At 42.1% G+C, this 209671-nt stretch overlaps 13 protein-coding genes and 1 pseudogene across 25 annotated transcripts; 6 read left to right on the forward strand and 8 right to left on the reverse strand.

The window, feature by feature from the left end:
• The first annotated feature begins 2176 nt into the window (after positions 1-2176).
• On the forward strand, positions 2177-3123 carry LOC147800330 (BTB/POZ domain-containing protein KCTD6-like). Its single transcript, XM_087143102.1, has 2 exons — positions 2177-2647; positions 3112-3123. Exons 1-2 carry the CDS (start codon positions 2177-2179, stop codon positions 3121-3123), a joined length of 483 nt encoding a protein of 160 aa, XP_086999228.1.
• A 992-nt stretch (positions 3124-4115) lies between these two features.
• Positions 4116-13064, reverse strand: LOC110981373 (insulinoma-associated protein 1b-like). Its single transcript, XM_087144812.1, has 2 exons — positions 10320-13064; positions 4116-4749 (listed from the first exon to the last, which is right to left on the reverse strand). The coding sequence occupies exons 1-2, from the start codon at positions 11195-11197 to the stop codon at positions 4482-4484; spliced, it is 1146 nt and encodes a 381-aa protein (XP_087000938.1). The 5' UTR covers positions 11198-13064; the 3' UTR covers positions 4116-4481.
• Positions 13065-14691: 1627 nt separating this feature from the next.
• LOC110981378 (molecular chaperone MKKS-like) lies at positions 14692-23121 on the reverse strand. Of its 6 annotated transcripts, none has more exons than XM_087137831.1 (7): positions 23022-23121; positions 22318-22548; positions 21368-21580; positions 19693-20701; positions 18369-18547; positions 17300-17410; positions 14692-16424 (listed from the first exon to the last, which is right to left on the reverse strand). In XM_087137831.1, the coding sequence occupies exons 4-7, from the start codon at positions 20699-20701 to the stop codon at positions 15903-15905; spliced, it is 1821 nt and encodes a 606-aa protein (XP_086993957.1). In that variant the 5' UTR covers positions 21368-21580; positions 22318-22548; positions 23022-23121; the 3' UTR covers positions 14692-15902. The 6 variants fall into 6 exon arrangements, with proteins under 6 accessions (XP_086993957.1, XP_022094596.2, XP_022094599.2 ...); XM_022238904.2 differs by having other exon boundaries at positions 22998-23058; XM_022238907.2 differs by having other exon boundaries at positions 21368-21465; positions 22889-23029.
• A 91-nt stretch (positions 23122-23212) lies between these two features.
• LOC110981380 (uncharacterized) lies at positions 23213-31422 on the forward strand. The gene is made up of 10 exons (XM_022238910.2): positions 23213-23420; positions 24864-24947; positions 25835-25967; positions 26278-26343; positions 27025-27262; positions 27777-28451; positions 28593-28677; positions 29080-29128; positions 29340-29440; positions 29807-31422. The coding sequence occupies exons 1-10, from the start codon at positions 23382-23384 to the stop codon at positions 29972-29974; spliced, it is 1638 nt and encodes a 545-aa protein (XP_022094602.2). The 5' UTR covers positions 23213-23381; the 3' UTR covers positions 29975-31422.
• Positions 31045-46679, reverse strand: vipas39 (VPS33B interacting protein, apical-basolateral polarity regulator, spe-39 homolog). Its single transcript, XM_087137853.1, has 16 exons — positions 46613-46679; positions 45162-45263; positions 44874-45000; positions 43457-43723; positions 42032-42103; positions 41462-41544; positions 40302-40463; positions 38879-39018; positions 38182-38209; positions 37500-37573; positions 36754-36844; positions 36204-36335; positions 34507-34638; positions 33856-33942; positions 33177-33371; positions 31045-32534 (listed from the first exon to the last, which is right to left on the reverse strand). The coding sequence occupies exons 1-16, from the start codon at positions 46625-46627 to the stop codon at positions 32514-32516; spliced, it is 1728 nt and encodes a 575-aa protein (XP_086993979.1). The 5' UTR covers positions 46628-46679; the 3' UTR covers positions 31045-32513.
• A 4379-nt stretch (positions 46680-51058) lies between these two features.
• On the reverse strand, positions 51059-52794 carry LOC147800331 (G protein-coupled receptor GRL101-like; annotated as a pseudogene).
• A 7528-nt stretch (positions 52795-60322) lies between these two features.
• Positions 60323-92421, reverse strand: LOC110981426 (uncharacterized). Of its 3 annotated transcripts, none has more exons than XM_022238996.2 (23): positions 92275-92421; positions 87084-87432; positions 86158-86278; positions 84862-85118; positions 83773-83890; positions 82395-82558; positions 81422-81690; positions 79181-79253; positions 78447-78592; positions 77527-77667; positions 76673-76847; positions 75988-76104; positions 75527-75619; positions 71673-71862; positions 71115-71222; positions 69895-70204; positions 67832-68609; positions 67376-67489; positions 66998-67081; positions 65915-66040; positions 65376-65444; positions 63746-64069; positions 60323-62746 (listed from the first exon to the last, which is right to left on the reverse strand). In XM_022238996.2, the coding sequence occupies exons 2-23, from the start codon at positions 87267-87269 to the stop codon at positions 62561-62563; spliced, it is 4149 nt and encodes a 1382-aa protein (XP_022094688.2). In that variant the 5' UTR covers positions 87270-87432; positions 92275-92421; the 3' UTR covers positions 60323-62560. The 3 variants fall into 3 exon arrangements, with proteins under 3 accessions (XP_022094688.2, XP_022094687.2, XP_022094689.2); XM_022238995.2 differs by having other exon boundaries at positions 87084-87437; XM_022238997.2 differs by lacking the exon at positions 65915-66040 and having other exon boundaries at positions 87084-87437.
• Positions 92422-95608: 3187 nt separating this feature from the next.
• On the forward strand, positions 95609-101631 carry LOC110981428 (uncharacterized). Its single transcript, XM_087141046.1, has 3 exons — positions 95609-96621; positions 97679-97851; positions 98956-101631. Exons 1-3 carry the CDS (start codon positions 95649-95651, stop codon positions 100579-100581), a joined length of 2772 nt encoding a protein of 923 aa, XP_086997172.1. The 5' UTR covers positions 95609-95648; the 3' UTR covers positions 100582-101631.
• Positions 101632-107414: 5783 nt separating this feature from the next.
• On the reverse strand, positions 107415-117822 carry klhdc3 (kelch domain containing 3). Of its 2 annotated transcripts, none has more exons than XM_022239028.2 (9): positions 117710-117822; positions 116845-117087; positions 116182-116355; positions 115821-115936; positions 115008-115082; positions 114653-114866; positions 112431-112626; positions 111379-111458; positions 107415-110548 (listed from the first exon to the last, which is right to left on the reverse strand). In XM_022239028.2, the coding sequence occupies exons 2-9, from the start codon at positions 116996-116998 to the stop codon at positions 110403-110405; spliced, it is 1155 nt and encodes a 384-aa protein (XP_022094720.2). In that variant the 5' UTR covers positions 116999-117087; positions 117710-117822; the 3' UTR covers positions 107415-110402. The 2 variants fall into 2 exon arrangements, with proteins under 2 accessions (XP_022094720.2, XP_022094721.2); XM_022239029.2 differs by lacking the exon at positions 117710-117822 and adding an exon at positions 117326-117652.
• Positions 117823-124180: 6358 nt separating this feature from the next.
• LOC110981396 (uncharacterized) lies at positions 124181-148631 on the forward strand. Of its 2 annotated transcripts, XR_015424671.1 has the most exons (9): positions 124181-124237; positions 131643-131732; positions 132651-132774; positions 135709-135785; positions 137401-137600; positions 141342-141448; positions 144367-144529; positions 145360-147779; positions 148519-148631. XR_015424671.1 is itself a non-coding variant. In XM_022238938.2 (8 exons), exons 2-8 carry the CDS (start codon positions 131667-131669, stop codon positions 146765-146767), a joined length of 2145 nt encoding a protein of 714 aa, XP_022094630.2. In that variant the 5' UTR covers positions 124181-124237; positions 131643-131666; the 3' UTR covers positions 146768-148389. The 2 variants fall into 2 exon arrangements, 1 of the variants encoding a protein (XP_022094630.2); XM_022238938.2 differs by lacking the exon at positions 148519-148631 and having other exon boundaries at positions 145360-148389.
• A 3203-nt stretch (positions 148632-151834) lies between these two features.
• trmt61a (tRNA methyltransferase 61A) lies at positions 151835-159998 on the forward strand. Of its 4 annotated transcripts, XM_087134245.1 has the most exons (7): positions 151843-151954; positions 154223-154390; positions 154524-154750; positions 155029-155170; positions 155761-155927; positions 157135-157234; positions 158676-159998. In XM_087134245.1, the coding sequence occupies exons 3-7, from the start codon at positions 154562-154564 to the stop codon at positions 159203-159205; spliced, it is 1128 nt and encodes a 375-aa protein (XP_086990371.1). In that variant the 5' UTR covers positions 151843-151954; positions 154223-154390; positions 154524-154561; the 3' UTR covers positions 159206-159998. The 4 variants fall into 4 exon arrangements, with proteins under 4 accessions (XP_022094682.2, XP_086990371.1, XP_022094681.2 ...); XM_022238990.2 differs by lacking the exon at positions 154223-154390 and having other exon boundaries at positions 151835-151954; positions 154528-154750; XM_022238989.2 differs by lacking the exon at positions 154223-154390.
• rsph4a (radial spoke head component 4A) lies at positions 159578-172374 on the reverse strand. Its single transcript, XM_022238987.2, has 13 exons — positions 171960-172374; positions 169059-169120; positions 168708-168835; positions 167527-167628; positions 166437-166613; positions 165582-165636; positions 165213-165326; positions 164404-164501; positions 163575-163716; positions 163096-163205; positions 162703-162844; positions 161879-161996; positions 159578-160988 (listed from the first exon to the last, which is right to left on the reverse strand). The coding sequence occupies exons 1-13, from the start codon at positions 172166-172168 to the stop codon at positions 160760-160762; spliced, it is 1686 nt and encodes a 561-aa protein (XP_022094679.1). The 5' UTR covers positions 172169-172374; the 3' UTR covers positions 159578-160759.
• Positions 172375-172467: 93 nt separating this feature from the next.
• sav1 (salvador family WW domain containing protein 1) lies at positions 172468-189036 on the forward strand. Its single transcript, XM_022239042.2, has 8 exons — positions 172468-172626; positions 176586-176739; positions 178270-178440; positions 179409-179513; positions 180042-180144; positions 181119-181223; positions 181826-182025; positions 182667-189036. Exons 2-8 carry the CDS (start codon positions 176643-176645, stop codon positions 182927-182929), a joined length of 1044 nt encoding a protein of 347 aa, XP_022094734.2. The 5' UTR covers positions 172468-172626; positions 176586-176642; the 3' UTR covers positions 182930-189036.
• A 1195-nt stretch (positions 189037-190231) lies between these two features.
• On the reverse strand, positions 190232-198965 carry LOC110981456 (coiled-coil domain-containing protein 42 like-2-like). Its single transcript, XM_022239044.2, has 9 exons — positions 198736-198965; positions 197908-197959; positions 196770-196946; positions 195708-195865; positions 194796-194878; positions 193449-193618; positions 192833-192943; positions 192503-192619; positions 190232-191574 (listed from the first exon to the last, which is right to left on the reverse strand). Exons 1-9 carry the CDS (start codon positions 198825-198827, stop codon positions 191419-191421), a joined length of 1116 nt encoding a protein of 371 aa, XP_022094736.2. The 5' UTR covers positions 198828-198965; the 3' UTR covers positions 190232-191418.
• Between the last annotated feature and the right edge of the window lie 10706 nt (positions 198966-209671).

The raw sequence follows: 209671 nt of genomic DNA on the forward strand, positions 1-209671 counted from the left end.
CTGATTTTGAGTCTGTTTTAGAAAAATTATCGCCGACAGATACAAACACGGTCAAAACACAAATTCATAAGCCTTGTGGATACTCATACATGGTCGTCAGATGCGATGGTAAATGCACTTCACGCGAGATTTATAGAGGTAAAGACGCGGCTACCAAATTTGTTCAATCGCTCTCTGAGGAAGCAACCGAGATAAACAAACTTTTAAAAACAAAGTGAAGATGATTTGGTCACCCGAGTTACAAAAAATCTACGAAAATTGTAATCGCTGTTGGATTTGCGAAAAGATGATAGACAAGAAAATGGAAGAATCTCAATGCCAGTGTGATATTCCAAATGCAGGCAAAATTGCTTGTAAAAATGAAGCTGGGTTCAGAGAATGGATAGACTGCCAAGCTAAGTCCCCAGGGGCGGATCGATCATTTTTTTACGGGGGGGTTCTTTGTTTTTATGGGGCTTGAAACCACAAGATGTTGAAAAAAAAGAAAAAAGTGGGTCCTCTCTGTCCACGCCTGATCCCATCTTCAAGTGAAGAGGAAAAGGCGTAAAAGTGTTGTTTACTTTAAGGATGATTCAGGAACTGAAGACCAACACTATGTTAAGATTTCACTAGCGGTCCTTGAGTGCTCTAACCTCCCTAAAAGGGTCCATGCAGTACAATTTGCAACCCTTGAAAATGCACCTTTGCTAAAATGCATTTTAACGCCTTGTGGATTTTCAGGATAATGCAAATTTCTATATCTATGAAATTTCAAGGAAAATCCTCAATATTGCATTCCTGTGGGCACAAATAACTTCTGGGATATTTGACATTTTATTCTTAATTATTTTCGTTTTCTTTATTGATGTATAAGTTCGTAGCACTAGGCCGGCGAGCAATCTTTTCTTTGATATGTTACCAATACGTAATTCTGGAACAGAAAAACCTGTACACCGAGGTGTCTTCCCGATTAACTCCTCACAGCAGCGCCCCTCTGTTGTCTGGAAAAGCATTTAAAATTTCAGTGTTTAAAAAAATATAATGACCACTTTTCAGTGCACTGCAGAGCCTGAGAGGGATGTGAAAATGTTGTCATACATGGTCTTTGAGAAACACTGTAGCCTGGACCCTTTGTGGGCAGATTGTAAATCGAAAACAATAAAGCTTTGCTGGGAATAGATCAGGTAAAAACAGAAGTTTTAACGCACAGGCCTACTCATGAAATCTTTAAAAATCAAATGTCGGTATTTATTTTGTTCCTTTACTTGTATTAGGTTGTATGCTATTTCAGTCGCCTGATTAAGTAAAATGCATAAAATCTCATTTTGACCTAGTTTAACAAGCACTGAGCTCACTGTTAGGTCATTTTCAAACACTGTTTGACACAGCTCTTTTCACGGATGGAGAATTGGATTTATCTGCTGGCATTGTACTTTCTGTATCCACTTTTCATTCCCCCTTACCCATGGACTATCAATATCCAATAAGAGGACTCGGCATACCCTTTCAGATAACTTCATATCTATTTCTGTATACGTATCTGTGCGTGTAGATGGTCCTATTCACTTAGTTCGCGTTTAACCTTTTGTATATTTCTTTCACACAAAAACATTTTTGACCCGGGAAATGTTAGGGGATTTACCACTGCCACGCAATATTGCCGTGAAGGTGTGACCCACAGGTTCCCGACAACGTTGACGACAGTTATTGGGTAGTCGGTTTCCAGACCACAAATTCTACATCAAGAAATTTTTTAGGTTCTGATTGTTGCCACTGTCAAGTGTTATTTCCAAAAATGTACGAAATGACCAAATCCTATTTTTAAAACTTGTGGTAGTGATCGTCATGAGTGTTCACGATAATCTGTGGATAATGGCACCCTCCCGTACATACCGTCATAGTTCTGTTTTCAGTGTTGATAAGGATTTGTCCTGACACTGAAAAAGCTAGTGGGGTTGTCTGGTAAGGGAAGTTGGGAACCAGGCCATATTATCGATGAGACGGACACCATTCGATCTATCTGGAGCAAGCGACATAGGCTGGTACCCCGTCTGTGCCGCTGAGGGCAGAACGCCAAAGGGAGAGATCGGTCGGGGAGCTTGTTTGTCATTTGCAGTCGTCAACTTGCCGCAGGAATTATCAAGTCCGTATCTTCAAGCAATTTTTATCTGCTAGGGCCCAGATATTCAGACCAGAAATGGATGAAGAAATGGAAGAAACGTCAAAGGAAGTGGAAGAAATTGTGAAGCTCAGTGTAGGCGGCTACCTTTACACCACTCTGCGCTCTACCGTCACTCGTTACCCTGAGTCCATGCTAGGGAAAATGTTCAGTGGGGGAACACTGCCTGTCATTGATGATGCTGACGGGAGATACGTCATCAATGGAGACGGCTCCGTCTTTCGTCACGTCTTGAACTATCTGCAACGGTCCAAGCTTGACCTCCCGGGAGATTTTCAAGATTGGGACCTGCTGGCTACAGAGGCGGATTACTATCAGATTGAAGATCTGAAAAAGGCAGTGGAGACAGCTAGGGCGGAGAGGGTGACTGAGCAGACCAAAGAATTTGTGGAAGTCACTGCACGCCGAGAATGTGATGGTCAAATCAGCGGTTACCGCGGGAGCACGAAAACACTGGACGAATTAAAGTCACTTGATAGCAGTATTCAGGTAATTATGCGAAGAGAGAATTATCATGAGTTTCGTCAACAAGCACGCCCTCAGCGGTTGGAGTTTTTCGGGCAATTGTCACAGCTCGGGTTTGAGTTGAACGCGTCGTGGAGTACCACATCGGAACAATGTTGGACCTTCAGTCGTAAAGTCAAGAATTAACTTCGGATACGGACAAATCGTATCAAGTAAGTGACATAATTAGAGCGGGACGTTGCGCTGACAGCCAAATCATCTGTACAATCTGTAGCCTGCCATATTGACTGTGCAACCGACTTTCCGTCAGCCAAACGATGCGAAGTCCAACGGAGCTGTCAGTCTGCCTTCCTCAAGCGTACGTGCAACCTTATCCCAAAGTTGCTTGCTCCTGCTTAAATTTAATTTCGTCATGTCAAGGGGGAAAGTGTAAGTTGATGGACTGCACAGCTAAATCCCCAGGGACGGATCTATGATTTTTTTTACAGGCCAACGAGTAACCCCTCGTTGGAAATGTTTCTGAAAAGTAAATTATGAAACATTTACCTATTAACTGAATATAGTGTCCTCCTGATTGGCTCCAAAGCTGTTTACAGCGAGATTAGCGCCAACATCAGACTTTGGCAGCAAATCACTGTTCAAATGTGTACAACATAGCACTATTGTGTTCTGTAAACAACTCTGATGGCTCCATGCAGCAGCGCCGTCTGCTGTCTGGAAAAGCATGGAAAATTATGTTTAAAAGGTCCATTTTTCAGTTCTCAGAGCCTCAGAGAGGTGTAAAATAATAGCTATACATTTTGTCTATGAAAACTCTGTAGTCTAGACCTTTGAGGGCACATTGTAAATTAAAAACAGTACGGGTTGCTGCACTTGCTGGGAATAAATCTGGTGAAAACAAATGTGTTAAACATTATATTCAGGATATTTTTAAAATTGCATTATATGTACGTTTATATAAACAACAGAATATAAAATTACGTTTACTGAGGTAGCTAATAATTGTTGCTGTTTTCACCATTTTAATTACATGTAAATCCCAAACTTTTGAATTAGAAATTGTTTGTCGTCTGGAGTAGTTGTAGCTGTGAAAAAAGAAATGTATCTTACACTTCCATGTAACAAAAAAATCATGTATATAAGCAAGGCCATAAATCTGTTAACTGGTAAGACTAGCACACCTTCTGTAATGTAAATACTTCTGTTCCTTGGGTCATTACGTTATAAGGTATATAGGTTTGTTCAGTTCTGACCACCTGTCTCCGATACAGCTTCTCTATCGTGGCCATCACATCACTGCGTATTTTGTTCTTAGTCTTGTATTAGGTTGCATGCTATTTCAGTCGCCTGATTAAAATAAGATGTGTAAAATGTCATTTCGTCCTATCCACTGTTACGTAGTTCAGTTCAAGGGTGGAAAATATGGATTTACCGCACAACAGTAGTATACAGTGTAAATCATGCGGAAATTAAAGTTCTAAAGAAAAATCAAACAAAATCTGATCTTTGCTCTAAGATACAAACCTGTGTTGAAGTGATGCAAGCCATGAAGTGGAAACACAAACACGCGGTTCTGTCGGGAAGTAGTAGACTCGTAAGTTTTGGAACACTTGTAGAATTAGCGTGCGCATACACATGTATTATGAATATACCCTCTACTTAATTCTTTTAAAGCAGTCTATTGTCTATCCAGAGTGGAATTTCTCTCTGTTACACCTTGAAATAATAAGTCACTCGAGCGGAATGAATAAACTGTTTTTGCATCACTCACGGTACATTTGGAAGTATAGATTTTAACCAAACAGAACAGTCTTTATTCAAGGGAATGCTTATCGAGAGACTTTTCGCCAAGAAAAGTTCAACAACTCTCGTCACTGTCTTGGCAGGCTTGTGACAAAACGTGCTTGGCCCTTTCCGTTAGACTATTGAACGTTTGTCCACAACTGAAGCACGGATGCGTCTCCGACTCACCGTGGCGCTGTAGATGTCTGCGGAGGTTGGCCGACCGCTGGTAGCCCTTCCCGCAGTGCTCGCACCGGTATGGTGGCGATCTATCCCCGGTGTTGTCACAGTTGGGGCTGGGAGTGCTCCTGGGACTGCTGCCCACGCTACCCAGGCTGCCTGCACTGACATAGAGGAGATGCAGGAAGCGGAAGGTCGTGAATGAAATTCGTTTTTATACCCATCTTCAGGTGACTTTTTGAAGATACTGTTTGAAGGACACAAACGGAAATCCCAATAGTGTTTTCTTGGGTTGATCTCAGTTAGAAATCATTCTCCCAAAACTGGTAAACATCATGATCGACGGTCCCTTGGGCGGCCGCGCGAGGTTTTCAGGAGCTCTTTTTACTTTCAGGCTCTGTATTCTTTTTTTTTTTTTCACTTTCCCCCTTTTAAAATCACTGAATACCCTTTATTTGCTTGTTTCGTAAATGGATCCTTAAAAAGTGAGTAGTGCGACATTTTAAGTGTGGAAATATTTCGAAACAAAATAGTTTCCCTGTAGGCTTGTTCAATGGAAAAGACACGGTGTGGTAGTGGGGTGAAGCGTATTTAGAAACCCTTTCCAAAATACCTCGATGAAATAGCACTTCCTTGGCAATAGGTGGTTTAATTTTCATCGTGACCCCGTCAGTGACTGAACGACACGGTTGGGCACTTCCCAGTCGTCCCCTTTATTCTTCTTTCGAAGCACTTTTGTTATGGAAAGTCAGAAACGTAATGCTACATTGCATTGAACGGTTCCTACCTTGTATGTAAGTGCAAAAATCGATATTACTTCCTTAAACGTACTTTTCATTAACCCTTTTACCCTAAGACTATTAATTAATATCCAGTGAGGGGACTTGGCATACCCTCGCATGGTTACTTCATAAATATTTTCTTATGCGTGGCTATATAGATATACATGTAGTTACGCACTTGGTTCTTTTTCACACAGAGACATTTTTTTGAGTCGTTTAATGTCAAGGGGAATTCACGCAGTTTTGCCGTTAAGGTGCGGGCCACGGCCCACAGACTCCCGCCAACGTTGACGACAGTCACTGGGTAGTCGATTCTCAGACCACAAATGCTATTTTGAAAAAATCTTGAAGTTCTGATTGCTGCCAATGTCAAGTGTTATATCTGATAAAAGTCTAAATCCAGTTTTGTTCACTTGGATAGTGACCGTGAAAACTGTTCATGAAAATCAATGGGTAACGGCAACCTCCTGTATTGCCAAGCGGTTTTTTTTTCGTTGTTTGGGGGTGACCTGTCATAATACTGAAAAAGTAAATTAGATTGTTCGGTAAAGGAAAGCTCAGTCCACGTAATCGATGAGACGTATACCATTCGGTTGGTCAGGTCTCTGAAATCAGAACGCTAACGGGAGAGATTGGTCCGGCAACGTGTCTCGCAACGCAACTCGCCACGTGAACTATCCAGTCTGCATATAGAACGGTATTTGTTTCCCGCAAACAGACCAGATTTCTGTAGTGACATGCGCAGACATGGAAGAGGGGAATGGAAGATACTATCAAGAGGTCCTCACAGGCTCTCCTAGAAATGGAAGAATTCGTTAAGCTTGATGTAGGTGGCCACCTTTACACCGCCCTACGCTCTACCGTCACTCGTTACCCTGAGTCTATGCAATGTTCAGTGGGAGAATACCGCCTGTTCGTGATACCGACGGGAAATACGTCATCGATGGAGACGGTTCAGTCTTTCGTCACGTCTTGAACTATCTACGACGGTCCAAGCTTGACCTCCCGAGAAATTTTCAAGATTGGGACCTGCTGGCTACAGAAGCGGATTACTATCAGATTGAAGATCTGAAAAAGGCAGTGGAAACAACTAAGGAGGAGAGGGTGACTGACTGGGGGACTGAGGGGATCAAGGAATTCGTGGAATTGACTGCCCACCAGGATAGTGCCGGCCTCATCAGCGGTTACCGTGGGAGCCTAAATACACGGCACGAATTGGAATCACTTGATAAAAGTATTCAGGTGATAATGTGTGAAGGGAACTATCATGCGTTTTATTTGCCAACATGTCCCAAGCGGTTGGAGTTTTTCGGGAAATTGTCAAAGCTTGGATTTAAGTTGAACACCTCGTGGAGTATTGAATCACAACTTTGTTGGACCTTCAGTCGCAAAATCAAGAATTAAATTCGGATATGGCGTAATCTTAGCCGGCAGGTGATGTATACGAGCAGGACCTTGTGTTGACAAACATATTACCTTCACGAGATGTATTCTGCTACACTGACAGTGCAGCTAACTGTCCGTCAGCGCAACAACGCGAAGGTAACCAGCTCCTTGCCCTCCTCAAGCGTGCAACCTCGTACCTGTCCTTCCTCCACGGTTATATCATATTTGTATCGACAATAATTGGTTGCTCATGCTTTGATTTCAATTATTCATAACGGGAAAAGTGTCAGAGGATAGACTGCCAAGCTAATAAGTCCCCAGGGGCGGATCGATTTTTTTTTACGGGGCTGGTCTTTGTTTTTATGGGGCTTGAAACCACAAGATGTTGGAAAAAAGAACAAAAAAGTGGGTCCTCTCTGTCCACGACTGATCCCCTCTTCAAGTGAAGAGGAAAAGGCGTAAAAGTGTTTTTTTTACTTTAAGGATGATTCAGGAACTGAAGACCAACACTATGTTGAGATTTCGCTAGCGGTCCTTGAGTGCTCTAACCTTCCTAAAAGGGTCCATGCAGTACAATTTGCAACCCTTTAAAATGCACCTTTGCGAAAAATGCATTTTAACACCTTGTGGATTTTCAGGATAATGCAAATTTCTATATTCATGAAATTTCAAGGAAAATCCTCAATATTGCATTCCTGTGGGCACAAATAACTGCTGGGATATTTGACGTTTTGTTCTTAATTATTTTCGTTTTCTTTATTGATGTATAAGTTCATAGCATTGGGCCGGCGAGCAATCTTTTCTTTGAAATGTTACCATTACGTAATTTTGGAACAGAAAAACCTGTACACCGAGGTGTCTTCCCGATTAAATCCTCACAGCAGCGCCCCTCTGTTGTCTAAAAGCATTTAAAATTTCAGTGTTTAAAAAATATAAAGACCACTTTTCAATGCACTGCAGAGCCTGAGAGGGATGTGAAAATGTTGTCATACATGGTCTTTGAGAAAACACTGTAGCCCGGACTCTTTGTGGGCAGACTGTAAATCGAAAACAATAAAGGTTTGCTGGGAATAGATCAGGTACTAAAAACAGAAGTTTTAACGTATAGGCCTACTCATGAAATCTTTAAAAATCAAATGTCAGTATTTACGTTATATATAAAAACGCAATATAAAATGGGTATAATACGCTGAGGTAGGTATTCCTTTTACATGATTCCACCATTTTAATTACATATAAATCGAAAAAACCAAACAAAAACCACAACAAAAACCCGTTCAGTAGAGGTACAGTTTGCCCTCAATAGAAGTTGTGGCTGTGAATAATATCTTACAATTTCATGCCCCCCAAAAGTAAAAATATGTTACTGATAAATCACTTTGATAAATCAATAAATAGCTTTGTTCATTAGTTCATTACGATTGACGTTTACCATTCGGTTGAGAATAGTATTAGTTCGTGGCACTAAGGCCGTGTCCGAAACAGGCTTCCAGAGCTACGGCTAAGTCTATTGTCTGCGCGTCTCCACGTACTTTCCATGGAGTGAAGACCTAGACCTAGCTCTAGACAACGGATTCGGATGCAGCCTACGTCAGAGAGAAACCTGTTAACTGAAATGTCTTCCCCGATTGACTCCACGCAGCAGCGCCCTCTGTTGTCTGGAAAAGCATGGACAAATTTCAAAATGTTCTAAGAGTCGACGTTTGAATGCACAGACGTTCAGAGGGATGTCAAATTTATTGTCCAACGTTGCGTCTAAGAAAACTTTGTGGCCAGGTCCCCTTGAAGGCAGATTGTAAATCGAACACAATAAACGATGCTGCGTTTGCTGTGAATAAATTACATAAAATCAAAAGTTATACTCGTGACATTTTAAAAATTAAACTTCATTAGTTACGTTATACATAAATTTAGCAATGAAAATGAGTATAATAAGCTAACTGAGGTAGGTATTACTTTTACGTATTTCCACCATTTTAATTACGTGTAAATCGAAAAAACAAATCTGAATTAGAGGTACAATTTGCCCTCAAGAGAAGTTGTAGCTACGAAAAGTATATATCTTACATTTTCATGCATCAAAATCATTAACCAAACAAAGTCATAATATGTTACTGATAAATCACTTCCTGTGTTCTGTTCATAATTGGTTCATTATGGTGGACACATTGGTTAGTTCATCCCCTTGGCACGTTTCACTGTGAAGAGGTTGGACCACCATTCTCGATACGGTTGCATTTTCGATCAATACTGGCCATGTATTTTGTTCCTTTATATAGATTTTGTTGTATGTTAATTTTCTATCTCCTGATTAAAATGGGTAAGCATAAAATGTCATTTTATCCAAGTTTTACAAGCAAAGAGTTTACTATTCAATCAACACCTATCGACAAAATACAGTTCACGGATGGGAACTCAACAGTGTGTCCAAATGTGAATCATACAGAAATTACAATAAATCATGAAGAAAATCAGGCAAAATCTTATCTTTTTTACTTCCAATAATATTGTAACCCTGTGTTGGAGACGCTGTCATGGCGTGGTCCACACAAATACACCGCTCGTCGGAATGTACTAAACTGATAGAGTTTTGAAACAGCTTCCGAATTTGCGTGTTTGTATGACTTATTAGTTTACTTACGTTTGGTGTCGGCTTATATGATGTGCAAAGTTAACATTTAATCCGCGTATACAGATACCTCTATACCTAGACGTGCCAAGTTAAAACTTATGCCCAGAATAGGGATATCTCTATTATTAATGGAGATATCTCAATTAGGAATAAAGATATCGCTATTAGGACTGGAGATATCTCTATACCCGGATTAAATGTTAACTTTGCACGCCAGGGGGGGAATTCAAAACGCAAAATGCACTTTTGGGCTCATTCAACATGATAATGGGGGCAAAAACAATACAGCCTATCTATTTGATAAATAAATATGCCGATTAGCTTCTTTCCTACTCACTTATGAATAAACTCAGTTGAAAACAAGTTGCCCCCGCCCCCCCTTGATACGCCACTGATCGTGATGTGGAATGAAAGTTAGTCTACCTTGAGTATAATTAAGTAACTCAAGCGGAAACTCAACTAATTAATCAAAGTTAAGCTTTGCTAACTGAAAATAATGCAGTAGAAGAATCAATACACACGGCACATCTGGAAGAAGTAGGGCAAATGTTAACATTTAACTGCACAGCGTACACTGTCAAGTATATAGGTGAGGGATTGGTTGTCAAGAGACTTTTTGCAAGGAAAAGTTTAGCAACTACCGTCACTGTTTTGGCAGGCTTGTGACAAAACGTGCTTGGCCCTTTCCGTTAGACTATTGAACGTTTGTCCACAACTGAAGCACGGATGCGTCTCCGACTCACCGTGGCGCTGTAGATGTCTGCGGAGGTTGGCCGACCGCTGGTAGCCCTTCCCGCAGTGCTCGCACCGGTATGGTGGCGATCCATCCCCGGTGTTGTCACGGGTGGGGCTGGGAGTGCTCCTGGGACTGCTGCCTACGCTGCCCAGGCCGCCTGCTCCAAATGTACCTGAATTCCGCGTATAGGAGATGCACTCCTGGGATTCCGTGGAAGCAGGAGATGAAGGAAGGGAGCAGATGGGATCGGTTGATGGATCCGGAAGGGGCCTGGGCTTGTGCCAGCGGCGGTGGGAGGCCAAGTTGGCATGGCAGTTGAAAACCTTGTCGCACTCCGGACATCGGTAGACGACGTTGGCGATCCGGGAGCATTTATGCTGGGCGAGCGACAGCGGATCGTGGTAGTCCTCTTGACACAACTTGCAAACGAATGTGCCTCTGGGCTGATGGTAATTCTGTGTCGATCCTCCCTTCTCACGGTCTCTATCCTTCTCGGGGAGGTCCGAGCTGGCCCGTATGAAAGTGCCGAGTACGGGAGATTGATTGTCGCTGTCGAAGTTGATTTTGCGGACGGCTTTTGGCTTCATGGCCGCTGCACTGTGTTTTGGAGAGTGGGTGCCTTTAGATGGCCCGTAGGATGAGTAAGGCCGCTTCCGAGCCGGGGAGCACTTGGTCGGAGTTGATTTCGTAACTGGTGTGATGGGTATCTTCAAAATTAGCCTGGTACGTTTCTCGTTGTGAGAAGAGTTGACTAGTTTAGATGAAGTACAGGCACTTGATGAGTGGAAACGCACAGAATTGAAGACCTCATTCGAGGGTGTCGAAATAGCGGCTTGGGCAGTGGGTGACCGCTCCTTGGTAACTGGCGTTGCCGGACAGCTCCCGTAGCCAGAGTCCGGGGAATCGCGCAGATCATTCTTGAAGCGATGGACGGTCTGCACGGCAAGTCCACTGTCCTTGTCGGCTGCTTGCGTAGCTCCTGCCCAAAGCTGGTCGGCATCGAAATCAAGCCATCTGGAGCGATGCGATACCGTCGCGAAGTCTTTGTGCCGCCTAACTAAAAACCCCTTCGGCATTTTTGCCAGTTGAATCGTGGATTTCAATTACAACACCAGTTAATTTTCCGAAAAAAGGCTATCAATCAGCAACTTGCAGACTTCGAATACAGAGGCGATTACCACGCTTCTGAATGGCTCCTGTTTCAGTGATGGCATCTCATCTCACACTGATTCGATTCGATGGCTCTGTTTGCTTATGTACGCACCCGATCAGTGCTAATGATTAATGCAGTGTGGGAACGGGGTTTCATTAACCGAGGAGTCAATGAGAACGAAAACACAGAATTGCTCAAAGGGCTGGATGGGGGTAAGGGAATCTGCGGCCCAGCCCCCCCTTATAGTCCCGTCTTTGTTCGCCTCGGCTTCTGTTTAAAGATCCTGGTCTCAATGCCCCGCCACGCGCCGTGCTTTGTTTTGAATTGTTCGCTCGGCGCGTGGCCCGGTTCACAGTTCCCTGCCTGGCCATCCACTACTGCTATTAATTAACTTCCCTTTTCAGACTGTTGGCATCCGAAAGCTGCTGTCATACGGTACAACTACATTACCACAGCCACTGCATAGGCCTAATTATCATCTCACAAGTAAAGCAAAAATCTGAAATAACGCAATTTGAGCGGGAAACTACTATCTCTTGATATCTACTCCGCGATATCCCTCCCACCAAATTGATACATACTCATGCTTTTCTCAATGCACTCTAGTCTTTTAGGCAGAAAAGATATTTAAACTAGTCTTCCACTTTTATGAGCGTATTGATCCATTTTAGCTGGATCTGCTGGTATGCAATTTTCAGTACGAACAAGGGGAAAGAGTTCACGACAGCAAGCCATTTCTGCCATGGCTTTCATGACACTCATTGTTTTGGTCAGCGGGAAGTGTCGCCTGTGGGCCCATCCTTCAATCTGATTGGCCGACATTGTAAAACCGCAAACATTTGACCACGCGACTGCCACGCGAGTGTTTCTTTTCTTTTCTTTTAATGTAATCCCCCAACAAAAGATGGCGAAACCGCCCGAACATTCCACGAGTAAACCCTACAAGTTGCCGGGTCGCGCTTTGTTCGGTGCAGCTGTTGCAGACAGCAACCTACCCGCATCAGTTTATCTGTATGAGGTTCCGGGTTGTGCTAAACACACACTCTTAGTAAGCTCCAGTGCCCTTTGTCTCCTTGTTGACATTACATTGGGTCTGTTAACAAAGACTCCAAAATAAGCAACCTTGGTAAAGATCAAAATTATCGCTATAACCGTTTCGGTGATAAATTCAGAAAGCGAAACTAAAAGTACCAGGGAATTCCGTTGGATCATGGAGGAAGGAACCCCACAGTGTTTGGACAATGCCTTAAACAACGAGGAGTTTGTGCGTACTTTGTGTGTGTAATGAGAAGAATCAAAACGTGTGGTTTCGATGACATGGCTTTTGAGCGGCACATACAATTGCACGATTTCATCCCATGCACATCTCGCAAGGAAATGTGTCAAATTGCAGACAGGCTTACAAGTTTCACTTCCTTAAACTGCCGAGGTGTGATTGAAACTGGGGTTTAATAAGATAAGAGCTACCTTGTTCTTGTTTCCACTTACTTATTTTGATGAAAATCGTGCCTTTTGGTCAGCACAACAGCACAATTTCATATGCTTTGCGGCATCTGAAAAGAAAATAAATGAAAATGTGGACAGACCTATACATGTTAGGCTTCCTTAAACTACCAAGGTTTGATGGAAAGGGGAAATAAAACATCGAGGAGTTTTTTTCTTTTTTGTTGGTCAACTTTATCAGTCATTTTTCTGTATCAAGAAACAGTCAATACAAGTAAGAGCAGAAATCTGCAAATCTTAACCATAAACACCTCAACTTTCTCAGAATGGAATACAACTAAACTGGAAGACTAGGCCTACTTGTGTTTCGACGTAAGCCCTAAATGAAAAATTAAGAAACAGTGTCCCGTTTTCGGATTACCTTTTGACACATATCCCAAATGCATTAAAGACAGTATACTTTAATTACTGACTGTTGCTATGTGTAATGTAAATGCCTTGACCCTATCCATCAATGCTTCTTCACAACTTACAAGACTTAAAAGATGGAGGCACTCAGTAACAAATTCACTCAAACGGATTGAAGTTAAAGTCACAGGAAAAGTCTGTGTATATTTAGTGTAATTCGACAACCAGAATGAGAAACCATTACTGCGGTGGTACTACGCTCATGGACAGGTGGTACGCGCGGATTATATACCTCTTCGACCAATAGGGTTTCATCTTTGCCAAATGGAAAGAATGTGCGACTACCTGGATAGAAAAACTGCCTCCTTGTCTTTCAGATTGACACCTGACAAAAACTGGATACATTGCCTATCTTTCTTTGTTCACAACTCAATTAATTCAAATGAAGGTTTACTGATGATTGGTGCGTTTCCAATACAAACTTACATTTACTTTGAAATTCAAAACGCAGTGCTGAGCAAAATGGACAGCTGATTTTAGTTCGCCGAGCTTGTGTGGGAATCTGTCTTTGTGTACTGTACGAGCGCTCTCAGTGTGTCCATTGTTTGAAAAACCACATCTTTTCCCATAGAGCCGTTGTCATTATTCTTGCAATCACGGACTTGGTTTTTCGCACCCAATTACTAATGGACAGCATAAAGCCAATTCTGTTCCAAACAAATGGTAATTAGTGCTTCGTGGCGAGACACAGTCATTATTTGGGGCTCATTAACGTACATGTACATCCCCAGAAGAGCCGGTCTTTGTTTTTCTCAGTTTTGCACGCGTCGATGTGGCGTCTAACAGACTGAATTTAAGGTTTGGTCGCATTCAGGGCGGTAGAGACAACCGAAGACTTCGGATAGCAAACTTCATTTTGTTAAATGTTGCAAAAGGGGTCCATTTTTTAAGTAGCAAAGAGTGTTTCTTATGTGGGTAAACAAATGATCCATCTGTATGAAAAAACAAAAAACTGGGTACATTTTTACTTACACAAATGACAGGCACACTACATGCACCTTGTTACTTATTACCATGCAAATAAAACCAACAAGGCCGACCTGTAGAATATTACAAATATACTGGGAATGGGCAAAATGCACTGGTCTCTTAAGTGCCGTGTGGATGTTCATTGCCCATTCGGGCACTTTTGTTTAGGGGGGGGGGTTGTGAAAAGTAGCGTCTTTTCCATAAAATCTTTGGACGGAAAGGGGAAACATGAGTTATAGGGGAAGTGAGTATTTGTGTTTGGCGTCGCTTTCAAAGGGCTCATGCAACAATTTTCAATTAAAATTACAGGAAATTAATGCTGCCATGTCCGCGGCATTTTCTGACTTCCAACTAGGACATCACCGTTCACATTCGAACTCTGAACCAAGTCTGAAGTTCTGGTAAGTGTAGGCCCCAACCAAAACCTAAATCCAAACACATAACAATGAACGCATGATAAATGGCTGTTTCGGCTACCGTGCATTAGAAATATGTACTATACTCATGAACGCAATGCATACTCGTACAAAAATGCTATTTAATGCTTGTCTCGGTCAAATGGTTTTAATGATGTTCAACTCTAAAGTGAGAAAATCAAATAAAAAGACACACGTGGTTGAAAATTTACTAACACAATGGTGAAACCAGATAGAGTAAAAGTTGATGGTACATCTTTACAGGTATTGGATTCATTTGATCACAGATTACCACCCTCAACAAGGGTTAATATAAAACAGACCAGATTAATGAGATAAAACATTGCTGGGACTAAAGTCAGGGCTAAGAGCAAAACCTGTGCACTTATTATGTCGGTGTACATGCTATCGACTTATCTCTCGGTCCCTTTTAATGCCGTGGCATGAGTTCAGCACCAAATTTAGTATGGGCCACTGTCTAAACTTCGGCAGTCTGTGATTTTTGGTTTCATTATGAAATGAAAATTATTTGAAGCCTACTCTACCCAAACCAACTCGAAACTCTCAAAATCTGGTCAAATAGTAAAAGGAAATTCCACAGTCAACGGACCTAAAAACTCAGAGGCCTGGACCACTAATAAAAATCTGTGGTTTGGAAATTGCTTGGAATACGAATAAGTAATAGACATTCAGCTGCTGAAACAGACTACAAAAGGTATACATGTTGGCATCCTAGTCTAGCTAAACGGGTTTCAAGACAGGGTTCCATCCCCCACATAAAAAGGCTGGTAGTTCAAGTGATGTTTGGTCCTACATGTAGTTGGCGAGTTTTCCCCTAGGTCCCAGTAAGACTACACCCCACAACCAGTAAAAAAACAAAACCTCCAAAGGAAAGTGATTTGTGGCCTTATTGTTGAGCCTATGCATCAAATGCTTTAATTTTACTCCCAACAGCTTGAAACAGGGTTTAGAATTTGGTAAACAAATAAACAAATTTTTCCCCTTTCATTTAGTATTTTTATTTTTCCTCCGAACATTTGACTTAGAAAATAACTGCATGTATAAGCGTATCATCCAAATCTTTGAATACTGCCTAATGCCCTACTGACTTGAGCTTACGGACGACTCTAACTTACTGAAGAATAACACGACTCAGTGGCTTTGTACCCCGGCACGGTTCACATGGTTCTTTGATGTCATGATTTGTTGTGACTCTACAAACCAAATTAATATTTGTACAGATGCTCATAATAATTTTGGTTTGATTGCCGAACTCTTGTGATTGCTTCTACTCTTCTCTGGTTTCAAAGGGTAAAACGATGAATTGAAGTGTCAGAGATTGCTGTCCTCTATTGTTTGAGAAATCCTGAGTACGACGTTGGCTGTTTCCACAGCGACATGTAATGCATTGAGCTTAACAGCGAAGGAGTCCAGGACAAAGTGCTTTCTTGCGCCAGAAATAGGAAGATCCGGGGACTGTTTATTACAGCTTTGCCCTTTCTCACGTCTCTCTTGCTTACAGGTCTGCTGGCTGCGAGTTTTGCTCTGTTTCAATCTGCCTGATTGCTGGCTCCCAGCTTCTGTTGGTCGCCTGCTGCCCAAGAGCTGCCAGTCACTATCTGCCTGGAACGACTTCATCCCACATGCACACTGTCCGAGCCAATCAGTGGGGCTCTGGTTAAGTGGGAGGGGCCATCTGTGATGATGGACATCATCAGTCACCTGGCTGTCCTGTCCATGTTCAAGAGCCCTGGCTACCAACTCCACACAATAGATGAAGTTGCCGGCAGCCTCTTGGAACTGCAGTGGTGAACAACCAACCTTGTCCAGGACATCTGACTCCAGGGTTTTTATCTGTAATCAAGGACACCAAAGAGGCACAAGTACTTACAACATCTCCCAAAACTATATTGGATAACATGAACCTGTCAAAAATGCATAACGTAATCTTCAGTTGAAATGAAAATGGAGCCGCATCTTTTTTTTTCACTTGATAGAATTTTTCACATGCAGGGGTTAGGAAAGAATATCCCTCAGATATGTCCTTCATTCCCGATAAATCGCACAGTCCGGCATCCTGAGGGATGTAGGCATACTTGTGGGTAAGAATGTTGAGGGCTCCAGTTGTTCCCATTAAACACAATACAATTGAGGCCTTGGACCTCAAAAAGCAGCTCAAGTGACTCCAGATTTGGGAAAAAGTTGACACTATAATCACTGTAAGAGAGCTGTGCTCCCTTTGTGTTATTCCCCTAAACACAAATATTTTCCGTTCTTTCAAAACGTTTCCCTGAAAACAAAGTAAATCTGTCCATGGGCATTTATCCCCTAGCTTTTCTTGAACTGGATACAACACCTCACAAATGTCGAAAAAGAGCTGATTGTATACACACTCTTGCAGGTACAGGTATTTTTTCAGCTCAACTAAAAATACAGAAAGGAGCTTTAAAAAGTGGTCTAGTGGTGGATCAAGGATCTTTGGAAATGAGGTTGCCACTTAATTGAAGGCCAAGTTTTTAGTAGGGTGGGGGATAAGAGTGGGCTCTGTGGAAAATAAAGTCACATACAGACTAAGAACTTCATTGCTCTTCCATCCAAATGCATGTGAAAACAGTCAAGCCCTTGATAACAGCTTCTTATCACTGGGCAGTTGGGGGGAGGGACGGTCAGCCACCTGTACCACTGCAATCAAATGTACATCTGCCTACAGGTGGATAAGTGGACATTACCTGTTGTTTGAGATGAGCGGCAAGACAGGCTTCAAAGCAGCCGGCTCCGGGCAGGGCCAAGGGACGGGACAGCGTCAAAGACAGAACATGGTGGGCTGCTCTGCAAGCAGTCTGGAGGAGAGATTGTCACGATGTTCAGTACAGAAGACTCTACTGCAATTTATGAATTCTTATGGAACTTTAGAGGTGAACAGGTGGTGGAAGTGATCACACGCAGGGTAAAAGTGGTAACAACTGTGACCTTTCCATGGAGCCTTCAAATTGGTTCTCTTGAATATTTATAATGGTCTCTCTCTTTTATAATTGTCTTCTGTAGTTGTCCACAGACAAACATTGAATCCTGTGAATATTAGAACACGCTATACATTGTGTAATTATTATTTCTATAAAAACTCGTCTATCGAATGCACACTCCACACACTTACATGGGCGTGTGTGATATAATGGTGAACAGTGATGGTGATTTTTCTTCAAAAAAAAAATTGATGATACTTTATTTATGTACATATGCACATGACCTACACATGTTTGTGCACCTGGTTCAGGGCATTAAAAGATGAATATTTATTTCGCTGTCGCCCTAATAAGTTGTCGATTTAAATTTAAGATGCATGTGTACTATATATGTAGTTGAAGTCAGAGTTGAAAAAGCTCATTTACATGTACTGCAATGGTCAGACTTCTCTTCGATAGCTGCCCACTACTGATTCATACAAAATCCCAACCCTGTGTATCTACCGGTATGGCATCTGATGTTCATGAAGTTTCTGGGCAGTTCCCAGTGCTGATACAATTGATAATAATGGTGACCGATATTCAAGGCAACCAAAATTATTTACTGACATTTAATTATGAAATGCTGAAGAACAAACAAAAGATCAGTTCACGAGAGTAGTTGGTACAGGTAACTTTTCCATGATATATTGTTCTGTTTGTGTACAATTTGCTAAAAATTTGTATTGTCATTGCGGCGATATTGTGGGAAAAATATTGACATCAAAAAGCATTGCGAGCACAGGTGTATTACCTGGCAAGGAATGTCATTCATAATGGCAGTGTCTTTACCAACCTTCAGCTCCTCTAGGGCTGATTCTGTCCGATTGCACAGGACAAAGCTGCAGACTGGACGGCTACGGTTCAGCAGACGGATGTAACTCTTGCCATGCATGACGCAGTGGCTCACCTCCTCCACACGCCCTAGGGCATCTTCTGGAATGGTGGGCTGTACAGCTCCCAGGAGTTGGGCTCCTGAGAGGATGAAAACGATAAGATTCAAGAGAAAAGAATCTGGGTTGAAGGTGGTGTTTTCTGGTGGTGATAGAAGGGTAGTACCACACTGATCTATCCATCCACTTACTGGATAGAATGTCGAGACTGTTATGACAGAAGGATGGATGCCCAATGTGCCACTTTTGGAGGTCCAAATACACTCATGTACTTAATATTGCATAGTGTGGAGGCGGCCATCTTTGGAGGCCCAAAAAAATGAACCATGGAGACTTCATTTGATAGGGCACGGAGATATGAGCACATACTATCTATTCTGTATATAGAAATCAGTGGGCAGTGCCGGCCAGACACAAGGAAGTGAAGGAGAGAGGGAAAGGTGGATATATTGAGAGACTCACTGGGACTGTCGACTGAGGCTTCCCACATCCTTCACAAATCAATCGCTTGGTTTCCTTGTTACCGATTTCTCCAACAGTTACATGTATCCAATATATAGGACTTGAGGTGCAATGGACATGCACGGAATATGCCATTTTAAGTTCGTGCATAGTGATGACTTTTCGAGAAATTTGCAAGGTTGGTAGCACTGGCACAAAAGCCTAAAAGAGTTTGGGTTATTTTGCCCATCAAATTATACCCCCACGTTCTGGTACAACCCTGAGTACCTAAAGTTTCTGCAGTCCGATATCCGTCACCTCCTAGTCATTTAATTGCAAGTCATGTAATCTCAAGTTGAGTCACAAGCAAATGAATTTTGTTTTGTCAGTGTTAACCCCTTATTTCTGGCTGGTCCTGTGACAGGACCTATGGCCAGACTGCTAAAAAGACTTGTTATAGACTGTGGCCCTGATTTCTGTTCATCTGCCTGACAGATAGTGGACATGGATGCTTTTCTTTATTTCATAGAAAGGCTCTGTTTTAGGCATATTATTTATTTCAGAAAGAAATCAATTTTAGGCATATGATATACTTTAGTTTGAAACATGCATAATGGAGTGTGGCACTGCTCATGTGAATCAGAGAAGGGCACATCATGAGAATTTTCAACAAAACGAGCACAAACCTGTACTGTCTGTCAAAGCTGATGGCACAATTATAAATGCAATCCCTATTTCCAAACCATTCTGATGAGAAAATAAAATTTATGAAAACACTATCCGTACCCGTGACCATCTGGACGGTATCAATGTGAACAAGAGACAGCCTGTCTATTGTCAGGACACCATGGCTTCTCAGGAAGTGTTTCAGGCATGGATGGATGACCTTCTGACAAGCCAACAGTCCAACCCTTTGCTGGACAAGGCAGCTACCAAGGGCTAGGAGGCAGTCCCTTGTGGCTGCGTCAACAGTCACACCTTGTCTTGCCTCCAGGTGGATGTCTGGGAATCCTTCTCCACCCCCGGCAAGGGAGGTGTTGAAGACAGCAACCCTGATGCTGCCATCTACTAACTCAGGAGGGGTAAACTGTCTCCTGGTGTACAGAGGAATCTGGGGTGATTCGACGAGGACTCCTTCCATGATGCAAGAATTCATAGGGGTCTTGCCTTCAATGAGGATGTACCTCACTGTTGGTATGCTGAGAGTCGGCCCTGAGGGCCACAGACCTTGGAGGAAAGCCTGAAGGCTCAGGTTACAGATTAGGTCAGTCTCTCGTGGAAACAGCCCGCAAGTGGGCTTTGTACAGATGACAGAGCGAACGAGGCTCAGCATCGTCGGCAAGTCGCCAACATCAACACTGACTCGGCAGGAGTCATCCGAGTTCAGGTAATCTGTGCATGCCTTCAGCATGAGCTCATTGACACCAATGCACAGGATGGGATGCAAGTGCAAACTGCTGCAGGTCTGGACTAGGTTCGTCATCAGCAGGGCACAGAACAGGCCACCGTCACTGCAGGAAGCTAGGTGGCCCTCCACGGCAGCTGACATGAGGCGCAGGATGGGCCTGGATGGGCACAGCTGCCTGACAAGCACTGACGAGGATGAAGTAACGGTTACTGGACCACCGCAAGAATTTTGGATTGTCTTAAGGTGGCCAGCGGGGCCGTAACATGATTGGATCAGAAACCGGAAGGTCTCCAGGGCTTCAGTGACATCAGTGTTTGACAGCCTCTGGACAATTTTGGATGTCTCTTGCCGCTGAGCGTGAGGGGCACCTGGTGACATGGCGGACATCTGAAAACAGAAAAGACAGAAATCAGAAATACATTTCATACATCCAGCAGCACCTGTTTCTATTCCAGTCTCTGTAATGACCACCACCTTTGACTTATGGACCAACTGTCCCAAGGCCAAACAGCCTTAGAGTCCCAACTCGGTGACTGTTCAGTTTATACAAAACAACTTAAAGCTCAGCATAACACACTGATTTCTTTCAGCGGAGATAAAAAACACAACCAAATTCAACTTCAACCATCTCAGTGGATAAGGTGATTGCACTGAGAAAAATAGGCCAAAATATATGTTTATGTCTTATAGACACCTCAGTTTCTACTTCACATTTATATTTTTGCCTACCAGTGGCTGATAAACCATGGGTGGCCATTAGTACTAAAGCAAAATAAACAGTTCGGAGTGTTAAATGTTCACCCAGCTATTAGAACATCAAATATTAAATCCTACTAAAAACCAAATGGAAATACTAAGTTTTCAAAGTAATGGGATCGGTGTCCATTTTGAGGCTAAACTTGATATCAGCCAAGGGTGAAATTTCTACAATCATTGCCAACCCACAACAGCACTAGGCAATGCAAGAGAAACCGGAGAAGGCATTCTTCTGGTACAAGGTTTGAAATTTCTTCTGTGACCTGGTTCATTTCACATACTGCAGCGTGCTTTCACCTTGGCTACCAGCGATTAGAAGCCTAGTCCTCCTTGTCAGCTGATGGTGGGGGTCCGGTGAGGCTCCGTCTGGTCTTGGAGGTGCTGTGGGCCATCTTCTGGACAGTGTAGATAGTCAAATGTACGGTCAGTAAGGCTATACCGACTGACAAAAGCTTATGCTTGGCCACCCAGACTGGAAGTTTCATGCTTGCAACGAGTATGTACAAAAACCTAAGGGGAAAAAAAGAAAAAAAGTGCGTGCATGATTACTGTAGGCCCATTTTTATCTTTAACAACTTTGCAAGTAACTGGTGAATCATGACAAAAGAATGCCTTTTTGTCACTGATTGTTAGAATAGTTTCTGACTAGCCTTGCGACTGCACAACTTGTAAATGGGCAATTTTCCCAAAATTAGAGGTCCATTTTTTTCGTGTCCCTGTCACATCTGACATATGATTTTGTGAGTTCAGACCACATTTTCTAATTTCCAAGAGTGATGAATTAATGCAATTACCAGCCAAACAAACAGTAATAGTTTGAAATCAATTCTGGTGATATTTCCATGTCAAATAACAAAGGTCAAGTGCAACAGGGTTGACAATGCAATACTAAACAGTCACGCACTATAGAGTATGCAAAACGGAAGACACCTGTTTAACTCACATGGGCTCCAACACAAATGTACTTCAAGAAAGACCATCAACATGTACTGTTCTGAAAAAAATGAAAGGTCTGCTTCTTCTCAATGTAAAAAATCTCACATGAGAAAAAGTTTTGCTTTCACTTGGCCTTGATTCTATACACGTTAAATCATATCTGTACATATGTCTTTCCTTTCTAATTTACGTATGTGGAAGATTGTTTCAAAACAGGAAAGGAAAGATTTCATGATAAAGGATATTAACCGATCCCACAGAGCGATTGGGTGAATGCCCAGTTTGACTGATCACGCCTAGCATATACACACCTTGGATTCAATGCTATTTGGTCTTGTCTGCAGCTGCCTGGCTAGCCTGTTTGGCTCGCTTGCTCTTGTAGTAAGCAGGAGTGATGTCCAAGGTCTTACGGGTGGGGTTGAAGGTTGGACTCCTGGCTATGTAGTACCAGCCGGTGTGAATTGCTGCAAGACCGACGATACCAACTAGGAGAACCCTGTAGCGACTGAAGAAGTTCATCATGAAGGATGACAGATGACGCTCTGCTGGAACAGACCAAAATACATGTATTAATACATATACAACCATGGAAAAGGCCAACAAGCACCGACAAGTTACTTCTGCTCTGAACTTCAATGATTAACATACAATAAAGAGTTCAGAGCATGTTGGAAATTTGATATTTATATCCGAATTTTTGATCATTGAAGGTCGAAAAGTTAAATACTGCATTACAGAGGGTTTGCACGGCTGAAACCTCGCAGGACAGTGCGGTTGATCCATAGCACAGTGTATCTCACCCTTCACTCTGATCATTGACTAGTCCAATGCCCCACGGGGTGAATGAAACATTGTTTCCAAACGCTTGCCCTGACAACTCACCACTGCAGTTTAAACAACAGTTTAATCAAGTACACAGGAATTCATGGCACAAAAGGAAGAAAACAAACAAACAAACAAATGAACACTTTTTCTGATTTGAAAACCATACTTCATCATATTCATGTGGACCTACAGTACTGAGTGTCTTCTTCTTCAATGATGTAACAGGCGGTCTGGTACCTTGCTCTCACACCAAATATATGATTGAGCATGAGTGCAGAAAGATTTTTGCCTGGCTATTGTTATCTTCACCGACCATGCGACAACACCGTATACAAGACCGCGCTAAACTAAGGCTGCATCCGAATCTCTTGTCTAGAGCTAGGTCTTTACTCCATTGGAAATGCGTGGAGACGCACAGACAATAGACCCAGCCGTAGCTCTGGAAGCCCGTTTGGACACGGCCTTAATTTAGTCTAAGTTTTCGATGAGTTGGGAAGACGGCATGGCAATGTGAATTTTGATGAATGTCAGATGAAAAATTACAATCGCAATGAACCGGCATGGTCGAGAAATGCACCATTATTTGAAGGTACGTTAAATTTCGATTGTCAAGAGTCGCTGTCAAAAGTGGGCAACGTGCATTCGCGTACACGTAAACATGGTAAACTGTTCTCGTGTGAAAACCCAGCCCAGCCTACGTACATGTACGTACATGTACGGGTTTGGAAGGACAAAAGTATAGACAAGGGACAAGTTGTCCATATTCGCACGATGTCACGTGGAATGAGCCTAATAGTTAAAGATTTGACCCTCACATATCCTGGAAAGTCTAGCAGGAGAGGTTTTGAGGATTTCACAATAGGTTCTGCCCAGCCACCACTGAGTGGGTCTTGATCCTCCATGATCAGTGTCAATCATTCCTAAAAGTTTGAGTAAAGTGTCAATATGTGTCAGCCCAATGGTTTGTTACAACTTTGTACTGGATATTTGCGAAGGTTCCTGACAACAGTGGCTAGGGAGTTAGCATTCATAGAGATGCCGTTGGCTTCCTAATCCTAGGGTTTTGATAGTCAGGTTAGCGTAGTGTTTCTTTCCTTGCCTTCCACCTCTGCGGTCTGGGTTCGAATCCGGCTCGGTCCACGTGTGGATTGCGTTTTCAGTCCCTATCTGAGTGCGTGGGTTTTCCCCGAAATTTTCATAGGGCTACAACAATTCCCCACACATAGATGCCACTGTTATAATTGCTTGGATTATTGTACATGTACAGTGGGAAAGATTCCTTGGGTGAGAATTCCACATAGGGAATTATCATCTATGTTTCCCTACCTTTACTTATTAAAGCAACGGCATTGCCTAAGAAGTCCAAATCAGCCTGGAGTAATTGAGGTATTCTCATAGCTATAGCTATACTGTAGGGTTGGTGCTGGATGTTCAGTGGGTTTGCTACAGAAGTGCTACAAATCCAGGGTAGAGCCATGTACAGTACGGCCCGAAATTAAGAAACATCCACGCAGGGGATCCACGCGTGGCAATGCAGGGCCTCGCGTGGGATTTTTTTTTTAAGTCGCCGAAACTTTACTGACACACGCCTGGGGTTCCCTCTCGACGCGTGGATCCCTTGCGTGGATGTCTCTTAATTTCGGGCCGTACTGCAGTAGGCCCCTGCTGGTCAGCGCGGGAGACCGGTTGCCGCAACATCAGCACCCTAGCGTTTTCTGAGTCTCATTGTTTTGGGTGTGTTTCGGGGTTAATGCCAGACAGGACAGACGGTGTGATAATAAATGGCCAACAGCCACAAAAACCCAAGTAGAAGACTTTGCAGTGTCATTTGTCAGCGTGACAAAGACCTACGTGCATAGAGGCAATTGATGTTACAATACTTACAATTTTTAAGACCCATCTCATTGGGTTTGTGCAGTGTGTCATCAAGTGGCATCCATATGTGGAACTCTTTCAGTTAACAGACAGGGATGCTTTTTTGTTATCAAACTCAACCACTTTATTCAACCTTCTTTTCTTTTTAAATGACCAGTTAGGGAAGATGTTGGTCTCCCTCGACCTGTGCATCCTAAATGAGGAGAGAAATGATGGCTGGTTTCAAGACAGACACCGACAGGTAAAACAGAGAAAAAATTTTAAAGCTCTTTAGGGAAGAATGGAAGAAAAAAAGGAAGTTGGCAGGAATGTTACGTCCCGACTATAGCATCTGTTCGAACCGTAGTTCGGGACAGCAGGCTAGACCAACTAGTCAACAAATTTCCACAGGAAATGCCGTCAACCTTCTACAGTTTTTTGTGTGGCCTGCATTCAACATCATGCATCAAAACCATATCAAACTGGTGTTTTGTCCATGACTAAAACAAAAACTAGATAGTACTTGTATCAATCAGTGTACAGAATGACAATATGTATGTTTGGAGTGACAAAGGCATAAGCTATGGCACACACTGGCACACGGTACCATAGTTGGCTGGCCCAAATGTGTACCATACATGTAGTTTGGACAATCTAGACTACCTGTGTATATTTTTGCCCATCTCGAGACCCAACCCCACTGTAGTTAGGACAGATGCTAGAGTACAGATTCCATACATACATGTATTTTTGTTTTACATTCATTGCAGATTTGTACATTTATTTGCAGACAGTTTCAATACATTAACAGTTTTTGTGATTTGCAGTAGTAATCTGCTTTTGTAATATTCTTTGAATAAGATAAATGATACAGAAACTCAACAGAGGGGGAAGTTTCAACCTCAGAGGATGTCAAAACACGCAGCGATTCCCAGTGTTGAAGCACAGTGGACACTTAAATGCTGCATATACATGCAGTGCCATGTGACGTCTGTACTCGTCTGCATGCTTCAGTGATTCCTAGTGAGTCTGCACACACACACCCAGGCTCATCCAAGTACATAGAGGTGCCCCCCATTGGATCTGCAACCAAATCTGTGCTGTCCTTAAAAAAGGGGAACCACTATTTTTCTGTTCTTTAACTTTTAGGAAACGGTTGCCTTATTGCAAGATGTAGTTGCTGACAGGATCGGTGATTTTTATGCCAAGAAGCGAGCAGCGAGGGTAAAGAGGGATGAGAAGGAAGGAAATCCCAAGGCAGAGCAGCCCAAGATGCTCCAGGGTAGGCGCTCATCCAGCAAAGGGTCAAGGAAGCCTGCCAACCCTACCCCATCTCAGCTTCCCCTTCCTCGCTCTCCCCCTCAAAATAAATGTTGAACAAACCTCACCCCTGACCTCTCCCCCCAAAAAGAACGCATGCTGTCACATGCCCACATTTGTTTTATATACTTACCTTCTTGGGACATTCCTTTGTTTTTATCAAGTTAAGAAAGCTAAAAAGGTATACCCATTTTTCTCTCGCTATAAACACTCCTTCAATTTGTTTAAGTTATTTTCCAGAATTTACTGTGTAGTTGTTTCTTCTTTTGCAGGTAACACGGTGAAGATTGGTTTCAAGTTCACCAAGAAGCCAGTCACCCAACGATGCCTTTTAATGAGTAAATCCAGCTTTCACCATTAATTCACAATCCAAGAAAAAGGACACAGAAGTTGTTGGGGATACCAGATATACGCCGCGAGCGGAACCAAGAGAGGGCGCAATTTTTCTAACAATTGACACCCTTTGCTGGCAACTGCACTTCACTGGTTCACAAACAACTATGAAATGAATGCATTACGGTCACATGGCTACCTTCATAATGAACTCCAGCAATGGGGTTCATGAATCCATCAATGGAACTTAGGATATGTCCTTGGCCACACCACCTTGTTACTCTCACGTGTCTCTCTTACCGGGGAGTGTAAATGGTACCTGTGAGGGCAGAGAGGGTTGTTGTGGGTGATAAATATGGTAGCAGGTGAAATGGTTGCACCCATGTTGTACACACCCTGGGCAGTTGAGATGGTGCATTGAAATGTTTCTAGGTCAAGTGAGCAAGGATAGTGTGGTGTTAAGGGCATGTTGAGCCCGTTGATACTGAAATGCCTAAAATGCATTGAAATGCATTGTATAGAGTTCCTTGACTTTGAAATGCTTTAATACATTGTACACAAAGCACACAAAGTCCACAGCTTGTTTAGAGCTCAGGAAGATTATATCAACTACATGGTTGACCAAATGCCTCAGTTGAATAGTGGATCCCTACATAACTTAAATGCCTGTACGCCATTTTATCTAGAGCCTAAGTTTGAGACCGTCATCCTCTTCCCGGAGAAGCTTCATGTCTATGTCTGTGAGTACCATCCCTCCACCGTGCTCCAAACCACTGCGCACCTGCTGCACACCGTGTACAGGGATGCTGATCCCACTGCAGTGGGGATGAGCGATTACTTCCCGTCGGCTGCTCATGCAGGCGCAAGGAGCATGGCCAAGGTGACAACGTCGGCACGTAAGAAGAGGAACAAATTGAAGAGAATGTGAGTTTGTTCCTCCATGGATTGTTTTTCTGCTCTAGAGGGGCAAATTTTCTAGGTGCTGCTTTGAGCTGAGAATCCCTGCTACATGTAATTACAGCTGAATGTTCTATGCTGGACATTTTTATCTTTCATAGGACGGTACTGAATTTTAGCTTACTTCCATGAGTACATTGTGTGACTAAAGACTCTTCTTTAATAGGGACCCATGTGGAATTTTGCTGCTAGTGATGTAAGGCCTAGCATCTTTTGAGGATAGTTCGTACTCCACGCAAACACATCACAAAGCAGTTGATTCCTATTGAGCCAAAGTTGAGATCTTTTTAAATAGAAAGATTTGCTGTAGCATCATTAATTTGCCTCCTAGCTCATTTTCCGTTAAAAAATACAATATCCAGACATGTTTTTCCTGAAGTTCTGCACTGTATTTTATTTCACTCGTCCACTGTATAGATTAAATAAAAAACACTCCTCTAGTAATAAAAATAAGTTAACTCTAACTTTTTTTCTCACAAAGTGTGAACCGACAGATAAATGCCATGCCTACAAAGAAGGAGCAACCCACCACAGAGAGAGGGCGTGATACCCTGTCTGAGGCAGCTTCAAGACGGGCATGCCACCAGGGCCCACTTAGATCCACAGGAGAACATGTGACCGAAATAGAAGATTTGGGAAGTGATGGAATCCAGCTTGTTGAAGAGAAGGCAGACTGTGATCCTAAAGCTTCCGAGGAACACACCACCAAGGACGATGAGATCTTGAGGTCGGGAAGACATTCCAACTTGACAACTGGTGCCAGCATCCAGGAGCAAGCCAAGAAGAGGAAAAGGAACAGGGACTGGGATCAGAAGGAGGTCACATGCAGTCGACAAGCACCATCACACACAGCCTCTTCTGCTTCAGACACAAAAACTTGGGAACCGACAAAAAGACAGAGAGCTGGCGATGCTGTGAGAGGAGCAAGTATTGTCAATTTAAAAGCTATGCAAAATAGAGGAGGTCAGAGTAACTTGAAAAATGGGAATCAGGAATTGGATGTGGTACCCAGTGACGAGGATGCCGTTGCTAGGAGCCACAAGGCAACAGATATTGAGAAGGTGGATCTTAGGGATGAAATGGTAGACCTGTGTGCAGATGAGGTATTTTCGGATGGCGATGTGGATTGCATCAGCAATATCATTTCAGATGCCGAGTAAGTCCTTTCTGTGTCATGTTACTTCATGTTGTTGAAGGGTCTTGTGGATATCAGTCAGTTCAAATTCTACTTAAAATAAATTGAACCCTCTGTTAATGACCATATCACATCCTGTTTTGATTTTTGTGCTTCCCTTAGAGGTGTGAGTAAACTCAGCTGCCTTCATTTGCAGCGACTCACGAGAAAGAACAGAAGATACCTCAAAGAAATCTTCATTGGAAAGGTGAAATAAAAAAGATTTTTCACTGTTACTGTGCTGCATTGTTAATTTAAGCAGTTCGGATTTTGACTCTGGCAACCCCCAACCGTACCAAACCACGCTTGTCTGCCACCAGAAGTTTATTTTCACACTTCGAGGATGGCAGAAGCAATGTTTGTAAATTGTCCAGCCCAAGGACATGAATGTCACTATCTGCTTGATAGATCCAATTGTGTCCCACACGCTAGTACCATATCATGTTATTTCTTACCAGACAACAGTGCTTTACATAAAATAGTTACATTTGATTACATGTACGTGTCACTGTTCATCATGTTCATTGTACAAAGTGTCATTACCGCAACAAGTAACCTTTTCCTGTGATAAAGTAGCCACTCTCATGTCGACTTCTGTTTTCTTTTCCAGCGGCCTTGCAAGAGGCATGCCAATTATAAACAAGGCGGTTCCACCCGAGGTAAGCACTTACAGTTTCTGTGTAATGTAATTTGACTATATCTAGAACATATATTGGTTAATAACCAACTACAACTTATAGAAAGGAAATTCATGACAGGATAGTGTCTTCAACTTTGGCGTCCGAGAAGGGTCTGCACTATACCACAAACAGATTGGTAAAAACATTGATCTCGTATTAATGCTGGTCCAGTTTCAATTCATTATACCAGCCAATTTGGCGTATGAGGCTTGGTATGGCCCATACACAGAGGATCAAGTGGACTGCGTCATGAATGAGCTCGTCAAAGTCTACTGTTCTAGCCACAACAAGGTAGGTCTGTGCACTGTGTCTTGCAGAACTAGCCACTGGCTTTAATATAATAGGGGATTGACAGTTTTCTTTCAATATTTCCGTTACTGAACTCTGTACCTTTGTTAAAGAGTACCGTAAATATGTGTTTAAAAGGTATTGATACGAGAACCAGCAAATGAAACAAATGTACATACTCCATTTGTACAGCACTTCCTGGTTCTAAACGACACCACACTTTGGTACTCAGTATACTATTGTAAAGCTTTTGTTCTGCCTAATCCTGAACTCTTCAGAAGTCCACCCTTGAGCTCATTTTGTGTTAACAGGTCACATACAGTATTTCTAGTTCTCATTTTTTTTCTTTTTAACCGATCCGTTTCTTAGTATTTTGACTATGTCAGCAAAGTGCTCTTACCCGAAGCCTTAACCAAGATCTGCATGGACGTGCTTCACATCCCACTGGAGGAAGCTCAGGCCATACTGGAGAAGACCCCTCTTTGCGGGGATGCCACCATGCTTGGAAGTAGATACCGAGGGGGCGTGGCACACTAGGAGTACTCTCCACAATTAATCTTTCAGGGTGCTCTCCCCCCCCCCATTGGTCAAATGTGGAGGACCACCAGTCGGTGACCACTGCTTGATATCTCTGGAAATTGAAGTACCCAGAATGTAATCCCGGTACCAGGCAAAAATCGTCCAGTGGTTGACAAATACTTGTCTGGAATTCACCTCTTGTCAGATGCGAAGACCACAGTGCCATGCATAGTATTTAGTTGGTGGGTAAGCCTTCTGTGTTTAATTAATGGAAAAAAGTATGAGAAATGCGGAGTCACCACCAAGTACTGGATCATCACTGAAAAGACAAATGGACAGGCACAGATGGCGAGCAATATGCCATGTGATGGAGAATTCATGGTAATTTCACATGAAAGGAAGCTTCAATGTCTATACATTAGATGTACAATGTATGGTTACTTAGCAAACACTCAACTTGCTGCACTTTTGGCCAATCTTAGCGTAACTGTGTGGTCATGTGGTACATTGATGTCAGTTGATCAGGCCCTATTACAACGAGGGTCAATGACGACCATCATATTTGGCTTGGTCCACCCATTAACCCTTACCCCATAGGATGTATGTAAAATCATGAAATCGGAGGATTTGGAACTGTTGCGGTTAATCAACTCTTGCTGTGGTGGTAACTGATGCATGATGACCGGTCTGTGACCGCAAAATCTCACCAGCCCTGTGGGGCGTGTTTTTCTTCTTTGTTGAATGCACCATTGGAATAGAGTTTTGTGCACTGTTAACAAGTATCAGTGGTCATGACTTCAGAAGCTGCAGATTTTTGCTGTAAAGTTTTGAATGATGTTTATGTTGGAAGAGTGGGGAAAGGAGAGAAAAGGCAATCTCTCTCCAACAAGGGATATGACTACTTAAATGTTACTGATGTTAAATCTTGCTCAAGAAAAAGTTTAATTTTCTCAGTCAGTTGGATGTGTTTTTCATCTTTGAACGTAAAAAATACAACTCATTTGGATATTTCAAAATATAAATACCAGATTTTTCAAAAGATTACTGTTGCCCTATGTAGAGTTTAACAAAACTGTGAAAAGTAAACATTTTATAAACATCAGCTTTATTCTTCCTTAAACTTCAAGCTTCCAAGTTTTCCAAAACTGTTCACATTTTATAGAAATTCAAATCATTGTTTGCATGTTTCCTTCCTACATCATGTATACTAAGTTAAGTTTTGGCTTGTTAAAACGAATATTGTTTCCTCATTTGTAACATTATTTTGGGGGTTCTCTACGTTTTCAAGTAAGATGCCCGTTTCAGTAGAATCCTAACATTTGTGTACAAGGATAAGCTATCTCATTTTAAAATGTATTCTGTAGACAAACTACCACATGAACAAACCAGAAACAAAAAGGTTTTCCTGCATTTAAAATTTATTAAAACTTATTTTGAATATTAAATAAATTTTCACCAATAAGAAATTACATAATGTATGTATCAAAATGAATTTTTAATCTTTAATACTCATGATTGATAGTTCTTGTCAGTAATTTTCCCATCTGTTCTCTCTGTTTATCTGAAGTACACAAACACAATTTTTCCAATTGTATGTGTGTCGAAGACATGTAACCATCACTTCATGTCCCACTTTTGACAGGTCATTGAACCTCAACGGACATGATTCAATTACCAATTCCCTTGAACACTGACCTGTGGCACAGATTCCACAACATCACATAAATGTGGCCCACTCTATCAAAAATAAGACTCCTCAGGGCAAGAATCTGCTAAAATTAATTCAAATACAGGAACTTCAGATATCCACAGAAGGTTAACCTAAACCGTGCTCAATCTAACCATAGAGCTACAAAACAGAACTTGATATGATTTACAATAGACCTCGGCGTTTTGGGTTGTGTAAAAATCAATGCAAACCTACAATATGGAGGGGAAAAAAGGACAGATCCACTGTTGAGACAACACACAGTACTAAGGCTTCATATGACTTTCTGTGCAGTACATTCACTGTTTGTGCGGAAGCTGAGATACTTCAGCTGGGAAACTTTTGCACAGAATTCAACACAGTGGTATAACGACACCAAGAACATGTACAAGGATTTCAGGAGGGCTCTGGGTAAGAGTTGGCATGTCAATGTATAGTCAGACTGCCGAATGCATTTGAACTTCATGCCTTAAATCTTGCTCTTACTAGAAATCTGACATTTGTGTAGCGAGATACCTTGGGTGTGATTTTAGTGGCTCTTTACAGCAAAATCCTGTCATTAAATGTTAAATCACTTTGTTATCACACCATTTTTCATCCAATCCTTTGAGGACAACTAGACTTGCACAGGGAATAATTAAGTGTTCAGTTCAACACCCAAAAAGCTCAAAAATCACCTTAAAAATACAAAGATAACTTTGTTGCACTTCTTGGCGTTGAATACCTACAATTCCAGATGACCCTTGACCTTTCAACAGACTACCCACATGTTAAAAACTCGTCCTATATCCATAGAGATAAATTGTTCATAAAGTAAACTGGAATGTTCTTCAGTGATGCCAGTACAGATCAATTCTTCCACTTGAATGTCTGAAATAGGAACAGAAGAAAGCACAAATATAAAATTTCAGATGTCTCCTTTCACCAACTTTATGCTGGATTTAAGGTCAGGTACAGTGCCAGTAAAAGCTGAGCAATTGTTGATTTGATGTGCTCTTTTAAAGTCCATGTTTTATGAATTTCTTTTGTGAGCTCTGTGGTTTTAGATTCACCTCACAAACTTCATACCCAACATATGCAGGTACGTGGTGCTTTGACCAATGAATGATAAATCTTTCTCACCAAGCACAGATCTCTCTGCTTGTTCGTGTACACGTGACACAATACGTGAGAATTCATTCCACAATTTTATGGTGTCTTTGCAAAAGTGTACTGAGCACACAATGTCGTCAGTGTTCAAGGGTCACCTCAATCCCTCGCAGGTTGTGGAGGGGGATCTTGTACAGACTGGAAACTCTGGTACTTAATGACGCTCCATCCTGCTCAAATGTGTCTTTTTGACATCACATACGGGTTGCCAATGCAGTAGCACTTGTTATGGTGGAAGTTCTGAGGGGGATTAGGAGATGCACACATTTTTTTAAGGTATTGAAAAAGTAAATTAACTGTTGCTTGTACACAGGCTGTGTACGAGACTTGGGGGGGGGTTGGCGCCAGTGGTCAATTGCTCACCGAGTTTCTCATGATGTCCTCGATGCGTCTAGCTTCCGGAGTACCCTGTGGCACTTTGCTCTGGTACTTGAGCAGTCGTTGGCGATCCTTCACCTGGATCAGGGCGTCTACCACCACTGCGTGCCGATCGAGCTTCGTCGCCAAACAGATGCGTGACTCCGGGTCCTCAATGAGCTTCAAGTATTTGTCCAGAGCCTGGTTATTGTCGCAAAAATGAAATATTTACTTGGCTTCAGTGAAAATATGCTTTTCAAACTCTGCTTCTCACACTTTTATTTGTCAATGACTATGTCAACCATGTGGTGGAAATGCATCCAAAATATCAATGAATGTCTCAAACTGTTCCCATGCGCCCTGACCTGAGGCACCCCCTCATCAGCACAGAAGAGACAGGTCGGTGGGAATGAATTTATCTTGACATCCGTCGCGCGTGCATCGACCATACATTCTGACAGAAATTGGTCGTGTGTGCCCAGCACATCACGCTAATGTCTGCTGAACATGTCCACAAGGATCGTGACCATCATTAAAGGAGAATGTCTTATGAAGTCAACATTTTATGACAGCCTTTCAAATCATCGAGGTCTGGGGCTTGACACTGATATTCTGTTTACGGACCTCTTATAACTTGTCGGATTGTCTGTACTGTGACATTTCTTTTGACTTTTAAATGACCTACATCATGTGGGGCATTTTGTTCCACAAGGATCTCCACAACTTGTTCAAACTTGACAGCCGACTTCATCATGGTTTTCCCTCTCCAATTCTATGAAAAAAATCATAAATGACTTCAATTCTAATGCACTGCAAATTTCAGTAAAATCAAGTCAATAAATAAGGTTTATTATGAAGTTATTTTCGAAATTACAGTTTTTAAAACTCAGTGTATTCATAGTGTGCCTATCATTGATTTAAATTTTACCTGACTTTGAGGGGACTTCCGTGTGTCGGAACAAATATGTCAACTTCTGCTTAACAGGTTTAAAGTCCCTTAATTAAGGAAGTGTGTGTTTACATGGGACAGATACAGAACATGTGGCATTCATATGCTGGTTCCAAGGAACTTATTTTCAGTAGAATGAGCACAAAACCCTGCTATCTCTGTGTGAACACGTTTGTTATGGTATTAAAGCACCTGTGATCTCTTTTGCCAGCGTCAAGGGGTTTGGAGACTTTGGAGAGGGGTCAGTTCCAAGCCACCATTCTCTTTTAAAAGGAAAATTCTGTTCATTTCCTCCTGGCTTTGCATTCTACAGCTGGAGAGCCCTGGTTTGTATGCCCACCTCAAGCCTTAAAAACAGAATGTGTAATACAAGGAGCAAAACCCCACCTTTGATGTCAACAAGGCGTCGAGGTCTAGCCACCGCCTCAACTTGATCCGAGACAACAACGCCGTAAACAAGTACTGCTTCTCCGTCAACTTGTGGAACTGACGCAGGGCCAGGGGACTGCTCATGCTGACCTTTAGACAGAGAGCAGGTTGAATATTCATGATAAGAGTGCACTCACCCAGGGACTGGAACTTGAGTGAATAGGGTTAGGTATTTGTGTCTTTCTTTCTATGAGAGTGCATCTTCATTATCTGAAGGGGCTCTGTTGGTGGAGACAGCTTTTGTGGTAAATCACAATGTACCTGTGGCTGGTTCACATTGGCGTATAGTACAGCAAACTCGGGCGAAGTCGGCACTCTCGGTACTTCAAGAAATTATGACGACTTACGCAAATGCTGACTTGTGCTGTAAGTCATCATTTTGCTGATTTACATGTACACATGTATTGCTTATGTACATTATGATTCCTTGCTCTGATACAACGGCTTTGATTTACCCTGGTTTATTTCTACCTCCTCCATGGTCGATCCCAGCAAATTCCTTCTCGATTATTATCTTCACGGGCTGCAAATTCAATAACTGATCATGTGCTCCTAAGGACCAAGCAAGGACGGCAAGCCACTTGCATATCACATCAGAACTCGACAGTGCAGTACATACATGTACGAGATACAGTTACGGTACAGAAAACATACACTCATCCAAACACGCATTGGTTAGGTTTGTTCAGTAAGGCGACCCCAAAATGAACAGAGCGCATGCATGTAGCACTAGAGGGGTTACTGGTATTGATGTACTCATGCTGGCCGATTATCAATCACGGCCTGTGCTGCTAATAAACAGACATCAGTCAAGCACTGTGGGACTTGTCGCTTGACACTTCTTGGCAACAGCGGCGAAGGAAACTGATACCGAAGCACAAATTTTTTTAAATGCCAACTTACACAAAGGAATTTTAGTGGTTTTGTGGAAAAGGGACCGAGAAGAACATGCTGACTTATACGAAATGACGACTTATAAATCCCGACTTAAAAATGAAATTTTCAATGGAAATGCATTACAGACGATGGGGACTTTTGTCAAAAGGCCGACTTGGATGATATGACGAGTTACACAATGCCGACTTAGTCAGAGTTTACTGTACTTAAGACTTAAAGGTTTTCATGGTGAAAGAAACTAGATCTATAGTAAAGATTGCGGTAACACCATGTATGAGAGTATTTCTCTGTCCTTGTGGTGAATCTGTTGTCTGATGGAAAGTGCCTGTGCTTACTCTATGGGAGATTGTTATCCTCATTTATTAGCACGAGGAAACTTGAAGCTGTTTACAGATTTAGCTGCCATTCACCATTGTTTAGAGTTAGAGAACATCCTTGAACTGGTTGGATAAATTGCCAAGTTGACAGAGTTCAAGTCTTTCCATTTTAAAAATCAGTCTACTTTGATTACTTATACAAGTAAAGTGAGTGTTCATGTAGGTTTTTCCAGATTACTTGGTAGTTGTCAGCCTGGGAACACTGTTGCTATGCTCACCAAGGAGCGTAGCCAGAAACAAGATGCAGTCAGAGATGACCACAAACTACAAGAGAGTGGGAATGCTTAGGGAACTATTAAAGACCAGGACAACCAAAGCGAATGCAGACACAAATTCTGGGTGATTTGTAGCCACCACCTCCTAGCAACCCCTCCAACTAACCTCTGGTTCTCCATAATGATAGTAACAGCAATAGAAGAGGGTGGTGATAACCGACTTGAATAAGATGCTGGATTTACGGGGACATTCTTTGAACGGTTGCCTGCCCTCCCTTTGGGCTTTCTCATCTACGGCCTGCCAAAGGAAATCAGAACTTTATTATCGCATGCACAAATTGAAACCAACTCCCAAAGTTGGCCTGTGACAAACTTGATGAAGGAATTAGTAGCCACATACACTTCATCTTAAAATACGGTTAAATTTAAATGCAATTTACAACAATTCTTATTTACTTATAAATTTAATAAAACCTTTTTGACACTCGCAATGCATCATGGGATTGGATAACTGCATGAACAAATAAGGCATACAACTTGGGACTTTGAAGTGAAAATGAGGAAATCGGCAGGTCCAAGGAAAAGTTGCAGGCCTGAAAAATGAACGATATGAATTAAAATTCATTACTGAGTGAATAACGTCTTTTAAGGCATATACGACGCACAAGTTGTTTTCAAGCCAGCCAGAACAGAAATCCTGAGAACAACTTCATTACCTCAATTTGGAGCTGTCTGTTAAGTAGATCAATATGTTCTTTGATGTACTCTGCCTCTGTGGCTAAGGTAGTCGACTTGTCAAAACATAAGCTGAGATAAAGAGTGAAGACCAAAGACAAAATCACCATTATGATTCAAACCCTGATTCTGTGGTTGTTACTTTGTGCCATCTATGAAAGAAATGCACAGAAAAGACACCTCTGTGAAAATCATCAGCACCTCCATTTCAAGTCTATTCAACTAATAAACGGTACCCCCGACCCCCCCCCACCTAGTTCTCCCTGCACTGCTCAAAAGTGCCCACAGATACATGTAAATAAAACTAAATGGTTTGAGGATAGCAATAGGGTCTTATCGTTGACAATTGTTGACTCTATCATCAGCCACACATGCAGATGCATGTTCAGTTCTAATTGGGATTGGTGTATTGTGAGTAAACTTAATGGACAATTGCAAAGATCAGTGTCATTAACCAAACTTTACATGTCTGAAAAACAGCAAATGCTTGCCCAGCAGCTGATGGGGGGGGAAGATCATGATGATGATAAATAAAGAGTGGCTTGGGTGTTCTTCTTACAGACGATGAACAGAGGATCACACAAAAAACCACCCAAGTCACTGTTAATTTAGCATTACCCACTGTAAGGTCATCAACTGCACTACAGTGTAATTTCTTTTTGTGAAACATCAGACGTCTTACATTTGCAAATACAGCAAACCAAACCAAAATTGAGTCTCTTTCTACCTATGCACTTCCTTCAGGTTCATCAGCTGTCCATGAGGTATTTGATTTTCAGTTGCTTCTTTGTATCGCCACAACTACAAAGAAAAAGTTCAAAGCTACACGTTTGGTTTTCTTTTAAAAAAACCCAACAGACTTGTCCCTGTGAATCATTTTTTTTAATTAGGAGGACAAGAATGGAACATAATGTGGAACTTTGTCAGTCATAATATAAAGGTCAAAGGCACTGGGAAGATTCAGTTTAAAAAACAGGATAGAAAACTGATTAATCCTTTTCAATATCTTTAAATTCGCACTAAATTTCATCTGGCTATAGCACCCCCAAACAAAGATACTGACAAATGGGAAGAGCCACCAACATAGGGCTGGATAGCTCAGTTGGTAGAGCACCGGTACCGGTATCCTGGAGGCCGCAGGTTCAAATCCCGCTCCAGTCAATTTCTTTGTTCGTCTTTATAATCTTTCACATTTTTGTTCCACTGGGAAATTAACCACTGGTGAGTTCCTACAACATGTACCTGATTTAGTTTGGAAATTTCTTTTGCAGGTCAAACTCAAACTAGCATGGAAAGCTCCACATTAAGAGAGCTTGTCATTCAATTTGTGGAAATATTTGGGACACATTAGCACTGATGCCTCTGTTAAACTTGAACTAAAAAGAGAAATTACTTCAGGTTTAACTTACAGCGGCATCTTCTATCCTTCCCAGCTCTCTGTTGAAGTAAATAAATAGAACACTGTTTTTACCCTGGTCAATTCGATGACATGTGAAACACAGTTACATACTAAAAATTCTCCACACTGTCCCAGTCCTTATCCTTTGAAAAGTCTCTTAAGGACGTTTCCTAAGTGTACAAAAATCAGCAAATACACTTCCTAAAAATGCCAAGGTGGGGGTTAAATCAGTGACTATATTAAGACATAACTTTAACAGCAAGGCGACCATTTCTATCTGTTCACCTGGTCAGTGTTGGGGGTGGGTGGAGACCAAATTCCTCCTCTCCCTCCTCAGTTCAGTGGTGCAATGACAAACTCACATACAATACAAGCAAAGATAATCTGTGCCTAATCAAGCTTTGGGCAAGTGCCAGTGACAACCCTCACGTCGACCGCTAGTCGATTTTCCCTGGTAAACCTTTGTATGCATGATACATATTCCGGGTGATGGGTTCAATTGACAGGTGGCTGACAAGTGATGGTCACGCAGAGTTGCTGCATGAAGTCTTAACTTCACTCGATGAAGCATATTGGACCCCCGCAAATTCTGGAATCAAGTTGGAATGGTTACAAGTAACCTGCTTCGTCACTGTGACCTCACCCCATCTCGCTAGCCACGTTGTCGCTGTGATTACAAGTAACCTGCTTCATCACTGTGACCTTACCCCATCTCGCTAGCCACGATGTCCCTCTTCTCTTTGTGCTTCTTGATAAAGGCAATGTACTGGCTGGCAGCCACCTGTCTTCTCCTTATCTCCTCACAGAAGACTGCTTTGGATAGGGTCCTTTTTAAGAACATGACGATCTAAAGACAAGTCAAGACATTTCACAATTACAGCACAATCTTCTGCAGAACACAGAGAAGACAGGGTTAAAACACTTTGGAAATCTGCTACTGCCAATCTCCTGTCCTCAACCACTTGTAGATGGTTTTATTTTGGCTGAACATTGCACCTTTTAAAAACTGATACAGCAATTAACTTTACATGTTTAGTCAAATGCCTCAAAGATTGACTGACATAGAGCCATTTGCACAATATTTCACACCCCAACGTCATACTTTGCAACACTCAGGCCACTGCAACGGAGTCGTATTAGCTACAAGTTGTGTAGAGTGAAAAAAGTTATAATTTAACACACTGTCTGCCTCTACAGGTCACTAGGACTTTAATGCATGTACAGAGCAAATGGGAGATTAGCGAGTATGCCCATTTGTCGCCAGTGACTCAGGTAAACGAATGCCAGTTTAACCCCTCAGCTCTGAAAAGACTTGACTTTTCTGGAAGGGAAAAATTAACAGTGGGACTACTTTATCTGTGGGTGTAAATTTCATTTAAGAGTAATTGAACTGCACAAACGATCTACGTGACCATTTGAACATCAACAATTACATTTGACTAGAGCATGGGAACATGTTATTTTAAACAAAGGCTGCTCATGGCCAAACTTGCGGTATTGCAGTTAGAGAATCTGAGAAGTGAATGACTTGAGGAAACCTTTACACATTATTCGTCTCAGGGCGAAGTTCTAAATTAACCACTTGCCGCCGGGGTTTCTGGTGCTGGACATGTATTCAGACAAAGGAAACTGGGCCTTGTGACAAAAGACCGTTCTCAAAACAAAAGACCAGGCTGCTGGGCATTACCAACATTTTTCACTCATCAATAGTGGAGATAAAGCCAGCCTTGTTTTGAAACAGTATATCACGGTTTGGGGGATTTACCACTGGGGACAAAAGCACTCCACTACTGCAGCAATGAGCCACACAGCACCGCTGTACGCTAATAATCTGGCCCCTATTGAAAAGAGGTCAGCAGCGCACTGTGCCAGGTTTGTGAACAAAAGAAAATTATGTAACATCGCAAAATCTGGGCTCTTTTTACAAGGCGGCAGGCCTGGCTGAAATACTCCAGGGTCAATAGATGTTTTGCCTGTCAGATTAGAGTAGAACCAGACAGTCCCATCATGTGGGGGTAAGTGTCCAGTAAATGAAATTTGAAAACAGAAAAAAAATGACAATTATCCCGTCCCAGCATCATCAACATTGATAACCGCCACCGGCGCGAAATGGTTAAACATCTCACTTACAGTCAAGATAGCATTGCCATCATGGTAGCCAATAGCGGCATCAAGGAGCGACAGCTTGTCCTGTAGAGACCTGTAAGGCTCAAGGGAGTAAGGCTCTCCAGTGATGATACGGGTAACTGTGTCAGCCACAGGGAGGGCTTCCCATCTCCCTCGTTCAACACTCTGCCGAGAAACATGATATATGTAGAAGAAAAGGTCAACAGATACAAATAGGATCAATATGCCAATAAGGCATTGTAACTGCACATGTCTAATGGTGTTGCCGAGATCCCTTACTAAAGACCATCAGAAGGCCTCATAACTACATCACAAGTCCTCATAAGACCATATCACAAGACCATCATAAGATCATCGCAAGTTTATCGTAAGACCTCACAAGACCTCAAAACCATTACATCACCTCACGAGACCATCAGGGTACCACCACAAGACAAGACCATCACAAGACCATCACAAGACCATCACAAGACCATCACAAGACCATCACAAGACCATCGCAAGACCTCCAGTCTGAATTCAAGTCACAAGCTAATTCAGATGAATTGCAACTGAAGAATCCCTTTGCCACTGTGCACCCTGTTGACTGGTCTTGTGATGGGATTACATACAGCACCACACATGCCTTAAGCTTGACAATGTCAGCTAGCTTGGTGACACACAATCACTATACACTTTCAGAGAATCAGTGTGACGACAAAATAGATGAAAGTCCTTGTTTTGCTTAAAGTACAAGATTTTAAAATATTGGGTCTGCTTGGAGATGTACAGTGTCATTAATTAATGCTCCAGGTTTTTGGGGGCAAGAACTCATTTCTCATTCTGTTCATAGCATGAAATACTACACGTGCAGATTTGGTTTACACTAACTCCCAATAATTTGTGGTAATCTGCTGGCTGCTCTTATTCCGAGGGGTAGATTGTTCACATAACCAGCCAGTTTTAGGTATTTTGCAATTAGCTTATGCTGTGTTTCTGTCACCGAGTGGTCCTAAGCCAACAGGGGATAACATGTTAGGCCGAGTCTGAAATACTCTGGCCAAGGCTTGCATCGATTGATGCGACTGGGGATATCGCTGGCTAATGGCTGTGACTACTCCCCCCGTGGGCAGGTGCAATTGCAGCCAGCCGCAGCTGGGACTTTGCGATAACACAGAACCTACCTTCAGTTTCCTTCTCAGCGCTTGCACCTCAGCCTGGAGCTTGGACACCTCGGCGAGTGTGGGCTTGGAGTCTCGTTTAATGGCTACATTAACCCCCCCCAAAAGAAAAACTCAATGGTGGAGCAATTCACAAGGAATTGAAATCAACCCAAAGTATATCTACCACATGTATAATATAATTATATACCCACAACTAGGTATGGTCAAGGTCGGATCCAGAACCAAATTATACAGGGGGCCAAAAGTTTTTTTTTGGGGGGGGATCCAGATGGCCTTTCTGTGACTTGATGCTACAGTTTTGGTGTTTAAAGTATAAACTTGACATAAGGAGAAAGTGAATGAACCAGAAAAACTGTCCCCATCATTGAAAAAAATGGCGGGCCTCTTTGGGCAAGGGGGTCTATAGTTTCTGTTGGCCTCCCTTCCCCCAAGATTTGCCCTTGGGTTTAGGTACAGCACATGCGCACTGAACGTCTTGATGTCATGGCATTTGTCTTTCTGCTTTTGTTTTGCATGAAACAGTGATTGTTTAATACTGTACGAAACAGGGATTTGAAGACTGCCTCTCACCATCTTCTATTGATGCTGAAGAGGAACCAGTGCTGTGAGTTGATCGCTCATCCAATGCCCGCTTCTCGGTGCCTGCAATGAGAGGAAATAGTGAAAGTAAAATCTAATCAAAACACTCAAGACAATGCTCTGTGACATGAGGTCAAAATGATTAAGTACATCAACTATACTAGTGACTGCCTCGAGCCAGACTGCTGTGTTTTGCTGACCGTCATCAACCCTTTTAACCCCTTCGTATTGGTCAGCAGTGCACTGTGCCAGGTTCGTGAACAAAAGAAAGTTATATAACACTGCACAATCTGGGCTCTTTTTCAAGGCTGCAGGCCTGGCTGGAATACTCGGGCTAGATTTTGATTTGTCTGTCAGGCAAGAGTGGCGACCAGAGAGTAATTCATGTGGCTGTAAGCATCCATTAATTTAACCCTAACCCCCTTGGCTCTTGCACTAGGAAGCATACTGAACCTCACAAAATCCAACAGGTTCATGTACTTGTCTATGTACTTGTACATGCAGGTTACTGCACCAAACCTGATAAACTCCAACAGAATGAGCCTGTTGGAGTTTGAGTGATATGGTATGGATGGGTCTATGCAGTATAGGATGACTTGCATTGAACAGTACCAAACCTGACAAAATCAAGCATAGTCCAACAATTGGTACAGCAAGTCAGACACTGCACACAATGACTCCTGTGTGTCCCAACTCACACAGAATCCAACACCATCTCCCTGGGCCTTTCATCCCAAGTCTCACAAAATTCAACAGCAGGTTCCTACGGTACGGTACCAAACCTGCCAAAACCTGCCAAAACCTGCTGTTGGAGTATGGCAGGTTTTGGGCAGTTAGGGTTAAATGATGAATTTTGAAGATTTTTGAAAACTGAAAATCTTCTTTTCACAAGAAGTGAAAAGTCATCCAAGGCAGAAACCTTGATGTCACAGCTACATTTCAACAGTCATATTCTCGAGAATTTGGGGCCTTCTGCTGTCATAAATTAGGTGTAATTCGGAGCCTTGTTATGGTAAGCCAACAAGTGCAATTTGTCAGCAACTGATATCTGTGACCAAATTCTTGGTTCATTATTAAAAGAGAACTCCCTCATGAACAGTGTGTTCCTGGAATCGCACCACAGTCATAGTGACAGTGCCCTAATTTGTCAGGGAAAGTATGTAACTTTTAAAATGTATAAACAAGTGCACTTTGCAATGAGAGTGCATAAGCTAGCAGTGTTATGGTCAGGACCTCTTAACATCAACACAAGACCTCACAAGTGCTGGCCGGCGATATGGAAAGCCGGCTGGTATTGGCTGATGTACCAGTAAGTGTACATGCAGCTACAACCTTGCCTATTTACAAGCTATCAAGGAAGTTAGCATGACTGAAAAACATTTTTCAAGACAGAGAGAGCACAGGCGGCCAACAGACCTTCATTCGAGAAGCTTGCAGAGTGTGGCCGGACATCACTCTGGCCAGGACTAGGAGCGGGCAGTGCAGCTCCATTCCTGGTGCCGCCCGACTGCCTCCGGGCCGATGTTATGCTGGAAGAAGTGCCCATAGGGTACGGAGATGAACCAGTGCTTGCCGGCCTGGGGGATGCATTCACCGTGCCCCTGGCTGAGGGCGGTAGGGTGGAGGGTCGAGGGGGTGCAGACTGGCCTGCTCCCTTGGTGCTGAACTTCACCGACGACAGCTCTGGAAGTAACAAACACAAAGGAACCCCAGTCTGTTTATATATTTGCCGCACAAGCCCACAAATGTAAACACTGGAATTAATTAGCATACATTTCCATGTCATTAGACGTTTCAAAACGCTGCACAATTTTTTTGCACTTTAATTAATTTAACAATTAATAAAAGGGATAACTTAAATAAATTCATTAACAATCAACTGTTTTTTTATGAAATGCTTCTCGATGAAATGAAACGTTAACAATCACAAATGCCCTGCCGAACCCATGCCTAAACCTAGAACCAGTTAAATTTTCAAATGACAAAATTTGTCTTAGTTTCAGTCACTGTGACCTTTACCCTTGACCTTTCATGCTTAAATACAATAAGCTGATGGGATTACAAACCAATGCACAAGCCATATTTGTATGGTTTGTCTGTGGTGTTTCCCAAATTACGTGCAGCAAGTTTTCTATTGTTTTTACCACTGTGACCTTGACCTTTAACCTTAGGATCAAAATGCAAAAAACTTCCTAGATTACTTAGACCGATCCACAAACTAACTTTTAAGTTCATATACCAAGCTTTTCTCATAGTATTACAGTCATTTGCAAAAGTTTAAGACCACCTGGAATTTGACTGGTATTTCTGTCACTGGGCCTGCATTACATTGTCTCACTGAATGATTACCTAACATGTTTTTACAGTGGTGCATAACATCAGTGTAGTGCTATATACCCATTTGAATGAAATTGTTTGCAAAGGCAGGTCTTGTATGACATTTTGTCTGTTAGGCAGAGTGGAAAAAAAAGCCAGTCTAAGTAATCAGAAATAAAGGAAGGAACACTGAATATTAGACTGTTAAAATTATGGAAATGTAGTCACATAAACTGTAGCTGGTTAACCGGTTTAAGTTTTTCGCCTTGTTAATGCATTTTGTATGGGTGGTCCTAAACTTTTGTAAATGACTGTACACTGACAGGGTATCTATTGTTTTAACTGTTGTGACCTTAACCTTTGACTTTTTGGTCCCAAACCAAACCTGAAGTTCATACACTTAAGTATTTCTCCAGTTATCACGCTAACATGAAGATCCTAGACATCCACCCAGGACTGTTTGTTACTTGTGACAGGACTTGTGATGGAATCAAATACACTAGTGACTTGCACTCACTTCCATCCCAGCCAATGATGGTGTCTTGATCCTCATCGTCCTCATCCAATCCCAGGCCAGCAGCTTTCATCGTCTCCTTGAAGGAGAGAGCTTGACTCTTATCCGCCCCAAACACACTCCTCTCATCCTGGGAAATAAACAGGAGATCCTCAAGCTTATTTCAGTGCAGTTGTTGCACACAAGGGAAGTCAAACAACCCTACAGACAAAATTGTTCATTGTTGCTTTTTCACACTGAAACAGCTAAGGCGATCAAAAATTCCTGCTTCCAAAAAATAATGTGTCTCACGTTATTTGGTGAGAAATCGTCAAAGAAGTTGGAGGTTTTGGTCCGAGCAGACCTAGATGATGTATTCCAGTAGTCATCAATTTTGTCATCCTCGGGATCGTCCTGAAATCAATCACATGCATTAAAAGGTATAGTTAAGGATACGAGTGTTATTATTACACGGATGTATAAAAATGTATGCAATCACGAAGCTGAATATACTCAGCATTTAGACGTGAGAAAAGTCGATTTCAAAGGAATGCAGTCCAAAGGATAGATTAGTTTGAAACACCCTACATGTATGTTGGGTGTCATTGGTCGATATGAGCGATTGCTCCATCTTTGCAGAATCGGTCGACAGTGATGTTGTATGATTCGTTGATAATTCCACCATCAGCCAATCGCCCTTTTCTAATTCATGGTTGTGACAGACTGTTTTGTGAAAGGGAAGTAAACTTGGAGAATTGACCAATCATGCAGAACATTGGGCAGATCAGCTGATCGAAACCAACATATGCATATGTATATGCATACCCTTGACCAAGTCTCAAACTTCCCTTCTCCAAAATCAATTCAAATCTGATGATTAAACAGAGGAAATGACATTACAGCAGGGTGCCACTGATTTGTCTCAGTATAAGCCATCTGAAAGCACCGAAACGTCCTAAAACAGACATTTAGCTGTGGAAACTTGCATAATTCACTTAAAAAACACTTAAAATTTTTCAGACCAGTCTCATGGGTTTGTGCACGGGTGTTTAGTGGTGTCCATACATGTATGGAAGTCTTTCTACAGCATTAACCCTAACCCTCCTCAATCCTTCACCTGTTGGAGGATTGAGGAGGGCTAGGGTTAATCAATTTTTTACAGGTTGGTCTTTTTAACAGGCTCTGTCATGCCTGTACTTTAAGTTAAACATTTCTTAATGAGGCCCTAGACCTAATCCAAATCTAAGGGAAGGGGCCTAATGTCAGGGCTACTCAGACACATCAGAAGGTTACAACAGAAGCGGCTCATGATCATTCATTCACTCCAACCTAAGAACATGAAGAATGTGTAGAAATTGTAAGTAACACTGCAGGGATGATATAAACCGGATGCCGGCGGAAAGATGTCAATAAAAACTTCATCAAATTTTTACTGTAGCCTGTAGGCCGTAACCTACCCCCAGAACTGTGGGGTCCGACGTCCACCCCGCTCCCACGAAAGGAGCGGGGCGGAGGTTGGACCCAACAGTTCTGGGAGTAGCCTGTAGCCTAAGTACAACGACGTTCATGTTCCTCGCAACGCACGCGCGCATCGACATTTACAAATCAAACTTTGACTCAAAGTTCATTGAGTATGAATTTTCTGGTCAATGTACTGGAATTTCTCCAAAAAAATGTTTTTCTAAATAATAATGTAGAAATAAACTGCAGATATGGTAACGAAACAAATCATGACCATCTGCAAATTGTGAGGAAGTACGTACCACATAGGCAGCCATCTTGTCACCTTTTTATGAGAGATGTGAGCCAAATCATTGTCCGAGGGCGCCCTATATTCTGCGCGAGATGCTTTGGGGAGATAGCGAGTACTGGTAGGTCTAGATGGGTCCAGTCCCCTAATTTAAGCCCCTTTGAAAACAGTGTATGATCAGCATCGTTCAGGGCCCAATAGCATGCACTCCAACATCCCTGAGATTTCTGAAACACAAATGAAATTCTTGTCTGGTCACTTATCTTTCAATTTCTTTTCAATTTGTTGTGGGTTAACCAATTACATTTTTAATTATTCCCACAAAACAACCCCCCCCCAAAAGTGATTTTTCCGAAGTCTGATTGCAGCCATTTTCAAGTGGCAACCCTCAACCTTCTGGGGCACTTAGGACCATTTTTCAACCGTAGTTTTCAGCCCTTCTGCCCCCATATGAAAGCTCAAAGACCCAGGGAGTTGATCCTCGCAACGATTTACACAATCTCACCATTTTGTGGGCCAAACAATCTCCTTTTTCAAAAGATACTGTGGGGGGGGGCACTTTTAATGCTAATGAGCTGGTCAGAAATTCTCACTTGAATTAGTGGTCTGCACCCAGATGACGGAGGGCCTGACTTGCCGAAGGCTTGGTGGGGAAGGCTGGGAGAAAACCAGCCATTGTGATTGTTTAAAAATCAAAAGCAACTTACATAATACAGTGACGTATCCGAGGGGAGGGGAACTTGCCACAGACAATTTTTTTTTCAATAAAATATTGATCATGATAAATTGTTTATCGAATGTTAGCACCGAAATCCTAAGAAAACAACGCACGAATTAATAGCGAGGTTATCGGGACCATGATTAAGACTTAATTTTTTTCTCCCCCAACATTTTGTTGAATGAGACCGAAGTCGCATTCGCTTTTGAATCCCCCCCCCCGGCCTCAAAAGTGACCCGCATAAAAAGGTACCTTTATAAGAGTCGGAAAATGATGGCATATCAGGAGTGTAGCCATGGTCCAGGTACTTGCCTACCGAAATAAATTCTCTCGCAATAAGAGGAAGAAGAAGAGAAAAAAAACAAAAAACAAAAAAACAACCAAAAAAATAAAAATAAAAAACAGGTGATGGGCCGAGTTTGGTAAATAATTAATTGATAAACGTCACATGATAATGTTTTTTATTATACAGGCCCACGCGTACACGACATTTGTGGTCTTTGATGAGGCTTAGGGAAGCTTAGAATCAAACGTTGCAGCGCACAGTTCTTTGTATCCTATTAATATAATAATTGTCTGAAAATATCGCCATTGCGATAGCCGAGTGGTTATTAGCTGTGTGATTTTAAATGTAGGAATAGTGGGTGGTGTTTTTTGTATGTCCAATGGTCGCCATCATTTGCAGTTGGTAGTTATTTCCTTCCCTCAAATACCAACAGTACCTTAGCCAACCGTGTAAGCTCTTCTGCTGGGTGGGACTGTTCGCGAAGTACAGGGTCGAGACGTATGGCCGACTCGGCGGCCAGGGCTTAGGGGCTTGTCTTGTTTCCTCCCTTGCATGGCCACTTGACCCTTTTGGGGGTTAAATGGATGGGCAGGGAGGCAGTGCGGTGGGCCGGGAACCCGAGACCCATAAGGGTGCAGTGTCCCAATTCAAGGAAAATTCTCCGCCAGGCCGAGGCGCAGAAAAAGTACCCCCAGAGATTGTTTCGAAAAGAGGGGTCTGTTTGGGCCAGGAAATGGTGGAATTGTGTCAGTATGGCCCAGAATCATCTCTGTAGATTCAGGGGCACCCATCTGGGGGCAAAGCAGACAAAAATGGGATTGAAAATTAGTCAGAAGAGCCCCAGGAAGGTGAGGGATGTCATTTGAAAAATGGCCGCTGGGAGGGCTTGGCAACATTCACTTTTTGGGGGGTGAGTTTGTTTTGGGCGGATAATTAAAAAATTCATTGGTTAACCTACTAAAAATTGAAAATCAAATGAAATCTGAAGGACCAAACAGCACATTGATTTTTGTTTGAGAGGCCTCAGGGACTTCAGTTGCCTGCCATGGGGCTCCAAACTTGGTTGATTTTACACTATTTTCAATGGAGCTTGAATTAGTTCAGTGCACCCATAAGAGTCCTATATGGAAGCCGGTCACAAAAACTGCGCCAGCGAATTTCAGGAGTCCGTGCGCCTGAATGCTTGGTCAACACCACATAACTTTTGAATTTTTTTCTCACTTGTTAGAAATATTTTAATATTTTGCTCCCAGCAGAAGCCTTAACGCAAATATTTTATATTATAACCCTTACAATACAGTAAGTTACAAGACGAACATGATTACTATTTACTCGTTTAGAAATTGTAATCTTATTTACTTGGTTATATCTATTAGTGTGAGCTGGTTGGTAGCGTTTCAATGATTTAAACATTTGACAGCAAGAAAATAAATCCAATTCCGCTCATTCTGAATTCATCATCAATTAGATCCCCTTTATCCTCCCAAACCTTCCGTTATGTCTTGAATATCTCACCATGGTCATTTATTGATTAGCTATCAACCACAATTTTGGCCATCCAGCCTCTGTCTTCCGACATCCTTGCCAAAATATTTTTTGTGGGACTGAGGGTCAGGTTGAAAGTAATTTTGTACCTGCATGGGGAATTTGAAATATATGAAATTGGTTAAACGTAATCTGAAAACAACATCGAGCAAACTGAAGCTTTACATCCCATAAAAGAATATTAGAATATTATTAACTTTTGTGGACTGAAAAAAAATCTCCGGATTTCTGCTTTTGGAATTCAGGTCGACCTTCTTCCCAGGGCGACCTACTATTTTGCCCCGATGCTTGAGTTGTCGTATCTGCTATAACAACCTGGAAAATAGTTCAGGGGATATGTACCTTTACGTGCGGAAATAGAACTACTAAAAACGTTTTAGCATGGAACGCACAACTGGAGAGGTTTGACACAGGACCAAAGACAAAATTCCCGTTTGACAAATTTTACATTACTAAGTTGGCTCGTTTGGCGTTCCGATTTCGCCTTTCTAGTGTCCCGATGTTGGTCTTAATACTCTCAGAACACTGTCTGTCATAAATAACGTATCAACACTACTATTACTAACAATTTGAACGATAAACGAGCAATTTGAACAATAAAAAGAGCAATTAATACAATAAGGAGAGCAATTTTATACAATAAAAAGAGCAAGTTACACAATGAAAAGATTAAAAGAGCAATAAAAAGAGCAGTTTGAGCAATAAAAATAACAATTTGAACAATAAAACAACTAAAAAATAACAATGAAATGTGCAAAACAGGAGCAGGGAAATACATATATGCGTGTATATTTAAGATATAGGCAACGATTTCATTTGTTTCGTGTCATTTAAAGTTCATCCTTCCCCGGGTCAACATGAATGGTATTTCTGCTGTCAAGCCCTATATGTGACAAATGCTTTGGACGGAAGTCTAATCCAGAGAGGAACATGGAAAATATTCACGTTGAGGAGGAATCAGACATGAATGAAGTTGATGATAACTTGGAACCAGTTGAGGAGGTTGATGACGAAACCTCGGATGGAGAGAGTTCAGACTTGGAAGACAACGCCACCTACCAAGATTGGCTGGCTGAAGCCAGAGAAATAAATAGGGAGATGAGGGATGAAAAATATGACAAATACGTCAACGAAGGCATGGATGAAGATCAAGCCAGGCAGAAGGCAAACAGAAAGACCCTCTGGGCAGTCAAACAAGACTTTTTCGACAACTACAAGGAGTTTCTGTTAAGTAACATATATTTTGAGGGATAACAAAACTCACAAGGACATTGTGGATGATCTCAATGGAGAACTTGGCAAAGGCATGACAGTCAACAAAGTCTTGAATAGAGTTTTGCCTAATAAACATGCTGAAAAATTTGCTGGGCTGTTTCAGATAACATGAATCAGATTTTTTCTCATCTTTATATAAGCGTTTTTGTTTATACTTCTTTGACAAAATATTATTTCTGTCTGCTTATATGCTTACTTCGATTGGTTTTCATTATTTTTAGAACTAAAACACAAATCAGAAGGTTAATATCATGAAATGAAAACCAGCTCAGAATGTCACAGAAACTTGCTTTTTCTGTCTGCATGTTTTTCCATTAATGCCGACTCTTCACTTTGGAACAAAAGAGCGTGCAATCGCTGGATCATTTTTTAACTAGATAAAAACTTTGTACTCCTTTAAGGGTCATTTTAAGATATCAAACCTATTTTGCGTTAACTTGAATGAATATTAGGATGCTATGCTTACAAATTGGCAAAGAAGATCATTTCAGTGTTACAGCCGTTACAGGGATATTTCTTACGCTCTCAAATTAGATTTAGCGATAATGGTGGAGCTGCTTAAAGGTTAAAACAGCGACTGTTGCAAGCTATCCATACTGCTTCATTCACAAATCACATTGATATGTGAGCCATCTCTATATTCTGTGCCTCTGAATTTCTGCCTTGTCTTTTTGGATTCGATTTCGTTGCCCCTTGCTGGGGTTGGCATTCTTCTTGGGCTTAGTCACGCAACAGACCGTGAGGAATGTATACAGATAGGGATTGAGTTAATTGGCAGAATAAAAACCACAGTCCACTCGTAAATATCAGTGTGAACTTGACAGTTCCTGTCTGAGACCGGATCCCCATGACGATTACTGACATCCAACAACAGAAATCGGTCACAACAATCAACGCCAGCTTGACCGCCATTCTGATTTCACTGTCTCTGTGTGCTTCTACTGGGACAGCCTTTGAGGTCCTCTTGACAGTGATGAAAATTGCGACGTAACAGCACAACACAATCATAAAAGAAACCAAGTTTATACCAAGAAAGGAAACGATTGACAAGACCCAGGGTAGTTTCCTACATGCAGTTTGTTCGTATTTGTGTTTAAAATTACTGAAGCCTTTGGAGATCGGAACAGCTGCGGTTCGGGATACCACTTTAGCCGCTTCAGTGGTAAGAGGAAGGCCGATACAGACATCCGAAAGTCCATACACATCCGAATCACAACCAACAGAAATTGCAGGGACCACACTCACAAGTAGCGACAGCCCCCACAAGACGACAAGGATGACTTTGTTGACTTTACTTTGAGACTGAGGGCTCGGAAAGGAAAGACTATGCCCAGAAAACAGTCAACACTGATAAGGGTCACAAAAAACACACAGAAGCTTCGCTGGATAGAACTACCAGAACTCCAGCGAGTTTGCACAGATTGTCAGACCGCCACTGTGGGGCATGGAAATAGTACTGGTCACCATATTTAAGATCTGCAGCTGCTATAATTAACACGTACACACCCATCAGGTAATCTGCTGCGGCTAGACTGCCAACCATCAGGGACAGCGTCTTTTTACCCCCTCTGCCACCTTTCTGCTTGAGCCTCCAAACGATGACGGAAACATTACCAATCATAGCGCTTATTCCTAATACCCACAATGTCATTCGTAATATGGTGTTTCCCACAAGCCTGTCGCACAGATTCAAATCTGGTTTAACATATGTTGTAAGGCAGTCGTCCTCAACAGAGAAGTTTGGCAACTCGGCCAAGGCACAACAATGACGGTAGTCAGTGACAGTCCAGCTGAAATATTATTTATGAATTAGATGGATGGACGAAGTATTAAAAGATTATAAAATTGTAAAAAAATATGTCAACCAAACTTTCCGCAACTTTGATTCGTTGCCATGCTCTTTAACAACATCTTTTCCTTTGTTTTTCCTTGTTCCTTGAGTTTATAAGTGAAATGGCAACGTTCTGGTGTCATTAACTAAGTCTTAGAGCTCTTGATAATTTACCATTTTTCCCGGTCCCTTATTTACACATTCGGTAACAATCTACTTTCAAATTTTTGAAATAAAGTAAAGATTCCTAAAGCACGTTTGCCCTGTAGTGACGTCCCAATAATGTGATTCTTTTTTAATTTTGGCAGACTTCTGCGATTGCAAAATCTTATAGCATCGAAAGTGTGACAAAGGTACATTTGCCCCCCAAATTTAAAAATACACCAAAGTCCCATTCTCTGTTACAAATAGTCGAAGTACATGTTGTTTCTTTTATAGACAGACTCCTTTTCCGTTGAGTTTATTCTATATACAGATCTTCTTCTACCCATACTCTTCGCACTTGGGTGTGTTCGATTGGCTTCCGAACTTGGCGCACATGCATCAATCAGAGATTGTCCGCGAATATTTTCATGGTATGTTAGTTTTCAAAGACCTTTATCCACAAAACTACAGCCCCGGTGGCGTTTAACCTACCATGTGCGTAGACAGGGAAGTATTATTTAAAGTTGGAGTGAGGTCATGATGAGGTTATCCGTGACAGGTGACTTTACATTAGATTTCTATGAATTTTGAAAGTTTGCAATTTTCTTCTTATTGACACCAGTTTCTTGCAGAGGATCGACTTAAAACCTTACGAACAGAAACCCGGGAGCTGCAATTATGTCTCTACAATTTTCAAACTCCTTTTCAAAGATTTTCGTGTAAATCTGATCCAATTCAGCCTTGGCCGAATATTACTCTAACTTACAGAATACTTTCGTTAACGTGATGTTATCGGGTTTCTAGTTAAGCTGCATTCCATGTGTCAAAACCTCACACATTTAAAAAGTTAATTTTGTAGATATAGAGAAGAGCGGACAAGCTGCTAGATTACGGTTAGTTTGTGGTAGTGGTTCCTTTTTTGCCTTTTTTTGTGATGCCAGCATGATGATATAACGTCAATCGCTTCTACGCGTCTTTTTCACATCGATAAAAAACAAATGAAGACTTCTGTTCAGGTTTTTTTGTGGCTCTCGGCCGTGTATTTTCACGCCGTCACTCCTGCCTGGCATCAACTAAAAAAACACCCGAAATTTAAACAACGTGACTCTGAAAACGCCAATGCGCCGGCGCCGCTGCAACGGGTCTCCAGGGATGACCAGTAGGGAACCACTGCACGGCTCTTCTGTGGATCCATGCTGGCGCCCCCACTGGTCATCCGGCACCGACGTTACAATAAAACCTTACCATTTGCCATATTAGCAACGTATTATTATAATTTTGTCTTTTGGGGCCACCCAAAAATCAAAACAGTTCTTTGGTCGTCTTGCATTACCACAATCGTTGATTTTTTTTTGCGTCAAAAGTTTATTTTTCAAGCTTACCACAGGGACAAGCATGGAAAGAGGACTTTAAACTGAACTCAAGCTTCCATGGTCGTTCTTTATCACAAGACTAAAGTAATGGCAATATTGAACCGAAACTGGATTTCTGTCACTGAATAGTCAAGTGCAAGTACGGCCCGACAGATATTTGTAATTTGCATTCATGCAACAAGTAGCCTATGTTGTGGTGACACTCTGCATAATACCGGAGGAGCTCGTCATAAAAAAAGCATAGTTTTGAGGACGGTCCTGCTGTCCACACTGCACAAAATGTGGGATTAATTTAACACCGTGAGTGTGATAACATGACCACACCAGATAGTTTTTAACACCCATATTGACACCAGTTAATATCACAGTTTTCTGCAGTATATTTCTGACGTTAAAGTGGACCATTGGGGCATGTCTCTCCTTACCGGAGATCACGTGTACCAGACCCGCTTCAATAATTGAAACCTTGACACATACACGACTTTGTACAAGCCGTATTCCATCAGCTTTCGGTGCCCCTGAAAATGTCTGCTGCCCCTGGTGTTCCTTTGAAGTTCCATTCCATGCTGTAACGCAACTGTTTACGCTTTCTTCTAAAGGAACTGAATGTTTTAGCTGTTACATTTCAACGTATTTGTGCAGGAGCGGTTCAAGAGCCAATTGGCGGGGGTGCTAGAAACCGTCGGACGTGACGTAACCTTTTCAATTTCCCTACCACTTTGGGAGAAAAGAAATCGTATGCATATTACTCATGCAAAAATAATCATGGACTATTTATTCAATCAAAAAATAATTAGGTCCAGAATTGCGAATCTAGTATTTTCCAGCCTTTCTGGGGATGCTTTAGAGGGTGGGGCCAACCTCTCTAGCGTCCCCTCCCGAGAACCGCACCTGCGTTTGTGATGTATCTTCACAAGAAAGTCTATCAAACTTACAGTATTTGGAGCTGGGAAAGGCCCGAAAAAGTGCCAAAAGGAATAGAACTGATTTTCACATTCATCATTGAACTGTTAATTAAAACAAACAGAAAGTTTGTAGTTATCTGCCCATACAAATTAGGATTACATTTTGTACAGTTTTAGCATACGGGATTCATGATTCGTGAAGCAGCGATCGCTTCCTACTCATTCAACCCTGCTTGCTTTATGAAAGTGTTTGTTATCTCCTTTACATTGGTCTGAGCACCTATCATCGGCTAACTTACAGAAACATAACTGTTGACGTCAAAACCGCAAGAGATTTCCAACAGATTTAGGGTAGAACGACGGCTTAATGACTATCAAAATGTCTCTAGCCTAAAAAATATCATTACCGGTGCTTAACATAACATTTCCCCTTGTACATCTCTATTAGAGACCTTTTTGCACCGTTAAAGGGGAATCACAACACCGGAAACGTAGAGCTTTGTTTCCTCTCGGCTTCCTCCGTCATAATTGCTAATATTGCTACAGTTTGCAAGCTAAAATGGAGCGTCGAATGACTGTCATCAATTGGAAAAGGAGATTCATTAAGTTGCAATGTTCCACTCCTAGGACGGAGAGCCTAACTCAGCTATTATCTTTTGGCGTCGGGAAAGGGTTTTTAAAGCCACATATAATTATAAACGCAGCAGAGAGAAGCAAGGTTCATAGAAGCCTGTTGATTAGATGGGAGTTGGAGCATCTTTTTCGTCGACATATTTGAGTAGTTTTTTCAACTGACAAGTCCAGAAAATAGTACCCTAACGGTATTGCAACCAAAAAATGGGAAACAATAATTTAATTGGTTTTAATGAAAATAAAGTTCGAAATGTTTTCTTTTTCCTAAATCTAACAACAAACTTACAGGTACTCAAGTCTGACAAGTCCACCGAAGGCATTTGGCGCAATGGAACCGATTCTAAAATCTCCCCCTGCAAATAGGAAGATTAACACTGTTGAAACACTGAAAACTAAGAATGCTATATAATTCGAGAGAAAATTGATCATATTCAAGTCCCTTACTTTCGAGAAGGTCATGCGCCAACTAATACAATCAGGGAAAGAGAGAAAAAAATCTGCATGTGACGTAAAAAGGTAATGCCTCTTGAAGCAATGTGGTCCTGAAAGCAAGCAGAAGTTCGAGAGAGCTCAAGTCCGGAGTTCCAGTCCAAAGGGGCTCAAATCGTAACGAACTAGAAGTCAAAAAGAGCTGATGTCCAGAGAGGCGTTCATGTCTCTTGATTAGCTGGAATTTTGATACCGCTGGAGTTGCCTCCAACGTGCTTAGAGAGGCGTGTAAAGCCCTATAAGATTTTACTATTTTTTTAACTGACTGTTTTCATCTATGGCGTGTACGAACCCCAGGGGAGAGGGGAACGACAGCTCCATGCAGCGTAACTCCATATGCAGGTAGATATATAAAATATCAATTCTTGATTTTGTAACGGGGAGAATGGCACACTATTGGGAACTCGCAGAACAACAAAAACTCTAACTAAACCAAGGATCTTTGAAGGAAGAGTTGCAGGAAACTGAATTAATAAGGACTCAGACACCAATATTTGACTTCAACAAAAGAATACAAAAGAATCTATAAATGAAAAAGTACAAAAAAATGCAAAAACCTCAAAGGACTTAATAAGAAAACTTTGAAAAGACTAACAAAGCACCAAAAGACTAAAACTTTAAAAGGACTTAAGCCAAAGAGACTAAAGATTTTAAAGGAATAAAAACCAAAACCAAAATCCAACACAGTGCGTATAAGTGGTCTTTCAAGTACACTCCTAACAAGAAGTCAAAGAGTTGCGCAGACAAAACACAAGCAGGGCGCACCACTCTAGTTAAGAGGGTGAAAGATGAACACGTGTATAGGGACATGTACACACTTCACTGCTGGTCTGCTGTACTGAACTGCCTTGACCAGGAGGCAACTTTATAGGGGACCTTTTAAAATTAAAATTAAAAGTCAGGGGGCACACTACCAAGAAGGAGGGGCGATATCCAACTGAGACTGAAATAAACATTTATGTATTCCTATTCATTTGGCCTTAGCCTCAGGGATAATTATTGCATTTAAGCAGCGCGTCAATTTTTTGTTTGGCTTATGTCAGTTGTTTTAGTGTAGTTTTTTTGCTGTCTTTCCTCAGTGCCTCTAGGAAGTTTTAAGGTTCACCCCCACTAAAATGCTGATATCGCACACCTTCACACGCTGCCCCAAAAAGAGCGAAAGGAGAAGAGGTCGAAGGTTGCTGCTTTTACTTTTAACGCCAAACTTACAGTAAAAAAGTGCATTTGCTTACCTTACGTTTACCTGACGCACTACCTCTGTGGTATTGACATGATTTAATCGACTAATGATAAGCCCTTTATGCAGAAATACAGAACAGAGCTGATTTTGGATCGGTTTCATTTATGAAAAAATTTGAGGAAAATAAGATTAAAAAGATTAAAAAGAAACGATGCCCCTTTTAAACGAAATGTATTAAAACCTAAACAAAAACTTCAGTAATTGTGCAAGAAATATTATTTACCCTGAAGGTTTCGTGCCTGTAGAAAAAAAAGTGATGAAATAAAAAGTCCAAAAGTTATGCGGTGTTGACCAAGCATTCAGGCGCACGGACTCCTGAAATTCGCTACAAATCGCAGTTACCGGCTTCCATATAGGACTCTTCTGGGTTCTCGGGGTTCCCGGCCCACCACACTTCCTCCCTGCCCATCCATTTAATCCAAAAGGATCGAGCGGCCATGCAAGGGAGGAAACGAGACAAGCCCCTAAGCCCTGGCCGCCGAGTCGGCCATACGTCTCGAACCTGTACTTAGGCGCTCACCTGGACTTCGCGGACAGTCCCAGCAGTAGAGCTTACCCGGTTGGCTAAGATACTGTTGGTATTTTAGGATGGAAATTGTTATGCTTTATAGTTCTTGATACTGCAAACACATTGAAAAGCTAAAAATGTAACGACGGGATTCGAACCCCATGCTCTCTATCACTAGTCAGCCAGCTTAACCACTCGGCCAATGCATGCAATGATTGCCTTTTGAAAACTCTATATAATAGCGTTACTCTGCACGGACATGACGCAACATTATTCCGCTTCGTGTGTGGTCACGGCTGACTGAGCTTTGCTTTACTTGCTCCAGTGGCGTTTCCAGCTGTATTTTAAGGAACAACGTTCATTTTGGGTGTGGAGTGAAGTTTGAGCAAATTAACTTTTGTTGTCAGAAAAACAGTATTTTCCCCTCCCTGATCCAGGACTTGGATCATAATTCATGCTGTTCCTGGATGTCAAAGGGTGTGTTGGGGGTAAACCTTCACGGGTCACTAGAGTTTAACCTCATCCTCACTGTCCGGCTTGTTTGACACAGTATACACAGTAATTCCAAGGTCAGGGTTGGCACAATGATTGTTGACCCGATGTTAGAATTTTAACAGATCCAAATAGCCGTACAATTTGCCTTGCGTTGGCCAGATTTAAAATGGTTTTGGATGTGAGAAACAGCAATTAGTTACGCCGCGTTACCTCGAACACCACAAACCTTACTTCCGGCATATGTTTTCAGGGAAAGAAAAATGTCAACCATTTTAGACTCGGACCCAGCATCAGGATGGGAAGACAGTAGGTGCGCAATCGAAATATTTGCACAATGGATATTTTGAAATTGAAGGATGGAGCTTGTGTGATCATATACAACAGCAACATATTACTGTGACAAATGAGTTAATATCAGTGCTGCTTTTCTTGAAACTAATATTCTGAAAAATTGGGGGAAAAAACCGGAAAGATAGTATTGAAACCATCAATCCCCATCCACTTCCACTGTCGAGCATTTAACCCATTATGCTACTGTGCTTCGCCCCTTTAAGAAAAGGTACAACTCTCCATCAACCCCCTCCCAAGAAGTGACGGAATACTTTGGAGCACTCCATCCCGCATCAACAAGAGTTGCTAGCCGAGGCCGTGTTGTGGAGACGGTTAAACATCGGATGCCCCGGGCTTACCCTGTTGTTCCACAAGCCCTAAGCGGTGTCCTTTTGCACCAAAGTGAAAACAGCCTGTGTCATGTATGAAAGGTCGCAGGATAGGTCAGATAGAGACTGAAACCTATTGATATGTATAAATTGCAAACCTTTATGTACAAAGAAGTTAAATTGGAAGTTAAAAGAGGGCTAATTATTGTATTGATTTTAAACTTTTTTCCTTTCAATAAAGGGAAGCCGATGAAAATTATGTCAAGTCGAAAAGCTCGTTTTCAGAACCGATTCCGAAGATAAAATATCTTGCTTCCAAAGTGAATCCCGTATCTTATTTATAGCAGAGAGAGTTACCTCAATCAGTGGGATCTTTTAGTTGTGCATGAATGACTGCTACATAACTGTGAAGTTTTTTGTCGTCAAATGTACCACTGCCAATCAGCGCTTCTAGCTGAATCTAATTAAACTCAAAACAAACCAACGCGTAATAGATTCAGTCGAATGATTTTCTTTTTGTTCACAGCTAATGTCTTGAAAATTATTTTCAAAATGTAATAAAAATGTTTACCTGATTAGTAGGGCTCGTACATCACCCAATACCTGTATTCAGTGGGACATTGGCACATTGCACGAAGTTCGACCATTAACCAACCATGGTTGACAAGGCCCCGTGTGTTTAGTATAAAAATTGTCATTTTCGAAAAGAATCACCCACGAGCTGTCATCTTGGTTGAATGTGTACAAAAATGTGTCCTCCAAATGTGTCGGCTCATGTACGATTGTAAATAGGAAAGATCATTCTTGGATACAAACTGTCCACTAAAACTGAAAGAAAAAGATGAAGGAGTGTTATAGTCGATGTGTGTCTTAAACACCTAAAATCGAAACTTGTATTTAGCGTGATTTTTCGACAGGGTATTCTTTATCACTGCTGTCTTTGCAAGGCAATTTATTTCCTGATCTGCATCTGCAACCATTCAGTCTACAGAGAGAGCACCCTAATGTTGGTTCGATTTTTTCTTTTCCAAAATGTTCTACACTACTCTTAGCAGTGTTTCACCATATACAATGGTACACTGTGATGTGAAACTTTGAGATCACATGAATATCATGCAAATTTAGATGTGTATAGATTTTTTAGTACTCGGTGCAGGAAAAGGCCCACCCCACTCATTAGCTTTTAAGCTGACGTTGAGAGAAACATTACACTAGCGCACGACGAACAGAAACTTTAAAAAAAATAAATAATCTTCAATATTCAATGGAATTCGCAACAGCTTCTGGACAGCGGCTGGACATCTATCGAGTCCTACAGGAGGTGTCATCTTTTAGCATGGAAGGATGCCAGACTTGTTGGGGCTCTAACAGTTCTCAAACGTTATACAAACGCTCCCAGTCTTTGACTGGTGTCAATAATTTGTGTCTTTTCTTATATTTCACCTTACTCTGTATCGATGGAAAAGTGATCGTGATTTGACATAACCGACTGAATCTCACTTTTGCATGAAAAAGTTGATTAATGCCTAACGAAATATTAAACAAAACAAAATAGAGCGAGCTGACTTAGCTCATGTAACAATGTTACTCGGTAAAAAAAACTGCACACACAACACGAAAAATGATCATATTCATGCATTTAATTACGGTTACTGGTAAAAATGACAAACTGACAGAGTTCACTTTACACTTTCGTGGGAAAGAAAAGACGAGTAGGGTACGCACTGAAAATGAAGGTCAAAGAAGCACTGAACGACCCCGACCATTTGGTGCATGTTTGTCATAGATTTTTTCTTCAAGATTAACTCATTTCACCTTAAAGTTTATAGAAAGCAAGATACACAGTGTATTAATATACATTTTCTAAGACAATATTTGGACTAAAAAAAAAAGAAAAGAAATTGATTATAACAAGTTGTTGTGGAAAATCAGATATAAATAACAAAATTAATGAATGAAACACTGACCAAACCTTGGATTTGTACAAATACAACAGTATATATATACATATGTACATGACACAATAGCTTCCTGTTAATGTAAAAAGACAAATCCATGAAGGATGATTTTATAGATGTATCATCCACTTAAAAAGTAGAGTCTTTTTACAAACAAAATATTTACATAGTTTGTATGGTTGTTAGAAATGCCTTTGAAAAAGACTTGGAAACTTTAATCAGTCTTTCCAAACAAAATGATCATACAGTACTTAAAAACAATCGAATAAAAAACGAATTTTAGTGTCATTTGCAAACATTATTTTTCATATAAGTATCTTTTTCATAAAATATGCATCGATCTGCGAATACTGATCTTGAATATGCACACAGTAGGGAGCGTATTGTCAAAAATAAGGCACCAAATTCCAAACATTTTGACAGATAATTGAGGTTCTCTTGAAAACCCTGTTCGATGACCTGCATGGCACTTTCAGAAAGAGAACAAATTTCTTTTCCTTGAAATTTACAGTTTGCCCAAAGTGCGAAGTGACAAATTGTATTTACATATACTACCGTATTTGACAGCAAAAATACAGTTATGAGTATATGGTCAAAACCATCCCGTTTAGTGGAAGACACTTTTTTGGTCAAAGACGCAGAAATCTATGACTAAACTGCATGATATGAGAAAAGCCAGTGAAACGAAAGCTCTGAGGAATACCTCTTTAGAAGAAAAAGAAGAAGGAAAAAAGAAAGAGCCAACTTGATGCAATTAAGGCATAAGCTCTGGCTTACCCAGAGTAGATTCTCCCTCAGTCTGCTGACTATTCTTTTTTTCAAATTTCAAATTTAATTTTCTTTTCGTTTTTCCACAAATCCTTTGGATTGGCAACTTAGATATTAAATGCAACCCTCTTTTAGGTTTCAATGATTTCGATATCGTTGACATTTACAGTGGGATTTGTCCAATTTTAACCGTTTTTGTGGGACTTGAGACCCTTGACAAGGCTTAAACCTAAATTTTAACATGGAAAATATTTATCAATGACCAAATTTACACGTATGCTTTCTAAGAGAAATGTAGAAGTGTAAGCTGACGTTGACATCACTGTAGGTTTTACGTAGTTGCAAACTACATACATCTCAAATGCTTTAAAGCAGTTTATAAAGGCAGCTTTCAAAAGTCCAATTTGCAATGCTCAACCACATGTTTTAAAGAGTGCATATGATAACTGTATTTGATTTACGGCAGAAATATACAACCATTGCTTAGAAGTGGAATGTCTCTTTGAGGTCTCAGAATCTCATATTTAGTACTGCATAGTAGTGGACGGAGTAATCAACTGAGCTTAGCTCTGTACAATGCAGAATTTTTACAGATTACACTTCCAATCGATTTCTAAGAAACACAGTCAAGGTGACATTGAATGCACATCTGGGACAGCTGCAAGGCACATGCTGAATGCTGTCAGTGTAAACAAGTCCATCGCAGAATACACAATAGAATTTATGCAGCCATACAGCCAAAGTGTCCGATTAACTTCCACAAAAAAGAACCAAAGTGATATTAAAAATTGATCTCAGAGTATAATTGGAGTGACTTAAAAAATGTTGCTTTTCATCTACTCATGATTCTGCATAAAAATCATAATCTCATTTTTCACTCAATTTTCTACAAGAGAAAATTCATTTCAGGTCATGAGCTATGTCACACAGAGACTAATGGCACCTCTCCGATGACAGTACTTTTGGCCAACAACTTTAAGGGAGTAACTCTTCAATACAGAACCTTATAACTCTTACATATTCCACCAACGGCGAAGGGGAAGAAGAGATGAAGCCCCTGTTACAGCAGCACTTTTCTCAGCACCACGTCGGTCTGGCCCTGGGGGCAGGGGGTGGGGAGAGGGTGAGCTCTCCTTAGAGGACTGCAGGCGAGACCTTACGGATGAGGCGGAGGTAGACCTGGTTCTTCTCTGTCAGGTTGTGGCAGGCCCGCTCGGCATTCTTCTGCCGTTCCTCAGTAACCTGCAGGGCGGTCTGCAGCTTGCAGTTCTCCAGGTACAGCTCCTTGACCATGATGTCGCTGCGGGTTGACCTCGTCAGCTGGAAGAGAGACGCCCAAAATATGTAAACAAGAAACTGCACACACACAGGCTGAGTTCACGTGGCTTGGTTTCGTATGCTTGAACACTGGGAACGTTCAACTGGTTGTTATCCCTGGTAGTTGGTGGCAAATAACATGGCGGCGTCCATGTATGTTCTTGGAGGGTTAATGTTTGGATAACTGGGTTGAATTCTTTTTTAATGAAAAAGGAATATTCATTTCTATTTTATGGAAAACTGGTGACATTGGTTTTTGGAAAACTTCTCATTGTGGCTGGCTTTGTAAGCCACCTTGCAATTTTTTGCGGCAGTTTGAAATCAAAATTTCACAACTTCCTGTAAAACCCCAACGGGGAGGTGGTGTGTAATTCTCTTCAGATAAAAGTGTTCTTGGGTCGTGTTTCCACCTTTCAAGCTCAACAACAAGAACCCAGTGTAAAGAATAGGTTGCCCGAACTCGACCACAATTTCAAGTACAGTGCACCAACAACAGGTTGCCACAGAGAGGCCATTTTCAATGGTTCAGATCGACAAACCCATGGCTGACTTCAAGCAATTTGAGTGGATGTCTGTAGTCAGTGTTTGATGGATCAAGGCATTCCTTGCCTCACCAAAAATCACCACTAAATAAAATCAAACAGTGATTAACAAACATCCAGAAAATTTATGTTCCCCCAAATACAGCACAGATAGTGAAAACAATTCGTCTATTTTTTGAAAATGCAACCAGAATGGGGATCTATGCGGCAACCTCTGGGTGAGACCCAGCCTTATGAACTGCTCACACTGGATGGCATTTACTGTGGTGCACAATGTGAAAACTCATTAGCATTTCAAATGTTCTAGCCAATCCGGTACACAAAGATGCCAAATGCTCTTGCTAAAGTTATGATTATCAAGAGATGCACTTGCTGAATTCCATTAAGAAACTGTCCTGAAAAACTACAATGTAATGCTCCGCGGTGTACAAAGGTGAACGAAGTTACTGCTCCCACTGACCTGGTCCTTGAGTTTCCTGACGTACTCATCCAGCATGGCCCGCATCTTCTTCTGCTTCCTCTCCAGCTCAGCCTTGGCCTCCTGGAGCCGTCTCACCTCCTCCTGGCTCTCCTCCCGTGCCCGGGCACTCCTGCGGCCCACCTCCTCCTCCTTGTCGCCCACTGTCCTCTCCAGCTCAGCCAGCCGGGCATCCTTGCGGATCAGATCCTCTCGCAGGGCTTGCAGCTCCTTGGCTGAGGCCTCGGTGTGCTTGTCCCGGAGTCGCTGGAGCTCCCGCAGGTGCTGGGTGTCCTGGATGGATAGCTGCATCTGGGCTTCCAGAAGCTGTTGGGATATGAACCAGAGTTGTAATTCAGTCTTCACAAGTATTACAAGTTAATCACAAGTCACCACATGTTTATTACAAATATTCCAAGTCAATCACAAGCCATCATGTGTCATCAAAAGTGAATAACAAGTCATCACAAGTCAATAGCAAGTCAAAGTCAAGGTATCACAAGTCAAGTCAAAATCACAGGAAATCACAAGTCATTCACAAGTCATCGAAGGCCAATCTTGAGCCAATCACAATTTAAGTCAATCAAAAGTCACTCATAAAATCAAAGCAAGATAACATGGTCTATCTTAAGCTATCACAAGTCACTCACAAGCCATTGGCAGTCAATCAAAAGTCAGTCTCAAGCCCATCACATGCCAAATGAATGGCAAGTCCCATCATGAGGTAATTGCAAGTCATCATGAGTCATGAAAAGTCTGTTAAACGTCAATCACAAGTTAATCACCATCCGTCCTGCCTTTGAAACCTTTCCACTGCCCCATGTACTGCCCCAGCAGGCAGAACTAGAAAACCAAATAGCTTCAAGATGTATTTTGCGTTGGGGGATGTTAATTTATATAACAGGTTTTGCCCTTACCCAACGTATATATTGATAAACACTGTATGCTTAGTTTGCAGTACCCGCTGCTACACCTGACTCAGACCGACCAGCTGACCACAGCAAGCTCGGTGGTCGAGTGGTTAAGACGTCTGCACTAGTAAGCAGGAGGTCATGGGTTCAAGTCCCACCCGAGTAAGCTTGTGAATTTTTTCGCAAGCTCTCGGACAAGCACTGAGCAACCCGTTATACAAAATAGCTTTGCAGGCAGGATTACTCTTGCAAAAAGTTTCCCCTTTCAAAAAACACAAGATATAGGTGCCAACTTTTGATATTGAGCCAAATGGCACAATTACTGATTTGACAGAGTGATTTGTACAATAGCACTTATTACAACCTAATACTTTTCGACACTCTAGAACATGCTCACAGAGTAATTTTGCTACCACAACAGGCTTTACCCAATGGCCAAGTTCAAGTCCCAAACACTATCTACCGCTTCTCAGACCTTACGTGTGTTCACAAATCAGATGTTGTTAAACATCAGCATGACTCGGGGCATGCAAGTCAGTTTAACCCATCAACAGAAACTGTGTACACAGACAGCCAGATCTAGTTTGCACATCCTCCAGTGCACAGCAGTCCATGAAGAACCATTCGTACTTGATTGAGCCTTTCAATAAATGACTAGGGAGTTGCGGTCCAATTACATGTACTTTCTGAACGCAACCGGAAGAAAACAGACTGATACTCACTCGTCGGTTGACATCAGACAGATCCTTGGCTAAATTTTCCTTCTCGTCGGTGACCAGCATCAACTGGGCCTGGGGGAAGGCAAAGACAGAATATTGGAAAGTGAAAGACATGTACCAATGTATCTGGTTTGTCTGGACAGATTCCAGTGTTTCTGATACAAGAAGCATATGTGACTCACTCTGTGAAAATGAGTCTTGAGTCGCCAGAACCACATTTTGAGTTTTTATTTGTATTAAAAAAAGCAAATTGAGTTTTTTATTTTGATGTATCATTCAGTTTGATATCTTGATGAAAGTAGATACTTCATGGTAAAAAATACTGCGGGCTCCTCTTAATTTACACTGTGCAAAATTATTCTAAAGGACTTTTTACTCCAAAGTGGCTCAGCTGACTTAAAGACTCATTTTAACAGAGTTGGTTATGTACATATCTTTCAGCAGAATGACAAAATGAGTGGTGAAAATGGTTAAGCTGTTAGTCATGGCCAAAAATGAGGGGGGGAGCATATACTCTGAGCTGATATGAAATGAACTCTGACCTCATGTATCTGAGCGCCGACCTGGTGACTGTCCTCAATCTCACTAAGCAGTTTGAGTTTGTCTTCTAAGTGGCCGACCGTTTGTTGGAGCTGAGAACGCTCAGCACTCAGCTTGTCATATGAGGGCTAGTAGTGGGTGCGCGGCAGGGTGACAGGAAAAGTGATTGTTAGTAGGTGGTATTGGAGCAAAGATGTCAAGAAGAAAGAAGGACAGACATGGAAAGACTTGAAATCTGACGATATTTAAAGATTTAGGCTTGCGAGGCAGATGATTTTCAAATGAAAATGGGTGCACCAATTGTCATATCGCACTTTGGAAAAAATTTCAACAGAATTCTAATATTAAGAGTGTGTACCAGTCAGCCAGTGAAATGCAGAGTATTATTGTACAAATGAAAAAACCTGGACAAATCTAATTTTCCAGTTCCAAGAACGCCATCAGTTCCTTGAAATTCATTAATCCATTCTTCAAATGCTGAATATGTCTGCATCGCATGTAATGACAGCAAATTAATGGTTTCACAGGTACATGGGCAAAAAACAAGGTTGAAATCAGAGTTGTGGATAAAAAATAATGGCTTGTCAGTGAAAATTCTCAAAGACAAGAATTCTGTAAACTGCACTGTAAACTGTAAACATTCTGACCCTATTCGGCTCCAGCAGAGCATGATCTCTTTTACAGACACACTTAAATTTGTTGGCAAATACTGAACTGATGAAGAAAACTGCAGTCACCTGTCCGCAGAGCCAACCCTTTCAAAGATACCATTTACTTGGCTGGAGAAAGAAAATCGACTCAGATCGAGTGAGATTTCAACTTGAAACTCAAACATCACAGCACCAGCACACTATGATCTAAACTCTTGACCTGTTCTTGCTACATGTAGCAGCAGTCAACTAATATGTCAACTTTTTTTGCAGTCATGGTGAAAAGCCATTGCATGCTGCCGCTACTGAAGGCTATTTCTAATGGACATCGCTGCGGACGGCTGTTTGCAGGACGTGGAGGTTAGTGTGAAATATGAGTGGACTGCGGTTCGTGTAATGACTTTGAGATGGATTCTTGAGAGAAATGACCGGTACCTTGTCAGCCTCTGCCTCTTTCTGTGTCGCCTGGAGAGTGTGCATAGTGACCACGCTAACCGCTTCTTGGGCGGCTACCTCAGCCTGCAATGGGTGGGTCAGAACCAAAACAAGATGAAATACCTTAATAACTGTACATCATCTATCTTACTACAAAGCACCTTAATTGCACTTCAAATTTATAACCATGGGTTCTTTATCAAATGCTGTATACGTCGTTATCTGCTGGTCCAGCTCTATAGTTCTTTGACAATTTGCTATCTGTCTTTCCTACTAAAATACCGAGAGCCACACAGCGGTATTAGCCTCTGACATTAATGGATGTGTAGTGGGCTGCGTGGATCAGTGAGATTCCTTTACTGTCCAGGGTTTGCCTACCTGCTGTAGCTTGGATTCAAGCTCCTCTTTCTGGTAAATCAGCTCTGTCTTCTCCTCATTGTAACCTCTTTTGAACTGTTCCATCTGTTCCATGAGCTCTTTTTCCATCTCCCTCTGGAAAAGTAATGGCAAAGAAATCTGATTCAAGACCACTAACAAACTTTTTTCCGACTTCAACAGCAATAGAACAGTTCAACATTTTGTCTTGTCGTACCACCCTCAAGGTTATTCTTCACAGGAATAATAACTGCATCAGAGACTACGGTAATGCTTTTATTGCAACAAAGTACTCATTTTGCAACAGTCATGTACCTGCAGAGAAATGACTTCTTTTCAAGCCCAACAAAATCAGGAAAAAGTGTATTTTGCATTTGAAACTCCTTTTAAACTGTGATCCAAGCATCCACCATTTTTGGCCAGATATTTGGTATCCCTTCATGACCATTTTATTCTCACCCTAATTTCTGTTCTGAGCTTGTCTTCAACCTCCTCGTGGACTGATCTCTCCAGCTCGTCCTTGCTGACTGTCAGGCTCATCTCCATCTCGCTTAGCTCTTGCCGAAAGCGTGACTCTAGCTTCTCCCGCTCCTGCTTGGCACGCTGCCGCTCCCGCCGCATCCGCTCCTCCATCTCGGCCTTCTCTCTCTCCCGACGGTCCTCCAGGTCTGTCACCAGCTTCTTGTGTCGCTCGGCCAGCTCCAGCGTCTCCTTCTTGTGCCTCTTGAGCAGCTCCGATCTCTCCTCCTTGGCCTTCTGCAGGAGGGAGGCCTTGTCACCTTTGCTGACCTTCAGCAGGTCGGCTTTCTCCATCTCCAGTTCCTCCAGCAGTGCCTCCTTCTCCCGCTCAAAGCCGTGCTCAATCTCAGCCCGGTGCTGGGCCAGGAGCTGGTCAAAGTCCCTCCGGAGTTGGCCCTTGAGGCCCACCTCCCCGTCCACGAACAGCATCTCCAGCTCGTGGACTTTCTCCTGGTACATCAGCTCCAGCTCGGTCCGCTCCCGCTCCCACTGGGCCTGCATCTCACCCTTCTCCTCCAGGAAGCGCAGCTCCAGCTCCGACTGCAGCTTCTTTAGCCGGACCTCAGCAGCGTTCCTCTCCCGGATGACCTCCTCGCTCAGTGAGGACTTCTCTTGAGAGAGTTCCTTCTCCACGCTAGCTTTCTCATCCAGCAGCTTCTGCTTGACCTCAGCAATCCGGTTGTCCATTTCCACATTGTACTCAGCCTCCAAGCGATCCCTTTTGACAGGACAGATATGAGACAGCATGCTTCAAAATGGCCAGGAAGTTGAATGAAATACCAACTTGGCCAACAAGCTTATATAGCTGTTTTTCTAACTTGGCCTAAAAGATCTTGTCAGAATGGGATATAAAAAGTATAATACCTCAAATGGTACCTTTAACAGACTTGTGAACAAACTATAATAAGTTCAAATTCCCAAATGGTAATGCTTGTTGAAACTGGTTTTGTCCATTTGCTTATCAGACTCTCAACTCCTAACTTCACACTAAAAACAGAACATTTCATTTCTCTCTGAGAGTTGTGGTAACGGGGAGACATAAAAATGTCTCCCTTACGTGCAGTGTCTCCCTTAACGTCTCCCTTAACGTCTCCCTAATGTCAAATTTAATTTCGTAAAAAGAAGCATCTTAAAGAGCACTTTTATAAAGCGTATCACGGCCCTTAACAAAGAAATTGATGAAAAAGTCAGCAACTAATGACTCATGGATTTCTGAAAACTTTGAAGTGATGCTGATGTGCGGAAACCCTTGGGAAAGGCTGTTCTAAAGGCACAGCGCATGTGCATGGACCCCCTGTTTGCCAAGTAAGGAAGTAAATTGGAACCAGTGGCCAAACTTTGCAGTTGAATAGCCAGGCCATGCTTAGGCAAAGCAAGGGCCTTCAGGCTTTCTACAATCCTTCCCTTTGAAAAACAGCCTTTCCCCTATCCGCCTTGATCAGAAGCACCCCGTAATCGGCTGAAAAAAGCCACATTGAATGGGAGTGTTCACTTTGTTGGTAGTGATGAGACTGTAACGCTTGCATTTCCTAGACTTTTGTGAGCCAGCAAAGTTCAGTTTCGACCAAAAGAGCCTCCGTAGCTGTTAAGAAATTGCACCCTCTCTTGGTCCAGCTTGAGTTTCATACCAGCCTCTGCTCTGTCCTGGGCTACATGTCTGACTGATTTGATTGACAGCTCCAGTCAGCCTTGATCATATCCAAGCTCTTCCTTCAAACTACGGGAGTAAACGACCTCTTTGTTTTGCATTTCGCTGCATGTTGATTGGAACTGAGCTGTAACCACAGGCTTATGTAGGATGAGTGAGAATTAAAATAATCTGGCCAGACATTCTAGCCACCTGACTTTACTGACTGGTAAAACCTCTACAGTTAGCTAATTCAGGTCTGACAGAATGGGGTTTAATGGCCTTAACGCCTGGGAATTCTGTGGCTTTTCAGCAGTGCAGCCACACCTCTAGTTCCAATATGCCTCCTATACAGATGACTGGAGTCATGGCTCACCTGAGCTCTGTGGTCTCCTTAGAGAAGAACTCCTCCAGCTCCTGTTTCTCCCGGGCAAACTGCTGGGCCATCTCCTGCTTCTCGCCGCTGAATCGTCGCTCCACCTCCTCGATCAGCTGCCGCTGCTCCCGCTGGAACTCTTCTTGCATTTCTTCCTTCTGACGCTCGAAGCCATCCTCCAGGTCAGTGATCTCCATCTTGTAGCGGAACTCCAAGTCCTTGCAGTCACGCTCAAAGGCTGTGCGGGACTCGGCCAGCTCCTTGCTGTGCTTCTCCTTTAGCAACTCGATCTCTGCCTCTAACTTGGCTCCTGGTTTGATTTGGGGAGGGAAAAATGGTTACTGAATTCATAACCTGAGAAATCTGCATAGTACTTCTGCATGTGCATAGCAAAATAATCAGTCGTATGGTAATTTTATCATCGTGTTCATTTTTAAACCTCGCTATTAGCATTGCCTCAATTTTTCCTGTACTTCACATCTGTATTTCACCACTTCATGTTTGTTTTTTAGTCTAAAGTCAAATTTCAGAATTTGATGCTATTTATTTAGCAAATTATTTATTGTATAAGTTTTGCACTAACATGGAAGTAACTGCATGTATGAAATAAGGAATTTGAACGCAAATTTAAGAATGAATTTGAATGCAAATTCAAGAAACCAAATATTTATCAAATACACTCAGAGAACAGGACTGAAAATGTCTTAGTCATTAACCCCTTCGCCTCGGGACGCGACAAGACACGCCGTAAAAATTGAGATCCTCAGCCTGCTTTTCAGCTATTATTCTCGGCCCACGCTCGAGCGAACACGGTGAAAGAAGGCAGACCCTGGCTCTTGTATATATGGTAATTGGTCTTTGTGTGTAGCCCAGGAATGAAAAGACCGAATTTGCATCATAATCACCAGCTTCACAGTAGTCCCCACTTTGAAAAGAGGAAACGAGAATGTGGAAGCGTGAGTAGAGCCGCATGCCACCGAACAATCAGCCTTTTCACCGTGTAATTCAAAGCGTGCAGAGCACGCAGGGCCACAAACCAAGAATTTGCGGTTTGGCAGGTGGCCTTCGTGGCCAAGTGAGGCTGGAATTCTTGGAGTCGGCTTTCGGAAAGAAATTCCCGTCATCAAGGCGTTAATAACGTCTACAGTTTTCAGTATAAAGTCTCCTAACATAATGCCTTTGTTACATTTCCACACAAGTAAATACTATGCATGACTGACTTTGAGAGTCTTCTTCCTCGTTGCTATTTCCATCGCCGCCGGACCTCGCTGTCAGAGGTAGCCGTCTCTTACTCTGAGGGTCCAACTCTTCCAGTTCAGACTCGTTCTCTGCCGAGGATGAAACACAGGAATACCAAAGCTTAATGAAATTGAAATATAGCCAAGAAGCTCACTGGATCAGTTGATGTTTATACCCAAAACGGATACCTGGCAAACATATGGGGGTATGATCAGGGATGATGAAAATTCCACGGAACATCTAGCAGAGAAGTTGCACTGGGGGGGGATTCAAGATGGCTGTGATTATAAGAATCCTGCACTTATTGCTTTGGACGAAGCGCAAAGCTGTGTTTGCACATTCAGATGAAAATAAACCAAAATTACAGTTTTATTTATCATATTTATACTTCACACCCCCACAGATAAATGAGCAGCACATGAACAATGTGCTACAATTCGCAGATGGTTTTTCAGTAATGTGTTTGTGTGAAAAGACTCCCATTATGTTATGGTCCAGCAAGGGTAGTGACCCACAGTGTAGGACGGTTTTTGACCTACCTGATGAGGAGTGGCCGCTGGACCTTTTGATAACGGCCGGCTTGGTGTAGTCCGATAGCACCGAGCCCACCCGACTAGGCTTGTTGGAGTGCTGAAGCTTACTGCCCCGCCGCCTGATCTTGCGTTCCGAGGTTTGATGCTTCAGCAGCTCGTTCTCTTGGGTCAGCTCGTCCAGCTGGTCTTGTAGCACCTTTGGACAGTATGGAGGAGCAATGGTTTTGAAATGATAAATTTCATACAACTGTCAACCTGAATACAAGAAAAAACTATACATACCAGGTAGAGAAACTTACTAGGTGATTACATTTAATTATGCAGTTGAAGAAAGTAATTGACTGGAGTGGAATTTGAACCTGAAACTTCCTACTGGTGCTCTACAAACTGAGCTATCCAGCCCTACATTAGTGGCTCTTCCCATTTGTCAATTATCTTTGCAACCTGGGAAGTGGTAAATAGGGATAAGTACGGAGTGCATCATGTATAATTGGGGCATGATCCCTGGCTGTATGGTGTTTCAAGTTATATGGCTTCTAACTACCGCCCCAAACAAAGATAACTACGTAGGGCCGGACTGCTCAGTTGGTAGAGCACCAGTACAAAATTCTAGAGTTTGCAGGTTCAAATCCCGCTCCAGTCAATTATTTTGTTCATCTTTATAACCCAAATACATGTTAATCTTCCAAAAATCAATACCATGAGTTTGGGGAACTGAAGCAAGACTCAGGCCACTGGAGTGTCAGAAGAATCTTGATTGAGGGTACAACTGATGCAGTGTATATCCAGATTTAGGAAAAAATTGATTTAGGAAGGATTTACAATTTATTTCCTATGGAATGAGAATAGCATTTTGAAGGATTGTCAGTACATCCTGACCATTAACTGCTGATTCTTCAATCCCAGCAGTACGGCTGAGTCAATTTGAATAATTTGCTATTTGACTAGCAGATTGTTGATGAACAAACCATATGCAAAATCAGTTGCAATAGCACACACAGTTGTACATTATGATCAATGTAATAGCTTCTCGCATCTAGGAGTCTCTCCAGCCATGATTTAGCAAGATTAAAGAGATGAACAAGATTTCTCACCCCGATGATAATTTCTATTCCTTTTAAATTGTTTAATGAATAATTTACTTTTTAAATCGTTGTAAGATGTCTGACGCTTTTCATTTGAATCTACTTGAAACATGCCTCCATAGTGCAATTTTTCTCATTTAAAACAAAAGAAAGTTTTTGCTTCCTTTTCATGAAACTTGCATATGAAAATTCAAATTCAAAAAATGATATCCGAATATTTGAAAAATGATCAAAAATTTGATTATTCGGATATTCGGCACAGCCCTACCCAGCAGTGAGACTCATTGATGCTGTCCTGGGTACAGTTTGAATTCATGTGCATATTTCTAAAGCATAACGAAAACAAGTTCTAAAATGGTGTACTTAAAATGCTACATGCACAGCAACTGCAAATAACAAATTAAGTGAATTTTGTATCACTAGTATAGCACATTAAAAAGCCTCAGGAAAATTCATCATTAGGGTCACAAAAACTATAAAGAATTCTCAGTTTTACATTTGTTTGTACACAAACACGGGAGCACCAGCAGGCCTCACTTTGTAGAGCAAGTCAGCACCCTAGTTAATTAACACCACTCTGTGATCCTAACTTAGACCCAACTAAACATCGGAATTTATGGCTTGAGGGTCTTAGGAAAAAGTTGAGTATTTGGAGGATGTATGTCCTTATTTCGACTGATTTACGCAGGAGTACTACTCAATGGCCTTCAGAATTAGAAGATGTTGGAGGATGATTGTACATGCTGATTAATTCTCAGTTTACTTTGAATGGAATTGCCGTGGGGGGGCAGCAAATGAGAAGTGAATGTTGGAGAACTCCTAGATCATTCTGTGTGAGTTTTGAGAATGTTAATACAAGTTTAGATGGAAATTTATCACACTTTGTTTTGCTCTGTAGACATGACACCAACAAAGGGTCTGTCATTGTGTTATAGGTCTATTGGCAATTGGTTAAAGCATTTTGTACAAAAAACCACTGTCATTGTGTTATAGGTCTATTGGCAATTGGTTAAAGCATTTTGTACAAAAAACCACTGTCATTGTGTTATAGGTCTATTGGCAATTGGTTAAAGCATTTTGCACAGAAAACCACTGTCATTGTGTTATAGGTCTATTGGTTAAAGCATTTTGTACAGAAAACCAATGTCATTGTGTTATAGGTCTATTGGTTAAAGCATTTTGCACAGAAAACCACTGTCATTGTGTTATAGGTCTATTGGCAATTGGTTAAAGCATTTTGCACAGAAAACCACTGTCATTGTGTTTAGGTCTATTGGTGAAAGCATTTTGTACAAAAACCACTGTCATTGTGTTTTAGGTCTATTGGTGAAAGCATTTTGTACAAAAACCACTGTCATTGTGTTACAGGTCTATTGGTTAAAGGATTTTGTACAAAAACCACTGTCATTGTGTTTAGGTCTATTGGTTAAAGCATTTTGTACAAAAACCACTGTCATTGTGTTTTAGGTCTATTGGTGAAAGCATTTTGTACAAAAACCACTGTCATTGTGTTACAGGTCTATTGGTTAAAGCATTTTGTACAAAAACCACTGTCATTGTGTTTAGGTCTATTGGTTAAAGCATTTTGTACAAAAACCACTGTCATTGTGTTTTAGGTCTATTGGTTAAAGGATTTTGCACAGAAAACCACTGTCATTGTGTTTTAGGTCTATTGGTTAAAGCATTTTTGTACAAAAACCACTGTCATTGTGTTTAGGTCTATTGGTTAAAGCATTTTGTACAAAAACCACTGTCATTGTGTTTTAGGTCTATTGGTTAAAGCATTTTGCACAGAAAACCACTGTCATTGTGTTTTAGGTCTATTGGTTAAAGCATTTTGCACAGAAAACCACTGTCATTGTGTTTTAGGTCTATTGGTTAAAGCATTTTGCACAGAAAACCACTGTCATTGTGTTATAGGTCTATTGGTTAAAGCATTTTGTACAAAAACCACTGTCATTGTGTTTAGGTCTATTGGTTAAAGCATTTTGTACAAAAACCACTGTCATTGTGTTTTAGGTCTATTGGTTAAAGCATTTTGCACAGAAAACCACTGTCATTGTGTTTTAGGTCTATTGGTTAAAGGATTTTGTACAAAAACCACTGTCATTGTGTTGTAGGTCTATTGGTGAAAGCATTTTGTACAAAAACCACTGTCATTGTGTTATAGGTCTATTGGTGAAAGCATTTTGTACAAAAACCACTGTCATTGTGTTTAGGTCTATTGGTGAAAGCATTTTGTACAAAAACCACTGTCATTGTGTTTTAGGTCTATTGGTGAAAGCATTTTGTACAAAAACCACTGTCATTGTGTTGTAGGTCTATTGGTGAAAGCATTTTGTACAAAAACCACTGTCATTGTGTTATAGGTCTATTGGTGAAAGCATTTTGTACAAAAACCACTGTCATTGTGTTTAGGTCTATTGGTGAAAGCATTTTGTACAAAAACCACTGTCATTGTGTTTTAGGTCTATTGGTGAAAGCATTTTGTACAAAAACCACTGTCATTGTGTTACAGGTCTATTGGTTAAAGGATTTTGTACAAAAACCACTGTCATTGTGTTTTAGGTCTATTGGTTAAAGCATTTTGCACAGAAAACCACTGTCATTGTGTTTTAGGTCTATTGGTTAAAGCATTTTGCACAGAAAACCACCGTCATTGTGTTTTAGGTCTATTGGTTAAAGCATTTTGCACAGAAAACCACTGTCATTGTGTTTTAGGTCTATTGGTTAAAGCATTTTGCACAGAAAACCACCGTCATTGTGTTTACTCACCCTGACATGTTCCTGGTACTCTTTTAGGTTCTGTTCAAAGTATTCCTCTTGTTGTTTGGAGACGGTTTCCCGATTCGACTCCAGTTCTGCCAACTGACATCACAGACATGAAACATTTGTCATGTTTAGTAATCTTAAGTGGGGCATAAGTTGATAAACAAGAACTCTTCTGCCGAAAGCATCAGTACTATAAAATGGAGTAGTAGCATAATGTTATCAGCTGTAAACAACTGGCAGGGTACATTCCAGTTTTTCCAGGACGATCCGCGATGAAATAAGAATTTAGGGTTGGATTGTGCGGTGCTACCATCTCTTGGATAAATCAGGGCTTAGTCTCACTTTTTTATCCACGCAGCACAGTTAACTGGATCACCTGTAGGGAACAGAGTATTACACAAAAGGGCGGGTGGAGGCAGGTATGTGAAGGACGGGCCATAAAAATTCCCTCTGAGCAAACCCACCCTTTCCTCCAGCTCCTGAAACCCGTCCAAGTCTCGCTGCTGTTTCTGGATGGTCTTCTCATTGTCTATCAGCTTCTCTGCTGCCTCAGTTAGCTCTTGCTCCAAACGGGTGATTTCCTGCAAATCAATGCAATGCCATGATATATACAGTCTTTTTCCTCAGGATACAGAGTGCTCAGAAAATGACCAAGACAATACAATGACACAGATAGAAGTGAAAATAAAAATGAACACTGCCGGGTCAGGACAATGGTAGTGAGATGGAGGCATGTGGCCATGTGCCATTGAAGGGCACTGCAGCAATACTGATCCGAGACATAAACTTTAAATGCCAAAGAGGTGGCAATGTGAAGCAATGGACAAAAATTCTGAAATATGAAAGCAATACACAAAATTACAGTGTGTCATTACAATGTTTTCAAAACCAAAAAACACTAATGCAAACTTTTTCCAAAGGAAATACAGGCGTGAGCTTTCCTTTCAGAGCAAAATATGGTTAGCGATACCTGTGGACTATTTCCAACCATGCCAGCTTTGATTTACATGTAGTCTTCAACATAAGGAAGCTCAAAGTACAAAGAATGGTTATGCTGCATAGTGTTGCATTTTGGCAGGTATATGAAATCTGCAAACACACCAGAGGGATGAGGATTAGAAACAAGAAAATCCAGCAAAGTTTACCAACCTTCTGCATTTCGGCGAATCTCTCTCGCATGCCAGCATCCCCTGACTTGATTTGGTTGATCTCGTCTTCAAGTCGCTGTCTCTGCTTGGCGGCCTGGGTGGCCATCTGCTGTCTCTCCTTCTCAATCTCGGCCTGCATCGCCACCAGCTTCTCCTGGTGCTTCCTCTCAGCAGCCCTGGTCAATTCACAAGAGGGAACTTTTGTGTTGGGAAAATGCTACTTTTTCGTTTATATTAACAATAAAAGCACAACAATAAAATATTAAAAACGGAAATTAACACCTCCATTACGCTCACATTAATTATGCTAACATTATACTTATGAATATGTTTGGCATAGTACTTTCAGCTCACTGGATTTGAACTGCACGGTTGACCCCCAGCAAGCTTGTTGGTCAAGTGGTAAGCAGGAGGTAATGGGTTCAGTTCTCATTGCTTTAAGCTTGTAAATATTTCTAAAAGCCCTCGGACAACACTGAGTATACAGTTATTAAACAAACATACGTCTGTGAAGAAAAAACTTCCAATATAAAAAAGAGAGAGTCCAGTTTTGGAATCAGCTCATCACAGGTTACAGACTGGATCTTATATATCCCAGTTGCAGAAGAAATCTAGATTTGTTTTGCCTTCTTGAGAGGAGACTAAATCACTGAATCATTTTTCTGAATTGCTTTTGTTGTTATTGAGTTACATACGGCTTATAATTGTGGTTGTGGAAGTAAACACTATGATTAAAAGGATTGGCAAGAAACAAATTGCACAGAAGTGATGTTAAAAAAAACATACAGAGGGGGGTCCCTGCTAATTTGACCCTTATTAAGAGCATTTCCTTCCTACAAAGACACTTGTCCTTACTGTAGTTTTGCCTCATTGGTCTTGATGATGTTAGCGTGTGTTTCATCAACCTCCTTGACTAGCATGGCATTACGCTGGTTGGCCTCATTGGTGTCTGCTCTCAACTTATTTCGTTCATCTGTCAGGGCATCAAGTTGGGACCTGATTGGCGATGGAGCAAATAAACATGGGTTGTCACTGAGAAAAATCTCTTCAGTCTGATGTTCGTTAAGTTTTCTCAAAAACTATGCGTGATTCACAATACAGTATGGCACCGAGACATTGCCACGGAGATATCATTTGTAGGGAACAGTTGAACAAATCGCATGAACTGTGTTGAGGAACTTGAATTATTCATGAATTTTGTTTGCCAGGGTTTAAAGATTTGTAAGTATTAAGAGTGCTAGTTTTCATAATTAGTCCTTTACATTGTACAGAATGTCTTGATCCATCAGTTTTCCTCAAGGTGTCTACTGTCAGCTTGAAATAAAACTCAATAAAACTGTCAGTTTTAAAAGTTGAAAAATGGTCTCTCTTAAAACTGCAATGCTGCCCTTACATATACATGTACATATAATGGGCCAAACCTGCTTTACCCATCAGGTGCGTAACCATGTATTTATTTTTGACGTGTGGGTCTAACATTATGCATCACTTTCTCAAACATGAAATGGAATAGATCACTTCACTGGAGAGCTTTTGTGTATTTTATACACTTCATGAGTGTGCCTGTGGAGTTTAAATATGAATTCCAAAATCATAAACCTGTGTTTGACTTTGTTATTGATCCATTCATCTAGACCTCTATTCCCTTCCAAGCGGATAGAACAACTTCTAAGACGTGAATGGAATTGGAGAGCACCAAAACATGTTCTCTGTCCAGGCTTCACAGGCAAAGGTAACATTTTTGCTTTTGTTCCATTTCTGAAACTCAATCTTACTTGAGGTGTGTGAGTTCCGCCTGGTACGATGTCAGTGCAGCTTGATATATTCCATTGGTGTCACCTGTTGTCATTAGCACGTGCTCCAGGGCAGTTGACAGGTCTGACAGACTCACCTTACCTGACGCGGTGTCAATATCTAAATTCTAAAATGGTACATAAAAGTACAGAAAAAGTTGTTTGAACATGCGCTTTTAATGTTTCTCAGTTCTCTATGTTTTTGAAGAAACAGAACGTCAATTAAATTTAACTTGACAGGCAACTTCTCAACTGTCTATGTTTGTGAAAAAAATCGTTTGTGAAAATAGAATTTCAACTAAAGCAAAATCATAAGATATTGTCGCATGCTGATACATTATGTGTTCCAATTCTAATTTGTATGCCTTTGATATACGTGTACACAGCAGAAAAAAAGCACCCAAGTCTGGTCGCACTACAATGAACTCTGTCAAAGCGGACTGCTGCAAACAACAAATGGAGACTCTACTCAAATTTCACCATGTAAGATTACATGGCAGTTTTGATTCAAACAGATCACACTTTGATTTTCAGATTTAATCAACTTTCAAGCAAGTAATTTTCCTCTACCATGTCTACCTTGATCCCTCAAATGAACTCAAAAAGCCATACTCTTGAGATAATGAAAAATGCACATTAAAAAAATCTAAATGACAATCTAAGCAAACTTCAGAAATGATCTCTGACCAGAGAGTTGTGAATGTTGGCATACTCACTTGCAGGACTTCCACCGGGTTCTGAACACCCTGAGTGGCAAACTGCTCAACAATATCATCTGGACCGGCATACCTAAAGCAACAGGAATAATAAAAATGCAAACCACTGAAAACCAAACATCAAATGGAACAAATTTCTAAACCCATGTACATGCACAACTACAGTTCTGAAACTATAGATCTGTTTTATGGTCGAACCCACACCTTCACTGTACATGTACACCATGGCTAAACACCTTACAATCCCTAGTTCCCTACCCGTCTGCTTGCTCTTTAGCTGCCGGCCTCAGTTCTGCTGCTGCGGCTGGATTTTTCTGCTGGAAAGGCAGAAAATCCTGGAAGTACTTCTTGAACATTTTTTGTGATACTTACTAAAGCCTTATCAATGATATGCATGCAATGGTACATGTGCGTTCCATTTGACGCACAGCGCAAACCAATGATTCTCACTTTATCTCACTTTATTGATAAACCATGCCAAGGGTTAAAATATCCAGTGCTAAATATGCATGCATACATGTATTCAATTATATCTATGCACTTGTACTTGCGCACCTGTCATTTGAGCCTCCAATACAATATCCAAGCACTGCACAACATATGTTTGTATTGTACTGGTCAATGGGAAACCACATGTGGTGCAAATGTTTGTTAATATGCAAATGAGACTGCAGATTGTCAACATTTTCACGCAGCTTGTCTGCACACAAGCAGTTAATTCAAACCCCTATTAAAAAGCATACATACATGTACATGTAGGTTGGTAGGTGAAGCTACATGTGCTTCAGTGTTGTATTTGCATGTAGATTTTAATTACAGATACCTACAGTAATGCGTACAAGTTGCAAATAATGAGGAACATTTCCATTATGCACGTACTACGTGTACATCAGTCATGCACATGTACATAAACGTACACCAGGAACACACTTCCTGTGTTTTAGCCAAGAAAATTGTGAAAATCCACAGTGCTTGTAATGAAAAAAGGGAAAAATGTGGGCCCCAACAGAGAAAATGATAACTTAGGATAACATTCCTTCATGTGATCAGCACACAGGATTACTGGAATGTTTAATGATTACCAAAAGAAAGAACAGTCTTTAATTTTTAACTTTGCCCAATGCACGGTGCATGTACATGTACTATATTTGTACGTGTATTATGAATGTACTTTGCTAGGTGCATACATGTACATATATCTGTATATAGGTATGCTCCTGACACAAGCACATGATGCATGCATGCACGTTTTACACCAATTAAAACCACACCTAAAAATTGGAATTTCAAATGGGAATCAAATGGTTCCAATTGGTCTGCTTTCTCTCTGTTTGTTTTCCTCAATCAACTGAAAATTCCAAATGGGACGCAACTGGTTCCAATTGGTTTGCTTTCAGCTTGTTTCCCCCATCAAATGGATTTTTCAAATGGGACTCAATTGGTTTGAATTGGTATTGAAATGATTTCAATTGGTTCTTCGGTTGGTTACAATTGGATTGTGAATTGGCATTCAAATGGTGTCAATTGGTTTGAAATGGTCCAACTGAGAAAAGGTCCAAACTTGCTATTCAAACCAATTGAATCCAATTGGATTCCGATTGATTCCAAGCAAAAGCCATTGGTTTGGGAATTCGTTATTGAATTGGTAAATGAATTTGATCCAATTGGTATGTGAATTAGATCTAATGGGTATTACAAGTGAATTGGGTCCAATGGGTAAGTGGATTGGTCTCAATAGGGGGACATTTTCAGTAGGGTGGCCAGACATGAAATCACAATAAATCTTCCCAAAGCACAGATGCACCTGCTATCCTATAGCTCCTTTGCAAGCAAATAGGCTATTACCAATCTACCAATGCATGAAGCTAATAATGCAAAGTGTAAGTAGGGTAGCCAACTGATAATAAATGTATTGGTTGGACCGTTCTGTCCGACAGTTACCCGATACAAATTTCGAAATGGTGCCTAATTTGGGGGGCACTCATAGCATTATCATCACAGTTCTGTGGTTGACACTATGAATCCAACATCTCTAGAGAAAGCCATCTAGCACAAATGTGCACAAGAGCAGGGACTAGGCTTCTGAGCACATTTTGCGTGCATCATTACTTGTGCGATCTCTGGACATATTAACAAGTTGGTATTTTCCACTAAAAAATATAACTGTTACCGGGGCAAGTTACAGAATAATACCATTCGCAAGAAGCTTTGACTGAGAAAGTGCTGGCCAGGATGACTCACCCTGTGTTGTTGGGATCCAGCATGGATAGCAGCTTGGTGCCGGGCACCAGCAGAAACGATGGAGTGGCTGTCCGGTAGATCGGATCGTCCATGGAGCTGCCCATCATGGACATGCGCAGCTTGGCTTTTTGGGCCGTGGACAGGGCGCTGGGCAGCGGGGTGGTTGGTGGTCGCGGACCCTCGTGGCGGAAGAGACCTTCCAAGAATTCCTGGAAGCCCACCTTGCCGTCCTGGTCGACGTCCAGCTTGTTGAAGAGATTGTTCAACTCCTATCACGACCGTAAGCATAAAAAGAAAAGGAGAGCCACATTAGTGGATTTGGCTTCCTACTATAATTCCACCTCTGAAATTTCACTCTAGACAGTTCAAGCCATGAGGAAGGATATCAGTGGTACGATGCACTAAAAAGCTTTGACAAAAAAGTAATCTGCAGTGCGCATATGCGCAAACCGCAATGGTCATCTGCTTACGGAGCATTCAGGCAGGGTTAGATTGGAGAAAAATAACATATCCACAAGGTAATCACCAGGGGATTTGAGGGCCCTACAGCAGTATAGGGTCTATGGTGTACATAAATCTGTTTTTGGTTACATCTATCAGCATCCCTTAAAATATCCTTTTGGGGGTTTTGTATCAACTTTTATCGGCAAAACATCTTAATTGACATATCAGCAATTTCCAAATTGTTAAATAATGAAAATAATGAAAACAGGCAATATCCTGATAAAAATTCCTGAAATCAGGAAAAAATTTGGACTAATCTCCACCCTTATTCAGGTTTTGATGCATTGGCTGTGATCAGGCACTTGTATGAAAAAGCGTTAAAAAAAACCATTCTGACTTTTGAGCTTGAAGCACGAACATGGATGTGCCCAACAGGCTTCACTTTGCACAGCAAGCTACTGCTATGATATAGCTCTACAGTACAGCATGGTTTCTTGCCAACTCTGAGTCAGGATCACTGCCTACTCACCTCTTCATCCATATCCTCCATGCCGATGTGTTGGCAGACAGTAGCCAGCTCCCTGATATCCAGGAATCCGTCCTGGCCCACGCCCACCTCGTCCCAGATGGCCTGCACCTGGTCGGCTTCGGTGGGCGCCGCCTCCATCAAACTCATCGATGCATTCATCTGACCTGAGGGTGCAGGTGAAGAAGATGCAATCGTATACGAGATATTCTGATAATAAACTGATCTGGTATTCCGACAGAACACACACAAAGCGAAGTGTGCCACGGTTCATTTGGAATGATCAATATGTGCGGGCCAGGTCTGCCCTTTCCAGCGTAGTCGTACTCCAACTCAAATACAGTTAACATGTTCAAAGTGGCCCGACTTCAAATAACCGTACATTCCATCCTATGACCTTGAATCATTGGAATACCAGCTTGCCTTATTAGCCTGCACAATTTGTGAACTGTACATGCAAATAACAAACTTAACCAATTTAAAACGTATACAAGCACATACATGTACAGGTCTAGTCGAAATATGTTGACGGAAAATGCCATATCCTGAGGCATTAACGCACAATTAGAAATGCTATTAACACAATGGCAATTTAAAAAGAAAAGCTAACAATCACAAACAAAATCCCGAAGAACTTGCCACTTCAGCATGACAATCACAAAATTTACTTTTAGCAATTGACTCATTCGGCACACAAAAACGTTTTAACTTTGTTTCATCATTGATTCAACAATGAAATGATTCTGTGTGATCATTTCAGGCATTGTGTGCCTAGTCAGTCTAGATTATTACCACATATATTAATGGGCAGAGTGCCCCTTCCCTGCTGGTACAGCTACTTTTGTCCAAATTCAACTTCAAATATCTCAAGTTGGCAACGACGAATGTTAAATCCCATTGGTACAAACATGTTTTAGAACCTCTAGTTTATGTCTGTAATCAATTGAAATTTTTCACAAGTGTTTTATTCCATATGCTGGAACATTTAAGAAAAGCACCCCGTAACATGGAAACACCCATACAATCCATTGCAGGCTGCTAGAACAAGCCTTGTGATTGGACAGATTGCACAAGATTTGTGACATAATAGGCCGTCCCAATATGGTAATATTCCAGACTGCCACTGGGGTCTCCTGTGAGATATTTTGAGCCAGAAGCATGATGGGACACTTTCTTTTCCATACAGAATACATTCTCTCTAGTTTCCCAATTTTTCTCTATTTACAAAGATGTACTTCTTGTTTGGGAGAATTTTCCCTTACACTAAAGTATTTTCTTCATACTGATATTCACAACACTGAACATACAGTTTTATGAATATTCAATGATGAAAGGACAAAATCAAATATTAAAAGTTTTTCCTCTCATTTTACATACGAACCTTCAGCTTCAAAAGTCTCGTGAACAATAGTGGGTATGTCTCGTTTGCTTGCCGACGATCCCGCTGTCTTTTCTTCATGATCAAACACGCTATCTTTATTTCCGTTGTCATCAAAGCTCTGCAAAATGAGTGGGATGGGGTTGGAGAAATGTGACAAAAGTGACTCGAGTCTAATTTTACAAACTCTTGACTTTGATGAACTCCAGACTGGAAGGAGTTTCAATAGATGGGCTTGTAATGTAAGACCTCGCCGGAAAAGGTTTCAGTTCCTGCATTGCTCCAGGGCAATTCTATGTAGGAATGCCTCCTTCCATTACCAAACTCATTATTTTCCCAAACTTAATTTCCAAAACTTACGGGGCAAAATAGCTAGTGCAAAAAACTTTTATTTCCACGTTACGAATCGTGTGTGCATGTACATGTGCAGTGTTAAACAGACTAAGGGAATGGAATACTTCCATTTTTGCAAGGAAATGCGCAGCAAATAAATAATTTAGTCTAAATGAGAGTTAAAGGGAAAAAATAAATGTATTTGAGAATGGACGCTGATACCATCCTCAGCCAAAGGCATGGGATATCATCTTTTGAGTCAAACAAGTCAAATACACACTTCCAATTATTTGGTTCAGCAAGCACCTCTCCAGCCATATTATGATATGTTCCTCTTGTACATGTAAGTAGTCATTAACAATCTCCTTATATGGAGATTGGCAAGTGTACAGTGTACATTGCATGGGCGGCAAAGACTGTGAAGACTGTGAAGTTCAACCAATACAAGTAAAGGGAAAAGGAGCAAATTTCATTGGCGTCTAAATTTCCTGTGCCATCAGAAGACTGTTTTCACCAGCCAGCTGGTGCTTTATCAACCATTAAGGAATGCCAAGTAATGGCTCTCGACCAATGGGAACAGCTCAATTGTCTCTTAGGTATGCATGAATGGCACTTAAAATGTCACAAAAAGCATGTAATATGGAACACATTTCCTTGGAATGACATGTCAGTACGCCTCTGAAAAGGTGTCATGTGCTACGGAGTTACAGGTTTACACAAGCTTCCAATTTGATTCAATCTCTGCACGCCCTACCCTACCTCACTAATGTCATCAGCAAACGACAGTGACTTGCTGGCTTTCCAGCTCCTGTCAGACCTCCTGGACCTTTCGCTGCCTCTCTCCTCCTTCCCTCCCCTGGATGTGTCGTTCCCCCCAAAGTGACTGCTGAAGTCCGTCTCGATGTCGGAGTAGTCGGCCGTGTAGCTGAGGTCGAAGTCCGGCCGTGACCGCCGGCCGTATTTCTTGTTGCCCTTGACATATTTGGGGGAGACTTCAAGTTCTTCAGCTATAGACACTGTAAAAAAATTCAACACAATGCGTACAGAAAAATAATTTTAAACGCAAAAGACAAAAGTTGCTGAGATCAAGTGTAGTAAGTCAACACGTCACAAGTAACAGGGAGAAGAATGTTAGGAACCGGTTTTGAATTATCGAACTGGGTACCGACTAACCTCTCCAAGAGTGGAAAAGGAAATTTTGTTGTTGAGAAATTTCACATAAACAGTGCACAAATTTTGGAGACTGTAAAATGGAAACTCACTGGCTCTCAAACTCACTGGCTCTCATTCCCCACTGACAACCCAGACAAAAGAACAGCGGTAATTTCATAACTTTCTGATTTCTAGTGGTTGATGAGGATGAATATGTGGGTCAGATGAGATTCATTTTTTTCTTTGAATAATGGAATGGGTCCCTAAACATTCTTCTTGTTATCACTATCATGCTGGTAACTTCCGTTCCAGAACAACCCTTTACAAATTTGAAAAAAATTAATTTAACCCTAAAGGCCTGGGCCCTTTTCACAGGATACACCCTCAGCCCTACAAAACCCTCAAACTGCCCCAATGAAAAAATGGGGTACAGCCTCAATTCTCCAAAATCTCCCAATATTTCTCAAATATGTTCTGTGGAAGGGTGTCCACTGCCTCAATCCTTCAAAATTCTTTGGTAATTCCTCTGATTATGTTCAGGAAGTGTGAATGGTATCCTGGAGCAGTATGGGGGATTTCAAACATATTTGTGGGCGTGAATTTATGTATGGCTGAACAAAACAACGCAAGGTCTAACCAACAACCTTGAGACAATGCACCCTTTGCAATCAGCAATGCAATTTCGCCATCAGTGATGGAGCCTCAATCCTCTAAAATCCTCAAAAAGTGCCCGGAGATTTGGGATGGTTAGGGTTATTAATGATTTAGCATACTGACGGCATACAGGAAAAAGTGTTCATTCCTGTGACTTATCAAACTGCAAATGAGCCCCTCTGGGCTTAAAGTGGGCTGATCTGCACTGTACGCTCGGCAACATTTGAGAAAACTCCACCAGTGACCCACCTTCATTGATGCTTCCCACACTGGCATTATCATCTGCATCACTCAGGCCTTCAATGTTATCCAGATCCACAGCACTGGACAGGACCATCACAAAGCCCTCCTTGAAAGTATCAAAATTCACCTGCCAAGGAAAAGCAGCAAAGTGTGACCCATGCTAATGAAGAGACGGCAACTGTTATGTAGATCTAGGATGGTCCTTTGTTTCAATATACTGTCCAACCTTCAAAACGACTGCACTAAATAAATGTACATAATATGTATCATTTTAATACCTCACTTGCCTCACGGTGTATGGATTTGCATGGACAGCAGCTCTCAATACAAAGAGCACTGTTGTAACAAAACACATAAATGCACATACACATACTGTTGTGCAGAGTAAATGCAGACTGTCCCGATCTCTTGAATTGTTTGGCTTTGTTTTCTTTTGGTTTATAACAACTTTTTTTGTTTTATAATGATTTGGCTGACCAGTCTCTATAGTTTTGTTACAAAGCAGGGGTCTGTTATACATGTACATGTATGTGTACAAAGTTGTACTGCAAATGCACACAGATGTATGTTTTAATGTATGTACAAACACGGCCTTCTTCTTTCCAACTGAAAAAAATTCTTCAGTTATTTGCACTTGATCGAATTTTAAAGACTTACTACACATAGCTGGGAAACTAAGCACAGGTACAACACTTGTTAATATACAGAACTAGAGGAGCATAGAGGTACCATAGAAGTACCAGTAAGAGAACTACATCTTCCGCTTTTGGCTTTTAAAATTATACACAAAAAGGTAACCCTTAACAAATCATAGTCAATATTTTCCCCCAGTTTTTGTCCACGTGGTAGGAAATAACTGTATGGTATTTTTTTTTTATTTGCCTGAGGAACTTGGGCTAACATCCCAAGATCCCGCAAGTACATGTACATACCAGCGTTTTGGTGCTGTCTCCCACAAGGTACCTGAGAAGTTCCTCTGCCTGGTCCTCCAGCTGTAGTTTGGAGCACAGCTCCTCCAGCTCCACCCGGTTCAACATCCCGAGGCCCCCCGCATCGCAGCTGTCAAACACCTCCTTCAGCTGGGACACGTACATGTCCTGGTCTCCCGAATCATCCATATTGTCCACGTGCTAGATTTAGCTCGTCCTCAGGCCTGGACTTGACCCCTGAATGTTTTGTCTTTTTACGGAGCGAGCATCTTTAAGAGGCTTGCTTGGAGCACAACATGCTGGTATTGCTCCCTGGCGTGATGTGTGGCACCACTCACGTTGACATTGTGGACTGCTCTGAAAAAAGGAAGATGTCACAGTTGAAGTTTACAACATAGACAGTGCTGGTGCTTCCATTCTAAAAGTGTCGGGCTTGTTTAGACCATTTGATGGTGGGTGGAGGGGGCGGGGAGTGGAGGAGGGGATGGGGGGAGGGTTGAGGGAACTCAGCTGTCCCATGTCAGATCTTTATGAAACTTTCCATGCAAGCAAAGACAGTTGTTATGTACATGTACATGTACTCTGTCCCTGTTACTAGTGTGTACGTTATGGACACAATACACTGTCTTGCGGAATCTTACATATACTGTTTAACACAGTGAATTGTTTTGGTGTATCGAGGTATTAAACACTGCTGTGGGGATTCAAAAGCACAATGTTTGGGTAAGTAAATTGATTGTAATAATTACTTGCTATTATGATATACTCTTTGTTCATGCTGAGTACGTGAATATGCAGCATTCCAAGCACAAATATGTGGTAAAGTGTGCTTAGCAGGTTCATAGTAAGCAGCAATCCTCAACAATGGGATGTGAATGTACTGTTATAAGGGGAAAAACAGGATCAAATACATGTGACAAACGTGAAACTTTTGCATCACAAGTGTTGAAAGATCTTGGAGATTACCACCAAACTGCCAAATGTTAAAAAAGTTGGTACAGTAGATGTCCATGTACATGTATGCAGAGTCCTGGTTAAACTTTAACTCTAGACCAAACCCTCATGCAAAAACACATACATGTAAGTGCTAATGTTCAGAAAAAAAAAAACAAAGAGAAGTGAACACTTGGGTTGGGATTTACGATAATTTAAAAAATGACAATGAACTGATGAAGTTAAGAGACATTCATACTGAGAAGACATGGTACATGTACATGTACCATGTATATACCGGGGTATGTGTATGAAACATGTACATGTACACTACTCCATGGATGCACTGGAACTATTAAAGTACTGTACTTGTATCGATCCACAAGTGCTTGGCCAAAAACATATTTTCCTAGTTTTTCCAACAATCAGTCGATGTGTTTTATTGTCACAATACTACAAGTGACACTTTGCTCACTAATCCCTGCACTCTTCAAACCTTTTATACAAAGAATCAATATAATTCCAAAGATCAGAGCTGTGGAAAATCCTTTAATCTTGTCAGCTTTACAGCAGCCTATTAATCCTGCTCAATTATTCATCTAGGTGGGGGTTCTTTGGCTTTCCTTTGTGCTCTATAACCCCTACCTTCCCTTTGCCAACCACTAAAAAGGTACTTGTTAAATGTTGGCAAATGGCCAATGATAGTATTGTATCTGTGCTTCCTCCTCTGTGAGGCATGCCATTTGTTGGATGTGGTATGTGATATGGATCATTCTTGGTGGCATTCCTAAAAGTGGGCCTTCATGAATACGTGTACAATGCACATGGATGTCCCTTAGTGTACTGTACCGGTACTTTCCCAGAAAGTCAAAATTGGAGACATGAGAGAGGGTAGATGTATGATGGATCCCAATCTTCCACTTGACTTTCCATTTTCATCCACGTTTTTATGATTTTTTCATACCCCATCCCCAATGACCACCTGAACTAATCCCCCAAAACTTCCCAAATATGGTTGATTTTTTATGTGCATATAATCTATATATTCTAAACAGCGGATTTATTTTGCATGTATTACTCCCCCCAATTTCCGTGACTTGTGGCTGTTGTGATCACGCATGGCAGTGCATGTGTCCTTATTCAGTTTCTGTTAAATAATGGGGTAACACAAGTAAAAATACTGTAAATAACTTTTAAAAAAGGAGAGAGTCTGACTCACTGGAAGTAGCAGTTCTTGCATTTATCCAACGTCAATCAGTAGGAAAAAAAATTTGGAATGGCCAAATTACCCATGTAGCAAACTCTCAACTCAAAACTGGATTACTTGAAAATCTGTTTGCCTCAAAGTCACACCTTGCCATATAAATAGGATATAAAGTGCAGCTTTGATATAATTATCACAATGGAGCCTTCTCTTTTTAGGACAGGTACATGTATGTTATCACTTTCTGATGGCTGTCATAAAATTTTAAGGGAAAATCAGTGCTGCTCATAGGCCTACAGGTGCATGTACATGTACATAGGTCTACAGGTACATGTATATGGATCTCTTACCAATATGAGGTCAACTTCTATCATATTCACCCTCCTTCTCTTACAACATATGGCCTTGGGTATCCCCAGAACCATGGGCTCCAACACCTGCACCGCTCCCACGTGGGACAACGTAGGAGTGGGGCGCCAGACGTCAGACCCATGGTTCTGGGGGTAGTCCGAGTAACTTGGACTCCACAAATCTCTGATTCTCACTTGATACTAAGCTGAGCGTATTAGACAGTTTAGGGACCACTTTGGAGGTGAAATTAGAGGATTTTGCTTCAGGGTACCAGCTATTTTGAATAATGGGATGGAAAGCCTATACCTGTGCTTACACCCTACTTTTACCTGAACATGTTCGAATATCAAAAAAGGCCATCTGTAGAGTCCCAGTTACTTGGACAATTCTAGGGGTGCATGTACATAGGTCCTTGGCTCTACTGAGCGGAGCGTTAGTATTCCTCTTTTTCTAATTTTGTACTGAATCGGTCATGCTAACGCTCTGTGACACTACATGTACATATAGTGGAGTGACAACGGTTTTCAAAAATTCCAAATGCTCATCAATAATACATGGCTTCCCAAAGGCCAACTGTTGGGGTTTCAGTGCTATTTTGGACATCAAAATCTGTCAAATTTCTACCGTTTTCATTCCACATCCATACATGTATGGCTGTGCCGAATATCCCGATCCATATTCAATCGAGTATCGAGTATTCAAATATTGTTTTCCGAATTTGAATATTCATGAAAACGAAGGGAGAATTATCTTTTGTTGTAAATGAGAAAAAATGCATTATAGAGGCTTTGTTTCAAGCAGATTCAAATAAATAGCATCAGAAATCTTACAACCATTCAAAAAGTAAATTATTCATTTAAAATTTTAGAGGACAAAAGTACTGCTGGTCTCTAAATCTTGCTAAATTGTGGCTGGAGATACTCCTAGACAAGCTATTATAGTGATAATAATGTAAAATTGAGTGCATTAATGCAACTGAAGTTTAGGAGTGCTACCAACGACTGTTTCATGGTTGGCATGTCTTGTGTCCTGACTACATATAGGCCACTCCTGCATGTTTCATTAGAAGACCATGTTCCTCCATTGAGTTATTGCACTGTCAGCAAAATCTAGGCACACGTACATGTATGTATTTGAATGGGAGGAGGCCTCAAAAAGTTTAAGGGTTGTGCGTGTGTGGAGCAAAAACGGTCGGATTTTGACAGATTCTTGAAGTCCGAAATATCACTGAAGCCACAACAGTTGGCCTTTGGCTTTTATTAGGAAGCAAGTAAGCCTACATGTATTTCCAGCACTGTACGGTTTGTATCCGGTTCAAAAGTGTGACGTCACTCCAGTTTAAACCACACGCACTGCTCATGAACTGCACATAGAGTTACAGTATTGATTGTCGTTTACTAGAACCATGGAACCGGAATTATCTCTAGCAGCGTAGCGATCTGCAGCCATCTTGCCTTCTCATGGAGCTTGGACTGTACCATTTAGGTGTGGGTATGCAGGTAATGCCATAAACAACAGAGGGTACAAACCGGCAGCTAAAGATGGTTTGTGCATTGCTTGGATCATGTTGTGAGTAGAATTTTGTAAATTTCAAATAATTTGTTTATTTTTATGTTTAACTACGATCATTTCCCATGATGAAATCTATACATTTTGTGGATGATCCGACTGTACTAAATTTCTTCATCACATAATATTACCACCCCTGTAGCGCAATGGTATGGTCCCAGCTGCCCAAGAGGCAACATGGCTGCCGATTTCTGAGCTGATGAGAGGGAGGTGATTTCGGCAAAATTAAAACGGCAATTTGCCAGAGTTTAACCCGTTGATTTTTAGCCAAAATATCCTTTCGGCAAACACTTGTCTATACTGTTGAATACTGCTTCTTTTGTTTTTTTAATGTGGTTTGGTGGTGTTGGGGCTGTGTTGACGCTGTGTTCACGGTGTGTAACGGTCCGTTGCGTGTTGACGGTGTGCTGACGGTAATTGGTATGACCGTTAACATGCATGTTCATACCATGCTCCACACCCATGCTGTGGGCGAACTGTACACTAGCAAAGTGCGCGCACAACTTATTACTAAGCAATACTGTCAGCGTCACAATATGAATTATGAATCTACGGCACCTGTCAGGTGCCTTGACTTCCAGCGCATGAAGCGCTGTTTTGTTTTTCACAATGGCGATGCTCATGATCAGCATATAAATAACACAGGCCAGATTGTTCAAGGTGCAGTATATCGGAAAACATTCCGTTTGAGAAAGCTTTAGGGTGCTCATGTAAAAGTCCAAACTCTGAGGAATATGTTGATGTAAGAAAACTTGTCAAGGCATTCTCATTTCCGAAGATACTATTAAATGTAGGCATGTAGTTAGGATTCAAAGTTTGTGACAATCCTGCAGTTTGGATTTCAGACATTAAAGTCGTGCCTTGAAGTTGGGCTGTGATGGCGAAAGATGAGACAGATTTCAAAAGAGAGCCATCCACAGCCCTACGCGTGGGGCTACACCGATCCAGTCCAAAATTCGAAAAAGATGTACGTATATACTACTTTATACGCTCCACTCACTCATGTGAGTAGCTCGTCCTTTGCGTTCTCGTGGGCCTAGCACATTACTTTAAATAATAATGCATTATTTATAACACAGGAACAGCAACAACATCAGAAGACAACTTATTAATTAAATTGTTTTAAACAATAAATACCTTTGAAGCTGTTTCCTCTCAGTCAGAGTTTAAAGTCCAAAGTATTTAAGTAACGAAGATCGAATGTTTACAATCGGTATGCACAATTGGCTGCTCATTTAGGTGATTCACCGTAGCTCCGCCTGACGGCGTCGGTCGTTGCTGTACACCAAATGGTGATCGCTGGTACACTTAGGTATTTGAACGTGGCCGCACGGGAAGGGAACCAGTGAAATTTATAACAAGTGAGTCACGTGACTCAAGCACCTGTTGCCTCCAATAAAAAAGCTACACGCCAAAAGAGGGCGGCGTTTCAGTTTAACGGTGATCGATGGTTGCAGGCAAGCAAATAAACTGCTATAGCCAACATTGATAATACATGAACTCAAGTTCCAAAAATCAGAAGAAGTACGCGTTTCTCGGGCGTTTGAGACAAATTAAAGCCCACTTTATGATTTTCCATTTTCTTTTGAAATTTCCATTCATTAACCGAAGACTTCTGAAGATATTTATTTCCATGGAAAGTCACCCCTAAAATGTAGTCTTGAAGCATGCATCTTGCCATTTTGAAATATCGATGCCTACACTTCTCGAAAATTACTATATCGTTTTCAGGCACCGATTTCTTCCAAATCTCACTCAGACGCAAGCCGGTATTCTCTTTGCCCGCCTAAATTTCTCTTCTCTACAAATCTTAAGTTCATGGGCCACAAAATGCTCTATTTCGTAAAGAATCATGGTGCATTCAAATTATTGTGATTTAGCCAGCTCAGGCAGTTTTTGGCCTTTTTACTTACCTGCATCCTTTAGTAAACCCCAGTTTTTACAGTTTCCCCCAAAACGTGTAAAACAGAGGGAAACGAGGTTCCAAATTCGATTTCAGGTGAACAATTTGAAGAGGTTGTTTCTCATCCAGGTTATGGGCCTATGACCTTGAGTAGGGCTGATAGTGCAGACGTGTAGTTTGGCTATTAGGCTAACATCTGTGAATTTCCAACTTTTTTAACTGCTGGAAATTATCGCTTGTGACTGGAAACTACGGTTACTTTCTGTTGATTAGGGTTAGGTTTGGCCAACTATTGATTCGAAATTCGCACACAGGTTTTTCTCTTGACTGGGAGGGTGCAGTACAGTACTCATGTTTTGAAACTCAGACTCTACGCTGGACCATTAATCAGAGTTTGAGTTTCAGAATGTGGGCAAGCAGCCCATCACTCTCCTGTCTTGTAATGCCATATTACACCCACCAGTCAAAATATTTGAATTGGTCAAAAGTTGTTGCCAGTGGTTGTTTCCCAATCCATCAGGCGTGAACATGGAGATGACATTTGCTCAAGATACAACATGGTGCTAACTTCAAAAAAGGGAATTTCATCCACAATTATATGTTTTAGAATAAAATAACGATTCCTCAAAAAGAAAATTACACGTCTGAGAAAAGATACTTCCGAGTGGTTTCTCAACTTGAGTGCCAGTACTATCAAAAACAAAGCTGTCCGTTATATGTACGTGATTACTTTATTCTTCCCGAATGTGCCACCCCTGGATCTTTTCTGAACCACAAACAATCACGTTACTTCTTTTACATTGAGATCACTTAGAAGAAATGAAACCCGAACACCGTTGGGATCACTTTTATTGTCGAAAATGCAGAAAATTAAGATTACAAATGAAATAGATCAGCATCAATCCTTTAAATTACTGTATTCAAACCTGGATAATTGCCTTGTGGGTTCTGCGCCCAGGGACTTGAAAAAAAATGTGGTGAGGGAAAAATCCAAAAGTTATGCGGTGTTGACCAAGCATTCAGGCGCACGGACTCCTGAAATTCGCTACGAATCACAGTTACCGGCTTCCATATAGGACTCTTCTGGGTTCTCGGGGTTCCCGGCCCACCACACTTCCTCCCTGTCCATCCATTTAATCCAAAAGGATCGAGCGGCCATGCAAGGGAGGAAACGAGACAAGCCTCTAAGCCCTGGCCGCCGAGTCGGCCATACGTCTCGAACCTGTACTTAGGCGCTCACCTGGACTTCGCGGACAGTCCCAGCAGAAGAGCTTACCCGGTCGGCTAAGGTACTGTTGGTAATTGATGGGGTGAATTTAGCGTCTCTTATAGCTACTGACTGACATAAAGCGTTGGGAAAATAAAAGCTAGCACTGGGATCCGAACCCACCGACTGACGATCTGAAAACCGCGACCTTAACCATTTGGCCTTTTCAAAGAAGTTGCTTTTTTCGCTGTCCATATTAAGGAGATAACAAAACCATTAATGTAACCTTACCACACAAAATGTTTCTGTGTAAATACTGAGTGACTAAAACACTACAATAGTGCATCACGTAGCAAAAGTACACATGCACAGAAACAATGGTCGTCAACATTTAAATTTCTCACTGACAGCTTCTCCTTAGTATTTTTCAATGGGGCAAGTTCCCGGACCAAGTCTGGACACACGCCTACACACACAAACTCCTTCATAAAATTATTTGAACGACATGCCATTTTTCTCCCTTTTTTTTGGGGGGGGGGCGTTTTCTTTACTTGCACAAAATGACAGCAGAAGGTTGAACCAGGACCCCAACAGTTCTGCTAATAAATAACATGTTAAATGGTGGATCTGATCTGTGGTGAAGTTCTTCAGTCACCTTGACCTGTCCTGTGAACGGTGCCTCTTTACAGTAAATTCCTTCTCTATAAAGATGTAGTTGAAAAGTGAGACCTTTTCCTGTCATGTTATTATTAATTTTTAAAATATGGATCTGTTGTCATATTTGCAGTAGTGTAAAATATTATTGTGAATACATCAGTGCGCTTCTTCCTATCAATACTATCTTGCACTGAGGCTTTCTCCCGTGGTAGCATCCCAGTTGTGCCATGAATATGGAAATGCTCGTAGCATGAACACAAAAGGGCAATTAAACACCCCTTGAAAATCTTGAAACAAAGTTGAAAGTAAGGTTAACTGAGACAGAAAGGTGCTCTTTGAGGGTTAACATTAAACGAAATTGATTGTAGCTGACCTTTATATAAGAAGTCGCAAATTCAGATCGTTAAAATATAATTGCTTATACAAGTTAGTTACAGTGCTCTCTACATGTATAGGAAAGGTGGCGCAGGGATTATTTTTCTACTTTTATTCAACATCTTTTTTTAAGTTGCCGAAATATATTCCAGGGCCAACAATAAAGAAATATTGATACAGTATCCCGTTATTATTTTTTCATTTATTTAAGAATTTGGAACTTTCTACGTGCGAATGACAGTACTACGTACAGTAAATGTACCATGTACTTTGACACTCGATGCTAAGGCAAGGTACCCTGAGAAGGCAAAAGAATATGTGGAATGCGTATGCGTACAGGGGGAGGTGATTGGGGCCACTGCGTACACCATGCGTACAGGGGGAAGAGGTTGGAGCCACTGCGTACACCATGCCTACAGGGGAAGAGGTTGGAGCCACTGCGTACACCATGCGTACAGGGGAAGAGGTTGGAGCCACTGCGTACACCATGCGTACAGGGGGAAGAGGTTGGAGCCACTGCGTACACCATGCGTACAGGGGAAGAGGTTGGAGCCACTGCGTACACCATGCCTACAGGGGAAGAGGTTGGAGCCACTGCGTACACCATGCGTACAGGGGGAAGAGGTTGGAGCCACTGCGTACACCATGCATACAGGGGAAGAGGTTGGAGCCACTGCGTACACCATGCGTACAGGGGGAAGAGGTTGGAGCCACTGCGTACACCATGCGTACAGGGGGAAGAGGTTGGAGCCACTGCGTACACCATGCGTACAGGGGGAAGAGGTTGGAGCCACTGCGTACACCATGCGTACAGGGGGAAGAGGTTGGGGCCACTGCGTACACCATGCGTACAGGGGGAAGAGGTTGGAGCCACTGCGTACACCATGCGTACAGGGGGAAGAGGTTGGAGCCACTGCGTACACCATGCGTACAGGGGGAAGAGGTTGGAGCCACTGCGTACACCATGCGTACAGGGGGAAGAGGTTGGAGCCACTGCGTACACCATGCGTACAGGGGAAGAGGTTGGAGCCACTGCGTACACCATGCGTACAGGGGGAGGTGGTTGGGGCCACTGCGTACACCATGCGTACAGGGGGAAGAGGTTGGAGCCACTGCGTACACCATGCGTACAGGGGGAAGAGGTTGGGGCCACTGCGTACACCATGCGTACAGGGGGAAGAGGTTGGAGCCACTGCGTACACCATGCGTACAGGGGGAAGAGGTTGGAGCCACTGCGTACACCATGCGTACAGGGGGAAGAGGTTGGAGCCACTGCGTACACCATGCGTACAGGGGGAAGAGGTTGGAGCCACTGCGTACACCATGCGTACAGGGGGAAGAGGTTGGAGCCACTGCGTACACCATTTCTCCAAAACTGAAATTAGTTACTCAGAAACATGTAACAAATAACAAACGTAATTTGAGGATTTGCATAAATAAGAATAAGAGTATATAGTGGAACAAGAAATGATTTTGACTTTTTCCTACAGACTTGTTCATACTTGTTCAATTTATGCGACAAAGCTTAAGTACCGAGCACAGCCTTCAAATCCAGATGCATCCTTTCCCCAAGTAAAGTATGAACTAAATTGCCACCAATATCATTTGACATGATGTTGTTTCTGTTATGGTTGGGACGTTGGTTGTATATGTTACCAGCGGCGAGGGAACGATCTAGGAAATGGGGGCCGGTGTGACAGTGACTTTGAAAATTTGAGAGCACCATTTTGGACTCGCCGAGATGAGAAGCGTGCCCCGGCCCTTCATAGAAGAAACCAATTACACCTCTATTTCTCGGTTCAGCAGCCTTATGGGTTGCTACTTTCAAACTGAAATAACCCACAATACCCCCATTAGATGGGGGATGGGGGGGGGTCTTCTTTTCAGCCACCAGTTCATTGTACATGTTATTATTATGCTGAAAGAATTAAATTCGAAATGGATTTTTAAAAATGTAAAATCTGTCTTATACTGACAGTATTGGACGCGACTCGTGACAATAATCAGTGACCTCAGTAATCACCCACAGGCTCCTCCTTAACCTTTGATCATACCGATAATTCCAGTTGTAAATTATGTACATTTGGATTATATGGATGTACTTTGTCACTTATGGAGGGATACATTTTGGATTCAACTGCGTAATTTTCCACAATTCTTATTAATACCCACGTGAGAGCTGTCATGTTTATTTTTAACTTGTTCTCGTGCAGAATATAAAGCACAGAGCGCAGTCTGAGACCTTATCCAACGACTGCCAAATCCAGTTTCTACCAGCAGCCGAATCAATTCAATGTCAACACAGCACAGCTGGAAAAGGGGGTCTCACAGTCTCCTAAACTACTAACGTTTGCCAATTCAACTCAAATTGAGTTTTTTTTTCGTATCCCATTTTGAAGAGATTTCGCCGAGTTGTAACTCGACTGCCATGGCGGCCTTTGCTATCGAACCGTTGGCGCGGGAGTTAGAGTGTGGCGTCTGCATGGAGATTCTTCGGGATCCCAGGATACTGGACTGCTCACACACATTCTGTGCGCTGTGCATTCGCAGATTGGTCGAGTCAAACAAGAAGGTACCTGACGTCACAAATTCCGCCCTCCCCCATGCAGTGATATGAATTTGTGCCGGAAACGGGGGGGGGATGGTTGGAGGTGACTTAAAAGCGGAGGGGGGCTGTTCATGATACAGATGTAAATATGTATGTATTACGCTTATACTGCAGAGCCTTACACGGAAAATATGATAGTCTTATAATTGTTTTCCCCTTTTGAGTGCTATGAACGTGTTTCGGTTGATGGAAAAGTGGGGAATGATTTAATAGCCGTCCCTCCCCCGGAAAAGGGGAGGAAGTATATACTCCCATCCCCCGGGACTTTACTTCTATGCCTGAATGCTAGTCCTTCTGCTCTGTCTGAATGAATCAGACAAGCAGGTTCTAACCTTGAAGCCGGATTTTGCTTTCCTGTCGAAAAGAGAAATTAGCGTTCAGTTTAGGTTGAATTACAGTGAACCGACTGAGACAATATTTCTGCAAATTTTCGTAACGTCGCATTCACCTGAAGTATGAACCGGCCTCTAGGAGGAAAGTAACACGTTGTAAGAAAAATGTTCCCAGGGGAAGTTCACATTGTGGATTTATGATTCAGGGACAGTTTTAAACGTTTTACTTGTGAGAGAAACTAAGGCAGAGGGATTCTAGGATCTAGTGAATACAGGTTCCGATATTTTTCAAATCGCTTTCCCCCCAAATATGTAAAGTTAATTTTCCTTCATTTAATTCGAGTAATCGAATCCCAAGTTTGAAATGAATGTTATTTCTCCTTTCTAAATCACGATTCTAGAGATGTTTTGGGGAGAGAAACGACAAAAAGAGACGTGCTTGCAGAAAAACTATTTTGTCAAGAGAAATTCCTCAAATGACAGTCGAGATGCGAAAATGTTAGGGTTTCTTTAGACAAATTACTACTTTTTAGAATTGGTTACCTCCCAGGACAAGTCCATCACATAATCCAATTGTTTGATAGTTTAGTTATTTTAAATATTGCTATCATCTTTACTCGCTTGAAGAGAAGAGCCTGAATGCTACATTATTTGTCGAAAAATACGGATGGGTTACTAAACTTGTATTTTACTTAATTTTATTTTTTTAATACCGCTTTTTGGTTTATCTCAACAGTTCATCAAATGTCCCCTGTGTCAGCAGCACACGGCCGTACCGTCTGCAGGGATTGCCGCCCTCAAGCCTAACATCCTTGCACGAGGCATGGCCGACGCTGTGGCCAGCCTGAATCCCAATAGTGTCGAGGTAGGACAAGAAGCCATCGAGCCTTCGCCTTTGCCCCCGCCCAAAACGGTGCGGCCACCGGGCACAGCCTGCCTAGCCCATCCAGGCCAGGTGCTTCTGCTCTATTGCGTGGAGTGCAAGCTCCCGGTGTGTCGGCAGTGCACCGTCGTCAGCCACAATCCTCCGAAGCACACCGTATCCGACATTGACAATGTCGCCGGCGGGCCCAGAGCGCGAATCAGGGAACTGGTGGGCCTGTTCGAGAGAGAACGAGAGAAGTACGAACAAACCATGCAGGTCGTGGAAGAGAGAGGGGTGGACATCTCTGTTGCGGTCACGAGGGCGAGGGAAAACATCGAGAAAGCTACTGAGGCGATGATCGCTGACGTGCGTAAAAAGCAGCAACAGCTCTTGTTTCAAGTGGAGTTTATCGCCGGCAATAGGCAGGCAGAAATCAAGAGGCTCCTGGCGGAGATGCAGGGAGTCCTGGACGAAGTCAGAGACGTCGTGCCAAAAATAATGGGCGATATTGAGGATAAAGACGACGCGACTATCTTGGCGTTGCACCGGAAGATTAAAGCCGGTCAGGATCGATTGCAATATCACCCACTGCCGAGCATCGAAGTGATCGATAACCTTGGGTTCTTGAAGTTTAGCCCGGAGAAGACCCCCGCATTCAACTTGCATTTGGGAGATCTATTGGAGGACGAGCAGTGGTGCCTGGACTTAAAATTCGGCAAGTTTGGCTCGCGTGTCGGCGAGTTCAACTGCGCACGTGGTGTCGCTCTGAGCCCCGACGGGGACATGGCCATCGCAGAGCAGCGGAACAACCGGACCACCGTATACAACACCGACGGCACATACAAGCTCAGCATGACTGGCAAGGCAAGCGGAAAGCCCGAACGCGGGGACCGCGACGTGGTGTTCCTCCCAGACGGGAGATGCCTCATTGTCGGCAAAACTAGCAACGTTGACGTGTACGACCGGAACGGCGGCTACCTCAACTACATCCTCACGCCGGCCAAGAACCCCTGGAGCCTAGCTGTGGACGCCGGGGGTACCGTTTACCTAGGTGACGTACAGGAAAAGTTGATCTACATCATTGTTGACTGTCAGGTCGTGAGAAGTTTCAAGGTGGCCAACCAGCCGGTATATCTCGCAGTGGATAACAATGGCCGCATCATGGTTTCCAATCACTCTTCCAAGCGGGTGGACATCTTGAGCGTAGCCACCGGTGACACTCTGTTCTCCATTGCTTCCAAGAGCATCGACCCTTCCAACATGGTCTCTCCTTGGGGAGGCTGCTTCGGGCCCGACGGTTCCCTCTTCATTCCGTTCTACATCAGTGACCCCAAGGCTTCCGAGCGCCATGGTCAGGTGCATGAATTCGGGCCTGGCGGCAGGCACCGAGGTTGCGTGGTCAGGGGTTTGAACTACCCGAGGGAGGTGGACTTCACGCGGGACGGGAGGCTGATTGTCGTCGAGGGATCTGTAGTGAAGCTGTATCGTAAGGTATAAACTGTGCCTCGCTATGGTCTACTGTGTCACGTGGCCGTTAATTAAGTGTGCATGCGTTAGCATCTACAAAACAAAGCTAATGACAAGATAATTTGACAAAGCTGAGAAAAGCCAAAAGCTGATGTTTTCTCCCATGAACCATAGTCTGCGATTTTTTTGAAGGCATGAATTCAAATTTGACATATCAGTTTTTGAAATTGAAACTCAGCCCCCCAAACTCAATGTGGTCTTAATAACATTGTCTGTTATCTCTAATATTGATGCATCCAATGAACCAACGCAGCTTTCATTATTTGTTTGTTAGGGTTTTTTTTGATTGTGCTTTATGTGTGTGGGTGTGTGTGTGAAAGCAAAAACATTTTCAGCGACCAAAAGAACATTATGACTTAGTTTTGCTCATTTTGTTGTAAATTTGAATAGTAGTTTTATACGCTTCCTATCTTAATTTTCATTAGGTGGAATTGCTTCGACATTAATGTAAAGTGACTTTTCAAAGAACTTAAACAGTGCGTCTACATCCATCGGGCCTCTTGTACATGAGTTGATTTGTCTAATTATATACCACTGCTGCAACTGGGGTGGATTTCAGAAGAGCACTGAAAGAAAATCAACTGAGTCTTTTACATTTGATATGTTTATTGTAAATTTCAAAAGGGGGCGTGGGCTTCCGCAGAGGAGGCAACGTGCCTCCCGTGAACTAGTTAGCCGTCTTCCATTAATTTGCACACCATCTTTGATTGGATTTCCTGCTGTACAATTTTTTTCTCTTCGAATGTGTGGAATGTTTTTAGGCAAAGACAAGAGAATCATTGCATGTTTACAGTTGCTAATGGTTCGTCCGACAAAAATAAACTGTTCTCAAAACAGGCTAAATGTGTCGTTTTATTTCTCATTTTCTTGAAAAAAGTCATCATGTTTTCTTGCAAACTCAGTGTTCTGTGATAAATATTTAGCTTCTATAAAAATCAGAAATAAATAAATAAATGAAGACCATTTAGAAGCTTCTTTATGTATTGTATGAATTTCATTAAAGTACATGAAAATTTTCAATTGAATTTGACCCGAAAATGCTGGTTTTTTTTAAAACTTTCTCACAGCCCGACAGTTTCCTCTCCTCAGGTTTCGCCTGTTCTGTGTTTTAATACTTAGTCAGTAAAGACAATTCAATCCAGAAAAGGCTTTTGCTGTTCTGAGCATTTCTAAATCACACCCCTGAGCAAATCGACCTGGTCAAGTACATTCAATGGGGAAAGTAAACCTTTTGGCCTACAAGCTTGGGTATTAAAAATATGCAAATTCTGCGTGAAAGTTATGTTCTAGTATAGCAACGATAATTACTTGCAAGAACGGTACATCGGGATAATTCCGAAACACCGCCTCTTTTAGGTGTTGCTACTGAAAGTTGTAACAAGTATATCAATACTATTTAATAGGTCAGGAATACAATTGTGTTAGAGCAGGTCTAAACCACCAGTAGTGTAGTTTAGAACCGGACAAGGCAAGTTCAATCAACGGCACATTGTCAACAATAATCGTGTTTTGACTGCTAACCTATGCATGAGGCAAAATCGGCCCGAGGTTAACAAATCGTCGCTGATCGAACCTGAACACAGGTGATATCGGTACATGTGATTTTGGACCGAGCCGCAGGCGGACTCGGCGGTTGTACTGCGCGTTCCTGCACCTACTTTACGTTGACGAATGTCATGTATCAGGGTCAGACCATAAACTAGCAATCCAAAACATTCAATTAAACCCGGGAACTTGAGTAAACCACTTGGTGTAGATATCACTTGTTAAAAAGAAACAACCACGTGTCAGGCTCTTCATAATAGGAAGGGGTATTATAAACCTAAAACGTGATCCAAAACTTCATCGAAAAATCCAAAGGACTGAAATGTTATGATGTTTGCCGGCGAAACACTGAACCATTAATTTCAAGCACTCAGAGAGAGCAATCCTCAAATGAAACCATTCTAGAGATGGACACATTAGGAAGCAGAAATCAAGACACCAAATATTCATTGATGTCAACTCCTGGATTGTTTCTCATTCACTGAATTTAAACATTAACACTAAATTTAAACATCAAAAGAACAGGACACAAAACTTGAAGTCATGCTTGGAATGCGAGCGTGAATGTGACTTTTTTTCCTCACAAAGTTGTACGGGAATTTGAAAAAAGGTGGGTGTGGCTTAACACAAGGACGGGTCCAGAACAAGTTTTCGGGGACATGTTTGGAGGGAGGCCCAAAATGAGGAAATGCTTCATGTAATTTTTTTGTTTCTTTCTGAGGGTTAACGCTACATTTAGGGGCATTTTACATTCACGCTTTTTGAAGAGACATGAAATACGTGCGGACCCAAACTACACGTAGCCTAACCACTTTTCTTTCAAAAATCTTTTCGCCCCTTTTGGGGCATCAGCCTCATTTCCCCCTCTTCCATCCTTAGATATGTGCTACATAAAAAAGAGATCTGTGCCACAATTGTACCAGCTGAGATATTATCAGTATCGAGTTTTCCAACTGTCCTCAGTCCGTCAACGTCTGTCAGTCCAGCCTCCCTCGTCCAATCAAGCCACCATACTGGTGTGTGTATTCGACAGACGCCGTCAGGCATGGATCCAGGCGGTGGGGATCAACTTTACTGCCCCCTCCATCCCGCTTATTGTCATTTTTCAACAGACCTTCAAGTCTTAAATTTGATGACTTTGAAAAGTATAAACAATGGAATGGTCTTATTAAGTTCATACAGCGTTGGGCCTAACCCTAACCCTCACCCCACCCATTAGATTCATCTGACGGTCGACCTAGCCTTAAAACTAGCCCTAATCTTACCTGTCCAATTCTTCCCACATCAGCCTAACCCTAACCCTACCCGTTAGATTCAACCGACGGTCGGCCTAGCCTTAACCCTAACCCTAGCCTCGACCCTAACCCTACCCGTTAAATTCATACGACGGTCGGCCTAACCCTTGCCCCACCAGTTAACCCTAACCCTAATCCTAACCCTACCCGTTAGATTCATCCGATGGTCAACCTAGCCTTAACCCTAACCCTAGCCTTAACCCTAACCCTACCCGTTAAATTCATACGACGGTCGGCCTAACCCTTGCCCCACAGCAGCCTAACCCTAACCCTACCCGTTAGATTCATTCGACGGTCGGCCTAGCCTTAGGCCTAACCCTAACCGTAGCCCCTAAACCTTACCCTTCCCGTCAAATTCACCCCACAACAGCTTAACCCTAACCCTACCCGTTAGATTCATTCGACGGTCGGCCTAGCCTTAGGCCTAACCCTAACCGTAGCCCCTAAACCTTACCCTACCCGTCAAATTCACCCCACAGCAGCCTAACCCTACCTTAAAAAACCAGGACCAATTGAAAGGTTTCAACTGGAAATGAAAGCACAGGAATAGGAAAGAGGAGTTGGTATGATGTTGGTATGATGTTGGTATTGATGGAATTGCTCTGTGTCTAGGCACTGCCCTGCATTATCATCTCCGACCTCATCAGCGGTCCGAAAATGCCATGTTTGCGCAGAATACAGAAAATGAACATGTGGAAAGATGAATACATGGACTGTTGCTGTAATTCCAGTCTTCAAACTCGGCCTTGTCGTCTAGGGGTAGTTTCCTCTGGTCTACCCGGTCCAGACCCCAAGACGCGACCCATCAGCACGGACGATGGGATCCTGCTCTACGAAAGCTACTTCAGGATCCTTGCGTATCTGTGAGCAAGTTTGATCATAAACATTAAGGTCGACAACATAATGATCATTAATCCAACTTGGCCAGTATTTGGAAGACAGTCTCAAGTTCTACTCGTTTGTCACTTACTGTTAAGGCTCGTGAGACCATTGCATTTTGATGATTTTACTTACATACTGTGATCAAGAGTGCTATACTGGGTGGGAAAATTCACAAAGGGCTAAGAACTACAATCTCTGACAAAATTGTTGAACATAACGCTCTCCAGCCTCCAACCCACTTACCTGGTCAATGTCACGTCCAGCTGAGCGCGGACGGTGCGCATAGACCCAACAATGTGTCTAGTACCAAGTCTATTGGCGTTTTTTTCTGGCGTTGTTTGTGGGAAACGGAAATGACAGCCGACTGTTAAGTATAGACAAATTTCGGGCAAAATTGTATTAACAAGACAAAAGCAAGATATTATCCATTATCCGTGTACAGTCACAACTGTTTTGCAGGAGTGCATCCTGGACGATGCACCATCTCATTTCTGCCCGTAGCTGTGCAAATTAATGTGTTTCGTTAATGTGAAGGGCCCATTTTCGAACAGAAACAACTTACGGTGTCCCTCATGCCGTCCTTCATGGTCAGTATTGTTTTTCATTTTTATCAACTTTTGAGAAATGATGGGTACATTTTGGCAGTGTTCTATTTGAGTTCGAAAAGGGACACACTTGACTATGTAATGGTGACTTTTGCCGTGCCATTTTTGTTATTCCAAAGTCCGATATTAAACTTAGGGTCAATGAGGCAGGGATTAACTAAAAGGTGTCATTGAGTTTCAGTCTGATCAAAATTAAATACAACAAGGGTTACCGTGGGGGAGACTGTGTGACAATGGGGTAAAACCAAAAGCTTTACTAATTTGACATCCATTGCATTCTCCGTGTCATTTTCTGTTGTTGAAATTCCAGTAGCTGGGGATTGTTCGTTTCTTTCGAGTTTATTTCATCATTTCCCTGCTTGTATATTTCAGTCAGACCTGTCTGGCCAGTGATAGATCAACCATTCACAAGAAAGGGAGGCAGTTGCAACGCATTTGTTGCAACGTGGGGGGGTGACCTAGAAGATATGAAATTTGTTGCTATAACAAATGAAAATGTATTTCCATCAGTAAAAGAGGGAGTTGAGTGCTGCCCGACGGTAAAAACCAGTGTTACTCTTACTGTCGAATCAAAAATAAATGAACATTCACTATACACCTGACAGCATTTATACCGAGATCACTGAGAATAAATGGGCCAGAACACAGTTGGGATCGGTTTCACTGTCGAAAATTAAGGAAATTAAGATTATAAATGAGAATAAATCAACATAATCCTTTACCTAACGGTATTTAAACCTAGAAAATTGCCGTGTGGGTTCTGCGCCCAGGTAAATGAAAAAAAAATGTGGTGAGGGAAAAATCCAAAAGTTATGCGGTGTTGACCAAGCATTCAGGCGCACGGACTCCTGAAATTCGTTACAAATCGCAGTTACCGGCTTCCATATAGGACTCTTCTGGGTTCTCGGGGTTCCCGGCCCACCACACTTCCTCCCTGCCCACCCATTTAATCCAAAAGGATCGAGCGGCCATGCAAGGGAGGAAACGAGACAAGCCCCTAAGCCCTGGCCGCCGAGTCGGCCATACGTCTCGAACCTGTACTTAGGCGCTCACCTGGACTTCGCGGACAGTCCCAGCAGTAGAGCTTACCCAGTTGGCTAAGATACTGTTGGTATTTTAGGTAGGAAAATTAACTGCTTTATAGTGACCAGGAGCGTCCATTGAAAATCAAAATGAAAACACTGGGATTCGAACCCGGACCTCCTGATCTTGAAACAGCCAACTTAACCACTGGGCCACTTAAGACATGTTCGTTTATAAACTAAATGTACATGTACATTCAGTAGCTTCATACAAAGTGTGATGGTCCCATTTCAGTTTGCTTTGACTTTGAAACACATGGAAAAAAATTTCTCCCGTTTCCCCCTAAATCCGCCCTTGCCTCATAGTCGACGACTTTATTCCCTCCGTACAGGGCCTCATCGCCACGTGGGAGACACTGTGCGCCTGCGCTGATGTGCACATTAAATCATACATAAATCCATGTGCCTTGTGATTCTATATTCCTTCGTGTTTGGCTTGTGTATGAAACTTCAGGGCGTCAACTTACATTTAATACATGCCCAAACTGGGGAAAAGTTTATTCTATTTTGTTTTCTCTGTGGTCCAAAATGGAAACCGTGTTATTCTGAACCACGGATGGGTCCTTTATACAACTCTGTGATTTCTGAAATCACGCGTGGAATAATGAGACGTGGATCGCAGTGGCTTAATAAAGTGCCCCCAGTGAATGCTCGTCGGCTGCAAAAATTGGTTCGGTGCATAGGGAATAGCGAAATTCCATTAAATATAATCTTCATTCTGGCCCACGACTTCGGTTTCCATGACATCGGTTACCACGGCGCCACAATCAATTCCCCCTGTTTGGATAAACTCGCCGCCGAGGGCGTGAAGCCGGAGAAGCCGATTTGCACGCCGACAAGAGGAACTCGAGTACTCGCCTCTAAATTTGTGACATTTCAAAAACAATTGTGAAAACTGATTTGAAAGATATAACATATACCGTTTCTCACTGTTATTAAAAGTTGAAGAAAAAAAAACAGTCATGTGGTATTGACCAAGCATTCAGGCGCACCTGCTCTAGAAGTTTGCAGTGAATCGCAGTTACTGGCTTACTTTTCTGGGGTCTCGGCCCACAACAATTCTTCTCTGCCCATCCTTTTACCCCCAAAGGGTCCAGCGACCGTGCAAGGGAGGAAACGAGACAAATCCCTAAGCCCTGACTGCCAAGCCGGCCATACGTCCAAAAACAACAACAAACAAACAAAAAACAAAACATGGCAACTACATCAAACATTCAGAAATTGCTGAAAACTGAACACCCAATGGGAATAAATTGTGCAAAAACGACAGATCCCACGTCCGCGAAGTATAGCTCATGTCTTAATGGGGTTGAAGTACCATAACCACGTCTTCGCTTTTTCATTGCCCACTATACACATATCGCAAAAAAAACATTTTCAATTCCACACAAAAATAAATTGGTCACATAGCTTGTTCTTTATTTAAAGAATAAACCGGCCTTTATTTTTCCTTACCGTCTTACAGTTAGTTTCTACAAGTTTTCGCTTTTTTGAATATAATACTACAATCTTGCCACTGAAAATATCGACACACCCGATCTTTCAAACTTCAATCAATGTACATTCACTTTTATTTCCACTTTTACACGTTTCATTTATTGAACAGAGCTTCCAGTTAAGCCTCCCTTTCTCCCCAAAACAGGGTATAGGATAGCTTTTATCGGCAGATGTCACTTCCATGTTTTGGCGCAACATTTTCCACGCAAAATGCGTGCTTTTTCTACACAAGCTGGCAGTGTCATAGTCAAGACCTCTTCTGGCCATTACAAGACCCAACAAGACCGCCAATCTGAATTCAAGTCACAAGCTATGCAAATTAACTGAAACAAAAGCAGTCCTTTGCAATAGTTCACCCTGTTACTTGTGACTGGCTTGCACATGGCCTTGTACCACAGTTGTAATGACGAGCCAATGACTAAAGTCACAATTTTGGCAATTCGGTCCTGACGGGTAAAATGACTCGACTCGAGTCACTACACGCAAATGGCGCGACTGGAGTCCCCCAAAAAGAAGCCAACTTCTTTGTGAAAAAAAGTTGCAATATGACTTCCCGCACCGGTTAATATAGTTCATGTTACGTTTTACAATTGTCGAGAGTAGGATGTGGTGTGACGTCAAGTAGTAACCCAGAGGTAACTTCGAAAATGCCAGCAAATTACTTTCTCTATTGTTTTTATTTCGTAATTGTGTCTCGAGCAAAATGCTTGACTGGACTCGAGGAAAGGAAAATTTAAGGTCCCAATCCTCTGTTCTTCACTGGCTTCATCTCTTATAATATAAGGTCAGTATTAAGGTTCGACTGTATTAAAGAAAATTTTAAACAGCTTTGAATGGGCCAATCTCTAGTCTCTAGGATGTCTCTACAAAACTAAATTTCACAAAAAAGCAAACAAAACCACTGTATGTCTGAGCTAAGGGGTGTAAAAGGTTAAAATTTGCTCATGTCAAAAGACTGACTTAGATTCCACAGGTCAAGAAATTACACCCAGCATGAAAGCAGTAACTGTTTTTTTCCTAATCTGACATACTCATACACAATGTACAAATAAAAACGTGTAGGGTTTATATGGACTAATTCGATTAGACGCCATAACTGCGGTGGCACCACACTCGCACGCACGTTCTTCAGCTTGACGCACGCGTGCATTTGGCAAATCACGACACCCAACTGGTGGGAAGAGACATATAACGCGCGCGTACCACCTGTCCATGAGCATTGTGCCACCTCAATAATGGCTTCCTATTCCGGTAGTCAAATTACATTAGGCCTTTATAAATTGTGTAATAGCTTTTCACAATGCTTTTTTCTTTTGCACATTAATATGCCCAACAAGGATATTCACATGCGTGTACATGTACTTTTAAGCACTATGATCCAATGCTTTGTAAAATATGGGGCATACCCGAATGTTAGTAGATTAATGCAATACATTACAAACATTCCTGCAGTTAATAAAATGGTCATTTATTAAGCCTAATTACATCCCACAATAAACGGTTCAATGGGTCAATTACATCAGTGGCTCAACAAGGAACATGTAGTGATGTAACTGGGGAACATCCTCTGGAGGGGGCACTCCATGGGTTCGGTCACAGTCAGGACACCGACAAACGCAGACTAGACTTCTTCTCTACGTTATGACGGGGTGGGTACAGGGCTGGGGGGGGGGCAGGGCCCAAGTATGGGGGGGGGCTGTTTCCGTGCCCCTGTTAGTCATGCCACTGTACCAAGGTCGTTTTAATGGGAGGGGGGAACATTGTGACAAAGGCCACTTTTTACCAGTTACTGACTATTGTAAAATTGAAAAGGGTGTTGAAGGGATAAACCATTGTGACGGCAGCGCCATTCAAAAAAAACAACACTGAACTTTCTACGGCTGCACGATTTCTGACATTTGATGGGATATCGACGAAGGGTATCGTGAAGAAGTATGCCCGTGAGAAAAGAGGCACTTGTTACAAAATAATGGAGAGTCTAATTGGGAAGAAGGGCTGAAGGGTACCCATCCCTCCCCCAACCCCAAATGCAATGCCACTCTGCATGGGAAATTGTGCATTAAATTTGGAAAAAAAGAGACAGACGCTTGCAGACACCATTAACTGAACAGGCCCCTGATTTAGTGCAGTTTGTGACCGAAACTCTCAACTTTTATAAAAACTAGATACCACAGACACTTTTCATGACTATGGATCTTTGGGAGTCATTTGTACAAGATTTGTGCAACATATCTTTACCACAGCTTCATTTTTGTAATGGAGCGATATTAATCAGTGTGGACCGTGTATTTATGGCAGCTTAGGTCAGGTTAAACACACACACACTTGTGAGGTATGTTGGAAAATGAGTAAGAGACTTCACAGTTTTATCCCATCACTTGCCACTGCTCTCTTTTACAGTGAATATGGGCAATTCATGATACCTTGTGTCCCAACACGTTGCCATTGAGAAGCCTTTTTTGGCAGTGCATTAATGGAAAAACAAATCACAAAAGTTGTTTTCGCTGGCAGTGCTGTGTATGGGGAACTTGACTTGTTCTCCCTTTAGTCTGGGTTGAAGATTCTGAAAAATTTAGAGTATTTGTGTGAATTAATTAATATAACACATGATTTTTAGGTGAGACACGGAATGCCCCGATCGAACACACATTTTCTCAAACTGTCTACTGACATTTGGTGAAATGCCAATTGTGTCAAGTCGGCCATTTTGGGGGGTCGACCATGAACTTGAAAATGGCCTCTCTATGACAACCTCTTGGTGGCGCCTGCTTGCTCATTGCCTGTATTGAGGGTTCATTATGAATCCTCTAGCCTAATGACAAATCCATACCCGCAGACAAAAAAAGACTCCAGTTCTTGACACGGCAAACTTGTTCTCCTCTTGGTCAGCCCTGGGGCATCTCCAGCGGTTGGCTGATGCTGTTGTCTGTGGTCATGGCTTCCAGCTCCCACCTGATGTCCAACGGCAAGCAAGAAATGTCCAGCTGATATCTAATAACGGCCACCTTACACAGGGTCTTCAGCGAGGGAGCTATCAATAGACAGTACATGTGAAAGGACCTCTAAGTACCTGATCTTCTTGCTCTGGTGGCTCTGTACAAGGAGTGACTCTTTAATCTTGTTCTGGGTATTGGATAAAAATTGCATTTACTCCAGAAAGACCACAGCTTTTGAGATCATCTCAAAGCTGGTGGAGTTGGAAACCAGTCCTGGCAGATACTGAATGGGTTTTTTTTTTGGGGGGGGGGAATGTTCTTGGAGGGGGCACAAAAACTTTGGAAATTTCTTAATGTAAAGTTTAATGAAGATTGTGAAGTTCTATTTAATATTTTATCCAAAGCAGGATGCCAGACCATTGCAAGTTACCCCCAAGCTAAAGTAATGTATCCATTAACAGTCTGGATTGAAGATAGAAACATACAATCAGCAGGTGCATTCTAACCACGGTGTGAATAACTCTGAAGTCCAAACTGAGATCCAGACTAAAATTAATGTATCACCTTACCCAAACAGAAAGTATTTATTCTCAAGATGTCAGGATTAATCTCAGAGGCAGTGGAACGATTTTCAAAGTGGGGGGGGGAGTTGTGAAACCATCAGGCAGCATCCATTAATAGGCTAATCCGTTAAAGTCCCACCCCATTATAGATCCTACAAAAAGTGAGGGGCCATGCTCCCTAACAGGAAAAGTGCCCCCCCCTGCTTCCGCCACCAGTGATTATATTAATCTAAACATGTAGTCAAGTCAACCCTAAATCCAGTCCCTTCCAGCTAAAATGACAATTCACCACAGGTCATTCCAGCCTTCAGCCATGTCCCAATCTATTCATGTGATCTGAATGTCTTGGGCTGGTCACGTACCAAAGTCCAATATGTGGAGGTCAGCTAGGTCCATGAGGTTCTCATCATCAGAGCCCCCGGGGATGGGTGTGTCTTTTGGGCTTGAAATTCAAACACAAAACACAAAGGATTAGTCCTGGCAACACCGGGCCACGTCAGAGTCTGGGCACCAGACCAGACTAAGCCAAATCAGAGTTGAAATTTACCACGACGGCCGTTTTCCAATACTCAACTTCGGCTCCGTCTCAGGCTTCAACTGTTTTTTAACTAGCTGACTTTGAAGCTGTAAATGCAATATTAGTCTAATAGTGCCACAAAACATCAAATAAGATGCAAGAGAGCCAGAAATTACAGTAATCCAATTTAATTTAAACGCATCAGGCCCACAATCGGGGAATGGTTTTGGGAACGAAGCCGGAGACGGAGCTCAAGTCGAGTATTGGAAAAGGGCCTTACACTCCATCTTCAGGTCACTGCAGCTGAAAATGATGGTTGGTGGGACTACTGAATTTTCCAGTTCATGGGACACATGAATGCAAATGACAATGACAACGTAACAGGGCCAAACCTTATACGGTAAAGTACAGAAACAAATACAAAGTAGTAGCACATGGTATTAGGCTGCAGATTTCATAAAGTCTTTTCACAGCAAGATCTGGTAAGCCACTCCCAGCTAAATTCATTGCACGCTGCAACCATGAAGCAGGGAGCAAATTCTAAAATTTATTTCTCTGCAAGTTGAAGTGGATTACAGTATTTTCCAGAGACTGGAAAAAAAGGTGATGCTCTTAAAATGGACCTTACATGACTTCTATTGTTAAAACTAAACGCATTTCCACAACTGGTCATAAACGGAGGATTTAAGTATTAATGCTTCACTACAGACCTTCCCGTTCACGGTGGCAGTCAAAGTTTGACAATGGACCATTTTTGGTGAAAATATGTCAATTTGAAAATTGTCATGAGATATACATTTTTTAGTTTTCCAAATCAGATTCTGCACAGAGCTGACTTTTTAAATGAAGAAAATTCAGACCACCCGCTCTCATTAGTAATAAAAAAAATAAACAAACCTTGTTCCTCCAAACATGATGACGTGGTCCTGGACCACAATACAGCATTGTCGACGGCGGTTGCGAGGTGTCTGGCCAGAGGTCTTGACCTTTGACCACTCATAGTTGCAGAGGTCCAGCCTGTAGAGGTCATTGTAGTGCATTTTGGTGATGTCATTGTAACCGCCAAAGATGTACATGTGGTCCCTGTACATAACTTCATGACAAAGGTGAAATTCAAGTGTCAATTCTATGGGCTCCTGGCGAAGAACTTTTCTAAGAAATCTGCATGTTTTGAGCAACTAAATACTCTCCTTCAAAGTATGACAACAATATGACATCCTCTTGGGGTTAAGTGTAATGAAAGGTGCACTTGTTAGACATTTGAAATTGTCTGGGCTTTTGTGGAAAACAGAGGGCACTGTTGCTGCAATGTGGATTGAGGAAGACACTGTTTGGTTTAGAGCTTTTGTCAATCAAATTGTGACCTGTCATAACAAAATGAGAATAAAGGCGCATCCTGCTCTTTCCTATTTTGAGGATTCAAACTCATATTGAAGTGAAGGTCAATTTATGGGTTTTGCAATATTTGGAAAGAGTACCCCATCTCCTATTTAATTCCAAATATTTCGCAGAATCACAGATTTAAAAATGTCGTTTTCTCAGCAATTTCACGAAAGCATTTTAATTGTGCCTATAGTCTGAGATGTTGAAACAGCCTCAGGAACAAAGACGCAAAGCTGCCAGAATAATGTCACATCGCCACCTTATACTTTTCCCCTAAGTGTTCCATGTACATGCCATTAGAAAGCTCTCTTTCTGCTGAATTCATAAATACCAATATCTCAGTTTTTGAAAATTCCGACTCTCAGCAAATTTTGGGAAAACAGGTCACAATTGTGTCCCCAAAGTCTGCTCATTAGAAACATTTCTGAGAAGGGATTGTTCATTGGCTTATTGGCATATTTTGAAATAAAAATAAACCACCAAAGAACAGGACATTTATAACAGCAAAATGCCAAATCAACACTTCCTATACAGTTTCTCAACACAAATCTATGCAACACTGAGGTTTCTCCCTAGAATGACATCAACGTTTTTCTTATTAGTATGGACACTAGCAAATGCTCAAAAACCAATGAAGTACAAAAACATCTTAGAACACAGAGGACCAAAAATTTAAAATCAGGTCAACTGAAATGAAATGAAGCATTTTCAAAAATGGAAGTACAGAAGCGCCCCCCCCGATAAAAAGACAACTGACGGGTGAGAGACAATACAAAGCAATCCCATACGCATCTGACACTAAATAAAATTGGAGATGAACTTGATGAAAAGAGCAATACCTGAAAAGTGCACTTTACCATAAAACATTTGAATGGGACTTGGCATCGAAAGGTCTGGATATCATCGTTAATTATGTAAAGGACACTTGACCTTGGCTCATTATGTTTCATAACTCAAAAACATGGTTAACCACTTGCAGCTGGGTAACCCCATTTCGGTCACCAAGGGTTTATATGCAGAGCTGGGCTGCCCGAAATTGGACAAAAGAGCTGGTTCGTGTAACAAAAGACCGTACTCGGAACAAAAGACCTCCTGCTCGGAATTGCCATCATTTTTCGGCTTGCATTATTTAAGGTAATCCGTCACTGTTTTTTAACAGTATACCACTGTTTTGGGCATAGCGCGCCCGCGGATTAGCACCACGGACAAAACTGCTCCAGGGCCCCATTGATGAGTGACACAGTGCCACTAAACTTATCCAACCGCGTTTGAAAAGACGCCACTCGAACAAAGGAAATTACACAACACCTCACAATTCTGGGCTCTCTTTACAGGGCGGTAGGCCTGGCTGAAATACTCAGGAGTCAATGAAGGTCGCCTGTCAGCTTAGAGTAGCCACCAAACAGTCATTCGTGTGGGTGTAAATGTCCATTAAATGAAATGATGAATTTTTGAAGAATTTTGAAAACTGAAAATCTTGAAAATGGCCCGTATGTGTGCACTGCATTTTGAAAAGCACCTGGCAGCAAGTGGTTAATCCATTCCATGCCCATGTAAGGTAGTGAATATTCAAATAACTGTTGACCAGCTTTCTTTTCTCTCAAAGAAGCAATTGGAGTGAACAAAATGACAGAGGACAGACTATGTTTTGCAGGGACCTTTGTTGCAACCTTTGCTTGCTATCAGAATACAATTCCTTCAACGTTTTGGGGGCAGAAGTAAAATTGCAGACTCACAAGCGGAGTGACTTCGCCTGCCAATTGGGATGTCACCGGTCGTCGGTGGTGCGCTCCAGACTTTGGTCTGGGTGTCCAACACCTGCAGCCTGTTGCAGTAGAACTCCCGGTTGGTGTAATACGGGCCCGACTCATCCGACCGACCTCCAAAGACGATCATCCGGTGGTGGTAGGCCGCAGCGGTGTGGAAATCGCGCCAGTGGGGGATGTCACCCTACAGACATGGCAGACATCGAATAACACAGGTAACGTGTGACAAAATAAGGGCTTGGTAATACAAGGATACAACGAGCAAGTTTGGGTGGTAAAAGGGTGTATATATTGACTTTTTCCAGACATTCTCACAAACAAATACCTTTGCCTTGATGTAAGTCCAGAACATCTCCTTCAAGTCCAAGCTGTACACAGTGTTAGCATAGCACTGCACCATCTGCAAGATTAAAAAGATCACTGTAAAGTTTCAACTCGTCAAGTACAATGAGCGTATGCTGGCACCTGTCGAGCATTCATTTACTTCTGTTTGAGTTTACTGTTTCAAAGGCAATATTTGGAACCTGTGCAGTAACAGAGATAGATGAGAGACAGGAAAATATCCCTGGAGACTGAAAAAAGTCCAGGAAAATTACTTCAATTTATTTCAAATTACTTTAAATTTTAAATTACTTTAAATTTAAATTTAAAGTTATTGTAGTTTTCACTTGTAAACTAGGGCTTGCTCTGGTTTTAAGGCTTTGAGGCCAGAGCTCAGTCTTGAATGTAATTCTCAGCCTAAGTTTGGGGCTCGGAAAGGGAGATAGCTTTTCCTGAATTGATAACCAATTGTAGTATTTGTTTGATGTCAAGTTATAAAAACCACATTTTCCAATTTTAATGGATGAAAATGATTCTTAAACTCCTGATATTAATATTGAAACTTGTGAATTTTAGGGGGCAGTTCAAACTTAATAGGAAAGGCCCGTATGACCCCGAGGAATGTGACCTACCCCCTGTCGTGTTGCAAAATGCCCTTGGTGGGTTACACAGATGTTACCTTGGGCCGAGTCAAAGAAAAATGTTAAATCCAGGTGTCAGGAAGGGCCCGACTGTCATCGGGGAAATCATCTCATAGGGTGGTTGGGGGAGGGGAAATTAGACCGCATCACTGTAACTAATGCTGGTTTAATCTTACTCCATCTTCGAAGCCTCCAAAGATGTACATGTTGTCCCCTATGAGGCAAGCCGTGTGGCCATCTCGTCCCCCGGGCCGCTCACCTTCAGTGCGTGGTCTGGACCATTTCAGTGTCTCTGGCAAGTGAAACAAATGTTTAACAGGATTGAAATGATGAGATACAGTGAACATTAGAGAGTCTATTTATGATGAACCTCAAGGCTCAGTAGTGCTATTCAGCCCCAACCTGGAACTGAAACTGACCTGAAAGGAAACCAACTGTGGGTTGGGTCTCCTTTCTTAAAAACGTAAATTCTCAATACCCATGAAACTGCTTTGTGATTCTATTTCAAAACATTCTCCAGGAAGAGACTTGGCTTACTTGTATCATAGCAGAAAACTTTATTGCAGGCTCCATAGTTGTCATTACGGCCTCCCCAAAGGTAGACTTTGCCCTCGTAGTTGACAACAGAGTGGCCGTACCGAAGATACGGAACCAGCTTCTGGCTAGTTTCTTCCCCGCTGGCAATTGGCAACTTTCTCCACCTCAGCAGGACTAGGAAATGAAACAGATTATTTATCCAAATATCAACACACAAGAATGGGGGCCTTCTGAATTCTTCAAAATTAACCACTGTGTATAAATTAATGGAACCTTCTATGTAAGGAAATAAAGACTCTGTTTGTCATACTTACACTTGATATAGATTTTATTACTGGTATTCTTATAGCTATGTGAGACTTAACACCTACATGTACTTCGTAATTCTTTTACTGAGACTTGTACTGAGAGCCGTGCATAGTTTAATACATGCATACCAAGTTTCAGAAAGACTGTATGGGACAGCCAAGATCTTGGAGGAATCCACAGTGCATGCAATTTACCAATAATCTCACCATATATTCATGATATGGACATTGAACCATAAACCTCAAAACTGTGGAATTTATGCCTGTGACATGACTGGTGATGATAAATAAACCTAAAAAAAAAGATAAGTGTACATTTATTTTACGTCAGTAACATTTACTTTCAAAATCTCACCAGTATCTAAGGCATAGACGTCAATGGGTATCAGTGAATGATAGTCCCCTCCAGTGCAGTAACCACCAAACATGTAGATCCAGTTGCCTACCAACGCCGCCGCGTGGTTCACCCGTCGAGGCCCGCCATCTAGGTGAACCGTCCAATGGGGCATCCTGCAGGCATTAGGCGACCTGTGACATCACAAGCAGGATGGCGTCGGGTGAACCTGTGCGGGTCGGTGGTTTGGGTTGGCGACAGAGACTGCCAAAAAACCAAACAACAAAGGGATTATTATAAATATTAAAATTGGCACACGTACATGCATGCAGAATAACTTACAGGGAAACTATTCATCTCTGTAAGTGCAAGCTTCTTTTTTTCTTTTTAGGACATTTTATTGCTTTCAGATGGCTACTTGATAACTACAGGCTTTACATAATTAACAGGTCCTGAGAAGTAGCCTAGGCCCAAATATCGAAGCATTAGAAAAATTGCGCACCCCACAGGGTGTGAAGTGATGTCCGGATATGAAACTCTTTCAAGGGGAAGTAAAGTCGGAGATTTCAGTCAGGATCGACAGTGACAGCGCTAGGTGATCAAGCGATCGCGCTCAGCGAGCCGATGTTAATACCCTGGACAAACTCAGTCGTATTGTACTGGCCTACTACATGTACATGATGTACAACTCAGTTATAGAACTTATACAACCCTGGACCACCAAGACATGCAAGAACTTCAGCTCATCGGCAAATTCTACAACCCACAACTTTCTTTAAACATGGAGCTTTTGATTTATGCACATGCTTTAACCATCAATGACATGGCAACGTGATGCCAATGACGGCTGACACGACTGAATGCAACATAAATTCATACAACCTACCCGTTCGTCGCTTTAACCATATAGCAAGGCTCAGCAGTAGATGTACGTGACCGTTTCTAATAGCAGCTGGCTAGGCTGCACCTGATCAATATGCGATGCGGAGGTGTTTAAATTGCACAGCGCCCTCTCGCGGCCCAGCGGAGATTTAATGCCTCAAGAATACAATGGGGGACCGTGTTTGAATAATTTGAGGAGGAAGGGGAAGGCCGAGGGGGAACTCTCCGGACAGATCGCCTTTTTAAAGGAACCGAGAACCGAAATAAGCAATTGTAAGAAAGTGTGGAGGTTTATGCACAGTGAAGGAAGAAGAAGATAATACGTTGGTGTGATGTTTCCTGATGGAGGATTCAGATTAAAATTGTGAAAGAGCCAACACCTTGCAGAAATGGTACACATGCAGTAACCACCTCCGTGTTTAGGATTCTAGCTTTGAACGAATGAAAGATAAACACACGTTTTAACTACCAAAATCACAATTTTTGCCCCTTTTGACTCAAAATGTTGATATGCATGTACCACTGAGAAGGTGCATATCTCCGCTGGAAGCATCGAGAGAAGGACAAAAAGACCCCAAAACAGCATGGATTTATGTATTGAAGCCACGATGACACACACCACGGCTCTACAGACCTATTAAACCCACCCCCGCCCAAACCTGGGAAATGGTGCATTCGGTTGACAGTAGTGACGTCAGTGGTAAGAAAAATGGGAGGTGAAAATGGGCCGGTAGGCAGGCTTACTGTACATAGGCACAAATGCAAGATGGTTACAAGTCGAAAATGCCAAGGTCACCGTTTCTGTTCCTGATTGGCCTATTCTAATTAAAATCGAAAAGGCTTCACGGACGAGGAGCTCAACTCTGCGGCAGCAGTAGGCTGGCTTCTTGTAGAAGCTGTACACAAGGCATTGGATCCAGAGTAGTATAGCAACCTTACCTCAACGCTGCCTGGGCTAAAATATTTCCCTGTCCCTGCTGCGATCCTTCGCTATTTCCTCATTTCACTCACCCCCTCAATATTGCCACGTCAACCCTTCAAAAATAATGCTTTGGTTTCTGACCATCCGCTGCAAGGAACCCAAGTGTTACGCACATGCTGGAGTGTTTCGCATCTGAAGTCGACTTCCAACGCACACCACGAAGTAGCTTCCCGTCAAAAGCTGGAACAAATACTGAAAAAGCGGATTCCGATTTTGTCAAATTCTGAGAAAAAATAGAAAAGAAACTCGAAAACAGCGAGTCCATATTTGGTTAGTGAACGCCAACAGAGTATGCAATATGAGCCTCGAGCTGAACCAAGAGAGGGCACAAGTTTCTTAGCAACGGGGCCTCCTTTGGTCGGAACTGAACTTCGCTGCAGTTCAAGAACGATCTAGGAAATGCAAGCGTTAGAGCTAGCTAGATCATGAACACTCCCGACTAATATGGCTCTTTTTAACCGATAAGGAGATGCTTCTGCTCGAGGCGGAGAGTAGTGTGGGGTGCAGTTGTTGCCCTGCCGTTAATATAATTTCGTCTTCTCGGTATCTGTTGGCAATGAACTAAAAGCAGAATACCAAACCAAGAATCAAACAGAAACACACACACACAGACAAAACAGTCAGCCAAACAAATTTGTTAATAAAGGCGACTTGCGGGGGAAAAATGCATTCCTTCGTTTTATCTGGGAAATGTGCCACCTCAATTTTAATTAATTATATATTAATTTTTTGATTGCTCTGCTTATGGAATGGCATAACCTAGTCACTTAATTGCAAACTATTTGTAATAGTTGCGCTAGCACTGGAATCCTTTTCACATTTTATTCGCTTTTATATTTTCACAGGAAAATCAGCAGAAAAGTTTTCATTGCTTGAAGACTCATACTGCACGCGCTTTCCACAAACTGGTTTAGGGTCTGGTACGTCGATATACTGGTCGTAACTCCAAAGCAAGGAAAATGATTGCACTGAACTGCAAAACATGCTAGATGAAGCAGATACCATTTTGGCGTTGCCAGATTTTGGTGCCTCTTTAGGACAAACGAACGTCAGTGGAAGATATTTCCAATCAATCTTATAATACGACGGGCGTAGAATTTTGTCAGATCTGGAGTTTGCCGAGGCCATTATCATTTTGAGCGACGACATCACCACCCGAGTCTTCGTCCCACCGTTGAACGCACGCTGCTGCTCGCCGAACGGCTTAAGTTGAAATGAGGGGCGGAATATGCGAATCCCCCAACGGCACGGTATTCATCAAGACTCAGCGGTCACGGTAACGTGCGCCCGACGGTCGGCAGAGACTGAGGCGACGGGAAGAGCAAATGCTTCAAAACACGGTCAGGGATGCGGGATGCGGTCCGGTGAAGAGAACTTCGTTTCGAACTCAGAGTTTGCATCAGGCATGGGAGGAGTTTGAATGGATGGAGGAAGCATCAAATTGGAGAAATCACGGTGTGGTGTCCCTAGATGTCTCATGCAGAAGCCCCAGTCTTCTTGAGTGTAGGGTGGCCAAAAGGTACAACAGCCAGGTGACATCGAGTTCGAAAGAGATCTTCATTGCAGGCAGTCAAACTGAAAGAAAATTTCCGTCTGAGGAATGACAACGTTTGCAGGCAGACAAGACACAAAGACGAGCAAATAGTCGATAGGTGGCACATGCGAGACCAGTCTATCGATCGATCACGCCCAACAACACCTGAAATGGTTTAAAACATCAGTTCTTGAATTCAGACTTCCTCAAGACACTTCGCGGAAAACGATCATGCGGCTTTCTCATGTTTTGATATAATCTTACCAGATGGACATTTACTCATACAAATAGCAAACTAAGTAAGCACTAAGTGTGCCCTTTCAAGACCACCAAGAGGTGATAACAACAGTAGAAACTGACAGCGTGATTAATCAAGTTTCGTAAAACGAGATGGGCTGTACTTAGCAACACTTGCTAAATGACACTTTGATGCCCTGCCTAAAGGCTCTACAAATATGCGTTCAGGGTAATTTCATTACCTGCGTGTGCAGTGTTCCGCTAATGATAGTCGGCTGGAAGCAGACAATGTTTGGTTGAATATTGTGATCCACGAGACAAAAACGTGTTGAAATATCAAGCAACAATCACGGATTGTCATTTTAGGCCAACAACCGTTGGAACTTCCTCATAACCTTTATGTTGAATGTGTAACTCCGCCATCTTAAACAATGGAGATTTAGAGGTGAAAATGACCACATGAGTCTCTTGCCAAAAGGTTGGTACGTCAGTCACCAACCAGTCTGCCTCGTACGGACAAACCTGTTTGCACTGTGACGAGAGAGGAAAACCTGCAATTTAACAAGCCAGCTCTCTTAAAAACTTCAGGTGATTACGAGACAATGTGCCTAAAATGTGAAGCTTGCAAAAGCACCGCAAACTGAACATCACTTTGAGTCGAAAACTGTGAGGATATCTGTTAAAGAGTTCTCATCATTAAAACAAAATATCTTCGATATATCTTCGACTTGTGGGTTTCCGTGTTGTCGTCATCCGCCTAAACGTGGCTTCTCCGCCATGCACCGGTCGACTAGCAAGGCGTCGAAGCAGCGGCGGGAACTGATCAAGACGGAGATCGACCGGCTGAGAGAACTGCTCCCGCTGCCCAACGCCGTGAAGGCTCGTCTCTCCTTCCTCCACGTCATGTCGTTGGCCTGCGTCTACGTCCGGAAGGGCCATTACTTCAGTCAGGGCAAGTATTATTTGAATAGTTCAAAGCCTAGCAGACGATCTACTTCAACACACAAAGTGTTAGTATTCATTACACGTTATACGGATTTTTGAGTGAAATTACCAAAGAACCGAACAAATAACTCTGATCTTGGAGTGCTCGAGACGGTAGATTTGTGTCATGAAATCCATATTCATCCATCCTTCGGGATGGCGTTGTGGTTTCAGCGTATGATGTTATTCTCAAAACATAATTTTGTTTGTGCTTTTAAATAATTTTGCTCTAAGTTGCGCTAATCTATATTCAATTAAACATTTTGACCTTTCAACTAAGAAAAATGTATTTCACTGTTTCTCTCCAAATCACCGTTAATTTGGAAAAACAAATGCTTCTTCGGGATGTTTCGTACCTGACGTTTTGTCACAAGAGACACTATTTACACCAAATCGTGCATTTTAGCCGACGTGTCTCAAAAAAATGGGCATTTTTGTTCCAACCTTTTGCCCAATTTTCACAAGAGTTGAGAAAGATAAATATGAAACATTTATGACCAATTAAAACCTGCACTGGGACGGTGTCGGATAAATTGTCGGTGGAAGGGGCCGCTTCGGCTCTTTTAAAATTAAATGATGCACTTAATAATCTGTTTTTAGCAGTTAAACACAATCTTGTTATCACTTAGTAAACATGTTTACAGACTGATAGCAAAAGTGTTTAGAAAAATGGTTTCCTAAAATGAATACAGCTTTTCCTGTCTGTTATTCCACTTTTGTTCTATAAGTTCTTGTCGATTTCGTACATTTTAAACGGAAAACGAAATGGTGATGAAATTTATCGATTGTTTTTCTATCTCACTATCAGTATTTGATTTTAAAAGATTTAGTCTGTAACCACCGACAACAGACCCATGTGTCGCTGCATTACATTACGCTAATTTCCAACATGTAGGTCTGGATTGGAACAAAAGGGAGTAGGTTAAAAACGTTGGCATGCTCATCGAAGAAGTGTTGGCAAGGTTTTCTCGGAGGCAAAGGTTAATAAACCCAAGAGACCTTGGTGGGCCAATTTTATCAAACTATGCCAAATAATAGACACTGCATACGTTTAAGATCATTTCGGGGTTACTGAATATTCTCTTGCTTTTTTGGGGGGGGGGTAAATTCCAGTAATATGTTCCTCGTTTATTTGTGGTATACAAATGGTGTTGCTATGAAGTGACTCGACTGAAAAGAAACTAGGAAACAGATTATGGTTTGTAAAAAAATCTATGCCACAATCTGCCGATGTTTGTGATCATTAACGTGAGCACAGGCAAGGCTTCTTGGAGCCTTCTTTCCGTCTTAAGACCTCGTTTCTTGAAATTGATATCCCATTCCTTTTTATTTTATTTTATTTTTTTTGTAAAACCACCAGTGGCACACAGTCATGCCGCACCATTTTCCCTTCCTGACCTGGATGAATTGAAATAAAACGTTCAAGATATAGCGGACGAGAAAAGCCCGCTCACGTTTCATAATTTTTCTCCATGGTTATTCCTATTTATTCTGTCTTGGGCTGGTACCGGTGTAATATAAATTTCTTTACCAAGTCCAACATTTGCGGAAGACAGACACCGTTTCATTTTGCATCGCATGATGAATTTACACCAATGGTAACACTCTTGCACTGTTGCTTAAGCCGTATCCAGAAGGTTGTCTACCGCTGGAAATAATATGTGCACTATGAAAGCCGGAGGCGCTGCAGCTAGCGGTTTCAACAATTCCCCACGGACTTGTGTGTTATATCAAGTCATGGTCAAATAATTTCGAGCTCGGTGTCAGATTCAAAAGTTCACAGCGATGAAAGAAATACTTCCCGCAAATGCATCCATTAAATTGCTATGCTCACTATGGGCGCACTGCTCTGGATTTGCCTGGTTAGGCTTAAAACGCATTCTTTACGAAATCATATTATTTGGGAGGATCATTAAACAGTAGACTTCAATTGCGCCCACAAAATGTATTGTTTTCCCACGCAGTGATTATCGAGAGTAAGAATTTTGGCAGTCAAAAATTGATGTCAGAAAACCGAGTAGCTGGAACGCAGTCGCATCATGTCAAACGCATCACCCGAGCCGTGCCACCCGTAGTCAGCTTTCTAAACTATGCCCTAACTCATGGCTTCTGATGACTTTTTATGTGGTGCACATGTATATTATCTGCAGTGCCACTGTCATGCGTGTGAGTGTGGGGACATAATTATTTTGATGACTGAACACGGCTGGAAATATACACACAAACAGCACCAAAATGGCTTTTGTGCCAGAAGTTAACAATAATTTAATCAATATTTTATCGTTTGTGTACTCACATTCGAACATCATAGTCATAGATAAAATCAATTCAATTAAATAGTGAGATACGAGCCCCCCCTTCCCGTATCTAATTGCCACTGACCAATGCTCATACACTGCAAAAACTGGGTGTTAAATTTAACACCCCCGGTATTATTAGAGGACTACACCAACACTTTTCACTGGTTTTAAAACGTATGGTGTTATTTGGTGTTACTTTTAACACCAGTGCCCTGTAACACTTATAGGTGTGCAAAGTAACACCAGCGGTGTTAAAGTAACATCCTATGGTGTGGTCATCTGATAACGCCAAAAACATGCTTTTAAACACCACAGTTTTTGCAGTTTGATGCTGGTATGCTATATGAACGAGAATTCTGGACCAAACCAGACGAAAATCGTCTCAAATTTTGTAATGACTTTTTTTCTTCAACTTTTCATTTAACGATTGCAGAGCAAAATGTGCTGCCACCATTGCCAAGCTGGGATGATACCTCGCCGTTTGATTTCACACAAGTAAGCAGCTACTGTATATGTCCATTTTAAACTTTGATTTCCAGTTGTGCAATATTATTTTGACAAACTGTGCAGTGCAATGTCCAAAGCAACGATGAACAACTTGGAGTCGGCCGATCGTATAAGGTTTATTAATGTAGCCGTTTAAACAGCTACAACGAATGCTTATTTTCGGGAGCCGGGCAAAGGATTGGATTGGTTGGAGCTTTATACTGTGTTTTCGGCGAAATGTGTATGACATGGCCACCAAGGGATCCAGAAAAATTGTGAGACTCCTTCAGTATCGAAAATCATTGGAGAAGGCGGTTAGCATTTTCTAAAATAGTCAACCACTTTTAACCTGATCCTGCTGCCAACCCTCCCACTCGACGGTTCAGATTCAGATGGGATGGGGCAGCTCCTAAGCTGCGGCTCTTGGGTGAGAGAAAGATGCCTTGGGCTTACGAACAGTTTTAGGGCCGAAGAAATTAGCGTAAATTACTGAATATTTGTACCATAAAACACGATCCCCACTATCCATGTGCACGCAAAAGAATAATGTCAGTGTCTCCGATCTCGCTCTGTAAATTTTCGATTTGCGGGAAGATTCAAATTTAAAAGTGTCTGTTCACAGAGTACGCAAGGGAGAAGTAGCACAAAATACGAGGCTCCAGAGATATACACCTATATTTTGTGAAATTGGTGGCTGTACCTATCCTAGGGCGAAGTGAACAGGACCTGTGGATCACTGGTACATATGGCCTACCGAACGATGGTGCCTGGGGCCTACGGAATACCTGATAAGGCCCTCTATCTGGATTTCAGGACAATCGTAGAAACAGGGTTTGCCGACTTGGCTATGGTATACTGTTTAATAATGTGATTTTTTTTCAGCGGCGTGCATGTAGCAGGACCAACATGAAACCCATGATGAAGACCCCGGGGGATTCGAACCACCAACTGCAAGCCTCAGGTTTGCTGGGAGACAGGGCGATGTGACAGTGATTTTTGAAAACTGTACGAGCGTGCACTTTGTGTTCAAAGCGTAACGTCCAACCCTAATGGTCTTCAGTGCTTCAATGTGTAGTATTTTTCGAACACGTAACCCTGTATAGCCAACAACATGGACTACGCACTTTGAGGCATCAGGAAGGGAGGGTTTCTCAAGAGCCACATTTTGTAACAATGATCATTGGGCCCATCAAAGTAATTTTTTCGAATTCATCAAACAGAATACGATCAATGAACCACAAAGGGGAAAAAGAAAAGAAGAAAGAAACTAGAAACATGGACACTTACACACAAGTCGTCTCGAAATCACAGGTTCCTGGTTTCTCACATTTTTCCCGTTTACCGCAAGGGTACGAGTCTTTATGCACCCCAATGTTGGATCTTAATTTGTCAGGAATAATGAACTGAAGAGGAAATGTCTTATTACGTTATGGCTAATATAATTGTTTGGTATGATCCTGTTTTGTATATAGCAAAGTTAAAATGCCGTCATGACTGCAATACAGAAACAAAAGGCTTTGCTTTGACTTTTTAACACTGTACTTAAGAAAACCTTGAATCTACAAAAAAACAGAAAATTTAACTACAAACTGAAAGGAAATCTCAAAACCAGGGTTCTATCATTTAAACTTCGTTTCAGAACGTTGGGTCGTGTGCTTTGCCATAGAAAAAGATTGGTCCAAGCATCATTTGCTGTATGGAGAATAAAGTATTCGCGAGCGTCAACACTGCTCCAAGCATAACACAGCAGTCGCCGGGGATGAACAGCTTCCTTTAAACTAGCCCTTGACATACCGTAGGTTATTCGCGGATAGGACACGCAGTAATTGATTGTATCATTAATGAAACTGAACGGACTAAGGCCTTCGTCTCATCTCCACGTCCGTCACGCACTACCGCTGCCATCATGTTTCCATAAGCCATGCATTGCCTCGGGCTCCCCCTTCCCCCCGCCCCCCCCCCCCAATAAAGCCTCCGGAAAATTCGCTTTCATTATCGTCGTCATCTCCGGGATGGGTGCGTGGATTTTTCTCTCGTCTGCTGAGGGTGGTGGTGAATAGGCCGTCATGGGCCAGTGCGCCACTTTTTCTCGTTGGCTAAGCTTTGCTGTCTTCGTCCAGCACAGTATACGGCAGATTGCTGTGGTCTCCGTTGTCGGTGTCTCTGCTCCCCGTCCGCGGTATAATCGATGATGAGTTAACCGGCATTCGGATTCATTTCGATGAATTCATCTCCCTAATGAATTGAACATCGGAGACACGTTGACGAGGGGTGTTCATTGTGCCGGGGGTGCATCCTCTGCCGAATCCTATTCTCCCCAGTCATTCGAGGGCTGGGTGGGCCGTTCTCTTACTAGAGATCTCCAGCAAAAGGCATTCGAAAAGAGGGACGAGTCGTGAAATCCCCTCCCTTTCGACCGTACTTCGATACCATCTGTGTCACCCGTTTCCAGGCGGTCGCACATGTCCTCCCTTTTACACTAATGCAGGGTGGCACCAAGTGCCGATTACTGCCTTATAACTTCCATCCGGTCTGTTCATTTATAGGCATGAATATAGCTATGAATAAAACATTCGCCCCACGGTCTGTATTTCTTATCCATTTACAATTTCCTTGCTTTTTGGAAATGTGGATAAAACGGTTTTCCTAGAGGAGTGCACTGGTGTGCCTATTTTGGTAAAGTGGTTGATAAATGGCGACATTTTGTACTAAGTCTATCGGCCCTGATCGATGTACGAGGTTTCGTGTAAATCGCTCTGACAGGGCCAGGAAGCGCTTTTTTAAACAACGCGCGCAGGGTTAACTAGACTTGAACAAAGGCTGTAATCGTGGCTGAGGAGGAGTAGTTTCTCAAAGGAAGTAGAATTCCACATTTCACGAGGCTTGAAGACTAGCCTTTTCTCAAGACTGGTAACAAACCATTTGCTCAGAGGAAACTGCACAGCGTATACCCAGTCTATTGTGTAAGATATTGCGGCCAGGAAGGGCAAGTATGCCTATGAAAGCCACAGTCTAATGGCTACATCCATGCCAAATAAACGAGCGTGTAACTCCAGATCACAGCCGGTTGATTCGCATTGAAAGTATGTTATCTTTACCAGTTTCTTTATACAGAGCTAAATGTGCAGTGCATAATGAAGTGACACTGACAACTAGAAAAACAGAACACATTATTGACAAGTTAAAAAAAAATTGTGTCTTTGAGAAGTAAATTCTTGTCGTTAAACACAGATACTCGAGGCAAAACAAGTTTTATCTTGCCAACATAACGTGCTTCTGCTGTGAGCAGGTAACATAGCTCTATGGTACGAACGCGCTAGCGGCACAACATTTTCGGTTGTCTCTAAATATGGCGTCATCGTAGACAACTGAACTTTTCCGTAGCTGCGTTGAGTTTGAAGGGTCTCAACTCTGGAGAAAAAATTTCCAGAAAGTAAAGTCCAAGGCCGTGATTTAGAAAGCCCTCCAGGCTGTTATTCCACTTGTACAAAATAAAGAGCGCCCTCATTTTGCAAGCTGAATTTCAGCCCACCCAGCTGTGAAATATATTCGAGATTGGGGGGGGGGGGGAAATTAAGGTCACTCCCACATAATGTTAATGTTGTACTGAAACTGAAGCTTAAGACTTAAACGACATGACTTAATATAGCTTGTGTCGCCCATACTTTGAGAATTCCGAACAGGACACAGACTTAGATTGTGGCTTCTCTGGGAACGTGGAGTTGATGGGTAGAAAAAAGGAAACATTTGGCCCATCGGTGCCGTAAATTCGACGAGGTTGCGGGCTCGATGTGTATCGTTGACCCGCTCCGCATTTGTACATTCGCATGTATTTACCACGCTAGTACATCCAGCCAGGCATGAAGATTAAAGGCACAATTATATTCCAGGCCTAAAAAGCATTGGTCTCAATAAGCCTGTTTCGTGTCAAATATGAATAAAATCTTGTACACTGAGTTACCGTATCTGATTACACATAAACATAACAATTTGAATTCTCCAGACACCATCGCTTTGCCTCGTGATTCAGGGCAAGCTTTCGCATGGCGACCACCATCTCGAATAGACTTGTTCCTTTGTGCCCTTCTTTTCCATTGAAAACAGGTATGTTGGTGCCATGCCGCGCCCTTGTGTTACTAAGCAAAAGCATACCTGAATCACGAGGTATAGCAACAACGTCTTTAGTATCGAGAATGCAAATTGTTATATTCAAGTGAATTTAAAGAGCTCAGTGTACCAGAATTTATTCATTTTTTTTATTATTAAGGCTTATTATCACACACGAAATCACATAAATCAATTGTTTTTTTTCAATAGGCTAAAAAGACGCAGTTTGCACCTTCTGTCACACAGGGCTCCATTCTGCTGAGCTTGTAAATGTCTGCAAGGCAATCAGTATTTGTGGTACATGTGTATGATCACTGAAAAGCGCAACACTCTTGTGAAAACCGTGCGTCTGAGCATCGCTTTAAAATCTTGTAAAGCCTGGGCAGGTTCAAAATGCAGGTGGGTACGTTACAGAGGAAAATTGTAGAGAGCTGGCACAGGGCGCCATCGGTAACTTCGTTACTCAGTGGTCGAGTTTGGGCGGTCCGTTCTTGACACGGGCTTCTTGTTCTCGCGCTCGAACCGCGAGAATACGACTCAAGAACACTGTACTCGGAACAGGATCACACACCACCTCCTCGTCAGGGTTTTACAGGAACACACGGAAAAACTCGTGAGATTTCGATTTTTGAACAGCTGCAAAAAGTAGAGAGATGGCTTCCAAAGCCATGGACAATGGGAAGTTTTGCAAAATTAACATCAATTATTTTCCGTAACACAGAAATGATTGTTCCTGTTTATATAGAAAAGAATTCAACCCATCCAAACATTAACTCTCGAATAACGTAGCCTACATGGACGCCGCCATGTTGCATACATGTTGCTTGTCACTAACTACCAGCGATAACCGGTTGTTTGTTCCCGGCGTTCGAGCGGCCGACCCACCAACAACAAATAGAGCTGTTCGTGAACAGACGGGAACATGCCGTCCGAACTCGGCCAGTGATACGCACGAGTGTTCACTTCACTCGTCCGTTTGCTGCATACTTTAAATGACCAAGACTGCCCTCAGTGAGGGCGCCCAGTGCAAACTGTCTGTATCCTCCCCTATAGGGGAGGATTCCAGACACGTACGACTATCAATGCCTCCCTTCACCCTCTGCACACTGCAGTCAACTTGCGTGTCATTCCTAGATCTGAGACCGACACCTAACCTATTTTTAATTTTGGTGATTTATCACAGTAGCATAGGACGCCGCGTCAACTTATTTAAGGCAAGAAAGTTAACAAGGGAAAGAGCAAATAACAAAGATGATCGGAATGCTGGTGCACGAGCGGAACAGGGTGGCCGTATGTGCACACGTGAGTCGGCCCAAACATGACTGTCTTTCGAAAGGTTTCACTATTGACGACCATACCGGTTCTGTACGTTAGAGAACGGCGCTGGCGCTGTTTGCTGGCAGACAGTTCAACCGCACGATATTAACTCGGCCAATGGGGCAAACTATCTCTTTGTGATGGCACTGAACCAGCTTTGAAGAAATCAAAAACTCCTTATACTCTTTGCCTACCTCCTTCAGGAAGTTTCAGATGACGCTAAATCTCCTAATAATCTGATCTCCCGATGCAACTTTGATGTCTATAATTACCCTAGCGGCCCTATTACCTTCCACCCACCCGACACGGTCCGGCTATAGACTCCCATCATACCCTATGGGCATGCGAGGGTCCGAGATGATGTTGATGTCACCGCCAAAGATCTCCAGCGCAAGAAAAAAACACACACTGACAACCACTTGCCCAAAAAAAATATGAAAAACAGAAGACTAGATAGGTTACCATCAGTGTATCTGAAAGGAAATCATAAACGATACGCTTGAACGAAATTTCCCCTGAGGTATTACACTCGATTAATTCAATTTAATTTGTGGGAGTACCGTCCTAGTCGCCCCCCCCCCCGCGCTGCCGGATCGCAAGACCGGCTCGGGGCATACCGTGTGCGTATGGCGAATAGACAGAGAGAGAGACCCGGACGAGGAGAGTCTTGATGATTATTGGCAAACTGATCATACACAAGGAGTAGACCCGGCCCCCCCGTAAGAACGGGGAGGGAGAAAGCAATTTTACGTGCGGAACAAAGTACGGGAGGGTATTAGCGAGAGACGCGACCATCAATCATATCCCGATCCCCGTACACCGGGGCCGTGCCAGCTCTATCCTCGGCCAGTGCCGAGCGGCAGGCTCGCTGGGACGCGGATGACGCGGCATAAACGGAGTTATTGCTCTAAGTGTAATGAGTGATCTCCAAACTTTGCGGAATTAAAACCTGCGCGCTGGAACAGTGCTTTAATTTAAAGGTGGCCTCGTATTCCGCTCGTAGATCAATGTTATCAGCGGAGGAATTTTAGAAAGAAGTCGTACTATTTCGGAGAGAAATTTCCGTTTACTATACACCGTGGCTTGGCTGAACTATTCAGGCATATTTCTTGTTGATAACGACCAGAATATGTTTCACTGATATGCCTTCTGCCATAAATCTATTAACGAGAATGTGACGTCTGATGCGGAGAGCGGCCGTCTGATAGGCAAATGCGATGCAGAAGGGAGTCTGCTTCTTACAATTTTGGAAGCTAATTCGTTGACTCTTTTGTCTCATGAAACGATGTGAACCTTGATCAACTTTCACTGCAGGGGGGGGCGGAGTATCTTGGACACTGACGTCCCTAATGGTGCCCCTGACAAAATGCCGGTGATTGAACATACCAAGGCATGCGAGAATATGACGAAATCTGCCGTGTAGCATACAGTATCATATTCATAGTGTCTGTCAAAATCATTGAAACCATCTCCAGGTCACTGGCAAATCCGGAGAGGGGAAAGTGCATGGTTGTCATCATCCTTTTTATAACGAGGGAAGTTCAGATTTATTTTGACCTTTCCAATTTCCTTCCCTCCCAAACGTGTAAAAAGTCCCCAAATTTAGCACCACCCAAGAAAAAGTCCTAAAAAATCCTCATATTGTTGTTCTAAAAACAAAGGCCACAAAATTTGGTTCTGGACCCATACACCGTTGCCTCAAGTGGACAGATTTGGAAGACTCATTCTATGGGTAAACTCTAAGACGACATGTTAATTGTCAAAATGTCTAATGTGATCACCTAAAGCCAACCAAGTCGGGCGATTACATGCGTTGTTGTTCAAGCCCCCCTTCAAGCCCCTTCCACCCATTTATTACTAATCGTTGCTCTGAACTTCACGATGCTTAATCATGAAATCAGACGTTGTCAAAATACAACTTCTGTCTTGAGGAGTTGGCTGTCACTGTAAGTGCGCCTGATTGTCTCATGTCCTCTTGTCCATCGTACAGGCGCTGCACGGATTTCTACTGGTCATGACACGACAAGGGAAACTGCTGTACATATCGGAAAACGTCACGGATTACCTCGGACACTCCATGGTAATAAAAATGAATTCAGTATGTGGAGGGGGGTATGTAATATGTGGGTGGGGGTTGTGGAGTAAGCCATTTCTACACGAACATTCGGCAGACTCGTTTGCAGAATCGTTCATTAATGTGTCCTCGACTTTATAAAGCTTTTTAAACATGACTTGTGTGATACCGACGAAAGTAATTTTATGACAAAAAGACTCCCTCTTTCAATATGAGATTCATGTCTCCAACACGTGTGACTGATCTCTTCAATGTCGGTTCACTATAGACAGAATAAACACGCTCCCACGATGGGACACTCTCAGTCACTGTGGTGAACATGCTCAGTATCCAGGCCAATCAGTGTAAACCAACCCTTTCCTGTTTTTTTTAACCGAACTTCTTAATTACTTGTATTAATGACACTTTTCAACATTTCGGCTACATTTCTTTACATTTTCTTTACCTCTGTGTTGATGTAGGCGTATTGTTTTACTTTTCAGTCTAGTATTTATTTCGGTTTTCGCATTTTAATGTTAAAAGTATAAGTGTCAACTAATCTTATTTTGGGAGTTTGATATGCGTGTGAGTTTTGTTATTTTTACCTCTACTTGTGTTTATAATTGTTCTTGGATATATGATATCAATGATTACCGATTTTCTAATTTGTTTTTTACAGTAAACTTTCGATTTTCTTACAAATTACTTGTGCTCGTTACTTTATTGACCAGTTTTCACCAGTCTTTACCCTGAGTAAAGAAAGAAATAATATCCAAAGCCATGTGTACTCTTTTGGTCTGCATGACTGTCGTCACAAAACATAATCAACGTGTACTAAATTTTACGAAAAAGACGGTCTTCAATTTCCACCTTTTTAAAAAACATGCCCACAAATTTGATTGAGCTTGTTAACCATCAACTTCGCCATCTTTCTCACGTTCACAGGTGGAGCTTTTGTCGACAGGTGGCGACTTGTACGAAGTAATCGATCCCAGAGATCACGCCATCGTCCGAGGCCAAATGGCGGTGGGCTCTAGTTGTGGCGGTACCGAAGCCGAATACCACTCAGGTGAATGATTGATCCTTCCGGTATCGAACAGCTGGCTGTCAATTTTCTCAAGAGTGATGCAGTTTTCGGTTAGCATTATTGGTAAACAATGCCGAAATGTGAAAATGTCTCTAGATTTTGTCAGATATAGGGCTTTGTTGGGCGGAAACAGGAACAGGGAATGTTAAAGGAAAACATTATAATGACACAAGGAATCGTTTAAAATATAAACTCCAATTATCTTTTTATGATGTATTGCTATTTTAAGTTTTCCTGGATTAAAAGTAGTCTTCTCCAATTTGCTCTACCTTAAAACCAGTTTCCAACTTTTCCCAACACTGGTGCAAAATATACATTTGAAAATCTACGTCACGAAATGAATCCCTGACCTAATAAGTAACATGTTTGCTGAACTGTACATCGGAAACCACGATGAGTTGGCTCCGCTATAACCCCCCCCCACGCCGATGTAGGTCCTAACTTTCGTTTTAGAGTAAATTGAAATAATTGTTTCGAATAAAGTTGTGGGGAGCGAAAGACTGAACGGTTATTGTTGTCGAAAAACACTAATTGACGATTTTCAGTCGGCGACGTTTTTCGTTATCAGTGGCTGTTGCACTTCCATGCATGAAATGCAGTTTCCCTTACTTTCGGAGAACATAAAAATCACTCCGTCGTCCTCATTCGCCGGGAGTCGATGTCGTGGATGACTCCCGACCTTTTTCCGCCCACTAATACTCACCCTCAATCCCATACCCTAGCCGTCTGGCGAATACATCCGTGATTAAACGGAAAAATTCTGTGGCTAATTAATAGTGGTATTGCGCGCAATTCTTCCGAGCTGCCTGCGTTCTTTTTTTCTTTGTTTAAAAATTATTTGGAAGCCAATTCACCATGATTAGTGGTTTTTATCACCGGGCTTAGAGAAAAGATGATGGTTTCTACCTCCTCCAATACCCACAATAAGCTTGTCTGTCACGACATCTAAGGCCCCCGCCTCACGCCGGGACTTTCCCGGTTTCTGCCCCGGCTTGATCCAAATATTTGCACGTCGACTGATCGCGCGCGAGTTTATTTTTTTGTCTTTAATAAGAGGGAAAACCGGCTTTTGGGTGCGTTTTGCTATCTATAATCCTGGCCGTCCTGAGGGATGGCGAACGTGTATGGTGTCGGTTTTTTTCAAACCCTCGGTGGCAGCGAGTCGGAGACTCAGTGTTTGCGGATCGTCGTTCTTCTGTTCCCTCTTTTCCCTTTTTTTCTCTCCAGCGCGTAACCGTTTATGGGTTTGCCAACAAGCGGGTGGCGGAGACGAGAAAGTGTTCAGTCCACCAGATGGCCAGAGAGCAGGGCGAGGGGGATGTGACAAATTTACGCCACTTGCCGGCAACGGCTGGGCTTAGGCCGTCTAATCGCCAGCGCCCGGGCCAATTAAGTCCCGATTTACTTGTGAAGAATGGAAAACAAATAGCGGTGCTATTTCTCAAAGGCAGACCCGGATACAACCATTTTACCAAGAACTGTTACGAGGGACTCTCCTTTTTTGGCCAGAACACGGTGGAAAACGTGGTTCATTTTGATTTGTTTCCCTTTCAATTTAGAAACATTTCACTCACCTCTTTTTTGCTCTCCAGAAATGAAAGAGCCGTTGGCTAAAAGTACACCTGATTATATATTAAAAAAAGATAGATTCGGCTGCTGTTTCCAATCTATACGCGAATAATAGTATCATGTTCGGAGACATCAAGTTTATCCTGTAGGTGTTTTGGCAATTGATAGGTTGGAAAAACGGTCATCTCGTAATTACAAATATTATCTTGGATATTGATACAGTTAAGAGGATTTACCTGGATTGTGGGCGGATCGGTTTCTTGCAATCCCTTCCCTCCAGCGGTTCAAGGAAGAAAAAAAAAAAGGAGAAGCGAATTTTTTTAATCACACCGTGGACAGATTTGGGACTCAGTCTTTTCCCATTCTAGTGGCGCCTGGGTAATTTATCATGTTGCGACAATTCAATTATGTGTAATTGGGTTGTGGACACGCGCTGAAATGAACAAAACCTTAACCCAACGTCTTGTTTCGAGAAGGCTTTGTTGTTTGATTTGTCGAATTTCGTCTCGTCGCAGCCGGATAAGTTCTTTCCTGCACTCATTTTTTTCCCAGCTAGCGACCAGACAAGCGAATTTTCTTGAATACGTTTCGTGACGTCAAACTCGACTCACTTTTGCGTTTCCCTGAAACATGGACGCTTTCTAAAGGGTGAAAATTGCTTCAGCATTGGTTTGAAAGAGTTTGAAAAAGAAATCACTGGAGAGGCAGGGGAAGGTCAATCAGTTTGATAACCTGAATGTCGAAACTGTGCTGTCATAACCATACGGTAGGTTAAGTTAACCACTTCCTGACCATGCTCGACCCGTTTGCCGACCACTGCCGATTTCCCCTGGTAACACATACCGGTACAGAATAATCCTGGGCACCAGGCAATATCGACCAATGGTTTTATTTATGGTCACTGGTCAAACTTGACCCTCGTATGCCTTGACTGTTGCAAGTATACGGCAATGGTATGGATATTGCATTACTGAATGTACTGGTGTTCCTATGTGGGTCGGTTTGGTTCAATTTTGAGGTTTTGATTGTTCGTCTACAGCGATTTTCGACTCTTTTTTTTAAAACAAATTAGGCTGTGAAAATAAAGGAGCAACAAACCGGTGAAAAAGGTAATTTTTTTTGGTTCCCAGTTTGAATTTTTTTTGAGGAAAACGTCCCTCTTTTGCTGCAATCAGTGTCCCGATTTTGCTCACTGATACTCAAGCCTGTTGAACTCTGTCATGCATCCTACGCCGCCCTTGGCAACGCCATTGCTTTGCAGTTTTTAACTCTTCCCTTTCCGTTGCCTTTGATAAACTCCTCCGCTATAACAGCAATGCTTTTCGAAATTTTTTCTTCTGTTCGCAGATGACGAAAGGACTTTCTTCTGCCGTATGAACACATCGCGCAACATGCGCCGTAAGGATCACTGCACTGACAACAAGGTAGGCCAGTGCCCATGAGATTGAATTAATTCGAAAATGAAAACCGTAAATAAAAGCCGGGTGTGGACTGTGCCCCCCCCCCGGATGTCGCTAGACCATTTTAATGGGGGGGGTGCCATATGAAACTTGCCAACAGGCTGTAACGCAAAATGAGTGTACTGTATCCCCCTTCCTTTCCTCTTCATTCGTCGTTCTTCGTTTTTTTATTTTGCCAACCGTGAGACCATGATTTTGCCGACAAAACTAATCAATGGGAGGGGTTGACTCCCCGACCCCCTCTAGCAACGCCCCTTATTCGTGCCGAGCTCTTCAGGCGTTTTTTCCCCCAATAATGTCTTACAGTCATTTAGACACCAGTTTGATGAAAATCAAGCATACCCGTTCTCGCCCATTTATTCCAAGACAGGCCAGCCAAATACTGTGTGCTTTTCCCGGGCCGACACGTTTAGGGCAGTGAACTACAAATATCTGAATATGCATGCCAAGTTCCATTGAAACTGACATCTCCATGGTTGATTTTATGCAAGGCTAAAAGACTGAATAGGATGTCGCCCGTTTTGCGCGCTGAACGGCCTCTCTTTCTTTCTTTTTCAGTTCTAAATTTTCAACTATTGTGACAAAAGCCCAGGTTAAGTTGTGACCCAAACTTTGACTCTTCTCAACTCAATCAATTTCCTGGTCACTAAGCAACAAAACAGGTTCAATTAACCCATTTTGAGATATAAGATGAACCAGGAATTGATTCTTTCCCTCGGTGTTGGGTCAGCAATACCCAGTTTTGGGTAACTGCAGTTTTCACCCTCCGTTGAATTAAAATTGAACGTGGCCAATAATTCGACGAATCAACAATACCGGTCGCATGACTGCGTTGTTAAACGATCTTAGTGGTCCAATGAAGTCGAACACGCGTAATTTGTGGTGAGAATTAACGGAAATTGAACATGTTCTTCATTTGTTTCTGTGTGCTCTTTTATGCCCACAATCTCATTTTTCGGAAGGCCGAATCGTACTTTTCCCCAGTAATCCACTCAAATGGGCCTAATTCTTCGCTTGGACACTCGCCTTTAAAGTGAACCGAAGACAAAGGCCAATCGTGCCTATGTTATAACATGCCCCTGCGTTGTCCCTTTGCAGCACAGTTCCGGGCATCACTTTGTTTATCATGTTACCGCGGAAGAAAGAATACTTGACATCCTTTTTTTGTTCGATGACAGAATCATGTACTAATTGTCTATTGCTACTGAAGATCTGTCCCCTCGGAAGTTTTGTTTTATTTTGGAGAGCCAATCGTATACGAAATATCAGACACAACAAAGGAAACAATAAAGGCTTCAGGAAGTAAGATTGTGCCTGTTATTGTGTTCGGAATGGATGTTACTTTTTTAATCTGAAATTTGCTGGACATGACATGGTCAACACTCGATACTGAAGCCCGTAATTTGTTTGCAAGAATGCTGGTATGGTCGTTCTTCTAATATGGAACTTCGAACTCATGAGGCAAATGCGCATGTGCTCGACCTCTTGTATCCGTAGAAATTGCCGCTGCAGGTAACTTTAATTTGCTCAGTTTCACTCCACATAATTAGACTTGTATTGTGGTATGAATTCCGTGTAGATGGTCCGCATTAAAGGCCGGTTTAGGATCCTTTGGTCGGGCTGCTGTTACAGCTGGAACCAGGTTGAGCCCGTGTTCACCGCCGTCTGCAGCCCCGTGGAGACCCTCACACCGATCTCGGACGAGATGGTGCCCCTTAAGACCTCCATGTTCACCACCGAGCACGGCATGGACATGGTGCTGTACGACGCCTCATCCAAGTGAGTATGTAACAAAGTCGTATTCATGCCGATGCTTAAGAATGCGCTGACGACTCTGGGTGAATCTGATGACAGATCTATAACTTGCTCTGGAGTTTGTTATTCAAACCGCGGTTTTTGCCTTTAACCACCATGAGTTAGGTTGTCAGAATGGCTTGAATGTTCTTCTTTTCTTTTAACCCTTTTGTGATTGGCATTTTCATAGCTCAGTATAGAAATCTTAAATCTTGGTATCAGTACTTTTGCTGGAAAACACTCCGGATCAGCCTCCGTCTACATCCATGCAAATTTTATTTGACCCTGCGTTGTGGCCAATCAGATCTGACTTCAAACTCTGTGAGGTCATCTTAGACACGCTGGTAGGCCTATGACTATGCCTACAGCGATTGGTCGAGGGCCTTGTCGCTACAGTGACCTCCACGAGGGATTGCCTGGGGATACAGAAGGGGATTATCTCCGCCGGTGTAAAGTCCAGACGGACTATCCTCCTCATGCATTGGCACGCAAGGAAAGGAAAAGATGCGCCGACCCATAAGGAACTACGACAGCCAAAATTCACAAACTACAATTTAGTGGAATCATTAAGAAATTGAAAACACTGTTCAAACAAGAACTGCAAACCACGGTGCGGCCCAACAGTTACGAGTTGTCCATGCCGAATGAAAGTCAAATCTTCAAGTGCACACGTGCCGTTGGTATATACCGACCGTCGATGTAAGAATAAGATGGCCGAGTCTGTATAACGAGTCATCACTTTTACTTGCCAAGTCGAGTATCTGCCAACAGCTATGGATGACTGGCATCCCAGCGGGTGTACATTTTTGGTGTCAGTTTCAAGCCGTTTCCATCTCTGCACCGGCCGTACAGTGCACTCAACACGAGTACATGAAATCAACTGATAATCATAGGCTGACAGAGCCATGCAACCTCGAAACCTAACCCACTATCATGCAAACAAACGCAGTATGTGACACCACCCCCGCCGCGTGTTGTGCTAATTGATGCATTATAAAAATTATCCCCTGATGCTGGAATCTGTTTCCTGCATGTTCCTGTGTAATGGTTCCATCGAAACATGAATCTGTGGTGTGCCCCCATAGTTATAAAATTCTGACCGACAGGTCAAACGTTACACGGCGTCTTCCTTCCATGGTGAACAAAGAACGACAACGCACGCGGTACCCCTAGACCTACAACTTGATTGTGAAGTCTTCGTAAAATACCTCTTTAATGATATATGCCTTCTGTATAACCCAGTGGATCTGGAAGTGCATCTTTAATGAAGAAGTTTACTGCTTGGATAGATTTATTTTGGAAGTGTCCCTCTCACGCCCTTTTGGTTGAAAATCAAAAGAACAAACTCATTTTTTTTGGGGGGTGGTGGTTAAGTTTATATTGTTTTGCCATTGACACCTTTAACCTAGACCTTTGTTCCAGCCGCAGTTTCCACCTAAATGTGTAAGGTATGATATCACATTCCAACAGAAAATGGCGTGTTGTTTAGAAAAGGCGGGAGTCGTCGTTGTTTCGGGTTGGGGTTGTTGATGCACAATCCACAGGCATTCTCTCTCTCTCTCTTTTTTTTTTAACATTTTGCGAATGTTGAGGGACATAGCTGTGCATTCACCCTGGCTTATACGAGACGCCTCGCCTCCCTGAGAACAGACTACACATGCAGTGTTAAATCTCTCGGTCTGTTTTCACAAAATAAAGACATTTTTATAAATTTTGTCACTGAAATTTATACGACTAACTTCGAATTTATCTAAAGACTAGAACACGCAAATGCTGTAATGAAATTAGCCACTGGTCATTCCACAGTCAGGTTCAGTGGTCTATCTTTTCGAACATTTGTCCGTTCGATTCCGTTAGATTTCGGTGGAATTCGTCTCACCCAATGATTTTGAAGGTTGGACAACCAATCAGAAGCACAAGAAGAACCAAATCAGCTGTTTGTGAAAGATATGAAAATATGAATACATTTTGCTTTTAATAAGCATAGGCCTATTTAGTTCTTGCATGACATGGAAAGTTTATATACTTTCATTTGCCCATTCACGGACTTCTTCCATTTGCTAACGCACAAAATCGTCGAAGAACTAAATAGACACAGTTAACAAGTATGGAAAGAAAACGTGTAATTTTGTTTATTTTGAAGTCAGAGACCTATGCCAACAGTGAACTCCAAAATGACGCACACACACCTAAAATCAATATGAAGAAGAAATGAACAGATGAAACTTACAAATACCGAAAATAGTACACAATCGTAAATGGTCCAAAATGACGAAACTGTTTCATTCATCGTTGCTTTCAGCAATCGCGGACGACGAAAACAAAATAATTGACATTCACGAAAAAATATGGTAATTGTATGAAAGTGTTTGAACAAGGTGCAGAAATGAGCGACCAAAGACGAAATTAAACATTGGGGGATGTGAAAGGTCGTGAATTTTAGGGACGAATTTGAAGTAAACTGTTCTTTAAAGTTGAACGGACAAAATGAAAATGAGCAAATTACCAGAGGATACGAGGCGCTTCATGCTCACCGGGCAACAAACAAAAAAAACCCCTGAAAACCATCATAGCTCCCTGCGGAGTATACACTGGCGCAAACGATAAAAACAACAACCATCTTTACCCTTAATGTTTGGCCTACCCATTTCTACTTCTGGATGGAGAAAGCCAAACACGTGAACAGTTGCTGACTTAACAGAATCATGCACATCATTGACAATCATGGAATGTAGAACAGTAATGTCTGCAGACATTTTTATTGTATCAATTCGGATCATTTTCGTCAGTCTATCTGAAGTTGACTCTGATACGTGTTGACGATGTAGACATCTCCTGACTTTAAGCACCTGCGGGGATGCCCTTGATTCACGCCTTTTAATCACTAACTATACATTATGTTAGTGCGTGTCTTGTGGCCTGTCTTCCCAGCCTGACAACAGATTTTGCCCCATTGTGATTATCATAATCTTTAATATCATCAATGTGGCCAATCCGGTAAGAATTTTCCCCCAGTTATATTTTCGATTTACACTCATCAGAGGTTAGCTGGTATGAGACAGCAAAAGGCTCGCCGTGGCTTTCGTGGACGGTGAAAATTCCAGTTTGAGGCATATTTGTTCTAAATCAAAGGTACAGAGTTTCGGAATTAATGGCCTAGATACGCGATGGAAGCTTGCGGGTTACTGCTCCATTTAGCGCGTGACCTACAGTCTGTCAAGGGATGTCGGGTGGTCTTTATTCAGGTTAGGGAACCAAACCTCGGAATTTATCTTCAACATTCTCCTGAATCGATTGTCGCAGTTAAAGGGCAGGCGAACCCTGCTTCGTTAAAATTTGGCATTATAAACTTAGGCACTTTGAAGCAAGAATTTTGAAATAAACAAGATGGCATTTTAAGAAGGCTCAAACTGCAGGTAATATCAATTATTGATTTGGAAACGGTCGCCCTACTTTCTCATAAAGCCATCGGTAACCTGCGATACATTCTATCCATACAGATGACATCAATTTCTGTGCACCAGAATGTGAGTGCCACGTGCAAGTAAAAAACAGGGATGTAGAAAAATACACCAGAATGATGGGTGCTTGAAATGTGCCCGTTGTAACTCACTTTCGCTTTGGTCGAACCTTTACCCGTTCAGTTATTTATAGTCAACAGCGATGACCGGAATACGAACAAAAAAAAAATTCCATTTTCGATTTCGTTTTGTTTGTGCACCTCAGCGTGTTTTTCCACCTGGGCTATGAAGTAAGCGAGGTGTGTGGGATGTCCTGGTACGCAATCGTACATCCGGACTACATCGAAACGGCCAGGAAACATCACCAACAAAGTAAGTCAAGAAAAACTGAAACCCAAGCCCTGGTAAGCAGACGAGCGATTCAAACCAAAACTGTTACTCTGTCGTTTTTGTCGTGAGTAGGAATCTTCGGATTCTTCGTTTGCTGAAGTAGACCTAATAGACACAGGTATGTTACTTCTGCAGAGCCAACAGTGGCTTATCCGGGATTAAGGTGGATGGGGGTAACCATTTTTTTTTAAAAACAATGGTCGATTTTTCAAACGTAAACAATTATCTCTAGCTCTCTCAGGAAGGTGCAAGTACCAATTTGAAAGTGTTGGCGATCTGCATTCCTAAACGGTAACATGTCTTGGGCAACAAATTACCTACCCCACCATCGCCCTCGGGATACATCACTGTTATTCAGTATGGGGAGTATTCAGTATTTGAATCACAATCCTGTTCAGATCTCTTGAAAAGCTCACAGAGGCAGCCGACTTCATTGCACTTGAATTATTTGCGTAGTGTTATTTTAGCGAGGAATCCAGTGCCGTGGTGTATACATAATTTATCACCATAGGCGGATATTTGGATGTTCGCTGGACTAGTGGGCAGTTGTTAGCATGTGGTTGTTAAAGGGCATCGAATTCCGAAGACTCACAAGTCTTAATACCGTGAATATTTCAGGATCAAACTAGTGGTCGTGAGGGGACAGAAATCAGTTGATGACATTTGGATAACTTATTGCTCGTAAAAGAAGCTATTGCATTGGAAATCATGAAGTTCATCTGTAGACAATTGAACGGATTAAAGGTGGAACCAGGTAACGAATGTCATCATGTTTTCTTCCACTCCAGGGACCGGGTTGAAGCTCACAGCCCGACTCAATCCCCAAGTTACATTCCTGAGTCAAAAGCGACAAGATATTTGCGTGTTCTCGATATGTGATTTACGGCTTGTGGTTTTTTTTTAGCTAATATATAAATTTTGTTCAAGTTTGAAATTACATCCAGCTGTAGAGTATTCAAGGGAGAGAGTACATGCAGTGAAGGACCATTTCCAAACTTTTCTTTCCAGGTTTTGTAGGGTTGGCGTGTTTGAACTTTCGCTATCGTGAACACTTTATGGGGACCATAATGTACATACTTCAAGGTCTCCGCGTTCAAATTCATCAGGAATGTGGCCAAATTCGTTTCAAAATGTACGCATGCGGACGGCTTTTCTGACGCTACTGACTCTTTTCTTGACACCGCCCCCCCGTTTTTTATTGCGTTCCGTTTGTTTGTAAACAGATCTTATTTGCTGACACGTCCAGAACAGACATTGCGTCATTCAGTTAGCGCCAAATCGATTCGGTTTTGGCACATCTTCAGTCAGTCGTAGGTGAAGCCCCCTAAATGTACCAGAATGATTTATTCCGACATGAACAAAATATGTATTAACTATGTTTGTGCCAGACAAGATAACCTGTATATTACCTATTCCAAGTTCGTATATCCACGGTCATAAATTTTGCTGTAGTTTGCTCAAGGGGACTGTAAACGGCACGTGCGCTCCACAACATAAATGCGGAGTTATGCCGATATTATAAGCTGTGGTTATTCCCGCAAAGACAACTTCAAGGAAAGGAATTATTTCAGTACATTTCCTGCAACCCAAACGACAAACGGGATACTGTACCCCGAAACGTCAGAGCCAGTATAAATTTCCGGGAAGAAAAAAATAACCAATCAAGCCGTAATAGGACAAACATTAGGATATTTGACTGGGATAACTGGGTATATTGGGGTAGGTGGCAGGATTCTTGAGCTACGAAGGGAAATACCCATCCACGTTGAAAAATACGGAATACGGATTTGGCTGTTTTGACGAGGACATTGCTGAGAGATTAAGTCCAGGGAGCGCGTGTTATTACAGTGACCTCTGAAACGCTCTGAAGCTGGGCGAGTTGAAGTGGCTTGAAAAGAGCAAGTAAAAGTTGAAAACGAGCCAAAAAAAAGTACTTTTGCATTTCCCCGATTAAAGAAAGTGTCAAGGTGCAAAGTCAGAAGACAATCATGGGCAACTTTTGTTAGTTTTGTCCTTCCCTTTTCTTTTCTTAAAAGATCCACGTGGATCTCTCTCTCCCTCTCTGTGTTTGATCGGCCAATTTTTTGAAATGCCAAAGAAAATTAGGAGAGATATTCCTGCATTTAGACCTTTACACAAGAACCTTGCATTTTGGAAGGCACTTGACTACATTTTAAAAGATGATGAAAATACAGTTCTACACTAAATGTCATGACAACTGTCATTTTTCTTTGTCAGAGAATACTTTCACAAGCATGTACTGTTTTCTTGGCCCCAATACTGATTTCCCCCAACGCAACTTTTCGTTAAACCCGATAACTTGGCTTTAATGACAATAAGGAAAAGGGTGCATTCAAATCGTAAAATGGGGCTTTTCCCCATGTCTGTCCCCCTCGATGAACTGCTACTTCCTCCAGGGGCACTTCGTTGGTGATTTGATGTAACAAAAATAAAGACACATGACGCAGTTGAATCTTATGCAAGGAAGTAGCCACAGATTGTTTTGCGGTATGTGGCGCATTGCAGTGCTGTATACCGGTAGTCTTCTTGTCGTTGGGACCGAGTTGTGAAGGTTTTCCCATTTGCGGTATGCGCGACTGCATCTTTCAGCTTGAAAAAAAAAAGACTGTTACAGACAGTTTTTTAAAATGATTGCAGGAGGAAATTCTTTTTTAGCTGTTGGTCTGGTATATAACGTGCACAAAATGGTGCAGATTGGCCAGCCACAGAGTGCCATAATGTCATGATCTGCGCGAATAAAAACACTGAGCGGGTATCGAACCACGCCAGGTCTGACGGTTGAGTTTTCTGCGCTAAGAGCTCGTGTAAAGACCATTGCAGCGTCACTCCACTGACCCTGTTTCTCTGTTTTGCCTCGTCTTTTCCCGTTTTCGGAGCAGTGCTTCAGCCCAGCATCGGGACGGCCGCCAGCCGTTGCGCCTTCATCCTACGGCTGCTACGGAAGGACTCGGGTTGGCTGACTGTTAGCGTGACGGCGTGGCTCGACCGGGACAGCACGGTCAACCACGCCGCTGTCATCATGTGTCAAAACCTGGTTATCAGGTGAGCTTTCTTGTTAGTAGTATAGCGTAACCGCGGTAGTAGAGTGGCAGGTTGCAACGGAATGGAGATTTTAAAAGCAAACCCGGCACGCTGAAATATAGAAGCAAAAGTAGAAAGGTGAAAATGGTTTGAACGTGGGGTGAAGATTCAATTTTGCAATGGGAAAACCAAACCCTGACTGTACGCACCTAATTTGTTGGCCATTTCACCGTAATTATGAATACACAGTGTTTAGAAAATGTAATCTGAAAATAAGGGTTAAGTAAGTTAAAACTATAAATTCCAACACCGTCCTCGAGGTGCCATCTTTAAGGGTGTTTTGCACTGATAAATCATTCGTATTTCTGCTGTCATGAATAACTGAAGACCTTTGATGTCAAAACAAAAGCCAGTGCTTTGCACATAGCTAAAAGTATTCCTTTACCAAATTAATCAAATTAATGAATGGACGAGCTCTTGGGGGGCATTGAAGGTGATTCATTCTCTGTTGTGGTAAATATCAAAATGATATGATGTGAAGTCATTCATTATGATATCATTACCCCAACGCTAATTTCGGACCAGCACTCAAACTAAAAACCAATGTCGCAAACTGCTCACTGACTGGGAAAACTGAGATATACTTAAAAGATGGAGGGCCTGACGTTTCGATTCCAGCAGAATTCCTCTCAAAGGAAATGCAATGGGGAACAAAGAAATCTGGCAAGAAAGCATCTTAATGTAAATCCATATCCTCGTGTTTACAGGCAATGGTGATGTAGGTCTTCACGGAGAAAAAAAACTATTCATTTTTGTGGGTTTTGTCTCATAAATATTTTCTTTTTCTATAGAGAAGACGAGATCGCTATGTACGAGTCGCAGGCCCTTCATGAATCCCTCGCCCGCCGGTCTGCCTCTTGTCTCGTTTCACCGAGCCCCGCTTCGGCCTCGGGTTCAAGCGAGAGGTTCAGCTGCAGCGCAGGAGATGATGTTCCGTCACCCTGGCCGGACACCTACCAGCGACCGGAGGCGGCACCCGCTTGCCCCGCCGACTCCTCGCCGGCGTATGGATACGAAGGCCTCGGAGGTCAGACACAGCGGACGGGGCAGCCGTACCAGGGGGAGACCATCCCGTACCAGTATCTGGACGACCGAAGGGGGAGCGCCGAGTGGGGGTATGACGGTGGCGGCTGCTACTACCAAGGAACCCCATTTGTTAACAACTCAGCATGCCAGGAGAAGATGGCGAGTGGAGGATGGGATACGTCAGTTACCGGGGGTTCCCGTCACCTCGCCAGGAGGGACATTTATCATGGGTCTGGGAGTTACGGGCCTTATTCGTCCGTATTAGTTGGGCCTGCAAGGACCGTGCAGTCATTGCGTCCCTCGTGCTCCCGCAAGGAGTGCCTTGCGGACAGGGGCGGGGTCGACTTTGTCGCGTCACGGCGCGGTCCGACAATCGACGCCGGCACCCTCGGAAGCGACCCTTGTCCGGCCCTTAGGAGGGCGGTCCTCGAGTGGGCTCGGCGGTTAAAAGCCAAGAGGCAAGTCATGGCAGCTTACAGGAACCAGGAGCCGTGCTTTCCGTCCACAAATGAGGCCGAGAAGGGCCGAAAGAGGTCCTTCCGCGAGACTGTCTCAGTGTCCCCTGGTCCTTACAAAGCCGAAGTAGACTACACACCGTGTGGAGGTAGCTTCTCCTGTAGCAGCCCTCCTACAAAACGCCGATTGGACAGTTCTTACATGGTTCCTGAGACACACCAACCGCATATTAATGGACATCCGAGCTCCAACGGCGCCGTGGTGATTCGCGGTGAAACAGCCAACAAGAACGAACTGCACGCAATCCCCTGGGCAGGGCTGCCACGGCAGCAGGAGCTCATTTGGTGGACGGATTCCGGGAGGGGTGGGGTGCACCATGTCAGTGTGCCGGACAGCATCCTCACGCCCGAGTCTTCCCCGAGCCACGATGGATCCTCCCCGGGGAAACTGAGGCCCGCGTCTGGTACGCTCTCGGCATCCCCACCAGAGACCGGTGGACCTGCAGAAGGCAACCGCCCGGGGGACGAGCGGCCTGGTGAGGAATCTGAGCCGAATGTCGGTACCCTAGAGGCCGCGGTAGGCAAGGCACTGTTCGCTCTGTCTTCGGATGAACTACGGCTTCTGGATCAGGCAACCCTCTCGCTACTGTGTCAGAACAATAACCCGTGTCAACCAGTGTTCCCGAAGAAGACAATTGTCAGTTCTGACGATGAGTAGAATTACTCAGACAATAAAAAAATCGATAGAACATTGCTCTAGATTAAAAAACAAACCGCAAATAATAAAGATCACTTGCAGACACCACTTTTTTTTTTTAAGATTTTGAATTAATTCCCAATATTTTCAATATATTTAACACATTTGCCATGCAGATAATGAGATAAGATCATTGCTGAAAGAGTGGGAGATTGTGTGTCTTTTCGAGGCTGGGGAATCGTCGCAGTGAGAATTTTTTTATAATTTATTTATTTTAGCATAGTTAGGAAAGATAGTAACGATGGTTTCTACTACTGATTATGTCGCTTTCCAAGATTAAAACCATTCATTACATTTCTGTCATTCTCCAATTTGAATACACCCAGCCATCCCATAAAATCAGTGAAATTACTAAGAACACAAGAATATCGGAACATCCGCGCAACAGACGGCAGCAGGCCACTTTACAGGTTGAAGAAATTTGTGATTCAGGAAAAGGCTGAACTATATACTCATGCATATTGTTTAAGTTTTGTCTTCAAAACAATTATACAGGTTTCAACGACGAACGCGGATTTGTTTCTTGCCTGTAAGTGGTCAGATTGCATTTTGCCTTTTTGCTAAAATCTGAAAGCTGTGGAGAGAGATATAAATGGCTGTAAGTGCCATTTCCCTGACAGTGTGATTTATTCTATCCAATTGGGTTTTTGGATAGTGGCGTATCACCAACTTACAGCAGTAGATTATTATATCTTTTTTCCAGTGATGCTCTGGCCCTTCTGTGATATCAAGTTGTGGAATTCCTGTCACAGAATAAGTCCATTCATGTATTTTTATAGAGAGCATTTACGTTACGATGGCGGGACATGGCGGGCACGAGGCAAGTTGCCCACGGGACTTGCAGTCTTTTTTAACGACAACGCCAACATTTCATACACGGTATGTCACCAGTGCTTCCGTCAGAGTTGAGGATGAAAACTCATGAAAACGCCATTGACTGAGTGGCCGAAAACTGGACTCTGGGAAGACACGGGTAAATGGTCTTTTTACTTAATGGTATAGATTGCCTCTTCTTTCCTCTCAAACTGCAATTTCTGTCCCCGCTAAGCATGGATTCCGGTCCTTGTAACGTTTTCAGTAGTCTGTCTTTTTGCCAAGAATATGTTTTCTATTGCTAGCCCGATAGCTTACCAGCGTAAATAGCTTTCGAGTTGCTTGAATTAACTTTAATATTAAAGATGGACAAAAATTCTTGAAATAAAAACCACAGACTGTTCCTTGCTTTCGAAGTTGGTTTTATGGTTCATAGCGAGAAATCGAGTTTGTTTGGATTGTAAAAATCAACTTTGCAGAGGACTAAGAACTTCAAATACTTCACAGGTGTGACTTTGCTTCCTTTGTGTTGTGATTTGTGCCTTTTTCATGGACAGCCAGTAAAGACAGTAAAGAAAAGACCGATATTTTATCATCATAAAAAGTGATTTGTATTTTTGTACGCAAAGGGCTCGCCAGGGAGCGAGATGAAAACACCTTTCGTAATGTTTACTGTCGGGCCGCGGTTTTTTCATCACAAACCTTTTTCTCGAATAAGACGTAACATATTATTTTATTCTTTTAATCCGAGATAAAAAGTCAACACATTCAAGAAAGGGGAATTTCATAAAAAAAAGTTGTCGTCCTGATTTCAGTTTTTTTTTCCTGCGGAGTCTATACCCGAGCCGACGCGCGTATTAATCGTGTTTGTTTTCAAATCCACCCTGTCTACCGAACAGATTGCGAGGGCACACAAATTACGGGCCGATATAGGGGGGGCCGGATCCAAAGTCCAACCCGCCAAGACGTTTGGACCGCAAGACGCCACTCAACGGCGAAGGGCGGCCAGCAGGTACAGGCTTTTAACCAAACTGACAAATTTTGACAAATTATACTTCTTGGTTAAGAAGGCCAATTAAAGGCCTTGATGGGCGATCATCACAAATCAGGGCTCTCAAGCTTCAAGGAACTGGTCCCCTCCGCCCGAGCAAGTAGAGTCCCTTCCTCGACCCTCCTGAAATGCCGGGGCCGGCGAGAGTGGAGTGCCCGTCCGCACACTTATTAATCTCGGGCAGGTCCGCCGGCGATGGGCCGGTTTACAGCCCCTGCGAGTAATTCCGATTTTGCCTGGATACTGCAAAGACGCTCCGGGGAAAAGAAATTACAGCAGGAGGTCACAGAAAAAAATATCTTGGGGGAGTCAATGCAGTCGACTCGAACTGAGCATTCGGTCGGTTAAAACGAAGGGGAAAGTTTCTTCTCTCACAAGTGCAGACGAATAGCGGTTAATAAAATACAAACTTCGTTAGACTACTACCGTAACTGTCCACCATGTTAAGAGACCATTGTGTTTGGTACAGAAATGTTGGGGCACTTTAAAATCCAGCTTTCCGCCCCCTCCCCCCAAAGTATGAGTTATAATTTGTTTCCTTAATAATTAACCATGAGAAAATCTCACTAGGGTTTTACTCCTAAATGCCGGACAGCGGGGCAAGGCTATCTGAAAAAAACCTTTACCGACGATACGGCAATTGATTAATTGGTCGAGTTCGTTAGCGCGCTCTTTTCTTTGGAACAAGGCCCCTGGCTTGAAAAGAAATAACAAGGAACCGTAATCGTGCTTTTGGCTCCTTGCAAGAAATCTCCACAGAGGAGCTATAAAGCGAGCCCGAACTTGACAAAGACTGTGCTACCTCGCTATACTTTACTTACTGATGTTTCTTACCAGCGCTTAAGCATTCGCCCAAAGCGAATGTTTTGCCATTTTGTGTTAGTGAGGGGTTTTCTGCTGTGCAGGGGGGGGGGGTAGCCTTAATAGTTGAAAGAAAATGTTTGAACAATGTGGCCCAAGCTTTCCGCGGCGATCTGGGCCAGACTCACTTTACTGATGGGAGCTGGGACGGAAACTGGGTTCACATCTCCTTAACAATAGTCAATTCAAAAAACATAACCAGACGAAGGTTAATGATCTTTTTTGGGGGGTGTCACTTCTCTTCCTCTATCCGAAGAAGGTAAAGAGCTCCAGATTTAGCCTCATTCTTTCTGAAAGACCACATTGGTTTATCTTCGAATTCTTTGCCCCTCCTCCCCCCAAATTTCGCTGGATCCGCCCCTTGTCTCTCCTTATTGGTCGTGTGAAAGAGCCATACAGCGGGCCCGTTGTTTAAGGCGGTCTCGCACACTTCCGATTTTAAAGCCGAATTGGCTTCCTTCATAAATCGAAACAGTTGGGTTTTATTAAATAGCAAGAAGTCGGCTTGATTCGGCCTCCACTTTGTACCTAGCACTTAATCATTCTTGTTTCATTCCTAAGTTGTTCTTGCAAACAGCGAATTCGGGGCTGTAATCTCTCCCGATGCCATCAAGAATTTTAGTCGGGATAGATCTGGGTATTCGTGGCAATTATTCGGGAGTATTATGAAACCGTCTGTAACCATTCCATTCACATCGCTAAAACCACCGTGTTAAATAAAATCTCAGTTGGGGACGGCAAGCGCAGTGGGGGGAGGGGCTTGCCACTCCCCTGAAGAAGAAAAAGTAACTGAAAATGAGGGGGAAAAGGAAAAGGAGGCAGAGGGTATAATTTATGAAGTAGAGGGTATAATTTATGAAGTAGAGGGTATAATTTATGAAGTAGAGGGTATAATTTATGAAGTAGAGGGTATAATTTATGAAGCAGAGGGTATAATTTGGCAACGGGCCCACAATACAGCTGGGCCTGTACGCCCTTATAATACACTTTTTCTGAACAGCGGCTGAACATCAAATTGATGCACAACTTCCACCCCTATTTTCAATTTCTCCACAGCGAGTAATAACCGCTTTACCCGCTTCCAGAAGAAAATCATGGCCACACGCATGGTGACCTAGTGGCGTAGTTTTACAGGACCATTTGGAGTGCCGTGGTTGCTAGATATTACAAACTTCAGTTTTTGTCGAGGAGGCTTATGCAGAGGGAAGAAAAATGCGTTGCATGGAGCAAACATCGCCAGTCAGGTTGCCCCAAATGAGTCTATTATTGCATGCTATTGACATTAGATACGATCAAGCAACAACATTCTTGAACAGCCTGCAAGCTGATATACAGATCAGGATTCTGTATCCTTCTTCCAATCGTTCCTTCTGCGTGGGTGTATACTGCAGACAGGAACACGTGCTTTGGCGCCGAAAGTCAATTAAGACGAGTTTCATATCAGCATAAGTCGTGAACTTTGATAACGAAAGCGCAATTTCTGGTCCCTGGGACTAAGACTGAATAGCTAAATTCAAGGTTCACTCTTATAGCGTCATGATAACTGACTTTGGCAAGCCTCGAACCATGCCTATATAATGGCTGTTGGATATTTGTAAACTTATCATACAGAATCATTTTTTTTCTCGCGGCAGATATTTATATTTCGGAGTAGGCCTAGTAACCTTGCACAAAAAGGTTCCCGAAAGACTAAACACCCTCTTTTAACGAATTTTCCATGGTTGTTTGATCTTGTTTTTAGAATTGTCCATACATAGGCCGTACCTAATGAATTTTCCTCAGGCTACGGATACAACTTAGAAAGTTTTATACAACTTGCCTACATCGCGTACGGGCCTAAAAAAGAGCATGCTTTGTGCAAATCATATTTTGTTTGTCTTTCGCATCCATCTCCGAGGTCAGGTATAATTTTCAGCCTCCTTTTTCCCTCAAATATTTATACCGACCATCCAATACAATTTTTTCAAAATTTACATTTATATTCCTGCATTCCCTCGTATTTTGCATTGATCAGACATCCAGCGACTGTTGGGAAATCAAAAACAGTAGGAAAAAAATAATAAAGCACTGCATTTTATGCAGTTAGCCGACGACTGTTCCGCTTTCCTGTTAGCATGTAAATCCCTCTGGGTTTTTTGGGCCATCTCACAGCCGATGGGGGAGGGGATAGCCTGGCCAAAACCTCTCTCGACCGGGTCTTCTTAAAACACACTCGTTTCATAAAGTTACTATTATAATTTTGTATGACAAGACGGCATTTTAATCATCGACAGCCAGCACAGCCAGGAATGCTAAAGAGCGCCCTCTCTAATTTTGCATGCAAACATGGCAGCCCTCATGCTCACCTCCATGCTGTAGTTGTAACTTGTACACTACATTGTTTTATTCAAGTTCAAGAAATCAACTGAATTAATAGGTGAAAGGTAGGCTTGCATTCTTCAGCCCATGTTTCATTCGACTTTGAAATTGCAGGGATAACCCATGTGAAAAAAATTGCACGTTTCTTTGCAATTTTTGTTAACATCTGATTAATTATGAATATTAACGAGTAGGCAAAGCCCTAACCAGGCCTCGGATCGTTCATGTCATAAAGTCTGAAAGTGGGCCAGAGGGAGTGTGACGCTTTTTGCATTTTTTAGGAATTCACCTACAAATTTGGTGTCATTGAAAAGCTCATGAAATGACGATTATAATAATGGTACTAAAATCATGTCAATAGCTTCTTCTGTTCGCGAGTTATGGCAAAATTAATAATAATCTTAAGAGGGTCATTTTCTGTCACCACTTCGGACTTCCATTTTCACACACATTGTTTCAAGAGCAGTGTTACATACATTTTGAAGAAAAAATCCAACAAATCTAGTACTTGTACCAGATGTACCAGAAAGAATAGCCCCACACAATAGTCCTTAACATTCTTAATATTTTTGGGTGGTGTATAGTTCGTGACTAAAGAGAACACAAACCTAAGTCTGTAAACAAGAAATGCACAGTGTCACATACTGTACATGTATACAGCAATGCGTGACATACCACTTGTGCATTCCTAATTTTGCACAAAAAGTTTTCTATTAATTAATCATATATCATTTTTTCTATTAAGTAGTTAATTTTAATTAGTTTTAATTTTTCTATGAATAAAAGAAATTTGTTAAAACTGATAAAAGCCAAGGCGTTAGCAGCCTATTCTCATCTAAAATTATTCACCAAAACTTTCATTCTCATTTTCAATTCAGACACCCTGGAAATATGTTACAATGCACACTCGGCCTTGGAACTTATTTTACAGACATAATCCAAAATGACACATTTTATAAAAGTTTTTTACAGTGGTAGTGTGACATGAAAAGGTGTCACAATTTTTATACCATTGTATTGGGTAATGTTCTAGGTTCCCAAACTTAATCTTTCTAGCCTCCTTTCAGTAGGTTTCCACCGAAAAATGTTCGAAGTTATGTTAAAGAAAATGGCTTTTTGATTCACAACTTCTCCGTAGAAGATCATTTTACTACCTTCAAAATACACCAAATTTGTCAAAGTTTGGTACCATCCAGAAACTTATTTCATTCTCTGTCTGAATCACGCAAGAATTTTTTACATGAACCAAACTTTCGCACATTGAAAATCAAAATGGCGGTGCCCATGATTGGGATCGTTCCATTAAAAAAAATATGCAACAGACAATTTTGACTTGAAATTGCATGCAAGTCTCCTGGACAAGTATATCATTGAAAAGAACAAGGTTTCTCCTTTAGTTTGATATTTTTTGGATCTTTTCTGTGTATGTGCTCTGGAAATCAAAAATGTAAAACGGTAAATTTAGTGTGGTAACAGAAAAGAAAGTCCAAAATCGTCCAAACGCTGGACTCAATATCGTTAGGCCCACCGAGAACTGTCAGACTGTGGGGTTTGTTGTCGGCTGCAGCATGCAGCGCGGCGTTCGGTGGACAACAAACCCCACAGTTCTTGGGTTTGGGGGGCCTACTACTGCTTCTAGGCAGTGACGTTAACCATACTAATGTTAGCAATAGGCCTATGCTCAGACATATTATTAGGGCGTCTTTGCAATGTTTGCAGTTTTGCAACCATACCATAGCAACAGACTTTTTAGTGAAGGGGATGAGTTCTGAAATGTGGGGGATGGTGTATTTTTAGACACCCCCCCAGTTGTCACTGTAATCTCTCAAAACTGGTCAGTCCCCCCAAAATACCAAAGGTAACTGTCTTCTTTATTGCACTGACCGTGTTTTTTTGGACATTTCGTATTGTAAAGTGTGAGAAAATGTGACTTTCGTACGGATACATGTAAACCACCCAAGCCAATTTGAATCCTCCATGTGTCATGTGTTAAAACAGTCACATTAACCCTACAGTTATTGAGCATTATGTCATAGTCACCTTCCTGATAAGGTCAATCCAGAAGTTACAATGTAGCTTTTCCCCCCATACATATGATAGGAATGGGGTCCCAATACAATCCCTGAAGAATGCAGGATATTGTGCATGTATTGTAGCTGTACCGGCACGTCCGAATCTGTTGTCTAGAGCTAGGTCTAGGTCCTCGCTCCAATGGAAATGCATGGAGACCCGCAGACAATAGACCTAGCTGTAGCCCTGGAAGCCCATTTTGGACACGGCCAAAGACTCAGTAATTGTTCTCCCCGTAACTTTCAGTGTACCCTACCGTACAGTGACCTATTCACTGATGATGACTGGCATAGGCTAGACTGCCACTGGACAGCTAGAAAGTTAATGGGATCCTGCAGAGATCAGGAACCAGTCTAACTATAGGCCTTCTACATGGACGTGTATGTACGTGCCCACCGCGAGCATGCCAAACACTGTGCACATTGAATAATGTTGAGTGAAATTTTCCCTCCTTTTTTGTTTGATAAAGAATTAAGTGTTGAAAATGAGAAGCTTCTTTTTAGTTGATTTTCGATTGGTCTGAAAACTACTCACTTTTTGTAACTCGCATCTCTCATTTCTCAGCCAGAATTACAGTAGTAATCAGTCGTCCTCCACTCAACATGGGTTTCCTGGGTTACTCAGATGTGATTCGTGATGGTGACAAGGCCATCGTTTACCTGGGCTATAATGCCATGATGCCACTGAAACTCAGCCATGGCACAGTCACGCAGACGAGGCGAGGTGCCCTGCGACATTCGGATATCATCGGCAAGAAGTACGGCTGTCGTCTCAGCACGCTCAGTGGCAAGGCAAGTTGTCCCACCTGCTGCTTGGGTGGCGTGAGTTCCATATCAAACCACCACATACTTGTCACTAAACATAACATATTCCACCTCATCCTGTGTTTTGACGGAAACCAAGTCGATTCTGTCTGTAAAAAAATGAAGATGTCAGAGAAAAGGTTGTTTTTCAGTCAAAAATCTTTCTTAAATATTCAATGGAATGGAAGTTTGAATATCTGAATATTCAATAAGTCAAATTGACTTGGCCTTTACCCCCCTCCCCCTATTTCTGTGGTTTGTTGCAGGGTTATGTACATCTTCTGCAGCCTACCCCCGAGCTCTGGACACTCAATCTGCCCCATCGGACCCAGATCTTGTACTTTGCCGACATCAGCCTCATCACCTTACAGCTGGAGCTTAAACCGGGCTCCGTTGTGGTGGAATCTGGTAAGAAACCCTGTTGCATCTTGGCGTTGCCCTGCATTGAGCTTAGATTCCATTTTGGTCGTAATGATCACTGGCAGCATGCAAAGGTGCAGACTGTCATTAAGGAGACAGCACGTGGGTCATCCCACAAAAAAATGAAAACTCCAAAGGTCATCACATGAAAAGGCCAATATATGAATGTTGAGGTGTTTTGATAAATGCAGCGAAGCGAGGCTTAAATGCAACTCTGTTGTGTGTTCACTATAGTTATTGGGAAAATTTGCAGAAAATATTTGTTGTCCTGCCTGGTATTGCTGGGGACCTCTTTCCAGCAAGTAACTTCCTCTGTATGCTTCCAACAGGCGGGGAACCTATACCACATTAGTCTTTGTACCTTCACAGGGTACCGAGCACCATTGAGGGAGAGTTAATAAGGTCACTCTCTTCAAGGTTTCAAGTGATGGGTTTTTGTTAACACCCACTTCTTCCACAACAGCCTCTGAGTTAAAGTAGGACTGAATGACTCGCGACTGACTTGCGTCGACTTATGACTGACATATACCCTTTAGATTTGCTCTTCTTACAAACTAACAACCTGTCATCCCGCACAGGCACTGGAAGTGGCTCGGTCTCCCACGCCTTCGCCAGGACTATAGCACCAAGCGGCCACCTGCACACCTTCGAGTTCCATGAGCAGAGAGCCCAGAAGGCCAGAGAGGACTTTGAGGAGCATGGCATCTCACACCTGGTCACCGTAGCTCACCGTGACGTCTTGGAGGTACAGTGCGCTTGTCCATTGTTTTTATAGTGTTGGTATGAGCTAAGGCTGAGTCCATTCAACAAATTCACCATTCCAAAATTCAATGTCCCATTTGAATTCCCACCAAAGCAGAAACAAGTATTCATGTTTTTACAAAAAGACAAAAACGAAAAGCTTGGTGTGGATGATGCCTATTAATGCTTGTGACCAATTTTCGGGAGTGAAATAAGTAAAAACGTGTTTATGGTGACAAGTGGATGAAATCTCAGTCCAGCAGTCCATCTGTACAATGCTGTAATCAAGACCTCGTAAGACCATCACTAGACGCACAAGATCATCACAGGACCTTCAGTCTGAATTCAGGTCATGAGCTATTCAAATGAATTGCAACAAAAGCATTCCTTTGTCATTGTTCACCCTGTTACATGTGACTGGTCTTTTGTCTGGTCTTGTGACTGGTCTTTTGTCTGGTCTTGTGACTGGTCTTGTGTCTGGTCTTGTGTCTGGTCTTGTGACTGGTCTTGTGACTGATCTGCTGTCTGGTCTTGTGTCTGGTCTTGTGACTGATCTTCTGTCTGGTCTTGTGACTGGTCTTGTGTCTGGTCTTCTGTCTGGTCTTGTGTCTGCTCTTGTGACTGATCTTCTGTCTGGTCTTGTGTCTGCTCTTGTGACTGATCTTCTGTCTGGTCTTGTGACTGGTCTTGTGTCTGCTCTTGTGACTGATCTTCTGTCTGGTCTTGTGACTGGTCTTGTGTCTGCTCTTGTGACTGATCTTCTGTCTGGTCTTTTGTCTGGTCTTGTGACTGGTCTTGTGTCTGGTCTTGTGTCTGGTCTTGTGACTGGTCTTGTGACTGATCTGCTGTCTGGTCTTGTGTCTGGTCTTGTGACTGATCTTCTGTCTGGTCTTGTGACTGGTCTTGTGTCTGCTCTTGTGACTGATCTTCTGTCTGGTCTTGTGACTGGTCTTGTGTCTGATCTTGTGTCTGGTCTTGTGACTGGTCTTGTGTCTGCTCTTGTGACTGATCTTCTGTCTGGTCTTGTGACTGGTCTTGTGTCTGATCTTGTGTCTGGTCTTGTGACTGGTCTTACAATACCTAATCTTAATATATTGTGTTGTAGCTTCTGTTGGAAGGCATACTTTGAGTGAAGCCGTCAAACGCCCGACCAGTTTAACGTTGAAGACAGGCACTAAATCTTACAGTCCATGTTCTTCTCCTTTCAACAGCAAGGCTTTGGAATCGACTTCACCGTTGACGCCGTATTTTTGGATCTGCCGTGTCCGTGGCGCGCTTTGTCTCATGCTAAGAAGATCCTAAAAAGGAGTGGTAGGTCTGAGGGAGCATCTCCGACGTTGAAATGGGAATGTTCCAGTGGAACATTCCAGAGCTCTTTATAGAGAGAATTGCAGCATGAGTGTCACAATTGTTGGAACCAAAATGGTGGATAATGCGTCCGTGACAGTTAGCACACAATAGCTGCATGCTCACACAACGGACAGCCATTTCGGTTCCAAAGTCCAAAGTTGGCGCTGCTCTCTATAAATAGCTCTTGACCATTCCACTGGATGGTCTGTGGGACTGTTCTGCAGGGTGTATGTGGCTGTTGGCATGTTGCATAGAGAATGGGAACAGTCCACAACGGAACATCTGTAATTGGGTCTGTGCCCCGGTCTAATCTCTAAACAAAATGTTACCAAAGTAGAATTATAGAGGTTTTTCATGTGACATGGCAAAGGCTTTCAGGAAGCATAGCATGTCCGTGGAGGCATGTGCATTTTCGACTCTGTGTATTTCTGTTGGCAATTTCATGTAAGGCAGAATATTAAGAGACTTGGAAGGCGTGCGTGTTTCGGCGCTCATCTCTTGAAATTGAACGCTGAAAGTAAAAACTCCTGTGACTGAAAATCCTCTGTCTCTTGTAAGTAAGCACGAATGTATGAATCTACACTGCACGTGTGCATTTGTGGTCGTCTCAAGTGCAGGTTTGGTTCAATGCGAGTAAAATGAAAAAAAAAGGTGCGTCTAAAAGCAGCAGGTGTTAAATAAGGTACTCGGACACTGCATCCCACTTCTCTGTAGCAGAAGTGTCACATACTTACATACGTTACATGCACTGTAGAGGGGACTGTTCCGAGGAATACTCCTCCACAGGGCACATGTACTCGAAAATGATTAAACAGTCCTGTGGAATATTCTGTGGACTTTCCCGAGAACAATCCCGAAATTCCAAATTTGGTAAAGCCATCTTCAAAACCACATCATATGTGATAATGCTTGAGACAGTATTAATCTCACTTGATGTTGAGCATTTTTAACTTTTACAATTTTTATTTCTTCCTTCTCTGGTAGTGTATCGTTCTGGCTGTAAAGACATTTTGGTCTTACCCTGGCATCCTCAGCTGCCAATTTTTATACGTCAGTGGTTTCTATGCCTCACCAGCAAAGCTGTGACCATGAATAATAGAGGACAGTTAGGCCCCCGAATTATCAAGTGTCCCTGATTGACAGTCGTGTATAAAAAAAAGACTTCAACAAAAAGCAAAAGTGAAAGTACAACAAAAGAGGAACAACAAGGTCCCAAGTTGCAGGCAAATACACACTTGCATGTTTGGTAGGGCTATTCCTGTTAGTGGTCATTGTGATCGCTCATCGTATAATGATTAGTCAAGCTGTTTTAGTGATTGGTAATAAATAGGATGATTACCCTACCCCTACAAAAATCCTAAATAATGCACCTAGTCATTCTTTTGTGTGTTTCTCTCTCCAGGAGGCAAGATATGTTCCTTCTCACCCTGCATTGAGCAGGTGCAGCGAACCTGCGAGGAACTGCGCAGCCTGGGGTTCAGTGACATCTCCACCTTGGAGTGTCTCCAGCGAAACTTTGAGCATCGCACTGTTACTCTGCCTTACCCAAACCTGGGCAAAAACACCACAGCGGATGGTTTCAAGCAGACCGGTCCAAATGTCGATGACGGCTGCCCGCCACAAGACAACGTAGCAGTGGGGACATCAATGGACGGTGGACAAGGTGAACGAGACACAGATGCTGCCTGCAGAACGTCCACCCCTGAGGCTGCCCTACCCCTTAACAGACAGGGCGAGACGGACCAGGAGAGCGATTGCAATGGTGGGGAGTCTCGAGCGAAGAGACCCAGGCTGTCCGAGGGGGTAACACAGGACAAGAAGGGTGCAAGTCAGTCCTACCCCACCAAGTGTGCTGTCCCCTGGAAGGACATGCCGGGACACACTGGGTTCCTGACATTCGCAACCCTTTACATTTTACCAAGTGGATCATGAGTTGGAGAGGTCACTCAGTGGCCTAGATAGCGACACCTAAAATGAGAAGGTAGCAAATGCAGATGACCATACTCAGAAAGTATCATTGGCGGGAGGTTTATTAAGGGACATCAAAAGCTGTGGTACTCGCTCGGAGTATTAACCTAAAGTGGTCTCTCATCTCATTGAGAGAAAGGAATGTACTCAAGGTCTTTAGGCCGAGGGAAATACATACTTTGATATTTTAAAGACCAGAATTTGGAACAGGTGGCAGGATACACAGTGACCACCAGTTCTCGGAATGAGGAGTCAGTGTGGGCAGTCCATCTTATAGAAGATAATAACTTCCACTCTAGGAACACGTTATTGTAGGCCGGAAAGGGACATCCAGTGTTACAAAGCTATATCACAATTTATTAACTCTTCCTTCAAAAATTAAAGCATAACACAACATTAGAATGTAACTGGTGGTTTCAGATCAAATTTACAATGTACAAAGCATTTCTTAAGGCAGTTAGACAATACCAAACAATTGCTTCTAAATGCTGAAAACTATACAGACCTGAATTGCAAAAGTAAAATTCTAGGTGGATAATAGCTGGACGGATGGAAACCCAAGCTGGAAACAATGAAATGAACTTTTGGTGTGGAAATGGACTATGCAATATGCATGGAAGGCAATCATTCAAACAGAATCAAATATATATTTCATTTTATACACAACCATGTTATGTACATTTATCAGTGGACGGACAGCTTTATTTTGCCATGGCATCTACAGGTTGAATGGTATTAAACCCACATTTATACTTGACAGATAGCGTTGTACAGGCTGACTGAATCTCCTTGGAACATTTTTTCTCAATAAACAATACATTCACATTTCTTTTGCCATTTGTGCCCGGAACGGATGACGTGTACAAGCTCCACAATGCTCTCATGAAATATCTTTGCTAATAACACCCCCATCTACTTCAGTCAAGCCCAGAGTGAAGATCAAGAGTGGCCTGTCTATATGCCACATATTAAAGTCTTTCCCAGACACGGTCGACATACCCCACCAATCTATGTCTTGACTGCATTCTCCTCTACATGAAGACCCACCCTCTTTGAAATCCCAAGCCACGAACCTGACCGTGAGGAAGCTCCTCTAATCCTGTTTGCCTTTTCTTCCTCATCAGCTCTAACTTGATCTCCCCAATCAGTTTCAGCCCTTCATAAATGTCTGAAACACTGAAAGCAACTCTGGCCCCACATGAGACAATGGCTCAGAGCTGCAATGATCCACAGGGCTATCTTCCATCTCAAGAGTAGCAGACAGAAGGATGCACAAGGTTTACCTCGAGGTTCAACCCGATTTTGTTGAGTACTTCGGGGTCAAACCTCAGGCTAAACCTTGTTCATTCTGCATTCTTCCCTGAACTTCATGATGTTAAAGTCTGGAGTTAATGTCCAAGTCAAATCTGATACTTGAAAACTGACCCCTGGAATTCCTCAGCCACTAGACCCCAGTCATAAACACCCCTGGTCCTTTACTTCCCCAGATTGACCCCCCAACCTTCCTCCGTCTCCTTCCTAGTCATCTTCGTCTTCGTCCTCGTCCACATCCTCCATCTCTTCAGCTTGCTCCATGGCCTCCTGTTGGGCTGCTCTCAGCGCTGCCTCCTCCTCCGGGCTGGGGTCTTCGGCCTCAGTGATCTCCGGCCCACTGGGGAACTCCTCTTGCACTGGCGGGGGAGGTGGAGGGCTGTAGTTCTCTGGGGAGTACTTGTGGCCCCAGCCCAGGTACACATTCTCAAATTTCCTGCAGAGGTAGAGATAACAAAATATGCTTGAGTGATTCCCATGGAGTTTGTACACACACACAGGCTTGAAATAATTCACAGAGCTTTAGCATATGCATCACCCTGAAGCAGCTGTGGGGCATGGATGGGCACTGTAACAAATATTGCTCAAATCTTGAACAAACGACCATCAAGAGTCAGCATTTGTTAAATACAACTCTCTAAGGGGCTGAGGTTGTGGTATCTTGTTAAAAATTGTATTTTTGGCCAAAAATAACACTGTGACTTTTGTAATGACGAATAATACCGCCGGCAAGTGCTTAAAAGCAAAGTTTACCAGGCAAGCCTTAAGGTCGGTTCACACTTCAAGTGAACAGGACGTGTTAATGTCACAAAACATCTATGGCAAAACTTGCTTAAGTTGAAATGTGTCCAACTATGGCGTAATTGCGGCTTAAATCTTTGATCTTTATGTCGCAATTATGTGTTTGCTTTCGTGCCAAGTATAAGTTGGCCTTTAATCATACTCTTTTCAGTAAAGTTCATTGGTCCCAAATGGTCACAGCTCCATTGGACAACAGGTTGTTGGTTGCCCTCTCAAGTGATATGTTTATGATAAATTTCCAACACAATGAGGTGACATATCGCACATAGATTTTGTGCATAAGACACATTAGGCACAATGGCATAGGAACTACACATTACACATAACTCGCTGGTGCAACTGACGACATAGAAGAGCCAACATGGCCAAGGAGAGCGGCAAAAAGACAAAAGCAGGATACAGGAAGAGAGTTCCCAATAGAAGTAGTTTGGAGACCCAAACCAGAATACTTCATCGTGCTAGGCCTTTGAACAAAGGGAATAAAGAGAAAACCTTCATTGACAACGGGATCTGGGCTTGACTTACTTGTCTGTCCCGAATGCGAATGCCCCAGGCCAGAGGTTTGACTGGATGACGGCAATGGCATATTGTGGCACAAGGCTGGAGGACAGACGGGCACTCCAAGGTGGGATGTTCTCGATTTCTGCAAAAATCGCAGATGGTAGACAATGGTCAGAACATATTTTCCTCACTGATTTTTTTTTTCACGGAAAAGCATGCATAAAATCAGGACGAAAAATTCATCGCTTGGCCATTCTCCAGCAATATTCAAAAATCAAAAGAGAAATTTATAACACAGTGAAAAAGTAGTCTTGTTGACTTGGGGACATGAACACTCCAACCCTTCACATCATAAGACCAGACACAAGACCAGTCACCAGGGTGAATGACAAATGCTGTTGTTGCAGTACATTTGAATAGCCTGTGACTTGAATGCTGACGGGGTTCTTGTACTGGTTCTGTGAGGGTCTTGTGATGGTCTTAATAGGGGTCTACGGTGAATCTCCAGTAAATTCTAGGAGTTCAACATAGGCAATGGATGGGCAGGCATGTATAATGAAGAATTAGGTCCTCATGATTACACAACAGGAAAAGTAGCATTGTCACATGCTCACAGTTGCTCAACTGTACTCTTTGCCATATGCATGTGAACAGATCCGTGCACACTTTGTGCAAGCTGACAAGGATGCCACTAAGCAGGTGAGTCTAGTCTCATTCACACAGGGGTAACTACTCAGTTTCCAAGCCAAGTTCTGACAGGCCGACGTCAGCTGTGTCTGTTTCAAAGTGGTTTTTTCCGGTTCCCGGCCTAAGCCCACATAAGTAGATTGGACATGGCCTTCACTCACCAACGTCTTCGGAGATGGGCGTCAGGAGCGGAGGCCCCACCTCCGGCTCGGGCTCATCTGGCTCCTCTCTCTCCTCCTCGTCCTCTTCATCTTCAAAGTCATCCTCTTGTTGCTGGACGGGGTTAAACCATGTGCATCGACCCTGCAAGGGAAAGAAAAAAAAAGACGGTGGGGAGGTTCATATCAAAATATGCTTACGAATATGTCCCTATTTACTCATTATCTGGGGCTGCCAATTTCACAGGCCTGCTTTGAGAAAATAACACCTGAGAAATTCATGAACTATTAAAGCAGGAATTGAATCTTCTTGTATAACTGATACATCTATTTAAGTGCCGTGATGCCATTTTTCAATAGGTCTGTCGCATAAGGAGCAATTTTCTGGTAAATTACCTGGGGTAGAATGTGCTGGACATGGTGCACCCAGTTTGAGAGAGAAGGGTCGACAAGATCCTTGACAGGGATGCCTTCAAAATCAGGATTCTCAATGTAGGATTCACGGGCTATCAAGAGAAAACAACAATTAAAACCCACATGAAGAATGATATAATTGTGAAAGAAGGAGCTACAGTATGCGTAGCTATGTGCATCCACTATTTACACTGTGTTCCAGAAACTTTTTTTTGTACGAAGTTTTTCTGCGTAGCCTCAGCTTTATAAAGCATTACTATCACACTAGGTGAAAAGAACTTGACAAGAACAGCAGGAATGACTTTAACATTCGATGAGTCCTTGATAATGACTGCAACCACTGCCCATAGAATTGTGTTTAATTTCAAGTCACGGCCAAGTCCTTCGGATGGGGCCTTTAGTCAAAGAGAACCTACAAGTGTGAGCCAGACGGTGAAATAAGAAACAACGACGAGGCTTACCCGTCTCTTCCTCTTCTTCTTCCTCCTCTTCATCAAACTGGAAGAAACCCAAGGGGCTGATCTGAGTGCCGGCCGAGATGCGAGCGATCTGAGAACGCAGATAGTTGGCCTCGGTGCCTTGGAATGGAGGGTAGCTCACAATCTGATGAAAGAATGAAGAGAGGCTCCATTTAGGGTAACTGGGAAAGAAAAATGGGCACTTTGAGATTACTAGCTTGAGCACTGTCACTGTCAGTGGAAAGACTCTTTGACGATTCATGAGAGAGTTGACAGGCAGACTCTGAAATATTTTTCTTCACTAACTGAAATTTGACAGCCCTTGGCTACTTGTGGGGACTAGTTGATTGCTTTATTGTTTCTTTTTGATTCCCTACACAGTTTTCTTTGCTTTCTCCTTATTTATTTATTTGCCTTTTCAATTCCTCTTCAAATTTAGTGTTGAATGGGAGTGAACAGACTATCGTGGTTTACAGTGTTACTTGCAGTATTTGGGTTAGGGCTAGTGTCTACAAGCTTCCCCTAGGAACGGCTGTGCTGTACAAAGGCTGGTTCATACTTGGCGCCAAAGCGAACGGGAAAGTGACCTTTTGATGTTAGATCAGATATCTGCACAGCGAATACGCAAAAGTCGTAAAATTTCAACTCGGCACATCTCGCTACAAAATGTTTCATGACCTCAGAATTAACTTTGACATTTGCTTTGATTGTGAACCGGCCTCATAATGTCCAGTGGAATGATTCAATTTGCTTAAGCCCTGTGGATACATCATAAATTGAGTTTTGTGACAGTAGGACATGGCACTGATACTGGAAGATCAAGTACACTTACCGGAGCATCAAGCCTTCCAGTCAGGAACTTTTTGATCTGTCTGGCCCCAGCTATTTGGGCCGGTGTGACAGGAGGCAGCTTCACCCATGGCTGGCCGGCTATATGCAAAGGCAAAATGAATTCAAAATATTTCACGTTTCAAAGAAACTTTTTTGTACAGAGGTAAATGCAAATACTTCATAAACCTGCTCAGAGACATATTTCTGATTTTACTATTACTTTGGGAACTAAAAATATCTTCAGTCTAATTAAAGTTTGCTAACTAATTTTGAGCTCTCGGAAAAACTTGAGTATTGTGAGACTCTGGGAATTATTAAAAATTATGCCATGGCCGATATAGGTTCATTAAAATACAGAAGGGGCAGCATATATATGAGCTTGCATCTTCCACTGTATTCATGTATGTTTTAGTCAACCTGGATCTGCCCTTGGAATTACAGTTGTTCTAAGCTGGGGCACGGTATAATTCCCATGTGTTTCCCAATTCATGCTTGGTCTGAAACAGCCCACTCAAGCCCATTAAATGCCGTACAACAACCTGTTTCATCAGGGTTTGTCCAGTTCTAAATGGATCATTCTGAGAGGCAATTAAGGAACGTTTCACACACCGAGAGGCTCAGAGTTGACGACATTTATGCATTATTCTCTGTGAAATTCTAATAGTGTTTACAGATGCTAATCATTATTTAAGCCACCTCAAAAAGTGACATGCTCTCAGTATGTAGAGTAATTCATTTTTCCTCCACGTTATAAATGACTTGGAACATCGAGTTGGGTCCAAAAGAGGAAACCAAAAAAGGCCAACTTACGTTCGTTGCAAACAAAGTATGTCTTCTTGTTGGTGCCGGTTCGATTCTCCTCCCTTGGGATAACTGGTGGAGGTTTGTAATCTGGCTTTGGGGTATCGTCCTCTTCTTGTTCCTCTGTTCAGAGCAGGAGAAAGTAGAGGTGTCTCAACTGCCAACTTGCAAAAAGTTGAACATTGAGGGCAATTTCTGTAAATCCCTCCAAAAGTAGTTCAAGACTGTGAAACATGTGTTCTAAATTAAAAAAAAAACCAAATTTCTTCCCCATAAATTATTCTGCTAAAAGCTACCTGTATGTCCTGCTCTGAACCTGAAGTACATAACCAATTGTCTATGTAGTCCTATAGAGCTAGTTTGATCCATTCCACATACCTCCTTCACCTTCTTCATCGTCCTTTTCCGTCTCTTGTTCCTCCGCCTCATGTTCCTGGTGAAAAGAAGATTCCGCAGTGACAGGTGTATTCAGGGGACAAATTAAGGTGCACTTTACCTGATCCCAGACTGACTAAATAAACAACAAGTTGACAGAACTAATTCCAACAAATCTTGGCTGACAGTTATCAAACTGGGAACATTTTTGCCCGGATATAGTCTAGGCTTATCCAGGCAAAGCCTTGCATAGGAAAAACAAATTTATGATGTGCTTAAGTTGGGCTCATCCTATGTGATCAGGTCTTATACGTTTGCTTGCATGAACATTTCTAGGGCTTAACAAGTGGACTTAATTAGATTGTAATTACATTCAGTTCTCCCAATTCTATGTTTCAGGCACCTACAGTTGGTTTACTTAATATTTCAGGCCACACTATAATGCAGGTGAGTTGTCACCAAAGCCACATTCGATACAATTAAAATCTACAGATATCTGGATAAAAATCAAGTGAAAAATTACTAGCACTTTTAAACAAAATGTCTGAATCTAGCTCTTGGGCATATGCACTTGTACAGAATGCCAGTTGCAATGTTTATAGCCTTTGGCTGCTATATGGTACTGTGCTGTGGTTGTCACATGTACAGTTCTTTTTGGCCATGCACAGTAATTAGAGAGCAACAACCAACAAATGCCACGACTAGCTCTCAGTCAATCAAGACGCAGCATCTGTGGGTTAGGTTAGGTGTTACAACCTTCCTTGTGGGATGAATATTGTGGACGGGTTGTTGCTACTGGACTCCAGACTAGCCAACCTGTGGTGGGTGGCCCATCGGGCTCCCTAAAGCAATGATTACCTCCTCCTCCTCTTCCTCTTCTTCCTCGCCTTCCCTGTACTCCACCTCAGCCACGATGTAGTTCTTCTCTGTGCCAAAGAGCTTGCCCCAGAAGCGACAGGTCTGCAGGGGGTAGTTGTCCACCAGGTGCTTCAGGGCCAGGAAGATTCTCATTGTCTCCTCGCGACTGATGCCAATCTATGATAGAACATGGGAAGATGGAAGAGCAACACAGTGATCAAATGACAAGGCACAAATGTTTTCTAGAACTATGCAAATATCTTTCTTGAATGCAGCTATCAGAAAAAAAACCAACAGAATAATTGTCAGAAATTGTACTTTGCTCAAAGAAGATAATATGGCATTAAATTCTAAGCTGTTTTGTCAGGCATGAGATTTGTTTTTAGAAATAAAAACTGCACACTAAAATGGTTCTGTTTCACAGTACCTACTTTTGGAAAATAATGAGTTGTTGAATAAGTTATTGTACTGTATTTAAGGGTACTTAATACAAATTTACACAGAAATGATTTCTGTGCAACTTTCTGCTCCTTAACTGTAGTTCATCTATGTATGTGTGTAATCTTTGGGCAAATATTGTTGAAAAGTGCACTTTTTTAAACTTTAAAAATTTTCCATGCTTTTCTGATAAATGGGACACTAGTGCAGCGAGATCCTATTACTGGAAGACATGAACTTCATTTTAGGGGTTTTCATTCAAAGTGTTAATCAAACATTTGCTCATATGAGCAATACTTTGTACACTGGCCCATTGCCATGAACCAAAACAGCCACGTTTCTTCAAAGTAAACAACATTTATGACAGCAAATTACCAAACCTTTTTGACAATTTTATTCAATAGGCATGCATGACCAGTGTAGGTTGTACCAATTTGTCACAATGTACCGTCTGCAAGTGTGTACCGTGAACCTGGATGAAGTGATTGTCACGGTCCTGTCTTTTCTTTGACTGTAAGAGGGTGCTTATAGTTGAAATGGATGTAAGCCAAAATATAAGAAGCACCAAAAGAACCAAACGAATGTATGGAAAGGTGGTTGAGGAGTGTGTAGAGGAGAGGTTGTGACTCGCGGTAGTTGTGTCTGTACTCACCCCAGCTTGCTCAAAGTAATACATGAGCTCAGGTAGGTTGGGCAATGGAGTATCAACTTCCTCTTCGCCCCCTGCTTCATGCTCCGCTTCGTCTTGATTTTTCTGGAAATAGGAAACAAAAGTTGATGGTTTCAGAGGGCTGGCTGGTCCCAGATAGAGGGCTCTCCATGTACATGTATATAGACACTTTGTTTAACATTGAGTTCCAAGCCTGATGATGACCCACTTATAATCCTCCTAGAGCAGAAGCACCCCTTCATTGACTGAAAAGAGCTGCGTTGGTCAGAAGTATTTGATTTGTTGGTACATGTAGTGACTCGACCATGACGTGTGCATTTCCTAGTCACTCATGAACCAGCGAAGTTCAGTGCCCTCTCTTGGTCCAGCCCGAGGCCCATACAGCATATTTCCCATCAGTTTCAGTATTGTAGTCAAGTCCTCACAAGTACTTTCACATGTCATTTCACAAGCCCAGTCGCAATTCTTTTCACAAAACCAGTCATATTAAGTAACAGATTGAATATTGACAGAGGAATGCCACCGTTGAACAGCTTGCGACTTGGCTGAAGACTTGTGACAGATTTGCAGGGATTCACAATTGGCTCAACTACACTGCAGGTCCGTCACAAGTCGATAACAAGTCCTCATCAAGTCTCAAGTCATGTTTGAAGCTATTCAAATGCAGTGTTTCAAAGGCATTTTCCTTTTTACTCTTGATCCACTCTTACCTATTCTCCTGCTCTTACATGAGACCAACTTGTGATTTGACTCCAGATGGAAACGTGATGGGCACTTAATTATTTCCTGACCATTTGGATGAGTTGTTTTATTAAGAGTGAATGTCCTAACTGCACAATTAAATTTTGACAACAAGGGATGCTTGGGAGAAAAAACCGGGATGTCTTGTATAGCAATCATAATTTTGCACAAGTTTTATAAGACCAATTAACTAACGCAAACAACAATTACATGAAGGAGCAAAACTGTTCAAGCCACTCTCCAAGTTTAATACTTTGGCATTAACCCTAACAGTCCTCAGTCCTCCAACAGGTGAAGGATTGAGGAGTGTTAGGGTTAATGTTGAGACCTTCCCAAACATCCCTAGCACTCGGTGTACTGCAACAAAGTGGCCCCTGTAGGTGCTAGCTTTATGTTTCGTCGAGTGTTAGACAAATGCTCACCTCAAACAGCGCCCTCTGTGACTCGGCCAGCTGCACAGCCGTAGAATGGTCAACCTTGTCCAGAATAGTATCCACTTTGGACGTGAACTTGGACCTCTTGACATCCTTGCTGATGTCTTCAAAGACGTCTTTTGACAGAAAATAAATTGGTTTGACCATCAGTTGTCAAAATCAACTCCTAAAAATTCTATTTCAATCCAAGCAGCTCCAGAAAAGGATTGCACTGGAATTGACACATTAGAAATTCAAAAGAAATTATGAGCACACACACCAGTACAAAAATATTTGCCGCAGATATGAAAACCGGCAATGTCAAATTTTCATTCACGACTAGTTTCTGACATTGCTTACCTACAACATTTTCTGGTCTCTCATCAAGAACTTTTGTAAGCACACGACTCAGGTGATCATACCTTTAAAGGAGAAAACATATGCCACATCGAATTAATAACAGAACAAAACAACGTTCATGCAGGGATGACCAGACTTTGTTACAGTTTCCTCGTATTAAATTTCAAATCTATTTTAAAGTAAAAGAAAATATTACATGTCATGTTGTTGAATAGGGGTGTGCAGTGTGGATACTGGGTACTCAGATAAAATGAAAAGTGGATACTCAGGTACAGTATCTGTATTAAGAACTCATTTCAAAATTCCAATATAAAACTTAAATTCCATTTTAGCTTTACAACAACTCTCCTTGATAACTGTCGGTTATTAAAAAAAATCACTGCTGTCCATATGTCAGTGTCACTGATGCTTAACTGATGAATGAAAATGCATGTAGTACATGTGTGATAATTTTTGGGGGGTCAAACATTTCTCGACAAGCTTTAAATTCTTTGTTACTGTGAGGTCATTTAGTAATTATGAATGTTAGTCAAGGGCACCAAGCTCCATAAATTAAAGCACTTTTACTGACAAGAACAGTTGGGTACTCAGCTACCAATATTCCAATGCACAGCCCAATGCATTATTGTGTACATGTTCTGTATATATCAACACTAGTATCTTATAAATGAAAACTAGCACTGAACTTGTTAAGTAGATTTGAAATGTTGCACGGTGAAGGCTAGGCCATGTCCGAAACGGGCTTCCAGAGCTACATGTACGGCTAGGCCTATTGTCTACGCGTCTCCATGCATTTCTAATGGAGTGAAGACCTAGACCTAGCTCTAGACAAGAGATTCGGATGCAGCCCTAGACTGAGAGAAGTTTGTGGATACACCATGGGCAAATCAACCTCTCCATAGAGTGGTGGTTCTGAGAAGAACCTGTGAGTGGGAGCTTGACATTTTGACCCAGATGATGTACACATGTAGTCACCCTCAGACTTCTCAAAGACTACGTTCATCGCAATATGAACAAAAAATGTCACCACACACAATCAGTCCATTAGAAAAACCTTTTCTTGATGTAACATCCTACAGTAACTGTTCCTGTAATGGGTTCCTGTAACGTTCCTTACCACCTCTGATAAATACTGGGGAAAATTCAATCCAATAATTTCTCTCATCAAACAAAAAATCTGTACCATGAATGGAACGCATTAAAAGACAAAATGTACACATGTATAACTGAAATGAAAAAGTTTGCCCGTCTTATCATTTTGCTGGATTACTGGTTGCTTTCTACTTAAAAACTGGAAGCATACACTGGGTAAAACCATCCTACTGACTGAGGAATCCTCTTCTAGAAAACCGTGCTAAGACTGTGTAAGGGGTAAACCAATGCACCGGATCTAGTGGATAAAGGCAATTAATTTCAATCATCTGATCAAAGTATCCCAGCAACTTTAGTCAAGGAAATGATGCAAATCTTAAGATTAAATGAAATATCTGTTCTTCTGCAAATCTTAAAAAACAAAAATTCACCATAAAATGTGCCTCCAGCATTTTCTAATTTAAAAAGCAACAACCCAAATGCCCTCTGGGTAAACATACAGGTGGGTAAGCTCCCACAACAAACTGACAAATTCCATTGGCTTCTGAATAGCCTGGAAAAGAGGTTGAAGTCTTATTAAATGTAAAACAGCTCCACTGAAAAACTTTCTGAACCTGAACTAAATTTGGTTGAGTACCCTCTCCCAAACCAGCTTAGGCCTGAATGAATCTGTTAAGTTAGCCACACAAAGACTCAAATCTTGAGAGCTTTCTGTGTTACTGTATTCCCATAGTGTTTCACTGCATGCAAAAATTATATCCTTGTCTTTAATAAAAGGTAAGTCCATGAGAATGAATATTCCAGATTTTTTTGTCTACCACCCACATACCGCCGAAACAGTCGCCAAAAATTTCATTATTTTCCAAAAAGTTATTTCAGAAAACTTGGTTTTTTGCCGTTGGGAATGGTTAATATGGCATGATGCAAGACGGACTGAGAGCTTGTCTACTTTCAAGGTTGGTTCCCTTTGCATGGACGCATACTCGCTTTCAATGTGCGGTATGCACACCAACTAAGAATGAATAATGAAAAAAAGCCTCATGGGTTTCCATAATTGTCCCGACGGAAATCGGGGATGTTTGTTCTCATGGCCTAAGCTTTGACTTCTAGATAGGGGCAAATCAAATTTACTTCACACTTAACCCTAACCCCCTAGGACCTTTCTGCTGGGCACCTTCCTCAATCCTCAAAATCTTCCAACTTTAAAAATGCCTTTTTCCCTCAGTCCTCCAAAATCCTCCAAAACCACGCAAAGGATTTTGCAGTACTGAGGCAGGCTAGGGTCAATACATGTACATGTAGGGCCTCTAAAATACAAATGTTGGGTGCCATTAGTTGATCGTAACAATCGTCAAACTGTTGTACGATTGTTCGATCCTAGTTTTAATATATTTTGAGGGCCTATCTCAACATTTTTTTAAACAATCTTCCACAACTAGCAGCACTAAGGCCTACAGGTACGTTTGGCTTAAAAATTATAAAGGTGATACGTTGAATGAAGATGGAATCGCCAACAAATTGTGCAATAAGACTGAGCGATCGCACAGATCAAGTGATCTTGCTGATCAGCTGACTGAACCCAATACAAACACATATATGTACGTGTACACTTTCAAATCAAATAGGCCTTGGCCTACAGAGACATGTTCAGTGCAAGACAAACACCGACACTGACCAATGGATTATCACAAAAAATAGTAGGCCTGGGCGTAGTCATGCAGGTAGGGCTTAGGCTAGTAATTAGGTGATCACGGTGACAATTTTTCAACACTGATTAACACAGGCAAATAGGCCCAGATAATTACGTACAAATTTAAATTTGACTTTGTGCTTGCTTTCAAGAGATATGCCTTGGCGTTGGTGAACTCCTGCTCCTTGGGGTTCAGATTGAGAGCCATGTCTGGCGGCGGTGTGGTGGCCGATACGACAGATCCTGCCGGGGTTCCGGGCTTACTCGGCGTCCCGACTGCGTTGTTTTTCTGCTCCTCGACGGGAGCTTGCTCTGCATTAGTTGACATGCCAAATATTTCACAAAATTCGACAATATTCAACAACAAAAAGGTGATGAAATGGGAATATCTGCCTCAATGTAACGATGAACAACGTGAATTCATGCAAAACGGACAGGTGAAATGGTTTTAACATGAATTTTCTGACGGGCGATCTCAGCTCACCACTCTCCCAGTCAGTTTTCGTCCACACGTACAAAACTTACATGCATGCTCGGTGCGGCACTCGTTGCTAGGTTTACCTGCACGACATAAATACACACAAATGTGTTACGTCATCGGTTTGTACCGTTAGAAATGACTGGAGTAAAGAATTTTCTTACCTCGAACAATCAATATGGCAGCTCTCAGTCAGTACGAAGAACGGAACTGGATGCTAAGTTTAGCAGGGCTGTAGCCTAGTTTGTGATTACTTTTACATTGTGGCAGAATCTTGGAATGAAGTGCATTATCTTCTGCATGTTTTGGTAAGATCTTAAACGTATAAAACAGCCTTTAATATTTGGGAAAAATCCACTGACAATGGATGTTAAAACTAAAGGTCACACCCCATTGTGAATTGCGGACGGGTAGGCCTACGGAATACGGAGCTAGTAGTATTATTTCTCCATGGCAGTCACACGTATGAAGCCAAACCACGGTTCACAACCATGCACAATGCATGACATCTAGATGCTCAACCAACCATAAAAACTTCACGTGTGAAATTAGGCTCCAATAACATTCGGGCTTTATTTTCCTTGAAAAAAAACCTCCCTCCCCACAATTCCAAGCCCACGCATCACAAACCATTATGCCGTAACCGCTTGACTACCGCAATTCACACAAATTGACGGTGTTTTTACTGTTGATATAATGATGAACGGCTGCAACGCAAGTCTAATAATACACATCGGGCATGCGCAATACGAACACAACCATCGTGGTTTGGCTTCATTCGTATGGCTGCATATATATCTCGAGTACGTACGGGTAGGCAGTTGCACTTTTTCTGAGGTAGGCCGGATGTCCTTGCCCAGCCTAGCCCAGCACTTACCTAGGCATTGTACATGTACTTGTAGGATGGGTTACTCCAACAGTGATAGGGTAAAGGCAGGGGTAGGCCTATTTGTACCATATAAGAAAAGCCAGAAATTCGACCAGCTGTGTAGTTTTTGAATGCAGTTGGTTGAAGTCTCCTCCTGGTCGAAAATTCCTGCACTTTCTCTAGCAATGCCAATAGCATGTTTAGTACATGTATTTTGTAGTAGGCCTAATTATGGCATTCATTAACATTCATACGATCACAGTGATTCATGCCATTAGCACCCGGTTCCTATAATAAGGACACAAAGTCTATATTTTCGAAATAACTTACCTAAATAAGTTGGCGGTGATGTCCTCTTTCGTATCAGAAAGAAAAGAGGGGAGAGCTTTCAAAGCCCTTCCCTTTTTTCTTTTCTTTTCTTTTTCTTTTTTAAATGGTTTTAAGGGAAATTATGGGGTAAAATGGTAGCGTAAAATGACGCGACGAAGAGCTGTGAATGAAGATGAATTCAAGCATGTAGTCTGGTTCCTTGACCTAGAACCATAAGGTTGTTTTATGAAATTCAGTTTCACAATGGTTAAAATTTACCAAAACTAGAGCTAGTAGGATTAAGGAATGGATCCTCAAGGTCTGAATGTCAGTTAGTTTGAAAAAGTGGACTTCAATTTCCTTATCATAGGAACAGGGTGCTAATGGCAATGAGCACTGTGATTATTGCAGTAGTCGTGGTACATGTATAGAGTGTCACATTTCCCGATTGAAATACATGTACATGTACGTGTACAGATTGTTCGCTCACCTTCCTGAATTACATTGTACATGTACCTTGCTGTTATTCACATTTAACTCTTACTCATAAACTTGATTCCTAAGATTTTTTTGGTGGTTCAATTTATTTTCCTTTAAGATAGCTCAGAATATCTGTCTACACACTGTATACAAGGGGAGGTGGAGTCTCTATTATCGCGGTATCGAACTTTGTTTAAGAATAAATAAGGATAAACAGAAAGAGGAAACAAAATAACCGTATTTTGTGATAAAGTTCCATTTTACCTGTATTTTTCTTTATTTTTTCCAGTCTTCTCTTTAAAGATGCCCTTCACTGTAAGACCAAGATGGGAATAAGTGCAGACTGTGCACTACATCACCTTACACTTATTTATCTGGCATGGAATAACTTCAGTTTTTTCACCAGAACTTTTTGCCCCATTACTAAATGCAGCAACAACTTTGACATTCATTCTGTTACTTACATATGTAAATTGGTGTTTGCCGAAGGAATAATAAATATTCGGGTAAGCCTATCGCAGAATTTATTTTCTTGTTGGACTTATTCTTTTATCGATGTCTGAAGTAATTGTTAAAAGTGTCTGCTTTCTGAGTTCTAATTCCCGAGAGTTGTAACCATATCATTGGACCTGAATTACATGTATTTAATTCAAAGTTAAGTTAAAAATTCTAAATGTCCACTGAAAAATTCTTTAAGTTGTATAAGAGCAAAAAGATTGAGACAATAATGCCAATGTAATGATTCACTATCAATTGCCCCGGACGGTAAAAATACAATTGATACAAGTCTATTGTAAGGTAAATTGGGGTGCACTTTACGCTTGCAAAAGTTTCTCAGCGCAGAAGCCCTTACATGTAGTTTGACTCTGAAAAAAATGGGCACTTTCGCAGTTAAACTGTGCCGTTAGACATTTTAGACACCTGTGGCCATTTCGGAATTGACATGGGAACTCAGCGAGGGCCAGTCAACATTAGACATAACTGTTAAAGAAATAGATGTCAGGCAATGACAGACACGGTAAAGGAAAATTTATGAATTTAAGAAAAATTACATCTTTTATTAAATCTTATAAAAACTTACAGAACCTTTCGGAATTTTTCACTCTGTTTTAATAAAACTTATATCAGGCCATAATTTATTGATTACCCAAGCGAATATTGCTGATTGGGATCTCACTGGCAATGCAAAATTCAAAATCTCTGATACTGCGATAATAGAGTTACCACGGTAATATACATGTACAGTGTAGGAACCGAATGTACATGTACACGTACAGTATGTTGGCCTACCCTGCATACCATGGCTAGGGCACGTTTGTGTGAGTGCGGCAAATGACGAGCCTCACAGTTCTGGGGATGTTTAACACCCTGCTCTTGATGTTCCTTACATGTAGGGAGGCTCATAAATTGTTCAACTAGGCCCTAGGCTATATTTTTCTGTTTCATTTTGACTTGACATTGGAGAGGATGTCATAAGAAACATTTTGATATAAGTTTGGATTCCATCGGTCCCTGCAAAGCAAAGAAACATTAATTTGCTTTCAAGTCAACTCGTACCTTGGACGATTCGTACATGTACCTCGGACAACTTGTAAATGTACCCTAGACAACTCATACCTCGAGTTAAGACAACCAGTACATTCATGTTCGGAATTCAGTTGTAACTTTCTTGCTTTCCATTTCAGCATGTTTTAAGCTTAAGGATCAGATTCAACAAACATAGCAAGGACACATTTGTATAAATCTCCTGGAGAGATCTCGAGCGCAAGCTTGATTTTCCACATAGTGCATGCCACAGACATTTGCGCTGACGATTTTTACTGAAAGCTCAAAATCCACATTTTCATGAAATCTGTGTTCTCCTTGCCTAATTTCAATGAATTAAATGTTGGCTTCGCTGGAAATTTCAAAAAATTTCAAATAGGAAATTAAATAGAGGAGCTAGAGCATGCAGAAAAAGACAAAAGTTTAATCACAGTTTCCTATTTAAGAAAATGAGTTCCCAAATGAACTGTGCCGTCACTCATTATGTCCCTACCTATAATAAGGAAACAAAAAACTAAAACTAAGACATACATGTAGGCCTTGGCGTACTTTTACCTACCATCATGACCATCAATGACCGTATTTACAACTTGTGTAAGGTCCTCATAAATTTTCCAACTATTTTTTTCTGTTTTGTTTTGATATGATCTTGGAGAGGATGTCATAATATTAATAAACATGTTGATATGAGTTTGGAATCCATCAGTGGTTTTAGTAAGGAGAATTCAAGTTGTTATGTTCGCGTGAATTTAAAGAACTCAGTGTACCAGATTTGGGTCAAAGTTAACTCGCAAAAGGCTTATTGTACATGTGTATTAAATGTGTACTCTATATCAGATGAACAGCACAAGCAACAGGGATGGAGATTATGTGGTTATGGATGATTCTATCATTTTAAGTCTAGTTTATAAAGTGTTTAGCATGTTTAGTGTTTTTGGCTCCCCGAACCATCAATTCTGATATTAAAAACCATAAGTTGTGTTCTTGTACATGTTTGTACATGTACATATGATCAGAGCGTGAAAACAGTGATGATATTTGGCGTGATGCTTTCCTTGCCAACAGAAATCATAAACAGGATCAACATGGTCATGTAGAGTGTGCTTCAAACAGAGGACCAAGATGATACTCTCTCGAAAAAAGGACTCCTCCAAACCGTTGACGTCAGAGGGCATAGCAGGCAAATACACCAAGCGAGAGTCGTCTCCCATTCTGCAGAGTGAGTTTCAATCATGAACGTTGTGCATGTGCACGGAATTTCACCCTATGATTGATATCCAATCCATGCCTGATAGACAAATCCAGCAACGTTTCAGTGGCCATTTCCCATATGGTGGCCCCCTTTAATGGCAGAGAGGACTGTGTTCAGTTCTGCATAGAGCAACTGGCACATGACAGTGGTTGTTAACAATAGTTATCGCAATGCTTACTGCCATTGGTGGTGGCTGCTGCAGATGGTCAATGACGGCATTACCACGGTCACTGGATTCCTCCGTAATATGCACATTTGGTTTGACATCAAATTGATTAAAAACAAAGTGAAAAACTGCTACACTTACCTGTAGGACAAGTACATGTACATGTGTACCTACCCTGTTTTCAAATAAGAGAATAAATATGTGCTTGGCTGGTCTTCAACTTGCATTTAAGACCGGCTCAGGAGAATAGATGAGACTGATTCATGAGCTGCAGCAAGGGCATTATCAGTGTTCAGTCTCCTGATCCTGTCTTAAACATTAGTTTGAGACTGACCACCCCCGTCCGGTGTCCATGTACAATGGTACCTGTATATTCCTTGGGCAAGTAGTCTAGAAGAATCTCCTGATATGGACTTGGTGCACGTGAGGCAAGTTTTGCGTGCTGCGGCTCACACAGTCTCTTGACCAATAGGAATGAATTAAGCTGTCTTCTATCTAGGTAACAGTGCCTTTTTACACAGCGGGCATTATGAAATTACAGTGGGCATTAGCAAAGGTTAATACATGGTCACGTTGCCTACTGTTGAATACTGAAACTGTCTGAGGTATTTATGAATGTTGTGTAATAGGAAGCAGAACTATTTTTCCAGCTGTAGAGCTATATTAAACTACAAACCAGAGTGCTAACTTACCATTCCATGTGCAGAACAGTCCCGACGCCTCCTGAACACAGACATTTTCAATGAAATAACATGGAACAAATTCCAAATGAAGTACTCTAAATACAATGGGCAAGTACAACATACAAATGGCATACAGCACAATTTGAGAGGCATTGAAAACCACACCAAAATTCATCTGCAGTGCAGTGTGCATGCATTTGCAATGCTTACGCAAAGCAAAATGAACTGCCCATTTACTCATCTATGCATTTGGGCCTTTTTTGATTGACGTTGATGCACCGTTTGAGAATACAGACATACAAACTTTGGATTTTTCCATACGTTTGTGCACAGATATGGATGCACCTAGGAGGTTACACTGCAAGTCGGCACTTAAGTACTAGCAATTTAATATACATTGTACGTGTAGCTACGTGTATGGGTCCGACACTCGCAACCAAAAGAGGACATACTCCTCAGGGACCTGGAAGAAGTTTTGATGTCCTCTGATGCGTTTGAGCTGCATTCAACTGTCACTCCATTTCAAGCCTTGCGGGCTTGGCGCTCGGAAGGACGGATGTCCTGCATGATCCTATGAATGTACACGCGAGTAAAATTGGGTAATGAACCTCATTTCATGAGGCTGATCTTGTCCTTCCTTTCTTGCAGGCTACATGTCCCCTGTGGTACGCCATGGCCCGTCCACAAGCCGTCGCCAAACCCCTCCAAGCTCCATGCAACACTCGGGGGCATCGTCACACGACGCACAGGTTCCTGGTGCCGGGCGGTACAGCCGATCACCCCATTCGTCTGCGCAGAGTCTGACCTCTTCGGCCGAAGGTGAGTCATGAGAAAAAAGTTCCATTCAAACCGAAAGGGTTAGCATCAGTCCGATGGATAGGGTTATGAAAGTGCTTGTTTAGGAACAGACAATCATTGAGGTCACACATTAACCCTCCTTTGGTTTTACAGCACAAATGTGCACAAATGCCCACAGTCACCGGTGAGCATGTATTTTCTATCTGGAACTCAAACATGCACAGGTTCAGTGTGTACACAGTAGATTGCCAGCACAAAATGACCCTGGGTCTTTTGTGCAGTCCTCTTCACTGCATTTGGTTTACTGCACCATTATGCACATGAAACAGTGAAGCACAGTTGTTGGGCAGCACAAAAGTGCAATCTGATATTCCTGTGAGGGACAGTTGGTGCAGTGCACAACACAACACAGCTGTGCTTCTTTGAGGTGTTCACCAAATGACCCGAAAGAGTGACTTCAGCATAGGAGGGTAAAAGACAGAGGTTATACAGATTTTACAAAGCTCTGAATATCTCTGAATAAGCTCTGTATGTGTTACCCTTGATACCATTGAAACTTTTATACTTGAAATAAAAAAATCCTAGTTTCCTGATAAGTGGAGATAGAATGAAATGTAGCAGTACAATACTTCAGCTGGGGTTTGATGAGTGCACAGTATAAAGTGTAGAGAAGTGGTGAGCATATCACGTCAATTTTTTCTAGTTGCATCTCCATAGACCGATTGCACCCGCTAAGTCACTTGACCTATAGTGGGTATTAAATATCAACAAACACGACGTCCACCAAAAGCAATGTTTCCGTAAGTGTCCTTTACCAAAAATAACAAAGGCGGTAGGTACCGTACGCAGACTACGGATGTACTGGGTACTAAACCGTAACCTGGCTGTATAGTTTGTAAACTCTCAAATCACATGTTGTTATAGGGTTGATACCCACTATAGGTCACATGATTTAGCAGGCGCAATCAGTCTATTTTTTCTGTTCCCAGATACCGGTGTTTCATCCTACAGCAGTCGGTACACATCTTCAGTGGCCTCACTGCCGTCACGTGGCCAGTATGTGCAAGACGTGGCGCCGGTCAGCTCGTCCGTGGGTAAGTGGGCAGAGGTCCATAGTTTCTGTGTTCAGGGAGTAGGGCAGTTAGTATGCACTCAGCGGGGTGGGGAAAAATGTTGAGGTTGAATCTTTCCCACCCAATTTGTGTCACAGACAGATCTTAGCCTGGAAGAAGATGGCATTGGAAATCATGCACAAGTATGTGTAACCTGCTCCATGGTGACAAAGGGGGAGATAGATGTGTGACTTAACACTGAAATGCGATTTGATGAGGGTGCTGCAGGGTTTTACACATTCCAATGAAAGTTAGCTATGTGCATACATGCTTACTGTAAGAAGCTGTGCTAGTTGTGTGTTCCACACACTGGAGCTTGCTCAAGTTGGTCGCACAGTGTACCTAAGTCCCATAGTTTCAGAAAACAGATCTTGAACAGACATGTAACCTTGGAGCCGATTCTTTCTGAGGAATTACTGTTCAGAATTAAACATGAAAAAGATACACAAATGTAGCATCACTCAATACATATACACATATGAAAGATGTTTCTGTGTTTGTCTTGAACAGGAAATTTGAGACACCCTCCCCTTCCGAGTGTTAATTTGGCCCATCCCCTCCCCCCAGGATGGACAGTTGATCGGACAATGAGAGGACGCATCTATTTCATTGAGTAAGTATGACATACAGATAGCTTATAAACAGGTTACGATGAGCTATTTTTAGGGAGAACACCAACATTGGACAAATATGTGCAAAATCACAATGATCCAGCAAAATTTGAGTTTTTGTGTTGTGGGTAGCACAGGTGTTTTGTATCCAAATTTTGTAGAAAGGAACGAGTTCTCTATTGGGAAGGGGATTGGACTAAAAAAAAAAACCAAGAAAATTAGTCATCACATCTCCTATCCACTTCAAGCAGGAACAAGAGGGCGTGCGTACTCAGAGACGACAGTGTTCTAGCTAGGACCATTTTAGTGCTGGGTCAATGTTTGGATTTCAAAATGTAGCGAGCACAGCGAGCGGAGCTCTTGCAGCTCATAACTGGACAGGATTTATGCCTTCCATTGATACCGCTGTTCGGCTGGTCTTGAGCCAAGACTGCAAACTTGTGCATGCTACCTCGGGGAAGGCTATATTATATCCCATAATTTCACATCCGGGTCTCGTAGCAATGCTTGCTAGACGTTCTCAATGCTTTCTGATGCTTGACATACAATGGAATTGGTACATTTTCAGTAATATTTCAGTTCATTTTTGGGAAAATCCGTGCTCGGCGGCACAGCCAATTTGAACCTGAGAGCCACGCGGAAATTTGCAGTACCAAGTGGTGCTGCCTGGCGCCGCCCACCATGGCTATAACACTGGCAGCCAATGATGTTGGAATGGATGGTCTGCCAGGCGCGTGCATGGGCTCGGGTGAGAGTGTACTTTCAACTCAGTGCAGATAGAGCAATGTGCATTCATGTGCTGTATTGATTCCAGAATCAACTGATCATGCTGCACTCACAGCATCGTGGGCTGTCGGAATACCATTACTTCTTTTTAGCAGGTTGTCTAGAATGTACGTCCCAAAACCTCTTTTATTTCTTCCGCCAATTCTGGACAGCAAAAACAAACCAAAATGCGGTCTTTTTTTTTTTTCAGCCACAATACCCAGACAACTCACTGGAGCCATCCGATGGAGAAGGAAGGATTGCCGGCCGGCTGGGAAAAAGTGGAGTCACCGGAGCATGGTGTTTACTATATCAAGTAAGATAAAAGGGTCCACGCAGCATTGACTTATTCAGTACATGTATATTCATCAGTGCGACAACGGTTTTACACCCCCATTACATATGTCATTGACTACGTGAGTGAGCGGTAGATACAGCTCTCGGCTCTGTGCACTGGCAAAGAACACCGTACCACAAGCACATGGGGAAGGCACAGTCGCGGTTCTCCATGCAGAAAATGTTTCAATCGTGGTTGGGAAAGTGAAAACTTCGCGTTGCATTTTTACACCAACTTGAGAAATTAAAACTTGAACTTGTACTCAAAGAAAATCTATTCAGGTGGGGTTTAAAAAACAATTAACATTCCCATTCCCATTCTTGGAAGGGATGATTTGATTCACTTACAGATTTAGTATTTCATCCCACTCAGCTTTGCCTTGTGGAACAGAACATTCCATGTGTAAACCTCATGTAATTTGTTCCACTCATAAACACTCATTATTCGTATCTTTATGACCTGCCAGAAGGAGACAGACATACGTTGAATGTCTCCTACAGATGTTGAAGTGATACCCACCCATCAATTCACCTCCCCTCATCAGTAATGGTACATCTTGTCTACCTCTCTTTTCTCTGCAGTCACATTTCTAAGATGGCCCAGTACCACCATCCCTATGCAAGAAACATACCTCGCTACGAGCCGCCCCCTCCTGCCCCCAAGCAGTTACCCATTACACACCCCCACAGGGGTGGGGGTGGCCACCCCCATGCACCTGGTGCTGATGAGCACCCGGGGGGCCAACATGTGTGGGTGCCTGCGAACCCGTACCTCTATGCTCGTAAGTTGGACCTCTGTGATTTAATTAATTCTCTGTTAAGGAGGGATGTACTTCAACAGGCTTGTTTGTTTGCTGTGCGGACTGGTTTTGCCTAAAGGTCAGGTCACAAGGAACTGCAGAATAACAGTTACAAAGGATTTAAAGGCATGCTTTTTTTTGTTTGGATTACTTGCATTTAGCTCTAGATAAGATGATTAGGGACTAACTGGGCAACAAATTATGATAACTTGAGCCATGAGTCATTGTCTGTCCTTATAGTCTTTCAGTGCATGAAGTGCTATTGTCAAATTTGTTGAATATGCACAAAGCCCCTTGGAGACAGTGGCATTCAAGTAGCCCGGCTGACTCATCAGTTTTTAAAGTATTTTATTCACCAATAGGAGACTTTCTTCAGAGACTTTATAACCCACAACTTGACAGGAAATAGCCATGACTGTACATTTACATGAATATAGGTTGTGCACGGCAGCCATCTTTGAGGTCAGTGCTTTTGTTCTACAGGGATACACAGTAGTAGACCTTTCATGCATATCCCTCCATTACAAAAACGCCTGACCTGAAAGAAGCCTGCCATGCACAGCCTCAGTACCTTTGACATACAATGAAAGATTAAAAGATCCTTCTAACGTTTGCCTGGACAGAAATTCCCGACTGGCTGGAGGTGTACTACAAGGCCTCCCCCAAGCACGATCACAAGCTGAAATGGGAGCTGTTCCGGCTGCACGAACTGGACGCCTTCCAGGGCATGCTGTCCCGCCTCTGCAAGCGGGACCTTGAGGAGGTGGTGATGGACTATGAGGCGTACCGGTTCGCCCTGCTGCGGGAGATGGACCAGCGCCTGGTGCGCTCCAAGAAGATGCAACAGCAGGCCCTGCAGCAGCCCAGCCCGGAGACCAAAGTGTGAGACTTCAGCCCAGCAGTGGCGGCCAGCAGGTTGAGCGGTCGGCAGGGTGAAGGTTTTGAATTCTTACTCATTTGTACACTTGCTGGACATTATTTGTTTCGCAGGGCAAATTCAATTGACGACTGTAGTTAACTATAGTTTGACTAACAATGCCTGAACAATGGATGGTTTGGAATATTTGGCCCTAGGGCATGGTCGCACCGCTGGTTATCAATAGCTGATTTCATTTATCATTACAGAAGGAACTATTCTCATGAATATAACTGTACAAGATTTCAGTGACCATGTACGCTACGAGAATCATGGCCAACTGTGAAATGAGAGTAACAGGCCAAAATAAATAGGCTGAAAAGAGTCGTTCAAGTGTAACTGAATTGCACATATGCACATTGTCAAAAAGCATCTGACTATGGGTTTAACTATAGTTGGTACTCAAACTTGCCCTTAGTTGTGGGGACTGCACCGGTGTATCCAGGTCTGGGATCTGGGGCTGAATAGTAGTTGCAAAGTGCAAATTTACCACTAAAAAGGTTTTTGCAATCTGCAGTCCGTGTGACTGCACCCAAGATATTGGCAGATTGCTGGAGCTAGATGTTATTATCCTTGAAAGAAACCTCACCTCCATGGCAGTGCAGTTTCTTGGTTAGATTTTGTTCTCAAGACAGTGTTATCCCCCAGAAATTTTATTATTTTGGGAAGATTTTCACGTGTTTTTGCAAACAGTCATTAATTGTGGATGTTTAGTCAGTCATGGACCCTAGTTGCCCTGTATGATTTAACGTCCACGATTTGAATGTGTATACATACATGCACACACCCACACTTTTAACACCTCACAGGATTAGTGTGGACTCTCATTTGTTTATGTGCAGTTGAGGAAAAACTCCACTCTCCCACACTGAACGCTAACTCAAGCTAAATTCTTGATGATGAAGAGTTGATGGACATAATGAACCAAAGAGATTTGCATCTTGCAGATCTGGGTGGTGTAGTATGAACTTGCACACCTCCACAGAAATGTTTCCCACCTGCTGAGAAATGGTTTTGGTGGATGTTTGGGTTGAGGGTTATGAGTCACAAAATGGAGAGGAATATCCAAGGGCATCAAAGTCACAAATAGAGGCTGATAGATTGTTCACAGTGTGAAAGTGGTCGCAGATTTTTCATTGTGAAATCGAGGAAGTCTCCACCAAGTGGGAACAAATTTGACAAGAGATGTTGTGTTTCCTCACCTGTTGGGCATTTTTAGGCCCCACTTTTAGCACAAGTTTGTGCCGAGTTTCTGGAATCACGAGACCTTGCAGACTTGAGCTTTCAGACCTGCGAGCCGTATCTCCATCCATTTGAAATGTCTCTTGGGGAAAATCTTAAATATGGCTTGTGGAGAAGAGCCTAAATGTGCTTTCAAAAACAAATTGTGCAAGAGCTGTTTTTGGTGCAGGTGTACACAAAGCTTGTGTATGCTTCACTTTGGGACATGTTTGTGCAAAGTCAGTGTCAAATGAACCTCAAGAAAAATGAACTTGCATGGGAAGTAGTGAGATGTACATGTAATCGACCCTTGACCTGATCTGCTGTGATCATCCAAGCCATGTCATGGTTTGCCTGATAAGGGGAATGCCCTGTGCTTCTACATAACAATTTACTGTAGTAGTAACTATGAAGTTGAACCCTACCACAGTTGAATTATTAAATCATGAACATTGTAAGCTTTGATTTTTTTGGGGGTGGTGGAATTTTTGGAAGTGCACTATTTATGTACGATAAGATAAAAAACATAGTATTTAACAGAACAGGGTACACGCATGTTTAACAGTTTTGTTATAGTAACTAAGTTGTTCTCCCATGTGATAAAAAACCTCACAATTCTTAACTTTTTAAAACTGATGAGATACAGAATATCCTCAAGTTTTGGAAAGTGTTAGTGCAAAGGAATTTCAGCTAACACCGACACATCTTAATTGAAGAAACCCATGTAAACTGAATTTATAATTTAAAAGAAAATGGGATAGATCTATGTATATGAATTATGTTCCATTGGTAAAACCCTGTCTAAAGATCACTTTTTGACACAGGTAATATGATAGAGTACTCACAAAGTACCCAAAAAAAAAACACCTTGATGGGCCAATAGAGTACCGAAGTAAATACGTCACGCACACAATTAGTGTGTAAAAGGCCTGAGCGCGTGAACCATCGCGTGAACCAACACGCGCGCGTACTCCGTTCGTTTGCACTGCACTTTCTGGTTCACAGTGACATCACACTTCGGTACTCAATACTAAGACAGTCGTAATATATAATGTGCATGCATAAAAAGAGCCACAGCTTTGGATGTCGGAAAGAGAAGAGTCGCGCCAAATTTCTGTCTTATTTTACCCAGCATGTGTCATTTAAAGTCGTCTGAGTGTGCTTTACGGTGTTCTCAAGATAACAACAATGCAGCAGTTTTTCGCAGAATGTGTTTTCATGCAAGGTGATATTCAGTTGGCTTTCATTGCCATATTTAGGCCTGACTCATTCACTACTTGTAAAAAGAGGATATATTTATTTATAGATCTACATGTAACAAAACTACAAATAAGACAAATTGTAAGTAGCAAAACTAGAATTAAAAATAGTAACGATTCACTGTGATTGTCATGAGATGAGCATATACATACATGTACATGTACAAACTCAAGTGGTACTTCACCTTGAACCGTGCCACATTGGAGGATGTGTAAACACAATTTGGCTGTCTGTAGACACTGGCACGGATGACTGCTTAAAACGTTAAGCTTGCTTCGACTGACCTCTGGATGTTGTCTCAAAACGTGCTAATCCCCCAGTTTGTTCTGTACGCGCACACCAAGTCCAAGCAGTCTGTGGAGGGGAATTGTGTGCTGCTGTGCACAGGCTGTTGTGGCAGTAAATATCACTCTGTCGGCGCACCCGGGAGTGAAGAATTTCAGGTTGTGGTAAGAAACGTTGCGCCGATACAGTGTACTGTTGAAGTGACTCCTGCAAATCAGTATTCATGGCGTTTGGCTGCATATGAAAAGTTGGCAGCCATATCTTGCCTTTTTCAAAATTTAAAATTTTGGGGCCAAAAATAGTACCGTTGGCATGTGGTTAAATGCCACCAATAAAGGTGTGAAAGGTACCACATGGAAATCAATAATTGTGCTGTTATTGATGTTTTCATTTTCACATTTCAACTTGATGATGTCTTCCAGCTTACACGAATCAGTACAAGTGTACGAATACAGTGGAAAAGGAATCAGAGGTGTGAAAATTCAGCTTTTTTTCTGCACCTGCTGTGTACAAATATATGGGGGACTTCTTACATTTCAGCTTTTTACTAGCTGTTTTCAGCTTTAATTTTAAGTGGCCACTCACACCCTGATGAATGCATGTAAACCTGTATAAATGTAGTTGAATATGTACATACCACATTGTTTCTTAAGCTATTGTCATGTTGGAAACTTAACTTGGGCATATATAACTTGGGCCTGTAGTTAAGAATTACGTAAAAATGCACACTTAACATAGTTTCCCTTGAACTTTGGAGCTTTTTTTGGTGAAGGTGGCACATTAAGTCCAAGGTTTGTGGTAGCGCCATGCAAGGATATCCCTTTTGTTTGAGTGGTGCTGAAAAGAACCGACGGGTACCCTTATTAAAGTTGAGTATTTCAGACAATATGCTTCATTGTCAGGAGACTGCAGAGGTTCCATTGATGAAGTGGCTTAAATGGTGCCCAGAGGCGGTAAGGTGTGGAGAGGATTTAACTCTGGATCCAACCAAGATGCTAGATGATCGGTGAGGTGTGTCAGTCTGAAGGAGGGGAGCATGGGGGAAGGTTGCCAAAGGTGTAAGAAACTAAATTGTATAGGCTGAGTACCCACCAGTTCTTTACGGAACAGAACCACACGAACTCACAAAAGAGATATCCTCGCATGGTGCAACCTCAAACCTTTTATTTCAGTTTCCCTTGCGGAATTTTTTATTGTGTATTTTTATTGATCCTTGATCAGCTACTCACTGTGATTGGACTGTGGTTATAAATCAATGTCATTCAAATTGTCGGTAAAGAGGATTGATTGTCACTGGATGGGACTAGATGATCTAAAGTGCCTTGAGCCTTGCCAAACTTTGAAACTGTTGCCTTATTCATGTAGCAGACTGTAACCTTTTAACAAATCTGAATCTGATGTTGATGATCTGAAGTTGTAACTTAAGTATTCTCTTCCGAGAAAGTCCATTGTCAAAATGTGATCACCTTGGTATGTTGGGTACATCTAGTGCTAAGCCTAAAGTCTTCACTCAGTGTCACAAGTGCAGATTCTACAAACTGTGAACATGAAAATATAATTATTTACAAGTCGTCAAAAATCTGGATCAGTTGCGAAATCCCCAAAGAATAAATTCTTGTACTAAATCACGGAACTCATGAAAACGTGCGGATTGAGGCAAAAGATGTTGCCAACCAATGGTGAAATTTCCTCAAAACTAGGCCGCCGATGCAAAATGGTGGTGTTTGTAAACAAAACAAATGTTTGTACTTGAAGCTGCCTGTGAATTCAAGCTTCAAGATTCTTGGTTGGTTTCTGTGTTTCTTTAAAAGAAGTCTCCCAAAAATTAACCAAGTGGGGTCTCTCTTTTTTACTGTAATATACTTCTACATGTATGTATTTTTCAGTTTCAACTCAGGGATCATTAGTTCTTTTAGTTTATATGCTTTGTTTTTACATGTAAGGGCTGATATTCAAATCAGTTGTGTTCAGGGGTAATTTGGAATGATTTTTATGAATGACCTGATTTTACAACCATCCAATCATTTGTATTCGTAATCTGTGTTACAGTAAATACAATAATCAGTGATGACAATCACCGTTCATCTCAATTGTAGCATAAGAATGTCAAAATTGTAGCATAATTATATTGATATTGAAATACTTGTATTCTTTCAAAACTTGTCATTTTACTACAAGTACTACCCAAGGGCTGTTGTACTAATTTACATGAACACGGCTTCATATTCTTATCCCTCATTCATGTCATTTGTCCCTTTTCTTTACGGTTATTCTTACTCTATCCTCATCAATTTACCAGCAATTTGTTTGTGTACTGCTATTAATGTGCAGTTAGCCCCTTCAGAGGAGCAAGTTTGCTGCAAGCTCAATGTTGGCTTGTGGCAAGATGCAAGCTTGTGCAAGATTGCAGATTTGCATGCAATCTAGGGCAGATTTCTGCTGAAGGTGAAAAGGGGAGCGATGCTTGTTTCCTTTGCATAACTTCAACTGTAAAAGGTATAACATCCGGGGGCCCACTTCAATATTTTCTGTAATATCGCCCCACTGTAGCCTTCCAAAATTTGTCATCACGTCTGACGATCATTTTTATGAAAATCAGACGTACCGTTCAAGCAAAATGCCCAGTGGCTCCATGGCAGATTGCCCGCTGAATGTTAATTTTTTCCTTATCAACAATGTGGTCAACACATGAGAACCCATGGGACATATTGTTCTTCACGTGCTGGTTTAGTGCCAGCCTTATATGCACCAAGGAATAGGAAGCAATACAAACACTAGGAAATGGGCATGCACTTCTGCCTCTAGAATGAGGGGTGTGTGTTTTCATGTGAGAAGTCAAACGCTCAAAATGAATGTTTACAGCAATAGGTTGCCTGGGTAGTTTTACTTTGCAGCATTTGCGTACTATTGCAAAGATGCATTCTTGACGTTTTCTCATTCAAAATCTGTCAAACAGCCCTTATGTGTCTGTGTACTGTAGCAAATCAAGTGCCGGTGTTTGGCTTTCTTATGTAATGACCAGCTACACCATGAACAAGCACTTTCCTGTGGTAATCCTTAGTGTTGCATTCTTTCAACATACATTGACTGGAAGTGACCTCATTTGATCATGCTGAACCAAACAAGGTTCTATGCAATTTGCATTACTGTAGGAGGGTAAGGCTTAATTCATGTATATTTGTATTTATGTATTTAAATAGATTCTTCTGTGCTACGAATCAGTCAGGACAGGTGTTCAGATACTGAAATAGGATAAAATGTTGAATACTTCTGTAACTATTAAACAATGTACATGCTTGTGGAAAGATAAATTTTGTAAACCTTGAACATCATTCTGAGAATTTTAGGAAGTATTGTTATAACTCCAGGCTCTTTGAGGGCACGTGGAATGGGAAACTGGTGATCTAAACCATGGCTCACTTCATAGACCAGCCTCGTTAATTGGCCAGAAAGATTCCACTGATATTTCTACTGGTCTCGGTTTTGCTGTGCTGATGGGTTACTGCAGGATTAGTGGATGCCTTGTTAGCAGAATGTTGCCGGCTTATACGAGTACTGTGAGGTTGGGTTTTGGAGTCTTTTTGAGTTATGAATGATCTGAACCAGGACATAATCTCCCAGTGGTTCATCTTAATACATTGTGTGTTAATATATAATGGGACGCTGTGTACAGGGATGTGTCTTTCGGGTGGGCCAAAGTTCACCTGCTTTGGTTTGTTCCCCCAAAGACCTTGTTTGTGGAGATGGGTTCTTGCAACATGTTGAGCAGAATGTCTGGGCTCAATACAAGTGAGTGCAGCAGCCTCTATCAAGGCCTTAATTATAGGCTACCGTAAGGGTTTAGTGTTGTGCAAACACTGACTGCCTTGAGGGGTGTAGTGAAGCTTGTCAGGGATGCTGGTTTGAATGTGATTCGAGCTTCAGTTATTGGCATTGATATTCATAAACTACCTCATCACCCAAAGAGATACTTTACTAATTGAACCAAGTGGAGAGCACACAGACGCTTGTGGTAAACTTGAATAAATCATGTCATTGGCACCCTTTCAAATTAAATTTGCTGTCAATGTAGAGATTTTTACCCAATTTTGTTATGTGTCAGTAGAGGACACAGTGTCTCGGTACATGCATGCATTTGGACAGGAATGTCATGCAGTATGATATTTTGTTATATGTCTCATATATTTTAAGAATGAGGCTGCTCGATTCTTTTGGAATAAATCAGAGAATACCGTGTGATTGCTCAATAGCAGTTCCTCAATCCTACACAAATACGAGTTGCCCATGAACAATTTGCAGCACATCAACAAAAATGACGCCTTCAGGCTTTGCCTAAAAGGACACAAAAGAAAGAAAACTTTCACATTTGTGAAAAGACCCAATTTAACAACCCACAGAGCTTAGACTCAGACTTACTTGAAGCTCACTTCTGAGTTTACGAGGATGTCTGTGACTCAATAAAAAAATATACATCACCGCAGGAAATAAAGGATCCAAAGAGACTGCTTATGCATGGCCCGATGTTTACTGCACATGATCACGTGTGTTTCTGTCCTTGAAAGGTCACAAATAATTCTGACTCTTGTGAATTACAATGACACAGAACTCGGTGATAATCAATAATTCAAATCAGATCTTCTGTGCATCACATGATAAATCTCCCACCAATTTGTGTAAAACAAGCAATACATGTAATAAATAGCACAGCCGTACTGAATAAAACTTGCGTAATGTGCAGTAAAATGAAAGCATTGGTACACCACACAACAGATATGAAATGCCCATGCGTGTATGTGTATGTGATTCAAAATACACGTACAGTGTTGTAGGGCAGGTTTAATATAATATTCACAGGGGCAGTGTGCCCTGAAAAGTTTCCACTGCCAGGCACTGGCTTGCCATCCTGCTAATACGTATTGTGCATAGCCAATTTTACATTTACATGTATGTGGCAAAAAGTTGACTGCATGACTTCATGGATTCTTGCTCACTTAAAATATGTTGAAACATACATTGTACATGTATGTAATACCAATTTGCTGCAAACTGCTTGCTGACTACAGTGACCTCAAAATATGGAGTGCCCGATGTTTCGATCCTAGCAGAATCTTTCTCAAAGGCAAAAACGTTTTGGACAAACATGATCTTTTCATGACCTGGGTTCAATTCCGAGCTTGGTTCACATGTGGATAGGTTTTCCGGTCCCTACCTGATTCCAAGGGTTTTACCCAAGACATTACTCTGGGTTTTTCCTCCCATCTCTATAACTGAGACTGCTCCTTATTGTCTCATAGCTACAGGTTTCTTCGGGCTTGCGAGCTACAGTGCCTAGGGCGCTTTTGAGGAGTCCCTGGTGTCATCACCAGAAATAATCAATGATAATGATAACATCAATAATGATGAGGCAGTGGTGTTCTTGTGCAACTTGCATTAATGACTCCAAGCTTCTTGTGCAAAACAAATAACTGCAGATGCGGTTACCAAGTCAGTGGCCGCTGTGTGCCCATCAAGATTTGGTCAGCTGCAGATTCTGCTCTAGCAATAGTCCTCTAGCAAGATGGAGATCTCAAGTGCTCAATAACCTTTGCAAGGTCACCCCAAATGGTACACATATCAATATTCATGTCCCCATGACAGTCTGCCGATTTCTTGTGAACTCTGGTAGGGATTCATCATCCATGAGGGTCTTCATCTCATCTCTTCTGGGAGTTGGAGCCCATGCTGGTGTTATTTCTGCTCCCTTTGGACCCGGTGGCACTGAACGAGCTCTTGCTTTTCCTGCGCGTCCGGGATCCCAGACTCATACTCCTGGCCATCTTCTCTACTGAGATCAGGTCCATTGTAAACAACTGCAATTGATAATGGAAACAAAAAAAATCAAGGTTAAATATTTTGATTCAGAGGCACAGCCATAGGTCCATAACAAGTGGAATCACAGATTGATTAGAAGTCTGTCCAAAGTCCAGTCACAGATGGATCATATGTCAGTCACATGTTAAAACCACAGACTGATCACCAATCACCAAAGTTGAACCAATGGTCGATCACAAGTCAATTCAAAGATGAGCCATGATTGAAATTGCGAGTCTGGTCATTGAGTGCACCACGGGGATAAACAATGCACGTGTGGAACAGATTGTCATTGTTTTGGGCCAGAAGATGAAATTCCCTTTTGGTCTATATATTTGTCCCTTTGTGATAATGATGGCTCGTGCAATACACAAACAAAGTCTAGGAGTGAAACAAGAATAATTTTATGATGGGTCAGATTATGTTCAATTCCTTTAGGAGAAGTTAAGCGGAATGAAACATTCAATCTGTCACCAAATGAATTTATTCAATTCAAAGAATGTGAAATATTATTTGTTTAGAACAATGCTGGAATAATCTCTTTGTATACAAGTTGCTGTATTCCTTTCTCAGGCAAGCACAAAATTGTAACTTAGCTTCCCCAGCTAAGTTTGTGGGCGTCCTTAAATTGCTCTTGCTACTTGACGGCATATATTTCATTTGTGCCATTATATGAGAAGCATCAGTGTCACTTATAAGTTTAAAATTTCTGCAATTCGTGTAAAAAAACACTAAAGTGCCAACTCCAAAATGAAGTATTCCACAATTCTGCAATGACACTTGCACCATTTTTGTGGTGCTAGCCCCAACATGAATAGGTCAGACTGCATGATCTCCAATTCACTCATCAGGTGACGAGGCTTTGTTCAGGCATTTTGTGCAAAGCAGATGCAGTCCATTCACTGAATCCTCACGATACCTACTTACCATGATGAGCTGAAGCTTCTCAATGTAGGTCATGGAGTCCAGGGCTGGGTCGTGTTTCTTGTGGCATTTGTCGGCTATATCATTGACAGCCATCTGGATTCTCCCCAGGATCTCACTCTGAAATATCAACACCAAGTGGCTCAATATTAACTCGGGTGATTGTTTTAGAAATACTCTCCATTTGGACAGAAACCCACAATGAAGTACATCCGTGTGCACAGCTGAAAGCAAGATGATAGTTCAGGCATTCAGATCCTTAAGAAGATGGCTTTAGGTTCCAACAGACAGGGATATAATGAGGTCTTGATGCTGGGTTATCAATCTGCTTACATGATCTCGGTAGCTGTTGAGTTCACTGAAGATCTCCTCCTCTAGCTGAGCGTTAGCCTCCATCACCTCCTCCTGCTTGCTCTGCAGCTCAGCTAGCTGGCGGTTTATCAACTACACAAAGGGAAATTTAAAATAGCGTTGAAGAGGGTGTCACATGTCAACAAGGATTCAGGAAGGCATCAGGGAATCAGCTTGGTGTCAGGTTGTCAGGTCGGCCTTGGGAGTCAGGTTGGTATAAAGGCTCTTCCCTCTCCCTTCCTTTCCACAGCCTGGGTTCCAATACTGTGGTCGAGATCATCACAAGACTAGTCACAAGACTATCAACAAGACCAGTCTTAGTACCGGGATGAACAAAGACAAAGGAATGCTCTTATTGCAGTTCATTTGAACAGCTTATGACTTGAGCTAAACACTGAAGGTCTTGTGATGGTCTTAAGAGGTCTCATAAGTCTCCTGGGTTCGATTCCAGGCCTAATCTAAATATGGATTGGGCATTCAGTCCCCACCTGTAGGCAAACAGTTCATGTCCGCCCGGGCAACTGGCAGTGTGGCACTGAAAACCCCTGAGTGTTTACATGCCATCCAGCATGAAGTGGCTTAGCTCACTCTCCCTTACCAATTTTTTCTGGTCATGACTGTACTTGAGTTCCTCCAGCCGCTGGTTGTCTGTGTCAATTTGATCGGACATGTTCTGCACTCGCGCTATCAGTGCCTGATTGGTGGTGCTCAAGGTGCGATGTCTGTCCATCAGACTCCGCAGCATGGAATCGTTTACTTCCAAGTAGTCTGATTAGTGACCAAAAGCAAAAATACCAAAATAAATCACAGGTTCTGAAACAATGGAATAGAATTCATTATTTTCTTAATGGGCATTTGTTTTGTATTTCATGACATGTTGTGCTGTGCATGGCATGCCATATACAATCTTTTGCTTTTTAGGTTTTGACACCTCGTCAGGACTTGATTTTCTCATTAGTATTCTTGCATCTTTTTTATGATGTACTCAACCACGAGGAGGAAATGAATGTTACTTGCTTACTACTCCCTTTAAGACGTTTAAAATGCACAAGCATGATGATGGATCAAGCTACAACTGTTGGTATTCAAATGCAGCATCTCTGGTCCTTTAAATGTTTTTGTCAGCTGCCTCTTTGCTCAAGCTGGAAATAGATAGTTTTACTACTAATTGTGACATCATCGGGTTTGAGTCAATGTAAACTCAAGTCAACTCACACAAGTGTGTAAACGCCGTCAATCAGGGACTCCCTATTGTTCCTCTTTTGTTCATACTTTAACTTTTTCGGAAGACCTCCCATATGTTTTGTACATGTTTTCCAACCGTGGACTCTTCGGCAACCATGGACCCTATTGTTATAGGTCCACGATTGAAGGCGTTTACACACTCACTTCCACTCTGAAGTGGTGATATCATGTTGTGTTACTGACCTTTTCTTTGATTACTATTAAAGTGGGAATGTATAGGAAGTACTATTGTCTTTTGTGTTAACTTTTCATTTTTGAAAAAAATCCTGTTTTTTTGTACAAATGATAATGAGCTTGGTGACAGAATGGTATATTTCCACTTTTTTGCATGGAACTGCCTTTAGGAATCTTTCCACACAAGAGGTCAAGTCACAAAAACCCACACCTTGTTTGCATCACAATTGTAACAATAAATTTCGTTTACAAATACAAAAATCAACTAAAGTTCTCTTGAGCACGTTTTGAGATGTAATGTCCAAGATTTTTTCTAAAGATTTGGTACCGATAACTACAGCTTTATAAATGTCCAGCTTGTTTGAAGTGACCCTGATTTTAAGTCGTGTTAAGATACTATGGTTTACCACAAGGACCTGACTTGGTAGCTGGATCGAATCTTCTCTAGATACGGGCCTTACTGGTCCCTCTGACCGTAGCTCATAATACTTGTAGAATACCTTCACAAAATGACCTTGAATCTTACTTTCGGGTATATCATCCAGAACCCTCATCAAGTAGTCTTCATACTTCTTGTGCTTCTGCAGTTTTGTACACAGCTCCTTATGTCTGGGAAAAGAGAAACAGCAAGCTGTTTATCAGGATCAATACATCCGTACATTCAAGTTTCTGCTTGTCTACCACCTTACACCAGAAGAAACATTAACTCGGAGACCTGTAACACTTAATTATGAAAGTTACACTGATGTAGTTGAAAAAATGCAGGAACAACATTAGTCCACATGTGTGTAGATAACATTCTCAAGAGCAGGAGTAAAGCGGACCTCCATAAAATAATCACTCCATTATTTCCCCCTGATTTTTACATGCATCAATCAGTTGAAGTATAAGCCTCAGCTACAGGAAGGCAAAGGATTGCATTTCTTATTGCCTTTATTTTAACGCAGGCATGTTCAGTGTGTGCATGTCACATGCATGCGGAAGTGTGACAAGTGTCTAGTGTTCAAACTCATGCTACCTAATGATGGCTGGAAGAAAAGTACGTCCTAATTGCACCCAGCAGTAAACAGCCAATATCCCAATGACATACATCTAAAGGTCAGCGGGGACAAGTGAAAAGTCCTGCAGGTGATTTCACAAATGTTGCGTAACTTTGCAAAATGCCTTGACGCAGTGAGCAATGATAAGCCAAATAAGTGATATGATTAGTTAGTAAACTGTCCATTACTGATTTGTTCCATGAAGCTTTGCCCCAGCTCAAATGACTGCATTCACTGCACAACTTGTTGACTTAATGTACACTGTACGTAGCATTCCTGAAGGGTACCATAGTCACACTGCATGCAATAGAATGCACAGTAAGTGAAGTTGATTGTGGCATTGCATTATGTTCTATGAAATTGGCTGCTGGAAATGTATGGGAGTCTACCAAACTTACACAAGTTTCAGTTCTTCCAACTGTTGCAGTAACAGTTCATACTCAGACTGCTTCTGGTCCTTCAGCTTCAACTCTGTCTGGTATTTGTGGATCGCTCGCCGTCTCTTTGCCTCTGTTTCCTGAATGAACTTGTCAAACTTGCTGACTCTGTCTTTCATCTGAATAGCATCAAGAAATAGAAATGGAGAGATTTGGATCTGTGTTTTCTGAGCTTATTCAGTCCAAGTAAGGATTATTCAAATCTTAATTTATGTGAATTCTGCAATACGCACTTATCATTACTGCGATGACAAAAAGTAGTCTCTAGGGCCCTAGTATGATGTGTGATTAAGCATATATAACCCCTCCCGTAGCCCTCTCATTCCTAATTGCTTTAATTTGATGCTCATTTTGTATTTAATGTTTTCCTGTTTGTATTTTGTTCCTCCTCTGATATTGTCGTTTGTTTCTGGTAACGGCAAGCCTGACCCAAGCTTTTCTTTCAAGGTTTTGCCACCTCTAGTGGCCTATAAATCTCATACACTGTTAGTACCTGTATTTTGCCATGAGGAGGAAATAAATGTAATTGAACTGAAACTTGAAATACTGAACTAAAGACAGGAAACGCACATTCAGGTACAACTAACATTTGTGCCTCTTAAAATATCAGATTTTCCAAAAAAGATCCAGTGGCATAGCTAGGATTTTACTGGGGGGGCAACAAAAGGGAATAGTGGGATAAACAAACTACAATTTATCAAGGGATTCATGAATTGTACATGTACTCTGTCACTATGGTAATGCATGCCAAATATGCCGTGTCTTTGCAACAATCATGACAATATGTCTTGTGGAAACTGTTTTCACGGGCCATAAAAATGAAAGTGGGAAGACTGGTGAATGTGAAGTTGGCTTTGAACAAATTTAGACACCTCTGCCCCGACGAAAGGGAGAAAACAAAATTCAAACTTTGAATATGACAGTGCCATAAGTAGTTGGCAGCTTCAACAACCTCTTCATTTGAGGTCACAGGATTTGTTTGACACCCCATCATTTTCAAAACTGACAACTCCCATTTCCTACCCTCTGCTGCTTCTTCTGCAATTCAATTCTCTTCTTCTCGCATTCCTCCATGCGCTGCTGGAAGTTCTCCCGCTTGGCCTGCAGTTCAAGCGTCACCTTGTCAACCTCAACCTCCCTCTTCAGGAGGAGGGTCTTCTGCATTGTGTTCAGGCCGGTCTCTATCAGCTTGCCTGCCGACTGGTCAGCACCAAATATGAGAAATCGTTCTGAGCTGTAACCTTTCATCAGGAGTTTTAAACCCAGTTGAAACACTGCTCATCACATGTACATGTAACTGAATTTCATTTCCTAGAGTATAAAATAGATTTTCTTCGCGATCGTTTCCCTAGTCATTTCTTCACATGCACCACCTGCGTAAGTTTTACAAGTACAACTCGATATTCCAAGTTTCTGGTAGCTTTACAAATTCATAAACCAAACAGCAATGGTACACATGTACTCTATGATCTTTCTTTTACAAACCAATATGGGACCCATGCACTCTTGCCAGCATTCTTTGACCTTTAATGTCTCAGATTCCTCAAAATCCATCACTGATTTTTTTTTTTTAATTTTGCAGGATTACTCTGGGAAGGGGGTTGGCAGGGAATGAAACTTGTCCCTCCTGGGCCTTTTTGACAAAATGAAAGTGAGACCAAAACACAGTACTGGCCTATGTCCGGGGGGGGGGGGGAGAATTTCCTCACAGATGAAAAAATTTACACAGTTGTTTTAGCACTTTGGTTATCTTCTTTCCTCAACCGCAAGACCCATGACTTGAATATGCAAAGAATAGAGCAATATGGAAACAGCTGTTTGTGCCAATGTCCATCTCCCCCCAACAATCCTGACCAGAATGGGATGAGGAAGTGACGAGCGAGCAGAGCTGGGGGATGTACTGCTTGGCAAGTGGCTGCTATCACCTGCGTGTATAAGCTCAATGGCCACTGAAAGATGCAGTTCAAAGACTATGCCATTCACTTCCTCCACACTATGGTGGACATATAGGAATTGACCAATTGCCACTTGTAAGTTAGCCACATCTTGTGGGTCATGAGTACACCATATGATTGAACAATAATTTACATACTGCACTGATATGACTCTACCATGATAGGCTGCTTCAGGCAGCTAGGTTGAAATCGGCAATGGGTCTCACCTCTTTGACAATGGGATATTTATTGACGTCTTCTTCCTCACGGTCATCCTCTCTGTTGAATTGGATTCCAAATAAAATCAGGGAGTAATTGGAATTGATTTAAAGTCACTTTTAGCTATGAATGTGCAAACACAAACCGGGTTATCCTTGCTGCGTCGAGGTACGTGTTGTGTACAGTACAGAAATCATTTTTGAGAATGAAGCACTCACTTGAATTACATACAACTAACTACGGGAAGACTAAAATTTTTCTAAGTCCAATGTGGGTCTCGGGGAGCAGCTACGCGGATACAGGGATACGAAGTGGGCCTTGTGCGTCCTACAACGCAAAGTGAATGGGGAAGGCGGAAGAATTTTCTATGTCTGATATGAGTCCTGGGGAGCGGCTATGTGGATACAGGGATACAAAGTAGGTTTTGTGTGTCCTGTAATGTAAAGTAAATGGGGAAGGTGGAAGAATTTTCTAGGTCTAATATGGGTCTCGGAGGGCGGCTATGCGGATACATGTACAGGGATACGAAGTGAGCTTTTGTGTGTCATCCTGCAATGCCAAGTGAATGGGGAAGGCGGAAGAATTTCCTAAGTCCAAAGTGAGTCCCGGGGAGCGGCTACGCGGATACGAAGTGGGCCTTGTGGATGGAGGGTTACTCTGTATCCGCGGCTACGGTAGTACGAGGTAGGCAAGGTGAACTGAGTGGCAGGGTTTTCTGCGATTGTGCCTATTAATGTACAAGACTATTTCGAGCAAAAGACTGCCCATATTTCCTGCTTAAAACCATTTTCGTTCATAATGTTGTGAGCATAAATTAAAACAAATTTGTATCTCACCCCCTTTCTCCTAACTGGGTAACGAAAATACTCCTCTTCTGCGGTTCCAACTCCAGCCTATAGGAGCGAGATGCCTCTGTAGCGTTGGCCATGTTGTCTTTATCTCTTTGGAACAAAATTTTACAAACAGAATGTTAAGAAGGCTTAGTAATAAACAATTTCTGAATTCTAAAGCACGAAATCACAACCGCGACTCACAGACAGTCGAGTGTGTGTATCCAACGACAACATGTATACACTTCGTTAAGTCACGTGACGCAATCTCAGCGAGCTAGACTGGTGCTGTGGTTTTGGTGTATTGTATTAGCGTGTTCAAATGGCTGGAATTCATACAGGCGTACTAATTGATTGACACCTGTTCTCATCTTGTCGTCTGCCAGGCTTAAGCCACCTGCTTTATTCGAATTTCCCATACCCCAGAGTTACGATCAGTTGCCAGCTAAAATGTTCCATGATACCTATATTTGCTCAATATAGATTGCAGGGCTGTGACAATATAAATAATGTTTTACGCCGGAGAAGCAAGGATGAGCAGACGAAGGTGGAACAAATAGTTCATTTACGTAATTACGGGTGCCAGCCCAGGGGTACAGATGTTGCAGGCCCACATTAGTAGGCCCAAGTTTCCTGCGCAAATCATAATCTGCATCATGGGTGTAACTCCCTGAGGGATAGGGTACATAATATCTCCCTCCCCCCACTGTTTGGTTGGCAGATGGGCTATTCCCCACTTTCCGTGGTAAATTCAGGCAGATTTTTCGGACTGCAACAATCAAAATGTAGTAGGGCCTATGAATCCCTGGAGCAATATAAAGCTCCATGATGATTAAATAGCACTCAAAAGGGAGAATGTTTTAAAGCCATAGATACGCCATTTTGATGTATGCTTCTGCTGGAGTGTTGTAAATTTGTAGTCTAATACATATATGTTCATGATAAAGATGTAGATCTGCATAGTGAATATCCCCCAGTGTCAAATGATGTCAGCACCCCGCCCCCCTAGGCTCCCGCAAGTCACACCCCACACCAGGGTAGGACTAAAGGTTGGTCAAAATGCCCACTTTTTTAGGGTGCTATTAGAGCATTAAATGTGGACTGAATGATTTTTCAACTTTGTCTTCGGCAAAATTCCGGGCCCAAAATATCCGAAAACTGGCGATGAGCTTCATGCATGACTGTATTACAAAATGTTATCCTTGGATACCAATATTAAATGTCATCGGTCAGTTCACAAAAAGTGAAAAGAAAGAATGAGGAAACGAGTGTTAATTTTTTGTGCGTACTTGTATCTGTCCTTAAGTTTTTGACAGGGTATTTTCACTACCGGCTTTGCAAGCCTACATTTATTTCCTGGTATGCAACTGCAATCATACAGTCTACAGTGAGAGCGCCCTCATTTTGGTGAGATTTTTCCTTTCCAAAAATGTCCAACACTACTCGTAGCTAGTCTTCAGTTTATCACAGTTTTTCACCATGTACAATGGTATAGTGTGATGTGAAACAACACTGATTGATAAATTCTTTGGTGGAACAATAACCTTTAAGATCAGAAGGAATATCACGCAAATTCAGAGGTGCATATTTGAGAATTTTTTTTGCAAAGTACTCAGCGCAGGAAAAGGTCTCCACGCTCCCCTGCATCGCCAGTGAGCTTCTTTAGCTCAAGAGAGAAAAAATATTTCCGAATGCAACAAGAGGGAGGCAACAATACCGAACACGGTCAAAAGGTTCCTCAATATATGGGTGACTATCACTGCATAGGGTCTGCTCACTTCTGCCTACTAGTGACTGGTAAAACTATGGCTGGCTGCCAATACAAAAGTAAAGATTAGTTCAGTAAGTATCACTTAATATTAAAAACACCAAATAATAAACACCACTACTAAAGACTGAATGAAAATATAATCTCCTTTAAAAGTCATATGGAGAGTCTACTTTTGAGGTATTCGATATTGAGGTAAAGTAATCGTTCTTGTGTGTTCTGATAAAGCATGTGATAAATTAGGTTGATAAAGACAAATGCCTAATTTACTGTTGGTTTAGTAATTACATGTAAATGTCCTCCCAAGAAAGACTTGCCAAATATTATTATTCTGAACCAGAGGGATATCCAGGTTCTAGCTTCAGGTGGCAGAATGAGATTTCTTTCACTAATTGAACCAACATTTATTTCTTACATTTTGTGTAATAACATTACCAAATATTTGTAACTTTTAAAAAAATTCTTATATCTTACATTTCAAAAGTTAGGACCTTATGTCTAAGATAATTTACTCTTCATTGTGTTGACGGAAATATTTTCATCTTATGTACATTATCCACGCTGAGGACGTATACCCGCCTGATACGATAACGTATAAAACATCTTGCTACTCCATTCGAACTAAACAATATAAGATTTCTTGTTCACTTTTAAAAACAAATTATAAATCAGAATATAATGTAATAGCTATTTATTTGTAGCGGCAACTTGAATTCATAAGCATGCACAAAGCCAAGGATTAACCACATACATAAAAACCATAGTTAACGTTTTTGGTTTGTTCAATTGAATTCAATTAGGGGTCTACCGTTTATGCAAACCTTTTGTATCACTTTTGGGGGGAATAAAATTTACAAACAAAAGCTTTATTTTCATATGCATGTTTTTATCGAAAAATGGTACCACTCAAAAATAGTAACAACACTCTCGAGGCTTCCATCTTCACAATTCCATACTCTTTGCATAGCCAAGAGAAGGCTGTATTCCCCCAAGACCTTTTCGCTATTTTATGACAAATCTTCAAAAGTACTTATTTGTAAAAATACATCGTGTAGCCCTCAACATTACTCAGCGTCAGTTGGAAAGTTTCGCATTTTGGTTTATTTGAAAAGAAAGGACATTGACAATCAATTTTTTTTTAAATAAATGAAACACAGAAAGGTTTGCAGGCAAACTGAATCGGGATTAAAATGAATGTTGCAATTTCAGATAAGGATGTCTTACAGCTATATCCCTAAAAAACAAATTTTACATTAAAACAAGTAAAAAAATGGGGCATCGATTTTTCGATAGAAAGCAGTTAATAATTGCATCGTTTTATAATTCCGGGATTCTCTACACCAAAATGTACAGCAGGGGAGGCGTGTCAACCGGTCGCCCTTTTAACAATGGAGACGGTAATCTGTGGAATTACTGCGGACTACCCGGGAAGTGGGCCTGCCAGGGCTGCTCCTACAGTCAGCTCAGCCTGCCAATGGACTCTTCTTGTTCTCACCAGAATGTTCTTCTCGATATAGTGTCTATTAACCATTGCACGTCTAGGGGTCCATAAAGTGTTTTATTACATCCCTTGAAAGTGCTCCTCTCAGATAGTTTACATTCATTGAGGGGGAGTAGAAACTTTGCCTAGGACCATTGACAGGTGCAATAAAATGTGATGTGTTTTTTGTTAGTAGAATTTGTCTCCAAGATTCGGGAATCGCGCGCACCCAAAACGTTCTGAGAAGAACTTAAACATGGTTGAAAAGAATAGAGCATTCTCAGCCAAGATATTGCTTATTCCAGAAACAAAAACTTGAGATGATTTCGCAATAAATCCTTTTTTTAATTTTGCCCACAAAAGTAAAAACCATTCCTTTAATTGCTATTTGTATCATGATGAAGTTTCATATGACAGGCCAATTTACAGTTTTACAAAAGGAGATGAAAATTAGTATTTTAAAACAAAAGTTTGTGACAATTCTCTTCTAGCACTTTTGAATTTCGAATGCACCCGTCAAAGGTGGGATTTTTGGTGCATCGTATAGGTTATTTCAAATTGATTTATTTAATGTAATCTGTTTACTTTTTGACTTCCCCTTATTTTAAGTGATTCTGTAATGCGCCTGGGATCATTTGTATGAAATTTGCGCTTTATAAAGTGTAATATTGTTATAATATTGTCAAGTATTTTCATTTAGACTTTATACAGTAGTGACGGTCGACTTTTCATAAGCCCACACGGCATAGGCTCTTTTCACTTTGGTGCAAAGGGACACGCTGAGACCTTTAGAGCTTGTGGAATAACATGGTAACCCTCTTTGGTGCGGGATGCGGGGCTAAATGTATCCGGTCAATTCTTTGGCGGAGTCGACGGAAGGGGGCGGTTTTTTTCTAAAGCTGGGAAGCACTCAATTGTAGCACGTTGGGGGTGAATGATCAACAGTGGAAATTGATGGAGACTGTTGGTTTTCAGTACTATCGTTTTCTTTTGAGTTTTTTCTTTTCCAATATTTCAAAGCCCATGGGATATACTAGCTTCTCGTCGGACACAATTAGAATATTCGTCTGAAGGAAAGCAGCATTGACATTAACTCATTTGTCACAGTAATATGCTACTGTTGTATATGAATCACGCAAGCTCCATCCTTCAATCTCAAAATGTCCCTCGTGCACTCATTTTGATTCACCATCTACAACTTGGGTTTGAGTCTGAAATGATTGGCATGTTTTCATAATCATCATTTCCCCGAAAGCATATACCGGGAGTAAGATTTGCTGAGTACAGCTCCGTTCTTGATAGTTCGGTGTCATTTGCAGTCCTTATCAAAGTCCAAGATTACATTGTTAAATTGTTCCAGGCGCAACCGGTGGGAAGCAAAGTGACTTCATGGGAGCCAAATAGAACTTGCCCAAGTGAGGTAACACCGCGTAGCTAACTGTTGATTTTCACACCCCAGACCATGATAAATCTCAACAACGCATTGCACTTTGTATGGCTATTTGGATCTTTTATAATTCTAACATCAGGTCAACAATCTCTGGGCCAACCCTGACCTAGGAATGGACGTGTGTGCTATGGTCAAACAAGTCAGACAGTGGGGACGAGGTTGAACTCGAGTAACTCGTGAAGGTTTACCCCCAAAACATCTTTTGACATCCAGCAGTGTAGCATAAATTATGATCTAAGTGGAAATTGATTGTTTTTCTGACGACAAAAATTGAATTTCCTTGAAAATAAACGTGGTCGTCCCTTTCAATTCCTTAAAACGCAGCTGGACACGCCACTGGAACAAGTAAAGCAAAGCTCAGTCAACCATGACCACGCCTAATAAGAATAATGTTGCGTCATGTCCGTGCAGAGTAACGCTATTATCGTACAATAAAGTTTCCCCAGACACTTCAATCATAATCGCATGCAATGGCCGAGTGGTTAAGTTGGCTGACTAGACTTAAAGAGCATGGTGGTTCGAATCCCTTTGATGTATTTTTTGTTTTTCACTATGTTTGCGGAATCACGAGCTATAAAGCATAAAATTTTCCGTCCTAAAGTACCAGCAGTACCTTAGCCAACCGGGTAAGCTCTTCTGCTGGGACTGTCCGCGAAGTCCAGGTGAGCGCCTTAGTACAGGTTCGAGACGTATGGCCGACTCGGCGGCCAGGGCTTAGGGGCTCAACCCTTTTTTAGGGTTAAATGGATGGGCAGGGAGGAAGTGCGGTGGGCCGGGAATCCGAGACCCAGAAGAGTCCTATATGGAAGCCGGTAACTGCGATTCGTAGCGAATTTCAGGAGTCCGTGCGCCTGAATGCTTGGTCAACACCGCATAACTTTTGTGTTTTGTTTTTTTTTAATTGCAAACCGTTTGTCGCTATGACTCATTTCCGAAGTATTTTGTTGGCTGCAGAAATTCTGTGTCAACTTGATGGGGATTCAGGTATCAAAAGCGTTGCTGATACGCTGAAGGTATTTTGAAACACTTGAAAGGTATCCCTGCCATAATGCCTGCGTGATATTACATGATATACAAGCTTGGAAAATAAAAGAAAACAAGCTAAAGTATATTGCAGGAATGAATTCTGAGTTGCCAGTTGAAGGGTAAAAAGACGTCATCTAAACAACCATAGATGGCACAGAATTTGATACTATCTGCCAGTCATTCCAAAGCCGTTAAATAAGCAGCATATTAAACGCATGACTGCATGAGTTCACTAAATAGAAAGCAGTGGAGAAACCTGCGCCCTGTGATGGATGGGAAAACCAGATTACGTGACAGAGAAAATATTATCTGAGTACACGTGCTCCATTCTAATTTACCCAAGTATACGGTTGATAATTTCCAGCCCTCTTTACACGACAATCCACCTAACGTAGTCGTTTTTGCGTGTTCGCACGAAACATGTGATAAAAGACGTAAGACATTGCTTTAGTCTTTAGTCTTAAAATTTCTCTCAAGGAAGTCTTGCCATAAATAATATTCTTCTGAACCAGTAGGGTTCTAGCTTCGGTGGCAACTCATGAAATTTCCTTCACCGAATGACCCAGCAGTTATTTCTTACATGCTTGTGTGATAAGATAATGTTACCAGATATTTGTAACTTTTAAAATTTCTTATTCCCCTGTTTTTAAACTTTTCAAACGTTATGACATCATGTCTACGACACTTCACTCTTCATCGTGTCGACGGAAGTATTTTCGCCTGCTACGTAAATTATCCCCGCTGGAGACCTATGCCCGCCAGGTACGATAACGTTTAAAAACATTTCGCTACTCAGTTTGAACTAAATGAAATAAGATCTCTTGTTAACTTTAAAAACCAACTGTAAACAAGAACATAGTGTAATAGACATAATATATTTTTAGCGCTAACTCGAAATTCCTAAATACACACAAAGCCAACGATTAACATTAAAAAAAAAAAAAAAATCTTAGGGCCTAACATTTCGGCAACGGAATTCGAATTAGGGGCCTACCGTTTCTGCAAACTTTTGGCACCACACTGTCGGGAACAATATTAAACGAAAGAGAAACTATTTTCATATGCATGCTTTTGTTGGAAAATGGTACCTCTCCAAATTAATAACACTTGCGAGGTTTAAGTCCTAAAGGCCCGTTCTCACTCCCCCATGGCTGAAAATAGGGACCCTGAACTGCACGATCAAAGGGTCAGAGTTAGTTTTAGGGTTAAGGTTAGGGCTAAGATTAGGCCGAGTGTTAGGGCTAAGAATGGGTTTAGAGTGCAGTAAAAAGCATTCCGGCATTGCTGGAAAAAGAAATCATGAACTGCACTATGAAAGGTATTGCATTTTGCCTTGTGCAGATGACGAGATTTATTCCTAAAGAGCAATATTTTTTTTCTTGTTTGTAGTTCACATTTTGAGCTCTACTGTCAACGTCTAGATTTACAGCACAAAAAGAGACCGTGAACTGCACATTCAAAGGGATTGAATTTTCCCTCATGCAGATGATGAGATATATTCCTGACGAGCCATCAACAAATATTTTTTTTTGAGTGCGAACGTTGAGCTCTACTGTCAATTTCTAAATTGGAATTGGGGTTAGATTTAGGGCTAAGGTTCGGGTTAGGTCCAAGATTAGGGTTAGGGTTAAGAGGGTTAACGTTAGGGTTAGGATTACAAGTGCTCTAAAGCATTCTTGAATGGATGAAAAAAAAGTGATGGAAAAAAAGAGTTAGGGCTGAGAATTTAAGGGTTAGGGTTAGTGCTAAGATTAGGGTTAGGGTTAAAAGGGTTAGGGCTAAGATTAGGGTTAGGGTTAAGAGGGTTACGAAAGCATTCCCGCATGGATGGAAAAAAGGAATTAGGGTTAGGGCTAAGAATTTAAGGGTTAGGGCTAAGATTGGGGTTAGGGTTATGAGGGTTAGGGCTAAGATAAGGGTTAGGGTTAAGAGGGTTAGGGTTAGGGCTAAGATTAGAGGTAGGGTTGAGAGGGTTGGGATTAGGGCAAAGGTTAGGGTTAGGGTTACGAGTGCTGCAAAGCATTCTCGCATGGATGGAAAAAATTGATTGAAAAAAGGAGTTAGGGCTAAGAATGTAAGGGTTAGGGTTAGGACTAAGATTAGGTTTAGGGTTAAGAGGGTTAGGGCTGAGGTTAGGGTTTCGAGTGCTGTAAAGCATTCCCGCATGGATGGAAAAAATGATGGAAAAAAGACGTTTGGCTTAGGGCTAAGAATTTAAGGTTAGGGTTAGGGCTAAGATTAGGGATAGGGTTATGAGGGTTAGGGTTAGGGCTAAGATTAGGGTTAGGGTTAAGAGGGTTAGGGCTAAGGTTAGGGTTAGGGTTACGAGTGTTCTAAAGCATTCCCCCATGGATGGAAAAAATGATGGAAAAAAGAATTATGGTTAGGGCTAAGAATTTAAGGGTTAGGGTTAGGGCTAAGATTAGGGTTAGGGTTGAGAGGGTTAGGGTTAGGGCTGAGGTTAGGGTTAGGGTTACGAGTGCTGCAAAGCATTCTCGCATGGATGGAAAAAAATGATGGAAAAAAGGAATTAGGGTTAGGGCTAAGAATTTAAGGGTTAGGGCTAAGATTGGGGTTAGGGTTATGAGGGTTAGGGCTAAGATTAGGGTTAGGGTTAAGAGGGTTAGGGTTAGGGCTAAGATTAGAGGTAGGGTTGAGAGGGTTGGGGTTAGGGCTAAGGTTAGGGTTAGGGTTTCGAGTGCTGTAAAGCATTCCCGCATGGATGGAAAAAATTGATTGAAAAAAGGAGTTAGGGCTAAGAATGTAAGGGTTAGGGTTAGGACTAAGATTAGGTTTTGGGTTAAGAGGGTTAGGGCTAAGGTTAGGGTTTCGAGTGCTGTAAAGCATTCCCGCATGGATGGAAAAAAATGATGGAAAAAAGACGTTTGGTTTAGGGCTAAGAATTTAAGGTTAGGGTTAGGGTTAGGGCTAAGATTAGGGTTAGGGTTATGAGGGTTAGGGTTAGGGCTAAGATTAGGGTTAGGGTTAAGAGGGTTAGGGCTAAGGTTAGGGTTAGGGTTACGAGTGTTCTAAAGCATTCCCCCATGGATGGAAAAAAATGATGGAAAAAAAGAATTAGGGTTAGGGCTAAGAATTTAAGGGTTAGGGCTAAGATTAGAGTTAGGGTTGAGAGGGTTAGGGGTAGGGCTGAGGTTAGGGTTACGAGGGCTGCAAAGCATTCTCGCATGGATGGAAAAAAATGATGGAAAAAAGGAATTAGGGTTAGGGCTAAGAATTTAAGGGTTAGGGTTAGGGCTAAGATTAGAGGTAGGGTTGAGAGGGTGAGCGGCTGAGGTTAGGGTTAGGGTTACGAGTGCTGCAAAGCATTCTCGCTTGGATGGAAAAAAAATGATGGAAAAAAGGAATTAGGGTTATGGCTAAGAATTTAAGGGTTAGGGTTAGGGCTAGGATTAGGGCTAGGGTTGAGAGGGTTAGGGTTAGGGCTGAGGTTAGGGTTAGGGTTACGAGTACTGCAAAGCATTCTCGCTTGGATGGAAAAAAATGATTGAAAAAAGGAGTTAGGGCTAAGAATGTAAGGGTTAGGGCTAAGATTAGGGTTAAGGTTAAGAGGGTTAGGACTAAGGTTAGGGTTAGGGTTAAGAGGGTTAGGGCTAAGGTTAGGGTTACGAGTGCTGTAAAGCATTCCCGCATGGATGGAAAAAAATGAAGGAAAAAAGGAATTAGGGTTAGGGCTAAGAATTTTAGGGTTAGGGATAAGATTAGGGTTAGGGTTATGAGAGTTAGGGCTAAGGTTAGGGTTAGGTTTAAGAGGGTTAGGGCTAAGGTTAGGGTTAGGGTTACGAGTGTTCTAAAGCATTCCCGCATGGATGGAAGAAATTGATTGAATAAAGGAGTTAGGGGTAAGAATTTAAGGGTTAGGGTTAAGGCTAAGATTAGGGTTAGGGCTAAGGCTAGGGTTGCGAGTGCTGTAAAGCATTTTTGCATCGATAGAAAAAAATGATGGAAAAAAGGAGTTAGGGTTAGGGCTAAGAATTTAAGTTTAGGGTTAGGGCTAAGATTAGGGTTAAGGTTAGGGTTAGGGTTACGAGTGCTGTAAAGCATTCTCGCATGGATGGACAAAATTGATGGAAAAAGAGGACGAGATTTATTCCTAAAGAGCAATATTTTTTTGTCTTGTTTGTAGTTCGCATTTTGAGCTCTGCTGTCAACGTCTACATTGACAGCACAAGAAGATACCGTGAACTGCACATTCAAAAGGATTGAATTTTCACTCAAGCAGATGATGAGATACATATTCCTGACGAGCCATCAACAAATATGTTTTTTTGAGTGCGCACGTTGAGCTCTACTGTCAATATCTAAATTGGAATTAGGGTTAGATTTAGGGATAAGGTTTGGGTTAGGTCTAAGATTAGGGTTAGGGCTATGGTTAGGGTTAAGATAAGGGTTAGAGTGCTGCAAAACATCCCGGCATTGCTGAAAAAAGAGCCCTTGAACTGCACAATTAAAAGTATTGTATTTTCCTTTATGCAGATGATGAGATTTATTCCTAATGAGCAATATATTTTTGAGCTCGCAATTTGAGCTCTACTGTCAATTGCTAAATTGGAATTATGGTTAGGCTAAGGGCTAAAGTTAGGGTTATGGTTACGAGTGCGGTGAAGCATTCTGACATTGCCAGCTGGAAAAAGAGACCGCAAACTACACATTCAAAGGGACTGCATTTTCCCTTGTGCAGATGATGGGATAATTATATATTCCCAACGAGCCATCTTCTAATCTTTTTTGAGTGTGCTCGTTGAGCCTTACCTTCAATATCTACAGTGGGATTAAGGTTAGGGTTGGGACTCAGGTTAGGGTTAAGGCTAAGATTAGGGTTAGGGTTACGAGTGCTGTAAAGCATTCCCGCATGGATGGGAAAAATTGATGGGAAAAAAGGAGTTAGGGTTAGGGCTAAGAATTTAAGGTTAGGGTTAGGGATAAGAATTTAAGGTTAGGCTTATAGTGTTTTAAAACACCCTGGCATTGCTGGAAAAAGAGACCATAACCTGCACAATCAAAGTTAGTGAGTTTTGCCTTCTGCTGACTAAAAGTTATCCCAACAAGCCGTCTTTTTTGGGTGAGGGCGATACGCTCTACTGTGAAATGTCTTGAATGGAATTAGGGTTAGGGTTAATTTATGGTTACGAGTGCTATAAAGTATTCCTATATTGCTGGAAAATAGACGATGAACTGCACATTCAAAGGCATTGCCTTT

The sequence above is a fragment of the Acanthaster planci genome, linkage group LG01 (genome assembly GCF_054643075.1).
Source record: "Acanthaster planci isolate LZ-2023a linkage group LG01, COTS_SCS, whole genome shotgun sequence".
NCBI lineage: Eukaryota > Metazoa > Echinodermata > Asteroidea > Valvatida > Acanthasteridae > Acanthaster > Acanthaster planci.

What these genes read in the sequence shown, in the direction of transcription:
- LOC110981396 (XM_022238938.2), top strand. Translation starts at nt 131,667, where the DNA reads ATGACACGACAAGGGAAACTGCTGTACATATCGGAAAACGTCACGGAT. An exon ending in ATTACCTCGGACACTCCATG is followed by an intron (nt 131,733 to 132,650) that starts GTAATAAAAATG and finishes TCACGTTCACAG; the next exon opens with GTGGAGCTTTTGTCGACAGG. An exon ending in TGTCAAAACCTGGTTATCAG is followed by an intron (nt 144,530 to 145,359) that starts GTGAGCTTTCTT and finishes CTTTTTCTATAG; the next exon opens with AGAAGACGAGATCGCTATGT.
- rsph4a (XM_022238987.2), bottom strand. Translation starts at nt 172,168, where the DNA reads ATGTCAACTAATGCAGAGCAAGCTCCCGTCGAGGAGCAGAAAAACAAC. An exon ending in GAGACCAGAAAATGTTGTAG is followed by an intron (nt 168,836 to 169,058) that starts GTAAGCAATGTC and finishes TTCTGTCAAAAG; the next exon opens with ACGTCTTTGAAGACATCAGC. An exon ending in AAGAGGAAGAGGAGGAGGAG is followed by an intron (nt 165,637 to 166,436) that starts GTAATCATTGCT and finishes TCTTTTCACCAG; the next exon opens with GAACATGAGGCGGAGGAACA.
- sav1 (XM_022239042.2), top strand. Translation starts at nt 176,643, where the DNA reads ATGATACTCTCTCGAAAAAAGGACTCCTCCAAACCGTTGACGTCAGAG. An exon ending in TCTGACCTCTTCGGCCGAAG is followed by an intron (nt 178,441 to 179,408) that starts GTGAGTCATGAG and finishes TTCTGTTCCCAG; the next exon opens with ATACCGGTGTTTCATCCTAC. An exon ending in GGACGCATCTATTTCATTGA is followed by an intron (nt 180,145 to 181,118) that starts GTAAGTATGACA and finishes TTTTTTTTTCAG; the next exon opens with CCACAATACCCAGACAACTC.
- vipas39 (XM_087137853.1), bottom strand. An exon ending in TTCAGCATCAATAGAAGATG is followed by an intron (nt 41,545 to 42,031) that starts GTGAGAGGCAGT and finishes GGGTTAATGTAG; the next exon opens with CCATTAAACGAGACTCCAAG. An exon ending in AGGACATCATGAGAAACTCG is followed by an intron (nt 32,535 to 33,176) that starts GTGAGCAATTGA and finishes TTCCTATTTCAG; the next exon opens with ACATTCAAGTGGAAGAATTG.
- LOC147800330 (XM_087143102.1), top strand. Translation starts at nt 2,177, where the DNA reads ATGGATGAAGAAATGGAAGAAACGTCAAAGGAAGTGGAAGAAATTGTG.
- LOC110981428 (XM_087141046.1), top strand. Translation starts at nt 95,649, where the DNA reads ATGCGTACAGGGGGAAGAGGTTGGAGCCACTGCGTACACCATGCCTAC. An exon ending in CATGCGTACAGGGGGAAGAG is followed by an intron (nt 96,622 to 97,678) that starts GTTGGAGCCACT and finishes CCCATTTTGAAG; the next exon opens with AGATTTCGCCGAGTTGTAAC. An exon ending in TGGTCGAGTCAAACAAGAAG is followed by an intron (nt 97,852 to 98,955) that starts GTACCTGACGTC and finishes TTATCTCAACAG; the next exon opens with TTCATCAAATGTCCCCTGTG.
- LOC110981378 (XM_087137831.1), bottom strand. Translation starts at nt 20,701, where the DNA reads ATGTCCGCCATGTCACCAGGTGCCCCTCACGCTCAGCGGCAAGAGACA. An exon ending in CAGCCCTAGAGGAGCTGAAG is followed by an intron (nt 17,411 to 18,368) that starts GTTGGTAAAGAC and finishes TCTCTCCTCCAG; the next exon opens with ACTGCTTGCAGAGCAGCCCA. An exon ending in CCGCTCATCTCAAACAACAG is followed by an intron (nt 16,425 to 17,299) that starts GTAATGTCCACT and finishes CCTTGATTACAG; the next exon opens with ATAAAAACCCTGGAGTCAGA.
- LOC110981380 (XM_022238910.2), top strand. Translation starts at nt 23,382, where the DNA reads ATGAACCGGCATGGTCGAGAAATGCACCATTATTTGAAG. An exon ending in TTCAAGACAGACACCGACAG is followed by an intron (nt 24,948 to 25,834) that starts GTAAAACAGAGA and finishes TTTAACTTTTAG; the next exon opens with GAAACGGTTGCCTTATTGCA. An exon ending in AATATCATTTCAGATGCCGA is followed by an intron (nt 28,452 to 28,592) that starts GTAAGTCCTTTC and finishes TGCTTCCCTTAG; the next exon opens with AGGTGTGAGTAAACTCAGCT.
- LOC110981456 (XM_022239044.2), bottom strand. Translation starts at nt 198,827, where the DNA reads ATGGCCAACGCTACAGAGGCATCTCGCTCCTATAGGCTGGAGTTGGAA. An exon ending in AATATCCCATTGTCAAAGAG is followed by an intron (nt 196,947 to 197,907) that starts GTGAGACCCATT and finishes GGTGCTGACCAG; the next exon opens with TCGGCAGGCAAGCTGATAGA. An exon ending in TCTGGATGATATACCCGAAA is followed by an intron (nt 193,619 to 194,795) that starts GTAAGATTCAAG and finishes GTCACTAATCAG; the next exon opens with ACTACTTGGAAGTAAACGAT.
- LOC110981426 (XM_022238996.2), bottom strand. Translation starts at nt 87,269, where the DNA reads ATGGATGATTCGGGAGACCAGGACATGTACGTGTCCCAGCTGAAGGAG. An exon ending in TGTGGGAAGCATCAATGAAG is followed by an intron (nt 85,119 to 86,157) that starts GTGGGTCACTGG and finishes ATTTTTTTACAG; the next exon opens with TGTCTATAGCTGAAGAACTT. An exon ending in TGTCTGATGTCAACCGACGA is followed by an intron (nt 64,070 to 65,375) that starts GTGAGTATCAGT and finishes ATATCCCAACAG; the next exon opens with CTTCTGGAAGCCCAGATGCA.
- klhdc3 (XM_022239028.2), bottom strand. Translation starts at nt 116,998, where the DNA reads ATGCCCCATTGGACGGTTCACCTAGATGGCGGGCCTCGACGGGTGAAC. An exon ending in CGTCTATGCCTTAGATACTG is followed by an intron (nt 116,356 to 116,844) that starts GTGAGATTTTGA and finishes TTCATTTCCTAG; the next exon opens with TCCTGCTGAGGTGGAGAAAG. An exon ending in AGTTTTCTGCTATGATACAA is followed by an intron (nt 115,937 to 116,181) that starts GTAAGCCAAGTC and finishes TTCACTTGCCAG; the next exon opens with AGACACTGAAATGGTCCAGA.
- trmt61a (XM_022238990.2), top strand. Translation starts at nt 154,562, where the DNA reads ATGGGTTTCCTGGGTTACTCAGATGTGATTCGTGATGGTGACAAGGCC. An exon ending in TCAGCACGCTCAGTGGCAAG is followed by an intron (nt 154,751 to 155,028) that starts GCAAGTTGTCCC and finishes GGTTTGTTGCAG; the next exon opens with GGTTATGTACATCTTCTGCA. An exon ending in GAAGATCCTAAAAAGGAGTG is followed by an intron (nt 157,235 to 158,675) that starts GTAGGTCTGAGG and finishes TTCTCTCTCCAG; the next exon opens with GAGGCAAGATATGTTCCTTC.
- LOC110981373 (XM_087144812.1), bottom strand. Translation starts at nt 11,197, where the DNA reads ATGCCGAAGGGGTTTTTAGTTAGGCGGCACAAAGACTTCGCGACGGTA. An exon ending in GCTTCCACGGAATCCCAGGA is followed by an intron (nt 4,750 to 10,319) that starts GTGCATCTCCTA and finishes CCTCTATGTCAG; the next exon opens with TGCAGGCAGCCTGGGTAGCG.